At 37.5% G+C, this 288,358-nt stretch overlaps 1 protein-coding gene and 1 pseudogene across 3 annotated transcripts; one reads left to right on the top strand and one right to left on the bottom strand.

Annotated features, from left to right (window-relative positions):
* The first annotated feature begins 50,245 nt into the window (after positions 1 to 50,245).
* On the top strand, positions 50,246 to 184,579 carry USP12 (ubiquitin specific peptidase 12). 3 transcript variants are annotated; one of them, XM_056794703.1, is made up of 10 exons: positions 50,246 to 50,786; positions 92,419 to 92,567; positions 120,976 to 121,056; positions 141,879 to 142,092; positions 147,177 to 147,406; positions 159,646 to 159,722; positions 160,454 to 160,537; positions 174,655 to 174,852; positions 180,840 to 180,918; positions 181,294 to 184,579. In XM_056794703.1, exons 5-10 carry the CDS (start codon positions 147,194 to 147,196, stop codon positions 181,393 to 181,395), a joined length of 753 nt encoding a protein of 250 aa, XP_056650681.1. In that variant the 5' UTR covers positions 50,246 to 50,786; positions 92,419 to 92,567; positions 120,976 to 121,056; positions 141,879 to 142,092; positions 147,177 to 147,193; the 3' UTR covers positions 181,396 to 184,579. The 3 variants fall into 3 exon arrangements, with proteins under 3 accessions (XP_056650681.1, XP_007495315.1, XP_056650682.1); XM_056794704.1 differs by lacking the exon at positions 50,246 to 50,786 and adding an exon at positions 87,033 to 88,347; XM_007495253.3 differs by lacking the exon at positions 92,419 to 92,567 and having other exon boundaries at positions 50,247 to 50,786.
* A 1,948-nt stretch (positions 184,580 to 186,527) lies between these two features.
* LOC130453810 (selenoprotein F-like) lies at positions 186,528 to 187,182 on the bottom strand (annotated as a pseudogene).
* Between the last annotated feature and the right edge of the window lie 101,176 nt (positions 187,183 to 288,358).

Below are 288,358 nucleotides of genomic sequence, written 5' to 3'. Positions count from 1 at the left end.
ATTTATGCAGTTTGATTCTCTAGTTTTTTTGTACATCTCTCCTAAACATTGTTATCTGCTTTATACTGTGAGCATCTAACAGAATTGGTATCAATGTTGTTTTCACAGGGCTGTGAAAAATGAAACTCAGTGCTGAATAAATGAATTTTTATGATAATGTCCATGAGCTACAGCTGATGACAACTTTAAGCAACAGTATTTTATTGTCTTCATTATCTTTAAAGAGTAGCATCTTCATTTCTTCATTTACCTGATGACTTCTTTCCTGAGAAATATGGAGTAGCTGTTTCTCATAATCACACTTTTCTCATGCCTTAGGTATGAAGCCAGCATGGTATAATGGAAAAAGTTTTGAATTTGGAAGCAAAGAACCTGGGTTCAAGTGTCATTATTTTTGAGTCTTTTTTTCAGTTGAGTATGACTTTGTGACCCTATTTGTGGCTTTCTTGGCAAAGCTATTGGAATGATTTGTCATTTCCTTGTCCAGTCCATTTTTTACAGATGAAGAAACTACCGCAAACAGGGTTGAGTGGTTTGCTCAGAGTCACACAACTAGTAAGTGTCTGAGGCTAGATTTGAACTCAGGAAGATGTCTTCTTGACTCCAGGTCTGTCACTCTATCCGCTGTGCCACCTAATTGCCCCATAAAATTTATATTTGATCCTAAAGGAAATAGGGAATGAATGGGGATTATTGAGTAGAGGAGTCACATAGAAAGACCTACACTTTAGGGTCACACAACTAATACATGTCTGAGGCCAGATTTGAACTCAGGAAGATGAATCTTCATGATTCCAGGCCCAGTACTTTATTCCCTGGGCTGCCTTGTTGCCTCAAGTGTTGGGTACTGGTTTTATAACTTTTGGTAAACAACTCTCTTTGTCTTATTTTTCTTATCTGTAAAATGGGGATAACCATATTACACCACCTATCTTACAGGATTGTGATAAAAGAGTTCTGTAAATTATAAGTACTTTGAAGAATCTCTGAGCTCTCATCTGTGTGGATTACTCCCTTTACCAGTTGACAAATTTACACTCATTCATTAAACACTTATAGTGCTCACTACTGTGCTAAGTGCTGGGAATACTAATAGAAGCAAATGAACATCAGTCACTGATCTGGAGGAGCTTACATTCTAATGGAGGAAGAGAACAAGAAAAGGAAGGTGAATGGGGGAAGGGGAGAAATGGAGGGAAAGAGAAGGCAGAGAAAGGAATTGGGTGGGGAGGGACATGGTAAGGAAAGTCATTTTAGTGTTAGGAGAGGAACTAAGTGAGGGGGGGAAAGAAGTGATGATGACTGGCCTTAGAGGTTCCACAAGGAACTGACTTAGCAGAGAAAGGAGGCACAGAGGTACAGAGATCTTCTCAGTGTGCAAAGCTTCATGGTAGAGGGTGAGAAAACTCCTGGAGCATTTGTGCTCAATCCATCCTCATCTCATCCTATTCTTGTTCATATCTTTCCATAAATCCTCTATAAATGACCTACCTAATTGGTAGCCTTCTTCTAGATTTTTCAACTTTTTTGGTTACTAGTTCCTTGGCTAGCTCTCACTACATGACTGGTCACTTGCTGTCCTATATTTCTCTAATGATATCTTTTATGTTACTATTTGCAAGTCATCTATTGTTAGTACTTCTAAGCCCACCGTTTAGCCTACAGACTCAGTATGAATTGGGAGTGTGATGTGGCAGCCAAGAAAACTAATGAGATCTTGGGCAGCTTTAAAAGGGGTAGAGCCCAGGGGTATGCTGGAACCAGCTGGAACGGGCTCAGAAGAACTGATTGTTAAATGTCACTATGAGCATTTATACCTCCGAAATTATTAGATGCTATAAATAGGAGCTTGATATTTTATTGATTATTTAGACTTAAGAAAATAGTGTTAATAAATCAAAATTGAACTTTAAAATGTCTTGTATATACATATTCCACCCAAGAGAGCCATTTGTTAAATATTTACCACCAGGCTCCTGGGCATAGCTTCCAAGAATAAGGAAGGAATAGCTTATTCTTGGGCCTGTCATATCATTCTAAATACCATAGTTTAAAAAGAACATTGATTAACTAAGGAACTTCCAGAAGTTTTGATTTTGCATGATGTCATATAGGCATTTGTTGAAGAAAATGGCAATGTTTATCTTTTAGAAGAGAAGACTCAGGGAGAAGGGATAGGATATAGGTCTTAAAGTATTTGAAGGGCTTTTATATGTGAGAGGGATTATATTAATTTTGTTGAACCCCAGAAGGCAGAATCAAGAAAAGAATTAAAAGTTGCAAAGGATAATTCAGGTTAGATGTAAGGAAAAACTCCCTAACAATTTTTATTATTGTTCATTTGTTTTGGTCACGTCCAACTCTTCATGACCCCATTTGGGTTTTCCTGGCAAAATACTGGAGTAGTTTATCATTTCCTTCACCAAGTCATTTTACAGAAGAGAAAACTGAGGTAAATAGAGCACACTGCTAAGGGTGCCTGGGTCTGAGACCAGATTTGAACCCCTAAAGATGAGTCTACCTGATTCTAGCCTGACACTCTATCTACTGTACCACCTCTTTGCCTTCCTAACAATTAAAATTTCCTAAAAGTGCTAGTGGTTTCCCCTTCATTGGAGATCTTCAAGCAGAGACTGGATGACCACCCATTGGGTTTGCTGTATTAGGGATTACTTTAAAGAATTGGACTAATTTGTTTTTAAAGTTCCTTTCAACTCTAATGAAATGGGCAGTTGACCAATAAAGGGTCATCCTTTAAGCATGTTACCATGCCTTGTATCAACTCATATAGAAACATGGTAACCCCACTTCCAGAACTGTGTGATGTAGGAGCAGCCCTTCCCTACATCATCTCACAGAGCATATGCAAGTCTTCTTGGATTGTTTCCTGCGGACTTGCTGTGCGGTGATGAAAAGCCTTTTCCTTTGGTGCTACACTGAAACTAAGTGTGTATGCAAAAGACTTAAACAAATAGAAGAACCTTCTCTCCCCTGTGGGTTTTTGAGTGAGGAGGAAGAAGAACCTTTTTAAGCTTCCTGGTGGGGAAAGAGGTGCCAATGCCAGCTGCCTTATCTCCTTATGTGGGCCATCATGTTGTGAGTTCATGGTGCTGCTCTCCTATCTCCACAGTATTTTTTTCCTGATTTCAGAAACCAAATAGACTTGGTTATAACCTGGTGATTTGAAGGATTGGAAGAATCATCAGAAGTACAGCAATTAAAGTCCAAAATTAGTGGTAGTCTCTCAGTGATCGAGAATGACTATTATCTTTGTGCAGTTTCATCTACGGTGTACCCTCATGTGGCTTTGGAGTCCAAAGGCTGAGATGCACAGTTTGTGGCACGTGGGGCATGGGACGCCAGTTGTTACGGGAGGTGTGGTTGTGGCCTGGTGTCGGCGTTCACACGCAGCGGCAAGACATCGAAGTCGCTCATCTTCAAAGGTGGTGGCGGCATGGTGAATGTGGGTTTGCAGCTGCTTCTGTCAGAGGCAGCGAGTTCTAGTTGCTTTGGTGTAATGGCAGCCCACTTCAAGTTTGACTTTAGCTGATCCTTGAATCTTTTCTTAGGTCGGCTTTGTTTCCTGAGTCCAGCTGACAGTTCACCGTAGAATACTTGTCTTGGTATTCACTGTGGGTCCATGCGGATGACATGTCCAGACCATCGTAGCTGGGTTTTGAGGACCATGACTTCGATGCTGGTGGAGTTGGCTCTGTCGAGGACTTCCTGGTTGGTGATTCGGTCCTGCCATCGGATCCTCATGATGACCGGAGAGAGCATTGGTGGAATTGCTCCAACTGCTTCATGTGCTTCCGGTACAGTGTCCATGTCTCACAACCATACAGGAGCGAGCTGAGGACCACTGCGTTATACGCTTTGAGCTTTGTCGCAGTGCTTACACCTCTGTGTTGGAGGACTTTGGAGCGCAGCCGCCCGAGTGCCTGGCTGGCCTTTTGGATCCTGGCATTGATCTCGCGGTCTAGGGACCCGTCGTTGGTGATGGTGCTGCCCAGGCACTTAAAAGTGTTGACGTTAGAAAGCTACGTGCCATCGATTATAATGCACGGCTGGTTAGTTGGCCTCCCTGGTGCAGGTTGGAACAGCACCTCTGTTTTGCTGAGGCTGATAGTAAGGCCAAACAGTTTTGTTGTGGTAGAGAACCTATCCACAATGGTTTGAAGATGATTTTCTTGGTGGGCCATGAGAGCACAGTCATCTGCAAAGAGAGCTTCCAGGATGAGTCTCTCTGTTGTCTTTGTTTTTGCAGTCAGGCGGTGAAGGTCAAATAGTGAGCCATCTAGCTGGTATTTGATGTAGACGCCCAGGTCTAGATCCATCACAGCATGTCGTAATACTTGGGTGAAGTATAGGTTGAATAGTACCGGAGCAAGGACACAGCCTTGTTTCACGCCATTGGAGATGTTGAAGCGATCAGAAGTCTCTCCACCAGATAGAACTTCCCCTGTCATGTCGACATGAAAGAGCTGGATCAGTTTGACGAATTTTGCTGGGCAACCGAGCTTGCTGAGGATCACCCACAATGCATCCCTGTTCACTGTGTTGAATGCCTTTGTCAGGTCTATGAAGACAATGTAGACACTCAGGTTCTGCTCAAGGCATTTTTCCTGCATATGCCTCACTGTGAAGACCATGTCGATGGTGCTGCGATCTGGTCGGAAGTCACATTGTGATTCAGGCAGGTTCTGCTCTGAAACAGATGGCAGGAGTCTGTTGAGTATAACACAGGCAAGGATCTTTCCGGCAGTGGAGAGTAGTGAGATGCCTCTGTAGTTGTCACAGGCTGCTTGTGAGCCTTTGCTATTGTATAGGGCTACGATGGAGGCATCTCTGAGTTCTGGGGGCATGTCTTCCTCTTCCCATATGCTGGTCAGCACTATGTGGAATGCCAGGAGTGTCTTTCCATTGAAGGCCTTGTACACCTCGGTTGGGATCCCGTCTTTACCGGGTGCCTTGCTTGCACTCATTTGTTTAATGGCTTTTTGGACTTCCTCTATTGAAGGAGGGACGTCAAGTTGTTCAATGGTGCGGTTTTGGGGGATCTGGTCAAGGGCGCTTTGGTCGACTGAAGAGGGTCTGTTGAGAAGCTGACTGAAGTGTTCTTTCCACCTGTTGCTGATGCCTTTTTTATCTTTTATGAGAGTGTCACCGTCAGAGGATAGCAAGGGAGTGGTGGTGGGTTTTAATTGCCCATAGACAGTCTTGAGGGCACTGAAAAATTTTTTGTAGTTTTTCGTATCAGCAAACCGCTGGATTTCTTCTGCCTTTTTTTCCCACCATCAGTCTTGCATCTTCCTGATCTCATGCTGCGCCGTGACTTGGAGAGACTTGAATCCATCCTTTTTAGGAGCAGAGTTTGGGTTATTTTGCCACTCCATAAAGGCTTTGTTCTTCTTGCTCAATAGGTCTTCAATAGTAGTGTTGTTCTTGTTGAACCAGTCCTGGTGGTTGCGTTGTTTTGGGCCTAGGACTGCCTTTGATGTTTCCTTCACTGCGTCTCTGAACTGGTTCCATTTCTCTGTTGAGTTTCCAGTGAGTGGTCCCTTGGCAGACAGCTTGTCGTCCAGGCAGGACTGGAATGTTTGCAAATAAGATGGATCTCTAAGATGACTCACGTTGTAAAATGCGCGAGCTGTCTGGGCACGTTTTGGATGGCAAGGCGCAATGCGCATTTGAAGAGTCACTCTAACCAATCTGTGGTCTGTCCAGCATTCAGCTCCTCTCATGGCTCTGGTGAGCTTTACATCCTGGATGTCTCACTGGCGTACAATGATGTAGTGGGCTGTATGGGGTGCTCAGGGAGGGGTAGTATCTCTGGTATTGAGGGCTTGTTGTGCCCTCCTAGGGCAGCTCTCCAGCCTCTGACCCCAACCTGACACCCAGCTCTCACTTGTGGCTCCTAGTAGCTGCTAGCATGCGGCAGCGGCCACACCCTGGGCAACGGCTTCGACAGGCTGGCTAAACCTTGTGAGGGTAGCCATTGGGTCGTCGCCAACCCCTGGTGAACCAGGACTTTGCTCACCCAGCATGTGAAGACTGCTTCGGCGGAACAGATGGAAGAAACCAATAAAAAGGTTCAATGGCTGAGAGGGTGACGCAGCAAAGCACTGTGGAGAAAGTCCAAAATAGAATCTGCTAATAGATGAAACCAAACCAGAGGGGAAGCCAGTTTTGAAAAATCAACTTCTCCCCAATCTAATAGTGAATTGATCAGGCAGATACCATGGCCTGCAAGCAAAAGAGCAAACCATTCATATATTATGTCACACCTAGATGTGTACTTGTTCAGGGCAATGATTAGTAATGATCAATTCCAGTTTGAGTCTATTTTCCGTGGGAATCATAGTGGTAGAAGAGAAGGAGTGAACAATGGTCTTGCAATTTCAGTGATTTTTGTTTCTTGTTTTTAATTTTAAATTATTTAAACATTTTTTAATTTTATTTTTAACTTACTTTTTATTTCATTTATTTCAGTTTAAGTTTTAATTCATATAAATATTCTTTTACAAAATAAAATGGATCAAAATTGGTTAATTGATATTGAGAAAATTGTGGTAGATCATCTGTTTATATTGGTGCAATAACCACTGGCTATATGATATTGAGACATTAACAATAGGTCCCTGTTTGAAGAGAACAGATAAGAAGAGGAATTGAGAGAAACAGTACTAGAGAAAGATATCCCTATGGATATCCCCAGAACTCTGAGGGGGGAGTTTGTAACCAAGCTCTGGAGATCTGACCTTCTTGGTAAAGTATAGGTGGGAAAAGTGAGCCCCAAAGCCTATTTGGTGTTACACAGATGGGATTTTGAGATGCCTCTCTTTACCATCCCTTAGGTCACTTGCATTTCTGATTCTTTGAAGATATCTTGTTCCAAGATATCATTATGCAGAGAATGTGTTAAAAATCATATTTGTCTCAGAAATTAACTCAGAATTATTTAAACCATTTCACAAATTTTCAAATAAACTCAAGTTCATACTCCTTTTTTTTTTTTAATTTTATAGTATTTTATTTGATCATTTCCATGCATTTTTCATTAAAGACAAAGATCATTTTCTTTTCCTCCCTCCCACCCCCCATGGCCGACGTGTGATTCCACTGGTATCATATGTGTTCTTGACTTGAACCCATTGCCATGTTGTTAGTATTTGCATCAGAGTGTTCGCTCCGAGTCTTTCCTCTGTCATGTCCCCTCAGCCATTGTAGTCAGGCAGTTGCTTTTCCTTGGTGTTTCTATTCCCTCAGTTTGTCCTCTGCTTTTGGATAGTGTTTTTTTCTCCTTGATCCCTGCAGATTGTGCAGGGACATTACACCACCACTAATGGAGAAGTCCATTACGTTCGATGATACCACAGTGTGTTTGTCTCTGTGTACAATGTTCTCCTGGTTCTGCTCCTCTCGCTCTGCATCACTTCCTGGAGGTTGTTCCAGTTCACATGGAAATCCTCCACTTTATTATTCCTTTGAGCACAATAGTATTCCATCACCAACATATACCACAATTTGTTCAGCCATTCCCCAATTGATGGGCATCCCCTCATTTTCCAATTTTTGGCCACCACAAAGAGCGCAGCTATGAATATTTTTGTACAAGTCTTTTTGTCCATTATCTCTTTGGGGTACAAACCCAGCAGTGCTATGGCTGGATCAAAGGGTAGACATTCTTTTATCGCCCTTTGTGCATAGTTCCTAATTGCCCTCCAGAATGGCTGGATCAGTTCACAACTCCACCAGCAATGAATTAATGTCCCTACTTTGCCACATCCCCTCCAGCATTCATTACTTTCCATAACTGTCATGTTAGCCAATCTGCTAGGTGTGAGGTGATACCTCAGAGTTGTTTTGATTTGCATCTCTCTGATTATAAGAGATGTGGAGCACTTCTTCATGTGCTTATTAATAGTTTTGATTTCTTTATCTGAAAACTGTCTATCCATGTCCCTTGCCCATTTGTCAATTGGAGAATGGACAAGTTCATACTCCTTCCACTCCACTTCTGGGTCCAACTCATTGCCTACCTGTAATGCCAATATAAATCTGAGTTATTAATGTTATCAAAAAATCAAAATAATATAAATAATGGCATCACTAATAATGTTTCAAGTATACATAGCATTTATTCATGAACAGATGCAAAATTATAATGATTTCACATATTTTTACAAATCTCTTCTTCAATTTTTCTTGATTGTATCATGGTGACACATGAATTGCCCTGGATTTCTGAAGTTGACAGAAACAGGGAACAAGTTCTAGTAGGTCCTACCAAGCTAGAAAAGTTTTGAGTGTGAGCTCAGGAACAAACTATATATGTGTTATTTTACAAAGCAGTTTAGCTATATTTTGTCATTGATGATATATTCTCCCCCCCTCCTTTGATCACAGCCATTCTTTATGATATAGAGGCATAGAAGAGTAGTTATCAACAGTGGAGAAAATTCCCATACTATTAAGGCTACCGATCCTTGAACTATTGAGTCATCTTTTCAACCTTAGGAGGGAGGAACAAGTACAACTATAACAAAAAAAGTTTATTAATTGCCCATTATACACAGAACACTGAATTAGCATATATTGGAAATACAAATTTTGAATAAGACCTAGTCGTTGGCATTATGGAACTTAAACTGCAGAAAGGGGAAGACACAAATCTCAGATGACCTTATTGTATATTATATAATATATGCATTAGAATGCTGGCCCCCTGCATTTCTTCACACACACACACACACACACACACACACACACACACACACACACACACACACCAGTGCTATGGAAATTATAGGGTTGTTCCTTACCTGGAAGCATCAGTGAGGGCTTCATAGAGGATATGGAATTAGATTGTTGTTGTTGTTGTTGTTGTTTTTTAAAGAAGAGGACTAAACAGATGAAATGGTAGGGGATGGGGAGACCAGAAGAAGGACATTCCAGATATAGAGAAGGGTATGAATGAAAATACAAAGTCATGACTGATGCAGAGTGGAATAAGAAGAATGAGAACATTGTACACAGTAACAGCAATATTGTTACGATGGTCTACTATAAAAGATTTTAGTTACTCTCAGCAACACAATGCCCCAGGATAATTCTGAAGGACTTTTGACAAAGAATACTGTCCATCTCCAGAGAAAGAATGGTTGGAATCAGAATACAGATCAAAGTATACTATTTTCACTTTATTTGTGTTTTTATTTTGGGATTTTGGTTTTATATGATATTCTCTTATGACAATGACCAACATGGAAGTATGTTTTGCATGGTAATACATGTATAACCCAAATCAAATTGCTTGCCATCTCCAGGAGTGAGGAGGGAAGAGAAGGAGGGAGACAATTTGAATCTTATAATATCAGAAAATGTATATTGAAAATTGTAATTACAAGTAATTGGGAAAATAAAATATCTTTTAAAAAAATAAAAAGTCATGACAGAACTATGTTAAGAAATGTGATATGTCTGGAAAGGTAAGGTGGCATCAGATTTTAAATTGTGGTGAATCTTTTTTTAAATTTTATTTGTTCAATTTCAAACATTATTTCTTGGCTACAAAAATCATATTCTATTCCTCCCTCCCCTTTCCTCTCTTCTCCCATAGCTAATGTGCAATTCCACTGGGTATTACATGTGTCCTTGATCAGAACCCATTCCCATGTTGTTGGTGTTTAATTGTGGTGAATCTTGATTGACTTGAAAGAAAGTTTAAACTTTAGTCTGTTTCAATAAATCAGATGGGAGTTATTGAAGATTTTTGAGCAGAGGAGTGACAGAACTGGATCTCTGCATAAGGGAGACTTTTTTGAAGCTCTGCAGGATGAACAGGAGATGGAAGAGTAGAAGCCAGAATAGCTGTAAGTAGGTAGGCTGTTACAGTAGTCTTATGGATGATAATGAGAATCTGAATTAGGGTAGTGGCAATAGGCATGAATAAAGAGGAAAGAGAATATGTATAAGATATTTTAAAGATAGAATTGACAGGTCTTGGTAAAGGCAAGTATTATTTCTATTTTATATGTGGAAAGACTGAAACACAAGCTCAGTCAAATTGTAGAATATGAAGACTGAAATGAATCATGAGAGATCAACTAGTCAACCCCTATCCTCAGGCAGAATCATTTAAAAATATCCCTGGAGGATTAATTATATTGTGAAAGACCTCTAGAGAAAGACAGTCTTCCAAATGTCTGTGCTTCTAATGTTCAATAATCTTAATAGCATTACAGTTAATGTTATTAATAAAATGCTTAATAATATTTTCTTTCTTATATTTAATCTAAGTTACTGGTTGCTATTTCAACTTAAACCCTTTCCCTTATTCTAGGTATTCCATGGTGATGAGAACAGTTTTCTCTCATCTGTGTCAGACTCTTTTCTATAGTTGAAGGTCGTTATTTAGTCATCCTCTAGCCTTCTCTTTTCCAAAATGAGTCATTCTAGTTTCTTTACTCTTCCCTCATCAATTTCATTTTGCAAAATTTTAATTGCTCTTTGTGGTTCTGCACTAAAACACTATCCAAACAAATTCTCCTATGTTATGGAATACAAACCTGGACCCATCCTTGTGGTAATGATTCTAGCAGCTCAATGGAAGGTTTGCCTCTTAATCTATATTTCTTAGGGAAATATGATGGATGGTGAACATCCTGGGATTTGTAATTCAGAGGGACAAGTACAGTATTCTCTCTCAGTCTCAGGAGTGATTTAGGTCAAAATCTAAAGAGGCACTTAGGTGGCACAGTAGATTGTGCTAGACCTGGAATCAGGAAGACCTGAGTTCATATCCTTGGAAATTTGTTGTGTGACCTTGGACAAGTTACTTTGTTTAACTCACTTTCCTCAATTAATATCAATATCAGTTTGCCTGATTGTTGTGAGGATCAAATGAGATAACATTTGAAAGTACTTACTTGAGACATTACCTGGCATGTCATAGGTGCTATACAAATACTAGCTATAATTATTATTATTCCAGAAGATAATATCTAGGAGTTCTTAAAGGGACACATATAATATTTGACAGACAGACTGAATGGAAAAAGCAGAGACTTCATGAACTTTATAGCACCAGTGGGAAGGCAATATCCAAACTGGAAAGATTTAACAGCACGGAGGCAGTAACCAATATAGTTTTAGCATTCATTTAAAAAATTTTTTTGAATTCTAAATTCTGTCCCTCCCTCTTGCTTCTCCCCTCTCTCTCGATATGATATCAATTATATATGTGAAGTCAGAAAATTTTTCATATTATTCATATTGCAAAAGGAAATACACAAAAACCCCCAAGAAAAATGAGGAAAGTAAAAACAAATATACTTCAATCTGAACTTAAAGTTCATCCGTTTTCTCTTTATAGGAGATTAGTGTTTTTCATCATAGGACCTTTAAAACTGTCTTTGATTCTTATCTTAATCGGGGTAGTAAAATCTATCACAATTGATTATCCTTATAATATTGCTTCTATTGTGCACAACATTCTCCTGGTACCACTTATTTCCTCTTGCGTCAGTTCAAATAACTCTTCCCAGGTTTTTCTAAAATCATCTTGCTCATAATTTCTTATAGTACAAAAGTATTCTGTCACAATTACATACCACAGATTTTTCAGACATTCCCCAATCAATGAGCATCCCCTCAATTTCCAATTTTTTTAGCATCATAAAAAGAGTTGCTATAGATATTTGTGTACAAATAGGTTCTTTCCCCTTTTCTTTGATTTCTTTGGGATGCAAACCTCGTAGTTGTATTACAGGGTGAAAAGGTATGCTCAGTTTTATAAAAGAGCTTTAAATATTAAACAAAGGTGTTTGTATTTTATACTAGGTGCAGTAGAGAATCATTCCTTTTTGATCAGGAAATGACATGGTCATAATTCAGTAGACATTTAGGAAATGAACTGGAGAAAGGAAATCAATGCAATAATTTTACCATCTTTTTCAGAAGAAAGCTCTAAAATTCATTCACAAATTAGTATTAATATTAAGAATAATTCACATTTCTACAATGCTTTGGGTATATGAAAAACCTTATATACATTATCTTGTTTGGTTCTCACAACCATTCTGTGAGGTAGGTACTTTTAAAGAGAGAATATAATATAGACTATTTTTTTGTTTGATCAAGGGCTAAGTTATATGATATAAACAGTAATTATTATATGAGTTTGGTAAAAGGAAAAGATATATTATAAGGGAATCTTTATGGAATCTTTATGGAATACATGGAAATTGAACTAAGTCTTAAAGGATGAGTAAGATTATGCTAGATGAAAAGAAATTAGGCCGTGTAAATACTAAGAACAAAGACAAACAAAGGTAGTAATGAAAACCATGAGAGTGAGGATTCCTTGTTTCTAAGGAAACAAATTTGACTAGAGCAGCTTCTAGTTTACACTGAAGGAAGGGGTGTTGCTATCCACAAATCTAATGAGATTCCTTCATATTCCATCATTCAGGACATTGGTGAAAATGTTAATAAATTCTTAATCTTCTTTACTTTTATCTTCAATATCATATTGTCACTAGAAGTCTCATGCTGTGTATTACCAGCTTCTGCCTAACCTGACTATCCCTTCTTGATCTTCCTCTTTTATCAGTTCTTGTGGGATCTTATTTACCTCTCCAAGGTTACCACCACCTCTCTCTTTTCCTGTCTGTCATGGACCTGCCTCCTGATCATGCTTGAGATTATTTCTTGCCTTTGATTTTTACTTCAAGTACATCCTCCCAATAATCCTTCCAGGAATTTATCTTTTTCATACCCATTCTCTTTTTTAACTTGCTGTCAATTGGCTATTAATGTGATAACTGTGGCTTAAAGAGCAGAGGAGATTGTTCTTATGGAAAGCAGAACAAGCCAATAAATGGAGACTTATACAATCCTACTCAGAATTCTGTTTAATGATACTCTTTAATGTATCAAGTTTCCTTTCTTTTCATTAGCATATTTGATAATTGTTACTTTTAGATAAATTATATCTAAATTATCTTTGAAGTTCAGTAATTCAGAGCCTTTTTTTTTCTTTTTTAATGCCACTGCCTAAACAAGGCTTTTAAATTGATCCACCTAGAGTTTTTGTTAAAGTTCTGAGACTTTATAATTTAAGGAAAGAAATGCCTATTCATCATGTAATTTTACTTATCATGGAAATTAGATAGTCCAGGGTACATTTTGTCCTGTTGACTCACATCTGACCTCGTTATGATGCGAAAGAATATGTATCATAATGCAAATGTAGTCATTTCTCAGTTATAAACCTAGTAAGACCTTGAACCATTTGAATTGTGTGGTAATAAAACCATCAGATTATCCCTTAGCATCATCCTTATTATTGAACCAAATGCTCCAGTGTGAACCTTAAATATAAAGTTATTTCAACTGAGACTTGACCTTTGGAAATTCAAATAAAGCTAGTACAGTTCTGGAAGCACAGTAGGAGCTCAATAAATAGCTGATGGGTTGGAATAATACGACTAGTATTGATGGTCTGTTCTTTATCCCTCCAGCTACCTCTAGCCAAGAGAAGATAATTTGGTATTTGTATGTCAAGTCATTAGTCAAAATGTAGGATCAACTTAAATTAGTCAAACTTTATCTATGAAATTCTGAGTAATTTATCTGGATTCCTGTGGGATGAAAAAAATGACCCAATTGCATTATTCTTTTAAAATAATTTTGTGGATGAAAACATGACTCAGAACCATGTACAAAGCTTATCCATTATAGATTTTTGCTGATACTGCAAATTAATTACTTGTCCTTATTGATTCACCACTTGCCATGACATAAATAGCAATAACTTCATAGTTTAAGAGCCTTTTTCCAGGGAAGGATTTGGTAAATTAATCTCAGAGCTTAGAATTATTTAGCAAGCGCCTGTATGTAGAGAAGTGAAACAACTTTATTATTTTTAAAATTGTATTACAAACTTAACCACCAACAAACACTAATAATCAAGTGAACACATATAGGTAAAAAGTAAGAGAAAGATTAGCTTAATGGAATGAATGCTTGGGAGGTAATCAAAAAGACCTGGCTTCAATTGCAATCTCTGACACTTTTGTACTCTATGACATTAGGCAAATTTCCACATAGAAATTCCCAGTGATTAAACCTCAAGTTAACCACAGATCCTTCTAGTCAAGTAATAAGGAGCATAATTTTACACAACACTTTAAGCACTGAACAAAGTACGTGACTAAACTAACAAGCACCTGGCTACACACAATGTTTTTGTTTTATATTACTAAATCAGTCAGATATTCTGTATTCTGTGGCTTTGTTTTTCATATTTATGTACTTCAGGCAAATCTTAGGGATTTGTCTACTCATTTTGTGATCTGTGTTGGTGAAGAGCATTTCCAAACCTGGAGTCCTCTATATTGCTTAAACTACAGATCCTTCACACATTCAAGCATTGAAAAATGTAATTTTGCTAAAAATCCTTAAAATTGGAAGAAAAACATAGAAATAATTATATTAACAAATGCGCTCCCCACAAAAGTTTTTACCTTCTATCTCTTTCCAAGGCAGCCTGACATTTGGCTCCCTGTAACTTTAGTTACATATACTTATACATCTGTGTGTATATATAGATGCGCACATACATATATATGAATGTGTATATTTATATGCAAATAGGGATGTGCTGGAGCCAGTATCAACCAGCTCATGTGAGGGCTGATTGTTAAATTTTCAGTGTGAACATTTGCATCTTGAATAATGGCAAATGCTAGGAATAAGAGCTTTATTGTTTTGTTTATTGTCTGGACTTAAGAAAATAATAAAAATATTAATAATAGAAATTGAAATTTAAAATATGTCATGTATACACTCATAGGCTGAATTCACACATATAGCTGTAGGTATATATGTATGCACATATATCACATATATATGTATATCTTTGTCTCTACTTTAGATATGCTACTGTTATATAGAAATAGACTAAAAATTGCACATAGAGTTACCCAAATGGTGATATAGGCAAAAAAAAAAATCCGAGTTGTCCAAAAAAAATGGAAAATGTGAAGATCTAAATTACTAATCTGGAGCAGAGATCACAACACAGCAGTTTCAGTCAGTCAGGATGACTGACATCCCAGGAAATTTAGGAAACTTAAGGAAATGATGAATATGAAGAATGCAAGAAAATGTGGAGAGATCCTTATGAAGGGATGCCAAGCAGGATTAGCAGCAATGTATATTTTATCTTTGCTGTCATTATGGTCTACCTTTTGGTTCTACTGATATTTTATTTGTGTTGTCACAATGTTTTAGTTCTAATGATCTGGCTTGGCCTTATTTGATGAAGATTGCTCACATTTTCTTTCATTTTTCATATTTATAATTTATTTTGTTTTTCTAAATTGGGAGAATATTAGTAATCCTGAAATTTCTGTGTTTTGATCCATTTTCTAGGTCTATTACTTGAGTTTACATATTTTCCAATTCTTAGGATAATTCACTGTGTTTTTTTTTTTACCTATGTCTATCTCTTTGGTCTATGCTCTGTGCAATTCTTTTTTTTCTGCTATAGAAGTGTATGTATGTTTACATGTATATATAAACATGTTTATATTTCTAATATGTATTTATATGTGTGTACATATATGCAGACTGGACCTACATGTTGTGAGTTGTTCCTTTGGGTTTTCTGAGGTTTTTTAATATTCTCTAAATTAGTCATTTTCTTCATTATTTCCCCCAGTCCTTTTCATCATCTTTTAATTCTAGCTCCATTGGTTCTTGTGATTTCTTTTTATTTTTTATTTTCTTGTTTGTCTATATAGGGAAGGAGAGAAGGAAATTGCCATTTTCCTTTTCTTTAGTGTTTTTCTTTGTTGTCTTTTGAAAATTATGGAGGTTTTTTTGGCTCCCTTTAATTCTTGTGTTTTGATTTCTTGTATGGAAAATACCAAATGTAACAGTTTCTATATTACTTGCTTAATATGGATTCTGAATAAATTATACCCTTTAGGATTCAACTAAAACACTAATATGATTGCTATTAACAATCATTCCAGTTATAGCAATCTATGTTTTAGTACCCTTGGTTACATCACCTTGCTGACAAAGGTCCATTTAGTCAAAGCTATGGTTTCTCCAGTAGCAATGTATGGTGATGAGATTTGGTCTGTAAGGAAAGCTCAGTGCCACGGGATCAACACTTTTGAATTATGGTGCTGGAAAAGGTTTTTGAGAGTTCCTTGGACAGCAAGAAGATCAATCAAATCAGTCAATACTTAAAGGAATTAATTCAGACTATTTACTGGAAGATCAAATACTGAAACTGAACTTAAATACTTTGGCCACCTAATGAGAAGATAGGATTCATCAAAAAAGACTCTGATGTTGGAAAAGGTTGAAAACAAAAGAAGGGGACAAAGAGGTTGAGATGGATGGTGTCATGGCAACAACCAACATTAACTTGGACAGACTTTGAGAGGTAATGGAGGACAGAAGAACCTGGTATGTATGCTGTGGTCCATGAGGTCAAGAAGAGTCAGACGTGACTGAATGACTCAACAACAACATCCCTTAGTTAGTCTGTTGTTCCATCCACAATAATTTATCAAGCCCCTACTATGTGCCAGGCTCTCTACGAAGTGCTAGGAATACAAAGGAAGGTAAAAACAGAACAAACTAAGGATTTCACAATCTAATGGTATAGGAAGCATGCAAATAGCCATGTACAAATAAGATATATATAAATTTGAGGTATCTCAAAGGGAAAGTACTAAGATTAAAGAGGCCTGGGGAAAGGTTCCTTGCAGAAGGTGAGACTAGCTAAGACTTGAAAGAAACCAGGGAAGCCAGGAGGTGGAGGTGAGGGAGAGAATTCTAGGTATTGGGGACAGCCAGTAAAAAAAAAATGCTACAGGTGATGACATGGAATATCTAGTGTGAGGAATAGCAAGGAATCCAAGATCACTAGATCACAGAGTACATGGAAGGGAATAAAGGATTAGAAGACTGGAAAGATAGAAAAGTTAGAAAGAAATTTAAAGACCAAATAATTTTGTAATCTGACTTTGTTCATATTTGTTTCTTCTTTTTCTTCCTGTGAAACTTGAGTAAATTTTTTTTTTTAACCCTTACCTTCTGTCTTGGAGCCAATACTGTGTATTGGCTCCAAGGCAGAAGAGTGGTAAGGGCTAGGCAATAGGGGTCAAGTGACTTGCCCAGGGTCACACAGCTAGGAAGTATCTGAGGCCAAATTTGAACCCAGGACCTCCCATCTCTAGGTCTGACTCTCAATTCACTGAGCTACCAAGCTGCACCCCGAAACTTGAGTTAATTAATCATCCTCCTCATCAGTTATTTAAATAGCACATACTATATTCAAGGTACTCTGTACATAACACTGAGTATGCCCATATATGACTGTATCCCAATCCACTGTCAAAAAGTAGAGTGTCCAGCCTCAGTTAAGTGAATTTAGAAAGTAAATTGAAATAATTGATCTGTTCCTTCAGGAAACATGTGCCTACACTGGCAGCATTTTCCTTCTCATTATTTAAAGTCTTGCTTTGATAAAACATTCAACATAAAATATTTAATGGGACTTTCCCCTGGTTCTTCAAGATCCTAAGAGGTAATTTAATTTAATTTTAATGCTACAACATTCAAAATCTTCTGGCAGAAGAAGAAGAAGGAAAAGAAGCATAAGGAGGAGGAGGGTATTAGGGGAGAGGAAAAAGGAAGAGAATTTTACTTATTTGGTCTTGCCAAGTTCAGAGACACAGCATTCACAGAAAGAATATTGTTTCCCCTTCTTAGAAACTGAGAATTACCTGCCTTCTTTTAATAATTGCCCCATAAATCTGTAGAAACACTGACTTTTTGCTTTCCTTCTTTTTCTTCTTTAAATGTTTCTTCTTTAAATGTTTAATGACTCCTTAATGTGGGCAAGGTACTGTTAGGTGCTATAAAGCTATAACAATTAATAAAACCCAGACTGTGCCCTCAAGGAATTTGTAATCTAGTAGTGAAGCTAAAATACAGATATAATTCAAATCCACAAAAGTTTATTAGTGACTTACTATGTGCAAGGTGTAAACCTCAAAATTTCTTAGACTTATAAATGTTGGAAATTTCACCATTGGGAAATTTCATACTTGAAAAATTTCCTATTGATAGTGGGTCTTGACTATTGGAATGTGAACCCCATTGGCATGGGAGGTTCCTTCTCCTACCTTCTTAAGATTACTTTAGGACAGAAACCTTTTGCTGAACAATGGAAAGGACTTTGACCTATGCTTAAGCATAAAACAGGAATTTCTTTGAGTCATGATTGATTTTAGAATTGATACAATGGAGATACTTGGAATCAATCTCCACCCTATTCAGTCCTAACAGGATTGAGTAAGGGCTGCAGCCTAGATCAAAATTTAATTATTCCAATCTCTACCCTACTCAGGTTAACAGGATTTAGAAAGGGCTGTAGCAAAGGATCAAAGATTTAATTATTTGAAAATATGACCTTCAACAGACATGTGCAAAAGCCAGAGACCTCTGGGCGGTCCTGGGTTTAAGCTAGAGCCTCCATTGGCACAGGGAAATTGATGGACAGGTGATTGGTAGATGTGAGGACTGAGGGGAGGGAACTTGGATGGTTTCCTTAAAGATAGGGGGGTCTGAAGACAGGTGGTGGTGGTGGAGAAGTTGGTCGGTGTGGTTGGTGTGTGCTCTGAGAAGCTTGCTCTGAAGGAAGCTGAAAGTGGGGGGCCTCTGAGACTGTTTCTCCATTTTGGTCACGTGAGTAATAGGGACTGATTTCCTTTCTTTGCCCCAGCTATCTAAGGGCTTGGGCCTTTTGGCCCAGCCTAAACAGAAGGGGTATTTAAGCCCTATTTCCTTCTCTCCCTTTTCTCTCTCTCTCTCTCTCTCTCTCTCTAATTACTTCCTCCTATTGTAATTAAACTCCATAAAAGATTTACTGCTGACTTAAGTTTTCATTTAGGAATTACATAGCTGATTCCTTGGCGACCCTAAATTAATATATATCAGTCTTTTAAAGTGATTTCCTTGTCACAAAGGTAGAAGAGAACACCTCACCCTACCTCACCTTAAACCTATCTGGTATTCTTATACCTCACTCTCCAATATATACTCTTACTCTAGGGGTACTGGCCTCCAGGCTGTTCCATCTCTTTGCTCTGGGCATTTTCTCTGGCTCTTCCCCATACCTAGAACACTCTTTCTCCTCTCTTCTGATTATTAACCTCCCTGGTTACCTTTAGTCCCACCAAAAATCCTACCTCCTATAGGAAGCCTTCCCTAATCCCTCTTAATCCTAATCCCTTTCCTCTTATTTATCCACTATTTATCCTGTGTGCAACTTTATGCATGTTTACATGTTGTCTCCCTCATTAGATCTTTGAGGTCAGGGTCTACCTTTTGATTCTTTTTGTATCTCTGGCACTTATCACAGTGCCTGGCAACAGTAAGCATTTAATAAATGCATATTGGCTAAGTGATTAAAAAAAAAACATTCACAATTCCATTGGTACAGGGAACTAACTCTTGGTAAGGAAACTTCCTCTAATATATAAGCACATGGACCAAACCCCTCCCACAGCACATACTTGGGGCACTGAAAGGTTAAATTGTTTGCCCTGGGTTTTTGCCAATATATATCATAGCCAGAATTTGAATCGAGTCTTCTTGACTCTAAAACACACTGGCCCAATACTGCTTTTCATCCATTAGGAAATACAAAGATAATAAGTGTTTTGGATCTTGCCATTAAAGTGCTTACATTTAACTAAGGGATGGATCCCAATTAATATGAATAATGAATCCCATCTGAAGTGGATGCATATTATTTGAAGTTATAATTGCATAATATATGCTCTCAATGACCATCTTCCCTGGGACTTAGCTCGCCTTTTATGATGATGCAAGCATGCTCAAAATGCATTTTTTCAAACCCTTACCTTCCATCTTAGAATCAGTACTGTGTATTGGTTGCAAGGCAGAAGAGCAGTAAAGGCTAAGCAATGGGGTTAAGTGACTTGCCCAGGGTCCCAAGCTAGGAAATGTCTGAATCCAGATTTGAACCCAGGACCTCCCGTCTCCAGGCCTGGCTCTCAATTCACTAAGTCACCTAGTTGCCCCCCTCAAAATGCATTCTTACAAAAGGAATATTTCATTCTCCTTGACTAGATGCTCACAAAAACCTCATTTTGCAAAGATGAGGAAAGTCAGGGTGACAGTGGCTAAGTGGCTGACACAGGATGTTACCTCTAGTAAGTATCTACAGTGGTATTTATCCACTAAGTCATGCCACTTATATTTTTGATATATAATGTGTTTGATTTTCTGAAGGAAAAAAATCTCAAAAATACACACACGTATATGTTGTATTTGAACATATTAATATATGTGAGTATGTTGGGAGAGGAAGTGGCAACTGGTGATTTTGTTTTTAACTCGAGTCCATGACAAAGGCAGGAATGTAGAACAAAAGAACTGGGACAGAGGTCTCTGCTCTTCCGGCTCCTCCAAATCCTTTCCCCCAAGTTAATGTGCGTGGCAACTAGGACAGAAAATTGGGAAGATTGGGTAAGAATTATAAACGCAGTAATGTAGAAGGGGGAGAGAGGAGGCAGTTTGAATTTGGCTTTGTTAGAAGAGTTATCCTCCTTAGGGACACAAAGAAAATGCAGAGGAAAAACAGTAACATAGCCAATGAATTAGAAAATAGAATTTAAAATAAACTAGAGAGAAGTAATAAGAGGGAGCGTAGAATACATACAAGAGATAAAGGCACATGGCCATCATATATGGCCTTATCATTTAGGGCCATGAGTGCTAGGCTAAGTAGCTAGAATTTTATCTTGTCAGTATAACTATTAATAATTAATATAGGCATTAACTTAAAAAAAACTAATTGGATGTTAGTATACAAGATGAAATGGAGCAGGGAGACACTAGAAGCCAGAAAACAATTGCAAGGCAACCACAAAATTATGGACGTGAGGTAATAAAAGCTTGAGTTAGCATCGCTGCATTGGGAATGTAAAGGAAAAGATGGGCTAAAAGTGTCTACTTAGAGATTTAAAAACACTGTGATTCAGGTCCATAATGATTTGACTCCATTGGAGTCTTGAGTCCTATTACAGAAAATGGAATGGGCTTCTCTGACACAAGTAATAAAATGAGAAAGAACAAATAAAGTCGTCTCCTGACACCATTGCAATATCCTCCAACAAGCTATTATTAACATCATCAGTGCTTTTTATTAAGTGTCATTTGATATTCCCATTTATAGACTTTTTTAAGCCTTTTTTTTTGTCTTAGAAACACAGCACTGTATCGATTAGTTTAAAGGCAGAAGAAAGGTAAGGTCAAATGGGGTAAAATGACTTGCCCAGGGTCACACAGTTAGAAAGTTTCTGAGGTCAGATTTGAGCCCAGGATCTCCTGTCTCCAAGGTTGGCTCTTTCCCATATTAACAATATTAACAAAGCTACCTAGCTTTCCTATTGTTGGATCTTAAAGGAAGACAAAGGAAATTTTTTGTTAAATAGTTTTCTTTAATAGGCAGAAGCAATAATCAGACCATTTGATAGTACACCTGGGACAAAAGGTACTTAAGAACACTTAAAGCATAACTGTATCTTAAGTGATAGGAATTGCTCCTGAGGAAATCTGACATAGAAATCAGTATTACTGAGTTCTTTGTTTGGACCTCAAATGTGTTTATTACAAAAGATCATATTAATATATTGACTCCATAGGTCAAACTCCTGCTTATAAAGTCAAGAATGAATCTTAATACTCAAGTTTCTTTCATTAGTATGATTTCTACTTCCTCATGCAGCATTTCTGGAATTTTAAAGTAAGCCAATCAACCAATACATATTTGTTCAATATTATTAAGGGAAGCTAGGTGGCATAGTGGATAAAGAGCTGGACCTAGAATTAGAAAGACCTGAATTCAAATCCCACCTCAGTGGGAGTAGCTCTGTGATCCTAGGTGAGTCACTTAACCTCTGCCTCTCTCCCTTTCCTAGAGTGTAAAATGAGGATAATGATAGCCCCTTTGTGAGAATCAAATGAGATAATGTTTGTAAAAGCACTTAGCATAGTGCCTGGAACATAACAGGTACTTAATAAATGTTTGTTTCTTTTGTTCCTTTCTGGCTACTAAAACTAAAATATGCATATTGTGAGGGGCAACTAGATGGCTCAATGGATAGAGTGCCAGAATTGGAGTCAGGAGGACCTAGGTTCAAATCTGACCTCAGATACTTCCTAGCTGTGTGATCTTGGGCAAATCACTTAACCCCAGTTGCCTAGTTAATATTTAGTATCAATTCTAAGAGAGAAGGTAAGAGTTTTTGTTTTTAAGTTGCTTTACTGGACATTGGGACAAAAGCACCCTTCTACACCATCCTACCCCTAGGGAAATTTGGTCCTTAGGAAACCTTTCACTGCAGATATTTACAAAGAAATTTAGGAAATTCCAAAAGACTAGATGTGCTGAACAGGGACCAGTTCACAAAACAAACAAACAAAACAAAACTAAACTAAACTAAAACAAGCCATTAGCCACTCCCTGGGGAGATAACCTTGGCATAAGCATCATCCTTCATACTCAAAGAGGACTAAAATGACATCATTGGGGATGTCTTTTGACTGGAGCACAAATTGAATTTAAATGAGGCAGAGTTGCACAAAGATGTCAGCCTCGTTCTCTTCTAGAGGCATCAGAGCCCAGTGGCAAGACAAAAGACAGGTCAGCTGGGGATGGCCCAAGATCAATGGATTTCACAAAGTTCATATCCAGATGTAGAACTACTGCCAGATGAATCCTTTCATTGGGCTCCACTCTTGAATGTTGCTCCCAAAAGATCACTCCATGGTCCCCAGGGCGTCAATGTTGCACTGGCTATAAAACCTGGCCTGGATCCCAAATCTTTGATTCTTGCAACTCACTCTCCCAAGGTGGGGAACATTATTTTCTTCATTAACGAGCACCTTAGTCACTGAAGACCCCAAGAAGTAAATGAAACCAAGAGAGCATAGCTAAAGCTAATAAGACTTTTTGAATGCCTCCACAACCAGTCAAAGGTTCTTTCCTTCAAAACAGGGTTAGGAGATCAGAACCAGTTAGATTATTTAGGAATACTTCACAGTCTCTCCAAGATATTTTCCTTAGAAATCATCAGGATTCTCCCTGAAACAGCTCCTTATCCTCTGCTTGAAGAGATTCTATCTTCTCCATAGTGTCTCTATAAGAGGTAACTTTTTAGGTACTTTGGACATCTACCAGATGCTCTCATTTTATAAACACTACAAATGCTGTTAACATTTTTTCCAAGTTGCCAGAATCCTACTCTAATGTTTGTTTCATCATGGCATGGAAATAATTCTAGGTTCTTAAAACCTATGCCATCAAAGTGTACATTTTGAGAAGTTCTATCATGCTATAAAGTCTAAGTGCAATCCATGTATAAGACAAAATCTAATTTTTGAGGACCACCTAGCTAAGTATGGAAAGATTCATCACTAGCAGGCTGGCTTTTGGTGAGGAATTCTTTAACCATGTTAGTAAGCCATGAAGCAAAGAAAAATAGGACATGGTTCTCATACATGTGCAAGTGGCCTCTTTTCTACAGTAATGGTGACTGAGAAGTCAAACGGGGTGGGGGTAGACAACACTAAGAATGGCATATTCTCTGTGTGACCCTGAGCTAGTCACTTAACCCCCATTGCTTAGCTCTTACTGCTCCTCTGTCTTAGAATCAATACCTAGTATTGATTCTAAGATAATAAGTTAATTTTTAAAATTTATTCAAAACTAAATGACACATTACTTATAGTAATTTAATTTTAATATTATATTATTCTATTTTATTTTTACTTATTTAATATTATATATTTATTATATAAAATACTATGCTGTATCATATATAATAAAATTGGGTTGTTAATTTATATTAATTAATTAATTCTCATACATATTATAGATATAATTAATTATACTAAATGCTATGAAAAATTTAGTTATCATCATCATTATATTATTATTATTATCATCTTCACAACAACCCTGGAAAGAAGGCATTATTACTATGTTACCTATTTTTACAGTTGAGGAAATTGAGACGTAGGTTAAATGACTTGCCCAGGCTAACATAGCTAGTAAGTATCTGAGATTGGATTTGAAAATAAGTCTTTGCCTCCAGGTCCAGTTCTCTATTTACTGGGCTAGGTAGCTGCCCATATACACTGACACTATAATGAGATAACATATATAAAACATTTAGCAAATATTAAAGTGTTATAAAATGTTAGCTTTATTATTATGAACAACTCATACAGAAGCTTAACAGATAAAAATCACCTGCCATAATGAAGAGATCAAAATCATCTAAAATTGCTTTAAAGAGGAAATACTTGACTTACTTGGCAAGCATAAAAGATATAGCAATTGAAGGTAACTCTAGCTTATAACATAAACTTGTTAGCAAAATCTTATGGAGGATGATGGAAAATTATGAGCATCATTGCCTCATAAAACAAAGAGAAACAGCTGAGTGTAAAAACCATTTTAAAGAAAGCCTAATAAGAAATCCAACTAAGCAAGGTCATCCCAAGGGCATTTAAAGATAAAAATGGAAATTAGAAAACCAATAGAAAAATGAAAAAGATCTGCAAAGATTTTTGTAATAAACACTTTGATGATCAAAGAAAGTACAGCCACCTCATGGACCTGGATGTGCTTGTAGGGAAATTAGAAATGCCATTAAAAAAGAGCAAAGATGGAGAAAGGCTGCTAGATCGTACCATGAATAAATAAAATAGAGCTGTGCTAGAAGTAATTTGATTGTCAGGATTTTGAGAGATGGAATCACAAGATAGCCAAGGATAGGAAGATACTCAAGGTGTAGAAAAATCTTGGACTTTATTTATACTGAAAATGGTGACCCAAGAGAACATCAATAACTACCAATTTATGTGCCTATTTTTCCATCTATTTAACATTTTAATGAATATAATTTATATATGCATAGAAAAATTCTTTCTGAGGGTATTTATAGGGAACAGATAAACTTTTGTGAGAAATACTACTTAAAAGACCACATTTTTACTATCACAACTAACTGAAAGATATAAAGAATGGAAGATCTTACTTTATTTTTGTGTTGAATGTTTTTTCAAAAAAGCATTTCACTTGGTACAGCAAAATTCTGCTTTAAAGGTGTTCTTCCATTTAAACAAATTTTCAGTGCCAAAAGAATGTTAAAAGGGGCGGGGGGAAAGAATACTCAATTATTAAACATCTACTATGAGCCAGGAATTATGCAAATATTATCAAAAATAGAAGAAGGTATCTCCCATAGGTATGTCAAGATAATTCAATACTTTGAAAGATATAGCAATGAGGATAAACTTGCTTGTTAATTCTTTAGACATTAGTATTAAGCAAGGCATAAAACAGATAGACACCTGCCCTCTAGAAGTATCTACCAATACCATAAAGTAGACCTAGTACAAAGTTCAAGTTCAGGAATGATTCATTGTAAATGGTAAGTTCCTCTGTATGCTCCTCCTTGTCCAAGATACTGTTTTTCTCCAGGACACTGTAAATCCTTCTCAAAGAGATCTAAAGACTTAACCACTCACAAGGATAAACTAATGCATGAAGAGCAAATACTATAACATTCAGTTACATGGATAAGCTAAAAAAATTGTCCATCAGAATCTATCTATCTATCTATCTATCTATCTATCTATCTATCTATCTATCTATCTATCTGTCTGTCTGTCTGTCTGTCTGTCTGTCTATCTGTCTATCTATCCATCCATCCATCTATCTATCTATCTATCTATCTACCATATACACTGCAAATGTTTAAACTGGGCCCAAAATTAAAGAATAGAGATCAGGATGAACTGCTCATGAGAAACTGCATGTTCCTGTAAAGACCTTAAACTTCTTCCTGAAATGAAGGGTCATCCTTTTAAAACAACAACAAAACTCTTACATTCTGTCTTAGAATCAAAACTACACTAGAAAGTGATCAGGAGGGTTATTCACTATGAACAGGTAGGATATATACCAGGAATGCAAGGATGGTACAATATCAGGAAAACCACCCACATAATTGACCATATCAACAAGCAAACCAACAAAAATCACATGATTATCTCAATAGATGCAGAAAAAGCCTTTGACAAAATATAACACCCATTCCTATCGAAAACACTAGAAAGTATAGGAATAGAAGGGTCTTTCCTAAAAATAATAAACAGTATATATCTAAAACCATCAGCCAACATCATCTGCAATGGGGATAAACTAGATGCATTCCCAATAAGATTAGGAGTGAAACAAGGATGCCCATTATCACCTCTATTATTTAACATGGTACTAGAAACACTAGCAGTAGCAATTAGAGAAGAAAAAGAAATTGAAGGTATTAAAATTAGCAAGGAGGAGACCAAGTTATTGCTCTTTGCAGATGATATGATGGTCTACTTAAAGAATCCTAGAGAATCAACTAAAAAGCTAGTGGAAATAATCAACAACTTTAGCAAAGTTGCAGGATACAAAATAAACCCACATAAGTCATCAGCATTTCTATGTATCTCCAACACATCTCAGCAGCAGGAATTAGAAAGAGAAATTCCATTCAAAATCACCCTAGACAAAATAAAAGACTTAGGAATCTATCTGCAGAGACAAACACAGAAACTATATGAACACAACTACAAAACACTTTCCACACAACTAAAACTAGATCTGAGCAATTGGAAAAACATTAACTGCTCATGGGTAGGATGAGCTAACATAATAAAAATGACCATCCTACCCAAACTTATCTATTTATTTAGTGCCATACCCATCGAACTTCCAAAAAACTTTTTTACTGAATTAGAAAAAACCATAACAAAATTCATTTGGAAGAACAAAAGATCAAGGATATCCAGGGAAATCATGAAAAAAAAAATACAAAGGAAGGTGACCTTGTAGTACCAGATCTCAAATTATATTATAAAGCAGTGGTCATAAAAACAATTTGATACTGGCTAAGAGACAGAAAGGAGGATCAGTGGAATAGACTTGGGGTAAGTGTCCTCAGCAAGACAGTGCTATGACAAGCCCAAAGATCCTAGCTTTTGGGACAAAAATCTACTATTCAACAAAAACTGCTGGCAAAATTGGAAGACAGTGTGGGAGGGATTAGGCTTGGATCAACACCTCACACCCTACACCAAGATAAACTCTGAATGGGTGAATGACTTGAACATAAAGAAGGAAACTAAAAGTAAATTAGGTGAACACAGAATAGTATACATGTCAGACCTTTGGGAAGGGAAAGATTTTAAAACCAAGCAAGACTTAGAAAAAGTCACAAAATGTAAAATAAATAATTTTGACTACATCAAATTAAAAAGGTTTTTACAAACAAAACCCATGTAACCAAAATCAGAAGGGAAATAACAAACTGGGAAACAATCTTCATAACAAAAACCTCTGACAAAGGTCTAATTACTCAAATTTACAAAGAACTAAAGCAATTGTACTAAAAATCAAGCCATTATCCAGTTGATAAATGGACAAGGGACATGAATAGGCAATTTTCAGTCAAAGAAATCAAAACCATTAATAAGCACATGAAAAATGTTCTAAATCTCTTGTAATCAGAGAAATGCAAATCAAAATAACTCTGAGGTACCACCTCACACCTAGCAGATTGACTAACATGACAGCAATGGAAAGTAATGAATGCTGGAGGGGATGTGGCAAAGTTGGGATATTAATGCATTGTTAGTGGAGTTATGAATTGATCCAACCATTCTGGAGCGCAATTTGGAACTATGACCAAAGGGTGCTAAAAGACTGTCTGCCCTTTAATCCAGCCATAGCATTGTTGGGCTTGTACCTCAAAGAGATAATAAGGAAAAAGACATATACAAGAATATTCATAGCTGCGCTCTTTGTGGTGGCAAAAAATTGGAAAATGAGGGGATGCCCTTCAATTGGGGAATGGCTGAACAAATTGTGGTACATGTTGGTGACGGAATACTATTTTGCTAAAATGAATAATAAAGTGGAGGAATTCCATGGAGACTGGAACAACCTCCAGGAAGTGATGCAGAGCGAAAGGAGCAGAACCAGAACAATGTACACAGAGACTGATTCACTGTGGTATAATCGAAGGTAATGGACTTCTCCTCCATTAGTGGCAATGCATTGATCCTGAACAACCTGGCGGGATCTATGAGAAAAAACACTATCCACATTCAGAGGAAAAACTGTGGGAGTGGAAACACAGAAGAAAAACAACTGCCTAATCACATGGGTCGAAGGGGATATGATTGGGGATGTAGACTCTAAATGAACATCCTAGTGCAAATACCAACAACATGGAAATGGGTTCTGATCAAGGACACATATAATACCCAGTGGAATTGCGCATTGCCTATGGGAGGGGTTGGGGAAGGGGAGGGAGGAATAGAAAATAATTTTTGTAACCAAGGAATAATGTTTGAAATTGACCAAATAAAAAATAGTGTCAAAACAAAAAATAAATAAAACTACCTGGTAATTCTAAGGCAGAAGAGTGATAATGACTAGGCAATTTGGAGTCAAGTGACTTAACCAGGATCACACAGCCAGGAAGTATCTGAGGGTAGATTTGGATCCAGGTCCTCCCAACCTCAGGCCAGGCACTCTGTCTACTGTGTTACCTCACTGCCCTGAAGGCTCATCTTTTTACTAATAGTCTACCTGTATTGTTGAAAGACAATAAGTCACTGAACACTAGAGTCTCCAAAGAAATAATGACAATGGAAAGCTGCATGGTGGGTATTAGCAGGCTGCAATATAAAATAAATAAAAACTATAAAGAGATGTAGTAAATAATATTATCAAAAATACATGAAAAAGACAGATTTTTCAGGTGGTCAGATTAGAGAATAGCCATTGGAATAACTGTGTGAATAGCAAATATTTCTCTGGTCCCAAGAAAAAACAAGGAAGGCCCATAATATGTTGAGTGGATTCCCCTTTGGCCATTTTGGGGGAAGATTTGGTCAAGTCTCACAGCCACAAAATTGATTTTCCTACAACCCAAGTCTGATCATGCCACCCCCTTCTACTCAATAAATCCAATGGATTTCTATTGCCCTCAGGAACAAAAACAAAATGTCCCATTTGACATTAAAAGTCCTGCATAACTTAGACCCCTCCTATCTTTCTAGTCTTCTTATACCTTACTTCCAAACACATATACTTCAATCCAGTGACATTGGTCTCCTGACTGTTCTACAAACAAGACATTCCATCTCGATGATCTGGGCACCTTCTCTGGCTGTTTCCCATGTCTGGAACAGTCTCCCTCTTCTGCTCTGACTATTGACCTCTCTGCTTTCCTTTAATAGCTTAACTAAAATCCCAACTTCTACAGGAAGCTTCCCCTAACCCTTCTTAATTCTAGGGCTTTCCCTCTTTTAATTGTTTCCTATTTATCCTAACTATAGTTTGTTTACTATATAGGTATGTGTATCTTTTCTACTCCACTAGATTGTAAGTTCTTTGAGGACAAGGACTGTTTTTTGCCTTTTTAAAATTTTATTTTATTTATTTTATTTTTTATTTTTTTAAACATTATTTTATTTGGTCATTTCCAAACATTATTCATTGGAGACAAAGATAATTTTTTTCCCTCCCCACCCCACCTCCCACCACCTCTCCCATAGCCGACAAGCAATTCCACTGGGTTTCACATGTGTTCTTGATTCGAACCCATTTCCATGTTGTTGGTATTTGCATTAGAGTGTTCATTTAGAGTCTCTCCTCAATCATATCCCCTCAACCCCTGTAGTCAAGCAGTTGCTTTTCCTCGGTGTTTTTACTCCCACAGTTTATCCTCTGCTTGTGGATAGTGTTTTTTCTCCTAGATCCCTGCAGATTGTTTAGGGACATTGCATTGACCATTGCATTCGATTGTAGCACAGTGTATCAGTCTCTGTGTACCATGTTTTCCTGATTCTGCTCCTTTCGCTCTGCATCACTTACCTTTTTTTAATAACCCCAGTGCTTCATGCAATGTCTGGCACATAGTTGGTGCTTAATTAATGCTGATTGATTGATTGATTAAGATATGGATATATTACAATCTTTATCATTGGAAGGAATATCCACATTGATGAGGTCACAAGTCCACATGAGAAGGTGAACAATAGTAGAACTAATGTGAAAAAGAAACACATAGTTGACAAGACAATAGCCAGAAAATCTTCACATTATGTTTGTTCCCTAAAGATAGTAAATTCTCTCTACTGGGACCAAATTTAGCTAGCATCTGTAGTTTAGATGTACCCAAACTGTGGTACCAATCTAAGGCAAGGAAAACTTAAGAATTGGTGGATCCATAACTCAAGACAGTTAGATACATAAATGATATTCATGAAGTGCTTGCTATGTACCAGGAATTGATAAGTACTGAGATACAAATAGAAATAAGATAGTACTTTATCCTCAATGACCTTGCATTCTAATGTGGGAAGAAAAAATATTAAGAAAAGCCAGAGGAGGAAACTAGGTGGCTCAGTGGATTGAGAGCCAGACCTAGAGATGTGAAGACTTATATTTATATGTGATTTCTAGGCATTTCCTAGCTTTGTGACCCTGAGCAAGTCATTTAACCCATATTGCCTAGTCCTTATCACTCTTCTGCCTTAGAACCAATATTGGTTCTAAGACAGAAGATACAAGTTTAAAAGAAAAAAAGAAATCAGGAAAGGCTTGGAGTCCTATGAAGTAGAGATGGCTGAAGCTCATCCCTGGGGCATGGCTTCCCAGGGATAGAGTCCAAGGTTAGAGCAGGAGGGAGATGAGGATGATGCCCAGCATGTAAGTAGAATGTAGGCAGAATGATGTGAAGATGGGAAGATCATGTTAGTTCTGATTGTCTCAGTTAATTGCTTTTTGGTTCTAGCATCTAGACCTTTGTCTCATTTTGTGTGATTGATATGTTATTTTGTGGATTAGTCACTCCCTTGGTAACACACCTGGGTCTCTGATCTCTCTAGGATTGGAACTAGAACTGTCTCATTCTTTTTTTTTTAATTGTATTTTAACCTTAACCATCTACAAAAAGACTTAAACATACAAAATAAATATTTTAAAACATCTTAAACAAAACATCTTAGATAAAATCATAGACAACATGTAGCACTTAAACAAATCAAGTGGATCAACAAAAGGAATTTTAAAAGCATTTGCTTGTTCCCAAGTTTGTCTGAACTACTTTGGCTACCCTTTTTGCAGACATATGTAGATAGATATATATTTATAAACACACACATACATTCATACATATATACTATATTATATTATATATATAGTTATAATCTATGTATACATTCATGAATACATTCAATTATGGCTCAGCAAATCCTGATTTGAGATGCTTTATATAGGTCTTTCTAAATTATTTTGTAGTCTTCATATTTATCAATATTTAGTATCATGACTTAGTAATATATTAATTCCATAATTTACTTAGTTATTCTCCAATAATATATGTGATTCGGTTGTTTTTAAAAACAGAGTCATAAGGTTTGGTGCTAGATGATTCCTTGCAACTTGGGAAGATGAAGCTATAGAATTCCTTGAGTTTTGGAAGGAGAAAGAAATTGCTTATTTCCACTAGCATCTGTCATTTCTGATAAGTGTAAGATACCTCAGTGTTGTTTTAATTTGCATTTTTCTAACCAATATTGATTTAGAATATTTTTTCATGAGACTACAGATAGCTTTGATTTATTCTTCCGAAAACTGCTTATTTATAAACTTTGACCATTTATCATTTGGGGAACTATAGATTTTTTTTTTGCCTCTTTTACCTTTAGGCTAATTCTGTTTTTTTTTTTTTAATATTGTTTTCTTCAGTATTTTTGTGCCTCTTTTACCAAGCTAATTCCCTTTTCACAATTTTGCCACATCACTCATTTCTTTTCTCAATTTTTCCCCTAAAATTCTTATTGCTTTCTTTAACACTTTTAGGAATTCTTATTGGGCTTAGATCTAATTAGCATTTTTCTTTGAGGCTTTGCTTGTAACTGTTTCCTACATTGTTGTCTTTTACTTTTAGGTCTTGATCTTCTCTTCTACGGTAATTTTTTTCTAGTCAAATTCTTTTTACTGTTGTTTGCTCATTTTTTCCAGTCAATTTCTTGACTTTGAATTTTATGTCCAAAGCTTCAAACTTTTTCATGCTGCTATTTTCAGAGACAGTTCTGGGAATCTACATGGTTTTTGGTGTTTCCAGGGTGGTGTGATTTAAGGAGAGGTTTGATTTCTGCTCTCTTGGTTTGCACTTTGGTCCTCAGTCAGGAAGATCTCCTATTCCCCTGTAGCTGCAAGTACTAGTGCTACTCTCTACCTTGGAACTACAACCCAGAACTGTATATGTTCAATAGAGTTGCCAATATGTGCCAGATGAACCCAGTATCAGTAAGTTGCCTTCAAGGCCCACTGCTGGTGCTACTACTGCTGTTGCCATGCTTTGGGCAGCCCTGAGCTTGCTACCACAGAACTCCCCTGCCAACCTCTTAAGTTGTCTGAGGCTAGAAAAATGTCTCACTCTTTCCTTTTCTTGGCTCTGTTGCTCTAAAATTTGATTTGAGGAGTTACTTTAAAGTTGTTTAGAAGGGAACATTGGGAGAGTTTGGCTGGATTGCTGCCTCTAATCTTGGTTTCACTCCAACCCCAATATATACCTTTGCTCACATTAATGAAAAATACCTCTAATTCTATTTTAAAAGAGAAGTAATTTTTGCTATCTATAAATAGAATTCATGTATATAAATAATAAATAAAAGATAAATTAAAAAGTCATTATTAAATTATTACTCTGTGTAAGATGCAAGTATGGGGAGGAATTTGAGGAAGGATTTGACCCAGGGACAGGGAGAAAAGTCCAGAGAGTCAGAAAAGAAACTAAGAGAGGAATGAGCCATGACTGGCTCAAGTATTCCTCAAATGAAGGTTCAAGGCAATTCTGGGGTGGGAGGGGAGACCAGTCATAGAAATGGAGATGTCTCCAGAGTGAAAAAGCAATGAAGAAAGAGGTGAAAAATCATAAAGAGTTGGAAGAGAAGTTGGAAGAAAAATCAAACATGGTTGGTCTGGGTACTTCCTCTTCATGGAGAAACATGCTCTATTATATCAAAAGTTTTCAGTGTATACAGTGACATCATCATGAAATCTTTAATTTCATTTTGTTGTAATGTTTTACTATATTATTTTCAGAGTTTTAAACTCTCTACATTTTAATTATGATTATTACTTATGATGGATTTTATTTTATTTTTAATAATTTTAAAAACAATATTTTATTTTCCCCATTTATATGTAAAACAATTTTAATATTAATTTTTTATTTGACTTGATTTTTATTACAATTGTATTTTACTCATATTTCATTTCATTTTAATATCAATGTTAATTAATTATATTGCTCTATAGTTTTGTAAGAATTAAAATTAAGTTTGACTCAATATGAGAGTTATAAAAGTGAGATTATGGTCACCGTTTATGAAATATTAGCCCTTAAGTAAAAAATGACTGTTAGCAGCTTTTATTTTACAACAAGGTAGAGATATTGAAATTGGGAAATGTAGGAAGGAGACAGAGCCTTGTCTAGCCTATCAGCCTAAGTGCTGAGCCAGTGAAGCCTGGCTCAGCCTCTGGCGGGGGTTCCCTCAAATCCCAATCTCCACATGGAAGTCCCAGTGGCATCTTCAGCTAGAAGCCCACCAAAACAAGCCTCTTCCTTCAGCCTGAGTCTGCAGCATAGAAAGCTCCAGTCAAGGATGAGTTTAGGACAATATGACTGCTTCCAAGAGTCTTCCTCCAGTCTGGCTCACCAACAGAGTCTCCTCACTGAAGAACTAAGGAAGTCAGGAGTGAATCTTGTCCTTAGGTCTCACCTTTTATAGTCCTTTTTCCTTGTCACTTCTTGTCTCTCCCCCTCTTCATAGGAACCAATCAAAGTCTCTCAATTTGAGGCAGTGTCTATGTGATCCACCTCCCATCCTCTGAGAGTGTGAGCTATTATCAGAAGGACTCATAAGTTCTTGATTGATTAAGTTAAAAGGGTGGAGCACTCCAAGTACTTGATTAAGTTAATATAAAAAAAAACAACACCTCCCTTTCCCAGTTTTCTTTCTCAATTTTGTATCAATTTTAGTAGATAGGGCCCTGGACTTGAAATCAGAATGATTGTTCAAATTATTCAGAATGGATTCAAATCCAACCTCAGATAGTAGCTATGACCTAGGACAAGACACCTAACCTTTTGGTTCCTTGATTTCTTCATCTGTAAAATGTGACAAAAGTACCTTTTTGCTCGAAATCTATGATTCAATGACTATATTTGCTTGTAGAAGTAAATGGATAACATAATATTTTTCTATATTTTTGAAATAACTTATATAATACAGGAGTTATTTAGTATTTAAAAGACTCATAGACCTTGTTTCTGAACCCATTTGGATAATCCTGGTATTTTTCTATAGAGCAATACTCTGATAGCTTGACATATTTCTCCTTTTGAGAATTTAGGCTATTTCTTGTTTCATTAAATCTTGGTATTTTATAATCCTATAGCTAATTTGCAACGTATTTCAGATTAAATTTTTAAAAAATCATTATACTGTACAATGTCTGATAATTACCCTGACTTATTTTTCATTTTTTGCTCTTTTCTTTCTTTTTTCTAAATTTCATGATTTAGTTTTCCAAATTAAAAAAATAAAAATTCCTGATGAATCACAATTCCCTAAACAATACTAAATCAGAGTGGGATGTAAACAGAGGGCCAGATCAACTTGCTTTTGTTTAGACCAGTGGTCCACAAACTTTTTTTGACATTCACCCTGTGAAAGGAAATTCTTGGTTCTCTTTGTCTATTCTGAGTTTACACTTGTCAAAAGGGAATCCTTTATTCTCTTTGCCTAATTGGAGTTAACACTTTGGTTGACAATGATTTTAGTACCCCTGCTTGGCCTGGGTGGAGGAGCTCAAAATCCACTTGGAGAATTCACACCTCAGTGAGCCAGGGGTCTGTGGACTCTTTTGATGGGTATTCACCTCTCCAGGGGATGAGATTTGGAGGGTTCACAACCTTAGTTGTGAGTCTTTTTTGATTAGAACTTAACCTTCAGAAGGTAAGAAGTTGATCCCACAGACACTGCCCTCTGGGCAGTGCTAGACAATTTGGAAACTGTGATTGGCCCTTATGAAAAGAGGAAGGGACAAAGAAACTACTATAAAAAGCCCTGAATTTCTGGGGCTAGGGAAGTCGACTCTAAGAAGGAGTTTGACTTCAAGAAGGAAGTCAGCTTCAAGAAGAAGGTCAACTCAAGGAAGAAAGTCAACCTCAGGAATCACCTTCAGCTCTAGTCATTGTCTTGACTTACCTCTTAGAGGGAACTTGGGTGAATGGATAGCTGACTTTCCCTTCCTATCTTCTGGAGAGAGTTTAATTCCAGTTAAAGGTCAACAGGTCCTGGCTGAGTAGGTTAATGTCTTCTCTACCCTTTTGTTTTTTACTACTTTCACTCTTTTCACCTTTTTTTTTGTAAATAAAAGCTATTAAAGGTCACTTCGACTTTGAGCAATAATACTTTGAATCATATATTTTAGTCCAACCCTTAAATTTTTACCCCTTTCAACCCCATAAGTAAAAATGTTTGAGCATATATCCTTACATATGTATATTTATTTAATTATACATTATATACATATATTATATAATAAAAATATGCACCAAAATAAAAAAGATAAAATAAATTATTTTTGAAATAACTGATTTTATTTTATTTCTTAATGGTATAAAAACCCTTTTTGCTTAGGTTAGGGGACTTATGAATTATATCCAACTGTATATCAGAGAGACTGTAATATTCTGGGACTTGATTTCAGAATACTGTCATCTACCAACAGAACATCTGAGACCTTTCAGTTTAAAGAGAATCCCTCTCTCATTGATCAGCCTCTATGAGTAGCAAACACATTTGGCAAGCATCTATCTGTTATTTTATATCTCACTTGGTTTTGATAATCATAGAATTGTTCAACAAACTTATCCCTGATGCTACATCTGCTAAGGAATTCTATGTGATCTTAATGTGCAAGGTGTGTTTCCTACACTATTAGTGCCAAATACCCATCACAGGAGCATGTTCACACTTACTCTCGAGACTGGCTTGTTTATTCCAGTTTTCCCTCATATTAGTAGGTCTCAGTTTCTAGAGAAGGACCATCACTGTGTAACGATAATTTTAGGGTTGTGACCTAAACTAAATTAATTTTGGTTGCCAGGGGATATCCCAAATAAAATACCCAAATCAGCTGGAAATTTATGGTGATTTTAATTAATATAGAAGAAATAAATTAAGGAGAAGGGAGAGGGGAAAGGTGTAGGATTTTTCCCACCTGGCCTATGCCAGGGGAAGTTCAAATTAGTGGCTTTTAAGAGGATAGTGTTGGAAGGTAAAGGAGAAAGGAATCAGCCTAAACTCTAAGAGGGCTCAGCTAAGATGCCTGAACCTGAACTAGCTACTCAGCTTCTTCAGTATAGTATCAAGGGAAAACTCACTGCCAAACCGGACAATAGCTACCACCATGCCAAGATGTTGGAACACTTAGCATGCTAAGTGACTTAGCATGCAAGAGACGCGCCTGCTCCAAAACGGAAGTCCAAAAGAGACCCCAAAAACCTTTGACATCAGCTTAAATCCTTCCTCCATCTCGACCCACCTCAGAATTCCCGTGAGATTACAAAGCATTTTGGGGAAGTGGAGCAAAGGCTTGTGGGGATTGTAGTCCTGTATTCAAGTCTATTTTTTATAATATATGAATGAAAGATACCTCATTGACAAAGAGCCTTTACAGTTTAATTTAATTCAATAAGCACTCATTAAATGTTTATTATGATGAGGAGGAAGGTACTCTGCTAAATACTGAGGATGAAAAGATAAAAAGGAAAACATTTCTTGTTCATAAGGAACTTAGAAGATAAAATAAGTACATAGATAATTGCAACAAAAAAATATGAGGTAGTCAGTGAAAATGAGGAATGGAGAGATCACACAAAGTAATCTAGGAAATTTTAAGGAGGGTGGGGTGAGCACTAACTAGGGAAATTGAGGAAGGTCCCAAAGAGGAGGTGGCACCTAAGTTGAACCTAAAAGGAAATTAGAATTCCAAAAGGTTGAGTGATAAGAGAGGAATATAACTAAAAATGGAATATGGTTTGTGAGAGTGCACAGAAAGGGAAGAGGGTATGTTGAATTTGTAGAATAGTAGTCTATTTTGGCTATAATGAAGGGTCATTTTTGATTCCTCTGTCTACCTTGCCCCCTGCATCCAATCAATTGGTAGGTTCTATTAATCCTGTCTACACAGTATACTGTCTCTCCCTTCTTTTCCAGTTAAAAAAAAAAATTCTTACCTTCTTTCTTAGAATAGAAACCAAGTATTTGTTCCAAGGCAGAAGAGTGGCAAAGACTAGGTAATGGAGGTTAAGTGACTTGCCCAGGATCACACAGCTGAGAAGTGTCTGAGGTTAGGTTTGAATCAAGTAATTCTTATCTCCACACCCAGCTCTCTATCTATTAAGGCACCTAGCTAGATTCATTTTTCACTCTTATTACTACCATTCTCATTAACTTTCACCTGGGTAATTGTAACTGGTTTCCTTGTATCTGGTTTATAACCTTTCCTATTAATTTATCCTAAACATTGTAAGCAAAACAATATTCCAACTGAACAAGTTTGATTATGTTACTCTCTTGTGCAAAGCCTTTAGTTAATCTTTTTTTTCTACAGGATAAAATGCAAATTCCTTAGCCCAGCACTCCAGGCTCTCCAGAATCTGCCTTCGATCTATTTTTTCTTTTTCTTTAAAAATTTTAAATTGATATCTTTCATTATTCTTTCAACTACATTTCCTAATATTCTCTTCTCCTCGGTCATCAATAAGCATGTACTAGATGCCCACTATGTCTCATGCTAAGCAATGGGAAGAACAAAGAAAGGCAAAAGACAGTTTCCTGTTCTCAAGGGACCTACAGTTTAATGAGGGAGACAACATGTAAAGATCTATGTACAAATAAGTATATATACAAGATAAAATGGAAATAAACATCAGAGGGAAGACACCAGAGTTAAGGCTAATTAGGAAAGGCTTCTGGTAGAAGGTGAGGTTTTAGCTGGGACTTAAAGGAATCCAGGTAAGCCAGAAGAGATGGGAATGAGAGGGGAGAGAATTCCTGGCATGGATACAATGGGGCAAGGGGTGGTGGAACAGAGGATTGTGCTTTATGATAAGAGTAAGAAAAAACTAAAAAAGCTAGTTTATAAAAACTAAGAAACACACAAACCAAATTTGACATTATATTCAGTTAAATTCTGTGTTCATACTTACTCTTTAAAAAAAAGATAAGGAAGCTCATTCTCATCTCTTCTTTGGGGTTAAACTCCATCATTAGAATTTCATAGCTCTGATTTCCAATGGTTTAAATGTTGTTCTTTCAGTCAATTAACCTTTATTAAGCATATACTATATGCCAGCACTGTACATCTTAGTTTAGCAGGAAACAATATGAAAAGCAGTAAGTACAAATGAGAGGGGGTATTAAGATTAGGGAGGACTGGGAAATTCTTGTTGAAGAAGGTGAGACTTTAGTTAGCAGCTAGTTGGCATTGCAGTGCACAGGGCCCTGGGTCTGGAGTCAGGAAGCCCTGAGGCCAGATCTGTCCTTAGATACATTAGTTTGTTTGACCCCAGACAAGTCACTTAACTTCTGTGTACCTTGGTCTCCTCAACTGTAAAATGGGATTAATAATAGCCCCTACCTCAAATATTGCATTTAGCACAGGGCTTGGCAAATAATAGGATCTATATGAATGTTTATTCCTTTCCCTTGGTGAGGCTTAAAGGAAACCAGGGAAGTTAGAAGATGAAAGAGAGCATTCCAGGCATTTAGAATATCCAGGAAAACTAGATCACTAGTTTTCTAATGTGACTGTAAAAGTCATCTGCAGCCCATATTTCTGACTCTAAGTGATTTTTTTTAGCATTTTTAGCATGGCCCAGTGACCACAGGATTGGATTTGGAATCTAAGAGATAATAGTAGAATAATATAATAGTGTGATAATAATAATGTTATTGTTTGTCCTTCATACTCAAAGAGGACCAATGACATCATAACACTGGGGTCAGGGTACAGTGTGTCCAACTGTAGTTGCTCAGTCCAATATGAGCTCAGAAGGCCATACCATACATCGGGCACAAATAGTCCTTTTGAACATTTAGGATTGAGATGTCTCTAGATGTGTAGATCTCAGGTTTCTCTTTGATTCTTCTCTACTCAGAGCACAGAGCCTTCTCTGATGTGTACATACCCTGCAGCACACAACTGTGCCAGTGTCTCCCAGGTCTCACAATCAATACCAAAGTTCTTCAGAAAGACCTTGAGAGTGTCCTTGTACCACTGCATCTGACCTTCGGGTGAGCACTTCCCTCGTGGGAGTTCTCTGTAGAATAGTCTTTTAGGCAACTCTACATTTGGCATTCTAACAACATGGCTGACCTATGGGAGTTGTGCTCTTTGCAAATTTTCTTGCCACTTCAGCTCAAGAGAAGACCTCAATGTCCTTTACTTTACCTTGCCAGATAATCTTCAGAATCTTCCCAAGATAATTCAAAAGGGAATAATAATAATAACATATTTATAGAGCAGATTAAAGTTTACAAAGCACTTTACAGGCATTATCTCATTTGGTCTTCAAAATACCTTGTGAAGTTGGTGCTATTATATTATCCCCAACAGATTGAGAGAAGTTGAGAAGTTAAGTGACTTGCTAGGGGTGGACAATTAAGTAAGATTATGAGGCAGGACTTGTATTCAAGTCTTCCAGACTCCAAGTCCAGCATTCCACTCACTAGGCAATTTGGCTGCCTCTCCTGTCTGAGTTCAAATACTGATTCTGTTTCTCATTGCCTAACTTTGCACATAAATTACTCAGTCTCTTTGGGCTTTAGTTCCCCATCTATAAAATGATTTCTGATTTCTGACATCCCTTCCAGTCTAAGTCTATGACTCTTCAACATCATATCACCCTAACTTTCCATGTGTCTTCTCCATATTTCTAATTTGTATTACAATTGCTTATGTACATCTTTTATTCCTCTAATAAATCACAAGCCTTTTGAGAGTTCAGACATGCTTCCTTCCTTCCTTCCTTCCTTCCTTCCTTCCTTCCTTCTGTAAAGATTAAAATTTAGGGGAGATGGGGAGACTGAGGCAGGTAGAAATTAGTTTCTCTCTGCAAGGAGTATTATATTTTTTAGAGGTTTATTAAAGTTAAGGATTAAAAGAAAATACAGGATAAGAAAAAACACGTGTCTAGGCCAGAGGCCTAGACCTCACCTACATTATGGAAAGAGCTGTGTCTGCTCCAAAACGGAAGTCCAAAAAGAGAGCTTCCAAAGCCTTTGAATCAACTTAAATACCTTCTCGATCTCGGCCCAGGTGAGATTACAAGGCATTCTGGGGAAGTCGAGCAAAGGCTCATGGGGATTGTAGTCCTGTATTTGAGTCTATTTTTTACACTTCCTTCCTTCCTTCCTTCCTTCCTTCCTTCCTTCCTTCCTTCCTTCCTTCCTTCCTTCCTTCCTTCCTTCCTTCCTTCCTTCCTTCCTTCCTTCCTTCCTTCCTTCCTTCCTTCCTCTCTCTCTTTCTTTCTCTCTCTTTCTCTCTTTCTTTCTTTCTTTCTTTCTTTCTTTCTTTCTTTCTTTCTTTCTTTCTTTCTTTCTTTCTTTCTTTCTTTCTTTCTTTCTTTCTTTCTTTCTTTCTTTCTTTCTTTCTTTCTTTCTTTCTTTCTTTCTTTCTTTCTTTCTTTCTTCCTTCCTTCCTTCCTTCCTTCCTTCCTTTCTTCCTCTTCCTCTCCCTCTCTGTCTCTGTCTCCCTCTGTCTCTCTGTCTGTCTGTCTCTGTCTCTGTCTCTCTGTCTGTCTGTCTCTGTCTCTGTCTCTCTGTCTCTGCCTCTGTCTCTCTCTTCTCTGTCTCTCTCTCTCTCTGTCTCTCTCTGTCTCTCTCTGTCTCTCTCTCTGTCTCTCTCTCTCTCCAGAAGAGCAGTAAGGGCTAGATAATGGGTGTGTGTGTGTGGTGTAACTTGCCCAGGGTCACACAGCTAGGAAGTGTCTGAGTTTAAATTTGAATACAGGACCTTCCATCTCTAGGCCTGGCTCTTAGTCCACTGAGCCACGCTACCCCTGGACATACTGGTTTTCAACTTTGTACTCTTTGTCTAGCAAATTGCCTCGCAACTTAACAATGCTGAATTGAACTGAGCCTAAGACTGACTGCCAACAAAATGCACAATAGGGATATAGATATCTATTACCAAAGAAAGGATTCCAAGCAGTAAGGATGAATGCAGATGAAGGAATTCTGCCTTAGAGATAGGAGCTTAGGGAGGATGGCTACTTCAAGAACTTCCCAGTATGGGATCTGATAGAGCAGCCTCTGTGGGGTCAGGTGGCTGTAGACTAGGAAGCCAATTAGAAATGACCTTAATCTAATCAAATCCTGATGCTTGGGTTGAAATTAGACAGACTTACATGTAAAGTTAGGTCAGGTTATACTCTGAAACTTTTATGTATAAAATACTTATCTTTTTCTAGATTATGCAATGTAGATTTTAAAATTAATATCAAAATATATTTTATAAGATTTATCAATAATAACTAAAATAAAAAAGCTAGAGTAAACTCAGCCATAGTCTGAAGAGAAGAGATAGAGAGGGAGGAGTTACCAAAATTTATATTCAAATGTGACCATACAACATGGTGGAGAAGAGAAAGGGATACTGGGAGATGAAAAAGAATTCTGGGAGATGGAGTCCAAAGGTACAAGATTTTTTCTAATTACACAACATTAAAGTTCTCATATCATGATTAAAAGAATTTTGCAGTCTGAATGACTAGACAGACATGTAATATATTGATGACCTACTTTGTTATTGGGCTCTGTGGATAGAGTACTGGGCCAGAAGTTAGAAAGATTCATCTTCCTGAGTTCAAATCTGACCTCAGACACTTGCTGTGTGACCCTGGGCAAGTCACTTCACCCTGTCTGCCTCAGTTCCCTCATCTGTAAAATAAGCTGAAAAAGAAAATGGCAACCTGCTCTAGTATCTTTGCCAGAAAAACTACAAATAGGGTCATGAAGAGTTGGACACAACTGAATACCAATAAGGAATATATAAAGGAACCAGGAGAATGAGGTCATGATCAACTGATCATTGATGACTCATATAGTTGTGGTACAAATGATTAGCAATGAGCATTTTTGGAGGATTCTTCAGAGGACTTCCTTTCTAATTTTGTCACAGAATCAACAGTGGTAAGGTGAGTTTGGATATTTCAGAATTTATTTTTTTGGCTGCTGTTATCTTTTCTACAGCAAGAAGGCTATGACCAGCTTTATAACTCCAAACACTATTACTTGGATTTAGAAAGAGCTTACTACATTCAAATATTGGGAAAATATCAGGGAAAAATGTTGAATATGCCTTGGAAGTATTAAGATAGTTTGGGACTGGTGAAAACTTGCTATTTCAATGCTGAAGTTACTACCTCTATATCAGGAATAATATGAGAGCCAATGAATCATATTGTCAGAAGCCCTGGAATTACAGGATTTGGGACCTGGAAGGGAAATGAGACCAAATAACTCATGAGCAAAGCATTTAACCCACGAACAAAGCAGAAATGAAGGGAGAATGAATGACTTGTCATGTGTAACAAGGTCATGCATCTTAGTGGCAGAATTTGAACTTGAAATTAAGTCATCTTATTCTTAGTTTAGTGCTTTTCAGATACTTTGCTCTTATTCCTTACCACCATTTACTTTTTAATTATTTTAAGCACCTCTTGTCATTATTCATAACATTTTGGGATGGTCTATAGGTGCTTAGAAAGAAAAGGATGATTTCTACAAGGTGCATACCTAGTTCCATTTCTTTCTTTCTTTTTGACAGAATTTATGACTGGTAGATCAGAAATTTGTTTGTTTTTTTTCATGACACAGCACACTTGCATTTCTTTGTTTCATGGGTAGCATGCTGAGTAAAACCATGCTGTACTATATAATCAACAAAGGACTAGGAAGAACAGAAGTGAAGAATATCATCAAAGAATTGCATGATAGAAGGAGAAAGAAGAATAATGTGTAGAAAGCTGGAGTGCCTGTTAGTCCCCTGGTGATGTCAAAGAGGAAGCAAAGACCTCCTGTGGTGAACCTTCATGATGAACTTTTATGGGGACATGAATGAGAATCACACAGGATGGCAGGTAAGGATAAATTGTGATATCCATCATTACCGAAAACATGCACATAGATGAAGTCATGGGTTCATTTGAGTATTTCAATTAGACAGCAAATTCCATATAGTTAAATATAAAGTTCTGGGCTTGGATATAAAATAAATAAATTACATAAAGATAGGAGAGCATGGATCAGTGACAGATAATGTGAATAAGACTTAGAGAGCTAGTGGGTTTCAATTTTAGTCAGCACTGTGACATGATAGTCAAAGAAAAAAAACTAATACCAATTAGGAAAGAGATAAGCATCCTCCAGTGGTTAGAAAACTGGGTGTTCTGGGTGCCACATTTTAGGAAGGAAATGAATGAGGTAGAGCAAGGAAAGGAGAGCAGGATGGCAAAGTAATTTGTGACCAAGTTATATGAGGATCAGCTGAAGGAAAAAATAATTTTGATAACTGTTGTCATCCAACCCATAACTATCCATCTTTCCTACAAAGTTATCAAGAAATAATGTTCAGTTGTTTGCTAAAATCCAGGTAAAGCATTTTCCTAATTTACTAATGTGGTAACCTTATATCTATCTCTCTATGTATCTGTCTATATGTATGTATCTCTCTATGTATCTATTATTTATCTATGTATGTATCTCTCTATGTATCTATTATTTTGGAGATCAGAAGACTTGTTGATAGGGTGTGTGTGTATTGATCGTATACCACATATATTTGAAAATTAGTTATATTGTAGAGGGGTTAGCATTATTCTGCTTGTCTGTCTACATTACCAGTGGTTGAAGTCGTCTATCAGCTCCCAGGTTCCCTTCTCCTCTCTATCTTAACCCCTATTTGCCCTTATACTTAGGAATGTTAAATATTGATGCCCCCTCAAATATTTTGGCCTCTAAGTTTATTTATTACTACCATGACACATTTTTATTCCTTGTAAGCCATACATGGTAATGGCCATACACTTGATTTTATCACCTTTGTAGGTAGTCTTTATTAACTTCCTGCTCTTGTTTACTCTTATCCATAAAAATCACCTTGATGGGGGCTGCTCAGTGGTGGAGTAGACAGAGAGTCAGATCTAGAGATGGGACTTCTTGAGTTCAAATTTGACTTCAGACATGTCTTAGCTGTGTGACTCTTGGCAAATCATTTAACCCCAATTACGTAGCCCTTACCACTCTTTTGCCTTGGAACCAATATTCAGTATTGATCCTGAGATGGAAAATAAAAGCTTAAAAAATTATTCTGATGTGAGGAGCATGAAAATAATCCCTGAGTAATTTGTTCTATAAAGCTTAAGGCTTATAACACTTAACCCTACAGAGAGGTTGAGGTGGGTCTTCAAGGTCAAAAAGCTAGTCCTTGAAATAAAAAAAAAAGGCTTCAGAATTCATGTTTTTTGCCTAGTTGCAGGTTATTAGAATTTTTCTCATAATAACTCACCCCCCCCAGCTCCCTGCATTCCAGACCCATCTAACTTTACCTATTACAATCATCTTCTTTCTTTAAAGCAGTAATGAAAATCACATGAAGGGTTTTTTTTTTCTCTTTCATGATAAATTTTCTGTGGTTTAAGACAGTAATTAGAGGGAATGAATGCCAACAGCCCTCCCCTCTAAGATAATCATCTGAGAAGTGGTTATTACATGTCCTTTTATCCCTCTAAAATAATTACTGGAGGGAGAGGTCATTTCTTTGAAAGTCTAAAGATCACGTCTCAATAAAAACCATGCAAAGATATATATAAAAACATCCTGCAATACCTCTCCTTTTTTGAATCACTATATTCCTCTATGGGCAATATGGTCATATGTAAATACCTATAAATACACACACACAAAATTTTTATATTTATGCACAAACATAACATTATATATTATCTTTTCATCCTTATAATACTATGAAGTATGTTTTAATATATATTTATATAATTTATACATATATGTGTATGTCTGTGTATATTTATATAGAGAGACTAGAACTTGGACTTTGTAGCTTACTGAATTTTTATAGTTTTGTTTGGTTTAACTCCCTGGGATCTCTTATAGATCCACTCCACACCCACCCTTTTCTAGTTTCTTTTGTGTGATATCTTCCTCCCTTAGATTGTAAGTTACTTGAGGGTAGAAACTGTCATTCTTTTTTTAAAATTTGTATCCCTAGTGTTTAGCACATAATAGATGCTTAATAAATATTTACTGAATTAAATTAAATATGGATATATATGAATACATAAAAATTTTATCTCACAGAGCCAATGCAGTTGTTATGGGGATCAATCCTTAAAATAAACCTTAAAGTGCTAAATAAATTCTAGCCATTATTCTTATATTAATTTTATTTTGATTGTTTTCTTTTTGCAGTCCTGATGAGTATGCCAGAGCAATTTCATGTTCCTCCCCTCCACCACCACCCTGTTCCTCCCCCCACCCCCATCCCTGGAAAGAAGCTTTAAATCCCTGATTTTTTGTGTTTAGTAATATTTCTTTGTTTTTATATTAAACTAGTTTAATCCAAAGTAGGAGGAAAGCAAATTATGTAAGATCTTCTTGCTTGTAGATGTATTTAACTAGCACTTACTAAAAGTAGGAAACGACACTTGGCCGTTATATCAATTAATTTCTTTTAAGCCCCATATATTCATATATACACACAAATACTTTTATTTGTGATTTTATTTAGGAAGAAAAAATTTGTATTAGAATAGAACACATAGATCTATATGTATTTTTTTGTATTTGGTTTTGTTAAAAAAATCAGTAATTTATTGTTTATCATCGATCTTGAATTAACATAGATGATCTAGTCTCCACTTGTTCCCACTGTTGACAATACTTAAGGGCTCATAAGTAAAGTACATTTCTGGAAAAAAAAATTCTCCTCCTAATCTGAGTCTAAAGGAAGATAAGAATATTTCTCCATAGAATCAGGCTCCAGGACTGCTATAAATTTATATTTAATTTGGACTCCATTAAGTCCCATATGGTAATAGATTTCAGAAATAGGGGTAGATAGTAATTTCATAGCTCCTATGAGGAAGCAAGGCTCACAATGTACATAAGAAAGGTCTAAAAGTCTCCTTTTAGGTTACTGCTTTTTTTGTGAAATTGCATGCCAACAGTTAGGGTCAGTAGTGGGTCAAAGATATACCAGGTTTGGTGGAATATACCCCAGTTGGAAATGTCCCAGACCTAAATCCTATTTCTTACTCTATTCCTTCTCTAATGAGAAAATAAATGGCATGCAACACGAACTCCTTTTCCTCCTACATTTCAGAACTTTTCCTCATCTTTGCCCATTTTGTCCTCTTTTGTTCCAGTTTCTGATGAAGTAGTTCTATTCTTGGCCAAGGCCAGCACCTCTGTTTAGGCCTTTCATCCCTTTCCTTTCTGTGCTCCAGAAATTTGCCCAGGATTGATTTTCAATTAAAAGCAAGCAGGGTTTTTCATTAAGACATCTTGCAACATTCCAACTTTTACACATCACTACATTCCTCTATAGGCAAATGACTCACATTCCAGTTCCAATTAACTACATAGATTAGCGTTTGCAAAGGAATATTTACTTCAAAGATATGACATGAAAAAACATAAACATATTCCCCAGCACCTGAGAGTGCAATGTCTTCTATACATTTTAGGCTCTAGGAAGGAGATGAAGATTAGGGTCACAGAATAGCTCAATTCTTACATAGCAGGAATTCCATCAAGTTCAATTCAATCCTGAACTATTGCTGGGCTGGTTGAAACTCTAGACAGGAATCCTGAACTCTTAAAGTTCCTATGGCTCACGTTTCTGGGTTTGGAACTCCACTTCCTATACTTAGAACTGAAAAGGATAAATGAAAGAGACCAAAACCCTAAACCCATTTCTTGGAACCGAAATGGCCTGTGGAAGAGAGGGAAGTATGCTACTCCCTTCCTTCTCCCCTTACTTCATATTGTCATCTGCTGTGAAGGAAAGAATCTTACCCTAGTTGCAAATGCTAGAAAAAAAGGACAACTGTATTTAGTACAATAGATTTAAAGACACATAATTCTGACTTTATAGTCAATATAAAAGGTTGCTCCCAACCTCACTGTAATCAATTCAGAATGTTCAGGCATGCTCTCATTTTCCTGACTCTCAGAAGCAGGCCACAAGTATCTCCCACATGAGTGACATAATTTTCAGTGGTCTTAGTGTTTGTTTGCCAAACCTCCATTACAGATGTGTTTCCAGCACTTGGCATGGTACCTGGCATATAGTAAGCCCAACTTAATAAATGCTTTGCTCTTGATTGATTTTGTGATACCTCTATCTTTTAAAAAAAAATTTTGTTTTTTAATTTAAAACCCTTACCTTCCATCTTAGAGTCAATTGGCTCCAAGGCAGAAGAGTGGTAAGGGTTAGGCAATGGGGATTAAGTGACTTGCCCAGGGTCACAAAGTTGGGAAGTGTCTGAGGTTAGATTTGAACCCAGGACCTCCTGTCTCCAGGCCTGGCTCTCAATCCACTGAGCTACCCAGCTACCCAGCTGCCCCCTACCATGGAGTCTTTTTGCTAGTATCCTATTTAAGATTTTTGCAATGATATTCATTAAGGAGATTGGTCTATAGTTTTCTTTCTCTGTTTCTGACCTGCCTGGATTTGAAATCAGTACCATATATGTGACCCTGGGCAAGTCACTTGAGCCCCATTGCCTAGCCCTTACCACTCTTCTGCCTTGGAGCCAATACACAGTATTGACTCCAAGATGGAAGGTAAGGGTTTAAAACAACAACAAAAAAAATTATTGAATGTTCTGATCAAGGACATATGTAATACTCAGTGGAATTGCGCATTGGGCTACAGGAAGGGGGGGAGGGGAAGAAGTAATAGAATATGATTTTTGTAACCAAGGAATTAATGTTTGAAATTGACCAAATTAAAAAAAAAAAGAAAAAATACTATTCATTTTTTTTTTATTTTACATCATCTATATTTCCCAATATAGACTTTTCCTTCCCTATACCTTAGCAGAGAACTAACCATTATAATGAATAAAAGAGAAAAAATAACAGTTCACTAAAACAAATCAGTATATAAATCAAGTCTCTTTTGAAGGAGGAAGGGAAGTCCTTTCATAGATATCTCCAGATGCTATTCATGAACCATTTACTATAGGCTTTCCTGTCTTGATTGTTAGTAATTTCTCCTTCCTCAAATATTCTTGCAAATATGTATTGAGAGTAGGGAATATGAAGGACAACAATGCCAATTGAGGTTGGATAAAGTGGTTGGAGCTTAATGGTGGCTTTGAAGGTCAAGCTAAAGAGCTTTTATTTTATTTAACAGGCACTGAAAGAATCCCTGAATACTTTTTTTGTAGAGGAATGGTATGAGCTAGAATGTATATTAGGAAGACTTATCTGGAAATGGTATATAGATGGTTTAAGGGGAAGTCACTGGAGAAAGGAAGATAGGTTAGATTAAGTTCAAATAAACAGCTATTTATGGATTTATTACGATATGCAAAATACTTTGGTGGATGCTGATTTTTTTTTACTGGGGACATTTTTTTCTCTAGTGGAATTCATCTACTATGTTATAATGGAAGTCAAAATGGAAATTGACTTCTTAGCAAACTTTGAATATCTTTGGCCCATTAATTTAGGGATAGTGGTTCAATTGAGTACAGTCTCTAATATACCAGACATTAGAACCTGGGCTTGATCCCCCACCCTCAATTACTACTATAAACTGGTATTTTAAAATAACTGATCTTTTTTAAAAATGGGAATTTATTGGATAGTTTTAAGTAAACTGATTTCCTGAAACAAGAAAAATTAAAGCTGAGCTGCCTGAAATGACAAGTAAGTTTCCAAGTGACACATTTTAAAAATAGAAAGGAGAAAACAGTTTTACTAGTTTACACTTTGATGTACTTTTCACAAAACTTGTCTATTTTTTCTCCCACTTCCCAGTTTTATCAACTTCCTTTTGTCTCCTTTGGTAATGTTATCCTTGTTGGGTCTCATCCCATTCTTCTCTTTGCAATTTTTGCTGTCTGGAAAAGTATATTTAGAGAGTATATTTATAAGCATCATCAAAATTCATACCCAACAGGCAGGCTGTCTTTTTGCAGATTACTTACCCTTCCTCTTACATCACCGAGCTAAATATATAAATAGAGTCGTTACTTTTCTCTAATTCTTTATTTGGTATGGTACTTTGAGGAAATCATTTGTAGTCTGTGACCTCAGTTTCCCCACCGGTAAAATAAGGGGATTGGACTTTGAGGTCTTACAAGATCTCTTCTAACTTTAATATTGTGTTCCCGTGAAGCATTCGACCCACGTACGCCGTTTTGAAAGAAAAACTAGACTTTGCAAATGATTTGGGTTAGTCAGGGTTATTGCTAACCAAAGTGAGTTTTTTCTCATTCCCACCGCAAGGAAAGGAAGGACAAGTTTTGTCTCTGACTCTGCTCAATCCTTAACCTAGGAGCAAGGGTGAGTTGGGAGTTTAGCCCCATAATTCCACCTCCGGGTCTGAACGGCCAGAGTGAATCAGGCAAACACCCAACTTTCTAGCAACCACTTCCTAACTGTCTCGGCCACCTCGGTTGCTCAGGCTTCCCGGACTCAAATCCTCGATTCTTAGAGAAGTGAAAGGAGGGAACCTTTAGTCGAAGAGCACTAGGACCCGGAGGGAAGTGCTAGCGGCGGAGGCTTCGCTCTTCCCCACCCCCTAGGGCCCTACCCCACCACACGTTGGGGGCGGGGTTCTGACGGCCCGTGGGGAGGAGGAGGAGAGGGCGGTGCCTCGAGCGCGTGCGGCCGCTAGGGCTCCTCGGGCTGGCGACTGGGGGCGGAGCTTGCTAGCTTCTAGCTGCGGGGCGGAGGCGGAGGAAGTGCCGGCCGCTCGCGTTGTCGGTTCCCGGGGCGCGGCGAGTGGGTGGTGCCGGAGTTGCCTGGACTGGCCGGGCATTAGGGCCCCGGCGGAGCTCTCTCCCTAGTCCGCGCTGGGCGGGGTGCGAGGCGGGCTGGAGCGGGCCCCGGAGGCAGCGGCTGCGCTCTGAGCCGGGGAGGAGCCGCAGCCCGAGCCCGAGCCGGAGCCGGAGCCGGAGCCGGAGCCGGAGCCGGGGGCGGGGGCCGAGGCTGGGCTGCCGGAGCACTGGGGTCCGACGTTTGCTTGGGTTGGTCTTTGGGTCGGCCAGTCCTTCAGTCAGCCGGCGGGGCTGGGGCTGTTGGGCAGCCGGCGGTGAGGGCGGCGGCCCCCCTGCCCTGCTCCTCCTCCCCCGCGCCCGGTGCTCGGAGCCCGGCGCTGCCGCCGCCGCCGCTGTGATTGGGTGGAAGATGGCGCTGGGCGGATGGAAATCCTAATGACAGTCTCCAAATTTGCTTCCATCTGTACCATGGTAGGTGGGAGCTGCGCCGGGAGCGGGCGTCCCGCGGGAACTCCTGACCTTCCTCTGCCCGCGGCCGCCCCAGACACCGCGGGGCCTAGGGCGGCCCGGGGCTAGAGGACCCGGTCGACCGGGAACGGTCCCGGTCTAGGGCCAGGGCCAAGGCCGGGCGACGCGAGGAGGAGGGCGAGGGCGGTGGTTATGGGCTCCTCGGAGGAGAGAGGAGACGCGAGCAGAGGCTGCCGTTAGAGGAGGCACCGGCGGGCTTTGGAGGGCTCGGACGCTGGGGCGGCGGGAGCCATTAGAGGCCTCTCTGGACCGGCCGGTGTATGCGTTTGCGCGCGCGTGTGTAAAAAATAGTGGAGACTTATCTCGGTGTGTGTGTAAAATACTGGAGGCTTTTCTCACCATGTGGGTGTGAAAGAAATACGTTGGATGTTTTGTACCTCCCTCCTCCCCCCGTGTGTGTGTGTGTGTGTGTGTGTATTTGTGTTTTGTGTGTGTGTGTGTATTTGTGTTTTGTGTCTTAAGTTATCGGAGGCCTTCCCCTTAGCATAATAAGTGTGTGTTTGGAGGCGTGTGTTTGTAAGCTATTGGACGCTTTCCCTTAAATGTATGAGAGAGGGATTGCACTTTTATTTCCTCTGCTAGTATGTAAGGGCTATTGAGGAGGCTCTCCTTTCATCAGCTAGTGTGTGCGTGAGGGTGTGTAAGTTTTTGGAGGTCTCTCCCTCTGCATGCTAGTGTGAGAGTTTGGAGGTATGTGTATAAGTTATTGGAGGTCTCAGCATGCGTGTGCGAGTTTGATGGCGCGCATGTGTTTGTAAACTATTGGAGGCTTTCCCTTCAGCATGTGTGTGACAGAGATATTGGACTCTTATTCCCTCAGAGAATGTGTAAGAGCAATTGAGGAGGCCTCCCTCCGAGTGTGTGTAAGATATTGGAGGCTTTCTCCTCAGCTTAATGTGTGCACGAGAGGAGGGTCCAAGTGCGATATTTAAGGTTTGTGCATTTGGGGTGAGATATAGTGCAGTTTTCCTTCTCAGCTTGTGTGATGGAAAATATTTCTCCTGTATGCAAAGGAAGACTAGAAGCTTCCTCTTCACTCTGTGTGTAGGGATATTAAGTCTTCTCTTAATGTGAGGAATGGAATTAAGAGATTTTCCAGGTTTTTGACGATGATTGGAAAATTGTGGATCCTGAGAGTAATTACTTTTGAGATGAAATTTCTATAACCCATTCCCTGAAGAAGCAGATTTGATGGGATTAGGCATCTTTTGGAAGAGGAGGAAAGATGAGAGGTTTGAGGGCAGAGGAGACTGCAGGAGAGGGAGAAGGGAAGTGGTATGAATAGAACTAAAGTAAAACAAATTGTTTGGTGGGAGAAGAAATGGGGGAAATGGGAAGGGAAGGAGGAGTGTAATTTCTAGTTTTGCCTGATTGTGAAAAAGAAGTCTTCTTAGGTAGGCTTTGGCACTTTGGAAGCGGATTCTTAATGTGTTGATAAGGAAATCTATTGCTCCCTGGTGGAGGAGATGGATGGGATTGGGTAGTTGCTTCTTGCCTCTTGAAGGATACTCCAACCTGTTACTGTTGTGAATTGAAAAGATATGCTGGTTTGTTTAAATGTGAAATCTGGAAATGCCTGTTACTCAAGAGTTTTCTGTCCTTTTCTATTTTTAATTTACTGAGGAGTTCTTGTAATAAACTGTTTGCCCCCATTTCCAACTGAAAGGTGACTGTGATTGTGTACAGGTGGGGTAGCCTGGTCATTGAAAATACAAGTTACTTTTAAAAGCTTTATTGATATTCTTTTAATTTATACTGGAATATACTAAATCCATTTATATTTAAAGCATCTCTGTTGAGAGACTGATAGGGATGGAATATTTCTGTTTTCTCTGTGATAAATTAAAAAAAAAACCTTTTCTCTTTTCACAACAGAAAAGTACTAGTGTCTATTCAAAACCTTGATTTAGACATAAATTACTTTAAATCAACATTTATTAAGTGTCTTGTGTGTCAGGACTAGAATAAACTGGGGATACAAAGACATAAACAAATAAAATAATTTATGCCCTCAGGGAGCTTACATTCTGTGGGAGAAATAACAAATTATGAGTAAATAGAGCATATTTACAGAATAATTTAGAGGCATGGTCATGGGCTAGGGGAGATCATGAAAGACATAGGTATTTTAAGCAGGGGGTTTAGCATGTATAAAGAGGCATGGAGATTGGAGATTGGATACTCTTTCTGGGGAACCACAAATAGACAATTTTTGTGAATATGTAAAGTAAAGGAATGTGTAGTAAATTTGTAATGGTGAGTTGTATCTAGATTATGAAGAACTTAATCTGTAATTTCTTATTTGTTCCTAAATGCAAATGCAACTAACTACAGCTTCTTTGGGAGAGGAAAGATAATCAGTCAATGCTTAAGGAATATCAATTGGGTAGTTATTTGGATTGGATAGAAGAGGGAAGGGAATGGATGTTGAGAAGCCAAGAGGCAATTTTCTCCTGGGGAAAGATGAGAAAGGCTTGAACCTGGCTGTGGCCCTCTGAGTAGAGAGAAGGGAATAGTCTTCACAATAAGTTATAGGGGTAGATAAGATTTTTCAATTGATTGGATTTGGAGAGGTCCTGGACAAAACCCAGTGATTATAAGAATTGTAGTCTTTTCAAAAGAATTTGGAAATTGGGAAGGGGAGTTGGTTTTGTGGAGAAAGAGGAGTTCTCCTTTGGATATGTTGATTTTGTGATGCCTATTGAAATGTACAGTTAATGACAAGGAGCTCACTTAATATGGCTATTTATTTAGATCTGGAAGTAATGTGAATGTGAAGTGAAAGACCTCTTTCACAATAGGCAGCTTAATAATGGAAACAGTTATACTTTTAGATTATATGTATGGAAAAAGTTACTTTGAAAAATAAATGGACTCAATTTAAGGTTTTGAAATTTTTATTTTAGTTCTTTTCTCTTCATCAGTTTCTTAAAAGATTACTAATAAGGTACTAAACTTTTCTTATGGTTAGAATGTGGCAGTTTCTTTTAATTTGTATATCTTCAAGGAATGAAAGATCGGAGCTTGAAAAACACTTTAAATCAGATGGCACATTAATAATGTGCTACGAATCTTTGAAAAAGAGAACCAAAATAGCAGAACAAGATCATCAGATGTCTATTTTAAAAAGTATATGTGGAATTAAGAAAAATGTGTAACTCATCTAAATGGATTATTTTTCAAATGTTGCTGTTTTTTTAGGATTTGGGAAGTCTGTGGAGAAGTTTTTCTCTATAGAGAATTAAACATGACTTGGACCCAGGAAGACATGGGCTCTAATTCTACTTCTGGCACTTTAGTAGCTATATGACCACAAGTAAGCTCAGTGAACCCTCAGTTTCTTCATCTATAAAATGTAGATAATATCTGTAATAACTACCTTAAAGTCATTGTGAGGCTCAATTGATTATATGAAGCACCTTACAGATTTTAAAATGCTGTATCATTATTTCTGTTAATAAATTTGTTATTTACATTTGCTTTCTAAATCTCCTTTAGGCTAATTATTTGTAGATATACAAGGGTTTTGTTTTTTTGTTTGTTTGTTTCTGTATTTTAGGATGAACACAATTCATGTTTTTTTTTGTTTGTTTGTTTTTTTAAAGTAAGGACTTTGTTAGATTTACCAACAAGGCAGCACAAATAGAACATATTAGTGAGGCCAGGGTTTCAAGAAGCATTACAGTGTAATCCAGGTAATTTTATAAGGCTAGGAGTGGGAATATGTGAAATTTTTAGCTGTGCATTTTAAATAGTAGACAACTTTTGAATGAATGAATTAGAATTTAATTTCAATTTCAAAAGTATCCCATTGTTTTCTTTGCTTTCTTGAAAGTGTCTTTAAACTATAGGCCAGTGAATTTGATTTTGATTCCTATACACACATTTAGATGGATTCAGAACTATTTTCCTGGCCAGATTAAATGTCATCTTGGTGGGACGTTTCCCAAGGAATGCCCCAGGGATTTATTCTTAACTCTTTTGTTTTTAAAACAATAACTTGGGTAAAGATATAGATGGCATACCTATTAGATTTGCAGATGACACCAGACTGGGAGGAATAGTTACCACATTGGATAACAGAATTAGAATCTAGACATCAACTTGTTAAGTCTAGAATATTGGGCTGATTTAGTAAGATAAACCTTATGAAATCTTATGTTTGGATTAAAAAAATAACTTGACAAGACTAGGTTGGGGGAGCATGATGAGAAAGTACTGTGGTTATTTTCAAATAGACAATGGGGTGTTATTGGTGAATTACATGCTTAATAAGAACCAGTCAGTGTGACATGGCAAGAAAGTTATAATCACCTTGAGAGGTGTTTAAAGAGGTATAATTTCAAGGAATAAGGAGGTGATGGTCCTCCCACCCCCAGTTCTTGTTAGTTCTTGCCTAGATCATTGTGTGTATTCCTGGACCCCATTTTGATAAGCTGGAGGGGGTAACCAAGATGCTTAAGGACCATGAATACATGTCACATGAGGATCACTTGAACCAACTTGGGTATGTTTAGCTTTGGGGAAAAGAGTGGAAACAAGATAGTTGCCTTTAAATATTTCTGTCATTTCAAAGAGGGGTTATACTTGTTCTGATGATCCCCAGAGTGTAGAACCAGGAACTGTGTATGAAAGTTGCTAAGAGGCATATTTGGTCTTAATGCAAAAAACAAACAAAAAAACTTGCTATTAGAGCTGTAGAAATCCCTGACATAATTCTATTATAGTAGAATCCCCTTAGAATTTACTAGTAGAATGGGATACTTTGAGAAATATTTTTCCTTTTTTTTTTTTGGTGGGGTGAATCTTCAGAAAAGAAGTAGGATAACTACTTGTCAGATATGATATACTGGAGATTTATTTTGAAATGAATGGCTGTTGAGGTCCCTTCCAATTCTCAGATTCTGTAATTTTCAGAATGAATGTCTTAACTCTGGCTACACTTTCAAATTTGTGTCCTTTTATCTAAAGGTAGGCTACATGGATGACCTAATGTAATATCATCATTAGGAGAAAAAACACCACCACAATCAATATCTTGCTATTGGTTGAATAATAGTTTCATTTGCATGTACAAGGCTATTATGTTAATCCATAATCTTTAGCCAAGCTTTTTAGGCTTTTCCAGTCTTGCTGATATCTACCTTTCTAATTTCATACTTTCCCTAGATTTCTCACTATTACTCATTTTTTTCTTACCCCATGCTTTTGCTTCTATCTGGAATGCATACCCTGTAACAGTGATGGTGAATCTATGGCATACATGCCAAAAAGGGCACACAGAGCCCTCTCTGTGGGAACACCTGCAGTGGCCTGCCAGAATTCCTTACTAGAAAGCCAGAGGGACTGAGGTAGAGCTGTTCTCCCTCTCTCCATGCACCTGAGGACATTTCCTCACTTCACACCCCACCCTGCCTAGCTGCTTGATGGGAGCACTTCCTCCCTCTCCTCTCTGGGGTAAGGGTGGTGGTGGTGGGGCTCACATGCTTGAGGGTGCAGTGCAGAGGCAGCCTGTTGAGTCTGTGTTGAAGATGATTCCCATGTTGGGGTTTGAGGGGAGTAGAGTTCATAGTATAGCACATAACTGGAGGGGAGCAGAGTGCTTGGCCCACACTCCTCCCCCCTTTCCACAAGTGCCTCTCATCACCCACCCCTCTGCCCAATGGGAGTGTTTCTCCCCTCCCCTGTTTTGGGATAAGAGAGGGTGAGTGGGGGTAGAGAGGGACATGGCACTCCATCTATAAAAGGTTTGCCATCACTGCCCTGTAACTTCCCCAAATCTTCAACTTCTGAAATTTTACCCATCTTTCAAGGTATGTTTCAAGTTCTACTTTCTCCATTGAGTCTTCACTGAGATAAAAATAAGAGAGCTGAACTTGAGTCCCTGAGTTAAAATTCCAGTTCTGCTTCTTACTTAACTGTTGTTATTACAGGAAAGTCTCTTAGTCCCTTCCCCAGTTGCTTAGTTTCCTCATCTCTAAAATGAGAGGACTGAACAAAGACAAAAGTCTCTTCCAGTTGTAGATCTATTATCACTTATGCCCTTGGACTCTTACCTTGGTTTTGAGCTATAGTTCTGCTTAATTTGTAACAATTATTTGAATGCATATTCTATGTCTTCTACTAGCTTATAAACTCTTTGTAGGGATGCTTGTTGAATTACAATAGTCAGGAATTTATATGTGCTTTTAAGACACTTCTAGGCCTGACAAATGCAGAAATGCTAAGATTTAAATGAAAAAAAGAGACCTTTGAATTATAGCTTGTGAGCCAAGGGGAATGCAATATATTCACACACAAGTAGTTACTTCAGGGTCTATACAAAATAGTAGATTTCTTGGGGGAAGACCTCTTAAAGAAAGTAGTGTTTGAAAGAAACTAGGGACTCAAGAGCCAAATAGGAGGGAAGTCATTTCAGGTCTGCTGGATGACCTATGTAAAGTTATGAAAAATTGCCACATATGGGGAGCAGCAGAAATTGTTTGTCTGGAATGTAGAATAAGTGATGAAGAGTAATGTATAATCAGCCTGGAAAGAGATTAAATCCAGATTTGGAAAGGCTATAAATAGCAAACAGAATTTGTATTTTATCCTATAGCTGGGGGAGACACAAAAATTTTTTACATAGAATAGTGTTATGATCAGATCTGCCCTTTAGGAATTTCAGTTTAGTAATTGTGTGAATTAGAGAGAGGAGTGAAGGATGCAGAGAAATTGGTATTGTGTCACACACAGGTCAGAGTTGTAGAGTTTAGGCTTGATGCATATGAGTCAAGAAAAAGAAGAGATTGTGGGTAGAGAGATGACCTTGGAGTCTTGATGGCCTGTGTTTCAGTCTCATCTCTGACAGATATTATATTAGCTGTATCACTTTGGACAAGCTACTTAACCTTTCAGTGTCCCAGGTAGTTAGTGAAGAATTTTTTTTTTTAACAACTAGAATTTATATTGCATTTTAATGTTTCTAAAGCAATCTACACACTACTTTATTTGATCCTCACAACAACCCACTGAGGTGGGTGCTATTTATCTTAGTTTTACAAATGATGAAACTGAGGCTTAGTATCACACAGCTAGTAAATGTCTGAGTAAGGATTTGAGCTGAATGAGTAACACAAAGAATTTCTGTGAGCTAAGACTTTTAAGTTGTAGAGTAGGTGCTGATAATGGGCATTGGTAGGGGGGTAGTTTTCTCAATTGGTACTTTCCTGTATATAGAATGAAATCACAAGCCTGGTTAAAGAAAAATGAAAAATTACTTTTTTTGGTAGGGAAAAAAGTACTTCTGTGGTTTTAATGTCATCTTACAATTTTGTATTTCAAAGTGATATAATTAAAACATTTGGGTATATTAATCACCCTGTAGCATTTACTTAAACATCCATTTAGGAAAGTAATAAAACCTGGGTAGTAAAGAAGCTTGTTACATAGTTGTTTAAACATTGAAAGTGAATATTTTGGGAGAGTTGAGAAGGTTTATTGGTAGAACAATTCAGAATAAGCATTATAACATTCCATTCACCACAGGGCGTTTTTAGTACTCCAGAAGAATCAGAATTACAGAGCTGAAAAAGATCTCCGAGCTAATTTAGTTTCATCTCCACTGACAGTGTAAATCATTTCAAAAATATCCCTGACATATAGTTATCAGCCTCTGCATAAAGAGTCCTCCCTGACAGGGAACTTAAATATATTTGCAGCAAACCCATTCTATTGGGCAGCCTTAATTGTTATGAAGTTGTGTTGATCTGGAATCTTTCATAGTGGTGACAAACTCTCCCTTTAGAGCCAAACAGAATGAACTTAGTGTTGGTGTTTTCCTCATGAGTCAGTCCTTCAGATATGTGAACACCAAGTCTTCTAAGTCTTTTCCAGGGTAAACATTTGTTTTTAAAATTGATCCTAATTTGACATAGTTTGGGGTTTCCTCATACTCCTTTGGAAATGTTTCAGGTTGTTAATGTGTGTCTAAAATGTGATATCTCAGAATTGGACACAATAGTCCAGATGTCATCAAAGTAATGGTCAGAGTATTGTAGGACTATCACTTCCTTTGTTTTGGATACTGTGCTTCCATTAATGGACTATTTACAATGGCCTCCTAATTGCTGTCCCTTCCTGAAGCCTCATTTCTTCTCCAAGGTGCTACATCATTTTCAATACCGATTTTCCTAAAGCAAATATGTCATTCTCTTACCTGAGCAACTCTAGTGGTTTCCTATTGCTTTTAGTATCAAATACAGATTCTTTGATTTGGCATTTAAAGTTCTTTACAACCTGGCTCCTATGTTTCCAGCCTCATTTTACATTACTCTTTTTTCATGTTTCTATTTGGTCCAGCAATCTTTTGCTTGCAACTGACACTCCATTTCCCATTTGTGTGCCTTTATACTGGCTGTTACCTATTCTTGTAATGTACTACTTCTTCACTTTAGCTCCAGAGCCCCTTGTGTACTTCATAACTTAAATCAAATGCCACTACATACATAAAACCTTTCCTGATCTCCCCTTGCATTTATTTTGCATACATGTAATATGTATGTCCATGTGCATAGATATACAACACAAACATATATACATATTAAATAGTTAATAAACATTTGTGGATTGATTATAGCATTAAGATTATACTAGTATTTGTAGTTCATGTTGTTGACATTGTACTTGTCAAAACCCCTAGATCTTTTTTTGTATGAACTGCATCCTAATCATATTGTCTGCATTGCATACTTGCTTAGATTTTTGCATCTAAGTCCAGGACTTAAGTTCTTAAGTTTATCCTGTTTGTGGGGGCAGTTAGGGGGCTCAGTGGATTGAGTGCCAGACTGAGAGGGAATTGCAACACAATAGAAAACAATTCCAGCTCAAGTTCATATTCCCAGTGATTATTGAATCTCTCAAGTTCATATTCCCAGTGATTATTGAATCTCATTCCCTTTAGTAGTATGGATCCTGAGAACATTCTGACCAAGATTTCTAAAAGGGAAAGTAATGGTAAAATTTTTCTACTGCTGGAGTGAGGAATGGGAATCTTCACCTATTGTAGTTCCTACATCTTTGCTTGGATCATATAGGCCATCTCTCCAGTTTTGCAGTGCTTCTATCTCTCCTTTCCCTCTGTAGCTAGCAAGTAGGGCTGAAGTACCTCTCTAGTTCTTGCCTCCTGGCCAGATAGTTATTGCTGTCTTCTCTCTCCTGGCTTTCTATTCTGATTTCTAATCAAACACTATACCTGGGCAGGATAATCACCCGGCAAAGACAGGTATTGTCTTGCCCTCTTCTAGTCAGCCACAAGGCTGCCTGTAGTTTTTAGAAATTTTTTGTAACTATCTTCTGGACATAACTCTTTCCCACCAAAACCTTCTACATTTGCAGCTACATTTGGCCATTTTTTTTTCCCATTAGAGAGCAAACACTACCTTCTCAAACGGTCCCACTTAGCCTTCCTACCTCCTGACATATACTTCCTTCATCAGCTGCCTCTGTGTAAACACCATGGGACAAACTTGGTATTTTGATTTTTTTTTAATCCTTGCCTGCAGATGGGAGAAGCAATCTCCTTTTGTATCCTACCCTCTTTTACTTGTTTTCATTCATTTCAGAGCTCAGCTGTATCTGGTTGTTAGGGGGTACAGTGGATAGAATGGTGGCCTTGAAAACAAGGACTTATTTTAAGGTCATAATTACTAGCAGTGTGACCCTAGGCAAGTCAGTTAACTTCTGTTTGTCTCAGTTTTCTCAATTGTAAAATTGGTATAATAATAGCAATAATCAAATGAGATCCTATTTGTAAAGTGCTTAACACAATGCCTGGCACATAATTAACTCTTGTTCCCCTCTGCTCTTCCTTTCCTCTGTCTCTTCTTCCCTGTCTTTCAGAAACTAGGCCCTTGTTTTTTTCACACACATATCCAAAAGATGTTGCTTCACACTGTCTTCCCAGTTTCTTTCCATTTTCATTGTACTCTTTCACAGTCCTATTACGCAAACCTAATTCCCCTTATAGACTGTTTGATATACACGTTTATATCCCTTAGTTCCCCCATATTCTTTCAGTTGTGCTAGTCATGTTTGATATATTCTTCCTAGCCCTTCTGATACATATAACATGGATTTTTCAGGGTTTGATTTACTCTTTACCACCTTTCCTCATACCTTGTATTTGACAGATAGCTTCTACAGATCATCCCCACATTCAATTTCAGATGCAACATATTGATACTCTCATGCTGTTTTCACATACATTCTCTTCCCCCTTATTTCTCCTTAATACTGTGCTGTATTCCTTGTCCCCCAATGTCTGAAATAAGACACTAAGTGGTAATTTATCTCACACAATAAACCTCTAGAGGATCTTTTTCTGGGTTCTGTCAATATATTTTAAGCCCCAAAGAATTTTATGGCTAAATTAATTTGGTAATTCCTGTGGTATTATAGTAGTATTCACTTAAAATCTGCCTCCTAACCTAATCATTTCCACCAAAAGTACTCTCTCTAAAATGACTAATAACATCCTAGCTGTCAAATTCAGTGGTCTTTTCTGTCTCTGTTTCTCTTTTAATCCTTCTAAGAATCGTTATCAATATCTGTTCCAAGACAGAAGAGTAGTAAGGGCCACCTAGCTGCCCTCAGTGGATTTTCTCAATCTTCATTCTTTTCTTTGTAGCATTTGACACTGTTCAGTACTCTCTCCTCCTTGCTGTTCTCTTCTAAGTTTTTGGAACACTCTTCGTTTTCCTCCTAAGTAATCTCACTGCTCCTTCTCTGTCTTTGTTGGACCCACCTCCAGATTATGTCCTCTAACTGTAGGTGTCCCTCAGGGTTTTGTTCTGAACCCTCTTTTCTCCCTCTACTACTTGGTGATCTCATTGCCTACCATAGATTTAATTATCATTTCTATGCCAATGATTTTTAAATCTTCCTCTTTCCCAGCCTAGTCTCTTTTTAGACATTTCAGACTAGATGGCTAGTAAACATCTTAAATTCAAAACATCCAAAACAAAACTCATTATTTTCCCCCCTAAACTCTTTCCCCTGCTTCCACCTTTTCTATTACTGTAGATGGCAAAATCACTAGACTTTCAACCTCAGACTCATCCTTGACTCTTCACTATTTCCTACTCTCCATGTTCAATTTCTTGCCTAGGCCTGCTGATTTCACCTTTGCAATGATCTTTTGAATTTGATGGCTGACACTGGCTTCCTGGCTGTTCCACAAATAAGATACTCCATCTCTGTACATTTTCTCTATTTTCCATGCCTAGAATGCTTTCCCTCCATTCTGATTACTGCTCTCTGTGGCTTCCTTTAAGTTTCAGCGAAAATCCCACGTTCTCCCAGAGGCTTTCCTACCACCTTTTAATTCCAGAGCTTTCTCTCTTTTAATGATTTTTAATGATTTCTTATTAACCCTATGTGTATCTTTGTATATATTTGGATGTTTGTCTATCTCATTAGAGTGTAGGCTCTTCGAGGACAGGGAATGACTTCTGTCTCTTTTTGTATCCTCAGTTTTTTTGCACAGTGCCTGGCACATAGTAGGAGCTTAATAAATGCTTTTTTTGATTGAATGCATCAGAAAGCCAACAGTACTGATGTAAATAACAATCCAGCAAATTGTTATAGAAAGTATAATTATATAGAATCACAGAACTTTAAGTTGAAAGAGATCTTAGTGGCAATGTAAGTTTTCCTAAAGAATGCCCACTACAAGTAGTTGTCCATCCAGTCAAAAGCCTATCATTCCACTTAATGTTTGCTCTGATTGTTCGGAAGCTTTTCTGAAAGGCAAATTGGCCTCTTCAGTTTCCTGCGATTGCTTCTGATTCTGCTCTCTAGGATCTACAGAACAAGTTTAATCCCTCTTCTGGAAGAAATTTTGTCAGGACCTTAAGGACAGCTGTCATGCCTCTTCTTCCTTCCCTCTCTCCCAATCACCTCCCTAGTCTTTTCTAGACTAAATACCCCTACTTCCTTCAATTGTTTCTCATATTGACAAAAAAGGCCTTACACCGTTTTTCATTCCTCTTAACTTTTCAGTGTCATTTCTAAAATATAGTACCTATAACTGAACATACTCCAGTTTTTGTCAGACCCAGGGCACAGTATATCAAGATTATTGTCATCTTATTCTTGGAAATGATACCTTTCATTGCAGCCTAAAATATAAACTCTTTTAGTTGCCATATCACATTACTGACACATTGAGGTTTTAGTCCAGTAATACTTCAGATCTATCTCAAGACAGATTGATATCTAGCCATTTCTCCTTTGTGTTATACTTGGGGAAATTAATTGCTTGAACTCAGTTGTAAAACTTTGCATTTATTTTTATTGAATTTTGTTTAATGAGATTCAGCCCAGTGTTCTATCAAGATCTTGACTATCTTGTAATGTATTGACTGTGTTGCAGTTTGAGAGTGGTGGATGCTGGGTTTGTCCCAAGAACTAAAAATTCATACTGTTCATGGCAGGAAGTATAGTTTTTATTGGGTGCAATCGCTAAGTTTAGAATGACCAGAGCGGTGAAAGAAAAACCACTGCTGAAAAAAAACTGCTCTGGACAAAAATGCTGCATTTGGGAAAAAAAAAACTGCTTTGCGCTCTTGGGGAGAGGCCACCCCACTTTGTGGCTGCTCTCCAGCCCCTGGTGCAACTGGGCAGGTCTGGGCAAAGTGGGGGAGGGGGCACGGGGAAACAAGTTGGTTATGAATGATTTAGCCCCAAGCGCCCCAGGAACTTGTGCTGCTGCTGGAATTCAGGTTTCTAGATTTTTATTGAGAGTCTGGGGGATTTTCTCCTCCCATACTTGGAAATTCTTCACTTTTCCTCTGATTATTCCTTTTCTGGGCATTCTAGGAGGAATTTCAGGTTGAGAATTGGGGAAGAGAGGGTATAAACATTCCTAGGTAGGGTATGTTTTAGGGGTTGATTATGGAATGAGGTGAATTTTAGGGCATGAAAAGAGGAAAGGGGCATGTGCAAGGCTTGGGGGTTTCCCTCTAATCATAAAGATTTCTTCTTAATTGCAAAGATAACCAGTGTGCATGTTCCCTCCTATGTCCAGTTTGCCAGCTTTCAAGGTTGTTTGGGTGTCCTTTCTCAGCCTTGCAAAGCTGTTATCAACTGGGAGAAAGTCATAACGTTTTCTGTTGACCTTCAAGTTTAGCTTAGATGTGTTCCTCCCCTCCCCCCAACATCAGGCAAATTCTTATCACCTGAGAGAAAAGGAGAAAATGATGGAATCCTCATCATTTGGCAGTATTTGCTAACTAGTAAAAAAGCATTTAATATCTCAAAGCATTTAAAAATGAATTTCAGAGCACTTTTTAAAAGCATTTCTCATTCTTTCCCACTGCACAACCACATCTGCTCTACTGGAGATCTGATAGGTATTTGTTTATATTTTTCTTTATCCAGTAAAAATGTTAAACAGCTCAGGGACATGCATTCTATTTGAATCCTTCTAGGCCAACATAGAACTGTTAATAACTACTCTTGAGTCTGTTTGTTTTTCACAGTCCTTGTAGACTATCCTGGCTAGAGTATACAACTCTTCCATGTACCCATATAAATTAGCCACTAGGAGTCCACTTAGCTTGCCAATAATTTTCTTTGAGTTTTCCTGACATTGAGAGGATACATTGTAGTATATGCCACATACTACAGAACCCAGAACATTTGTTGTTCTTGCCTCATTCAACAGATCTTTTTTCAATCATTGATATGTCTTTTTCACCACTGTTCCTACCATGGAAATCCCTCTACATCTTTAACTCTGTGCTTCAGATCTTTGGAGAGGGTTTTATTCCATGATTCACAGCTGTGGAACATCATACCACAAGAATATTGGTATTTGTAATAAAAATCTAGGTTTTGGGGGCAGCTGGGTAGATCAGTGGATTGAAAGCCAGGCTTAGAAATGGAGTTCTAGGTTCAGTCTGACCTTAGACACTTCCTAGCTGTGTGACCCTGGGCAAGTCACTTAACCCCCATTGCCCAGCCCTTATTGCTCTTCTACCTTGGAAACAATACACAGTATTGATTGTAAAATGAAAGGTTTAAAAAAAAAAAAAAGATAGGCCTTTGCTTCAGGGTGATAAAGTGGGGTCCTTAGAATAACCTTGCAGTTTTCCAAAGATAACCTAATTTGCTCTTTTCCTCCTTTTCAATAATAGGCCCAACTTACTGTCCATTTGTATTGTTTGTTCAAGGTATATACTGATGTAAATGGTCTAAGGGTTGTCTATCCAACTGAGCATTGTATTCTCATAGTAGGCATTTTTTTTTTTAACTTGGGATGTTAGCTCAAACTCTGGAATGATTATGGTACTCATTTAGGATGTACAGCATTGTTCCTAGCTTTAATGTAATCAGCACAATGTACTCTGCAAATAGGAGTATCTGGAGGGCATTCTTTGACTTGGATGCTGCACTGGGTGAAAAGTGTTAGTTTGATTTAGGGGAAAAGAATCTTGTATCTACTTTTGATTATAAAAAATTAAAATTTATGATAAATTATTATAAAGCATTTGATTCAGGCTTTCTTCTACTAGTGTATGTCAAAATTTTACAAGCTACTTCAAAATATTAAGAAGGGATAGTCTTGTTTGATTCCCTTATTAATATCAAGGTAGACACAAGTCAGAAAGAATTATGTTTATTTTTACAAGTTTGCATAATATATCTTTACTATTTACTTTGTCTGGGAATACAAGTGATGGTCTAATATTTAGTATTTGCAATCATTAGAAAAATATCTTGGCAGTTTGAGTCTAGGAAATGTATTACTGGGAGATTTTATAATTCATACATAATTTCTTTTATCCTTGAGAATTAGGTATGAAAACAAAATTAATCCCTTTTTTCTTTCCAGCAATAGGCTGTGTTTACTCCATAGAATTTAGACTTTTCCAAGAATTCTTTGAGGGTAATATGTTAAATTTACATTCATGTAAAACACCCATAACCTTATTAAACTTACTCTGTATCAATTACTGTAATAAAATTTTGGTGGCCTATAATGCAATGATAGAATCTGCCTTTAGTTATCCCATATAAATTTTGTAGTCTTTCTATCAGTCATATTGAGAGATTAATTAGATGTCTATGCAATAATTTAAGTTTCTTAGAAGGAAATGTTATTTAAATCCATATACTACTATGCCATAATTATGTGTATTGAAGATTCATTATAGCAACCCATAATTGTTGGATATATAACATAAGAATTTGGTTTAAAAAATGTATTATAAATCTCTTAAGAAAGAGGATATATATAGTTTTGATTAGCTTTGGAAAAAAACTTACTGAATCTTTGAATGCTTTTACTAAAAACTGACCGAAGTAGGATCTAGTTTTGGGGAGTTAAATGCTGACATTTGTGTGAAGTGTAAGATGTAAAATAGAGCATCCTCATATGAATTGGTATAACTCAGTGCTTCTCATTTTTTATGATTACCCTTTTTTTTTTAATCTTTGTCTGAAGTAATGATGTCCTTTAATGTATTTAAAAACACTATCTGGAATATTCCACAAATTTGAGGTTAAATACTAATAAGAATTTGTAATGTGTCATTGGTATGAGAATTCACCTAGTGTTAAGTGTTTAGTGATTTGTTTTATGTTGTAGTAGGGTAGGCTTTTATCTTTGAAAAGCAATGAATCTTGCTTTTTATTTTGGCATTTCATAGTAAGTTAATATATAGGACTGAGAACATTATAGTGTTGAGTTTATATAGCAAGTTTTAATTAACTTAAGTTAATTAAAATTAAGTTAACTTAACTAACTTAAGAGAGACCCAAAGATTTGGAATTTTTGGAATTTGTTGCCAAAAATTTGACCTCAACATTTTTCCCCCCATAAAATAACCCACATGTAGGAAAATGTTTGAAACATCTCAAACAAAATGTTATTGGATTTGTTATACTTTGTTTTCCATGAAATATACCTTTTAAAAAAATGTATAGGTTAGGGGGCAGCTAGGTGGCTCAGTGGATTGAGAGCCAGGCCCAGAGATGGAAGGTCCTAGGTTCCAATCTGGCCTCAGACACTTCCTAACCATGTTAGCCCTTATCACTCTTCTGCCTTAGAACCAATAAATATTATTGATTCCAAGACAGAAGGTAAGGATTTAAAAAAAATTTATTGTTTCCTCTGCTTTCCTGAAAGTGGGGTAGAACAGTAAAATAAAAGACTTTTTCATTCAAGAAATATTTATTGAACACTTAACTACATGCTGTTTATTGTTAGTGCTATGATGAGTACCAGGAAAGTTGGGGAACTGACCAATATAGGTGAAAATATAACTAACAGGGCATTCTTATTAGTGCCATATGATTATATAACTTACAGGTGGTATGGAAATCCAGAGGAGGAATTAGTCACTTAGAATTAAGTAAAGGAAGACTTCATGGACAAGTAGAAACTAATTGGACCTTGAGAGATTGGAGTAAAAAAAAAAATAAAGTTGTGTCTGTTGATTAATGTAGTAATTTTTAAGAAGGTTCACTTGGAAGAATGTTCATTGTTGTTTGTTTGCTTATTACATAGTATTCAGAGGTGAATAATGATAGCACATGGACATTTGTAGTTATAAGCCCACAAAAATGAGAACTTAAAAGACATGGAGAATTATTTACAAAATTATAAAATATTCAATTACAGAAAAATATATCTAATAAATCTCATACCAAAAAATTAGCATTGTTTGCAATTTAAAAAAATTGAAGCTTTATCCATAAATGCAGGAGGTGGGGGTAAAGGAGAATGCTTCCTTTCTCCAGTGCTTATTTGATAGTTTTAGAAATGTTAGAATTTATACAATTTTTATTTCTAGAACTATAATTGTAAGACAAGAAATTATAAATTAGTAGGATACAAAATAAACTCACATAAATCAATACTATTTCCACAAAGCAATAATAAAAGCCAGAAGGAAATATAAAGAGAAGTCTTATTCAAAATAACAAAAATGAATACACTATCCTAGAGGCAGTCCAGCAAGGGACACTAAAGGCATATATAAATGCAATTATAAAACTCCTTAAAAGAATAAAACTAAACAACTGGAGTGATATTCATTGTCCATGTTTGGGCTACTAAAATAAAATAAAGAGGATATCTATTTTATTCTACAGATTTAGTGCTATACCAAACTATCAAGGAAATTCTTGATAGTTATACAAAATAAAAACAGAACTTCTTTGTAAAAACAAAAGTCTAGAATCTCAAGGGAAATAATGAAACAAACAGGATTAAAGAGAGAATGGCACCCTCCATACCACAAATTATGCTTTAAAGCAGTGATTATCAAAAGTATTTGATACTAGTTTAAAAAATAAAAACATTAAATCTGTGGACAACACTAGAAAAAAGAAATGGAAACAATTTTACTCAACCCAGAATTTGATAAACCTGAGAACATCAATTACTTGGGAGAAAATTTCCTGCTTAGTAAGAACTGTTGTTAAAACTGGAAGTCTGTCAAAAATTAGACTTAACCCATATGCCATAATTGACTAAAAATAGATATAATGACCTGACTAATAAAGGGAAGAAGTAAATTGCATCTTTTATAGGTATGGGTAGGGCGAAGAAGTCTTAATCAAACAAGGACTAAAGGCTGTTGCAAAAAGATTAAACAAGTAATTTTGATTATGTAAAATTGAGAAGTTTTTGCAGAAACAAAATCATTGTAACCAGGTTATAAAAAGGGAACTGTTTGAATGGGGAAAATCATTGCATTAAATACTTCTCATAGGGGTCTGATAATACAAATCTCTATCTTATCTCTATCTATCTATTTATAATTAACATATATGTGAGCTGATCAAGGAATGGGACATTAGAATTCTCAAAAGAACAAATTGCTAACATATTAAATGATGCTCCAAGTCACTAATAAGATAAAATCATATTGAAACTACACTGAAATTTTTCCTCTGGTCCAGCAATTGGAAGATGACAAAAATATGGAAAAAGGTCAGGTTGGAGGAGTTTACAGAAAGATAGGCAAACTAATGCAGTATTGGAACTGTGAATTAGTCAATCATTCTGGAATGCATTGGAATTCTGCTAAGAAAGAGTCCATGTGTTCAAACTTTTTGACCCTGAGATTCCCACTTGAAGGCATAAATCCTTAAGGAAGTCAAAGATACAGTAGTCCTATGTAGACCATAAAAGTTATAAGAGCTTTTTCTGTGGTAGTAAAGAACTGATGACAAAATAGTTGTCCAGTGACAGGAGAAAGTCTCAAGAAATTGTGATATGTGAATACAATGAATTATATCTCTGCCATAAGAACTTTTGAATGATTTGGACAAATATGGAGAGGCTTAATATGAATGAATGCTGAATAACCAGAACTAGGGAAACAATATACATATGACAATAGCAATTTGAGTGAAAAGAACAAAGGCCACAAATGGAATGATGAAGTGGAGATGAAGAGGATATGAAAAATGTTTCCTCCTTCCCTTCTTTGTTGAGGCTGGGGACCATTGGAATAGAACATTGCATATATTATCCAAATTGATGTTTTTCTTAGTTTGGTAAACTGTTGTTTGAGAGAGAGCTGTGGGCCTGAAGTCAGGCAGGCCTATGTTCAGATCCAAGCCGATTTACTAAATGTGTGACTCTGGGCAAGGGATTTAATCTCTTTGCCTCTGTTTTTTTTCTAATTTAAAGTAGGAATAATAAAAGCACCTATCCTCCAAGGTGGTTGTGAAGATGAAATGAGATAATATTTGTAAAGTGTTTAGCCAGTGTCTGGTACATAGTAGGTACTTAATAAATGAATATTTTCTTCCCCCCACCCACCAATTTATTTCATGAATGGTTTGCTGTTTAGAGGAGGGATAAAAGTGTGTATGGAAACGAAGCTAACATAAAAATATAAAGCAATAACAATTGAAAGTTAAATGCTAGGATAAATTATGAGGATTAAGGTTGTGACAGAATTTGAGAGTTGGTAGGGACTGTAGTATGCAGTGGCCATGTAGTACATCTCATAAATGAAAGGAGCCCTGCTAGAGCATATTTGATAAATGGTCATTTTACCTTTGATTAAAGAATGAGGGAAATCCATTATATTTATTACTTTTTTTTATTTCTGTAGTTACTAAATATATTTCTTGACATTAAACCTAGACTTACCTCTTTGCAACTTTAACCCATTGCTCTTGATTCTGCCCTCTTGGACTCATCATTTCTCTAAGCACAGTTAACTTGGAAAAACACAGAGCCACTACAGTCGTCAGCAAGACCAAATCTTGAATCAGGTTAAGAGACAAGTCCTTAATAACCAGCTGCCACACAGAGCCAAGTGTTAAATACCTCACCGAGCCAAAGCTCTGGGACTCTGGGGACAACAGGTCTGGGAAATTCACCACCAAAGATGATTTTCCAAAGAGTAATAGAACCTAGGGGGTCTTCTTTTGGGGAATTAAGGACAGAAAACATATACTGGTTACTAGCAGGCTTGGGAAAGAGGATGTAGCCAGAGGCTGGGATATCTGGGAGTATTTTAAAGTGCTGTGGACACAAAAACTTCTAAGACCAAGAGGGTAATTGAGGACTTCAGCATTTCTATCACTCCTATTTGGGATGCTCAATGGATGCTTGGTGATTCTTTGTTCTGTCTAAAACAAGGTCTGTCTGGGACTTCCCTTAAGGCAAGGAACATGACAAACTTGGAACTCCCTAAAACCCAGTTAAGAACACTTTGCCTTCAGGTCTTCTTCACACTAAACATCCCCTAGTTATTTTGTTGCAATTTTACATATTATAAACTCAAAGCTCTTTGCCATTCATTTTATCTTTGACTATGCTGTCCAAAACTGAAGACAGTTTAGCAGAGGAGGCCTGACAAGGTCAGAGGTCATTAAGATCACCTCCCATTGATCACCTCCCATTTCTTGAAGCCTGTGCCTCTCCTAGGAGGCTCAAGAATCACATTAGCTTTTTTGGCTGCTGTATCATATTGTGCATTAATTCTGTCCCTATTCCCCCGATCAATTTTGAAATAACTTTCTGTGTCTACCTTATCCTGTACTTCTCAAGTTAGGTTTTGATCCCAAATATGGCTTCACATTTATTACAATGGAATTTATTTACTAGACTTATCCCAATGTTCTATGCTTGTCAGAGTCTTTTTGGATGAATATTCTGTCACCATTGTACATGTTTGATTAGCATGTCATTTATACCCTTATCTAAATCACTGATAAAATCTTTAAACATCACAGGACCATAGATTTCTGAGGCAGTCTACTGGAGAATTTCTACCTTGTGTCCAGCCAACCAAAAATAGTTCTAAATTCTTCCAAGTATATAATAGTCTAGTCCACAGTATACCATTACTTACATATTGTCTTAGTTTTTTCTTCATTCTTAGTTTACTTTTATTAGGTTTTCTTGAATAGGGAGCAGTATATTTCTATTGGTCAGTCAGATAAACATAAGGAATTCTTTTGTGGCAGACACAGTACTAAGTACCAGGGATATAGACATGAAAAAGAAAGAGTCCTTCCCCTCAAGGAGATTACATTCTAAAGGGGAGAGAAACACAAAAGGTAACTGAAAGTGGAGCAGGGGTAAGATATCCAGCCGGGAGGCATGATGAAGTCAAAGGAATGCAGCTGTGTGGGAAGCGAAGCGATTACTTACCAGGACACCTCCTAAAATGGAGGTTTGGATTTATTTTCCAATCAGCAGAAAAGAGAGTACTGAGGGGTGAGTATCAAGATTGTTTCAATTTTGCAGATGATGATGTTTCCCAGTGATGAAACTGTTAGGGGCATGATGGACAAGTCAGAGGACAGCTAGGTAGAAAGTGAAACATTCTTCTTGTATTAAATATTTTCTTTCCATTACCTCTGTAGTTAAAAAAAAAAAATTGTTGTATGTCACAGTGTTTCATCTGCTTTGTTGATTTCTTTTGTTTTTCTTCTCTGCTAAGATAACAGCTACTTCAGACATCTTGCCAAAGCTTTTGTTTTTATTTTTATTTTATTTTTACTTTTATAAAAATTGCTAAGGACACAAGACAGATCTTAAAACTTTAAATGACACTTAATACAGTTATTTAGTACAGCATACCCCTCCCCCCCATCCCCTATGTTTATCCAGTAAAACAAATCTTTCCTTTGTTCTTTTGTTTTCCCATCTCTTTGAGTTTTAGAGAGGGGTCTGGTGTTGGGGAACAATTTTTTTTTCCTAGCAAAATTGGAGTAGTAGAAATGTGTGAGTATTTATAACTCTCCTACAAAAAGTAATGGAAAAGGAAAAGTTAAAAAACATTAAAAAAACAACTACTCTATATTAGGTAACTTGTTTTAAAAAATTGTTAAGGAAATTTTACTGTGAAATTTGCTAAAATGAAGTAGAAATATCCTTTTGGAGGTTATTAAAGATACTTTTAAAGAAGCTATAATAGTCAAAGATCTTAAAGTACTAGAATTCAGTGAGTAATATAGTTAATAAAGACCTCTTCTGAATTCAGCTATAAATCTTGAGAATTCTACAACCAGGATATTGAGCAGTTCCTGTATCAGAACCAAATTATGATCCTTTTACCAATTTGCCTTAACTAATTGGCCTAAAATGAGAAACTTTATTTCATTTTAGTAAAGGAAAAAAATAACATAAAATTTTTGTAAAAAATGGAAAGAATTTTTTGGTCATCCTTTTTTTTTTTGGCTTGATTCAAAGGTAGAAATATGTATATAGTACCACCATTACTGTATTTGACTGGAGTTCAAAACAAATTGTATGTTTATTACTTGATGTTATATCAAATTTGTGGAATATGAGAAAACATGTCAGAGTAAAATTAGTAATTTGCCTGAGCGTTCTCAAATTCTCTTCCAAACAACATTAAAATAATATCTCAAATGGTTTTGAATTCTGAAGCTTCAGAACTAATAAAAGAATGAGGTGAAACAATTTTCCTGTCTAAGACAACCTAGAAGGTTGGCAGGTTGGCAGGAAAGTATCACAGGAGTGAGAGTGGAGGCCAGTCCAGTTCATTGTCCAGGCATGGGGCAGACCTGGTAAGCCAGCTGCTGGCCTTGGTGAGGCTGTCAATTGAAGTTGGGATGGTGACTTCTAGAGATCTCAGCTTATAGATAGGAGGGTCAGACAGCTGGTTAGGAGATTACAAGACACCCTTTACTGGCATTGAGAGCAGGACTCTTTGTTTCATTGCTCATATGAGGTCCCAGGGTGAGGAGGAACACTAGCAGGAGCAGGAAATCTGGACCCAGTTCCAGGATAGAAAAGTGTTTCTTTGCTTATAGACTAGAGCACAGTCCAGGAGAGCAGTGATAATAATTCTCTTTAGATCATACCACTTTGGAATAACTGAAAACATATGGACCCCCAGAATTATCTCTGTAAACAGCAACAAGAAAAACCAGAAACTTGAGGCAGTGCCTCCTCCACCCTATAACCTGAGGTTCATAAGGCAGGAAATAGGCTGGGAAAAAGAACAAACAAAAGAAGAACTTGATCATAGAAAGTTACCACAGTGAGTAAAATAGTGATTGGGAAGATCAAAACAAACTCTGAAGGGGACAACAATATCCAAACAACTTCATGCAAAGCCTTAAAGAAAAATATAAATTGGTCTCATGCCCAAAAAGATTTCCTGGAAGAGCTCAAAAAGGAAGGAAAAATTAGAAAAAGAAATGGGAGCAATGAAAGAAAATCATGAAAAAGAATCAACATCTTGGTGAAAGAGGTACAAAAATCCACTGAGAGGTTAAAAGCAGAATTTGCCAAATGGAAAAGGAGGTTCAAAAGCTCTCTGAAGAAAATTTCTTAAAAATTAGAGTTGGCCAAGTGGAAGTTAATAACTTCATGAGACATCAAGAAAAAATAATTAAAAAAAATGAGAAAAATAGAAGAAAATCTGATATCTTATTGGAAAAACAACTGTCTTGGAAAATAGATTAATGATATCATATTTCAAAAAATTTATCAAGGAAAACTACATTGCTATCTTAAAAGATTAAGAAATTGAAAGACTCCACTGATAATCTCTTGAAAGAGATCCCAGAATGAAAACTCCTAGGGATATTATAATCAAATTCCAGAGCTCTGATATCAAGGAGAAAATATTGCAAACTGCCAGATTTTGTGGAGCCACACAGTCATGATCACACAAGATTTAGCAGCTTTTACAATAAAAGTTTAGAGGGCCTGGCATATGATATTTTGGAGGTCAAAGGAGTTTAAGATTACAATCAGTTATTTGGGAGAAAAAATGGATATTTAATGAAACAAGATGTTTAAGTGTTCTGATTAAAGACCAGAGCTGGTAGAAAATTTGACTTTCCAATACAGACTTGAGAAGATAAAAAGGTAAATGTGAAAGAGGAACCATAGGAGTTTCAATAAGGTTAAATCTTTTACATTCCTACATGGGAAGGGGGTTTGGGAAAATTGGGACACTAATGCACTTTTGGGGGAAAGGTTAACTGATCCAGCCATTCTGGAGAGCAATTTGGAGCTATTCCCAAAGGGCTATAAAACTGTGTATATACTTTGTTCTAACAATACCCCTACCAGCTGTATATTTCAAAGAGATCAAAAAGGAAAGAATGGAACCTATATAGCAGCTCTTTTTGTGTTGGGAAAGAGTTGAAAATTAAGGGGATGCTTATCATTTATGATATAATACTAAGAAATATTAATAAGAAAGTAATATGAAATATAATAGTAAAAGATGATGAGCAGGCCACTTTCAAAAAACTTAACATGAACTGATATAAAGTGAAGTTCGCAGAACCAGGAGAACATGGTATACAGTAATCATAAATATTGTATAATGATGAACTCTGAATGACTTTGCTATTAAGCCATTCTCAGCAATAGAGTGATCTATAGTCAATTCTGAAGGATTTAGGATGAAAATACTATCCACCTACAGAGAAAGAACTTTTTAGCCTATCCCCCTTTTATCTGTTTTCTTTCATAACATTAATATGCAAATATTTTTTGCATGATTGCACATGTATAATCTATATAAATTACTTTCTCAAATGAGGGGACAGAAGAGGGAGAAAGAGAACTTGGAAATTGGTTAAAATTGTTTTTACATACAATACATGCTTTTTACATATAATTACATATAATACATAAATGTGAGATTTAAAATGGTTGAGGTCTTAAACTGTAGTCGTTAAAATAATGGAAGATATAAATTGTGATAGATATAAGAGAGGGTGAGTAAGTTTGACCGCAGAAATATGTTTCACTACAGTGTCTTTACAGTGTCTGGGTTTAAAATCAAATATAAGGTGGTCGCCAGGGAAATATTCCCAATTATTCAAATACCCAAGTCAATTGGGTTTTATAGAGACTTTAATTAACAATACAATGAGTAATCAAAGAAAGAGAGAGGGTAAGAAAGGATGAAGGGCCTCAAAGCCAATATGGCCTAGTTCTGAGTCATAAAAGAGAAATCAGTCAGTTTTTTATAACTCACCATAAGATCTGTCTAAGTAAGGATTTCTAATGACACCAGGCCAGCATCCTTCCTCAAAGAGTCTTCCAGCCAGAGATTGTTTCAAAGGGCTTCTCTCAAGAGCCTCCAGAGCTCCTACCCCAGAGGGTCAGAGCCCCTCAGAGGAGCTCCTCAAGGAGCTCTCCAATCTGAATGTTTCAGAATGAGAGTCAGCAATCGTGATCCTCAGAATGAGTCTTCTCAAAATGAGCTCCCTCAGAATCAGATCCAGCTCTTCTCTGAGCTCTTATTTTTAAGGGCAAAATCTCCTATGTCACCTCCCCTAAGTCCTTATATCTACCAATCACTGTAGATGTTTCTAAAGGACTGCCCATTTTGAATTCACAGCTGAGTAGTTTTAATCTCTTTAGTAAGTCAGAAAAAAATGCTGCCCTGGCGACAAATTTCATTAAGAAAAAACCTCTGAATAAGTTATCACCCTTTTAGGTTTAAATAGTTTACAAGTTGCCCCACCTTTATAGGTACTTAGTATCCCATTGTATCAATTCTAAAACAGTCACGACTCAAAGAACTTCCTGTCCTTTCCATAAGCATGGGTCAAAGCACTTTTCATTGTTCTCAAGGAGCTCTCTGTCCTAAAGCAGTCCTAAGTAGGGTGGAGTAGGGATATTCCCAAGGCAATGAGCCCTCACATTCAAGTAGAATTCTCACTATCTGCTAGGGAATTTTTTTAAGTTGAAAATTCCTAATGGGGGAAGCCCCTAACATTCATAAGTCTGAGAAATTTTGAGGTTTACAATATACACATATAGTTTAATATAATTATAATAAGTATAATTACATATACAAATAAAAAAAACCCAAAGGTGGAATAATATACAGGTATTTAGTAATGCAGTATGAAATAATGCCAAACCTTCCTGCCTGGTAGAATTGTAGATGAAATATATAATCTCGAGCTGGAAGGGATTTCTAGAGATTAGAAGGATAATGTGATAGAGCCTAGGTCTAGATCTAAGCCATTGGAAGCTATCTAGTCCATCCCTCTCATCTTAAAAATAAGACTGAGGTCCAGGCAGGTTGAATGATTTGCCCAAGATTACAAAGTATTAAGTACTAGAAGCAGCATTTCAGTGTAGGTCCCTGCCTCTTTCATTTTTCCTCATTGCTTTTTTTCTTTATTAAAGTTTAATTAAGAATGTTTTTCCATGGTTATATGATTCATGTTCTTTCCCTCCCTTCATCCTACCCTCTTCTTTTAGCCAATGAGCAATTCCACTGGGTTTCATGTGAATCATTGATCAAGACCTAATTCCATATTATTATTTACAGTAGAGTGATCATTTAGAGTCTACATCCCCAAGCATATGCCCATCTAACCATGTGATTAAGCAATTGTTTATTTTTTCTGTATTTCTATTCCCACAGTTCTTTCTCTGGGTGTGGATAGTGTTTTTCCAATTCCCTCAGAATTGTCCTGAATCATTGCATTGCTGCTAGTCTATTACATTCGATTGTACCATAGTGTATCAGTCTCTGTGTATAATGTTTTCCGGGTTCTGCTCCTTTCACTCTGCATCAGTTCCTGGAGGTCATTCCATTTCACATGGAATTCCTCCAGTTCATTATTCCTTTGAGCACAATAGTATTCTATCACCAACAGATACCACAACTTGTTCACCCATTCCCCAATAGAAGGGCATTCCCTCATTTGCCAATTTTTTCCTACTACAAACAGCATGGCTATAAATATTTTTGTGCACATATTTTTTTCCTTATTATCTCTTTGGGGTACAAACCCAGCAGTGGTATGGCTGGATCAAAGAGCAGACAGTCTTTTAAAGCCCTTTGCACATAGTTTCAAATTGCCTTCCAGAATGGTTAGATCAGTTCACAATTCCACCAGCAATGCATTAGTGTCCCAATTTTGTCACATCCCCTCCAACATATATTACTTTCCTTTGCTGTCATATTGGCCAATTTGCTAGGTGTGAGGTGGTACCTCAGAGTTGTTTTGATTTGCATTTCTCTGATTATTAGATTTAGAACACTTTCATTTGCTTATTGATAGTTTTGATTTCTTTATCTGAAAACTGACTATTCATGTTCCTTGCCCATTTATCAATTGGATGATGGCTTGATTTTTTTTGTACATTTGTTTTAGCTCCTTGTAAATTTGAGTAATTAGATCTTTGTCAGAGATTCCTCATTACTTCTTACTGTAGTCTTCCTTTAATAGACAGATAAATTGGGTACTAAACCCAGACTTCACAGCTTCTAGCTTAGTATTATTTTTCACATAATGGTGAGTCCTTTTGTGCCATAGCTATTATTCTAGTTTTTTACTTATTTCAGAATCTATATTCTGCAACATCTTAAAGAAATTGATTTATTTGTAATATGCTCATATTAAATTAATATATGAACTCATGTTAATTTTTGCCTCTTATCCTGAGATGCTGTTAACACTTCTTCACTCCAGTATCAATATTAGGCAAAATCACTTAAAGTGAATGAAATTTGTTTTGTATGTCTTTGTATGTTTATTTTTTCATACTTCCATTTTAAAACAAAAATAAATTTCCTAAACCCAGCCTTTTCTGTTAGCATGTCAATAGTAAAACAATTAGCTGGTTGTACAAAAATGCAACTTTAAGTGAAACAGTAATGAAACAGAAGGCAGCCAAAATTTGGGGTATAAAACCTTTAACTAGATGCAGACTTTGAGGACCCTATTACAATAATCCAGCATAATTTTTCAATAACTAATACAGTTGACTTCTCAGAAACAAGCTAAGTTGTGCTTCTGTTTCAGTTTTATTCTTCTTATGCTACTTCTCAACTCAACCTTTACGTCATTTACCACTTTTCTTCCCATTCTGGGTCTGTTTCATTGCTCTTTTTGGATTCTAATCCATTCTGCTATTCGTCTACGTTTTATGGGTGAGTTCATCCCATTCACGTTCAAAGTTATGATTGTCATTTGTGGACTCCCTGGCATTTTGATAGCCTTCCCTAATTCTAACCTTTTCTTCTTCAGCTCTACCTTTTAGTCCAGTGATTTACTTTGAATCAGTCCCCCTTGTCCCCTCCCTTGATGTTTCCCTTTTTAGTCCCTCCCTTTTTGTTCCCTCCCCCTCCCCCTCTCTTTCCCTCCCTTTTTGTTCTCCCCCTCCCCCCCCTTGGTTTTCCCTTCTCCCTACCCTTGTTGGGTAAGATAGAATTCAAGATCCCAATGGATCTGGATGTTTTTCCCTCTCAGAGTTGATTTCCCTGAGGTTGAGGTTTAAGTAAACGCCCCCCCCCCTCCTCCTTATAGGAGTTTTCTTCCCCTCCCCTTCCCATGTGAATCTTTGTGTGAGAACGATTATTCTATTTGGTCTTTCTTTACCCCCTATTTATACATTACATTTTCCCCACATATTAGTATACATAGATTGATATAAATGTAGTCCTTATAGAAGAGAGTTTGAGTAAAAGAAGAAGATAACATTTTTCCCCTTTCCTTAATATTTACCTTTTCAGGTATTCCTTGCTCTTTGATTTTCGGTATCAAACTTTCCACAGAGCTCTGGTCTTTTCTTTGCAAAAAGTTGGAAATCTTCTATTTTGTTGAATGCCCATACTTTCCCTTGGAAGTATATAGTCAGTTTTGCTGGGTAGCTGATTCTTGGTTGGAGATCCAGCTCTCTTGCCTTTCTGAAGATCATCATGTTCCATGCCTTACGATCATTCAGAGTAGAACTTGCAAGGTCTATTGTGACCCTGATTGGCATTCCTTTATATCTAAATTGTCTTTTTCTGGCTTCCTGTAGGATTTTTTCTTTTGTTTGATAGCTTTGGAATTTGGCAATTACATTCCTGGGAGTTGTCTTTTGGGGGTTTAGTGTAGAAGGTGTTCTGTGAGCTCTGTCAGTGGCTGTATTGCCCCCTTGTTCTAGAATCTCTGGGCAATTTTCTTTGATTATATCTTGTATCACCATGTCCAGTTTGGTGTTTATTTCTGGCTTTTCTGGAAGTCCAATTATTCTTAAATTATCTCTTCTCCCTCTTATTTTCCAGATCTGTCATCTTGTCGGTGAGATATTTTATGTTCTCTTCTAATTTCTTGGTGTTTTGGCTTTGCTTTATTAATTCTTGCTCTTTTACAAGATCGTTGTCTTCCAGCTGCCTGATTCTGGCCTTTAAAGCCTGGTTTTCCTTTTCAGTTTCATCACACCGGTTTTGTAGATACGTGAATTTCTTTTGCATTATTTCCAACTTTTCCTCTCAGAAGGCTTCCATCTTTTTGGTCATTTCTGATTCAAATTCTTCATAGGTTTGTGGAGAGTTTCCATTTCCTTTGGAAGATTTTGGAGCATTTTCTTGTATATCTTCTTCTATCTGCTCTGTATTTTGTATTTTGGCTCCATAGAATGTGTCCAAAGTCGCCCCTTTCTTCTTATTTTTCTTGGTATTTTGGGGCTTCTGTGCTTCTGTGGAGTTTGCCATCTCTGAATGTGGAGGATTAGCTTTTCTTATCTCTGTCTGGTGTTCAGAGGCTTTAGTCCTGGGCAGATTGTCGGTTCTATGAGCTTTCCCTGGGTTAAACTGAATATGCCTCACTGGAACTGGAATGGAGGGGTCGGACCAGGAGGCCACACTCTCCCCCCGGCTCTCTGGGTCGGGTTGCTTTCTGGAAGTTGCCTTCAGAATAGCTGGCCGTGAGGCTGTTTCCTCGGATGGGCTGCGGCTTCCCGGAGCTCCGAGGGCAGGGACTTTCACTGAGACTTGGATAGCAGGATCCAGCCCGTGAGGCTGTCTTGCCCGCCCTGAGGGTTGCTGTTGTTTCGACCCTGCTCTCTGCGGGGGGGAGCTCCGAGGGCAATGACTTTCACTGGGACTCAGATAGAAGGCCCTGAGGGTTGTTGTTCAGATGACCCTGCTCTCTGAGCGGGGCGGGGCTGCGGCTTCCCGGAGCCTTGGACTCTGCGCTCCTACCCCTTAGGTCCGAGTGATCTCGGGTTCTGGCTTTTGAGTGGGGCCGTATCTTTTGATCCGGGTCCAGGTCCAGGAGGAGGGTTCCCAGGGTCTGTGCTGTTGATCGTTTTGAATTTCGGCGCCTTAGGAGCTTATAGTTTGAGATCGGTCGGGAAGGGTTTTCCGGAGATCTGAACTTTAGCTTTCTCTAAGCCGCCATCTTGACCGGAAGTCTCTCATTGCTCTTTTTGAAGAGGCATATTGATGCTATTTTTACTAATTTTCCCTGAAAATTAATTACTTGATTTTCTATCTGTCACATAACCCTTAAAAAATTAGGTTCTATGGTTCTGAGTTAGTATTATTGCTTTCACCTTCTTAAAAATAAGACATTTTTAAGAAAAAGGGACTATTAGTAAATAAATAACTGCCTTACAATAGTTTACCAAAGGGCCATAGACAGTAAGTCATATAGATTTCTTCATTTGTTACTAGAGTGGGAAACTTACATTGAAAAAAAGTAAAAGATATATGAACTTTGAAAAAAATGATTTCTGATTTAACGAGTCACTTCATGAAATGAAAAGGGAAGACAACTTGAAATTGACTGCTCCTCAATAATAGCATGCAATTAAGGTCATATGTACAAAATAATCATCACTCACTCAGGCTAGATAATACCTGTAACATTTCTGAGTAGAATCAGTAGCCCCTCAAATTAAAGTTTGGCAAACATTACTGAATTTTGAATCTTTTCTTGTTAGGGCATCAAGTGGAGTATTAAAGCATTCTACCTTATGGATCATCTGTTACCAACGCTGAAGTGGGATACCATAGAATCTTATTTTTCAAAGTTGGAGATGAATTTATAGCATTCAGAAAGGATTTATTAAATTCATAATTTCCTTTACCTAATGGCAGCCAAAAAACCTCCCCAATTTTTGATATCTATATGTTTTAGTTTGTAGGGTATAGAACATTAGGCTGGAGTAAAGAAATATGTATGGGTTCTAGTATTCTTTAAACCTTAGCAGTAGTCACTGGGTATTCACCATATTTGAGACTTCTATTTGAATATCTATAAGTTTGGGTTAAGAGTTTTTGCTTATTTTTATCAATTAAGTTTATTGAAAATAAATGCCAGGTGAAAGTACTTTGGATTCCCTGAAAGAAATAGCATGTCATAAATTCAAGGTATATAAAACCTCAAAATTCATTGTCTGGGTTTTGAATTTAAGTTTGTCTTAAGTGGTAGGAAGGTCTAGGAACTTTATTATCTAGGCAGTAGCAAAATGCCTTTATACTTATGACTATAGGGGGGCATAAAAAGTATGATTCTTCATATTTGTGTTCTTAAGTTTTGTTTTATTCATTAAAAAACAAATCTTCCATCTTAAAATCAGTCCTATGTATTGGTTCCAAGGCAGAAGAGTAGTAAGGGTTGGGTAATTGAGGTTAAGTGAGTTGCCCAGGGTCACATAGCTAGGCCATTTCTGAGGCTACATTTGAACCCAGAACCCTCTGTGTCTAGGACTGGCTTTCAACCTACTGAGCCACCTACCTGCCTCCATCTGAGTCATTTTTACTGTTAACAATATATAGCCAAGTATTTAATTACAAAATGTGTCTAAAGGTTTGTTTGACATTCTTACAGTGTATTGGCAGATCGTTCTCCAAAAAAGAATAAATCTGTGTTTTGTAAGGGTAAGTTTAGGGTTGAGACTGAATATAAATTTAAGTGATCACCAAGGATTTAATTTAAATCCCAAATAAAAATACTCAAGTCAGTTTGGAATTTTAGGGTGGTTTAATTAATATAGAGGGAGGAATTAAGAAGAAGAGAGAGAGAAAAGGGTATAGGATTTTTCTGGCCTAGCCTGTGCCAGGGGAGTTCAAAAACCTTCGACATGAGGCCTCCTCAGAAGATTATAGGCTTCCTAAGAGGATAGTGTTTTGGAAGGTAATGGAAAAAGGAATCAGTCCAAGAGAGCTCAATGAAGATGCCTCTCCTGAACTAAGCTTCTCCCAGGATTGTATCAAGGACACTCACCGCCAAAACTGGACAATAGCTACAGCCATGCCAAGATGTCAAGACTCCCAGCACGCTGCCACCAGCCACCTCTCCGCCAAAAGAGCCAGAGCCACCTCTCCACAAAAAGAGCCTGGAGAGAGGAAGTGACGTGAAATATATAGACCGTTTTTTACAGCACTTCCTGCATCTCACATGTACCAATGGTAGCTTAAGCTTGACTTAGGACAGCCCAGGGGGTCTGTCAGTTGTTTCTGATGTGTCATTTGCTAGCACATGTCTTTCATAGGCCATCCTTCTCAATACTTAATCCTTAAGTAGGGGTATAGACATTCCTGTTTTGTTAGACTAAGTAGAGTGGAGTAAATCTAAAATTCACAGTTTCCAATAGAAGTGTATCTGCTTCTCCAACTTTCTAACAGCAATGAGCTTTGTCGTTTTTATCATAGTGGATATGAAGTGGTACCTCAGCATTTTAATTTCTATTCCTTTGATCATTGAGGATGTTGAATATTTTTTCAAGTGAATTTTTAAAATTAATGCATCTTTGTAAATTACTGTTCTTATCCTTTGGTCCATAATGGATAACTTTCACTAACTTACCTTGTTTCACCTTAATGATCTTCAGATGAAAAAGTTGCTAATTTTATGTTATCCTTTTTATGGATAATGATTAAAATTATTTACAAATGTGAGAAAAACTAAAATTCTAAAGGCTCAAAGCCATCTATCAATAAAACAATTCATGTAACTATTGCTATGGAACAATTTGTAAAGCTATAATTTCATCCACAGTAGTTTATTTGAGGAAACTACGGTGTCTGGGAAACATTCCTAACTTTTTGGAGTTGATAACATGTAAGAATGCAGTGCAATTCCTCAAAATTTTTTTTTAGTTATATTTTCAGAATGTACTGAGGTGGGTAGATGCTGTGTTGTACAAATTTGATAGTTATGTTCATTTCTTATATATTCTTTTTTAAAAATTTGTTCTTAAACATCCAAAATAATATTTAGTTTCTTCAATTTGGAAATTTTTGCCTGAGATGAAGCTCTCAACTGGATAGTTATATTCATATCCTCCCACCTATTCATTATAGGGTCATGTTCCTCCCCTTTTTTTGTTTCATGGGCCTTATTTACATATTAGTGTAGCCTTTGGCTGTTTTTCAGTCGTTTCAGTCATTTTCAACTCTGTGACTCCATTTGGGGTTTTCATGGCAAAGATATTGGAGTGGTTTCATTTCCCTTGTTCAGTTCATTTTATAGATGAGGAAACTGAGGCAAACAGGATTAAGAGACTGGCCCACAGCTAGTAAGTGTCTGAGGCCAGTTAAATGCAGGATGATGTGTCTTTCTAATAACTTCAGGCCGGGTGCTCCATCCGTGGTTCCACCTAGCTGCCATGAAGCCGTTAACCCCTTCTCAAGAGGTCTTTAAATTCATAAAATACTAGGATTACATAGGAAAATATTGAAATGCTTTAATCAAAATATTAAAAAACAAACCACAAAGCCACATTTCTGATGTACTTCTCAGACTTTGAAATACATCTTTGGATCTGAGGTTGACATCTCTTGCCATAGGGGTCCATCCAACATCTTGGAGGCCACCTTTTTCTCTCACTATTAAAAGGATATCAGTGGAATGCCATGGCTGTGTACTTGTCATCCCTTACCCTGTCACCAGCTCATCTTTTCTTCCAATCCATTTTCTTGATGAAGTTGTTTGCTCCTCTTCTTCTCTGAAGTTCCATATTGATTATATACTGTAACCTGTTCACATCAACCATATATCGCTCCATTTTTTTCCGCATAATATTTTTAATTCTTTAAAAACTTATAATCCACATTTCACTGTTATATAGCAACACTTGTAGAATACTGATATTAAAAAGATGGACTTTCTTTTGAAATTTCCCTAAGGTAATCCAAATCCCTTCCTCTTCTTCTTTTTTTTTTTTAAATCCTTACCTTCCGTCTTGGAGTCAATACTGTGTATTGGCTCCAAGGCAGAAGAGTGGTAAGGGCTAGGCAATGGGGGTCAAGTGACTTGCCCAGGGTCACACAGCTGGGAAGTGTCTGAGGTCAGATTTGAACCTAGGACCTCCCATCTCTAGGCCTGGCTCTCAATCCACTGAGCTACCCAGCTCCCCCCCCCCCCCCCCCTCCTCTTCTACACTGTGCCCAACTCATCTGTCTGGAGTGTTTATCCCATGTGTACATATCAATAGACAAGCTTTGTAGGTCTGTGGCGTAATTAGACTAGTAGACAATTTTCATCCACTTTTCTGAATGTATAATCAAAGCAGGCCCTTTTGAGTAGTTACAGATCTTTTCTATGTTCCATTATTTGATGCTACCAGATAATGTCATCTACCAACAAGAGCAAGATGGAGAATCTTGCCTTTCAGAAAAATTACTCTTCAATTTGAGTTGGATGCTCTGTTGCTTATCTTTTATCACATGTCAGACACCTTTGGTGAGCCCATATCTCTTTCCTTGTCAGAGGGCCTTTTAGCTTAAAAAAAAAATTGTTATGCCTTCCATGGAATTATTAATAATTTTGATGTATGGATCTGAGACACCTTGTTGGAAAAAACCCCTAAAATGTTTAGTGCAACATTTTATTGCATTAAGTCAAATGCATTTTCCTAATCATCTACCAAGTATGGATCTTCTATTCTTTAAGTCTTTTGCCAATTGGGAGATAGTAAAGATATAGTTCACAGATAAATATTGCTTAGATCCACTTATTGCCTACTTATAGTGTAGGGGGTAAAATTATGGTTGGATTGAATATTTAAGAGTATGGTCACTAGGAATTAATTACTTAATTCCAAATGAATTACTCAAATCAGAATGACTTTTCTGGTAGTTTATTTGCAAATAGAGTGAGTGAAAGTAAGGAAAATGAGAGAGAGAGAGCAGGAGAGATAACTACTCTGGACCAGGCAGGGCTTCAGAGTCCCCAGCAAAGGGGGGCACAGAGGTTAATTAAACAAGACTTTTAGCCATGAGGCCTCCTCTAAGACTAGGGGTCTCTCCAGAGGCTAGTTTCTCCAGAAAAGCCAAGGAAAGGGAGTGAGACTTTTTCACTCAATCACATCAGTTCAAAGTAAAGCAGTCTGAAGCCTCAAGCCTGAGCTCCTTCAAGGCCAAGTTCAAAGGGGGAAGAACTTCCTCACAGGAAGTTACCACCATATTTAAAGACAGTTCTTTGCACCGCTTCTTGTGCCTTTGATTCACTTTTACATGGACTAATGGTGACTTTAACTTTGTTTCAGACTGCCCAGGGGGCAGTCAGTTATTTTTGATTCATCATGTCAACGTGGAAATCTAGAAATCCCCAGTTTATTTAGTTGGGACATCCACTTCAGGTGGGAGGTAGGCCCCATCCAAAGTCAAGTAGCTCTTTTGTCTCCAGAAGCCTTTCCCAGCATATCACATCCTCCTTTGGAGGATTGAACTCGGACCTTCAGCTTGTGAGACTGATGTGCTACCTACTGTGCCAAAGCTGAAGTGGATGTCTATTGTCTGGTGAAGTGGGACCTTCCCTCAGGAGGAAAACTCTCCTGTGACAAAGTCAAAACCTGGGGTTTCTACCTCCCAACTAAATAAACTGGGTATTTCTAGATTTCCACGGAGACAATCACTTGCTAGCACACCTGGGTCATAGACCCCCCCCCCCCCCCCCCAAGGATTAAGTGGGGTTGTATACATTATTCCTGGTGGCTATGTATGTATACATACCTTCCTGGCTAAAGAATAAATAGGGGAGAGTTGATCCCATCTTCACAATAGCCTCAGTGAATATGGAGTTGTTGCATTTAGAGATAACTTGAATTATGTTTTGTATTGGTGGGAAAAGAGGTATATAGTTTACTTGGTTGCCTTTTTTAGTATTTAGAGCTTTTTTTGGGGGGGGGTTGCAATTGTTTGTCATCTTTAATTCCTTAAGACATTTTTTATATTAGCCTCTCAGCTCTTATAAATATCCCTACAGCTTAGATCTCTATTTAAACTTGTTCTAATCTGTTGACTTTTTCTGCCTTTGTCCTCTTTGGTGTCTTCTCTAAATATATCTGGGGCTTTGACATTAAGGTCTGATTGTGGTTGTTCTACCGTATTTGGTGGTTAGAACAATTTGTTAGTAATCTGTATATCTTATCCATTTTTCTTATATTTGTTTTCTTCCTTCCATTTTCATTCTTAATAGTCTTGAAATGATTTTACTTGTTTGGATCTCATGCCAAGCTTTTACCCTTACTTTTCTGTTTTATAAAATGACTGCTCATAATCAATCATCCATCAGCCTTTATAAGATTTTACAAATGAGTTTGCATTCTAAATTAGTGTTGCTTTCAGCTACTGTCTCTTTCCATTTAGCAAATAACTCAGATTTTGCAGAATTGAAGGCACTTGGGCCCTTTTGAACTTCCTGTTGTGGCAATAGATTTGTAGTATGTTTCTATATAAAGTTACTATAATTGGTATTAATGTAATTTCTAGTATTTTTCTCATTTCTAACAGCTTATTACTTGTTTAAATAGTTTAGTATTAGATTTCAATTATATGCCATATCTATTTCCTTACTTTGATTATTTTAACTTTTTACTAATTTTTAGTTTTGTTCTGACGAATTGGTGTATCCACATCTGATAAGATGTAACATTAACATTCATAACAAGTCTTTTCATGTAAAATAAAATCTACTTCACTTTTTAGTTTTTGTCTACTTTCTTTTTTGAGAGTGTTAAATATAAAAATGTGAGGCTTCTCTTGTCTCAGTCTTTGATTTCTTGTGTTCCTTTTACCTAAATTATGCTTTCATCTGTATTATCTTGCCTTCTTTTGTCTTCTCACCTTTTCACTTTGCTGAGCATCAAAGGGTAGGTATATTGACTTAATTTGAAGGATCATTTCCAGTTCTTCAGAGATTCTGTGCTTCTTCCTTCTGAACAGACAGTGTTGGTACATAAATATTTTCAGGTTGATTTTGTGAATTTTTTTCCCAATACTGTTATATGAAACAAAGTCCTTAGACCTATGGTCATACTATCTCCTCCTTCCTTTGCCTTTCCAGGAAAACATGATCTGTCTTCAGTTTAGGTACAACTTTTTTTTTCTAGTTTTATTTATAACAAAAGTGTCAAAGTTGATATGATTCAGCTTCCCCAGCAGTTTGTTCGTGTTATTGCATAACTATCTCACATTTACAAAATCATTCGTAAAATCAAATTTGTAAATAGTTTGACAACAATGTGATTGTTAGTATGTTTTGCTTTCTTTTCTTTCTTCCTCTGATGGAAGATTCAGAAACTGGCAGCTTAGGCCCGAGGACCATGTAAAATTTTCTTTTTCTTTTCTTTTTTTTTGAGGACCATGTAAAATTTTCTTTTTTTAATTGAAAAATTTAATTGAAATTTTCTTTTTGGTATTCATGGCTAGAATATTTCTTTTCAAGTGGCCACAAGGTATTGGTAATGATGACCTTCCATGTACTGATCCTTCGAAAACAGAATCAATCTGTTTCAAGGGTCATTCTTTGAAGCTTAGTATGGTAGAACCTGCCAGACATACTCTAGACACAACCTTTGAGGAACCAGGGTTACTTTAATATTTATAGGTTGTTGGGTGGAGAAGTGGATAGAGCACTCAGTCTTGAGCTAAGAAAATCAGAGATAAAATCCAGCCTGAGACACTGGCTTTGTCAGCCTGGGCACAAATCAATTTCCTCAACTATAAAATAGAGTCAATAATATTACCTACCTTGAAAGATTGGGGGGATCAGATAATATTTGTAAGTGCTTAACACAGTGCTTAATAAATGCTTATTCCTTCCCTCCCTCCCTGATTCCATGATACATTGGAATAAGAATTGTAGAAGAAAATTGCACTTAAATTTTTTAGTAACATTGTCTCTTTTTGGGAAATGAGCATTAGTAGAAATCCCATTGTTTTTTACAGGTTAGTAATTCAGTGAGGTTTCGCCGAACTGTCAAAAACATCAGGGAATGGAAAAAAGTGAACTTCAGATTATCCAGGTTTGGATTATTTGATATTCCTATTAAAGAATAAGTTGGTATCTGCTTTAGAAATAACAGTTGCCTTTTATTTTAGCATTACTTTAAGTAAACCATTAACAGATGAACAGGATTTAAAATACATTTGCAAAAATCTCTCTCACCCATCCCCCCAAAACAGAAGCATACCTGCAAATACCTATCATCAACAAATGTTTACTGGTCATCTACTATATGCAGGTTATTGTGTTAAGGATATGCATAAAAAGATATATGAGATGGGTAGTACTGTTAAATGCAAATACATGAGTTCTACTGAAATTTAGAAGAAGGAATTGTTACTGAAGGCTGGGACCTTAAGAGAAGGCTTCACTCAGGAACTGGAATTGGAGAAAGGGCATTCTGGACTAGGGTGAATCATCCTGGGTGAAAGTTCAGTGATTGTTAGTAAGTATTTGTTAAGTACCTTCTGTCTACTAGTTACTGATTGGAATGAGCAAAGGAACAATAGATAAAAAGCTTTGTGCTTACTAGTTGCATACCTCTTGTCTAGTAACTTTATAAAGTCTAAAGTATCTTGTTAATAATATTCTTTTCTTTTTCCCCTCCTCCTTGTGTTGGGGGAGGGAGGTTAGGAAGGAGAAAAAAATCCTTAATTATTGAAAAACTGCTTAATTTCAAATTTAAAAAAATAGATGAATTGTATATTGTCTTTTTTTACAACATAAGTGAAGTCCCATTATAAAGAAGCTTACAGGACAATCTAGATTATTTTGTTCCAATGGGTTATTTCCCTCAGTGACATTTCTGGAAATGATATTTCTATATTCTACTACTTGGGGATGAACTAGATGTGTTCTGTAGTGAATTGAAAAGTGAAAATAAGCACCTTTTGGATATAATAAGATGAGACGAGGTATCATACAGATTATTTTTGGTAGAGAGTTTGGGAATTTAGAAGTGATCAAATTGTTTAAGAGAATATGGGAGAGATAGTTAAAGAAGGATAATTTATGTTAGTGACAGGATAAAAGAACTGCAAAAGATTTAAGCCATAATTGAATTTTCTCTCTTTTAGGGATTACCATAGAAACAGAACATAAATATTTTCATGGTATAAACCGTTTCTTCAATGGATAAGGATCAGAGAAAGCAGTTGTGTGGCATTCTTACAAGTGAAGATGTGAACATGTCATTTATTTTGTCAAGTTCAGTGCTTGGCCCTAGGTCCTTTAATTTTAATTTAAAGACTTTTATAACTTGGCCTTAACCTGCCTTTCCAGACTTACTAAATATATTGCTCATTAAAGGATAGAGTTCTGGACCTAGAGGGGTCTCACACACTTAGCTGTGTGATCTGAGACAAGCAATTTAATTTCTTTTGGCCTCAGTTTACTCATTTGTGGGCAGCTAGATGACTCAGTAGATAGAGTGCCAGACCTTGAGTCAGGAAGATGCATTTTTCTGAGTTCAAATCTGCTTAGACACTTACTTAAGCTGTGTGACCCTGGAGAAGTCTATTAACCCTCTTTGCCTCAGTTTCCTCATTTGTAAAATGAGCTGTAGGAGGAAATGGCAAAAAACTTAAGGATTCTTGTCAAGAAAACCCCAAATAGTCATGAAGAGTTGGACAGGACTGAAAACAACTGAACATTACTCATATGTAAAATGAGGGTAATAATAGCTCGTAGGTATGATCAAAAGAGATAGCAGATGTTAAGTGCTTTGCAAACCTTGGAAAACTACCTAATTGTTAGCTATTTTTTATTTCATGTACTTCAGTCCTGCCAAACTAGTCTTGCAGTTCTCCACACATGATGCTCTAACACTAATCTTCATTCATTTTCTCAATCTATTTCCTATGCATAGAATTCCCTCTCCTTCAAGTACCTCTAGTTTCCTTTAATGTTCAGCTTAAGCAACATGTTCTATATGATTCCTTTTCTGATTCTTTCAACTACTAGTGCCTTTTCCCTAAAATTATTTTCTATTTTATATCTGTTTTATATTTACAAAAGTAGGTGGGTCAGGGACTATTTCACTTTTGTTTTTGTTCCTAGTACCTGGAACAGTGCTTTGGATTACACGGGATAGAATTTATTTTAATCAGACCATTAGCTGGAAAGGAAATCACACCCACACACTCATACACCTTTCTATGGTGATTTTTTGCACTGGTATTTATAGGGATTTTTTACTCTTAAAAACACATATAGATACATATGTACATTTATATAGCTCCATGAGATCTTGTATTTCATCATCATCATATTATGTAATAGATTTAAAGATATACTAGATAACCAGTGAAGTCCAGTTCCCTCATTTTATAGTTAAGGAAACTGAAACCCACCCCACAAGATGAAGTGACTTTACCAAGGCCATACAAGGGATGTGGAAGAGCCAGGATTTGTCATTCTTTTGAATATGCCATGTTGTAGGTATCAGTATCTTCATTTCATAAATGCAGAAAAATCATGATTGCTTTAAGATTTCAGAGTGGATGGCAGACCTAGAAACTCAGACTTTTTGATACTGGGAAGAAAGAAAGGAAGAATTTTTCAACTATCTTTTATATGCTAGATATTGGGCTAAATGCTTTACAGATACCTCATTTGATCCTTGCAACAATCCTGGGAGGTATGTGTATTTTTATCCTCATTTTATAGTTGAGGAAACTGAGGTGATTAGATTAATAAGTGACTTGTCAAAGATCTTATAGGATTTGAACTCAGGTCTTACAAACTCTAGGACCAGCCCCTTTATCTCCTAAAGTATATTGTGTGTATGTGTTTAGAAGACTTTTTTTTCATTTTAGTTATCCTGGAAATTGAACTTTAAAAAAAAAACCCAAAACAAAAACTCAAAACACTAATTTATTAAATTACAAGTTAATGAAAACTTGGGGGCTGGCTGTCTAATGAAGATTCTTGCATCCGAACTATAATTATCAGAGATTTAGTGACTGCTCTACGTGACACTTGACAAATTACTATTTCCCCTTAAGCTTTTGCTTCTAATATGTTATAATTCTAGACAATTAACCCTTTTTTCCTGTTAATAAACTTTGAATTCTTAAACATTTGATTTAGAGGTTGCTGGGTAAATAAGCAACATTCAGTCATTCCAGATTTCATTTTCAGGGTTTAAATAACAATTTGATTGTTGTATTGAGTTGTAAAATTGTTCTACTTGTCCTTCCTTTTAAATTGTATAAATGTATTATTCTTTTTACTATTTAATATAATTTGGATAAAAATAGCATATTAAATTAGGGGAATACATTCTTATGGGGGAATGCTTATGCAAATTTTACTTATGAAAACTGATGAGATCACCAATCAAAAAGCACTTATTAATCAAGCTCCTATTATGTGTCAGGTACTGTGTGGCATACTGGACATGCTCAGATTTGTTTGTGGTCTCATCAGTTTTGAGTTCCTTCCATGGATACAGATTGCAACCTCTCCATGCCTGCCCACTCAGTTGTTCTTCCAAAAGTTCTCTGCAGGGAGTCCAGTGTGTTAAAGGCCTTCCTTTATTTCAACATTGTGAGGATGCCAGTGGAGCAGTTTGGCTGTTCATTTATTATCTTTTTTTGCCAAGTTACCAACCCATCTTCTCTGTCATGCAATTTCTTGACATCCTTTACTCTTTTTCTTCAGAGTTCCCTCTTTGGTTTTATATCACAGCTGTGTACACTACCATTTATCTTATTATTGTCTTCTCTATGATGTTCATCTTTAGTTCTTTGGAGGCAGTGGTGTTCTAAATCTCAGTGACATACAACAACATCAGTAAAATATTTATATTTAAAGATCTTTGCTTTCATGGGGAAGCTCTGGTCAGTAAGGGTACTTTACAATTTCCCAAAAAGTGTTCCAGCCTGCTCTTTTCTCTTCCTTTTCAACCATGGGCCCAGCTCATTGTCCATCTGTGGTGTGTCTCAGCTATACATATTGTTGGTCAAGCTCTATAGAATGCCCTTCCAGATGCAATTTAAAGTCTGCGCAGTAGATATTCTTCATCATTGGTCTTTCCCATATGGATGGACAGACCAAACACCTTTGAGTGATTACAGATCTCTTCTAGGAGTCTCTGCAATGATTTGAGGCTTGATGCAGTCAGCACAATGTCATCTACAAAAAGGAGCATTTGGAGGACCTCACCATCCACAGGGAATACCCCTACAACCTGGATTCAGCGTTGGAGCTCTTTCATCACAATAATGAATACTTTTGGTGAGCATACATCTCCCTGTTTTATGCCTTACCTGATGTTTATTATCAGAGGGTTAATTGAACAGTTATTCCTCTTGTTAAATCTTCCAGGGAGCTTAGAATGATCTTCATAGTAAGGAAGAAAGATACCTCTTAAGGAGCTGCAGGGTGGTGCTTTCTTCTACTGAATCAAATCTTATTATTAGTATTATTATTTTTTTGTAATTGACAAATAAGAAGCACCTGGGATCTTATATCTCGACATCTTTCAGTCACTTTTGAGATGGTAAAATGTGGTTCATTGTTGAATATCATTTGTAAAAAAGCCTGTTCCCTAATAATACACTCATCAAGGTTGCCTTCAATTAACGTGTGTATATATGCACACATATAATTCAGTATTAGCAAGATCTGAGGGGTTCACCCCCCCCCCCATGCCTTTGGTATCTTCCGTATCAGTAAATCAATCCCTCAGTACCCTATTTTTATCTTCTGAATTGTTGATCTCAATATATACTTGATTAACCTAGCTGTTGTTGTTCCCGTCTTTGTTCTTTTTCATGCCACTTCTACTTCTTTTAAAGAACCTGAATGTTGTATTTTAAGGTCCACATGTAGTGGTTCCACTATCTTTGATGGAGAAAATAGTTTGTTATAATCATTTTTACATATATTTTCCATTTTTTCTGTTTGTAGTCATATTTTAATTTCTATTCTTGAATGCCCTTGAATGACTTTGTTTAGATGGGCATATTGTTAAGCTTTCTTTAGACTGGTTTGATTCTCTGCTGTTTCTCTGCTTTATGAAACGTCGTTGTTGATAATTGCCTGTCCTTCTTTGTACGAATTTACAAATGAATTTATATTTTCTTCTTGTAATGCCTTTGGCAGCCATCTTTATCTGTTTAGCAAGTAAGTCAACTATTTGCTGACTAATGCTTTCTGGGTTCTTATGGACTCATTGTTAGAGCCATTAAATTAGTGGTTTGGCTTTTGGATGAACTTATTGTCGAGATTGCCATTTCTGTTCATTTCCCATTTTAAATTTTCAATAGCTTGTTTAAATTGAAAAAACAAAAAACACCAAGATTAAATCTTTGTAGGTCTTCTCTTTTTCTCTTTATTATTCTTTCTTTGTTATAAATTCTGATCCTAACTTTGGAAAATAGATGGTTTCATTTAGCCTACACATTCAACGATGAGATAACTCCCATGTTCATAATAAATATTTTCCTATCTGTTAAAATGTGTTTGATTCTTTTGTGATGCTGTTTAGTGCTCACTATGTCCAGAGCCACTTAGTTTTTTTTTTTTAAAGAAAGTGTTCATTATGTAGAAGCATGAGGCTTCTTGTATGATCTTCATATCTTTGGTCTCTATTTCTTTCTGTTGAATGATATTTTGCCTTTTCAACTTTTCTCAGCTTTACATAGAAGACTTCAAGTATCAAGTATTGGTGTGTATGTTGATTTGATTTGGAGGGTCAAATATCTAATAGAATTTCTCTACTATCTTATACTTAGCAACTTGGGGTCATGCATATGCTTTGATTCTTTAAATGTTAATACAAGATTGTAAAGAATACTTGTTTCCTTTCTGTTAATGGTAATATATTATTTTGAGCAAGCCATTTTATTAGGGGGACATTGGGAGAGTATTGGAAAATACCTGCTATGTCAAAAATGTATCTTTAAAAAGAAATCTTCAAATTAAATTTTGTCAGCTGAGGAAGTAAGATTGAAGGAATTTTCAATCTTAGGACTTCTGAAAAATCTAATGAACTCAATTGACAAACAAAAATAGCTACATACAAATCTTCAACTTATAAATTGGTTATATTTCAAAAATTTTAAGTGTATAATTTAGAAAACATTTTCTTACAGCAAAAATACTCTAAATTGATAAAATTCCTATAATCTATAATAAAACAACTGTTCTTATTTAGTTATATGTTATCATACAGTCTGAATAAGAATGAAATCTAACTTCAGACTGAGAATTCTAGATAAAACATCTAAACAAATGATCACTCTTAGCTTGGAGCAATCTATAAGGGGAAATCCATTCATTACTTTATGAGGCAATTTGTTACACTTTTGGACAATTCTAATTGTTAAGAAGTTTTTCTGTACATCAAACAGAAACCCACCTTCATTTATTTATTCATTCATTTATTCATCCATCCATCCATTTATTTATTTATTTATTTGTTTATTTATCTATTTATTTATTTTTGAGTTTCCCCTGGTTATTCTCACTTCTGTCTTCTTGGCCCAAGTAGAATAAATCTAATCTTTTTTTTTCACATGATTACCCTTTATTAGGATTAATTAAGCCATAGGGCTAATGAGGACTATTTGTAGTAATTAGGATCTCTGCAGCTAGGGTAAAGAATAATGGTAAGGTTTCTTTAAAGCCAGACAAAATATTCAGAAGGATGCTGGTTAGAATTCTGGTTAGCCTGAGTCAGTTGGTTTTTCCAACTGCCAATGGTCTCCTAGAGGTTTTTTTGCCTAGGAGGGGTCTGGTATTTCTGTTCCCTGGAACACTGAAAAAAACCTAGTGGCAGGTGAGGAGAACAGGTTAGAGTTTCTGAAATATGTTTGTGGGGGAAATCAACAGAAAAGAGAGAGAGTCTGTGTGATTGCTTCTAGGGCTAAGCCATTTTGAGGCTTATTAGGTCAAAAAACCTATCTAGGCCCAGAAGGGCTGGCAGTGGGCAGAGAGAGTAAATAATTTAAAGTTGAAAGGGATGTAAGGAGACAGTAAACTTACTTATCAAGTGAGAGGATTAGTAATTAGCATAGCTTATTTAGTATAGACCCCAGAATTAGAGGTAGTTTAAGGAGAATAAGGAGGCTTTGGGGAAATCCAAGTGAGAAGCAGATTTGTGAGAATCAGACCAGAGTGGGAAAGCTTAGCCCCTTGTTAGATTTAGGGATTCTATCCTCAACTGTTAATTACCCATCCTTACCTTTCCTTAATATTTTTTAAATAGTTTTTGGTTCTACAAGATACTTCCAAGTATTGTTACTCTTAGCAAATTTTACTAGGCCCAAACCTGTTACACAGGGCACAGATCAACTGGTATTATAGCAATAACCACCAGAGCCATAAAGAAATGTTAGGGGTAAACTTGGGGGTTATGACTGAATATATTATATTTAGTGGTCACCGGGGATTTAAATTAAATCCCAATGAAATACTCAAGTTAGTATGGGATTTTATGGTGGTTTATTTACAATAGAAGGAAAAAAATTAGGAAGGAGAAGAGGGAAAAAGGGTAGAAGATCTGCTCCAGCTTGGCCTAAGACAAGGGGAGTTCAGAGACCTTCCAGCCATGAGGCCTCTTCCAAGATGAGGGGCTTCCTTTGAGGACAGTGCCTTCAGAAGGTCCTTCAGGGAAACCACTTCACCTAAACCACACTACAGAGCTCCTCCCAGTGACCTCCACTGCCAAAGTCCGTCAAAGCCACAAGCACACCAAACGTCCGCCAAAAGCTCCCAGCGCCACCGAGGGCCTCTCACAGGAAGTAACGTGAAATATATAGGCAGTTATTTACATCACTTCCTGTGTCTCACATGTACCAATGGTGGCTTAAACTTGGTTTAGAACAGCCCAGGGGGTCATTCAGTTGTTTCTGATTTGTCACTTGCTAGCATATGCCATTCATAGGCCATCCTCCCCTACAGTTAATCCTTAAGTGGGGGTATATATATTCCTGGTTGCTAGAATTCTAAAGACTAAGCAGGGTAGAGTAAAACTAAAATTCACAGAAGATAGAGTATCCTATTTTATACCTTAAATCTTCATATATTCAAACATTGTTCTCATGTCCTATCTTCTTGAATCTTCTTTAGTCAGGACTAACCATCTCCATTTCCATGATCTAAAGGCCTGTAAGCATCCTCATGATCTGGGCATTTTTCAATTTATCAGTGGTATGTCATAAAATGTCATGCTAATAATGAACACAATATTTAATATGTGGATTGACCAGAAAATAATAGGACTACCACCTCCATGTAATTTAATATTTCATTAACTTTCTTGGCACCATATTCAGTTTTTTAATTTATTTCACTTTAATTCCATTTGTGATGATTGAATTTAAGGTAACCTCAGGTACAACGTTCCAAGCACAGTCAATTTATTGGTAAGACTAGCAGATATTAATAAAGGATTCTTTAGTGCCTCAATAAACCAAAAGACCTCAAATCATTGCAGACATCATTTGTACAGACAAAAGAAGGAGTATCCAAACTAGATGCAGCTTTATGGGTGATGTGGAAAGGAAACAAAACTGACAGTTGGTGGGGGAAGGGGCAACCAGGAGTAGCAGTTGGGTCTTGTGACTAGCTCTTCCTTCCTGGTGTTGGAGGAGGGAGAAGCTTGTTCAGCCCAATCTGGAGTGGCGTGCCTCTTCTTGGTTCAGCCCGAAGATTCAGGCCCAATCATTTCGGAAGGTTAGAATTGTTCTTGTTTGCTTTCTGTCTACTGCTAAGATTCTGAAATTGACAAAACTAGCACTCAAAAAGGGAGTGGGAGAAACCTGCCACCAGCCGGTGGGGGCTGGCCTCAGCTCCAAAAGCTGAGGAAAAAACTCCAATCCCAACTGGTTATTAAACTTTATATTATTTGAATTCGCAGTCAGTTAAGTGGACTATCTTTCTGGGGCATAAAGGGAGCTGAACATCAGTTCAGTCATTCAAGACTAACAGTCCTTATCGGACCCTTGCTGCTTCCTCTCAGCAGACAGCATCTCTCTCCTTTACCTCACCGAGCAATATTCCCTCTCTCCTCTCAACTCCTCCATACCCTACTGCAGACCTCTTATTATCCCTTGGTTTTTCATATATCCTCCCCATCTCTCCAAATAAATATTACAGTTTTTGGCAGAGCCAGCTAGGCTTTCCAACCTATTTCGTCAAGAATTTGGGAAAAATAAGTCAATTGGAGTTGTCAGAGAAGTTTCAGAATATAATGCATCCTAGATGAGGTGGGGGGTGGTCCAAGAGGCTTAGTAGTGTGAGATTTAAAATGGTTAAGCCCTTAAACTATAGTGATTAAAATAGTGGAAGATATAAATTGTGATAGATATAAGAGAGGGTGAGTAAATTTGACTGCAGAAATATGTTTCACTACAGTGTCTTGGGTTTTAAAATCAAATATAAGGTGGTCACCAGGGAAATATTCCCAATTATTCAAATACCCAAGTCAATTGGGTTTTATAGAGTTTTTAATTAACAATACAATGAGTAATCAAAGAAAGAGAGAGAGAGTAAGAAAAGGAATAAGTATGAAGGGCCTCAAGCCAATATGGCCTAGACCTGAGTCTTAAAAGAGAAATCAGTCAGTTATTTAACACTCACCACAAGGTCTGACTAAACAAGGATTTTAGTGACACCAGGCCAGCGTCCTTCCTCAAAGAGTCTTCCAGCCAGAGATTGTTTCAAAGGGCCTCTCTCAAGAGCCTCCAGAACTCCTACCCCAGAGGGACAGAGTCCCCCAGAGGAGCTAAGGAACTCTCCTTCAGAATGAGAGTCAGAAATCAAGACCCTCCTCCGCTCTGAGCTCTTATTTTTAAGGGCAAAATCTCCTCTGTCACCTCCCCTAAGTCCTTACATCTACCAATCACTGTAGATGTTTCTAAAGGACCGCCCATTTTGAATTCACAGCTGAGTAGTTTTAATCTCTTTAGTAAGACAGGAAAAAATGCTGCCCTGGCGACAAATTTCATTAAGAAAAAAACTCTGAATAAGTTATCACCCTTTTAGGTTTAAGTAGTTTACAAGTTGCCCCACCTTTTTAGGTACTTAGTATCCCATTGTATCAATTCTAAAACAGTCATGATTCAAAGAACTTCCTGTCCCTTCCATAAGCATGGATCAAAGCACTTTCATTATTCTCAAGGAGCTCTCTGTCCTAAAGCAGTCCTAAGTAGAGTGGAGTAGGAATATTCCCAAGGCAATGAGCCCTCACATTCAAGTAGAATTCTCACTATCTGCTAGGGAATTTTTTAAAGTAGAAGATTCCCCAATGGGGGAAACCCCTAACATTCATAAGTCTGAGAAATTTTGAGGTTTACAGTAGCAAGTCTTCCTTCCAACTTGTCCCTATGGAAAGCTTATTAGTAGAGGCCATCTATATGACTAGTTAGTGTTGCAGAGATAACAAACCAGACTCTGGCATCCTTCTAAGCCCCTTTAAGGACAATAGATTACCTTAGTACAAGAATATAACTTTATGAAATTAGTAGGAAAATTGAACTTCTGAACTTAATTAACTTAGAGAGGAAAACTGAACTTCTGAAATTAAATTAGCACAAACTTTGTGCTAAGAAACATGAATTTTGGACAATATACAAAATGTTGGCAATGAATTTAGATTAGAATCAATTACAGAAATAGAGACAATATCAATTTGATTTTTTTCACAGTAAAACTTCTAGATAATTTTTGTTACATGATTGTCGTTCTCCATCTTATTCTCGTGAAACTGATTCTTTGAACCTAATTGTAGAACTTTGCATTTATTCCTATTAAATTGCAAAATTTCATATAATTAGGAATGACATAGTATATCCAGCCTGTTGATCTCTTTGGATTCTTTATCCCTCCTAGTTATTTTATCTGCTAGTCTTTTAAATATGCTGCTTATGCCTTTATTCAAGTTATTGACAGAATAAACAACATAAGAGATGGAGATAGAGCTCTGGCATTTGCCAATAGAGATTTCTTTTTAAATCAGCTATTATTTACTTCTAATGAGTAAACCAGTTCTCAATCTACTTATTCTTATGTACCTCAAAATTATCTTTTTCCTGCAAGGATAGGATGAAGGACTTTGTCAGATGTAATACCAAAATAAAGACTTTTCTGGGATAGTCCAAAAACCTATTTCTGCCTTCTTTTGACTTGTCTACTGTAATATTTGTTGGGAAAGGAAATGGGGGGATTGGAAAACCAGGGGATAATGGGAGGTTTGTATAGGGGATTTGGAGGAGTTAAGGGGAGAGGGAACACTGCTTGGTGAGGCAAGGGAGGGAGATGCCCCCTGCTGAGAGGAAACAGCAGGGTTCCGATAAGGATTGCTTGTCTTGGAATGACTGAACTGAAGTTCAGCTCCCTCTATGACCAGAAAAGATAGTCCACTTATCTGACTGCGAATTCAAATAATATAAAGTTTAATAACCAGTTGGGATTGGAGTTTTTTTCTCAGCTTCAGACCTGAGGCCAGGCCAGAGGCTGGAGGAGGGTTTGTCTCACTCCTATCTACTGTATATCAGTCATCTTTTTTTTTTTTTTAAGAATCTTAACAGTAGACACAAAGCAAACCAGAACAATTCTAACTTTCCGAAGTGATTGGGCCTGAATCTTTGGGCTGAACCAAGAAGAGGCGGCACCCCACACCAGACTGTGCTGAACAAGCTCCTCTCTCCTCCAACACCAGGAAGCAAGTCCCACACGACAGGAAGGAAGTGCTAGTCACAAGACCCAATTGCTACTCCCAGTTGCCCCTTCCCCCACAAACTGTCAGTCTAGTTTCCTTTCCACACTAACCAATATAGTTTTATGATGAATGAGAATTTCCAGTAAGAAATGGCAGTGGCAATATAAAGAAGGAGATTAGGGGATGAATGGAATGGGAAAGTGGTACATAGTTCATGTTACTCCAAGATCATCAGCATTTAGATAGTATAAACTGGTAGCGGTTTCCCCAAGAGAATAAATGGCTTTTATAAACTATAACAATAGTCCAAAAAGCACTGGATACTTTAGAAAGTTAAGTAGATAGTAAGAGTCTTTATCTTCATTTTGCAGATCTGGAAGCTGAAAACTCTAAAAGTAATATAATTTGTATTATAAAATGACTCGTATATGAAGTGGAATTTGACCCCTGATTTTCTGTCTCTAAGTTTATTGTAATTTCTGTTATGCCGTGTTGCATATGGCATACTAACATGCCTGAGGTACATCATTAATTTAGTTTCTAATGAAAAAAGTTATTTTTCAAAGTAAAAATTTTAAAGTGTTTTATAAAAAGTTATGAATTTCTTAGAACAAGTTGGTGTGTAGTCTTTGGTTTAACAGATTATTGAAAGTGAAGCTGCATAGTTTTAGTTTGCTCTTTTGACTAGATAATTATTCACTGAGATGGAGGTCATCTTTAAAATGTTCTGATTTACTAAAATGTACCTGTGAAAACAGTATTGAATCATATGCATATGTATGTTCCTTACTTCAAATTGCTTGACAGATGAGTACTATCTTGACACATTTAATGAGCTTTGTTTTCTTGTCATCTTTAGATTTGTGAAATTTATAGTTCTATTTTTGTTCATTAGTATGGTACTTTTATTCATTTATATAGTTTCAATGAAAACAATTCCTGTTTATATCACATTTCTGTTTTGTTTAGTAATTAAAAGGCACAATTATATCATTGTAGAATTGTGATAGTTAAGGGAAATATGATGATCTTTACCAAGTTACAGGGAACATATAGTAGGTAGGTTGAATATGGACTCTAGAATAATTTAATAAGTTTTAGGTAAATTAATGAATGATAGATTTAGAGTAAATTTTAAAAATTGTGTTATTAAGAACTTAAATTACATTTAATAAGAACTCATACAAAATAAGGCGTTAACATAAAATATAGCATATTAAAGTAGAAACAAGTTAATGACTAGAAAACAAGGAAAAATGTGTTTTTTGTTCTATTACCCCTTATAGGTTTTTCAGTTCTGATATATCTGATTTTGTTTTTTCTTTCTCTGATCCACTTTTCTGCTACCCTTGTATTGTGTCATTTTGTCAAGATCTTTCAGTAGTTCTTTCTATGAATAAATCAGGCATTTACTAAATGCCTACAGTGTGGCAGTTATTATGATAGGTTCTAGTGGGATACAGATTAGGCTCTGCCTTCAAGTTTATATTTTGATAAAGAGATATAAGACACATAGGGAAGGTAGTGTCCAGGGAAAGGAGTTCTGAAATGATGAGCTGTATGGACTGTATGGTGATCCGTAAAACAATAGATTGTCATGTCCTTTTTTTAGTATACTTTCACAGCTTCACAACTGTCAACAGTCTCCTTACCCATTTTAGTCAGACACTAGAATCTGCACCTGAGATGTTCTCTCTTGTATTATATTATCTTCAGCATGCTAAACTTCCATTAGTAAGGGATGTTGATGAGAGAAGTCATACAAAGGGGGCTGAGTGGGCAAGTCCATCCTGCCAAAGAACTACTTTGTGACCTTTTGGCATCCATGAGTGACCCTAGCACCTTGTTAGATTGATTACTGTATATTTTGTAGTTATTTTGAATGGGATTTCTTTCTTTCTTTCCTCCTGTTCTCCCATCCCCCAACCCCCACCCCACCCCTTGTATTGGTTCCAGGGCAGAAAAGTGGTAAGGGCTAGGCCCACCATGGCGAACCTATGGCACGCTTGCTAGAGATGGTACTCAGAGACCTCTGTGGGCATGCCTGCCAAGGACTCAGTGCCCCCATTCCTGAAGCAAAGAATTCACCAGAATTCCTAACTAGAAAGTTGGAGGCAGGTGCAGCTGGGCTACTCCCCTCCCCCTTTCCCCTGGAGGAGTTCATAAGCAGGTCTCTTCAAGACAGCATCCTTTTCAGAATAAGATTGCCCCACCCCATTCATAATACAATGGCTTCTTCATCACCTTTGGCCATAGTGAGACAGAAACAACTTATGTTTTTACTTTCAGAAGCAAACAATGTCTTTAAAAATTCTTTTTGGGATTTGGGGATGTGTCTTTTGAGTTTGTAGTTTTAAAATGTTTAAAACTGTAGTCTAGTGAGTTAGGAATACATTTTATGACCCTAAGGCTAGGCTAATAAACTCTTCATTTCTACAGCTCCCTTCTTCAGTTTCTTTCAGAAGCAAATCTGAGCTTAATTTGTATTCTTTGTATTATTTGAATTCTCCTCACTTCTTACTAGCCTGTTCAATTTGCATTCAAAGGGGTGCCTGTTTGAGGGAAATCAGGTGGGCTTGAAGCTCTGGAAAACACTATAGTGGCTTGCCTGAGGTAAATCAGTCCTTCATCCAGATTAAAACCTGATTTCAATCCTTGACCATTTGCTAAAAAAGGTTAATTTGGAAGATTCCCTGCTTCAGGAAGGCTTGATCTGTGATGAGGTGAATGTATCAGGATGATATCATTTAACTGAAGGTTATATTTTCCTATAAATAAAAGGTTTATTGTAAGCTATGGCTTTTTTTTTTCAGGCCAACTTTCTCTTTCTCTCTTTCTCTTTCTCTTTCTCTTTCTCTTTCTCTTTCTCTTTCTCTTTCTCTTTCTCTTTCTCTTTCTCTTTCTCTTTCTCTTTCTCTTTCTCTTTCTCTTTCTCTTTCTCTTTCTCTTTCTCTTTCTCTTTCTCTTTCTCTTTCTCTTTCTCTTTCTCTTTCTCTTTCTCTTTCTCTTTCTCTTTCTCTTTCTCTTTCTCTTCCTCTTTCTCTTTCTCTTTCTCTTCCTCTTCCTCTTCCTCTTCCTCTTCCTCTTTTTCTCTTTCTCTTTCTCTTTCTCTTTCTCTTTCTCTTTCTCTTTCTCTTTTCTCTTTCTCTTTCTCTTTCTCTTTCTCTTTCTTTCTCAACCTCAACCTCAACCTCAACCTCAACCCTCAACCCTCAACCCTCAACCCTCAACCCACCTCGACCTCAACCAAACATTGCATTCCAGTTCCTTGAATAGTGACTAAACAGGGTGTACTTTGACATTTTCAAGGTCCCCTCAATTTTCATTTCACACAGATTGGAGAGGAGCTAGGTTTGAGGGGATCTTAGCTCATATAACTAGGGGGAGCAGAGTAGAGTGCTTGTGCCCCTCTCCTCTCTCCCTAAGCCTGACTACATCATCTGTTCTCCTGCCTAGCAGTCCAATGGGAATGCTTTCTCCCTCCCTGGGTGGACTAAGGGGGTGGGGTGGGGGCTATTCACCCAACACTCAGTGGGGGGTGGGGCCTGGCACTCCATTTCTTAAAGATTCCCCATCACTGGGCAAGGCAATGATGGTTAAGTGATTTTTGCCCAGGGTCACCAGCTAGTAAGTGTCTGAGACCAGATTTGAACCTTGGACCTCTGGTCTTTAGGCCTGACTCTCAATCCACTGAGCTACCCAGCTGCCCCTCCTGGTTTTGGTTGCTGCTATGTGGAGAAACTTATAACTTTTGGCATTTTAAACTGTATTCTGATACTTTCCCCCAAAACTACATCAATAAGTTTCTTGTCTAATTCTCTAGAATTTTCAAAGTAATCCATCCCCTGTCTTGCAAATAATCTTTTGTCTTTCCTTTGCTGACTATATGATTTTATTTTTAACTTTTCTTACTGCTATTATTGACATTTCTAGAATGATGTTAAATAATAGAAAAGGGTGCTGTCCTTGCTTTACCTTGTTTTTAGTGGGAAAAACTCTAAAATTTATCTTGCAAATGTTTTGGTTTCTGATTTTAGGTTCTCTGTGAACCATCTTTCTAGAAATTTAGGTTCAACTTAAAATTATCAGTGAAAATGTCAATGTTATTATAGTTCAGTTCTTCTATTGTTCCCTTGTTGGTCATTGAATAAGCCTCAATATTTATAGAGGGTTTAAAAACTACATTATTCTTAGATCCCTCTGGCACTTTTCCTGCCATAATGTTATAGTTACTACAGAAGTGTTAAGGGGATTACACAGGACTAGAGCAATGTTTCATATTTTACCTTGTTTCATATTTTGATGGGGCCAATGTATTCAATCCCTAGTAGCCAGCCCAAAGAGAGATTGAACCTGTATATGTTCAGACAGCTTTGTTTTCTGACATCTGATTTTGTCCTCATTTTTAAAACCTTGGCAACATACTTCATCATCTAAAGGTTTTCCCAATACTAAAATAATTTCCTTCTGTTAAGTATTAAGCTCTCTGACAAATTAAAACAATCTATTTTCACATGTATTTAATATTAGGTATCAAGGAACTAGAGAGTATGTTTCCTTCTTACTTTCTGTTCCCTTTCTAAACCCGAGGGGCATAATACTCCAATGGCTTATTTTCCTTTGAGAATCTAAATGAGCCATATTAAGTTTTAGGGTTCTGCTTGGAAGAATTATATGGTCATTAATAAAACTAAACTGATTCACTGAATTATAGAATTTGAGAGATATAACAGACTTCAGTACCTATAGTCCAAGTATCATATACTTAGAAATTTCTATTATAATAGCATCAATCAATCTTTGCTTAAAGACTCCCAAGTAGAGGAATCTGCCATCTTTGAAGTTTTAGTTACCCAATTGATAGGATTTTTTTTCTTCTTATTAAGCTTAAATTGCCCTCTGTAGTTAATATGCTTTACTACTCCTTCCACCCACTAAGGCTAAATAGACAAATTCTGATCTTTCAGTTTTTTAGAAGATAGCTAGCATGTCTGCTTTCCTCTAGGCTGAGTATATATACTCTATTTCTTTGACTAATCCTTACAATGCTATTCAAGGACTTTCACAATCCTTTTTGTCCTTTTGTTTTTATTAAACTATAATATGCAGAAGTGAGTCATCTATGCCTTTATCAAAGTCAGTAACATAAAAATTAAATAGCTGAAGGCTCCTGCAGATTCCTGAGGTCTCTTGCTACAGTGACATGAAATCATTAACAACTACTCTTTTGAGTTTGGCCATCCAAAGAATTTTGAATCACTTTGTAGTATTGGATAATGTAAGGGGTAAATTTAGGGATTTTGACTAATAATATGTTATCCTTATGGTCGCCGGGGATTAATTCAAATCCCAATAAAAATACTTAAGTCAGTTTGGGAATTTTATGGTGATTTAATTAATATAGAGGGAAGGAATTAAGAAGAAGAGAGTATAAGATTTCTCTGGCCTAGCTTGAGCCAAGGGGAATTCAGAGACCTTCTAGCCACGAGGCCTCCCTCGAGATGAGGGGCCTCCTAGGAGGATGGGGCTTTTAGGAAAACTAAAGGAGAAAAAAAAAGAATCAGCCTAAACTCCAAGAGAACTCAGTGAAGATGCCTCACCTGAACTGGGCTACTGAGCTTCTCCCAGTATTGTATCAAGGATGCTCACCACCAAAGCCGGACAATAGCTGCAGCCATGCCAAGATGCCAAGACTCCCAGCACGCTGCCCCCAGCCTCTCCGTCAAAAGAGCCAGAGCCACCTCTCCACAAAAGAGCCTGGAGAGAGGAAGTGACGTGAAATATATAGACTGTTTTTATAGCACTTTCTACTTCTCACCTGTATCAATGGTAGCTTAAGCTTGACTTGGGACAGCCCAGGGGGTCTGTCAGTTATTTCTGATTTGTCATTTGCTAACACGTGTCTGTCATAGGCCATTCTTCTCAACAGTTAATCCTTAAGTAGGGGTATAGACATTCCTGTTTTGTTAGACTAAGCAGGGTGGAATAAATCTAAAATTCACAATAACCTGTATCTCTCCATCTCTTCCATAAGAATAGTATAAGGCACTTTTATCTTAACCTTTGTTTAAAAATCTAGGTAAATTATACTCTAGCTTAGTTATCCTATCAAAAAAAGGAAATGAGTTTATTCTGATTTGACAAGTTCTTGATGAAGCCACTGTTGACTCTTTTTTTAATGAATACTTTTCTGTTCAAGATATTTGTTAGCTATCACTTTAAAAGATCTTTTTAAGAAATCCGGTAGGCCATTTGGAACTATGCTTAAGGGGCTTTAAAAGACTGCCTGCCCTTTGATCTAGCCATACCATTGCTGAGTTTATACCCCAAAGTGATCATAAGGAAGAAGACATTAAAAAATATTTATAGCTGTTCTCTTTGTAGTGGCAAAAAAATTGAAAAATGAGGGGATGCCCTTTGTTTGGAGAATGACTGAACAAATTGTGGTATCTGTTGGTGATGGAATACTGTATTGTGCCCAAAGGAATAATGAACTGGAGGAATTCCATGTGAACTGGAACAGGAATCAAGGAGCAGAACCAGGAGAGGATTGTACACAGAGACTGATACACTGACACAATTGAACGTAATGGACTTTTCTACCAGCCTCAATGCAGTGGTCTAGAATAATTCTGAGGGACTTATAAGAACACTATTCACATCCAGAGAAAGAACTGTGAAAGTAGAAACACAGAAGGAAAAACACCTGCTTGATCACATATGATTGGGGATGTAGACTCTAAGCGATCAATCAAATGCAAATATTAATAATATGGAAATAGACCTTGATCAATGACACATGTAAAACCCAGTGGAATTGCTCTTTGGCTATGGGGAGGGGAGAAGGGGAAGGAAAGATAGTGAATCATGTAACCATGGAAAAACATTCTAAATTAATTAAATAAAAAATTCCATTTAAAAAAATTGCCATAGGAATAGAATTCAAGCTTACTGGCTTATAGTTTACAGATTCCATTCTGTTCCTTTGTTTCAAAATCAGGACAACATTTGACTGGTAACCCCATGGGAGGCCCTTTCAGGCTAGAATTGTAGAGTAGTTTTTGAAATAGAAAACCTTAGGAGCAAGTTCCTACATGCACGCTGATTGCATATGCACCTGCACATGTCCAAACTAATGGGAATGAACTAATTTATAAAAGAAGAATTAAGCATACAAAATAATACTAGCACTGATGAGATATAGGGTTTTTTTTCCCCTGTGTTCTCCTAAACAGGGAGAGGTAATCCTTTGCAGTAGAGGGGACTGAATTTATCATCATTTAGACCTTTCCTCTTAACCAACTGCTGGTTTATTTGCTGTGGAAGATGATACTGGCTGTCCCAGGGGAAGCTCAGTTGTTTTCCCTTCCCTTCCAGTCTCATCTTCATTTCCTGTCTCTGCTTGGTATACCCCTCTTTTCTTCCAGTGTCTTAACTTCCTACTCCAACAAAATGATTGTTCTCCCTCACCCACCTCATTCCTGATTAAATGGTCCCTTTCCCCAGGAAGCTATTAATTCCTCCCTTGGAAGCTGGTGGATAGGGCTACACTTAAATATATGATAAATGATATGATATAACAATTCTTTATTTGTCTACATAAACTCAGGTTCTAAAATCTTTTCTAAACTTTCTGGTGATTTTTTTTTTTGAGTATGTGCAGATAATTCTACCTTCATTTTCAGATTCTTTGCATTTTTAATCAAGATACTTGGGATTTATCAGGAAGTAGATTAAGGCTAATTTATCAGTCTCCCAAACCAGTCCTTTCAGGAGTATCCTTGTTGGAGAGGTAACTTTTTGTAGAAGACTAGCTGACACAGAAGTGAGAAAGTCCTTTAAACTTAGCATCTAGCTGCTCCACTCCCCCCCCCCCCCCCCCCCCCACAAATGGTGTAAATTTGGGGTTGGTAAACTTGTGTTTGAATACTGTCCCTGCTGTTTATAACTTCAATAACTTTTTTTTTTAAACCCTTACCCTCTGTCTTGGAATCAATACTGTGCCTTTGTTCCAAGGCAGAAGAGTGGTAAGGGCTAGGCAATGGGGGGCAAGTGACTTGCACAGGGTCACACAGCTGGGAAGTGTCTGAGGCCAGATTTGAACCTAGGACCTCCCATCTCTAGGCCTGACTCTCAATCCACTGGACTTCCCAGCTACCCCCACAACTTCTATAACTTTTGAGCAAGTCACTTAGCTTTTTTGGATCTTAGTTTATGCTTGATCATTTATAATTATTTTATAATATTCCAATTGTATTATTTTCCCTGGAAAATTATTAAATAAATTATTAAATTTAAATAAATTACTAAATAAAAGAGCAGGACAGAGAAAGAAAAGACACCAGCCACATGCAGCTGGCTGTTAACTTTGCACACCTTTTCCCTTAGCCATCTTGATCTTCTATTCTAGCTCACCTAGGTGCTTATATATGGTTCCAAGACCAGAGAGAGACCTTTCTTTTCTTGACCTGAAATTTATATCTTCTGTGATGTGATGGCACTTTTCCAAGTCTCTGATTTGCTATACTTGACATCAGTCCCAGTGAGAGGCCAGAGTCACTTGGGACAAGAGGCAAATGTTTTCTGGTGCTAGGAAGCCAAGAGGCTTCTGGCATCCTTCTAGAATGCACGTGTCCCCCTTATACACATGGCCTTCTTCTTAACTCAGAAGATGGAGTTGAATTACAATCTCAAAAAAAGTAGGGATTCAGATTATATTCTCATAGGTGTTTGAGATTCAAATAGTTTTTTTTTTAGACTTGATTTTCTTTCTAGCAGTATTTCAGATACTTTTTTTATCGAATGCCCCCACTTATATTCCACCCGTCCCCACCCCCAACCCCTCATTAATGATTATGTTTAGGTGTGCAGAGTATGTCATCTTGGGTTGTATTTTGATCTTTATTCTTCAGGATACATTATACCCCCCTTCTGTGGGTTTGGCGGAGTAAAGAATAGTCTTGTGTCATTTGATTTACCCTTTGAAGTTCTTTCTGTTGCTCACTTTTAGAATTTGTGGTTTACCAACAGAATTGTTAAATTAAACAATAGATATTTCCTGCCCTCACAATATGCTTATAATCTAATGATGGAAGACAAAACATAAATGGAAGCTGAAAAGTGGAAGAAAATTGGAATAGTTGGAATTTTCTTCCAGAAGCTTTAATTTTTCAGGTTTTTCAAACACTAGATTATCATGGCCATTTACTAATGCAAGTTTAGTACCTTAATCTAGGCCAGTGATCTACTACTGTATTTCTTAGCTAGTGCCAGGTTGTTTTGATGGTTGCCACTTATAAATATAGCTTGATTTAACTTTACAATTCAGTATAGCTAGGCTGCTTTGCTTTTTTTTTTTTTAAATCCTTTGATAGTCTAGGTTTTTTCTTCCAGATGAATTTCATTATTTTTCTAGCTCTATGAAATAGTTTTTGAATAGTTTGATTGGTATGGCACTGAATAAGTAAATTTATGTAGAATTGTCATTTTTATTATATCAGCTTAGGCTACCCATGAGCAATTAACGTTTCTTCAGTTGTTTATATCTGATTTTGTATGGAAAAGTATTTTGTAGTTGTGTTCATATAGTTCTTGGGTTTGTCTTGGCAGTTAGATTTCCAGGCATTTTACCTTGTCTACAATTATTTTTAATGGGGTTTCTTTTTTTCTCTCTTACTTTTGGATGTTATTGGAATACTAATGATTTATGTAGGTTCATTTTATATCCTGCTGCTTTGCTAAAGTTGTTAATTATTTTAATTAGCTTTTGGGTTGATTCTCTAGGACTCTTGAAGTAGATAGATTGTCATATCATCTGTCAAGAATGATAACTTTATTTCACCATTGCTTATTCTAATATCTTTAATTTCTTCCTCTCATTGCTATAACCAGCATTTTTACTACAATACTGAATAATAGTGGTGATAATGGACCTCTTTGCTTCACTCCTGATTTTATTGAGAAGGCTTCTAGCTTATCCCCATTACAGATAATGCTTGCTGATGATGATAGATAGATGCTATTTGTCATTTTAAGGAATAATTTTATTCTAATCCATATTATTGTATTTTTAATAGGAATGAGTATTATATTTCATCAAACTATCGGTATTTATTGAGACTGTCACGGTTTCTGTTGTTTTGGGTATTGTTATGGTATTATGTTATTGATATGCTGATAATTTTTCTAATATTAAAATATTCCTGCATTTCTGGTATAAAACTCAATTGGTCACAATGTATGATATTTGATTTATTTCTGTAATCTCCTTGATAGTATTTTATTTAAAAAATTTGTGTCAGTGTTCATTAGGGAGATTGGTCTTCAGATTAATAGAAGAGGAAATGGAATATATACCCATCTAGGAAAAAATATTGAACAAGCCATCATCGAATTCTCTTAAGAAAAAAAAATCTCAGGACCAGATGGATTCAGAAGTAAATTCTGTCAAACATTTAAAGAACAAATTAATCCCAACACTATATAAACTATTTGGAAAAATAGCTGAAGGATGAATTCCACTAAATTACTTGCTTTCAAGTTATCATCTTCTGATTTTGTGTCTTAAGCTTCCCTTGTATTTTAGAAGCTTTTTATGGTCAGATTCTTTTTTTTTTTAATTGATTTTTTCCAACCTCTTTCTTGACTTTGAACTTTGTTTTTATATTAGATTTGGACTCTGCTCACCTCTGGCAGTGGAGTAGATATATGACCTGATCTTAAAGTTAGGGACCAATCTATTTAGATCAGCCCAAAGGTGATTTAAAAAAAATCCTCTCCACAATGTATAAACTAAACTTAAGATTGTAGATTTTTTTTTTGCACCTAAGTTTTTTTTTTCTTCATTTTATCCCAGTAACAAATTTTCACATAACTTTTCCATGGTTACATGATTCATGTTGTCTCCTTTTCCTCTTCCCTTCCCTCTCCTGGAGTTGACAAGCAATTCCACTGGATTATATATGTATTATCACCAATACATGTATACCCATTTCCTATTTCCATATTAAAACCTATTTTTGTAATAATCTTTTATAACCAAAATCCTATACCCAAATAAATAAAGTGATTAATCATGTTTTCTTCTGCATTTTTATTTCAACAGTTCTTTCTCTAGCTGTGGATAGCTTCCCCCCGCCCCCCCCCCCCCATAAGTCCTTCAGAATTGTCTTGGATCATTGTATTGCTGTTAATAGCAAAATCTATCACATTTTATCATCCCACAGTGTTTCTGTTACTGTGTACAATGTTCTCCCACTTCTGCTTATTTCATTCTGCATCAGTTCATGTAGGTCTTTTCATTTTTTTCCCCTGAAAATATCCGGTTCATCATTCCTTATAACACAATAGTATTCCATCACCATTATATACCACGATTTGTTCAACCATTCCTCAATTGAGGGACATCCCCTCAGTTTCCAATTTTTTGCCACCACAAAAAGCACAGTTAGAAATATTTTTGTATAAAGAGGCCCAGTCCCATTTTCCTTTATCTCATTGGGAAACAAACCTAGTGGTGGTATTACTGGATCAAAAGGCATGATGCATTCTTTTAAAGCTCTTTGAGCAAAATTCCAAATTGCCTTCCAGAATGGTTGGATCAATTCACAACCCCACCAGTAATGCATTAGTGTCACAATTTTGCCACATCCTCTCTGACATTATTTCATTTACTGTCATATTGGTCAGAATGCTAGGTATGAGGTATGGTACTGTAATGATAATTTTAGGGCTGTGACTTAAAATCTAAATTAATTGGTTGCCAGGGGAAAAAATCCCAAATAAAATACCCAAATCAGTCTGGAAATTTATGGTAATTTTAATTAACATAGAGGGAAGGATTTAAGGAGAAAGAGGGAAGAGGATATAGAATTTCTCCTGCCTAGCCTGTGCCAGGGGGAGTTCAAGATTTCTGCCACTAGGTCTCTGAAGGAGATTAGAGGCTTCTAAGAGGATAAAGTTTGGAAAGTAAAGGAGGAAAAACTCAGCCAGAAACTCTCCACCGAACTGGACGATAGCTGTAGCCTCGCCAAGATGCTGAAAGGCCCAGCACTCTGCCACCAGCCACCTCTCTTCCACAAAAGGTCCCGGAGAGAGGAAGTGAGCCAAATATATAGACCTTTTACTCTTGTGTCCCCTCCTCTAAATTTTCACATCTACCAATCACATCAGAGGCTTTCCTCCAGGACTGCTGGTTCTTTGTTCTCATTTTCTTTGATTAGATTATATCTTTTGAGTTACTTAACACTTCTTTGTTAAGTTCGCCTTTTGTTAGTTACTTAACCTTTTTGTGATTAATTTACCCTTTATAGTTATTTAACACCTTTTTGTATTAAGATCTTAAAATAGACTTAGCTTAAAGTTCTAGCATCACTATAAAGTAAGATCTAAGTACCTTCATTGTTCAATCAGGAGATTATAATTTTATCTTCACCATAAAGTAACGTCTAAGTAGGATGGAGTAATTTAAAGTTCACAGTACCTGAGAATTATTTTGATTTGCATTTCTCTAATCAGGAAGAATTTAGAACATTTTTTCCATATGATTATTGATAGTTTTTAATTCATCTGAAAACTACCTATTCATTTCCCATGTCCATTTGTCAATTGGGGAATGACTTGGTTTCTAATAAATTTGACTTAGTTCTTTTTATATTCTAGAAATTAGACCTTTTCCAGAGAAATTTGTTCTAACATTTGGTTTCTAATAAATTTGACTTAGTTCTTTTTATATTCTAGAAATTAGACCTTTTCCAGAGAAATTTGTTCTAACATTTTTTCCCCAGCTTGTTGTTTCCCTTTCAATTTTGGTTGCTTTGATTTTGTTTGTACAAAACTTTAAAAATTTAATATAGTCAAATTCATTTTACATCTTGTAATGTTCTCTATTTTTTTTTTGGTCTTATTCTTCCTTTCATAGATCTGACATGTAAACTATTCTACTTTCACCAAATTTACTCATAGTATCATTCCTTATGTCTGTCATATGCCCATTTTTAACTTATCTTGGCATAGGGTATGAGATATTGATCTAAACCTAGTTTTTCCCATACTGTTTTCCAATTTTCTTAGCAGTTTTTGTCAGTTAGTGAGTTCTTCTCCCAAAAGCTGGGAACTTTGGGTTTATCAAACATTAGTTTGCTGTGGTCATTTACCGTTAGTCTATTCCTTTGATCCACCCTTCTATCTCTTCACTAGTACTAGATTGTTTTCATGATCACTGCTTTATAGTACAGTTTTAAGATCTGGTAGTAGTAGGCCACCATCCATCATACTGTTTTTTTCATTAGTTCCGTTGATATTCTTGATCTTTTCTTCTGGATGAATTTTCTTTTTTCTAGTTCTATAAAAGAATTCTTGGTAGTTTGATAGGTATGACACTGAATAAGTAAATTAATTTAGGTAGGATTTTAACTTTTTATTATATTAGCTCATCCTACCCACGAGCAATTAATGTTTTTTCAATTGCCTAAAGTTTTATTTTTGTGAGAAATGTTTTGCAGTTGTGTTCATATAATTTCTGTGTTTGTTTTGGCAGATAGATTACGAAATATTTTATATTGTCTAGAGCAGTGATGGAAAGCCTTTTAGAGAGTGTCATGCTTTACCTCTCCACCAAATGCCATGCATGCCCTACTCCTACCCCTCCTTTTATCCCACACAGGGGAGGGTGAAACTGTTCCCATTGGACTGCTGGGCAGAGGGGTGAGGGATGTGAAAAAATGTTGGTCAGGCACAGTTGAGAGGGGGAGGGGAAGCAGCTCCAGCTGAGTTCCTCTGCCTTTCTAGTAACGAACTGGTAGTGGGGGTGGGAGGGAGGTGGCATGAGTGCCATCTTTGACATATGTCCCATAAGTTTGCCATCATTGGTCTAGAGTGATTTTTAAATGGAGTTTCTCTTTCTAACTCTTGCTGATGATTTTTGTTGTAAATATATAGAAATGCTCATGATTTATGTGGGTTTGTTTTGTATCTTGCAACTTTACTGAGGTTATTAATTATTTCAACCAGCTTTTTAGTTGATTTTTTTTTTAGGATTCTCTTAACTATAAGGTGTAGATTTAAAGGAAGAATCACCCTTGAGGTTGTCTATTCTGTAATGGGAAAAGGATAAAGATAAGATAATATTTAAGAGAAGTGGAAGGCTATCTTTAAGACACATACTAGGAACTCAAGTGAAAGAATTTTAGCAGGCAGAAGGCAGGGGAGGAACAGTTTGGAAGTGACAACTGCTAGAGTGAGTGACTTCCTGTAGGAGGTTTGTTTCTTCCTATCTGGAAAGGTGGAGGAAAGGCAGTTTGTTGGAGCTTGTAAGTGATGTAGAGAATTGTGGGGTGAATAACTAGATCCCTTAGGGTTAGGGACCCCTTGCTTTGATCCTCAGTTTGTATCCCCTCTTATAATAAAAGAGATACTGATTTTATATATCAATTGTCTCCAAGGCGTTTGCATAACTGGTCCAGTGAGAGAAAGTGATTCTGCTTCACTCTTACTAACAGGAGGTTAGAATACCTAGAGGTCTTGGCTGGGTATTCAGGGGGATCCCTGACTCTAAAAGATCTAGTTATTCACCCCACAACCCCCTATGTCCCTTGTAAGAGAGAGCCTTTGGGTCTTCCAGTTAACTTACCAGGTCCCTATTTCTATCTAGGTGTTCCCCAAAAGCTAAGCTACTTATCTATGACCCTCAGTAGTTGGTTAGATTTAGTTCAAAAGCTGTCTCCAAAACCTATTATGCTTGCTCTCAAATGGCTAAGGCTACTCCAGGGGTCTGATCCCTGAGGTAAAACCTCAAAGCTGATGTGACAGGATTTTTTAGATAAAAACCTTCAGGAAAGCACAGCAGGTATGGTCAGATCCTTTTCCAGATGTTCCCCAGTCAAACAGAACCTCCAAAGATGATTTAGGGTTTTTTCCTTCTCCACAGTGATTTTGAGGTAGCTAGGCCCTGACAAGCCACCTTTTCTCCACTCTTCTGGACAAGAAGAAACAAACCTTCTACAGGAATTTACTCTAACTCTAGCAGCTGTCACTTCTAAACTGTTCCTCCTCTGCCTTCTCCCTGCTAAAATCCTTTCCCTTAAGTTCCTAGTATGTGCCCTAAAGACAGCCTTCTACTCTTAAATTTTATCCTCTCTCTATCCTTTTCCTATTACAATTCCATACGAGTGAGGAAATGGTCAGGTGATTTGCTCAAGGTCACTGTTATAAGAGGTATTGATCCTTATTGGTTATTGGTATATTAGTAATACTAATAGTTGTCTTTGGTGTGGACAGGTTCTCAAGTTTGACCATTGAATAATATAGCCACCACACAGTAGTCGAAAATCTCTGCTCAGGCCAGTTATCAAAAAAACTTACTTATTGTAACTATTAAAATTTAGGAAAGGGAAAGTAAAAGAAAAATATTGTTGAAAAGAAAATTTTCTGAAGTTAATAAGTTTTCTAATTAACCCCCCCTCCTGCAAAGGAGGTCTTCTTTGCCCACCACAAGACTGCAATCTATCCTTTTACTGAGCTAATTACACTGCTATTACAATGACCATTATAGCACTATGGCACTAGGTAGAAGAGCTTGTAACATTTAAAAGCGTCGTTGACTTAAACTGCCATAGATAAAAGAATGTTTATCTTAAACTGTGACCGCGGAAATATGGTTTCAAGATATTGTCTTGAGTTAAATCAAATATAAAATGGTTGCCAGGGGAAAATTCCCAAATATGAAAAATACCCAAGTCAGCTGGGTTTTTATGGAGATTTTAATTAATACAAATTAAGGAATTAATGAAAGGGAGAGAGAGAGTAGGAGGAAATAATGAGAAAAGGGCTAGGCCAGGCCAGGCCAGCCTAGGCCCAAGCCCTAAGAGAGAGATCAGTCAGTCTTCAGTCCACTCACTACAAGATTTGTCCCAAGCAAGATTCTAGTGTTCAGAGAGACCCACCAGTTCAGTTCCTGAGCTCCACTTCAGCTTTCAAGGCTGAATTCCTCCTCAGAGAGAGGTCTCAGAGAATGTCTTCTCAGAGAGTTTTTCTCTCTCAGCTTCTGACCTCCTTTTAAAGAGAATTTTCTCCTATGTCACCTCCCCTAAGTTCTCACATCTACCAATCACAGTAGACGTTTTCCAAAGGAGTGGCCATTCTTAATTCACACCTGAGTAGACTAAACTTTTGAGTAATTCATACCTGAGTAGACTAAAACCTCACACCTCTTTTGTTAAGGCTTGTCTCTTACAAGTTTGAAAGTTGCCTGACCTTCATAGGTACTTAGCACCTTCCTAAAAAATAGACTTAGCTTAAGGCTTTTGCTTCACTATAAGTATGAGTCAAGTACTTTTTCATTGTTCAGTAAAGAGTTTACAACTTTATGTTCCCCTAAAGTATGCTTAAGTATGGGTGGAGTAATGTTAGAGTTCTCACATTCCTGACTAAGTCCCTTCATTGTTTAAAATGGGGAATGGTCTTAACCAAGTGTTCTGAATTAGGGTCTGAGAATTTTTTAAGATTCACAAGCTGTACTTAGAATTAGGTTCTCTAATTCCAATACATTATTTTTTCTATCAACCGCACTGTTTTGGTGGTCAGATCAGACTGCTTTTTTTTTTTTTTTAAGATTGAACTCTCTGCCTCCCATTAAAACCTTTTTTTACTTTTGGAATCATTAGCAATTTTTTCTTTAAATCAGATCCAAATATGTCTCATAGCAAATCCCATCCATTACTGTTAATTTTTTCTTTTGCATTAAAGTAAAATGTGTCTACTCCCTCCCCAAATGGCTCTATATAAATGCTTGAAAACACTGTTTAGTCTGCCATGAGTCTTTTCTTCCAGGGGGTAACCCCTAGTGTCTTCCAGCTGTTCTCATAGGGCTTAATCTCAAGATCCATTCTTATATATAGTTTTCTAGATTTCCTAAACTATCTTATCATTGTTCTTATAAAAATGCAACAGCCAGAATTGAATATAGTAGTTTAAATGTAGATTGTCAAGTGGAATTAATTAATCCTCTTCCTTGGACATTTATGCCTTTCTGGAGATAGTCTACATAGTAGCTTTTTGGGTAGCACATTACAATCTGCAGTCCATTAAAACCTTGTAATCTTTTTTGGATAAATTTATATTTTGCCATGCCTCCCTATCTGCTACTTTTATAGGTTTTTAAGAATTCTCAAATTTTGAACTTATTAAAAATCAGTTTTAATTTAAGTATTTTATTAGATTCAACCCATCAAACAAGCCTGTCAATATATTTTTCTATTACGATTATCATCCAATGTGTTATTCCTTCTAGTTCTGTGCCATCTGAAAATGTGATGTGTAGAATCTCTATAAATTGTTGATAAAAATGTTTAGCATTGGATCTAACAGGTCTCTAGGGTACCAGGCTAGATACCATCCAAGTTAACGTGGAAACATATTAATGACTACTCTTTGGGTCCAGGTGTTCAAAGTAATAATGAGTCTGTTCTAAATTTGGAGAACGGGATGACCATATAGCATAAAGGTGTGAAAACTTAAGACATTACATTTGATTGGAACATATATGTTATGATAACATAAAATAAGGCTGGAAATAGAGTGTTGCTAGATTGCCTTAAAATGCTGTGCTAAGTAACTTGAATTTTATTTTTTAGGCATTACATTAGGGAGCCATTGAAGAATTTTTGAACAGTGAAGTAAGTTAATAAGGCCTATACATAAAAAAAGATGAATATGTCATTCAGAGGTTGTATGAGGGGAAGAATGGGTAAATTTTAACAAGAAAAGATTTGGAAGGACCAATGTGGTGGTTCATGCCTGCTGAGGCTTATCTTGGATATATCTTGTGTAGCTATCTTGCATTCAGGAATTTGCATTAAAATTTTCAAGCCCCAGGGAGTAGGGTATCTCCATGTTGCCTAAGAAGGTGGAAACTGTTTGGAAGCAGAGCAGTTCAAAACTTCCATGGTGATGGGAGTGTGATTAGCTTCTTTCCTTTCAGTCTGAGAGAGATAGGGAGACTCAGATTTTTAAAAAGTGTTTAGAATTCATTGTCTATTTCTACAAACATTAAGTGCTTAGAATGTGTGAAGTGCTAAAAGCACACAAAGACAAAAATGAAATAGCCTAGTACTCTTGAAACATGATTTCATCAGTAATTTTATTCTATTGCTCATCTGTGTTACTGTCTAGTCTACAAAATCTTAACTTTTGCCCTAAATCCTGTGCTGAACTGAAAACTACCAGTTGGATTGTATTTGGAGGCCATGCAAATGAATATGGACAGGTAGGTGGTGCAGTGATTAACAACTGTACCTGGAGTCAGAGAGACCTGACTTGAAATTTATACTCAAACATTGTCTAGGTACCCATGGCAAATCACTTAACCCTATTTGCCTAATTTTTCTCATCTGTGAAATGAGCTGGTGAAGTAAATAACAAACCCCTCTAGTATTTTGCCAAGAAAATCCCAAATGGGATCACAGATCAGAAATGACTGAAACTGAACAACAACAAAAATGATGACTTATCTTGCCTTTTTACTATTATGTCCTCAGAAGACAGACCTACACTACCTTAGTTTTCATGACTGATTCTCTTCTTCATTGAATGAATGAATGTGCTAGTCATTGCTTAAATACATCACTACTGATTTTTGCTATATACTCTCTTTACTATTTGTCTCTCCTATTTTCCTATCATTCTCATGGTTCACAATTTTTATCAGTGGATTTGAACCTTTACACGAATTCCTCCCTTAATATTACTACCCCCTCTCTTTTTGCTCCATCTTTTTTCTCCTTTTTCCTTCCTTTTGAATAAAATGTATTTCTGTACTCAACTCTTTGTATCCTTCCTTCTCTGACCAGTTCATTTGAAAGTTAGGTTGTTTTGCCTGCTCACTCCACCCCTTTTTATTTTGTATAATCTACTTTTACAACAACATTATGTGAGATTATTTCCAATACTCTTCCTGTCTCTTTTCTCCCACCCTTGTGTATTCTTTTCTCCTCCATTGAGATAATCAAAACATAGCAAAACCACTCCCAAGGCATTTCTGTCTGTGACCCCCTAATGATAAATAGGATTCTATTTTCAGTTCTTATTTTCCCAATTTTTCCCTATAGCATTTCTTATTTAATATAAGAAAATATTTTTTAATACTTTTTGTTAAACTATTGCTTTTATCTCATAGGAATTTTAACTGAACTTGTCTCCACACTTTATTTTTCTTTGAGTCTGCTTTGTAGACATTTTGGAGTAGTTTTCTTCCGGGTTTATGTCTTGAGCATTCTTGTCACTGTAATAGCTGTTTATGATGGAATTCCTCTTTTGCTTGCTTATTCATCCTGCCTTACTTTCTGACTACAGACTTCTTGTTAGGGCCAGGCTCTGTGGACTTCTGGAAGGAATATCAGGGCTGTTCTTCATCCTATTTTGTGCTTATTTGGTTTCTACTGCTATATTGGTATAAAATCATGAGACTATACAGCTTTAAACTCAGTAACAGGATTTAAATGAAAGTAAGTAAATAGGTAAAACTCTTCCTTGTGACAAATGTCTAAGTCAAACAGAAATAAGTTAATATTTGATTATTTCTAAAAATGCAAGTCTCATTTTATACCTTTAGTCTGTAGCAATTTTATGAAGCAATGAGAGGCTTGCTTCATGAGACACCATGATTAGTCTCTGCATTTTGACCACTGCCATGAAGTCTTTTAAAATTGTTTCCTTTAGGGACCAGCTAGGTGGCTCAATAGATTGAGAGCCAGGCCTAGAGAGAGGAGTCCTGGGGTTCAAATGTGGCCTTGGACACTTCCTAGTTGTGTGACACCCCCCCCCCCCTCCACCTGGCTAGGCACATAACCCTCATTGCCCAGCCCTTACCATTGTCTTGAAAGTATTCCATAGTATTGATTCTAAGACAGAAGGTATGAGTTTAAAAAAATTGTTTCAAAAAAAATTCTTTTGAACCTATCATATAAATTGTTTTTTTGATTCTTATGACTTTATTCTATATCAATTCTTACACAAGTCTTTTTAGGTTTCTCTGAAGCAGTCATATTTTTTATTTTTTATGATATTATAATATTCCATTACATTCATATGCCAAAATTTCTTCAGCCATTCCCTAATTGAGAAGTATCTATTTTGTAGTACTTTAAACTAAAATAAAAATGTTACTATAAATATTTTTGTACATATGGATCCTTTCTGTCTCTTAACCTTTTTGAAATATGTATCTAATAGGGGCATGGGTGAGGCAAAGAATGTGTACAATTTAGTGACTTTGAGCATAATTTCAATTGTTTTATAAAATAATTGCGCCAATTTATATTCTCAACAACAATTTACTATTGTGTTTGTCTTCTCTCACTGTCCCTCCAACAATTTGAGTTTTTTCTTTTTATCATTTTTGTCAATTTGGATGTGAGATAGATTGTTTGCATTTTACATTAAGTTTTTAGGAATTGGTAAAGAAATCAAAAGGGCTTATTATTATCAGAAATTAGCTACCTAATACAATATGTATTAAAGACTTTGATCTCTATATAGTAAATATTTGTTGAATTAAATTGATCACATAAGTTTTGGAATATAACCAGGGTATGGCTATTAGGAATTTTGGGAAATGATGGAAAAAACCATTTATTATAAATTACTTTTGTTAAATTTTATGGCCCAACCCCCCATTCTGGTTAGTATAAAATTTAAATAGCTATACAATCAAAACTATCTTTCAGTGCGACTTTCTTTTGTAATTTCAAAAATATCATTGGGGTAGCCTATTTATAAGTATTTATTTATATGTTCTATTATTTAGGTTAGTGTGCCTTTTAGGGGACCCTTTGTTTTATTAAAATAAATGATATTTTTATTTGTAAGAGGTATGTATAGTTGACTTACTTTGCTTTGGTTTGCATGTTTATTGACTTGAGATGTAGTGAAAACGTGATAATATTTGTAAATATTAAGATTTTTTAATTTTTTGTTTTATAGGGCGCCAATGCCTCGGCTTTAGAGAAAGAGATTGGTCCAGAACAGTTTCCAGTCAATGAACACTATTTTGGATTAGTCAATGTAAGTTTCTTATAATATTTTTATAAATATCTTGACTGCATATATGTTTTGAAAATGTGCAACAAATAATTTAATTCAGTTGCTCATTTGTACTCATTAGAATGTAATTATACCAGAGATTTGATTTAGAATTCTTTTTATTAAAAGAAAAGAGGAAAATGGCAGAATGTGACATGGGTAAACATGGAAAATCAGACCTGGTTTTCAATGTTCTAAGTGCTGAGAATGCAAAAAAATGAAAAATATCCCCTGCCTTTAGGGAGAAGAATTATTTTAACCTTTTTTCTTTTAATTATTCCTATAATTCTTATTGATTTTTAAGTGTTAACTTATGTTTTCTTTTTCTCTCTTATTTTTTCAATTCTTTTTTACATTCACTTTTTAAATGTCTGAGTTCCAAATTCTCTCCCATTCTCCTTGAGTAATAAAGAACTTTGATATTCATTTTAGTCATGTTGCAAAAGAAAATTCAGGGGGAAAAAACAACAAGAAAAATAAAGAAAAAATGTATGCTTCAATCTGTATCAGCCTCCATTAGTTTTCTCTGAAGAGGGGTAGCATTTTTCATCATAAATCCTTTGAAATTGTCTTCGATCATATTACTGAAAGTTGCTAAAGTAGTCCCAATTGATCATTGTACAATATTACTGTTTCCTGGATACAGTTCTGGTTCTGGTCATTTTGTATCAGTTCATATAAGTCTTCCCAGATTTTCCTGAAAGCATCTAATCTTGCTTGTCATTTCTTGTAACACAATAGTATTCTGTCAGAATTGTATTCCACAACTTATTCACCCATTCCACATTTGATGGAACAGCCCCATAATTTCCGATTCTTTGCTACCACCAAAAGAGTTGCTATAAATTTTTTGTATATATCTTTTTCCTTTTCCTTTGATCTTTTTGAAATGCTAGTAGTTTTTTTGGTTCAAGGGGTATTGCACAGTTTTATATTCCTTTGGACATTCCAAATTGTTCTCCAGAATGGTTGGATTAATTCATGATTCTCTTATTATGCAATGCATTAGTGTCCCAGTTTTTCCACATCTTCACGATTTGTCATTTTCCTTTTCTGTCATTTTAGCCAATTGATAGGTGTGAAGTAGTATCTGAGTTGGTTTTAATTTGTATTTTTATCATCTGTTGTCATTTAGAGCTTTTTTTTTCATATAACTATACAAAGCTTTGATTTCTTCTTTAAAAAAAATTTATTTGTTCATTTAATTTAGAATATTTTTCTATGGTTACATGATTCATATTCTTTCCCTTCCCTTCCCTCCCAGAGCCAATGAACACAGGGTTTTACATGTATCATTGTTCAGAACCCATTTCCATATTATTAATATTTGCAAGAGTGATCAATTAAAATCAGCATCTGCAATCATATCTTTATCGAACCATGTGATCATCATATGTTTTTCTTGTGTGTTTCTATGCCCACAGTTCTTTCTCTGGATATGTATAGCTTTCTTTCTCATAAGTTCCTCAGAATTGCCCTGGATCATTGCATTGCTTTTACTAGAGAAATCCATTATGTTTGATTGTGCCACAGTGTTATCAGTCTTTGTGTACAATGTTCTCTTGGGTTTTGCTCCTTTTGCTCTGCATCAATTCCTAGAGGTTTTTCTAGTTCACATAGAATTCCTCCAGTTCATCATTCCTTTCAGCACAATAGTATTCCATCACCATCAGATACTGTTAATGAGGATTTTGAGACGTGACAAAATGGATCTGCAGAAAAGCAAGAGGCTTGGAACTTTGGGAACTGCCAAATAACTGAGATGGAGACATGTTTCCATGGAATCTTGAAGAGAGCGGCTTGAGCTGTTTTTGAACCTTATTTCCTTCTCTGACAGTTGGAAGGAAGGTGGAAAAGAAACTCACTTTGGGGCATTGCCTATTCAGGAGACTGAATGCTGAGAAGACTTTCTCTGAAGAAACCTGTCAGCTTCTTGCTGTCAACATCTCTCTTTACCCCTCCAACATTTGTTACTTTCCTTTGCTGTCATAATGGCCAGTCTGCTGAGTGTGAGGTGGTACTACCTAAGAGTTGATTTCTTCTTCTGAAAAAATAACCATTCATATCATTTGGCCATTTATCAATTGTGTAATGACGATGACTTAGTATTATAAATTTGACTCAGTTTCCATATATTTGAGAATGAAACCTTTATCAGAGAAACTTGCTGCAAAAATTTCTCTCTGGTTTCCTACTTTTCTTCTAAATCTTGACTTTATGGTTTTGTTTGATCAAAACCTTCATAATATATAATCAGAGTTCTCCATTTTATATCCTGTGAAGTACTCTATATCTTGTTTGGTCATAAATTATCACTTATTCATAGATCTGAGAGGTAACATTTTCCATGCATCTCTGATTTGCTTATATTACCCATTATATACCCATTTTGATTTACCTTGATCTTCATTGTGAGATGTTGGTTTATATTTAGTTTCTGTCAAATTGCTTTTTAGTTTTCCTAACAATATTTGTCCAATACTAAGTTTTTGTCCCAAAATCTGGAATATTTGGATTTATCAAACACTAGATTACTATGGTCATTTACTACAGTGTATTGTGTACCTCATCAATTCTACTGATCTACCACTCTGTCTCTTAACCTGTACTAGATTGTTGGTGGTATTAATGCTTTGTAATATAGTTTGAGATCTGATCCTGGTAGGCCACTTTCCTTCTCAGTTTATTTTTTTTCTCAATGATTCCCTTGATATAATTGAACTTCTGTTCTTCCAAATGAATCTTCTTATAAATTTTTAGCTCTTCAAAATAATTTTTTGGTAGTTTGGGATAGCACCAAATAAGTTAATTTATATAGTATTGTCATTCTTAATATATTGGTATTCTATCCATTGGAGCAATTAATATTTCTCCAGTTGTTTAGATCTGACTTTTATCTGTGAAAAGTGTCTATATAGTTATAGGTTTGCCTTGGCAGATAGACTCCTAAGTATTTTATATTGTCTGCAGTTATTTTAAATAGAATTTATCTTTTATTGATGTATAGAAAAACTGATGATTATTCTGCATAATTGCTGGAGTTGTTAATTATTTCAGCTACTGGTTGAGTTTATTTTCTAGCGTTCTTTAGATTTATCATCATTTTGTCTGCAAAGAAGGATTATTTTGTTTCCTCATTGCTTTTTTCTAATTCCTTCAATTTCCTTTTCTTGTCTTTTTTGCTATTGCTACCATTTCTAGAACAATAGTGGATTAAAGTAGTGGTAATGGGCATTCTTGCTTAACCTAGTATTGAAATTGTTTCTTAAACATCTGGTAGAATTCTCTTATGAATCCAACTAGTTTAGGGGATTTTTCCTTAGGGAGTTTATTCATGACTTGTTTAATTTATTTTTCTAAGAAAGGTTTATTTAAGAATTCTATTTCCTCTTCTTTTTTAATATTTTTTGTATATATTCACCCATTTCACTTAGATTGCTAATTTTATTGTCATATGATTGGGTAAAATACCTTTCAGTAATTGCTTTACTTTTGTCTTCATTGGTGGTGAATTTACCTGTTTCATTTTTGATATTGGTGATTTGATTTTTTTCTTTAAAAAACAAATTTAATAAATGGTTTATGAATTTTGTTAATTGTCCATAAACAAGTTCCTAGTTTTATTAATTACTTTAGTGATTTTTTTGCAAAATTTTTGAATCTCTTCTTTGATTTTCAGAATTTGCAATTTGGCGTTTACTTGGAGTTTTCTTCTAAATTTTAGTTGTGTGCTCAATTGTACAAGTTTATAGACATAAATTTTTCCCTAAATACCACTTTGGCTACATCCCATAAATTTTGGCATTTTCTGTCATTATTGCCATTCTCTTTAATGAAATGAATTGTTTGTGCTTTGATTTATTCTTTGATCTACTCTTAGAATTAGATTACTTAGTTTCCAATTAATTTTTAATCTATACAATGCTCTTTATTGAATATAATTTTTATTTCACTATATGGTCTGAAAAGGCATCACTTAATATTTTTACCTTTTTGCATTTGATTGTGAGACTTTTATGCTTCAAGAGATGGTCTGTTGTCTGTAAAGGTGCCATGTATACACCTGAGAAAAAGGCATATTCTTGCCCTGTGCCATTTAGTTTTCTCCTGAGGTCTGTTATATCCAATTTTTCTAAAATTTTATTCATACCCTTACCTTCTTTTCTTCTTTTTCTTTTTTTTGGTTAGATTTTTTTAGCTCTGAGAGTGTGAAAATGAGTTCCTACACTAGTATAGTTTTACTTTATTTGCTTCTGTAACTCATTTAACTTTCTTTTATGAATTTGAACACTATTCTACTTGGTGCATATATATTTAGTATTGATGTTACTTCATTGTCTGTGGTATCTTTTAGAATAATATCGTTTCCTTGCTTGTCTCTAATGAAATCTATTTTTGCTTTTAGTTTGAGATCATGATAACTATCTTATGAATTTAAAAAATGTTTTTCAAAATTCCCAGGAAACTGCTTAGGACATCTTTTGAAAAACAGAAATATGTATAGAAAAACAATGTCTTGCTTATTTCTAGTTATCCATTCTTTCTCAAGAAGAAGACATACACTAGTCATTCTTAAAACAGTATTTCTCTTGCTGTACATAATATTCTCTTGTTTCTGCTCATTTTACTTTTCTTAATTTAATATAGATTTTCCTGTTTTAAAAAAAATTTAACCTGGTTATTTTTTATGACACAGTAGTATTTCATTACAATTATAGGCCACAACTTGTTCAACCATTCCCCAACTGGTAGGCATTCCCTCAATTTCCAATTCTTTGCCACCACAAAGAGAGCTGCTATGTTTTAGAGCATATAGCGTCTTTTCTTTTTTCTCTGATTACCTTAGGAAAGAAAGATATTACCCCTCCCTGAGCACCCCATACACCCCTTTCAAGAATGAGGGACAGCCAATATGCACAGGAACAGGAAATGGGCAGTGTCATGGTTTAAAAAAAAGTTTCCCGATGATAAAATAAAATACAAGAAGACTGGAATGGCAACAAAGTGAAATTGTAAAAAGTTTTAAATGCTGAACAGAAGAAGATTTTACATTTGGTTTTGGATGTAATAAAGCACTTGTTTGAGTTCAGTAAAGAGGGGTGACTTTTCGAGATCTACTTTGTTAGCTGAATGGAGAATGATTTGAAATGTAGTGGAAGACTTGAGACAGGAAACGTTAAAAAATTGTGAAGGTAAAGCAGCAAGATTTGACTTAGTTATGTGGGTGAATGAGAGTTATGATTGTAGGATAATACTAAAGTGAAACCTTGGGTGACTTAAGAGGATACTGGTGCCTTCTGTGGTAATAGGGAAGTTGGGACACCTACTGAATGACCCTGGGCGTCTTAACCTTTACATGCTTCATTTTCCTCATGGTAAAATGCTCGGGATGGACTCAATGGTTTCCATTTCTAAAATTGATTCTCTCATATTGAGATTGTTTTTGAGATAGGAAGAATTGAGAGTGTTTGTAAGCAGCAAGAAGGAGCCAATAGAGACTGAAGATAAGATAATGGGATTCCATGCCAAAGTAGATTCATAGGTGAATTCCATCAATTATTCAAAGAATAACAAACAATATTATACAAATTGTTTGCAAAAATAAGAAAAGTAAGGGTCTTTTCAAATTCCTTCTATGGACATAGATGCAATCTTGACACAAAACCATGAAGAGCTAAAATAGAAATTTTACTAAAGTATTAGAGCCTAAAACAACATCATAAAAGTTATATGCTATGCTATAAACAAGTTAGATTTTTACTGGGAATACTGGATTGATTTAGTGTCAGGAAAACTATTAATCATATCCATATTAATAACAAAATCAATTAAGTCCTAATTTTTGTTCATATATGCAGAAAAAGCTTTTGACAAAATATAGCCCCGTTTCTGTTTTAAAAATATTTTAGAAAACATAGAAATAAATGGTCTTTTTCTGAATACAACACAGTATGTATCTAAAACCAAGGAACAGTTGGGTATTCTCTAAGGAGCAGTTGGTGGTACAGTGGATAGAGTGCTAGATCTGAAGTTAGGAAGATTCATCCTCTTGAATTCAAATCTGGCCTCACACTTAATAACTTGTCACTTAATTCTGTTTGTCTCAGTTTCCCCATCTGTAAAATGAACTGGAGAATGAACTGGCTACTCCAGTATCTTTGCCAAGAAAACCCCAAATGTGATCACAGAGTCGGGACACAACTGAAAGAACTGAAGAACAACAAAAACCTAAAAACAAAGCACTACTGGAATCATGTGTAATAGAGACAAACTAGAATTTTTTTTTTCCAAAACATTGAGGAATGAAGCAAGTATATCCATTGTAACTACTTCTGTTTGACATAACACAAGAAATACTGATGATAACGATAAGGCAAAAAAAAAAAAAGAAATTGAGGGAACAAGGAGAGGTGAAAAAGAACATTATGACTTTTTGCACATGATATGATATGCTTAAAGAATCAACAAAAAATAATTTAAACAATTGTTAACTTCAACAAACTTGCAGAACATATAGAAATCATTAACATTTCTGTATAATACCAATAAAACACAACTGGAGGGACTAGGGAATTGCCCTTTAAAATAATTAGAGTATAGATAAAATACTTAGAAGCACTTTTTTATTTTTTTGAGACAGGTAGGGAACTGATCTTTATCAATGGAAAGCTTATTTCATGGTGATCCACATTTGTCAATATAGTCACATGTCATCTTATCCACAGTCCAAATGTCTGACCCGAGGACAATTGTGTCCATCAGATGTCCATAAGGAAATCTAAACTCTGACAGATGCTTTGGTTTCAGATAAGTGCCTTAATAATTCTCCTTACTGACTCAAGCATGGGTCTTCCTTCTTCATCGCTTGGGAGAGATTTCTACCTTGTAGTAAAGGTTTGAAAAAGAACATTTTGTCTCCTGTTCTCTATCCAAAAAACCTAGGGAAACTTAAACTTATAATAGCTACACACAAGTTATCTTTATATATTGAACTAAATTAATTTGTTTATTCCAACCAAACTACCAAAAGATTATAGAACTAGAAAGATAAAGAAACTCATGGAGGAAAGTAAAGGTCAAGAATCTCAAGAGAAATCTCAAGAGAATTAGTGAAACAAAATGAGCGTGAAGGGAACTTAGTGCCATATTTCAAAGTGTACTATAAAAGTTATTAATAAAACAAATTTGTACTGATTGTAAAATAAAGATTTATCATAAAAGCAAATACATTTTATAAATATAAAGCCCTAGTTAGAGGAGTAAAGATTCAATATAAGGCAAAAAGAAGATATTGGGAAAATTGAATGGCAGTATGGAAGAAATTTGATTTAGATCAGAACCTCACACTTATCCAGTGGATAAGTGACCTAGATATAAAAGTCATAACATAAACAAATTGGAGAAACTTAAATTATGAGATATGATTAATATAAAAGTTCATGACAAGACAGAGAATAGAGAGGATCACAAGCCACATGAAAAAAAATACTCCAAATCATAAATAATTAAAGAAATACAAATGAAATCAATTCCAGGATTGCATCTCTCATTTCTCAGATGGCAAAAGATGACAGAAAACAATAAATGTTGAGAGACTTGGAGAAAAATAGGCCCTATGATTAAATGAATACGACCATTCTAGAGAGTTGGAATTTTACATAAAAAGTTGCTAAATAACCATATTCTTTAACCCAGCTATCTTATCACTATACCTACATCCATACAAAAATCAAATATCCAAAAGATATCAAAGAAAGAAAAAAAGGTCTCACATGCACAAATATTTATAGCAACTCTTTTTTTAAAAATATTTTATTTGATCATTTCCAAGCATTATTCATTAAAGACAAAGATCATTTTCTTTTCCTCCCCCCCCACCCCCCTTGGCCGACACGTGATTCCACTGGGTGTCACATGTGTTTTTGATTCAAACTCATTTCCATGTTGTTAATATTTGCATTAGAGTTTCGTTTACAGTCTCTCCTCTGTCATGTCCCCTCAACCGCTGTAGTCAGGCAATTGCTCTTCTCAGTGTTTCTATTCCCATAGTTTATCCTTTGCTTATGCATAGTGTTTTTTCTCCTAGATCCCTGCAGATTGTTCAGGGATATTACACCACTACTAATGGAGAAGTCCATTACATTCGATTATACCACAGTGTATTAGTCTCTGTGTACAATGTTCTGGTTCTGCTCCTCTTACTCTGCATCACTTCCTGGAGGTTGTTCCAGTCTCCATGGAACTCCTCCACTTTATTATTCCTTTTAGCACAATAGTATTCCATCACCAACATATACCACAATTTGCTCAGCCATTCCCCAATTGATGGGCATCCCCTCGTTTTCCAGTTTTTGGCCACCACAAAGAGCCCAGCTATGAATATTTTTGTACAAGTCTTTTTCCTTATTATCTCTTAGGGGTACAGACCCAGCAGTGCTATGGCTGGATCAAAGGGTAGACATTCTTTTGTCTCCCTTTGGGCATAGTTCCAAATTGCCCTCCAGAATGGTTGGATCAGTTCACAACTCCACCAGCAATGAATTAATGTCCCTACTTTGCCACATCCCCTCCAGCATTCATTACTTTCCTTTGCTATTATGCTAGCCAGTCTGCTGAGTGTGAGGTGATACCTCAGAGTTGTTTTGATTTGCATCTCTCTGATTATAAGAGATTTAGAACACTTCTTCATGTGCTTATTAATAGTTTTGATTTCTTTATCTGAGAACTGCCTATCCATGTCCCTTGCCCATTTATCAATTGGACAATGGCTTGATTTTTTGTACAATTGATTTAGCTCTTTATAAATTTGAGTAATTAAACCTTTGTCAGAGGTTTCTATGAAGATTTTTTCCCAATTTGTTGTTTCCCTTCTGATTTTAGTTACATTGGTTTTGTTTGTACAGAAGCTTTTTAATTTGATGTAGTCAAAATTATTTATTTTACATTTTGTGATTCTTTCTATGTCTTGCTTGGTTTTAAAGTCTTTCCCTTCCCAAAGGTCTGACATGTATACTATTCTGTGTTTACCCAATTTACTTATGGTTTCCTTCTTTCTGTTTAAGTCATTCACCCATTTTGAATTTATCTTGGTGTAGGGTGTGAGGTATTGATCTATTCCTAATCTCTCCCATACTGTCTTCCAATTTTCCCAGCAGTTTTTATTGAATAGTGGATTTTTGTCCCAAAAGCTGGGATCTTTGGGTTTATCGTATACTGTCTTGCTGAGGTCGCTTTCCCCCAGTCTATTCCACTGATCTTCCTTTCTGTTTCTTAGCCAGTACCAAATTGTTTTGATGACTGCTGCTTTGAATTATTGTTTAAGGTCTGGGACTGCAAGGCTCCCATCATATGTGTTGTTTTTTTTTCATTATTTCCCTGGATATCCTTGATCTTTTGTTATTCCAAATGAATTTTGTTATGTTTTTTTCTAAATCAGTAAAGAAATATTTTGTTAGTTCAATGGGTATGGCACTAAATAGATAAATAAGTTTGGGTAGGATGGTCATTTTTATTATATTGGCTCGTCTTATCCATGAGCAGTTAATGTTTTTCCAGTTGTTCAAGTCTAGTTTTAGTTGTGTGGAGAGTGTTTTGTAGTTGTGTTCATATAGTTCCTGTGTTTGTCTGGGGAAATAGATTCCTAAGTCTTTTATTTTGTCTAAGGTGATTTTGAATGGGATTTTTCTTTCTAGTTCTTGCTGCTGATCTGTGTTGGAGATATATAGAAAAGCTGATGATTTATGTGGGTTTATTTTGTATCCTGCAACTTTGCTAAAGTTGTTGATTATTTCAATTAGCTTTTTGGTTGAATCTCTAGGATTCTTTAAGTAGACCATCATGTCATCCAGAAAGAGTGATAACTTGGTCTCCTCCTTGCCTATTTTGATGCCTTCAATTTCTTTTTCTTCTCTAATTGCTACTGCTAGTGTTTCTAGTACAATGTCAAATAGTAGAGGTGATAATGGGCATCCTTGTTTCACTCCTGATCTTATTGGGAATGCATCTAGTTCATCCCCATTGCAGATGATATTAGCTGATGGTTTTAGATATATACTGTTTATTATTTTTAGGAATGACCCTTCTATTCCTGTGCTTTCTAGTGTTTTTAGTAGGAATGGGTGTTGTATTTTATCAAAGGCTTTTTCTGCGTCTATTGAGATAATCATGTGGTTCTTGTTGGTTTGTTGATGTGGTCAATTATGTGGATGGTTTTCCTAATATTGAACCAGCCCTGCATCCCTGGTATAAATCCTACTTGATCATGATGGATGACCCTTCTGATCACTTGCTGGAGTCTTTTTGCTAGTATCCTATTTAAGATTTTTGCATCTATATTCATTAGGGAGATTGGTCTATAGTTTTCTTTTTCTGTTTTTGACCTGCCTGGTTTTGGAATCAGTACCATGTTTGTGTCATAAAAGGAATTTGGTAGAACTCCCTCTTTGCTTATTATGTCAAATAGTTTGTATAGTATTGGAGTTAGCTGTTCTTTGAATGTTTGATAGAATTCACTGGTGAATCCATCAGGCCCTGGGGATTTTTTCTTAGGAAGTTCTTTGATGGCTTGTTGGATTTCATTTTCTGATATGGGATTATTTAAGAATTCTATTTCCTCTTCTGTTAGTCTAGGCAGTTTGTATTTTTGTATATATTCATCCATATCACCTAAGTTGGTGTATTTATTGCCATATAATTGGGCAAAGTAATTTCTAATGATTGCCTTAATTTCCTCTTCATCGGAGGTGCTGTCCCCCTTTTCATCTTTGATCGTGTTAATTTGCTTTTCTTCCTTCCTTTTTTTAATTAGATTGACCAGTACTTTATCTATTTTGTTTGATTTTTCAAAGTGCCAGCTTCTTGTCTTATTTATTAAATCAATAGTTCTATCACTTTCAATTTTATTAATTTCTCCCTTAATTTTTAGGATTTCTAGTTTGGTTTTCTGCTGGGGTTTTTAATTTGATCGCTTTCAAGTTTTTTGATTTGCATTTCCAATTTATTGATCTCTGCTCTCCCTAGTTTGTTGATATATGCACTCAGGGATATGAATTTACCTCTGATTACCTCTTTGGCTGCATCCCAAAAGGTTTGAAAGGATGTCTCGCCATTGTCATTTTCTTCGATAAAATTATTAATTGTTTCTATGATTTCTTCTCTAACTAAACGATTTTGGAGTATCATATTGTTTAATTTCCAATTAGTTTTTCATTTGGTTTTCCATGTACCTTTACTGATCATTATTTTTATTGCCTTGTGATCTGAGAAGGCTGCATTTATTATTTCTGCTTTTCTGCATTTGTGTGCTATGTTTCTGTGACCTAATGTATGGTCAATTTTTGTGAATGTGCCATCTGGTGCTGAGAAGAAGGTGTATTCCTTTTTATCCCTATTTATTTTTCTCCATATGTCTATTAATTCTAATTTTTCTAAGATTTCATTCACTTCTTTCACCTCTTTCTTATTTATTTTTTGGTTTGATTTATCTAAATTTGATAATGGTTGGTTTAAGTCTCCCACTAATATGGTTTTACTGTCTATTTCTTCCTTCAATTCTCCTAGTTTCTCCATTAGAAATTTGGGTGCTATATTATTTGGTGCATACATGTTGATTAGTGATATTTCCTCATTATCTAAAGTCCCTTTTAACAAAATATAATTACCTTCCCTATCCCTTTTGATCAGGTCTATTTTTGCTTTGGCTTTATCAGATATCATGATTACCACTCCTGCCTTCTTTCTATCAGTTGAGGCCCAGAAGGTCTTACTCCATCCTTTAATTCTGACCTTGTGGGTGTCAACCCGCCTCATGTGTGTTTCTTGAAGACAACATATGGTAGGGTTTTGGATTCTAATCCATTCTGCTATTCGTCTACGTTTTATGGGTGAGTTCATCCCATTCACGTTCAAAGTTATGATTGTCATTTGTGGACTCCCTGGCATTTTGATAGCCTTCCCTAGTTCTAACCTTTTCTTCTTTGGCTCTACCTTTTAGTCCAGTGATTTACTTTAAATTTGTCCCCCTTGTCCCCTCCCTTGATATGTTTCCCTTTTTGTTCCCTCCCCTTCCCCCCCTATTTCCCTCACCTTTTGTTTTCCCTCCCTCCCTCCCCCCCTTGGTTTTCCCTTCTCCCTACCCTTGTTGGGTAAGATAGAATTCAAGATCCCAATGGATCTGGATGTTTTTCCCTCTCAGAGTTGATTTCCCTGAGAGTAAGGTTTAAGTAAAAATTCTCTTCCTTTCCTTCTTATAGGAGTTTTCTTCCCCTCCCCTTCCCATGTGAATCTGTTTGTGAGAACGATTATTCTATTTGGTCTTTCTTTTCCCCCTATTTACACCTTACATTTTCCCTACATGTTAGTATACATAGATTGATATAAATGTAGTCCTTATAGAAGAGAGTTTGAGTAAAAGAAGAAGATAACATTTTTTCCTTTTCCCTTTCCTTCATATTTACCTTTTCAGGTATTCCATGCTCTTTGATTTTCGATATAGAATTTTCCACAGAGCTCTGGTCTTTTCATTGCAAAAAGTTGGAAATCTTCTATTTTGTTGAATGCCCATACTTTCCCTTGGAAGTATATAGTCAGTTTTGCTGGATAGCTGATTCTTGGTTGAAGGCCCAGCTCTCTTGCCTTTCTGAAGATCATGTTCCATGCCTTACGATCATTCAGAGTAGAACTTGCAAGGTCTTGTGTGATCCTGATTGGCATTCCTTTATATCTAAATTGTCTTTTTCTGGCTTCTTGTAGGATTTTTTCTTTTGTTTGAGAGTTTTGGAATTTGGCAATTATATTCCTGGGAGTTGTCTTTTAGGGGTTTAGTGTAGAGGGTGTTCTATGAGCTCTGTCAGTGGTTGTATTGCCCCCTTGTTCTAGAATCTCTGGGCAATTTTCTTTGATTATCTCTGGTATTACGATGTTAAGTTTGGTGTTTATTTCTGGCTTTTCTGGAAGTCCAATTATTCTTAAATTATCTCTTCTCCCTCTATTTTCCAAATCTGTCACTTTGTCAGTGAGATATTTTATGTTGTCTTCTCATTTCTTGGTCTTTTGGCTTTGCTTTATTAGTTCTTGCTTTAAAGCCTAGTTTTCTTTTACAGGTTGGTCAAACTGGTTTTGTAGATGCATGAATTTCTTTTGCATTATTTCCCACTTTTCCTCCCAGAAGGCTTCCATCTTTTTGCTCATTTCAGGTTCAAATTCTTCATTGGTTTGTGGAGAGTTTCCATTTCCTTTGTAAGGTATCGGAGCGTTTGCTCGTGTGTCCTCTTCTATCTCTTCTGTGTTTTGTATTTTTGCTCCATAAAATGTGTCCAAAGTCACCCCCTTCTTCTTGTTTCTTTTGGAATTTTGGGGCTTTTGTACTTCTGTGTAGTTTGCCATCTCTATCTGAGTTGGGGGGACTAGCTTTTCTTATCCCTGTCTGGCGTTCAGAGGTTTTAGCCTTAGGCAGATTGTCCGTTCTATGCAGTTGTTATTCTGTCTTCCTGGGGAGGCAGGAATTGCTGGTGTGTCCCTGTTACTGCCCTCCTCTCCTCGGCACTCTCCTGATGCTTCTCCGTTGCCTTACTTCCACGCTCTGAACCTAGGTTGGCCCTTGTTCCTGTGCCTTAGCCAGTGAGCTGCAGCACTCTGAGGGGGGAGGGGCCACGGCTTCCTGGAGCTCCGAGGGCTCCTAATGAGAGTAGTTTTCCCTTGGTTGAATTTAGTATGCCTTGAGGCAGGGACTTTTTTCGTGAGACTCCAATGAAAGGATCCAGCCAGGGGGTTACAATCCCCCCCCCCCCCCTCTCTCTCTGTTTCCCTGCTGTCTGGGTGCCCCCTCGACTGGGTCAGGTTGTTTTCAGGATGTGGCCTTTAGAATAGCCGGCTCCCGAGGCCCTTTTGCCAGCCCTGAGGGTTGCTGTTGTTCCAGATGACCCTGCTCTCTGGGGGGGCAGGGGCCGCTGCTTCCCAGAGCTCCAAGGGCTCCTCCCAGGGGGTTAAGAGCTCCCCCGTCTCTCTCTGTTTCCCTGCTGTCTGGGTGCCCCCTCGTTTGGGTCAGGTTGTTTTCAGGAAGTGGCCTTCAGAATAGCAGGCTGTGGGGCTCTGAGGTTGCCTCTGCTGCCTTGGACTCGGACTTGGCGCTCTGGGCTGGGGGGGGGGGGATGGGTCCTAGGACCTTCCTTCTGCCTACCCCTTAGGTCTGAGTGTTCTTGGGTTCTGGCTTTTGGGGGGGGGGCATACCTTTTGATTCTGGTCCAGGTCCAGGAGGAGGACTCCCGGGGTCTATGTTGTTGATCGTTTTGAATTTCGGTGTCCTAGGAGCATTCGGTTTGAGATCGGTAAGGAAGGGTTTCAGGAGATCTGGACTTTAGCTTTCTCTAAGCCGCCATCTTGACTGGAAGTCCTATAGCAACTCTTTGGTGACAGAATACTGGAAAGTAAGTGATAGCTATATGTTTGAATATTGGTTAAATAAATTGTGGTATTTGAATTGGGATTGGAGAACTTTTGTCCATGGAAAGACATAAACTGATTTTGAATAAACAGTAGCAGAAGAACAATTTATACAGTAACAGTAAAAACAAACAGCTTTGAAAACCATAAGAACTTTGATCAATATTGTTACCATTTATGATTCTAGAAGATGAAGCATGATACCCACCACAAGAAGTAATGAATTTAGGGTACCAAATAATTTGCATTTTGCCATTGGGGGAATTTGTTTTGCTTGATTGTATGTTTGATACAAATGTTTTATATTTCTTTCACTTTTTTTATAATGGGTAGGGAGTGGGAGTGAGAAAAAGTGAATTTCTGTTGATTTTTAAAAGCGAGATATGGGGAGTTTTACAAATGTGAAATGCATCCATTTTCACATATTTCTGTATTACTAGTTTTACTTAGTAGTTTAATTTGTTATATCACACCTTGCTTAGAGTAGGAATGTTCTGCAAATATTAGTAATGCAAGAACAAAACACATCTATAAAATTTTTTTTAATGATACTATGATAGTGAAAGCAATCTGCTGCAGAAGAAGTTAGGAGATGATACCAAAAAGGGCCCAACTCTTCCTCAGAGGACATGAGTGAAGGAGGAGATAGTTGAGGAAAAGTCCTAATATAGGAGAGTAACTGAAGAGGGAATGGCCTTTTTTTAAATGGTAAAGTGTGAAGTAGAGAAAGTAGAGGTATGGGACCTGTGGGACATTGAGGAGAGGTTTGAAAGAGTCCTTTTGGCAGGCAGGGTAGTGAATTGATTTAGGAGTAGTAGAATGATTGCCTTGCAAAATGGAAGATCTAGTTGAACTTAAATAACAGAAATTTGATGTGGATCCAGTTAGCCTGGTTTTATTCTATTTCTGTTCAGCAACATGTGAAATAGATGAATATTTGGAGCATTCCAGTGTTGTGGTTTAGTCAGATGTGATTGGCTATAGGACAAAGGAGCAAAGAATTTGAGAGAAAATTTTGGCCAAGTTGTCAGATACTCCCAGAACCAGATTAAATTGGGAAGTACTTGAGAAATTTGGCAATATTAATTAAATTAAATTGGGAACTATTTAATAAAGTAAGTAAAAATGTATAATACATTTTCGTTTTCTAAGTCAATATGTGGCCCACAAAGGATCCTTGAATATGGCATAGAGGCCCCCATTTCTTTTTGAATTTGACACTACTAGATTGCAACATAGAGTTGAATTGGTTCACTAGAGGTGGAGGTAAAGAAGAAAGGAGAAAGTAGCTGGTGTAAGAACTGATGGATAGACATAATAGAGGGGCATGTTAAAGGGTAAAGAACAAGATGGAATGATAAAAGTTTATGATAATTTAAAGGAATTTCAAAGTTGAATATAAAATATGAATTTGAGAATAGAACATATGGGTGATGACAAACTGAAGTGAGTGAACATTTATCCCTCTATGTAAATTAGTTATAGAAAATGAGTAGATTAATTATTATGGGCCAAGTAGGGACCCTCAGAATCAGTCATTCTTGGTCCAGGTAGTGGGCTGTGAAAGTAGAAAGAGTAGGGATTGTCATTTATCTTGTATCCCCAGCATTTAGCAGGTTACTGGCACTTAATAAATATAGCAGGCATTTAAAAAATGTTTATTGGCTGACTACTGGTTTTTGGTAATTTGGTAATGTGGGAGAAGAGCATGTACCTAGCAGACAGGGAAATTTTTTAATTTTACATTTTAATTTTACATTCAGCCATTCTGAATTAAGAACTCATTTAATTCCAAGATGACTTTTTTTTATTTCACCTTTCTGAGATGATATACTTCTTTCTTTTTAATTTTAAGGAAATTCTCTGTTTTCTTTCCCTCTTGGACTATATTTCTTTCCACTTTCTCACTCTTCTCATGTTTGACAGTCCTACTATGAATTTTTATATTGGCATGAGGCAGGATGAGAACTGTAGAATTTCAGAGGTAGAAGGAGTTTTTTAATGCCTATATTTTATATATCAATAATTTGAAGTGTCAGCATCCTACTCCATTAAAAATCATAAGACTTGTAGGAAATAGAAAATTTCTCCTCAAGATTGGCATTGCCTGATTTAGAACTTATAAGTAAGACTGATGAGTTTTAATATAACCTTTAGAAGGGAAGGGTAACAAGTACTGACATATTTTATAGAGGAGAAAAAGAGAATACCTGAAGTTTAAAATAGTTACTGAATGAGTAATGAGTAAAATCAAGTTAAATGAGGGATATTAAAATATTTTGCTAAATGAGATGAGGACAGCACAGGGTAGAGGGGAGAGAAGCCTATTCACACAGAAGAAAACCAGGATGTTATTAATATGTTGAGGCACAGGAAAAGACTTTGGTTTCCCTTTACTTCTGGCTTTAAAGTACAAAAAAAATCAAAGTTTTATATTTCCTGTCAGTGAGAAAGTAAACATTCATTAATCATTTGGGAAATTTTCTTTAAAGAATAAGGATAGCAAAACTGAAAAATATTTAGAGAAATAAAGGGGTTAAACAGTTACTAAAACCTGTTGGTCATCATCCATATTCAGACTCATTTTTCCATAATCATTTATTCACTAAGTATTTAATATCTGGTTTTTGCAATACTCTGTGGTCATTTTTGCTAATATTCTTTGAGTTCAGTCTGATATCATTGTCTTGTTTCTCAGTAGTCTTGTCACTATTTTCAGGATTCACTTTTTCTAACCAGTGTGATTATTCCCTTAGCACTTACTACTGTCTTTACTTAATACAGTCATTTACTTCTTAAAGAGATGAAGTGATTGCTAGCGTACTAGTCTTGGTGTCCAGAAAATCCAAATTCATCTCATCTCATATCTCAGCTGCTTGACTTTGGGCAAATCAATTAACCTCATCTGTTAGTAAAACTTACGTATCAGAGTTGTTGTGGGAGGATCAAATGAAACAAGCTTAGTAAAATTCCATGTAGAAATTAAAGTAATATGGAAACATAGTTACTATTTCTTAAGTATTTTGTAGAAATATTGTGTTATACAAGGATTTCATTTTGTTTTTTGCCTACTAGCATTTGTTGTAATAATATTTGACCTGTAATTACCTAGTTCATTGGTTTTGTTTCATTTTTTCATTCTCTTTCACTAATGACTAAATAAGAGAGAGAATGTGTGTTTATACTTTTAAATACACACGTACATGATGAGAGTTGGACTTTAGTAAAATCACTTTGGTAACTGGAGAGGATGGATTGTACTGAGGCGAGATTTGAGGCAGGTGTGACATGATGAGAATCTATACCAGGTTAATAACTAGATGAGTGGAGAGAAGAGGGTATAAATGACAGATGATGTGAAGGTAAACTTTTTTGGGGGAAAAGATAAATAAGTTATTTTTTGGACAAGTTGAAAGAAGACCCAGGACAGAATATTGAAAGGACACTTATGGTTAGTGGGACTGACCTGGAGGAAGATCCAACAAAATTGGACAGCTAAGAGGTGAAATATGAAGAGAGCATTTTCCTAAAAATCTAGAAGAGAGAGACTATCCAGGAAAAGAAAATACTTGACACTGTCAAGGTTGACAGGTCAAAAAAGGATGAAGATTGAGAAAAGGCTATAAGATTTGACAGTTAAAGAGAACATTGGTGATTTTGGAGAGAGCAGTTTCAATTTTATGATGAGATTGCAAGTAAGACTGCTGAGAGTTAAAAAAAAATGAAAGAAAGTGGAGACAGGTTTAGATTTCTTTCTCAAGGAGTTCATCCTTAGGAATAGTGCTTATTATAGTTTGGTTTTACTTCCCAAACCTTTTGCAAAGTGGTTTTCAGATTCATCACTTAATTGAAATTGCTTTCTGAGATTACTTTCTGAGATTATCACTGATCTTTTAATTGTCAAATCCTGTGATCTTTTGTCAGTTCTCATAATTTTTTGACCTCATTGCATTAACAACTGTTGATGACTATACTCTGTCCTCCTATCTAGATATTCCAACCTTTTTAGTTTTTTGTGCTCTTGTTCCTCCTTTATTTCCTTTCTGGCCATTTCTTAATCTCTTGGGGTAGATAATTATTTTTGTACTATCTTACATGTGTGAGTGTACTATACAGATTCTGACTTGACTTTCTCTTTTCATTCTTTGCCTTTTCTTTTCCCCCCAGAGGCCTGAGATACCGTCTCCCTTCCAAACATTAGGGATCCCCATTTGTTCAGGTGAATTCACATTTCCTACCTCCTTTATATTATTAGAAAGGAAAGCCTCTCAAGAATTCCATCTCTTGGTTTCTAAACTCTTTCCAGAAAGGAAAATAGTTGTCCAAACCATTCTAGGGGAAAGGAGATTGGCTGAATTTAGGGTGCCCGGAATTTTCCCCTTGATGTTTAGAATTTCCTGCAATAGGAGAAACCTTAATGATTGTGGGCAGGAAATGGAATAAAGAAGAGCTAGATGGATTGTTAACACAGACTGTTTAAAAATAGTCTTTCCCTACCAGATAAGTCTTCCTGGAGGTTGGACTGGAAAATGACTAGACTCTGGAGAGCATTCTCTAGGTCAGTGGTATCAAACCTTTTAGAGATCACATGCAGTGCATCCCTGTGTGCCTGAACACACATATTCTTTCATATAGTCATTAGTGACTAAGAATGAAAAAATGAAACAAAACTGATGAACCCCAGGTAGTTAAAGGTGAAATGCTATTACAACAAATGTTAGTAGGCAAAAAACAAAAGTTTGTAACATTAGTTATAAATTAGATCATAAATTAGATTTGGCAATTACATTGGTAACTTAGAAGTTTTATTTAAATAATGATTTTAGAAATTGTTATGACTATTTAAACTTTTTGTTACTTTATAGTTTACTTTTTCTAGTTAATGAAGTATCAGGCACTTATGCTATATGTCAGATACTACTAAGTGTTAGAGATATTAAAAAATACAATCCCTACCCTCAAGGAACTCCCATTCTAATGGGAGAGACACCATATAAATACTAAATTCTTAGAAGATATATATGGAGTAGATGAAAAGTGAAATCTGAAAGAGGAGATCACCAACCATAATGATTTCCTGCAGAAAGTTGGCTTTCTGCTGAGGCTTGCAGGAAGTCAGGGAAACCAAGAAGTGGAATCTTAGGGAGTAAAGTATTCTTGGCACAAGAGGACAGCTAGTATAAAAGCATAGAGACTGGAGAAAGAACTTAATAGTTAAGGACCTTCAAATAGTGCAATGTATTAACACAGACACATGCACAGAGTGGAGTAAAATGAGATTACAAGGATGGAAAGTGGGGATCAGTTTGTTAAAGACTTTAAAGGCCAAACAGAGGACTTTATATGTGGTACTAGAAGAACCCTTAGAGCTTATTGAGAAAGGGAACTATGCTTTAGAAAAATAAATAGCTCACTGGTGACAATTAGAGTAGGTTTGAATCTGAGAGGCCACTTAAAAGCTATTCTAATTTGAGTGAGAAAGGATGAAGACCTAGTTTGTGAACTAAGGTTATGGCAGAGTGTAAAGAAGGGAACAAATTCAAGATATTTGAATGTCATAGGGATGAGTTTTGACCATAGAATTGAATATGAGTGGATGAAAGTGAGGCATCTAGGATGACACTGCAGTAGTAAGCCTGGTATGATGGGATTGCTGGGATGATGGTGGTGACCTAGATAGTTAAAGGGAATTTCCAAAAGGGTTAAGGTTTGGGGAGTGGTAAGGTGAGGAAGAAGAGGTCAGAAAGATGGGGGGAAATAAAATTCTACTTTAGACAGTTTGGTCAGTCTAAACTTGTTAAATGTTTTAAATGTAATATTTGAAAAATTCATACTTTATGTATGTGATAAAATATTTTTATTGACACTACCTAGGTTCTAGGTTACAGGGAATAAATAAATGTAAAAGTAGTCATTGAATAAGGATATTAGCTTAAGTATATTTTAACACAAACCCTTTTTTATTTTATCATCATTTGCTGATCATGAAAATAAATGCAATAGATAAACAAAGATAAGTAACCTGTCTAGAGTCTGAACTTTAAAACAAGTGGCTGAAAATTCACTTGGAGAATTTGCTGTGTTTATAGAAAATAATTGTGAATCTTGTTGAAGATAAGTTATAAAGTGTTTTTCCCTTTGGTGTGTGACTGGTTTCTTTTCTCCGAATTTTCCTATTTTCAAGTACTGTGTTTATGTACCTGAGATCAACAAATCCAGTATGTCAATATCCTTTATTGCTGAAACTCACATTTTTGCAACTTCTCTGTGCTTTCCACCCCTCTAAACCCAGACCTAAGACAATGTCTTTTGGAGAACTACTTTAATCATTGTAACTAACAGAGACTTTTTCCTTTATGTTTTAGTTTGGAAACACCTGCTACTGCAATTCAGTTCTTCAAGCACTTTATTTTTGCCGTCCATTTCGAGAAAAAGTTCTAGCTTACAAGAGTCAACCTAGGAAGAAAGAGAATCTTCTTACGTGCTTAGCAGATCTCTTTCACAGTATAGCCACTCAGAAGAAAAAGGTTGGAGTAATACCTCCTAAGAAGTTCATAACAAGGTTACGAAAAGAAAATGGTAATTCTTTTATTTCCCGTATAACCATGTCTATTATAAACTAGTTCTACAAGGTCCACATGCTTGAATAAAAATTGTTTCATGCTTTCAGGATATTTTAATTCAGATTTTATTTGACTTAATTACTAGAATTTTGCATATACTTTAGTAGAATGAAAATTTTGTCTAGTTTGTGTATTTTGTGACATGTAAAAGTTTCAATAATAAAAATATGTTCGTTTTAAAAAATCATTTAAAAGTCAGGTGATGGTGTTTGTCGATATGATCATAGGATTTAGAGATGATAGCAGACTTGGTATTTGAAATCAGATCTATTAAATAATTTCATTGCATTTTACACTGCACTATGATTCCTCATCTAGTCCTTTTCATTTAAATTCAAGAAGTGTTCAAGGTTTAATATTTTTAAATTTGGCAAAGTTCAAGGGCATATGGGATTTTGACTAGACAAGAAGTATAAATGTTGCTCCTTTTTCTTTTTCTCCTTTATTTACTACTTGAACTACATATTATAGTAGAAGCGACTTGAAAATGAATTAAAATCTTCTCATTATATAATCCACATCAATTTAAATTCCCTTTGGTATTAGTAAACAGCTTGCATTGAAAGAGAAGACTAGAATTAGGGATAATTTGTTTTATTTTCACTTGATAATGAGCACAATGATTCTATTTTGGCTATTTTGTTTAACAGAGTTAAACAAATTATATTTAGTTTTACAAGTGAATTATTAGTTCATAAGATAGAGACTTTGATTCCTATTAATTTATTCAAGAAATATTTTTTAATAGGTGGAGATGGCACTTGTAAACTTCTGAAAGCAGTATTTTTTTAAAGATAGGTTTCCTCATAATTTCATTATTTTACCTTTTACATTGATTTTTATTAGCTGCCAGGAAATATAGTCAATAATGATAATAGCCAACACTTATTTATATTTACACATATAAATAAATGCTGTTATATTTCCCATTTCACAAATGAGGAAAATGAGACAGACAAAAACTAGAATCATAGATTTGAACTTAAGACCATTTGGGTTCAAATAATGCCTCAGATATGTATTATCTGTGTGATCGTAGGCAAGTCATTTAATCACTTTGATATCTAATTTCCTTGTCCATAAAATGGAAATAATAACATCCATGTGGATAAAATGAGATAAATATAAAAATATATAACCTTTAAAGATTATATAAGTGCTCGCTACTGAGCTACTTTCATTATTAACTTTAATTTCAAAAGGTGTGTTTTAAAAAATTGAAGGTGTTATTCATTTGATTTTTTTAAGCCCCCCAACTACAAATAGCATAATAATATTTGTAACTGTTTTGTGATTGTATATTTTGTATTTTGCTTTCTGCATATAGGAAAATTATGGAGATAAAATCTATTTAAATTAGGACCTTAAAATTTCAACTAGGTCCTTCCACTTCCTTTGGCAGAAAGAATTTTTAAAATTCTAGGGATTTGCTTTGCTATGCATATATCTTTATTGTCAGTAAATTCTTCTTTGCCTATATATGGGAATCTCTCATATATACATGAAGATTTTTGTATAATCAACTTTAGTCAACTTTAGTTCTCATTATATTGTCAAATGTCCAATATTCTTTAGATTTCTTCTTAGTATGACCTATTTTGAAATAGCTAGTTGCAATGAGTTCTTTGTGATAATTTGAGTTCTGAATGTTTAATTCACAGCAAAGGAAGAATGTTTTATTTGCATGGGGTTATAGATGCTGCTGCTCCTAATAAGCTTTGACCTCTATAGATATATACTGTGTTTGAAATAGATTCTGAAATAACATTGTCATCAATTTTACAAGTGTTTATTGACATTATAATTCGGGTGTTTATTTTTTTTTTGTTTTTCCATTTAATTTTTCTTTTTTTCTTCAGTTTCATGTAAATAAAACATTTTAACATTAGTTTTTTAATATTTTGAGTTCACAATTTTCTCACTCTCATCTTGCCCCTGTGAATCATGCAAAACATTTCCAAGTTGGCATTGTTGCAAAAGAAAAGACATAGTATTGATTTTTCTCAGTAATCCCTGATGAATAATAGTTGGGTAAATATCAGTAGTTAGACCCAGGCTATGATGGAAACTAATGGAATGCTGATTTTTGTATTATGTGAATGCTTAATCTCTCCCTCACTTCCCTTTCTGCATATTCTGTATTTCTTGCAGAAGAAATCAGTACTCGGTACAGTACTTGATAAATATTGATTGATTGAATGAAATCACACATATGCAAACTCCAAATTGGCATTATGCTTAGAATAATCCCATATAAATAGTATTGGAACACATTCTCAATTTTGAAACAAACATAGTAGAACTGATTGCAGTTTTAAATCTAAAAAGAGGTATTAGTACTCTAAATTTTCACATCATTATTAACCCTTCTGTTGTCACAAACAAATCAGTGTAACTCAGCATATGTTTGACATTATTTTGTGATTACATAAAACTTCATGTGGATGTTGCCCAGGGAAACGGGAGGGCCCCTTCATTCTACTCTTGGATCATAGTCTCTCCATAGACTCCATCTGAATCTGCTTTTAGTTACCTTTTTTTCAAATCCAATTAATTTGTACCTGTTGTCAATTTTTAATATTGAGCAGTGAAATGATTTCTACTTGTTCCAAAAATTATCCTCTTATTTTTTATAACTCTTGGCTATAGGATATGTCTATATATATTAAATGTTTATATAGATAATATGTTAGAATCCACATACATTTGGCATAGCACAGTGAAGAAACTCATGTTGTATCACATTTACCATCTACCATTATTACAGTTAACTTAAGGTGTCTTGTCAAACTAGTTGGGAAACAGCAGACTAAAGCTAGCTTTGTGAAAAGAAATATTAATTTCAGGTCACAAATGTCCTCGTTTGTACTACTGGTAATTCTTGGAAAAGCATAATTTAAGATTATGACAAATCTTACACAACTCGTGAACAGAAAGCAAATGGGCAAATACTTGTGCACTTACTATATGCTTGAATGTGGTAGATACAAAGAAGTCTAAGAATTGTTGTCACCTCATTTGGAGGGATATCATCATATGAAAGTTAAATAATTCCATAAGTGTATAGGAGGGTTTTTATAGAAGGTGATAAGATTTTAAAGACTGGATAGGATTTGAATAGATGGAATTCTAGATGAGCAAGAATACAAATGGGAAAAGGAAATGATGGGTTTTGTAGATAGTGAGGTAAATGGTCCATGGGTTTCACCAAATTTCCAAATGGGTCCATTATACAAACAGGTTATGAATCTCTGATCTAATCCAATTCCTTCTTTTTTGTAGATGAGGATAATATGGTCCAAAGATCTGAAGTGATTTGCCCCAAATCTCACAGCCTATTTAGTATCAGAAAGTCTAGTTCTAGGGTCTAAAAACCAAGTTTTCTTTTCTTTTTCTTTTTTTCCAATTTAAACATTATTTTATTTGGTCATTTTCAAACATTATTCCTTGGAAACAAAGATCATTTTCTCCTCCCCCCCCCCCCCCCCCAACCCCTCCCATAGCCGATGGCGTGATTCCACTGGGTATCACATCTGTCCTTGATTCGAACCCATTTCCATGTTGTTGGTATTTGTATTAGGGTGTTCATTTAGAGTCTCTCCTCAATCATATCCCCTCAACCCCTGTAGTCAAACAGTTGCTTTTCTTTAGTGTTTTTACTCCCACAATTTGTCCTTGGCTTGTGGATAGTGTTTTTTCTCCTAGATCCCTGCAGAATGTTCAGGGACATTGTATTGACACTAATGGAGAAGTCCATTAAATTCGATTATACCACAGTGTTTCAGTCTCTGTGTACAATGTTTTCCTGGTTCTGCTCCTTTCGCTCTGCATCACTTCCTGGAGGTTGTTCCAGTCTCCATGGAATTCCTCCACTTTATTATTCCTTTTAGCACAATAGTATTCAATCACCAACATATACCACAATTTCTTCAGCCATTCCCCAATTTGAAGGGCATCCCCTCATTTTCCAATTTTTGGCCACCACAAAGAGCACAGCTATGAATATTCTTGTACATGTCTTTTTCCTTATTATCTCTTTGGGGTACAAGCCCAGCGGTGCTTTGGCTGTATCAAAGGACAGTCTTTTATTGCCCTTTGGGCATAGTTCCAAATTGCCCTCTAGAATGGTTGGATCAATTCACAACTCCACCAGCAATGCATTAATGTCCCTACTTTGCCACATCCCCTCCAGCATTCATTACTTTGCATAGCTGTCATGTTAGCCAATCTGCTAGGTGTGAGGTGGTACCTCAGAGTTGTTTTGATTTGCATCTCTCTGATTATAAGAGATTTAGAACACTTTTTCATGTGCTTATTAATAGTTTTGATTTCTTTGGCTGAAAACTACCTGTTCATGTCCCTTGCCCATTTATCAATTGGAGAATGGCTTGATTAAAACCCAAGTTTTCTATTCCTATGCCAGTTCATCTTCTATTATATCAAGCTTGCTTTAATAAGCAAAGAAATGTTTAATCAGATATAGCTTTTGTTCCTTGTTCATTGATCTCAGTTTTGTGACTTTTAATCAGTTTGTACCTCTTTGTACCTCAGTTTCCAGAAGAATTTAGATGATTAATCTTGTTTCTAACAATTCCTGTGATTCATTGTCTTTATGATAAGGTGACTGCATTATTTATGAATTTGTAAATAACATGAGACTGCTGTGGATTGTAAAGTGTATTGTCTGGATAATAGTTTAATTTCCATTAAAAAAAAAGGGATTTTTTTAAATGAAAATTTCTATCATAGACAAAACAAGTTGAGGAAGAAATATTTTAAGCATCTATTATTTTTTTGTCTCAAGCAGACTATCTCCGTTATCAAAAGACTTATTCACCTCCCCTTTCTGTTTTTTGGATAGGCATTCCTCTTTTCAAGAACTCAAGAATTATTTTAATATACAAATAGCTATTGCTCATGCCTGACCAGATAAACTGTTCTGATGAATACTCAAAATTTTGTTTCACTGACATTGCATATTTATATGAAGCTACCGTCCCTTTGTTAATAACTAAATATTATTTTGTCTTCATGTTGTAGAACTTTTTGACAACTACATGCAGCAAGATGCACATGAGTTTTTGAATTACCTACTAAATACAATTGCTGATATTTTACAAGAAGAGAGAAAGCAGGAAAAGCAGAATGGTCGTCTACCTAATGGCAATATTGACAGTGAAAATAACAACAGCACACCAGACCCAACTTGGGTTCATGAGATCTTTCAGGGAACATTAACTAATGAAACCAGATGTCTTACTTGTGAAACTGTAAGTTTCTTGTTCAATTTTTTAAAAGTTTAGAAAATTATCGTGGTTTTTTTTTTCCCCCACATTTTGTTGATAGAGAATGAGGTAAACTTGAAAATTGTAACTTATCTTGAAAGATAAATACAAGTATAAGATCAGCTATTTCATATTCTTTTTATAATTGCAGTAAATTTTACATTTTAAAATGCCATTGCCCAAGACTTTTTAAATATAGCAATTTTTTAAGCAATAATTCTTTTGAGACCACAGATAAGGTTTGAAAAACTTTGGTTTTGCTTGCTAAAAGCATCTGATGTTTACTGGAAAAATTCTCATTTTGGTTAACATTTTGAAAGTATACTTTCAACACTATTTCAGTTTATTAAGTTTTTTTCCTGCAGCTAAAGCATTTGTATAACATAAGTTAGTTAACTCTCCATTTATAATAACATATGAAGCTTAATGAAAGATATAGTGGCCTATGCTTGTGTATTTGATTTGAACTTTTAAACTTTTTTATTTCTACTCTCATTTTTGCTAGAATTGGGTTTAGTTACCCCATTGGGTTTTGTTTTCAAATAAATTATTTGTGTTGCACAAAGGTAGTGTTATTTAACTTTTAAAAATTGGTATGTTCATATTTAATTGTTGATAATTTTGAATGGTTATCTATAGCTCCTCTAAAGTTACTATTTTTTTTTAATGGAAGTTTTGGGGAAAACCAACTTATATGTACTTGTCAAAGAGAATGAGGTAATTGAAATAATGTCACTTTTAGCTACTACACAAATGTTAAATTTTATATTGACATATTTCATGTTAAAGTGTAGCAAGCAATATAATGGTATAGTTCATCTCTGCCATGAGATTATACTATCATTGACAATAGTAGGTCATGCTAATGTGTGAAGATACTATATAAGTACTAACTCAGATTTGACCTTATGCATCTACCATGTTATCATTAGGCTTTACTTTCAGTTGGAATAAACTTATATTAGTCTCACTGTTTACTTTGACTTGAACTTTGTTTTCCTTGGGAAGAAAAGTGATTATAGGGGCAGCTAGGTGACTTTCTGGATCTGACCTCGAGATGAGAGGTCATGGTGTTCAAATGTGGCTTCAGATACTTCTTAGCTGCCTAACATTTACTGCTTTTCTGCGTTGGAACAAATACTTAGTATTAATTTTAAGACAGAATAATAGGATTTAAAAGGAAAAAGTGGATGTATTTTATGTGGGAGTTTTAGTAGATAATATCCCAATAATTCTGACCATTGCTTTGGTCCTTCTCAGAAGTTCTAAAGCTTGCTATGTAACCTAACCCAAATTTAAGAAAGTTTGAAATATCAAAAGGGTCGAGCAAGGAGCACAGGGGCTTATACAAAGACAGTAGAACAAGCTAGTTTTATTGAAGAGAGTTAGGCAAAAAAATGAGCAATTGGAGAGAATGATAGAAATACAAAAAAATGAAGAGCAATTGGAGAGACTGATGGAAATAGATAAGAACTTCTGTGTTCCCTGGTGAAATTGTGCTCCTTAATGAGGCCCCAGAGAAATGGAATACTCTTTCCCAAACTAGTAAAGAAAGTCTGTTGGGTTTTTATAAGATTTTTATCATGGTACTAAGCATGGGGGAAGGCAGTACGGATCTGGGATCTTGTGTTGATTCCTCCTCGTGGGAGCTGAGAATTCCTTGGGAAATGTAGGCTAGTTGATATTGGAGCCTGCAACAAAGAGACTTATGTCCTTTATTGTTGATCTTATTCTGTTGGGATGACTCAGGGTTTTTTGGTTTGTTTTGACATTTTCTGGGACTTCTTCCTTTAGCTAGTTTGGGAGGCTTCTGTATTCGACTGGAGTTATTCTTTGTTTGGGGGCCCACGGGGCCAGCAAAACTATTGGTCGACAAAATGAACTATATTTGGAAAATGTTTAAAACAAAATAAATAAAAATAAAGTATAACATAGATAATGTTAATTTGTATTTGTTCAGAGGAAGATTTTTTAAAAAATTTGTACTTATTGTTACTGAAATAAAAACCGAGAGGTTAATTTCATATGTGAAGCTTTTACTTTGATATATTGAGTAATATGTATATATGATATTTAATCATGGCTAAGACCAAAAAAGTCACTTTCTGCTTCATAAATTAACAGGTTATGATAGGAACCTCACTATAAAAAGTATAGTCAACTGAATTAACTTATTAGTAGATACTTCATGTGAACTTTGTCTTAACTGGAGCTGAAATTGTTGAGGCATTTGAGTTTGTAAAGAACAAATTATAGTTCTGTTTAATTAAAAATTTGGGTTCTTGTAAGCTACTCTTTGAGTAAGTAGGCAGCTAGTTAGCACAGTGGATAGAAGGGGCGGACTGAAATGAGAAAAACTTAAATTCAGATCCACAACATTTGAGCCAAAACCAATTATATGCAAATTTCTATGTAGCTGATTATTTGGAGGGAAGAGTTTGCACAAATCTGAAATTTCATAAAAATTTCACACTAAAAAAGATGTGAGGATGCTAAATTGAATAAAAAATATATTTGACTAATCTGGGACTAGACCCCATGTCTTCTTCCTGTGAGTATTTCTTTCCACTGTACCCCACTTCCTTTTTTCTAATTAAAGTCACTGAGACTTGTTCTTGTTCAGTCATTTTCAGGTGTGTCTGACTCTGTGATTCCATTTGAGTTTTTCTTGGAAAATACACTGGAATGGTTTGCCATTTCCTTCTCCAACTCATTTGACAGATCAGAAACTGAGGCAAAAAGAGTTATGTAACTTGTCCTGGATCACATAGGTTTCCTGATTCCAGGCCTAGAGCTCAATCCTCTAGCTGTCTTATCTCAGAGACTTAAGATTGAATTTATAGATGGCCAGTGAAGTTCCTGATAATTCCAAAATTCTGTGATTCTTTGAGAGAAGTTGTGTGAACAATAGACATCATTTTTGCTTCCTCAGATAGAAAACGGAGTTGTACATTTCTTTAATCTTATTCTGGATTATTTAAATAAAATATTCTTTAATATTTCCCTTAGTTAATTGAATATAGAGTTTAAAAGTATAGTCTGGTACAAAGATAATGCCATACTCTTCAACTTAGATCCCATAGCTTTGGAAAGCCTGCTCGTTTGGACTATGGGTAACATCCTGGTATTACTTTCAATTTGGTGACAATATATCAGTTTATTTGGTGGTAGTATTTATGATGAAATGACTAAAACATATAGATAGAATAATAACAGATATCATATCAGATAAGTAACATGTGGCAAAATATGTGTCGGCTATTTTTAATTGACAATCATAATTGCATTTCATTTACCTTGTTCGATTGGTGAAAGAATTTTCCAATTAACTGAATTTTCTAATTGAGAACAAATATTTTTGTACTCATAGTTGGTAAAAAATTATATGACGTCCCTTGAGGAAATTTTCTAGGATGTTACTTTGAAAGCTCTGGAATATAGCTTCCTTTCTATTGAAAATAAGAAAAAAAATAGATTTCCCAAATGTTTATTCTTTCAACTTCAATGTATATAGTTTTGACTCTATCCATTTAAAATATTAGTTATAGTAGTAGTCTCTCTGTGTCTGAGAATGACAATTGTCTTTGTGCGTTTTCATCTACGGTGTACCCTCATATGGCTTTGGAGTCCAAAGACTGAGGCGCAAAGTTTGTGACACATGGGGCATGGAACACCAGTTGTTACGGGAGGTGAGGTTGTGGCATGTTGTCGGTGTTCACGTGCAGCGGCAAGATGTCAACATCACTCATCTTCAAAGGTGGTGGCGGCATGGTTAATGTGGGTACATCAGCTGCTTCTGTCAAAGGCAGCGAGTTCTAGTTGCTTTGGTGTAATGCCAGCCCACTTCAAGTTTGACTTTAGCTGATCCTTGTATCTTTTCTTTGGTCGGTCTTGTTTCCTGAGTCCAGCTGACAATTCACCATAGAATACCTGTCTTGGTATTAGCTGTGGGTCCATGCGGATGACATGTCCAGACCATCGTAGCTGGGTTTTGAGGACCATTACTTCGATGCTGGTAGAGTTGGCTCTGTCGAGGACTTCCTTATTGGTGATTCGGTCCTGCCATCAGATCCTCATGATTGACCGGAGAGAGCGTTGGTGGAATTGCTCCAGCTGTTTCATGTGCTTCCAGTACAGTGTCCATGTCTCACAACCATACAGGAGCGAGCTGAGGATCACTAGCTTGTACACTTTGAGCTTCGTCGCAGTGCTTACACCTCTGTGTTGGAGGACTTTGGAGCGCAGCCGCCCGAGTGCCTGGCTGGCCTTTTGGATCCTGGCATTAATCTCGTGGTCTAGGGACCCGTCGTTGGCGATGGTGCTGCCCAGGTACTTGAAAGTGTGGACATTAGAAAGCTGCGTGCCGTCGATTGTAACGCACGGCTTGTTCGTTGGCCTCCCTGGTGCAGGTTGGAACAGCACCTGTTTTGCTGAGGCTGACAGTCAGGCCAAACAGTTTTGTTGAGGTGGAGAACCTGTCCACAATGGTTTGGAGATGATTTTCTTGGTGGGCCATGAGAGCACAGTCATCTGTGAAGAGAGCTTCCAGGATGAGTCTCTCTGTTGTCTTGGTTTTTGCAGTCAGGCGGCGAAGGTCAAATAGTGAGCCATCCAGTCGGTATTTGATGTAGACACCCGGGTCTAGATCCATCACAGCATGTCGTAATACTTGGGTGAAAAATAACTTGAATAGTACCGGAGCGAGGACACAGCCTTGTTTCACGCCATTGGAGATGTTGAAGAGATCAGAAGTCTCTTCACCAGATAGGACTTCCCCTGTCATGTAGACATGAAAGAGCTGGATCAGTTTGACAAATTTTGCTGGGCAGCTGAGCTTGATAAGGATCACCCACAATGCGTCCCTGTTCACTGTGTCAAACACCTTTGTCAGGTCTATGAAGACAATGTAGAGACTCAGGTTCTGCTCAAGGCATTTTTCCTGCATTTGCCTCACCCAGAAGACCATGTCGATGGTGCGGCAATCTGGTCAGAAGTCACATTGTGATTCAGGCAGGTTCTGCTCTGAAACAGATGGCAGGAGTCTGTTGAGTATAACACAGGCAAGGATCTTTCCGGCAGTGGAGAGTAGTGAGATGCCTCTGTAGTTGTCACAGGCTGCTTGTGAGCCTTTGTTCTTGTATAGGGCTACGATGGAGGCATCTCTGAGTTCTGGGGGCATGTCTTCCTCTTCCCATATGCTGGTCAGCACTATGTGGAATGCCAGGAGTGCCTTTCCATTTAAGGCCTTGTACACCTCAGTTCGGATCCCGTCTTTACCGGGTGCCTTGCTTGCACTCATTTGTTTTATGGCTTTTTGGACTTCCTCTATTGAAGGAGGGATGTCAAGTTGTTCAATGGAGCGGTTTTGGGGGATCTGGTCAAGGGCACTTTGGTCTACTGAAGAGGGTCGGTTGAGAAGCTGACTGAAGTGTTCTTTCCACCTGTTGCTGATGCCTTTTTTATCTTTTATGAGAGTGTCACCATCAGAGGATAGCGAGGGAGTGGTGGTGGGTTTTAATGGCCCATAGAAAGTCTTGAGGTCACTGAAAAATTGTTTGTAGTTTTTCGTATCCGCAAAGCACTGGATTTCTTCTACCTTTTTTTCCTACCATCTGTCTTGCATCTTCCTGATCTCATACTGTGCCGTGGCTTGGAGAGACTTGAATCTGTCCTTTTTAGGAGCACGGTTTGGGTTATTTTGCCACTCCATAAAGGCTTTGTTCTTTTTGCTCAATAGGTCTTCAATAGCAGTGTTGTTCTCGTTGAACCAGTCCTGGTGGTTGCGTTGTTTGGGGCCTAGGACTGCCTTTGATGTTTCCTTCAGTGTGTCTCTGAACTGGTTCCATTTCTCTGTTGAGCTTCCAGTGAGTGGTCCCTTGACACACAGCTTGTCATCCAGGCAGGACTGGAATGTTTGCAAATAAGATGGATCTCTAAGATGACTCACGTTGTAAAATGCGCGAACTGTCTGGGCCGTTTTGGATGGAGAGGCACAATGCACATTTGAAGAGTTGCTCTAACCAATCAGTGGTCTGTCCAGCATTCAGCTCCTCTCATGGCTCTGGTAATCTGTACATCCTGGATGTCTCGCCGGCTTACAATGATGTAGTCAATGAGATGCCACTGTTTTGATCGTGGGTGCATCCACGTTGTTTTATATTTGTTCGCCATTCTGAACACAGTGTTCGTGATGGTGAGTTCGATCTCTGCGCATTTGCTGAGTAGCAGTAGGCCCTTGTTCATTTTGCCCATGCCGTATTTGCCGAGCACTCCTTTCCATCTTTCATGGTCCTGGCCAACGCGGGCTTTGAAGTCTCCCAGTAGTATCAGCTTGTCATTTGTGGGCACTGAGTGTAGGACGGCAGTCAGGACAGAGTAGAACTGCTCAATGGTCTCCTCTGTGCTGTCAGTGTTGGGGCATATGAGCTGATGATTGTGGCATACCAGTCTTTGCTGAGAGGCAAACAGATCTTCATGAGCCTCTCACTGATGCCCACAGGCAAATCTGACAGCTGTTTGAGCAAACTGGTCTTCATAGCCAGGCCAACACCGTGGATTCTGTCTTCATTTGTGGCTCTACCTTTCCAGAAGAAGGTGTATCCAGTGGTGGGTTTGCTGAGTGATCCCTCTTCTGGTAAGCGTGTTTCACCTAAGGCTACGATGTCGATGTTATATTGCGCCAGTTCTTTACCGATTAGAGCTGTTCTTCTCTCAGGTCTTGGGGTATTCTCTCTATCAAGTAATTTCCTGATGTTCCATGCTCCTAGTAGGAGTTTCTTTGTATTTTTTCTTTGATTTCGTCCTCTTAAAGGGATGACCCGCCAGCCGCGGTGTGCTGAAGGGGTGTTTGTAGGGTAGGCAATGTTTGGGACACCTTTTCTAGTCCCCTCCCTTGATTAGGGTGAGCAGTGCTGTCCTAGAGAGGGCTGCTCAGTTGCCCAGGATGCTACCGAATGTCTCTGCTGCCCTACAGAGCCCAGCGACCACTGGTCCGTGGGCTGCCTACGTGCAGGATCGTGACTACAACTGCCAGTGGTCACCTCCACCTGTTGTGTCGCCACTCCCCCATCGCCGCAGGTCTTGAAGAGGTAGATCGGGTTAGGATAGATGAGTGTGCACAAAGATACTTGTGTGTGAAGGAGATCTAAGTGGAAAAGTTGATGCACAGAGACAGTCCCACTCTCTCGGCGTTGGAAGCCTGGGTCCAGTGGCACGAAAAATTGTTACGCCTGGGGACTTCCTCAGCTGCATTGGATGGCCGTGTTGTCCTTTGTGCTCCAACACGCCCTAAGCACTCCACAGTGCTTTGCTGCGTTGCCATCTCAGCCGTTGAACCTTGTTGGTTTCATCCGCCTGTTCCGCCGAAACAGTCTTCACATGCTGGGTGAACAAAGCCCTGGTTGACCAGGGGTCGACAACCCGATGGCTAGCCTCACAACGTTTAGCCGGCTTGTCGAATTGGTTTTCCGGGGTGTGGCCGCTGCCGCATGCTAGCAGCTACTGGGAGTCACAAGTGAGATCTGGATGTCAGGTGGGTGTCAGAGGCTGGAGAGCTGCCCTAGGAGGGCACGACAAGCCCTCCATACCAGAGATACCACCCCTTCCTGAACACCCCATACACCCCAAACTGTATTAAAAAACAATAGTCAAAAGACAGGGTGTTTCTTTTCAGAGGCATTTTTCTTATAGTTTCTTTCAGAGTGACTTCAGAGTCTTCTTTCTATTCAGATTTTGATCTTCCTGTCTTTGACTTAACATCCTTGAAAGTATTCTGGTTACTTAAATGCTGAGTAAAGAATGTATTTGTTTTACATATAACATAATGAAAATCCATTTAAAAATCCATTGCTTTTAATAAGTTCTTTATTTCTGCCCTTTTCAGGCTAAAATAAATATGAACTACCTGTGTATATCATACTTGAATTAATTCAACAGACTTTTTATTAAGCACCTACAATGTACTAGGCCTTGCGGGGATACAAAGATTATAAAAAATGACAATTCTAAGAATGAAGTACCATTACCCTATTACAACTGTTGATATGGTACCAGTTTAATAGAATTGCTGAGAGGTATTTCTATGAAAAAAAAGCAAGACTCAAACTTAATTATAGCAAATATAACATGAACTGTATGTTAAGGTTGTTTTTAATTTGTATAGTCCAATAATAACACTCCAGAAGCCTGTATTATTGGGGAATGAAATTTTCTGGATAGTTGAATTTTATAACTAACTGAATTAAATAAAATTCATGAATTTATAATATATACATGGAAAAACAACCTGATATTGTGGTTAGATGAATTTTTGGTTAATCAGATTAATTTTTTAAATCTTTCTAAGATTTCAGGATATAGTTCAACACCATGCAAGATAGGTACTTGTCAAATTACATACTTCTTTTCAATCTGTGTAACCTTGAACAAAGCTTCCCAACCTACCAGAAGAAGCCTTTTTGCTAATCAGATGACCCAGGTTTAAACCCAATTCTGTTACCCAATATCTTGGAAAGGTATTTTGACCTTGGAAAATTTATTCAACATCCCTGATTTCAGTTCCAGCATATTTAAACTGGACTAAATTAGGTCTAAATATGTAATTAGTGAAAGAGGGCTGGAAATATAAGTTGGAAACAGATTGCAAAGATTTAAATGCTGATCTAAGAAATTTGTTTTATCCTCTATTCTATGATAGAATAAACAGTGATTCTCCTGAAGGTTTTTGAAAAACAGGACAATGGCACAGTCAGACCTATGTTTTAGAAAGGTTTTGACAACTTGATCAGTTGGAAAGCACAGAAGTTTTTTGAGTCAGGAGACCAGTACAATAATCTAAGCCTGAGGGCTTAAACTAGATTCATAAGGTTTGAGCAGAAAAAAAGTACCGCTATAAGATATATTGGACAAATAGAATAGATAAGACTTGGGGACTGATTGGCTGTGAAGGAAAGGGAAAACAGATCTACTTACCAGAAGTTGGTAATTGAAATATGGATATCATAGAGAAGGAAAGAAATAGAGAAAGAAGAGAAGAGAACCAAGCCTTAGATGACAAATATATTCAAAGTGAGAAGAGGAAAGTGAATCAAGGAAAAAGTAAGTTGAACTTACACTAGATAGAAGGAATCAGTAGTCAAGTTAACAAGTATTTATTAGGCACTAACTGTGTGCCAGGTGCATGAGAATATGAAGAAAACCAGAAAACAATGACTGCTCTCAAGGAACTCACAATCTAATGGAGGAAAACACATGTAAAAATATCTACAGACAAGATCTGTAAAGGACAAATTGTAGGTAGTCTTAGAGGGAACTCGCTGAGATTAAGGAAGACTGGATAAGGTTTCTTAAAAGGTGAGAATTTAGCTGAGACTTTAAGGAATCCAGATGATGAAAAGCAGTTCAAAGCAGGAGGAGTTGCCAGTAAAAATGCCTGGAGTCAGGATAAGGGAGTGTCTTGTTCAGGTAACATCAAGGGAACCATAAGAGGGAATGGTCAGTGAAACAAGCTCCTGAAGAAAGTAGAATGGGGATAACATCGTGATATAAAGTGAAGGTTTAGCCAGGAGAATAGGGCACATCATCCTTTGAGATGAGAACAAAAGAGGCCTAGAGGATAGTGTGATTTTAAGATGTGGGATGAGGTAATGGGCTCTGGATAGATGGTCTTGATTTTATCTGTAAATGGGAGGCATGGTCTTCTTCAGAGAATAGGGTGGTGGGGTTGGACTAGAGGGCTTGAGAAGAATGTTCCAAACAGCTTCTAGAAAGATTATATGCTGACCCAGAATTAAGATTTAGCAGAGCAAGAACAGTGAAGAATCAGACAATTCAAGGGAGAATGAGAGTACCTCATTGAACTGGTTAACTATATAGTTAAGATTGTAGGAGAGCAAATGAGATCAGAAAAGGAAAGGAGCAAAAGACCTGAGATGAAGGCATGACCAAAGAACATCTGGGTAGAATGAAGTAGTGGAAGGAGCAGTGACCAGGGTAGACTGTGCCTTTGGTCAAGAGGAACTGGCATCAGTTCTCAAACTTCACATTTAGAGAGGGGGAAACAGGCACAGAGAAGTATTGTGAGTAACACTGACTAGTGGTAAGACTAGAATTAGGATTCAAATTCAAGTCAAGTCCTTTGACTTATCTTCACTGCTCTTTTCACTGTGCCTGCTTCCTTGCCCTTGCTATTGAGAGAGGTAATCAGGTGATTGGGAAAGGAATACTATGTGTTTGTGTGGGGTTGTGTGTCAGGAAAAATTAGGACATGGTGCTGAAAAGTTGTGTGATCATCACAAACATCTTTCTGGAACTCTGTAACACCACACCTTTGTAACTCATCTTTTGAAAATATCACAGAAAGTTGGAAGTTACCATACAGATTCATTTTACAGATGAGAATCTGAGACAGACACAAAATGACTTGCCCAGATGCCCAGAGCCTAGTAAGCATCTAAGGCAGGATTTGAATTTGATATTTTCCCACTCCAGATCCAATATTATCTCTACTGCTCCACCTTTTGTTGTTCAGTCATTTCAGTCTCTTATGACCCCTCAGCAAAGATACTGGAGGAGTTTGTCATTTCCTTCTCTGGCTCATTTAACAGCTGAGGAACCTGAGGCAAATAGGGGTGGGTCTACGGTACTCTTTTTGTAGCCCCTGCCCTGGATCCTGAAGTTAGCCTATTCCCAATAGTGAAACCTAGTGCAATGTTGGGGGGAGGTTGACCAGCACTTCTTTGTGTGCAGTTTTGCTTCTGGTTCTTTCTCAACTCTCTCTGCCTACCTTTCAAGTTGTGTTGAGAGGGAGAGACCCCTGACTCTCTCTTGTTGGATTTTGATTCCTGTCATTTTGAAGCACTTTTTAAAGATTAGTTTGGAAGAACAGTCAGAGCTGTTTAGGCTTTTGCTGTTAGTAAGCTGCCATCCTAGTTCTGCCCCCTCACAAACAAGTTGATAAGAAACTGTCAGAGAAATAGAGAAAACAACAGATTTGGAATCAGGACCTAGGTTTGAATCCTGATTTTTTTTCTGATTGATGGCCCATTCACATAATCTCTTCTCTATCATCTCTAAAATGCAAGAGGATTGAACTTAAATGCTCTCTTTAGTTGCTTGCAGCTCAAAAATCCCATGATGTTATTCTATTTTGTGTTATAGTTGTCTTTGTAGATTTATCTCCCTCACTTTACTATAACTCTTTTAGAGGACAATGTCTCATTTATCTTTGTAGCTTCCTTTTCAACCAGTTTGTACTTTAATTGTGTGTGTGTGTGTGTATGTGTGTATGTGTGTGTGTGTGTGTATGTATGTATGTATGTATGTATGTATTTAAACTCATTACCTTCTGTCCTAGTACAGCCAGGCTAGGCAGTTGGGATTAAGTATCCAAGGTCACATTTGAAGCCTGGTCCTTTCAACTCCAGGCCTCACATTCTATCCACTGCAATTTAGTTGCCCCTTTAATTATACATATATATGTTATTTTAAAAAAACCCTTACCTTCTGCATTAGAATCAATATTAAGTGTTTGTTCCAGTCAGATAAATGGTAAGGGCTAGGCTATGGGAAATGACTTGTCCAGGCTCATATAGCTAGGAAGGTTTCTGAGGTCCGATTTAATCCCCAAACCTCCTATCTCTAGGCCTGGCTCTGTCCACTGAGCCACCCAGCTCCTTTAAGTGGTATTTATACTGTGTATGCTAAATAAATGTTCATTGACTTAATTGGAAATAGATTTCCTCAGTTTACCTTCAGCCTGAATTGCTAAAAGTATATATAACTTATTTATTTTTTTGTCAAGCAAAAGTTACATCACATATCCGTATAGATGAGAGTATGGGATGCAGTCGTCATTTGATGCTTTAAAATTATATATTAAGGGTTATGATTTTAAAATTGATATTTTGATTGATAAAATAGATATTGAAGAAAAATATTATGAAGTTTGAATTGCCAAAATTATGAACATTAATAATTAAAACCCACAATAACTATTCTGTCATTAAGAATAATACTTAAGTAAAGTCTTACTACCTACAAATACTGAATGGCAGATGTTTTGTATTTTTATTGAATAATCTAAGTCTTATTAGTTTACTTATAAAACCCTCCAAAACAATTTGTATGTATGTTCTTCTCTTATGCAATATGTTAGTCTTAATACCATGATTTAGAAGGGGAAATATACTAGTTAAGAAATTAACATTCATCTCTTGTTTCTACAGATAAGTAGCAAAGATGAAGATTTTTTAGACCTTTCTGTTGATGTGGAACAAAACACATCAATTACTCACTGCTTAAGGTAGAGTTAAATAACTTTGTTGATTTTGAAATTCAGTGCAAATATTTTAAACTTGAGATATTTTTAAATGGTGCATAATTTTCTCTTAAAATATTTTACTGATCTCTTGTTTTTGTCACATTCCTTTTCAAATACGTCACTATTGTCATGCTGTCTTTCATCATTTTTGATATTTTGCCTAGTATAATACAAAATTTCAGAGCTGATTTATAGTTCTTTTTACTAATATTTGTGAAACAGTGTTCTATGTGTTTTTTAATAATTTGCCACTTATTTTTTAGCACTAATCTATTTTCTTTTCATAGTCATATACATGTGTTAGTTCCTCAGATATCTTGGATATGAGATTTCCTGATCAGAAATTTGTGTTGCAAACTTTTGAAATTATGTTTTTTTTTTGTGATTACCTATTTCTCTGTTTTCAGTTAGTCTATTGATTAGTCATAGTTTAGATTTTATAAATTACCTAAGATTGCCTTAGTTAATTATTTCATCTCATTTTTGTCATTTTGTGTGTGTGTCGTGTGAGTGTATGAGTGAGTGAAGTCATATGCTTACTTTTAGTTTATTCTGGCATATAGTAGAAGATATTGACTTGAACTTAATTTCTGCTTAACTATGTTGCAGTTTTCAGAGTTCTTATCAGATAGGAAGTTCTTTCCCAAGTAGTTTAAATTTGCTATAATTTTCCAATATCCTTGATATAATTTTTCATTTGAATTTTTACACAGGGGTTTTAGCAACACAGAAACTCTATGCAGTGAATACAAATATTACTGCGAAGAATGTCGCAGCAAACAGGAAGCACACAAAAGGTAATTAATGTTTTCTGAATTTTGGTGATTATTAAATATATATAAAGGATTTCTCTATTGCTGTTAAAGAAATCCTACATTCTTGTTTTTTTTGGCATCAGTTAAAGATCAAAATAAAGAAAAAAGTATAGTTGTAATGAGGCTTTGCCAAAAGGACTCTCACAAATATTTGTTTCAGAAAAAATCCCTTCATGGCACCTCACAAACAAAACCTCAAAACACATAGTCTGTGTTTTCAGGCACTCTCTGTTACAAGAGAAGAAAATACAAATTTATTGAGACTGCAAAAAGAAATAGTCTTGTCAGATCATATATCCAAATTTTTGTGCTAGTCAGATAAAAGATTTTTAATTAACAAGGTTTTCTTTCCTCAAATTAATGTGCTTATTATTCTTAGAAGACTTTAATGGTAGTTATCCTTTTTAAAAAATCTTTTATCTGATTTAGTAACAGAACTAAGACAGAAGAGGGGCATGGACTAGGCAGTCAGAGGTTAAGTGATTTGCACAGGATCAGGTTCTAAGGTTAGATTTGAACCAAGGACCTCCTGTTTCCAGACCTGATACTCTATCCACTATACTACTTTGCTGCCCCTATTTCTTTGTTAATGAAGAAAAGTAGTCATGTAATTGATTAAAGCATTTTATCTTATAATAGGAACTTTAATATCCATAAGATTATTAGTATATGTTTGAAAATTGAAGATCTTTGAGTTTAGTGCCAGCAATAGGCTATATCTATTTTCTAAAGGTTAAAGCTAGGTATATGATATTTCTAGGCTGGCCACTTATTGATAAATATTTTGTCTATGACAAACTGTGAAGCAAAAAAAAAACCCACGAAATTTCCATCATTCCTGTGTGGCCCTTCTTCAGTGACAGTAGAAGAAAAATGAGGGTGGAAGGGTACTAAGAAATCACACTTTTAAAAGATCATCTAGAAATATTAACTTGATTTCCTAAAAATTAGATCCAGTAACCGGAAAATGGGCATACTACATGAGAAAATAAATCATAATAATTTTTGTATCCTTGTTCTAAGTGATACCAGAAGTTGATGTAGTTGACTTAATGTAGTTAACCAGTAGTTAAATGAATGCATGGGGTTGAGTAGAAATGTGTTTTATTAAAAGGTAAAATTCTTTCAAGCATGAAATAGTATGATTTGGCAGACTTTATCAACCATTCTGAATGGTTTGGTTAAATTGAATTATTTGTATATTCAAGCAAATTATTTACATAACTAATATGCATTACTTGATTTAGTAGATTGAATATTGGTTGAAATTTTGTAGCAAATAAATTTAGAATCTTCCTTCAATGTTAGCTGTGTGATTCTAGACAAGCCATTTAACCTCTTGGTACTTTAGGCAACTCTGTAGACTTATCTATCATAGACTGGACTAAGTAGGAATCTTCACAACTATTAAAATCTTTATTTTTATAATTGATGGAATGCATTGTTATTATTAAATAGGAATTGAGTTTAATGTAACTTTAATTGAATTTATTCTGTCACTTGGGATTGAATCTAATTGATCATATTAGTTGGGTATAAGTATACCTTTGACATTATTGATTTTTGTTGCGAATAGTAATTGATGTATCTGCTTTTGCCTCTGTAAAACTAATAATTATACTCTGGCAGTTTTTTGAATACATGAAATGTCAAAATGGGAGACTTTCATGGAGCATTATAAAAGACTTAATATTTTTTGATTGGTAATAATACCATTTTGCTTTCTGTTACGTACTTGGTTCTTACCATTTTCTATTGCTTTATTTATCATCTCCATGCAGGTAGTTACCCCAAGCCTTCAACTGTTCTAGTTGCATTCAGGCAATAGATATTCCCAGAAAAGCCAGTAAGGATATAGTACTGAGGGATGAGGGATCATAAGTGGGGAGGAAGATAAATCGGAAGATCCTGTAGCTTGGGAAAAATAGTCATTAAACATTTATTAAATGCTTACTGTATGCTGGGCACTATGCAAAAAGGAAAAAATACAATTCCTGCCCTCAAAGAGCTTAAAATATGATGGGGAAAGACAACACATAAAAGGAAGCTTAAAAAGTAAGGAATGCACATGTGACAATTGTGGCGATGAAATCAGAGATGTCCAGGTGAGAAATGAGATGTCTAAACTGAACTCTCCCTCTTTAAATGGAGATTTTAGAGTTCATGGTGCTACCCTATAATCCAGCGGTTCTCAACCTCTCAATTTGTAGCAATGAGAATACATAATGCATATCAGGTATTTACATTCAGAATCATAACTAGCAAAATTATAGTTTTGAAGTAGCCACCAAAATAATTTTTTGGTTTGGGATCACTGCAACATGAGGAACTGTATTGTGGGATCACGGCATTAGAAAGGTTGAGAACCACTGCTCTAATCAAAGGGGCAGATGATGACAGTGATGAGATAGCATACCAAGGCCAATAAGAATCCTATAGGATGATGAGATTTTTCTAATAAGCTTCTTGGGGCATGTCTCAGAATAGTTCAACCAAGTGAGAAATGAAGAAATTTTCAAAATGTCTCCTATAAGAGAACAACCAATTCTGACAGTACCAAAAATCACACAAATCTATCTCCTGGAAATTATCTGATTACCACAGAATGGCCTATTGTATCCTGCAATTTCTTTACCACTCTGATATCTTGAGAAATGGACATGGTTTGATGTGACCTTGTAACTAAGTATGTGCTATCTTGGAAACCTCAGGGGAGTGGAACAGAAAAAAAAAATTCTCCCTAGACTTCATGATCAGTAATAGTACCTTTGCATTCCATTATATGGAATAAAAGAGGGATCATAGTAACACTGGAAGCTGGAATCCAGTTGCTGTTTGCCCTACCCCTCCATCCCTACCTCCCTGCCTGTCACCCCAAAGCCTGCCCTTGACTATCTTATATTGTAATGTTCATGATAAACATTACAAAAAGACCATGAAAAAAAGATCCATGAAGATAATTGCAGCCTATTTACTAGCATCTATCTCAGAGAACCTGAGAGAAATTTGACAAAGAACTTGAGAAGGCCCTTCAAATTAAATCTATACTATTTTAGTGACAAGTACAAAGATAAGCATAGAGAAGGAGAAAATACTTATAATGAATAGGAAATTCTTTATGATTCAGCTCTATAGACTATATACTTGTTAAAAAGTGAAAACCCAATTTTGTCAAAGAAATGAAAAAAATTAGAAACTGTGGCATGCAATTAAGACATTTCTGCTCTGACTTATTTGAGCAAACTTCTAACAGAAACATGAGAGATTAATAAAAGACCAGATGTTGACACCAATTGTCATAATTTCCTGAGGAATTTTGAACAATGTAAAGCAGTTACCACAAAAAGGACTCTGAATAGCCCTGAAAATCCTTAGCAAGGAAATTTGATCTCCTTAGCCAATTGAAAAGAGATGCATGCCATGCTACCTTAGAATAAATTTGTAAAATGTTGTGTAAGAGCCATTTCTCAACTGATAAATTGTTAAAAATTCTGAATAAGAAGTTCTCAAAAGAAATCCAAGCCAGCTATATTTCTATGAAATAAATTCTCTAAATTTCTAATATTTAGAGAAATAAAAATTGAAGCAACTCTGAAATTCCACCTCATACCCATCACATTAGTGGACTGTGGAAGGAGCTCTGAATTGGTCCAATCACTGTAGTAAATAATTTAAAATCATGACACAGGTCACTTAGAATGTATGTTTTTGACCCATTAGGCATATTTTGGAAAAGGGCCAAGATCTGTATATGTAGCCAAAAATATATATAGCAAGTCTTTTTGCAATGGCAAACAACTAATCTCAAGGAATACTAATTAATAAAGGAATTGTTGTGATTTATGAATATAATGATTGTAAGAATTAAATAATATTTCTACCCAGATATATATTTTATAAAATTTATTGGAAAAGGTAGACAACTTTCTTTAAGTAAACTGACCACGTGGTGCCTAGCCTGCCAGTCTCTTTCATCTCCTCACCTGCTGCCTCTGTTCTCTTCCCGGTTCTCCCCCGATTCTCTCTCGATTCTCTTGATTCTCCCTAAGCCTTGACTTTTATTAACATACAGAACATTGACTAACGCAAAACCTGGTGCAACTGTGGTATGTCAGGAATGTTTGATAGACAGGTAAAGCTCAGGAGGGGGAGGGGATAAACTTCCTTTACACAATTCCTCCTGTGATCCTTTGGGAGACCCGTCTCCCCATGGATTATTTAAGTAACTCTAAATACCTTCTAGCTAAAAGTATATACAATATTGCATTTTTCTAAGAGGGAGTTGCAATAGTCATAGGTGAGAGTAAAATACAAAAAATGATTGATAAACGCACTGACAAAATGCCAATTAAGGGGAATCCCCTTTGGCATACGAGTTTACATTCAGAATAAGTATGTTTAACCCCTTCACTTCAGTTCATTATATCCCAAAATTCAGTCTGGGTCTTTTGATGCAGTGTGTGGCTTCTTCAGGCATCTTTACAGCACCTTCTCCAAAAGGATCCACTTTCTTGATTTTGGGTGTTGTCAAGTTTCTTTTCCTGATATTTCTCCAAAAAATTTTAAACCTTGGATTTTTAGGATAATTACACAATACTCCCCTGAAGAAGGTGTTGACAAACACCAGAATCACACTGGAATACATGACTGAGTTATAAGGATATGAAACAGTTGTCAAAAGAAAAACAAAACAAAACAAAAACAAACCCCTCATCTGAAAATAAGAGTAAAAATTAAATTCTGTTAAAAAAAATAAGTACAGAAATGATAAAAAACAAAAATCTCACGTGTATGAAAATTCTGAGTAAAAAAAAAAAATTACAATAATCTATAACAGGTTCTTGAATCACAGGCAAGGCCCAATTAAAGTGACTTATGTCTCACAAGCCTGTAGGACAATAGCAACAATACAGCACTCATTTGCAGCCAGGACTACAGAAAATTGCCAAAGTATAAGAGAGAAAGGACCAAGTTTCAGCAGCAAATGGGAAAAATCATAATAACCAACCTGAGGCACTTGACTCGTATGGTTCAAGGGAGTCCTGCATCTTAACATATGTCAAGAACCGCAACCTCAATTTGCACACTAGGTTCAACTCCTTTTGTATTGGCTAGAAGTTCAACAGTCCTCCCTGGATTTTTTTTTTTTGTCTATTTTCACCTTGTGCTACTTGGCACTGTATAACGACTCTTTTGTTCCCTTCTCCTGGAATCAGACACAATCATTAAACAAAGTCCCATAACATTTATCAATAAATGGCAGGTTTCCATAGTCAAGTCTTTGAGTATGCATACTGTAAACTTTATCCTTCAAGTAAAAAGACAACATAATACTGATTTCATGTACTTCAAGTATTACCAAGGTTAGGAAAAAAGAAAGAAAAAATCAAATATCCTATTGCAAACATAAAGAGAAAAAATTTTTTTTTAAAAATCATAGTTTCACACTTCACATTCCATGTGACAATGTGTTAGCCAAACAGAGGCACAACACAAGGCTCACTCAAAAATGAAATTTATATCACTCTTAACTTGGCCAGGATCCACAGTGTGAGTGTACATGATTTTTTCACCAGGTAAAAACCTTTTAAAAAAAGTAGTACAACAACTAATACAGATTCTAAAAATTACCAAAGTCCCCAAAATTATAAGAGCCCATTTAAGGACAATAGCAAAAATCCCCACTATCATTAGGATTTATATGACTTGCTGTATGACATTTAAAAAACCTTTGAAATCATGAATATTAGTCATATAGTCTACAGATTTAGCCAATCTTTCAGCTTTGGCAAAGGTATTTTTTTTAACAAAGTCTATCATTACCGTAATTCCAAAATTTTGTGGGAGATAAACCCAGAAAAACCTCTGTAGAGTTGATGAAAATATACAAATATAATAAATCCATTTTGAAGCTACTAGGCTTCACAGAAAAAATCATTCCCACCTCTTGAATGAGATTATAACACGTTACAGGTTAACTAAACCACTTGGGCACCTCCCTCCCTCTTGGTATGAGACTGTCACAGTGTAACAGAACTGTCTCCAATATGTTCCACCCATTTTCACATGGAGCCAAGGACTAAAATAGCAAAAAATCACTTCAGATGTGTCATCCTTTACATTTACAATAAATGTAGAGATGGGAAGTACAACAATGCATTGCACTTTACTTCAACTACAAATGGACCCTTACCTCTTGTTATAAGCAACTCGAGACATGCAGGTAAATGATCAGAGGTAGGGAATCTGCCAGATATCTGAAAATCATTTCTGAAGATTCATTAAAATCAATTTAAATTATTAAACAAGTAAATTCCCCAAACCATTATACAGGTTGAAGCTAATTTGATTGAGTCCATCCATCAGCTCTGTGTGACAATTATCAAAGGCAAAAAAAAGGAACAAAATGCTGTTTATGGCCTTTTACAATGATATTCTTCAGGACAGGCATAGTCATAGGGGAGGTACAAATTAAGACAATGTAACAGAAAATTTCAATTTTGATAACTTATGAAGTGGTTAACACTAAATTACATACATCTTGTATTTAGAATTGTGTTACAGAAACTTCATTCTGGGGAGGGGAACAAACTGCAACAGTTAACATCAATAAGGCCATAAGATCTGAAAAGGCTTAAAAATTCACTTCCAGACTCTTTGAGGTTCCTTCCCCTCCCAAGTACCATCATTCATCACAATTTCTTTGTCCATACCTCTGGAGTCTCCTGTGCTGAAGGGAGTTCCTGTACTGAGTACAGATGTTTGGTTGTGACTTTTGATTTGCTTCATTTGAATAACTATTCCTCCTATTACCATCATTATTCCTGTAACTTCTATTCTTATTTTCCTGATTCCTCTTCTTATAATTCATGATTACATAACAAACTTTTCCACAAAAATAATGTTAGTGCTTCTTTTGTGGATTCTTGTAAGGGAGCTATGATCTCTCCTTGCTTTTTCAACTGCTTCAGTTAATTCTTTTATTTCCTTCCTCAATGTCTTTACTAAAGTAGCATTATTCTCTTTATTCTTCTCACCCCGTTTAGAAATCAATTCCTTCCTTCCTTATTTCCTTCCTTAATGCTTCCACTAAATCAGTATTCTTCATCTCCTTTTCCTTATGTCCCTCAAAAGCATAAACTGCTACTCTTTTAAGTTCTTCCAGGTCCATAGTAGGCCAGTTTGGACAACTAGTCATAAAATAATACTTAACTACCTTAGAACTGTTTTTGACAAATTGTATTCCAATTTGTCCATTCTCTATCCAGATCAAGCTCAATATATCTTCCAGTTTAATCAGTCTATCCATGAATTGGACGGGATTCTCACTGTCTTCTTGCTTAAGATTTTTAAATTTAGTCCATGTACCAGACATTTCTAGCCTGGCATAATTGTAAGTAATTTTGCTCTGAATTTGGGTCCCATTTGGGATCTTCAGTTTGCCAATGAGCTGTTCCCTCTCCTTGGGCTTGATTAACAAGAAAGAATCTTATTCCTTTCCCTTTCTGTTAGCAAGGTCTGGGGTAAATCTTTTACATCAAGCCATGTGGGATTATATGTGCAAAAAATGCTTTCAAACTTATCATCACCACAGGCTCAGCTTTATATGAAGGTGTTTTTTCTTTGAATCTCTCAATGTCCTGTGGAGAAAAAGGAGTATGATGTCTAATGTTTACCAAATCTCCACATCTGTTATATGTAGGGACAACTCTTAGAAAGAAAAGACCTTTATTTGAATCATCTGTGGCAACTGCTGCTTGGCCTGTGTAGAGTTCAATGGACTGGGTTGTAATGAGACTGGTAGGGGAAGGGGGTGGGGTGGTGGAATGGAAGGGAATGGGGAGCTGGTCAGCAAGTGGGGAGGTAGAGCAAAAAGATTGGGAATGGGACTTGGGGTGTGATGGAGAGGAACAGGGGAGAGGTTGGGGGTGAGGTGGAGAGGAAGGGGTGGGATGGGGTACAGGGTGGGGAGGAGTAGGATGGGTGAGGTCTAGAGGAGTCATAGTAAGGTAGGGAGGAAGGAGGAAAAGGATTGAAGTAGGGAATATGAGTGGGGATAAGGGAGATGGGTGGGCACTGGGTAGTTAGGATAGAGAGGTAGATTAGGGGTAAGGGGATGGGAGGAGTAGGGGATGAGTGAGGTCTGAGGGGTTCAAGTCCTGGTTTGGGTCAATATGAGGAGAAACCTCCTCACAGGCCAGGTGAGATGATAGAGCATGTTTCTTGCTAGATTTCACTGAAGGAGTTAAGCTAGAATGGTTTGGTTCCAAAGAAAGAATGGTTTCCTCACTGGAGGGGATGGTCGATTTATCAACATGATATGCCCATAAGTACCAGTGTTTTATAATCTTCTGTATCTTTGTTTTTAATGGCTAACTTCAAATCTTTTAAGATCTTGAAGTCAAAAGAGCCATATTTTGTCCAGGTAAAAGATATGTCCATCCATCCATGCCTTACAAAGCTTTCTAGCTCCTTTGTCATCCAATTCTCCTTAGGCAAATTAGAATCTGCCCAGGAATTAAAAAATTTATGCAGGATTGAATCAGGAGGAGTATATCCTGATGTATTGCAGTATTTCCAATATTGTCTAGTCTGTATGTCCTATTTAACCTAGTTTTAGTATTGATAAATGATCAGCTGAAACAATGAAAAGTTCCTAAAACAAAAAAAAAATGGAGACACAAAATTCTTAAATGTTATTGTGGAAGTCAATAAGAGGAGGTTTAAAACAAAAAAGCTAATGTAAAGATACAGTAATCATTGCAGAAAAATAGTATCAATAATGAATGTGTATTTAGTTAAATAATTATTGTTATTAATAATAACAATATGCATTATAATTTAATGATGATGGGGATAAAATTATGTTTGGACTGAATATTTGAGAGTTGGTCGCCACAGAGAGAAACAGAAAGACAGGAACAGAGAGAGAGAGTTTGAGTGTTTAGGGGGATGTGTGGCTTTTTAAGCCCAATGGTGGCTTAAACTTGGCTTTGGACTGCCTAGTGAAGTCAGTTTTTGATTCGGCACTTGCTAGCACACGTGGGTGTCTACATTCCTAGTGTCTAAAATTCTAAAGAATAAGTAGGGTGGAGTTAATCTCAATTTCACAATGAAATATCATTGTGCCATAAAAATAATAAATGAGACTTTGAAAAAATGAAGAATAATACCCACCTTTTGTCAGATGCTAGTCAAATGCAGAAGATGACACAATACTAAGCCTCAGTTTACAGAGACAAAAACCAGTACTTTCTCCTTAGGAGCTCAGAATCTAATGAATGGGACAGCAATCAAACTGATATATAACTATTAAAGGAGGGTAGACATAGAATTAAGAGAGATTAGGGAAAACTTTTTGTAAGAGGTGAGATTTTAGTTGGAACTGGAAGGAAGCCAGAGAGGTTAGTAGACAGAGCATTCCAAGCATGGGATACTGCCAGAGAAAATCCCCAGAGCTGAGAAATGGAATGTCTTATTTATAGAATAACCGGGAGGCCAATATTATTAGATTGGGTGGGGAGGGGGCAGAGGAGGATGGGAGTGGCATTAAGATGTCAGAAGGGTAGGAAATAGGTGGGTTGAGAGCTATACCTAGAGATGGAAGAGGTACTGGTTTCAAATTTCTTCAGGTATTTCCCAGTTTGGGGATCCTGGACAAGTCATTTAACTTCCATTGCCTAGCCCTTACTATTATTCTGCCTTAAGACAAAGAATAAGGTTTATTTTTTTTTAAATGCTAGAAGACTGGAAAAAGTATGAAGTGCCTGGTTCTGTAGGACTTCACTTTTATTATTTTTTATTCTAATAACAAATTTCCTCATAAATTTTCCAAAGTTATATGATCCAAATTATCTCCCTGTTCTTCCCAACCCCCTCCAGGAGCTGGCAAGCAATTCAGTCTGGGTTGTACATGTATTATCACACAAAACACATTTCCATATTACTGAAGGGCTTTAAATGTCAAGTAAAATTTCTTTTATTTGATTCCAGAGGAGTTTGGGAGTCACTGAAGTATACTGAGTTGGGGGAGTGGTATTGATATGTTTAGACTTACACTTCAGAAAAATCATTTTGGAGAATGAATAAAGGACAGACTAGAGTGGAGAGAGATTTGTGACTAGCTGACCAATCTTCAGTCTATTTTAATAGTCTAGGTATGAGGTTGGTAAGGGTCTGTGGTAATGGCAGTATCAGAGGAGAGAAGGAAGAATAATTTGAGAGATGTTGCAAAAGTGAAATTGATAGGTCATGGTACCAGATTGGATGTCCTATAGACATCTTGAACTAAAATGCTCGAGACTGTAAGGGGTAAAAATTATGGTGGTTGAACTGAATATTTGAGAGTTTGGTTGCCAAGAATTTAATTACTAAATTCCGATGAATTACTCAAGTCAGAATGGCTTTTATGGTAGTTTATTTACAAATAGAAGAAAGTAAGGGGAGGAGGGGAAAGGGAGGAGAGGGGAGAGGGGAGAGCCTACCAAGGCTGCGTCCCAAGACCCCTCATAGGAAGTGGCCACCAAATTTAAAGGAAGTTCCTTGCGTCACTTCCTGTGCCTTCTTTCCACCTTTACATGTACCAATGGTGGCTTAAACTTGACTTTGGACTGTCCAGGGGGAAGTCAGTTGTTTCTGCTTTGTTACTTGCTAGCACACTTGGGTCATAGACTTTCCTACCCCACACTTAATCCTTAAGAGGGGTTATCTACATTTCTGGTGGTTAAAAATCTAAAGATTAAGTAGGATGGAATTAATCTCAATTTCACAAAATAGAACTTATTTTTCCCCAAACTCACCCCTTTCTGTCATATATTTCTGTCAAAAGCACAACCGTGTTTATAGCAATGAGAGTTTGTAACCTTAGCATTCTTCTCAGTTCCTCAATTTGCCTCACTTTTCATCAGTTGTCAGTTTTTCTACCTCTCCAATGTCTTTTTTCATCCACATGCTTAGTTGTGTTCATATATGCAACATCCTAACTCAAGCTTTCATCATATCTCACCTGGATAATTGCAGTGGTCCTCGTTAAGGCTCTTCAAAACCTTGTTCCAGCCTACCTTTTCAGGCTTTCTATACATTGCTCCCTTTTATTCCCAAACTTGCCTTCTTACTGTTCTCACACATGACATTCCATTCTCCTATTGTTTTTGTGTAGGATGGTTCCCTTGCCTAGATAGAATTCCCTTCTTCTATCTATTTCTTAGAATCTTCCAATGCTCAGCAAAAATAGTTTCTGTATGAGTCTGTCTTTAGTCCCCTTTGCCCCATACCCAGTTCCCTGCAATCCTTTCCCACAAAATGACCAGAAATTTATTGCCACAACAACCCTAAATTTTGTATATATTTACATGTACATGTTCTTATGTAATAGAACACAGATGTATTAAGGGAAAGTACTCTTTCATTTTTATTTTTCCATCTCTAGCTCCTACTACACAGCCTGACATATAATAGGTTCTTTATAAATGACTATTGATCATTGTTGTCTCTGAATATAAATTCTCTCCCACTCTTCATGATAATCTTACTAACTCAGATGCTTCATTTAAAAAAATAATAACTTCTTGTCACATTATAGGACTTAAAATTTTATTTGGTAAAATAAAAATAAGACAGATCTTTGATTTAGTAATTTGAAACAGACAGTGTAATTCTCAGCTGATTACCCTAATTTTTCAAAGGCTTCGTAAAGAACAACCTCTGGCAAATCTTAACAACCTAGAATGGCTTTGACTGAGAAGCTAGAAATCAGCTGCTTTCTGTCTGATAATTACCATAAGTAATTTTGCAGATATTTATCTCTATAAGTTTGTAACATCCTTTCATTTTACTCTTCACAAAGCTAAAGGCCAGAGATACAAAGTGACTTGTCTAAGGTTGCATTGGAAGTAATTCTCAGTGGCGATATTTGAGACTGTTCTTTTCACTGTACCATGCTGATATAGTTGAATTAGAGAAAGTATTGAATGGGTTAATAGAATATTATCCAGTTTTAATCATTAAAAATTTTTAAAATATCCTTTTAAAAAATCCTGTACCCAGTTCTTCAAAAAAAGTATTCTTCAAAGCTGAGAGTTTTGTTTTTATTTTTAGTGTACTTGAGAAAATAACATTACATAAAGTTTTCTTATCTCTAATACTTCTTACAATTTCCTATATTTCAACCTTCTGTTGTTGTGTGTAGGCCTTTCTTTGTGGCCCCATTTGGGGTTTTCTTGGCAAAAAAAATGGAGTGGTTTGCCATTTCCTTTACCAGTTCATTTTAAAGATGAGGAAACTGAGGCAAACAGGGTTATGTTGATTTGTCCAGGGTCACTTAGCTAGTAAGTGTGTGAGTTCAGATTTGAATTCAGGAAGATGAATATTCCTGATTCCAGCCTTGGTTTCCTATCTGCTGTGCCACCTAGCTGCCCATTTCAACCTTCCCACTAAAATGTGTTAAAATTTTTGTAATTCATTTCAAATTTGTGGTACATATTCTTTTCAGGTATAAACAATACTTTTTTAGGAACTCTAGACACTGTAGTGATCTTTGGCAGTAAAAGAAGCTGACTAAATATGGAGAACGACAAATATCAATAAATATTGTTTGATCCCACAAGTAGAATATAAAAGCATCTTCTGTTTATTGATATGCCTCTGTTATATTCTCTCCTTATATTGTGAGTTCCTTTGAGGAAAATTAGTCTTTGTTTTTTAGGTTACTGTTCTTTTCCTAGGAAATGCCTTACATGCAGTCTGAACTGAGAAAACATTTTTTGAGATTTGCATGTTAAAGCTTTATATCTGAAAACCAATTACTTCTTGATTTTAGTAAAAAACTTAAATATATTAAATAACTAAATTTGACCAAATATCTAATTGTTCATTTTCCTTTTCTACCTAGTAACCTAATTTATGCTTTACATGATTTTAATATATGGTTTTCTTTTAACTCGCTGCATGAACCTATATTTTAGCAGGTTTTTTTTCTAGTGATGCCCTACTTAACTTGATTTATAGAAAATTGTGTCCCTCTTCTTTGACCAAATATCCTTTAGAGATATGAAGATTGATTTCAAAATGTGAGATTTTCATCTGCTTTAACATATGTTTATATTTGTAAACTTAAAATATTTTCAGTTTATTTTGTATACCTTCTAACACCAAACCTTAGGGTAAAGTCTCTTCCCCCCCCCCACCCCCACCCCCAACCCCCCCATCCCACTCATCCCTCTAGTAGAGAAATACCAAACACTGGATAGAGTGGCAGACTCCAAGTTAAAATGTAATTGGAAAATGTTTAACAACAAAAATACATAATGCTTATTTGTCATCTTTTGAATCAATATACAGTCAGTTGGGATTCCTTTCTATTTGAGTTTTTCATCACTACTCTTGTAGAATATTGAATGTGCCTATTTTATGACTTGTCATTCTGTTTGAATGTAATATAACTAGGTATTTCTTTGCCACTGCTGTATTCTACTCTCTTGCAGATTAAAAAGAAGATATTTTAGTAAATATCGAAATTTCTAGGGACCAGAATGTAAAGGGTTTTTTTTTGAAGCATCATAATAATTTGTCTTTGCCTTTTAAATGTAGAGAACAGGTGAAATGAGTATCAGAAATCTTCTTTCCCTCTCATATTGGATCATGAATTATAGATCAGTTCTGTTCCTTACTACTATTATGATATTGGGCAGATCACTAAGGTTCCTTGATCCTTAGTTTTCTTCTGGGTAAAATTATAGGTTTGTATTAGATAATTTCTAAGTTTACTTCTAGCTCCAAATCTATGATTTTGTGAATATTGAGTTAAAATATTGTGTGTACATAATAATATAATACAAATTGTTTGTCTCAAATTGCCAACCCAAAAGTAATAATAGAAAAGAAATAGATGTTTATAAAGATTTTTCTAATATTTGCTTTTTATGCATGTTTTTATCTTAAATTTTGGTCAACAGTGCCAGAAATGTGCAAATAAAATTGTGATTAAATGATTTAACATAAATTGCATGATTGAATTTTATTTCATAGCAATAACTTTTGATTTGTTTTTTTTAGTGATATTTTGGACATGTTTTTTGACTTCTAAAAAAATTCCTTAACAGGATGAAAGTAAAAAAACTGCCCATGATTTTGGCACTGCACTTGAAGAGATTTAAATATATGGATCAGCTTCATCGATACACAAAACTTTCTTATCGGGTAGTTTTTCCTTTAGAACTTCGACTATTTAACACTTCAGGAGATGCCACCAATCCTGACAGAATGTATGACCTTGTTGCTGTTGTGGTTCACTGTGGAAGGTAACAGTAACTTATCTTTCATGTATATGTTTATCAGAGATGTAAGCTTGCAAAGCAATCCATTATAACTAATTTTAATATTTTATTCTGTAATTTAAAATAATTCTTTAATGTTCCAAATGATATATCCTCCAAGAAAGACAGTGCAAGAGTGAATTATGGATGCGGGAAGGTCTGGATTCTAGTTTCTTCTCTGACAGTTGCTGACTTATCTCCATGGGGAGGTCACTTAACTTCTCAGGACATAGACTGCTCTTTAAGGCTCTAAGTTGTACAACAATTTCTGGTTAGCATTAGCAGAACTTTTTCCCCACCAGGAGTTCTGTATACCCATGAAAATCCAATACCCCTCATCTCATTCCCCATGCAAAATTCTTTCTGAGATTAAATTGTTTTATGACCTATGGACAAGGTATTTTGTACACATATGATATTTATTGCAATGTCCATTCAAACAATTTGGAAAAGTATACTAGTAATATAATTATATAAAAGCCAAACAAAATGAATAAAATTGAAATGAGACAGTTTATGCTTCCTGTTTAGAATTTTCTCTATACCTTTTATTCTATTTCGTTATCCTTCTTCCTTACTTTTAGAAGACTTTTCGATTACTTTCACATTGCATAAAAATCCCATATTTTTCCATTCCTTACTCCTTGTATCACTCTTTCATCTGGAATATAGAATGAAATAAGCAGCCAAAGAAAAAGGGATTGTTCTTGCTGTCAACTGTTGTCTGCCGAAGTAGAGAACAATTGACAGAATACCACAAATCATCTTTGCTCTCAGGATTATTAATAACCTTTAAAAAATGATTTTATTTTATGATAGGTGCCGTTTGTACTACACATGCGTTGCTCGTTGTAGGTACTGAATAAATTATTGCTGAATGAACACAAAACACAATACATACTCTGTAACAGCATTTGAGATGGAAAATAGTATCCCAAAATGCATGATGAAAAGTTTAGGTTAGTAGGTTGTTTTATAGGTAACTAAATTTTGAAAACTATTTCTCGAGTTGCTATAAAACATATTTCATAACCATATACCTGATAATTGTATTTAGCCTTTAACAGTAAATTAAAAGGATATAGAAAAAATTCCTTTAAGCTCTTTTCTGGGCTTTATTTTCATCACCACTTGTATGGCTTCTTCTGTATTGTGAAGTAAGAACTTCTGCCCTTATTACCAAAAATATGATTTTTACTCTTAAGCAGTCACTCCTCTTTCCCAGACTTAAAGCATCTTGTTGCCAAAGTCAGGGGCAGCAACAGTAGAAAGCAAAATTCTGATGTATTTTAGAAATATTCATTTACCAGGATGTGCTTGGTAGGAGGAACAGAACAGATGAATTTAAAGTCCTATTTCTGAAAGAGAAGGAAACTGCTATGTTATTAAAGAAATTGGAATTGATTCCCAAACCTTGCCAGCATTAGTAGTGTTAGTAGTAAGGGTGGAAATACCTTAACCTTCCTGATTTCTGTACAGCTCAGTTGGCATTGTTAGATAAAAATAGCAATATCTCATATTTGCTGAACTCATAACAACTCGGTGATATAGGTAATGCAAATATTCCAGTTTTGCAGAATAGAAAACTTAGGTTAAGAGCTGGGTAATGATTTACTTTCATTCATATAACTATTAAATAACAGAGCTAAGATTTGAATCCACTCCAAAGTTAGTTCCATTTTCCTTACTCCATACTCCCTGATAAAATTAGAAAAAATTGGAATCAGATGGCCATCTACTGTTGACCTCTGGCAAGTCACTTAATTTCTGTGAGCTTCATTTTTCTCATCTATAAAACTGAAGGGTTGAATTAAAAAAATCTTGTTCTATTTAGCTCTAAATCTGTGATTATATAGGAATTGAGGGAAGCATTATCCATTAGCATATCTTTAATATGCAAAACTCTGTGCTTCTAGTTCCCAAAGGGTTCACTTTAAAATTTTTTTTCTTTTTCACTATAGATTTAGCAAACATTAATAAACATAAATATTTCAGTATGCAAAGAACAATTGAAGAGATTATATACAAAAGTATATATGTGTAGCTTAAAAATGTACATCTTTAAATTACTATGATAATATTAATTGCCTTGCTTTTTCTTTGTCCCTTTATGAACTTTTTGCTCTATTCTGTGTATTCATTTGATGTTTATATTTTTTGCATCACTCTGTTAACTCCACTCTCCAAAATAAAAACCCTTACTTTAAAAAGTAAATACACTCCAAAAAAATTCAAATATTATCTGTGTCTGAAAACATATGGCTCATTCTTTTTCCCTAGTCCATCAATGCTCTGTTGAGAGGTGGGAAACATACTTCATCTTCAGTCTTCCATAGTTTGATTTGTCATTACATTAACCAGAGATCTTAGAGCTTTCTCCATTACATAATCGTATTAATTGTATGCATTGTTTTGGTTCTGCCTACTTCACTATGCATCAGTTCATACAAGTCTTCCTAAGTTTCTTAGAATTTGTTTGTGATGTAGGTATTTTTATCACTTCTTTTCATCATTTCCTAGAATGTATTCCATTATATTTATTTTTTAAGAAAATTTAGCTATCTCCTAATTGGTAGATACCTTTACTTTCTAGTTCTTTGCCATAATAAAATTAGCTGCTATAAGTATTTTTTTTTTTTGCAATGAGTCCATTCCCTTTTCTGAGTGCTTTCTTAGGTGGCCGGACCAATTCACAGCCTTACTAAAATGCCTCTTGTAAGTCATTTTCTTATTTTTAAATAATCTTTGTCATTCCAAAGGATGTAAAATGGAACCTCATAGTTGTTTAAATTTACATTTCTTTTATTTGTGATTTAGGAAACTTTTTCTTGTGACTGTTAATTACTTCAATTTATTCTTTTGACAACTGCTTGCTAATATCCTCTATCTATTGGAAAATGTCTGCTGTTCTTATAGAACAGTAATAGTAGCCTCTATTGCTTGAATATCTGAGCTTTATAGGAGCAATTTACTGCAAAGATTTTCCTCAGCTCACTATTTCTCTTCTAATTCTAAATGAATTAGCTTTGTTTGTGCAAAACCTTTTTAAGTTTTATGTATTTAAAATTGCTGATTTTAATTTTTAGGTAACTTCTAACACTTTGTTTAGTTGAGAACTCTTCCCCTATCCATAATTATGAGAGGCATTGTTTTCCTTTTTCTAATTTGTTTATGATTTTACCTTTTCCGTATAGGTATAGGTCACGTTTGAAACTTTATTTTCATATATGGGATGAGATGTTGGCTTAAACCTAATTTTTATCATAATACTTTCCAGTTTTCCCAGCATTAAAAAAAAATTATTTTGAGTCTTGTTTACTTAATCCTCTCCAAATGAATAATTTTTCTTTTTTGTTAGCTGGTACTACATAGTTTTAGAGATTATTGCCTTGAAGTATAGTTTGAAATCTGGTATTGCTAGACTTCCTTTTCTCTTTTTAAAATTATTTCTATAGAAATTTTTGACCTTTTGTTCCTTGTTGTTAATTTTGTTTGTGTCTATTATGTTATCTGGTTCTATAAATAAACCTTTGATAATTTGATTTTTATAGTACTACATCTACAAAATAATTTAGGTGGTATTGTCATTGTTATTTGTTTGGCACTGTTCAGTCATGAGCAGTCAATATTGTTTGAATTGTTTAAGCATTCTTTTATTTCAAGAATTTCTTAAAAGTTACTTTGGAAAATATTGCTGTATTAAATTGATGTCATTCTTTGCTGAGTTTATGAACCTTTTAAAAAAATCTTCCTGCCTTTTTCAATTGTAGAAATATAAATATTGGATGATATAAAAAGATTTATATTCATTTTGTATTAAACATGACATGCATATCGTTGGATTTAGGCAAAACAGCTGAATTCTAATCCTATCTGCATTGTACCATAGGTATAATATTGCTTAATTTATCAAACCAGTTAACATCAGTTTCCTTGTTTATATAAACTTGGGGGGTTAGAACAGATGGTGTCCTTAGGCTCTCATATTCTATAATTTTATAATGTTTAACATTTGTTGTAAAACTTTTCAAAGTTTTTCCAATATGTTATTTTTTTGCTCTTATATATTATATATTAAGAGGAGTATTATTATCATTATAATATTCAGATTGTTCCAGATTATTGCTTTTTTGTAGGGGTATTTGCATAAGATAATTTATTGGATTAATTTTTCAGAAATTTGATTCCTTGATAATAAATTAGCTTCTTGAGAGTAAAAATCACAGGGACTAAAGAGTAATAAAAAAATAAAAGAAACCTTTTTAAACAATTCTCTAAGAGTACAAAAAATCTAAACAGTTTAATAACTTCATTGTTTAATTAAAGATTAAACAAGACAGACTAGCAATTGTATGTAATTCTTTTAAAGTGGTTATCTAGGAAATGATGTGATATGGATCATTAGAACAGATTTTACTTAGTTTAATTTTAAAGTATAGGCAAGAAGATAAATGTATGTTTTGTAAGATTAAATAATATTCTCTAGGCATTCAAATTGTAAGCCAAACAAACAGATAAGATGCTATGGAGATTCTTGATATTTGGTTTATACTATAACAAATACTATGCACTCCACTAACCATTTTAAAGTCATACTTATTAATTAAATACTCAATTTTCCCCACAAAAGCATATATTTGTAGTGTAGTTTGATCCTTGGTTATTAATACAGAATCTATAAAAGCAATATTAAATGGAGCATCTGTTTAAATGAGGAGGGTGATTCCCATATAAAAGCTGACTTTGATCACACTTAGGAGCTTCAGCTTTCATTTTATATTAATTTTTAAAACTAGCTTTTTGATAATATTTTTAAAATTATATCTATTCCAATAAAAGGCTTCATAATTGCTAATCTTTCTTCTTATACCTTCTCAGCCTCTTCCCAACTCTCAGCATTCTGTTCCTTATATTTTCTATTTATTTTTTTCTTCTCCACTTGTAGCTTTTACATTTAATTCTTCTTTTTATAATACATTTAAAGTATATATATTTTAATTTTAACCTGCCCCTGAAACATTATAGAGAATGTAATAATTGAAACATATAGTAGTAGAGAAAATGAGCCTATCAATGTAATTTTTAAAAAAAGATACTTTTGTACTGAAAATTACTAGGTGATTGCTTCCTCACCTTCCCTTTCCCCTCTCTTTCCCTCTCCCTCCCTTCCTCTTTCCCTCCTCCATACGCTTTAGTAGGCTTCCATGTAGCAAGTTTACTTAAATTAAGAAGTGCCATGTATTTTAATGATGCTAAGAATATATACTTAAGTAATACTTATAAAATAATATAGTCATTGTTTATTCAGAGGTCTGGTGATTTTGAACGTAGATTCCAATCCCTGAATACAGCCATCTTTTATGTTATACTTGATCTTTGCCTAGAAAGAAAAAAAAATACCAAGAGCATGGATCAGGAACCCATGTAAAAATCCTGTTCATTTTTATTTGGGGCCATATTTATTCATTTATTCTTTTAGTTAAATGAAAATCAAATGGGCTAAGGACTTAATATTTGCATCATTTCCCCCTTGTATTTTAACTGAAGGCATAAGTAAAATATGTACATTAGAAATATTTTCTGGATATCGGTTCTAGCTTGAATATATGAAACGTATTTAATCTTTTTCCTGATTTCAAAAAAGTATATTCTACATATCTTACATGTAAGAGAATTTTGCTATGAAAAATATTTTAAATCAGCCTTTTGAAACAAGAAAATAAATAATAATCTTAAAACAAGTCATGTTTAAAACAACCATTCTGTGAGATACTCTTAAAGAAATAATTCTACTTTAATAACTGAATAATCCAGAAGTTTAGTCAACCTAACATGTTATCAGAAGAAATAGGTAAGGGATACGTGATTTGCGTTTATACTTTCCCATTTGATAGCCTGAGATTTAGACATTAGAAGCTTGAAATTAAGTGTCATTGCACAGTATCAATACTCTTTCTTTTTTTCTTTTATAGTGGTCCTAATCGAGGCCATTACATTGCAATTGTTAAGAGTCATGATTTTTGGTTATTGTTTGATGATGACATTGTAGAGGTAAGTAATTTTTTTTCTTTTTCTGTTTTCTCTTAAATTTCATAATGTGTAATTTTCTGTGAATATAACTTCATTTCCTTTACTTTACATTCCCTAACTTAATATATGACCTGTTGAGCACCTCATAAATGTCATTTAATCTCAAAACCAATATTTTAATCTTTTCAATATTTTATATTAAATTATTTCATTAGCACTTTACTTTAGCACTTTAAATAGAATAGTGGAGGGAGGATATAGAGTTTTAACTAAAGAGTTATTTTATTTTCAAAAAAGGACTGAATTGTTCCATTTAAGATCGAAGTATTTGTTACATTTGTGAAAACAAAAAAATCACTTATATGTTCCTTACCATTTTTCCATTATGTCATACAGAAAATAGATGCACAAGCTATTGAAGAATTCTACGGGTTGACATCAGACATCTCAAAGAACTCTGAGTCTGGTTACATCCTCTTCTATCAGTCTCGGGACTGAGTGGGAACTATGGTGAAGAGATAATTTCTGCCTCATTTCTTTGATTATTTTGGAAAGGATCAAGCACTGATTTTTCAAGAAAAGTGAAATGCAGGGAGCTCAGGGGGCAGTAGCGCACTTTGCACACAACAAGCAAAGACTATAGATTAACAAGCCCTTCATATCATGGTAGTTGATTTATTTGCTCAGGTATCATGCTGTCTGTACAGTTCCATGCAAGAATAATTTGAAATCAGAGATACCAGCTTCTCTTGTCAGAGTAGCCTTCCCATAATTGACATGCATTTTTTCTTTGTTATTTGCACCCATAAATTTGAAAGCCTTTGGGGTGCAGTAGAAAGGACAGGAACCTGTGCTAGATTGTATTGATTATTTAAAAAGAAGACACTGAATACACTGCATAATTTAGTTTATGTTCAGTTTAGAGAGCATATTCTGTGGTTTTCCATTAACAAACCAGAAATATTCTTGGGCCCAACACTTGTAGTTGCCCTCCTGACATGCTAGACTAACATGATGAACTCCATTGTCAGGTAGGCAAGTATATTTTGCTTCTCTGAAGAAGCTTCTAATAATATACAGTATATGTATATGTAGGGAACAATTGGTCAAAGGTGGCTTTTTGCTTCCCCAAGGGGAAAGACTGGCTCTGTAATTATAGTTTATTCTTATTTATTTGACTTATTGTATCTGCTAGAGTCTAAGTATTGTATGAATTGTCAGTGATTCTATCAACAAGTTTTAAGGATAACTTCTGTTAGCTTTAGTCAGTTATACCCTTTTAAGTGTTTTATTTTCTATTTTGAAGGATAAATTTAAATTCTATTTAAAATCAGTTAAGATATCTTAAGAAAAATTCTATGAGAGGAGGTAAATTTTCTTTTCTAGGAGTAACTGGTATCTCTGTCCAAATAGTTTTTCCTTTAATTTTAATTTCTAAATCATCTATTCTATTCAACTTGGATGAAATTTTAAAAGCTCTGAAATTTTCTTAAAATTGTTGAAATGATAAAAGAAATGTGTACCATAAAGAGATGCTGGTGCAGTGGTAATATATTATTCTTTATAGTCCTTAAATATACTAACTGTTCACATTGAGAAAGTGCTTGGAAAACCTGACATTGCATATGATAATTTCAGAATGTCATTCCTCTCCTTGTGAAATGATCCACTCACTCTTAACTCTGGCAGCCTGGGTGATTAGCTGAGTGTACACCCTTTCAATATGAAATTTTCTTGAATAGTCTAGGAATCCAAAAAGATAAAGCCAGCATTTTTGCATTTTGCAAATAATACTGGAAAGAATTTTCAGAAATTAAATTTTTTGTTTGTATAAGATTTTTTGTTTTGGGTTAAAAAATAATTTTAGACACTATTTAAATCATGGCAGCACCAGGTAATATATGTGTAAAATATATGTAAACTATTGCAATTGACACTTTTCCATGCATCAGTATGTTGTCTGACAGTGGCTGAATGTAATTTATGGAAAAATAATTGAATATATATTCCAAATAATAGCAATCAGGCTTTGAATGTTCTTTGTCACCCCTATTCAGAGAGTAATTTGTTTTTGCTTTACTGTAATTTTCTAAATTATTTTATTAATATTGTTAAAATAGGGAAAAAAAAAGAATGTTTTCTTCGCTGCTATGATTAGCATTTACTTTTAGCTCAGGAAAAGACTTCACCTATTCGTTCAGCTGAACAGATCTTTAACAGGGTCACTTAACTAATTGGGCTGTTTGAACAGATGTGCAGGAAGAAAGTAGAGCTGTATTATAACAAATTGCTTTTTAAGATGGAAAGTTTCTAAAGCCTTACCTTGGCTAGAATTTTTTGTACAAATTGTACATAGCCTGCCTAACCTACCAGCATTGCAGAGAGAATCAAAAAGAAAGAAAGGAAGAAAGAAAGGAAAACCAAGCATGTGAGAGAATGTCATGAAAAAGGAAGTAAATGAGATTTTTATTATAAGGGCTTATACCAAATTATCTTGGAATTTAGGGCTGTGTTTCTACAGCTCTCTCTGTACAGGGGAAAGGAAGAAAGTGAAGGTCGAATCATCTTATTTCATGGGTCAAGCCACAGTATGTGTCAGAAAGAAAGAAGTCCTTTGCATAATGTCATGTTAGTTGCTAACTAGCAAATGTTTGTTTTTGCATTTGAAATGTATTAAAAGCCAAGGTTATATTTCATACTTTAGTAAATTACAACATTTTTATTGAGTTCAGCGATAGTCACACAAATTTTTTCTTAGTTTCTTCACAACATCTACACTATTTCATAAAATGATTTGTTGGGGTAGGGGTTTGTGGGAGTGATAGTTCTAAATTTGCTTTTTACTTCTAATGCAACTGAAATTAAGTAAAAAGTTGAAGTTGATGTCTGAAACTATAGTTTATTTTTTAAACTGTTGGAGCAGAGAAGGAAGGAATATAATATATAGTAAGGAAGAAAAATGACCAATCTAGAAAGCATTATAAAGTTGTCTGGTTGATTGTGATTAAGATAAGAATGGGAAAGATTGTCTTTAAGTTGTAAATGGTGGCTGATTGCTGTGTAACTATGTAAATGTTCAGTGGGATAGCAGTCCCATATTTTGTATATTGGAGCAAAAATTTCTATAAAGTATCTTCTTTAAAGGGTAAGTATCCTATATAAAGTCCTACTCTTGAGTCATACGGCTTCTGTCTTACAAATCTTATGTTCAGAAGATGATTAGAGACAGTTGCTGTGAGCCTTGGGAGACAGAGACACAGGAGCTGGGTGGACGAGGGCTTCGTTGCCTCTGGCCATCAGCTTGTTTTTTATGTCTTTGATGGCAGCAGTACAAAGACCTCACTTTCATAATGTGCTACTCTTGATACTTTGTTTAATGACACTTTTTGTGAAAGACTTCAGGAGGCAATTCAAATAGAATATTGGTCTGGGAGCCGGGGAACAGATTCTGAATCGCCCCACTCTTCAGGAAATTGACCGTGTGACCTTGGGCAAGTCACTTAACCTCTCTGTGCTTCTCTCTCCCTGTCTGTAAAGTGGGAGCAATACCCACCCCTACTTACCTACCTCACAGGGTTGTTGTGGGGATTAATTAAATATAATGTCTGTAAAACATGTGAGCTCCTTGGAGAACAGCTCAGTATAAATACAAAATAATCTATTAAAGTTGGTTTATTTGTGCTGGGGGTTTTTTTTAGTGTTGTTTTTTCCCTTGACTGCGGTGATTTTATAAGACTTTGGAATAGACAACAAGGAGAATAAAACATTTTTTCCTTGAAGACAGGACAATGGTAAAGCAGGGATATTTATCAAGTATTCTTCGTGTAGACAAACGCCAACTCTGCGCTTATAGAAGGTCACAATGCCCTCTGGAATTTCTCTGGGAATTATCAGCCTAGGTGTAAAGTAGTGAATGTGCCAGCGTCTTCCTTAGGGCCCCATGGTACAGAATGGATCCTGCTGCTGGCCCCATTTCCCTGGGGCGGGCTGTCAGCTTGGCCTCTGCATCTACACTCGGCTTTCTGGTGGAGTGTGAACTTGAATGTGAAAACAATGGCAGCTTTATTTTCACCATCTCTTAACTGTAGTTTAGGATTTCCTTCTGTTATGAATAGAGGGGCAGCAGGCTTAGTGGATAGATCACCAGGCCTAGGGATGGGAGGTCCTGAGTTCAAATGTGGCCTCAGACACTTCTAGCTGTAACTCAAGGCAAGTCATTCAAACCCCCTTCACCCCCCAGCCACCCCCATTGCCTAGCTCTTACTATTGTTTTGCCTTGGAACTGATACTATCAATTCTAAGATCAACAGTGAAGTTTTTAAAAAATTATGAATGGAGGCACCAAAAATTCTGAGAAATGATCCATAGGTTTTACTGAACTGCCAAGGAAGTACGTGTCCCAAAAAAAGGTTAAACACTAACCTCTATAAGATTATCTACTTGCTGATCCTGACCCTATTCAAATCAGTGACAGTTAATCAGCATTCTTTTCCCTTTTGTCCCCCTTGAAGAACCAGAAGTTACTCAGATTCTTTCTAGGCCTTATAAATATAACATAATTAGGGATGGGGGAAGTGGTGGTGAGAATCAAAAAGCTCTTATTAATGGGAAGGAAAGACTATTGTGTTTGTGAAAATGTTTTGGTCACAAATTGAAAATATCTTGAAGGCATAAATTTAGAATACGTTGGTAAGATTTTTCTAGAAAAAAATGAAAGCTTTAAATAATAAGGAATACTTCCTTTGTCCATTTCAGATAAAATGAAGATTTATCTTATGCCTACCCCTTCTATGTTTGTATGTTGTTCTTATATGTGAGAAATAACAAGTTCTACTCCTTTCTTCTTTATATACACTACTATACTCTATCCATTTTCTTCAAACTATACTAGAACAAGTCCACCTATAGGGCCTCTTTTTTTTTTTTTGGAGATTGAAAATTTTTCTATTCTAGTTCAGTTTAATAAATGAATCTTTTCTTGACTCATTCACTGTAGCAAAGTCAAACATTGAAAAGAATACACTTAAACATCAGATCTACACAAACCCTCTAAGGTTTTCTATGAGATCGTCACTAACATGCACTTCTTGGAGTGTTCCACAAAATGTTACAAATGCTGAAACCACGCACAATGATGAAACATTTTCTGAACTAGCAATTCATTATAAACTACAATATTTTTATTAAAAAGAAAGATGGGGTATCACAAAAATGAAGACGTCATTGGCACGGTATATTTGCTAGTGACTTCTAGTCATTGCTTATAAAAAAGGAACATAGCATACAGATAAGACATGGTCATCATTTCCTTATTCACCCATCTCCTCCCCATTTTGTGTAGAACTGGTCCAAATCTAACAAATTCTTGTATTTACATAATTAACTCCAAGTTTGTCATAAAGCATCTCATCAGAGGGAACAACAGACAAGAGAGAATAGATCAAAAGCGGACTCTGTACAGTTGGTCAACTTGTTCAAGATCATGTGCAATGGAGAAACTTTCAGTTCAAAGTAGAAAGTACACACGACCTTTTGGCAAGGAATTAATCCCCCAAAGGTGAACAAAGGTTACAATGATTGATGTTGCAAAATTCACTGAAGAAAAATGACGACAAAACTGAAAGCATATTTTATATATGTTCTAATTTTTCACTGAGGAATTCTTCCACACTGTTCCATTTGAGGATGCTGAGTTCTTCAGCAATACTCCCATTGTCATCCAACAGCTTTAGCACAGGATCCAAACCAAGAACATACTTGATTTGCAATCCCCTGAAGAGTTTGGGTTTGTTGCTCCTGACAAAAGCCTGGACTTGGGGGAACCGCCCTAGTTTTTTTATCCACATACTTCCAGGATAGCACCCGCATACAGCTTTCAGTTTTCAAACTGTGCTTCTTCCTGGCAGCATTTTCTGTAATCAGGATCCAGCTGAGTTAAGCTAAACTGTCCAAGAAGATCACAAGAGCTACAGAGCAAATTGCTGGAGAAACCCAAATCTCTGCATGCTTCTGATGATAATTCAAATCCCTGGTACAGATACCGCTTGCAGGACTGACACAAGCAATAACTGCAGCCCTAACATCGGAGCAAACCACTGCTGACTGGCCACCGCCATTGCTGCCGTTTATAGGACCACTTTTTTAAAAAATTATTTAATTCTTAATACTCTTTGAAGACATTAAATTTCTGCAAGGACACTTGTTTCTTCTCTCCCTCTTAGAACATTTAGCACTGCACTATCATATAATTGGTAGCAATTGTCAGAATTAAATTTACTTTTCAATATTTCTTTGAACTGTTATACTGGACTTCTGACTCAGTTCTGGGCTTTTCATCAGAAATTCTTGGAAGTTCTTTACTAGTAAATGTCAGCTTCATTCCCCTATAGAAATGTTTTCACCTTTGCAGGTAGGTTATTCTTGATTCTAAACTTATGCATTTTTCCTTTTGAAATACCATATTCAAAGATTTTTTTTAATAGAAGTATCCAATTCCTGTGTAATCCTTTCTGATGTCTCTTGATATTTATAATGCTTTTTTCTGTATTGTTTCAGTATTTTTCTTTGATAGAAGAACTCTAGATTTTGTCTCTGACATTCTTGGAACTTTTTCCTTTTAGGAGATAACTCATGGATTCCTTCTGTCTTCCTTTGCTTTCTAGACATAATAGATTTGATTGGTTTTTATTTAGAATTTCTTGACTGTAGTACCTGAACTCTTTCTGAATAATATTTTTTCATGTATTTTAGTGATTCTTAAACTATTCTTGGTCTATTTTCTAGGTTAGTGGTTTTTAATATGTTTCACTTATATTTTTTTCAGTCTTATTGTCATGTTTTAATATTGTTGCTGTGCCATAGTCATATATTTTTATTGATTTTCATTTTCAGTTTACTCTATTTATTCTTTTTCCATTTCTTTTCTAAGTATTTGTGTAGTCTATATAGAAAGCCCCTTTCCTCAATCCCCCTTTAGTTTCTGTGTGCTTTCATTACAGATCATTCTTTCCTATTGGGGTAATCGTTAAAACTTGTAACAACTTTTGATACTGGGCAATGTTTTCCTTGACTTAATTAACTCTTTTGTTTTAGTTCCTGAATTTGGGCCTTCATGCCAGACCCAAGATCTCTTCCCCTTGCTCTTTGTTTTTAGATGATGTATTTGGCTCTTTGTGATCTCAACATTGGTCCCTCCAAGGTGCGGAATCCATGGATCTTTGAGGTTTAGAGCACTGTATCTTCAGGGCTCTTGCTGGCATCTCATTTAGACGGCTGGGCCTGGGGTATCCTAGGGTGACAGCTGTTCTTCCCCAGGGTTTTCTAAGTCCTTACCCTGGGCTTTCTCAAGGAAGCTTACAGGTAAAAGTGTTTCTGATTGTGCTGAAACTCCACGCTGGTCTCTGCTTTTCTATGATGGGCTTCTGGCTCATTAATGTCATTTAGGAAGAAAGTTACTATTTCTTGTTGGGTTTCTTTAACATTATTCAGACTGCTATGAAATTAGCTAGAAGATGTAAAATTTTCCCCTTCCCCTGAGGAGATAAATGTTAGCATTACATCATCTTCAAGATAGTATGTGACAAGTAACAACTTCTAAATAACTCCACTGTGGAGGAGAGGCAGGCCTGACAAGCTAGCATGTATTTACCTTAGTGTATAAATTACTGGATCTTAAAATCACTGTTTTAAGCATTTTCTCTTCCTTATTACAAGTTTCTGTTATGGTTGTCTCGACAGGTTAATACAAGAGATATGTTGAGAACTTTTGAACATTCTTTTCCAGGAATTAGTTTCTGTGAGCAAATGATGCTCAGAAGTCTCTGGGTATGAACCCAGAGAGGAGATTTCATGGAAAATGAGGCCAAAATGACTATGGAGAAGACAGACCTTAATAGTGACTGGCATGGTCAAGAATATAGTTAAATTCTTACCATAGAGCAATATCCTGAAGGAATTATTTCAAAGAGTGAGGCAAAACAGGAAAAGGAAGCTGGGGAAAAGATCTATAAGGCAACAAAATTGAAACTCTTTGGATAAGAGAATCCAAAAGTACCTTACAAGCTTTAATCTCACGAGGAATATAAAATAAGCACTAAAGTAAAAGGGCTTTGAGTCAGAATAAAATTTAGAATGGACAAGAGAGAAGACGACAGGAAAGAAATCCTTTGTAGAAAATACTTTAAGCTCCACAATTTAAAAAGTTGAAGAGAGTAATGGGAATTTTACTTGATTACTTAAGTGAAGGGAGAAGGAATAAACTAGATAAGAGGAAGGGAGGAAGTGGAAATAAGAAGTTAAACAAAATTAACTAGAGTTAGGAGTAATAGAGTAGAGAGACTTGAAACTGAAAAGAAAAGAGCTAGAGGGAATAAGATTGCCTTAAAATATATTAAGCTTTTTTAAATAACTGAAGAGACCATGAACTACGTTTTTTCAGAGGAAGACAAAAAAATTGGGAAAATATAAACAAATAGAATACATAAACCGAATTATCCTAACTTTAAATGTGAATGGGTTAAGTGAATTGAGATGAAAAAGTGGCATGAGAAAACCTGTTGCTTATGAAAAAAACATACTTGACAAAGATCTGAAAAAAATGAACTGGAAAAAATAGTTCATTAGATACATTAAAAAATGAAGCAGTCTCAATTACAGTATTAACCAAAAAAACCCCAAAAAAGGGTATTTCATAAAAGTTTGTTACACTAAAAGAATCATAAGACAAACTAATACTGGTATTGGGCACTTGCCCATATGCCTTAACATCTAAGTTTGTAAAGGAAAAACTATAAGAAGAAAAAGATTAATTGCAGGAGAGTTTGGAGTAAGTCTAACAACGATAAAAAAAAGTATAGAATCGAACAGATTAATGGAGAAGGTAGAGCTAAAAGATTATTAATGAAGGTATATTTATTTCTCAGTACCAAAACTTTATAAAAAATTGACCTAGGGTGGAGGGCACAGTGTATGCAAACAAATGTGAAATAATAGAAATAGTAAACACCCTTTGCATACCATAACATTAAAAATAGTAATTAGTTCAGGCAAGACCAAGCCAAATAAAGACAACAAGGAATTCTTAATAAATGAATTGAAGAACAAATAATAGAAAAAATAATTATATGGAATAAGATAATGAAGAAACAGTAATGAAATGCAGCTAAAGCAATCCTTGGAAAATCATTCCTACAAACACTAACAAAATAGAAAAAGAATATTAATAAACTGAATATACATTAACAAGCCAACAAAACTGGAAAGAGAGGAAATAGAAATATTAAAAATTAGGAGAAATAGATTAACTGCCAACCAAAAAGTCCATAGAAATGATAACTAAAAGCTGTATGTTTGGAAAGACTCAGAATCTATTGTGCACAGGAACAATACACATACATACAATAGAGGAATACCTTCAAAAATCCAAAATACTAAAACTCTCAGAAGACCAAATAGATAAATAATCCAATCTCAAAACAGGAAATAGAACTATGTAATGGAACTACTAAAGGCAAAAACTCTGAGGATTCACAGAATTCTATCAAACTTAATACCACACAAATTATTTTCAAAACTTAAAACAATTTACCAAATTATTTAATGAGACAAATGTAATCCTAATATCTAAACCGGGGAAGATAAAACACAAGATAACTATAGCCTAATATCATAAATAAATGTTAAAAAAATTGTAAATAGAATCCTGTCAGGCTACAGTGTTTCATACAATAAATCATTTAGCATGACACTTGGATTTGTGTCAGGCGTGCAACAATGGCACAACATTAGTAAACAATCACAATTGTATTAAAAACGAATACAAAGCTACGTGATAATAGATGAAAAAGAAGCCTTTAACAAAATATACCACTCATTTAAGCTAAAACAAGAAGCAAGAATGTTTTGCAGGGAGGATATACCAGAATCTTTCACAGTATATATAAGAATAAAGTAGGGACTACTAGGTGGCTCAGTGGAGAAAGCCAGTTCAAAAGACAGGAGGTCTTAAATTGCCATCTGCCCTTGATATATTTCTAGCTATGTGACCCACATCTTCTGCCTTCGACCCAGTACAAAGTATTGATTAAAGTAGAAGGTAAGGGTTTTTTTTTTTAAAGGAAGTTCACAATCCTCACTATCACCAAGGAAATAATGAAAAGAGGCAAAAGGAAGAGGACTTTTAAACTTCAAATATTTTATGAAGTCATCTAAATTATCTGATACCAGTTAAATAGAGCATTGGAACAAACTAGATAAAGGAGCATCAGAAACAATGGAGTGCAACCTAGTGTTCAATGAGCTAGAAAAGATACATTACTTAGGAAAGCACTTACTATTCCATTAACTGGGAAAATCGGGCAGGAATCTGGGAGAAATTAGGCCAACACCTTACATTCCTAATCCATAATCCATTGTAAATGGACCTTAATGTAAAAACAAAAAAAAAATTAAAATCAGAAGAGAAAAAGATCATATGTGTTTTCCAGGTAGGCATGTACTTCTAATCAAGGAATAGAGATAATCATAAGACGCTTGAACAGATAATTTTGGTTATGGGAAAATGAAAAGCTGCACAAACAAAATAAGCCTAGGTTAAAGGGAGCAGATGAATGGGGAGGGGGGAAATGTCAAATTTATCTGGCAAGGATTTGTTATTTGAAATATATAAGCAACAGATAAAGCAAAAACTGTTCCACCAATAAATGTGTTTAAAAGATACAGGCACATCTCAAAAGAATTACAAAGTCAGCTATCTGAAAAAAAAAAGTTTTAAATCCCTAATAAGAAATTAAAAAATCAAAAACAAAGTTTCACATCACACCTTGCAAATTGGCAAAGATGATGGAAGCGAATAGTCTTTGATGGAGGGATTGTAGGAAAAAAGAATTCAAAATTGTGCAGTTATTAAAATGTCCATATTCCATTATGGAGATTCCATTACTAGGCATATGTTCCTAAGAGATTGGTAAGGAAATCCTATATATGCCAAAATATTTATAGCAGCATTTTTTGTGATATGAAAGAATTGGAAACAAGGTAGATAACTATCAATTGGAAAGTGGCCAAGAAAATTGTATTATATGAATGTAATGGAATATACGGTGCTTAAATAAATGATTTATTGATGAATACTCACAAGCATGGGGAATATATGAATTGATGTAGAATGAGGTAAGCAGAGTCAAGAAAATATTAAACATGAGAGTCACAATGGAAATGGAAAGAATAAACCTACAGAAAACCAAAAAGTAAATGCTGCAAAATTATAAAGAACAAATACGTTAGAGGAAATATTAGAAGACACTCCCAAACCATCCCTTTGCAAAGGTAGGAAGTTCACATGTGTATATTGCACATTTTTTCAAAATAAATTTGACATTGATCTATTATGATATTTTTTCTCCACAATTTTTGTCATCTTTATTTGTTATGTAGGGTGGCAGCTAGTTAGTACAGTGGGTAGAGTACTGCATAGAGCTTCAAGATCTGAGTTCAAACCCAGCATCAGATACCAGCCGTGTGACCCTGGGCAAATCATTTAAGTTTTGTCTGCCTCAATTTCCACATGCAAATTAAGATAATATCACCAACCTCACAGGGATATTGTGAACATCAAATGAGAAAACTGACGTGCTTAGCACAGTTCTGGAAGTACTATTGTTACAGTATGGTTTCTGGAAGGGGAGGAAGTGGGATATTGGAGACAAATTATGATGATGTAAAAAGAAATCACCATTTCAACACTTTAAAGTTTTAAATAATAGTATTGATAATGGATAGTTATAATTATATATGAGTATTTACATGTATTTTGAGGTCTTAGGTGGAGATTTCTTCAAACAAAATCAGTAAGTTGGGTCATTGGATTTTGTTCTTTTGTTTTATGCCACCGGCAAGGTCCAGCCTCACTCGTGGCTCCAGGGGTTCCCGACAGGTGGTGAATGATCAGTCAAGAAAATAACAAGTGGAAGACAGCTGCATCTTTATGGCCTTGGGGAATGCTTTGCATCTGATAGCTGCTCCACCATCCCCAGGCTTGATGTTCATTTTTATACCCATTTTTTTTGGCACACAAATACATTATCTAACACACACACACACACACACACACACACACACACACACACACACACACACACACACACACGTGTCTAAATGGAGTTAATTGGAAAAGTGATACATTAATTTTTAACAAACCACTTTATTAACATTCTATATTCTTGTATTGTGATTACAGATTCTTTTTTTTTTTAAACCCTTACCTTCTGTCTTGGAGTCAATACTGTGTTTTGGCTCCAAGGCAGAAGAGTGGTAAGGGCTAGGCAATGGGGCTGAAGTGACTTGCCCAGGGTCACACAGCTGGGAAGTGTCTGAGATCAGATTTGAACCTAGGACCTCCCGTCTCTAGGGCTGGTTCTCAATCCACTGAGCTATCCAGCTGCCCCCTATGATTACAGATTCTTGACAGCATAAAGGTACCACACAAGATAAATGATTTTGTCACAGGTGGCTTAATTTTCTCACTACCCTGTGAGAAGTTTTTGAACTTACAATCAAGGAAATTTACTTATTGCTTTTAATAAAAAGAATCAATCAACAGGTCTTAAAGGACAATTCAATAATCATATCATTGAGGTTGAGGAGAACTGGGAACACAATTCAGATTTAATATTAGACTTCATTTTTCAGGGTTTACTAGGGAGTTTCTGAGTTACTGGTTTGTGAAATCCAGTCACTGAGGCATATTGAAACTTGGTGTACCTGTATGTTTTGTATGGGCCTTTATGATTGTTTTGAATGCTGGCTTAATGAGAATAAGTTTCTGTAAGTGGGAAAGTTCTGGACTTGGCCTGTAGCTGTGGTTTTACTGGGAATTATGTACCTAAGTAAAAGTTAACACATGATAGTCTTTGGGGGTTGGGTTTGAGGGTCTGATCTTTTGGTGATATTTTGGGGAATTAGGGTACAGGTATTTTGCTCTTGCATTATTCCTTCTGAGACTAGGGGGAATAATAATCATGTCAATTCCATAGGTAAGGGATATTGATGAGAGAGGTCATGCAAGGGGGACTGAGTGGGCAATCACATCTTGCCAAGGGCCACTCTGTGGCCTCCTTAGCTACCATGCGTGACTCTGTCAAGTAGTCGTGGCCTGATGGCTCCCAGCAGTTTTAGACATGTCCAACACTTCATGGTCCCATTTGGGGTTTTCTTGGCAAAAATACTGGAATGGTTTGCCATTTCCTTTTCCAGTTGATATTACAGATGAGGAAACTGAGGCAAATATGTGAAATCTATATGAGAGTGCTTACAATCTCAGGATTGGGGGGGGGGAGGCAAGAGAATTTGAGATCAAAGTTCTTTTTAAAATGTTATGGGTGGCAACTGGGTAACTCAGTGGATTGAGAACTAGGCCTAGAGACTAGAGGTTCTGAGTTCAAATGTGGATTCAGACACTTAGCTATGTGACCCTGGGCAAATCACTCAATCTCCATTACTGCTTTTAAAACCAATACATAATGTTGATTCTAAGACAGAAGTTAAGGGTTTGGGAAAAAAAATGTTGTGTATGTCTTACGTATGTGTAAATTTTTTACACATAATTGGGGGAAATTAAATTAAATTTAAGAATTTCATTAAAAAAATTCAGAGTTGAATATGACTTTAGAGGTAAATACCTTTTGTTGTTATTAGAACACAGCTATGAAATGGTAACGCCTTGATATTAGGACCCTAAACAAGATCTCTATTAATTGGAAATTTTGCTGCAAATTATCTTTTATCAGAGCCAAATGATGAAGTTAAGAAGTTTAGTATTATGTTTGTTCAATAAATTTAAACCTATGTCCTGGCATTGATTCAACTCGGACCAATCTCCTATGCCTTCTAAATGTATAGGAGTAATCCACAATGAGAACTGATATTCAAAGTTATGCCCCTAAGGTACTGTAAGATTTCGAAAGATTAAGTTACTGTAAAAAGACTAATATTCTTAAAATGCCATAAAGTGGAGTGGCATATTTGGAAAGATTTTTCATGATAAGGGTTGTAGTGAAAAAAAAAAAGTCTACTTGCTCTTGAATTGAGTCATGGTGCAGAAAAACCTTGGACTGAAATCTAGGCCAGATTTTGACTCTCAGCTTTGCTGCTTATTAACTGTGTCTTGGCCAAACCTCTTTACCTTTCTCACTAGAACTGTTTTCTGATAGAGATCACTAAAAGGGAATGGGAGAGAAGAATTGGTCAATGTGACCTCTAAGGTCTCTGATGACTCTAAAAATCTATGGTCCTAAGTATGAAATTTAATTACTTTGATTTAATAGCTTTATCAATGCTGGAGCTATACCTAAAGGAAATCAGAGAAGGTACAAAAGGTCCTATTTATAGAGGTAGTTATAATCTGTCTTTTTGTGTTGGAGGAAAATGGAAACCAAGTGGATGCTCCTCAGTTGAGTTATGGCTGAACAAATTATGGTATATAAATGTGACAATACTATTAAAACAAACAAGGTAATATATGATTTCAGAGAACATAAAGACATATGAACTGATAGAATGAAGTGAACAGAATCAGAACAACTTATTCATAATAGCAATATCAATAAAATGAATAATTTTGAAAACTTGATTGATGAAAAATATCAGAACCAAGAGAAAAATTCATAGTAAAACTGTAAAGACTAACAACTTTGAAAATTATGAATTATAATCAACAAAATTATCACTCATATTTCAAAGGACTGATGATGAATACCATCTACCTTGTAACAGAAGGAATCATTTCAGAATACAAAATGAGACTTTTTTTAATCCTACCAAACTGAAAATTAATTTTGCTCAACTATGTTTATTACAAGGAATTTGGTTTTTTTTCCCCCCTTTTTTCCCCCAGTGAGTGGGGGTTGAGAAGGAAAGAAAAGATTTCTGTTCATTAAAAAGTAAAACTTCTAATTTTAAAGAAGGTAAATTGACTAAAGTATCTCATTGTGATCTTATCAGAAAAGCTTGTTTGGAATTGCTATTATATCTTGAGATTCAACCCAAGGATCATAGTTAAATATGTAAATTTACCAAATCAAGCCCAGTATTCTTTTAACTTGTCCTGTTTCTAATTCTTTTCTTTCCTGAATTTTGTCCTCATCGTGATTTTTTATTCTTTCTCTCCCTTTTCCCAGCTCATCACCCTGGTTCTAGAATTAGTTTCTTTGGGATTCAGTCTTGATTCTGTGATCATCTGCTTCAATAATAGCCTCTTCTCCACCCTTAACGGTGTAAACCTCAAAATTTCTTATTCTTATAAATGTTGGAAATTTCACCATTGGGAAATTTCATACTTGGGGCTTGGGCCTTTTGGCCCAGCCTAAACAGAAGGGGTATTTAAGCCCTATTCCCTTCTCTCCCTTTTTCTCTCTCTCTATCTCTAATTCCTTTCTTACTCCTATTGTAATTAAACTCCATAAAAGGTTGACAGCTGACTTAAGTTTTCATTTAGGAATTACATAGCTGAATTCCTTGGCGACCTTAAATTAATATATATCAGTCTTTTAAAGTGATTCCCTTGTCACAACGGATTGTTACCTTGACCTATACTTCTTTGCCTATGCTCTCTGAACCCCTTGTAATCCTTGAATATTTTTGGAGGAAATAATGAAATTCAATTCAACAAGCATAAAATCATGTTGATTAGGCTCAATAACTTTGTGCCATCTAAGTCACCCTGGCCTGCATTGCTGCTTTGCAGTTCTTTTTTTTTTTATTTCTTACTATTTGATTCCCCTATGGGACTTCCAAACCTTTTCTGACTTAAGTACCCAGTGACACTGCTAGACTAAGAAGACTGTTCGGGATGAACTCCCTTGCTATGCTTATTTAACTTGGTTTCCTTATTTTTTCCTCACCTACAGTCTCAAAGGATGGAGAGATCTTCCCACTGACAAAACTCCCCCCCTCTTCCTGTAGGCTTAGTCTTCATCTTCCTTCTCAACCTTTTTAATCTCTGTCTCCCTACTATTTCCTTCCTTTTAGTCTACAACTGCATTCAGCTCTCATTCTTGCAAAACAAAAACAAAAAACAAATCGCCTATTTTATGTGAACTGTTGAAAAGTCAAGTAAACAAACCAGGAAAACAAGACACACAGCAACAATCGCAAAACAAGTGAAACAATTCTGTGCAATTATAACAACCAAGCTTGGCTCCATAATCACCTACAGAGACTGCATGTCCCTCTGTTTTTGGCAGATGTGAGGCTCTGTGAGTGTGGCACAGAATCTGGTTGATGGGTTGGTTAATTTAACTATAACATTTGTGCATCTTTTTCATTTAGTATAAGAAGTGGCTTGGAGAGGAGAGAAGAAAACGGGGAAAATGGAATTGATATAAAAACAAAGATATCAGTTTAAAAAAAAAATCCCATTCAAGTTCCTTAAGGACGAGAGTGTTTTTTTTTTATTCTTTGTATCCCCACATGCAGCAATTTCTGACCCCAGCAGGTGCTTAATAAATGCCTATAGATGGACCAAGCTGGAGTTCTCAATTGCCTCCATTTTTTTCTAGTGAGAGAAAAGTCGAGGTTTTCAGTGGAGAAGCTGTGGGAGGAGGAATGAAAAGGTTTGGAAAAGCTGCTCTGTGGAACGAGAGAGTGAATTTCTTAAGGTCCCATGTATATAAAGTTCCAGCTGAGATGATGATTTTGCCACTTTTCTTCATCTCCCTCCTTCCTTTCTCCTCCATCACCCTCTGTATCCCTTTTCTCCCGTTAATTTTGGGGAAAGGCCCAAACCATGTGTCCATCAGTCTCAGGATGCCACCACCAGACTCAGCTGGGGCTGACTAATATGGAAACATGTTTTAGGGGACTGCACATGTAAACTCTACATCAAATCTACCATCTCAGAGAGGGGAGAGGGAGGGTTGGGAGAGTGAAAGTGGGGGGTAGTGTGAATCTTGAAATCTCCATCTTGCTTGGTCTGGCACCCAGAATTGTGCACATCCACACTACACGGGCATGTGCTAGTCAATGACAAATCAGAAATAACTAACTGCCCACCTGGGCTGTCCTAAGCCAAGCTTGAGTCTCCATTGGCACTTGTGAGGCACAGGAAGTAAGGTAGGGAACAGCCTCTGGAATTCGCTCACTTCCTGTGGACAGGGCTAGGTGGCAGTTCGTGCTGGGAACTTGGGGCAGGGAGGAGGCCCACAGACAGCTTTCCTTCAGATCGGTCACATGAGTCAAGGACTGATTCTCCTTTCTACCTTGGAGATTTACTTCTTCCCCTCTCCTTCTTTCTTACTCCCGTTGTGATTAAACCACCATAAACTCCATTCTGACTTGAGTGTTTCATTTTAGGAATTTCATAAGTAAATTCCTTGGCGACTATAAATAATATTATAATAATAATCTTTAAAGGTGATTTTCACAATCACAGTAGGAAGGAGGGAGAGAATTTGCAACTCAACATTTAAAAAATGTTAAAAAATATTTTTACATGTAATTGGGAAAAATAAAATATTTTTAAGAGACTACAAATTGCAAAGAAGTTGTCAACTGACTGATATAAGGAATTTCCTCACTTAGGAGTTTCTTAAACCAGTAAAATCACAAATCTAGACTTTTGTTCCTTATAGATTGCAGAAAAAGGAGTCATGTTTAATAAGATTGCAAATCCCATACTATGACGACATATCATTGGACAATCGGCCTCTTAAATTTAGTCTGTAACTATATCTGTCCAGAACAGGTAGCAAAGATGGACAATAAGCTGAGACCAATCAATCGATCAACAAACATTTATTAAGCACTTATTATGGGCCAGAGTGCTAAGCTCTAGGTATATAAAAAGTAGGCACTTACAGTCTAATGGAGAGATACCATGTAAACAAATCTATACCAATCCAGCTAATGAATACAGGATAACTAGGGAATAATGAATGAAGGGAAGCCACTGGGATGGAGGGGGTCAGGAGAAGTCTTCCTGAAGAAGGTGGAACTTTAGTTAGTACTTCAAGGAAGCCAGGGAGGTGGCAGAGAATGGAGAGCATTCCAGAAATGGGGGATAGCCTGAGAGATGGAGTGTCATGTTCCTAGAACAGCTAGGATTGAATAGGAGGAGAAAGTGTGAAAGCCCATCTGCTTAACACCAATACTGTCGTCATTTTATATGGCTTCAAAAGGTGGAATCCATCACAGCTCCACTCTTCATTTCTGTCTCTCATTTTAGCCTAGGACCTAATCACCTTTTGTCTGTATACTTTTAGAGCCTTCTGAATGATCTATCTGCTTCCAGTCTCTCACTTTGAAAATTCATCCTTTACAAAGCTGCCAAAATAATCTTTCTAAATCTTTCTAAAAAAAAAAAATAGGTCTATTTATAGCACTACCTTGTTCAGAAGCATCGAGTGGTTCCCTATTACCACTAGGAAAAACCAAACCAAAACAAAAAAAATCTCCAAGCATATGGCAATTAATGTTTTCTACAATCTGGCTCTAACCTACCTTTCTCACCTCATCTCATATTACTCTCCTACATGATTCTACGTTCTTTTCTCTCAAAAAGTGCAAATTCCCCTAAGAAAGAAAAATGCCCATCATGGTGGCAATTCAGTAAATTCCTGGTACATATTAAATTTCTCTTCTTCCTCTTGTTTAAGAAGCAGGAGATAGGTGTAAAGGAATTTAAGTGATTACAAACTACTCTGGCAGTAGCTGAATAACAGGCTTCTCTGGGATCAGAATTGTCACCCATCTCCAGGATCTGACTCATGTGGCTGTTGACTATCTCTATAAACCCAGCAATTCAAAGGAGTATTACTCAAAAGTCTTATACACTAATACCTCCTGGGTGCCACTTGACTGTAACACTAGGGACAGGGACAGCTATGTGTGAGACCCAATGGTACTTGCTTTGTCTCTTTTCTGTCTCCTTCAAAACTCCACGTGCCATCTTGCATTATATGTGCATTGCTATTTCATCCCTAAAATTTTATCCTGAGGGAACTTGAGTTGCCTAAAACTGACTATTCATTTTTCTCTGGCCAGTAGGGCACATAAGTTTTCACTGGGATGTCACCTTTGGTAACAAAGATCTAGTCTACATAAGTAGGGGCCCTTCATTTGAAAATCAAGGTTCAAGAGTGGCTTTGAGAAATCAGACCACAAATGAGGTCTATTAATAAACAGATTAAGGGGCAGCTGGATGGCATGATGGAGAGCTAAGCCTGGAGATTGGAGGTCCTGGATTCAAATGTAGCCAGTCTGACACTTCCTAGCTGTGTGATCCTGGGCAAGTCATTTGACTCCTTTCATGCTTTTTCTGCCTTGGAACTGATATTTAGTATGGATTTGTACTAGCAAGGGAATTTAGTGAGAGATAATAAGGGAAATCAAAAGATGTTACACTGGGAAGCAGTTTGAAGGAAGGAAGCTGTTTTCAGAGCACCTCCTTCACTTCTTGTTCTCTTCACTAAGCAACTTGATGAAGCTTGCCTCACAAATGCTAAGTCAGTTCCTCTCCCTACATAAAACAACCTCCATTACAGTTTTCTTTAGTGTAAAAGATCTATTTATTTCTCTTGGGGGAAGGAATTAAGGGGGAGAAACTGGGAGAGAGGGAAAAGGTTTCCCTAATTCTAACTTATCACTTGTTGAAGGCTTTGAATATAAATCTCTTCAAAAATGAATAAAATTTTCTTCCCCTGAGGGTAAATAGCAGTAACCCTGCTGTGGTCTTTTCTGGGCAAGACTATCTTTTTCTTCAGCTCAAGTCAGAGATAGAAAGGTAATGGCCAAAAAGAAGATGAAGCGGTCTGTCTTCAAACCAATCCCAAGCAGAAGTGAAGTCCAGCCAGCTGGGGTCCAACTGTCTTCTCCCTCAAGCTTCCATGGAATTCTCTCTCCTCCCCCGATGGGTCTAGGTTCCATATGTTCTTGAGCTTTTCTTGCTTCGCATTTCATTTCTTGTCTTTGCCCATTTCCCTTAATCACAGATTCTAGGACAGAAGGTAAGTTTTTTTGGTTTTTTTTTTTAAGCATTAAAATGAGACAGGAATCTTTTCCACCCCTGCCATTTCTCCTCTCTCTCTCTCTCTCTCTCTCTCTCTCTCTCTCTCTCTCTCTCTCTCTCTCTCTCTCTCTCTCTCTCACACACACACACACACACACACACTTATAGCCTTTATCTATCTAGAAAGAGGTTGTACACACACAGCTTCACACACTTATACATGCCAAAGCACATATGTGGCCAGATTTGGTGGCTTCTAACAAGTTTATTTTCATCTTTAGTTAGCATTTATCTTTCCCACCTGAGTCCAATACTGTTCAGGGTACAGTAAGTCAAGGACAAGAAAGGGATAAGTTTTTGTCATAGTTGACCCTTGGTATCAATTGATTTTTATGTCTTGCATGATTTACTGACTGATGGAGATTTGAGGCAGTTTTGCTTAACGGTTGACAGTACATGGTGAGCTATTTTGTGGAGGTTGTTACCTTCAGATAAAAAGTTTGCTCCTAATTCAATAGCTGACTTTTTTTAAAATAAAGAAGCAATGAGTATGATTAGTACACATAACACTTAACAAAATTACTAGTTGGTAACTGGCCAACCAGATCTAAAAATAATCTACTTGTGAATAATGTCTAACCTAAGAAATAAAGGAGTTAAGGCTGGGGCAAGTAGATAGATTAAATAAAACTGTTTAAAAATAAAATGAAAGCTTAGAAATAAGCTTATTAGTCAGGTTTCTGTGAAGAGCAAAAGAAAAGAGATATGTCAGTCTTCCCCCATCCCAAAATAATTTTCTTTTTCTCCACAACAATTCAAATTGTATGTCACAAAACCCTACCTCATTCAGAAATAGGTCTGTCAGCAATGTTAGGGAGTAATGTATAAAAAGAAATGGGGGGAAAGAAACTCAGACTAGAGAGGAAGAAAAGGTGTAGAATACATTTGAGAGGTCTTTTTCCCCCAAAATTAAAAAAAAATTGAAACCTATTTAAACAATTTGAAACAATTTAAAAACAGTAAGGAATAGTGTATGTTGTAAACTGTGAAAATATGGTTTTCCAAGACTGTGAATTGCCAAAACAAGTTTCAGGTTTCAGCCAAACTGTAAAGATAATTTTTAGTGTCTTGATTTATATTAAAAATAAGTGGTCGCCATGGGGAAATTCCCAAATATGAAAATACCCAAGTCAGCTGGGTTTTATGGAGATTTTAATTAATACAAATGAAGGAATTAAGGAGAGAGAGAGAGAGAGAGAGAGAGAGAGAGAGAGAGAGAGAGAGAGAGAGAGAGAGAGAGAGAATAGTAGAAGGGGCCTAGGCCAAATGGCCTAGGGCCTGAGCCTAAGGGAGAGCAAGTCAATCTTTATCACTCACCACAAGATTGTCTCAAGCAAGCTCCAGTCCTCCACTGAACTCCTGAACTTCTGAACTGAGTTCAGAGCTCCAATTCAGCTTCCAAACTGAACTAAAAACAAACTGAACTGAATTCTCCTTTTAAAGAAATTTTATGTCACCTCCCCTAAATTTTCATATCTACCAATCACAGTAGACACTTTCCCCCAGGACTGCCCATTCTTAGTTCTCATCACTCTTTAGTTCTCACCTTCTCTGGGTAGATTATATCTTCTGAGTACTTCACACCTTTTTTGTTAAGCTTGCCTTTTGTAAGTTGTTTGACCTTTTAGTGATTAATTTAACCTTTATAGGTACTTAGCACCCTTTTGTATTAGATCTAAAAATAGACCACCGAGCTTAGGGTTTTTGGTTCACTATAAGTATGAGTTGGGGACTTTTCATTGTTCAATCAGGAATTTGCAACTTTATCCTCCCCTAAGGCACTGTCTGAGCAGGGTGGAGTAATTTTAAAGTTCTCAATACATTCCTGACCAAGTACCTCCATTGAAGAGAATGGGGAATTGCTTAATCAAATCTTCTAAGGTATAGTCTGAGCAATTTTAAGATTCACAATGTACAAGGTTTAAAATTTATTGATATGATGGTGCCTTGAATATGTCAATCACTTTATAAAAATCTATTGAACTGAATGACCCTGCAGAAAACTGCAGTCTTCAGACTTTAGGTGATTTTTATATGAAGCTCTGGACTTGGAATCTGGAAGATCTGAGTTTGAATTCTGTCTCAGACATGTTGCTAGCTATGTGATTTTGGGCAGGTTATGTGATCATAAATTGAAAGGTGGGAGGGATCTAACCCCTACAGATGGGTAAATTGAGTTATGGAGAAGATAAATTCCCTGCCCAGAGTCACCCAGCTAGTAATGAGCTGAAGTAGAATTTGAAATTAGGTATTTCTGAAGTCAAGTTCAATACCCTATCCACTATGCTGAACCTACCCCCCAGGGTTCTTTGTGAAGATCAACTAAGGTGTCATGGAAAACTTTTTACAAATCTTAAAACATGAAAATACTAGCTTTGTTATTAATAATTATAGATGCAAATAAGGAGGGGTGACAGAGATCTGGACAAGATTAACAAGGTCAAAAAAATGAAGGCTCTATTCTACTTTGAAGATATTTCTTATAGATAGTATAAACATCTGAATTGATAATGCATTTTATACTTTATTCTGTCATTGATAACATTTCCTTGATGGAGTATGAGAGGCTATACTTTGTCCTCAGTTCTCATTGGCTGACCAACCCATATAACACACTGAAGATGACTGAATTGTGGCTAGAGTGCTCCATGAAAAAGGACTTTTCAAAAGGAGGACAGACTTAGGGTTTGGGGGGGGGGCAGAATCAAAGCTGAGATTGAGAGAAAAAAAGCTGTTCCAGGTCACACAGACTATGATTTCCTAGAAAGAAGCCTTTGGGATGCTTCCAGGGAAAATTGTGGCTTCTGGGAAGTTGATGTCTCCAGAGAGTGCAAAATTCAGAAACAGTAATGTAGTGGCAAGAATTCTTGCAGAGAAGGGAAGAGGGTTCTAGGACTAAGGCTAAGGAGGACAAAGAAAGAGATATCTGACAGGGAAGAGCAAATTTAGACCAATGTATCATTTGCAAGAATGTAGATCATAAAATTGCAGATCCTAGAAGGGATTTTGGACATCTATTCCAGCCAGCTCCTCTCCTTCTTTAATGCTGGTCGTTCTAAAATAATGATTCTCAGTGCCACTGTAGGACTTAAAACTAGAAGGGACCTAAAGCACCAGTAAGTCCAAGCCCCTCATTACACAGATGAAGAATCTGGAACGTGAACCTCTGTCTTCTGACCACAAATCTAGCAGATTTTCTGTTGCACCACATTCCTTCCTTAATATTACAAAAGAAAGCTCTGTTAAGAGGAGACAAACACAAGATTTCTGAATGAGCAGCCATTGATCCAAAAGATATTTGTAAATCCCCAAATTGGGGATGAGGGAGAGGCAGAGATAGAAGGGTTGGGAGTGGTGTTCTTTAGTTTCTGGCCATTCAGAGTGCTCATAGCTTCTTTGCACAGCTAACGGATCCCGTAATCTCTCTGTCAAAGTGAAGAAGAGTGGTGTGTTTCAAGGTCTTCTGTTCCATCAAGTCAAGTTAACAAGCATTTATTAAGCTCCCACTATGTGCCAGGCACCCTGATGATCTCTGTAAGTGCAAAGAAAGGCAAAGACAGTCCCTGCCCTTAAGGAGCCCTTAAGAGGAAGAAAATAGGCAAACAACTACAGAAGTACCAGGATAAATCAGAGGTAAGCTCACCTGGAAGGCTAATGCACTAGAGTCCTAAAGGATGGCAGAGAAAACAGAAAATGGATTTTCCTCCAAACAAAATGTATGCCTTAGTCTGGGGTCCTTTTTGTTTTCTAAGGTTTGTCTCTACTGCTTTTCCCACCCCCACCCCCCCCCACCCCCCCCCCCCACCCCATTCTCTCTCAGTGTTACTAGCCCTACCCATAGAATTGCATTCTTTTAAAAAGACATACTTTATTTTCTAAAGACAAAGGAAAGACTAGAGGGGGAAATGTCTAGTCAGTTGGTCTACAAGCATTTATTGAATGATTACTATGTACCACACACTGTGCTAAGTACTGGGGATTTAGATACGAGCAAAAACACAGTCCCTTCCTCCAAGGAGCTTACATTTGAATGGAGGAAGACACCATATAAAGGAGAAGCTGGAAATGAGATATGTGGGTAGGAAGTACCTGCCAGCTGGGCATGGTAGTGAAGCCCAAAGAATGACAGATGGCTGGTTTGGGATTTTCCCCAAAATGCAAGTTTTGGAAACATCTCTCCCTTGGGGAGAAGTGGCATATTTTGGTGGAAGGTTAGGGAGGAGAGAAAGGCGTAGGTAACTGAGGTAAGGTAGCAAAGTCATAATGCCAACTGGAATTTTACTGTGGCAAGGCAAACATTTTACATCCTTAATAAACTCATCATCCCACTCATTGCAATGGCCTCTCCAAACCTTTCCATCCTTTCTCAACTCTCCTGTAAGCTCTCCTTCCTCCCAACCTCTCCTCTGAGAACCTTGCTTCATATTTCCCTGAAAAAAAAAATTGAGATTCTTGGTGAATAAGACCATTCACTCTTTCCCCCTCCTCATTTAACATAATTCAGATGCTTTCCCCCATTAAGTCCTCCTTCACTCTTGTCTCACATGAAGAGTTGGCCCTTCTGGCCAAGGCAAACCTTTTTACATTTACAAGTGATTACCTGCCATCCCTTCTTCTCCAACAGATTGCCCTCTTGATTATTCCCATTCTCTCATTAATCTTCAATCTTCAGTGTTTCTCCTTTCCTCAAAAAATGCTCAACTGATCTATCCAAGCCCACTGGCATCTTTCCTCCCTCTCACAGCTAAAGTGGAGAAGGGTGTTTATAGTAAGTGCCCCTACTTCTTTTCCTCTCACCCTCTGAAACTGCAGAATGGTTTCCAACTTCATCATTCAATTGAAACTACTCTCTTCAACATTACCAATGATCTCTTAATCACTAAATCTAACGGCCCTTTCTCAATCCTCTTGACCGCTGCCATTTTTATACCCTCTCCATTGCCCTCTTCTTAATACTCTAACTGTAGGTTTTTGGGACACCATTCTTTCTTGGTTCTTCCCCTATATATTGTATCACTTCTATGGATCCACCTTTGCTTGATCTTCATCCAGTTCCTGCCCACTATCCCTGACTGTCTCCTGAGGTTCTCTCCTGGACCCTTTACTCTTCTCCCTTTATACTATTTAACTTGATGATCTCATAAGCTCTCATGGATTCAATTATTATCTCTATGCATATGGCCATCACCTACATTTACCTAGTCCTAACTTCTCTCCTGACCTCCAATTCTGCATCTCCAACTGCTTTTTAGACATCTGAGACTAGATGTCTCATAGACATGTTAAAGTTGACATGTCCTCATCACCTTTATCACCAAACCCCACTCTCTTCCAATCAAACTTACCCATTACTTTCAAAGGTACCATCATCCTCCACACTAATTATGCAGGTGCATAACCTAGACTTCTTACTCTCTCATCCTTCTTCCTCCCTCATCCAATCAGGGGCTAAATGTAGTCATTTCTACTTTTGTAATGGCTCTCATATATGTATCCTTCTCTCCTTTAACATTGCCATTCTCTAATGCAGGCCTTATCACCTTAGGTCTATTGCAATAGGCTAAAGACGGTCTGTCTGTTCCAACCCTCTCCTGGTTCCAATTCATCCTCCTTTCAGCTGTCCAAATGACCTTTCTCTTGTGCATTCAAGTGGCACAATAGATAGACCCTGGGCAAGTCATTTAATTGTTTGCCTATAAATTGAGCTAGAGAAGGAAATGGCCAACAAATCCAACATGTCAGGAAGATAGACCTCTACCCCCTTATACTTGATTGGATTTTAGTGATAGTGATAGGTTTAAGATAATCAATATTGTGATTCTAAAGTGATTAATATAAATTCCATTATAATCTTAATATAATCAGTAGAATTCATGATTTTTATAAGGATTTCTAACTAAAGCATTAAAACTGCTTCTAAGGGGATTTCTAACCCCTCCCTAAGTTTGTACTTCCCTTTATTATAAGATGCTGACTGAGTCTCATGTCCCAATATGGCACAAACATCATGTACCCTTCCCTGTTTGGAAATAGCCATCCTTCTCCCCACATCAGATGAGTCTGAAGTGATGGTCAGCACTATCTGCCCAAATAAGGGTATTGCCTTGTTATTTAATTTTTAGACTAATATGGGCTTTCCTAAATGAACTAAATAATCAGCTTTGTAATTGGGTAACTGTTTCTAAATAAGGTTTATATGATATTATGTGTTGTGATATATCATCAACCTTGTATGGCAATATTCATTTTGTTATTGCCCTAGTATATAAACCAGGTCTCTGCCTCCGGGCATTGTCTTTTGCCGGGATTCAACAATGTAATATATACAAGAGGATGCTTTTATTGGAGAAATTGGCCCTCTTCCAATGAATTCTAATTTTCTACCTTGGCTTGGAGAAATTTTACTTTTTGACTTTATTTACCTAAATTATCTATATTGAGTCAGTGGGTTCCTATTATGCAACAAACATCTCTGTTAAAAAAACCCTAAATGGAGTCACAAAGAGTCAGACATGACTGAAAAGGACTAAACAACACCAAGTGTCAGTCTGACCACATCATCCTTCTATTTAGTAAGTCAAAGTAGTTCTCTATTACCTCCAAGATCAAGTATAAAATCTTCTAGTTGGCTTTCAAAGTCCTTCATAACTTGTCCCCTGCTGAATCTTTTTACATTTTATACCTCTCCAAGGACTCTCCATGGACAATCCAGTGACACTGACCTCCTTCTTATTCCTTGAACAAGACTTTCCTAGTCTCAGCATTTGCTTTGATGGTTCCCAATTCCTAGAACTCTCATTCTTTTCATTTCTATCTCCTGAATTTCCTGACTTCTTCATTTTAGCTAAAGTTGCCCCTTCTGCCAGAATCCTTTCCTAGGCTTCTTTGAACTTAATGCCTTCCTTGTGCTTTATCTTCTATTTTATATGTCTTATTGGGCTATATTACATCCCACCTTATCCTGTATATTGTAAACCTTAAAAATTCTCAGACCCTACTTCATAAGGTTTGGTTAAGACCATTCCCCATTTAAACAATGAAGGAACTTAGATCAGGAATGTGAGAACTCTACTTAGATCAGGAATGTGAAGACCTCTACTCCACCCCTACTTAAGCCTGCTTTAGGGGAAGAAACTCCTTGCTGAACAATGAAAAATACTTAAACCCATACTTAAACATACTTATGTTTTTATCAAAAACATACTTATGTTTTTGATTATTTTTCTATTCTTTTGATAATTGACACATACACCCCCATAACTGAACATTGCATTCTGAGCTAAACTTGATATTTTTTTAAATACTTACTTCAGGGGGGATTGTATTTTAATTTAAAATCTAAGAATTTTTTTTTATTTTTGAATTTTTTTTTTGTTTGAGATTGTATTTTTATAAAAATCCAAGAATTTTGTTTAAGATTTTACTTTTATAAAAAAATTCAAAGATTTTGATTCTGTTTGAGAAAAGATCTTCAAGAAAGAAGCTTGAAATTTTTATATCCAGAGAATGAACTGTTGCAGAAAGATGCTGAAAACCTGCACTTCATCAAGAAGATCAAAAATGAACTTTGGATGTGATTGATTGGACTGAACTTTTGATTGAACATTTATTGTAACTGTACACATTTATGCCAAAAGGGACTGCCCCTAATTTGGCTTTCTGTCAATGCGCCTAGCAAAACATTGGTTTTGCTTTCTTTTCTTTTCTATTTCCTCTCTCACTATTCTAATTTCTCTTAGAAAATTGAATATTGTATATATCTTTAGTTAGAAGTGAATTTAGAATTACAAAATGATTATGTTAAATGATCAATGGGGAGACTAGTCTCCCATCTTTTTTGTTACTAGAAAAGGATCTTGTTCATATGTGGGGATATTTCGTGTAAATTCATTTATTTCTTGGGGAGTAAACAGTATCCTATGTCTTAAAGTCACCACATCCCCATTCAGTCCTATTTCAGGTACTTCTCTTAGAGGAAACAGGCCTCTAGTTGAATTTTGTACCTGTGGGTCAGTTTGACAAGGACAGGTTTCTCTAGGAGGACAAGATCTCCTTTGCATTGGAATTTGGTTTTTCTGTAGGAGAGGGAACATGAGAAACTGGGATTGCAGGGGAAGGGTTTTGGGGATTAAATTCAGTCAAGATTTGCACTGCACGAGAGAAGCAGTCTGTTAACTGGGCTATAGGGAAGGTGTTTTCCATCTCTATTTCAGGGAAGGAAATTTCCTCATTCAAAGGTTCAGAAACAGGTCTGTTTCTGGTAGAGTGGGTGTTTGCCAATTGATCCTGTAAGAAACATTTTAGATCTTCTAATTGGGCTTGCATTTTATCCTCAATTTTTTTTATTTTAGCATCTCTAAATATAGTATTGAGGAGTACAAAAATGACAGTACCTATTAATATAAAAATTTGGAGGTATCCTTCATTCCTCAATGCCCCTAATTCTTCAGCTGCCATATAATTGTCAAAGAATGTAGTACTCATTTATATATATATATATATGTATATATATATATATATTTTTTTTTTTTTTGTAATTTCACAAAACACGTGGGGAGCAGGGCAAAGCAACAAACTTTCCACAGGGTTTTTTTTTTCCTAATCTAGGAAGTTGTTCCTTAAGGGAAAGGATATTTAGAAATAGCTCTTCCAGCCAGGACTTTAGGGTCCTGTTACTGAGATTTAAAACAGTTGTTTTCTGTCCATCAGAGTCACACAGCTGGGAAGTATCCGAGGTCCAATTTGAACCCAGGACCTTCTGTCTCTAGGCCTGGCTCTCAATCCGCTGAGCTACCCAGCTGTCCCTTAAGATTAAAGGGAAGAAAAAGAAAAACTGATGATTCCAATTTAACTTAAGGAGAAAAGAGAAGAGAGAAAAAGTTTTTTATACTCACGTGTTCTAGCAGCTGTGTCTTTAAGCCAAGTTTTTTGTTAAAAAGGACTAAGTGGTGAGACGGTAGAGTAAAAAGGCAAGGAATTTCAGAAGTTTATTGAGAGAATTCTTTAGACTCCCGTGTGGCCAGCCACAATGTGCCAAGGAAATCACTTTAAAAGACTGATATATATTAATTTAAGGTCGCCAAGGAATTCAGCTATGTAATTCCTAAATGAAAACTCAAGTCAGCAGTCAACCTTTTATGGAGTTTAATTACAAACAGGAGGAAGAAAGGTATTAGAGATAGAGAGAAGGAGAGAGAGAGAGAGAGAGAGAGAGAGAGAGAGAGAGAGAGAGAGAGAGAGAGAGAGAGAGAGAGAGAGAGAGAGAGAGAAAGAAAGGGGAGAGAAGGGAATAGGGCTTAAATACCCCTTCTTTTTAGGCTGGGCCAAAAGGCCCAAGCCCTTAGATAGCTGAGGCAAAGAAAAGAGATCAGTCCCTATCACTCACATGACCAAAATGGAGAAACAGTCTTAGGGGCCTCCACCTCCAGCTTCCTTCAGAGCAAACTTCTCAAAGCACCACTTCTCAGAGCAAAAACCTCTACAACCAACCACCTCTCAGTCCTCAGACCCCTCTATCTTTAAGGAAACCATCCAAGTTCCCTCCCCTCAGTTCTCACATCTACCAATCACTGTCCATGTCTTCCCTGTGCCAATGGTGGCTCTAGCTTAACCCAGGACCGCCCAGAGGTCTGTGGCTTTGCACATGTCTGTTGAAGGTCATATTCTCAAATAATTAAATCTTGATCCTTTGCTGCAGCCCTTCCTAAATCCTGTTAGGACTGAGTGGGGTGGAAATTGTATTTTCCAAGACCTGGTTATGTCATTCCAAGTATCTCTATTGTATCACTTCTAAAACCAATCATGACTCAAAGAAATTCCTGTTCTATGCTTAAGCATAGGTCAAAGCACTTTCCATTGTTCAGCAAAAGGTTTCTGTCCTAAAGTAATCTTAAGAAGGGAGGAGGAGGAACCTCCCATGCCAATGGGGTTCACATTCCAAAAGAGTTCCCACTATCAATAGGAAATTTTTCAAGTATGAAATTTCCCAATGGTGAAATTTCCAACATTTATAAGTCTAAGAAATTTTAAGGTTTACATACTCAAGATCTGAGGAAATTTCCAAGGAGAAAGTTTGTTCTTTTTTTACCTTTCCCCCCTGTACATGTCTACTCTAATATAACTTCTTGTTCCATCTCAAATGTTTGTAGCAATTTGAATCTTGCCTTGACCACAAAAAAGGTGAAGAGTTAACTAGAGTTGGATATAAATATAAATTCAGACAAAGAATCAAACTTTTTTTCTTTAATGCTAGGAATTTTCTTGAATGGGAATGTGGAGCAGTTATACTTATTTTCCTAAATTTTCTCTAAAATAAATTTTCTGAAATCCCTGAAGATGGAACTACATGGACTGTAGGGGCCATTGTGTGACTCCTTAATTTAAAAAATGCTAGTTATAATAGAATGTTATGAGTAAAAATCAAACAGCTGACTTAGATAATCTTTAAGATCCTATTTCTGACATTTTAAGTGTAGGGTACCAACCTAGTATATTCTAGGAAGTCCTGAAACCACTCTTCAATTTTTTTTAAAATTTTAAACATTATTTTATTTGGTCATTTCCAAACATTATTCACTGGAAACAAAGATCATTTTCTTTTCCTCCCCATCCCCCCTCCCATCACCTTTCCCTCTCCCATAGCCGACGCACAATTCCACTGGTTATCACATGTGTTCTTGACTCGAACCCATTTCCCTGTTGTTGGTATTTGCATTAGAGTGTTCATTTAGAGTCTCTTCTCAGTCATAACCCCTCAACCCTTGTAGTCAAGGAGTTGCTTTTCATCGGTGTTTTTACTCCCACAGTTTATCCTCTGCTTGTGGATAGTATTTTTTTAGATCCCTGCAGATTGTTCAGGGACATTGCATTGACACTAATGGAGAAGTCCATCACCTTCAATTGTACCACAATGTATCAGTCTCTGTGTACAATGTTTTCCTGGTTCTGCTCCTTTTGCTCTGTATCACTTCCTGGAGGTTATTCCAGTCTCCATGGAATTCCTCTACTTTATTATTCCTTTTAGCGCAATAATATTCCATCACCAACATATACCACAATTTCTTCAGCCATTCCCCAATTGATGGGCATCCCCTCGTTTTCCAATTTTTGGCCACCACAAAGAGTGCAGCTATGAATATTCTTGTACAAGTCTTTTTCCTTATTATCTCTTTGGGGTACAAACCCAGCAGTGCTATAGCTGGATCAAAGGGCAGACAGTCTTTTATCACCCTTTGGGCATAGTTCCAAATTGCCCTCCAGAATGGCTGGATCAATTCACAACTCCACCAGCAATGAATTAGTGTCCCCACTTTGCCACATCCCCTCCAGCATTCATTACTTTCCATAGCATGTCATGTCATGTCTGCTAGGTGTGAGGTGATACCTCAGAGTTGTTTTGATTTGCATCTCTCTGATTATAAGAGAACTGCCTGTTGTGAGATTTAAAATGGTTGATGTCTTAAACTGTAGTGAATTAAAATGGTAGAAGATATAGATTGTGATAGATATAAGAGAGGGTGAGTAAATTTGACTGCAGAAAAATATGTTTCACTACAGTGTCTTGGTTTTTAAATCAAATATACGGTGGTCACCAGGGAAATATTCCCAATTATTCAAATACCCAAGTCAATTGGGTTTTATAGAGACTTTAATTAACAATACAATGAGTAATCAAAGAAAGAGAGAGAGAGAGAGTAAGAAAGGAATAAGTATGAAGGGCCTCAAGCCAATATGGCCTAGACCTGAGTCTTAAGAGAGAGAGATCAGTCAGTTTTTTAACACTCACCACAAGGTCTGACTAATCAAGGATTCTAGTAACACCAGGCCAGCTCCATCTCAGCTGACTTCACCAGAGAGCCTTCCAGCGAGACCTCCTTAGAGATTGTCCTCCAAGAGCTTCCCTTCTCCAGAGCCTCTCTCAAGAGATTCTTCCCAAGCAGTCCTCATCAGAGATCCTCCAAAAGGATTTCTCCAAAACCTCTATCAAGAGATTCTGCTTTTTCTTATATAAGGGGTTTTCTCCCATGTCACCTCCCCTAAGTCCCTACATCTACCAATCACTGTAGACACTTTCCAAAGAACTGCCCATCTAGATTCCTGATAAGTCGACCAATCTCCTCAGTAAGTCTGAATCAGAAAAAATGCTGCTGTGTCGACCAAATCTCCTCAGTAAGTCTGAACTAGAGAAAACACAGCTGAGTCAACTAATCTCATCAAGAGAAAACTTGCCTGACCCTTTTAGGTACCTAGCATCTCATTGTATCAATTCTAAAAACAGGCCTGGCTCAAAGAACTCCTTGCCCCACCATAAGCATGGATCCAAGTACTTTCTTTGTTTAGCAAGGAGTTTTCTGCCCTAAAGAGGTCTTAAGTATGGGTGGAATAGAGGTCCTCCCATTTCTGATCCTGGAGAGTTCTCATATTAAAATGGGAAATGTTTCTCAGTAGGGAATTTGTTCCAATTAAGAATTCCCCGATGGGAAAATTTTTAACATTCACAAGTCTGAGAGATTTCAAGATTTACACTGTTTATATCCCTCACTCTTCAATTTTTAATGGGCTTCTCTTTCCTTAACATTCTAGATGTAGGATGCCGTCCTAATACTTTTCAGGAAGACCTGAAATCATTCTACAGTTTTCTTAATTGGCTTGTGAAATAGCTTAATTATATTACAGAACCCACTGGGATTGCCTAACTATCTGGAGCTTTTTACCATTCACCATCACTTTTTTTCTTCTAATGACCTCTAACCTAACAATCTTCCTCTTGTATTCTTGTGTTGCTGAGACCTATATGTCTGCCATGGAAAATTTTGTCTTTGGATATTGAGCTCTGTTGAACAGATGGTTTTTATTTACATCCACCAAGGTGGTACTTTAACATTTTATCTTAGAAGCTATTGTTTCCCCAGTGTGGGAGCTGTTGTTTCTTTCTTTTTTTTTCTTGCTACTTTGTAGGTCACTACTATGGATATATAATATCATCTTTGTACATAAATGTATATACATGTGTAAGAATTAAATTTTAATGGTTTAACTAAAATATATGAAGATTATAAATAATAATGGTGGTTGCCTATTCAAACTAATATTGCTCAAAGTCGAAATAACTTCAATAGCTTTTATTCACAAAAGAGGTAGAAAGGGTGAAAGCAGAGAAATACAAAAGGGTAGAGAAGACATTAGCCTGTCTAACTAAATATTGCTCAGGTGCTCAATTCAGCTAGGATTTGTTGACTTTCAACCAGAATTAAACTCTCTCCAGGAGACAGGAAGGGAAAACCAGCTATCTACTCACCCAAGTTCCCTCTAAGAGGCAGATCAAGACCATAACTTGAGCTGCAGGTGACTCCTGAGGCTGATTTTCTTCCTTGAGCCGACCTTCTTCTTCAAGCTGACTTCCTTCTTGAAGTTCAACTCTTTCCTCAAGCCAACTTCTTCTTGTAGTCGACTTTTAGCCCCAGAAATTCAGGGCTTTTTATAGTGGCTTATTGCCCCTTCCCCTTTTCACAAGGCCCAATCACAGCTTACAAATTGCCCAGCACTGCCCAGGGGGCAGTGTTTGTGGGAACCACTTCTCACCTTCTGGAAAGGTGAATACTCATCAAAAGACTTCATAGATTTCTGGCTGACTGAGGTGTGAATTCTCATTTCCTGGCTGATTGAGTTGAAAGGGTGGAGAGCTCCTCTACCTAGTGCTAAGAAGGGTGTTCAAGCTTTTGTTGATTTAATTCAAAAGTAGACAAAGGAGAATTAATCCTGTCTTCACAATCTACTGAGGTACTAAGTAGGAGTACTTAAGTTATTGTTAACCAAAGTTTTAACTCAAAATAGACAAAGGGAATAAAGGATTCCCTTTCATAAGAGCAAACTCAGGGAGAACAAAAAATTCCCTTTTACACATGCATTTTTCCCTTTTAGTACTCAAAACTGGAAAATAAGCTTAGAGAATTTTTAAAAAGTATTTTTGAAGTACTTTTCCCTTTTCTATAAGGAGATGCTTGCTTAGAGAGGATGCTGAGGAATTAGAATCAGAGGCAGAGCCTGCAAAGCATCATAGCATCATGTTTAATGCCTGACTGGGCTACCTCTTGCCCTTTTTTGGCCTTATTATGGAATGATACTTAGCTATTCTGCTGTCCTGGGGGACATTGAGCCTAAGGCTTACATTTCTTAGCTCTTAGGCATAATGTGCTGATTTAAAAGCCAGTGAGAAGTGTCTGTTTATGGGGTATATTCCTGTGGAATGTCATCAGTATGGTTTTTTCCCTTCTGGGAAAGGATTGACTAAATGAATTCTAAAGTTTGGGTAAGTATCCATATAGTTAGTTTTCCACCTTTGCTTCCTTGACCAGATCTAGAAATAGCCCATCCTTAGATCACTGTTGGCAACCAGCAATTTCTGGCTGGTAGTGAGAAGGGCTGGGGGTTGGCTGCTCTAGCCCAGAATCATAATAAAAGAATCTCATAGTGAAGGCACCCCAAAGACCAGCTACTCCAACCCACATTAGAACAGGAATACTCACTAGAAGACCTTGATCAATGGGGACTTCAATCACCTCTTGGGGTTATCTATTTCATTTTTAGATATCTCTTATCATTCAGATGTTTTTGTTTTGAGCCAAGACCTTCCTCTCTACAACTTTTTTTCTATTCTTCCTCATTTTATTCTTTGGGACCAAGCTGAAAAAGCCTGATCCTATGTTACATGGCAATCCTTCAAATATTTGAAGAGAGATCTGGGCATGGTGGTTCCAGCTGTTATTTCTTTAAGATTTTTGCATCTGTATTCATTAAGGAGATTGGTCTGTAGTTTTCTTTCTCTGTTTTTGGACTGTCTGACTTTGGAATCAGTACCATATTTGTGTCATAAAAAGAATTTAGTAAGATTCCTATTTTGCTTATTTGTATAAGGATTATTTATGAACAGATAATGGTGTTACTTTGAGGATGATAAATGATGGTTTAGAAGAGCTTATTGTGAAGGAAGAAAGCATTGAATGGTAGGAGCTTTGATGGGATGACTCCTACACTCTAACTTGGATTGTGCTAACAATGGGTGTTACTCAAGAAATAGGGGATCCCCCATTATAAGATGGTGATGGAGAGATGAAGGAAAGCCTCCCCTAACTGGTGATATAAGGGTTACCTCCAAACTCCTTCCCACCAAATGGCCCCAAAGACAAACCTCCCTGGAGTCTTTTGACACAGTGGGGGAGGGATCTTGATTTGCAGTCTGTTATGACTAATCTATAGCCTCAACAAGTTGCCTTCCTCCAGCTCCTTGAATAAACCACTTGAATATATCTGACTGCAAATTGTATTATTTAATTGACAAAGAATATTAGGAATGATGGGGAGTTGGGTTGTGGAAATCAGAGTCCCTGATATCTAATCCCAGAGGTCTGTGGTTCTGGCAGCTGTCAAGCAAAATCCAGAGTTTCTCCTCCCCTCCCCTTCCCACTATTTCTTTTATTCTTAATATAATACTACTGGGGTCAAGGAATAATCAAAACAGGTGCAAAAGTTTAAGGGTATAGAGAGACAGGCTTTCAGTCAGAGAGTCCACAACCCTCTCGGGTCTGAAGAGTCTTGACACTCTGGTTACATGTTGACAGAGGTACAATGTTCCTGAAATAGCTTGTAGGAGTAGTCTCAGGGCTAGTCACAAGGTAATCCTCATTTGGCTCTTGATAAGATCTCCAGCAAGGAAGATGCTTCCTGCCTCTTTGAGATCCCTGTTCAAAAGCCCAGAATTCTTTTAGGAGCTTTGCTAAGTCCCTTCTTCTCTCCCAGTATCCTCTGCTACTAATGGTCTTTTCTGTCAATCATCTCTTCTTTCAATGCTCCATCTTTCCCTTTGTAACCTGCCCTTACATTTTGTTCAATAATTTTTATAGTATTGGAATTAATTGTTCTTTAAATGTTTGATAGAACTCACTTGTATATCCATTTGGCCCTGGGGATTTTTTTCTTAGTGTAAGAAATTTAATTTAGGGCTTGACTAAATATGAGAATTCTAATGTAATATTGTGGTCACCAATTTAAAATGTTATAACTCAAGTCAAAATGACTTTTAGTAGTTTTTATTTACAAAGAAGTGGAAACAGTAAAAGTGTCGACATGTAAGAAGAGGGTAGAGAAAATGTCTAGCCTATCATACTAAATGTTGCTCAGGTGTCTGGCTCAGCCCTGGCATGGCTCATTAATCTTCAGTCAGAGGACCCAGGTGTCTTATGAAAGGGTTCCACCAATGCAGCCTCTTCCAGGGAATGAAGGCCTCTCTAGAATTAATTTTTCCAGAAGCTAGGAAAGGAAAGCCACTCTCTCACCCAAGATGAGGTCCAAAGGAAAAGGAGCAGTCCTCCAAGAAACAGCCCAAGAGCCAAAGTCAAGGTTCAAGTTGAAGGTCAAGTCCAAAGCCACCTCCAAAAGCCAAGTCACCAGGAGAAGCTCCTTGGATAGGAAGTTCAGGATTTTTTATAGTCCTTTTCCCACATCACTACCTGTCCCTTTCTTTAGTTTATGGGAACCAATTGCAGTCTTTCAACTTGCTTAGCATTGCCCAGGAGGTTGTCAGTGGCTTCTGGAGTTGTCACCTACTTTAGTAAGTGACATGGAAACTCTCTTACTTAGTGTTAAGTAGGAGTGTTTAAGTTTTTGATTGATTAACTTAAAAATTCCTGATTAATAGATAAAAGTTTGATTCACTCTTTACATTAGGAAGTTCCATGATAACTTGTTCAATTTCTTTTTTTCTGAGATGGGATTATTTAAACATTCTATTTCCTCTTTTGTTAAACTAGGCAATTTATATTTTTGTAAATATTCACCCATTTCCCCGAGATTGTCATATTTATTGCTATATAACTGATCAAAATAGTTCTTAATAATTACCTTAATTTCCTCTTCATTAGAAGTGATATCACCCTTTTCATCTTTGATACTGTTAATTTGATTCTCTTATTTCTTTTTTATTAGATTAATTAGTACTTTATCTATTTTATTTGTTTTTTTCAAAGTTCTAGCTCCCAGTCTTATTTATTAGTTCAATAGTTCTTTTACTTTTATTAATTTCTTCTTTAGTTTTTAGGATTTTCAAATTAGTTTTTATCTGGGGATTTTTAATTTGTTCTTTTCCTAATTTTTTAGACAATCCTTGCATTCCTGGTATAAATCCCACCTGGTCTTAATGAATAATCCTTTTGATAACTTGCTGAAGTCGTTTTGTTAGTATTTCATTCCAGCTATTATTTATGCTACTATGGGAAGGTTGAAGCTGGCATATTGTTTGACTTCTAGACTACTGAATTGTATGTAATAAGGATAAAGTTGATCAGCTCTTAGGAGGAGAGATAAACTGACTTGGTTAAAGCCTGATGTAACATTTAAAATAGTTGGAGACATAATCTGTGGCAGTTAAAAGAGTTAAGGGTATAAACTGTAAGAGTTAAAATGGTTGAGGTTGTAAACTGTAGTGAGTAAAATAGTTGAAGATATAAATTGTGATAGATATAAGAGTGGGTGAGTAAATTTGTGACCGCAGAAAATATGTTTCACTACAGTGTCTTGGTTTTAAATCAAATATAAGGTGGTCGCCAGGGAAATATTCTCAATTATGAATATACCCAAGTCAACTGGGTTTTATAGAGAATTTAATTAATAATACAATAAGGAATCAAAGAAAGAGAGAAAGAGTAAGAAAGGAATAAGTATGAAGGGCCTCAAGCCAATATGGCCTAGACCTGAGTCTTAAGAGAGAGAGAATCAGTTAGTCTTTTATCACTCACCACAAGATCTGTCTAAGCAAGGATTCTAGTGACACCAGGCCAGCTCCATCTCAGCTGACTTCACCAGAGAGAGTTCCAGCCAGAGTCCTCCTCAAAGAGTCTTCCAGCCAGAGACTGTTTCAAAGGGCCTCTCTCAAGAGCCTCCAGAGGGACAGAGTCCCCTAGAGAAGGTCCAGCGAGACCTCCTTAGAGATTGTCCTCCAAGAGCTTCCCTTCTCCAGAGCCTCTCTCAAGAGATTTTTTTCAAGAGATTCTGCTTTTTCTTATATAGGGGGTTTTCTCCTATGTCACCTCCCCTAAGTCCTTACATCTACCAATCACAGTAGATGTTTTTCCAAAGGACAGCCCATTCTAAAAACACTGCTGGGTCGACTAATCCCTTTAGTAAGTTTGTACCAGAAAAAACTTCTGAAGAAGTTTTCACCTCTTTGCTCCTGGCAAGTTTACAAGTTGCCTGACCTTTAATAGGTACTTAGCACCCCATTGTATTAATTCTAAAAATAGGCATGGCTTAAAGAACTTTTTGCCTCACTATAAGTATGGGCCCAAGTACCCTCATTGTTTAGCAAGGAGTTTTTTTCCCCTAAAGCAGTCCTAAGTATGGGTGGAGTAGAAGTCCTCCCATTTCTGATCCAAGTAGAGTTCTCACATCCAAATGTGAAATGTTCCCAGTAGGGAGTTGTTCCAATTGAGAATTCCCCGATGGGGAAATTTTTAACATTCACAAGTCTGAGAAATTTCAAGCTTTACACTGATCAATATTGACATCAGCCCCATAAATGGCTGTTCACACCTGGGTGAGATAGGGAGACCTAGATTCAAAAAGCCCAGACAAAGCAAATATAGGAAGAGAGGGCTATCACATCTCCCCTAAGTTTTGTTTCTGATCTGGACATCTCTTGTCCTTTCAACTGTTCCTTGTATGGCCTGGTCTTGGGGCCTTTTACTCTTCTGCTTGTCCTTCTCTGGACTTGCTTGCCAGTGTCTTTCTTAGAATGTAACTCAGTTCCTCATCTATAAAATGAGGAGATAAGACCACATGGGTTCCAAGAACCCTTCCAGGCCCCTACATCTATGATCCTAAGTTATGCCCTGAACAGAACACAATTCTGGTGTACAGTAAGAATACTACTTCCCTCACTCTAGATATTTAATAATAACATTAATATGTAGTCCAAGATAGCATTAACTTTTGTAGCTATGCATCTTTCCCTCCCCAACCTCCAGGTCTTTTAAAATAAATAATGTTTAATCACTTGTTTCCTATCCCCTATTTGTGAAATTGATGTTTTAAATCCAAGTGTGTTGAATCATTTTCAGTTGCGACCAATACTTCATTTGGGATTTCTTGGACAAGATACTATGGTATACCATTCCCTTCTCTAGCTTATTGACAGAGAAAGAAACTGAGGTAAACAGGTTTAAATAACATGATCAGAGAGAATGTCTGAGGCCAGATTTGAATTCAGAAAGGTGAGTCTTCCTGGTTCTGAGCCCAGCATTCTATCTACTCACTATCTATTTGCCCCAAATCCAAGTGTAGGATTTTACGTTTCTCCCTGTTAAGTTTCATCTAGTATTCAGTGCTTAGCACAGTGCCTGGCTCAATAGAACCTTCTAAATGTTTATTGACTGATTGATTGCCTCTTATTTGATTTGGCACATTGACCCACTGAAATCCTTTGGGGATCCTGATTTTATTCCAACATGTTAGTGATCCTTTCTAGGTTTGTATCATCTTCACATTTTATAAGCATGTCCTCCAATCATTAATAAAAATTTAATACACAGAGAATGAGTACCAAGCCCTTTGGCACTCCCCTAGAGAGTTCATGGGCTGACATTGAATCATTAATCTCCACCACTGATGTCCTGTTATTCAACAAGTTCTGAAGTTTTCTAACGGTAAGTGCCTGGCCTCAGCCCTCTGTTTCTGCCATCATTTCCTTATCTTCAGTGATGGGTGCTTACTCTGATGCTGAAGAACTTGAGCTTGGATTACAGTTCTCTGAGTTTAGAATCATGGACTTTAGAAGCATAGAATTAGTAGCCCAGAAGCAGTGGAGCAACAAAGCAGGAGGAACAGCTGTAGTCTTCACTCTGGGAGAGATTTTTATCACTAATTGATTAGGAAGCATAAGGATATTATTTGGGGTTTGTTTACATTGATTGGACTAAATGAAGCCTAGAATGTCCTCAAAGAGGTTTATAAACTAGAGAAACAGTGAATAAGGAGCAGTACCTGAAGTATTGCTGGTGATACTTTAACCACTTTTCTAGTCAATCTGTTTTCCATTTTTCCTTTTCCTCCCTCTTCCTCTCATTCCTTTCTCTTCTATGCCTTAGATCTGCAGATGGAACTGATAAAAAGAACTTGCTGACTCAGTAGACAGAGTGTTGTTCCTGAAGTCAAGAAGACCTGAGTTCAAATTTGGCCCATTTTGGGTCATGTATGAATGACTGTACATCAAATTGGTGTCACTAGGAGTCTGAAGACCCCAATGGCAATGGGAAGTGCCAGCATCTAAAAAAAGAGGACTTCAGAGGCTGATACAAGATATTAGAGGATCAAAAGGAGACAGAGTCCTCGTTCAACCCATAAAAATGACAAACACCAAAGGAAAACTAAAAAAAAAACATGACAAAATAAAACCCAACTAAGGTATTAAACAAGCAAAACTATGATTTAAAAATATCACAGAGGAACTGAATCATTCAAATTCTATGAGATATCAGTAATCCTAAGGAAACTATGGGTCTGTCTGCTTTCCAATAGTTTAAATAATTTAGTATCTGTGATAAATATCATTGTAAAATACTAAATAAAGCATGTGACATAAAATTCATTATATCTAAAACCCCCTCGAAGAAACCCCCAATTCTCCATGTTCAATAGTGTTTATAAATGGAATGTGAAAATGGCTTAAAACCATAAAATAATTAACATAAATCAGATGAACAAGAAAAATTAAAGATTACTTTCTTTTATAATTATAACTTTGATAAAATATAATATCCATTTACATGAAAAAAGTCAAATATAGGCATGGAAAAGTCTTTTTAAAATAGGATTTAAAAGTATGTGTTTGGGGGGCAGCTGGCTAGCTCAGTGGATTGAGAGCCAGACCTAGAGATGGGAAGTCCTAGGTTCAAATCTGGCTTCTGACACTTCCTAGCTGTGTGATCCTGGGCAAGTCACTTGGCCCCCCCCCCCCCCCCCTCTGTTGCCTAGCCCTTACCACTCTTCTGCCTTGAAGCCAATACACAGTTTTGATTCCAAGATGGAAGGTAAGGGTTAAAAAAAAAAGCATGTTTTTGGAACCATCAGCAAATATTTACAATGTAGAAATACTAAAAGTATTTCCATTGTGAAACAAAAATGGTTTTAAATAAAGACATTTACTCTCACCACAGTTATTTTGTGTTGTTTGAGAAATCTTAGCTCTAGACATTTTTTCTCAGCAATTGGTAGGAAGTATGTGAACCTGTGATTCCATTGTTTTAAGGAACTCCTGGTATGGAAAAGCAAACTCCTCCCACCCTTGCAGATTGGAGCTCTTTCTATAAAGAGATCCCTGGAAGAAACTGATAAAGTAACCTTTATAATAATACAAGGGGCCTTAGGAGCATGCTCAGGTCACCTCACATGGAGGTACCCCAAAGAGAGCTTCCTTGGGCATGCCCAGAATACCTGACATAGAAGGTAGCTTTCCTCAATTGACTTCAGAGGTGTCAGAGGCTCTAAAACCCCCTCAAGGACACTTGGGAATCCAGAGGTAGTGTTGAAATGCTACTTATCTTTCCTTAAGGTAGTGAGAGTCAGGTATAGTCTGTGTTACAAGATGACACATGAGAGACTAGGAGGATGGTGTGGCCCTTTCTAGTAATAGGGAAGAGGGGAGAAGGGGAGGGTTTGGGGGAAAGAGAATGAGTTCTTTTTCAGATATATTGAACCTAAAACGTCTCCCGGATATCCAGTTTGAGAAGTCTGAAAGGCAACTTAGAGATTCTAGATTAGCGATTGGCAGAGAGTTTGAGCCAAAGTAGGTAGATTTGAGAAACATCAGCCTGGAGATGGTGATTAGATCCAGGGGAGCTGATGAGATCACTACTAGAGAGAGAAAGAAGAAAGAAGAAAGAGAACAGAGAAGAAGAAAGAAAGAAGAAAGAAGAGGCTCCAGACTGAGGGAGAGGAAATGATACAAAGAAGGAACAGACAGGTAGATAGGAGGAGGAAAACAAATAGAGTGGTGTCCAGAAAACCTGGAGAGGAGAGAGTATGTGGAGGAGAGAGTGATCAACAGAGTCAAAGGCTGTGGAGAGGCCAAGGAGATAGGATTGGGGGGAAAGCCATTGGATTGGGCGACTAAGAGATCATTAGGAACTTTGTGGAGGGCAGTTTCAATGAAACGATGAGGTCAGAAGCCATATTTTAAAAGGTTAAAAAAGAGAGCGAGAGGAGAAAAGGGGGAGATACATCATTTTGATGGTCTTCTCCAAGAGTTTAGCTTTATTGGAAAGAAAAGATTTAGGATGATAGTTAAAAAGGTATGGAAGTATCAAGTGAGGATTTTTTCTTCAGGATGGGACATGCTTGGCAATAGGAAATGAATCAGTAGACAAGTGATTGTTGGCAGAAATCAAGGAACACTAGTGTGGATGAGAGAATTACAGATTGCATTTCAAGGACTTGTTGAAAAATCATCGTGAAGGAAAATATAGTACACTAGAATAAATAGAGGATTAGCACTTTGATTTAGGTTGAAGAAATATATATATATATATATATATATATATATATATATATTTTAAAAAGGCCACTACTTCCCAAACTAATTTATAGATTTTAATATAATGCCAAAATACCAATGGATATTTCATAGAAATAGGTAGTTATAATAAAACTGAGGTGGAAAAATAGATGGACTAAAAATATTAACAAGAATTATAAAATAGGAAAAAACAACACTTAGAAGAAGACTATATATATATAAAAGGTCTGTGTTTGATGAATCTAAGTTTAAAAAGTTCTGGGCAAGGAATCTACTTGATAAATATTAACAGTGGATACTTGATTTTTTAAAAAATGGGTTTGAATTAATTCCTTGCACATACTTCACAATATCCTTTGTGAAGACCATTCATATAAATATAAGAAGAAAAAGGAGTATGTTCTTTTTTCTCCTCCAAAAAGGAGACACAATAGTATCAATTAAATAACAATTATTGGAGACAAAGATGATGGGTGTGATTATATGGTGATAAAAGAATTTTTTTTAACACAACAAAATAAAATAAAATACTAGGGACCCTATAGAAGAATATTTCTTCCTCCAAGTCAAGTCTAGGATGGTCCTATCAAATTTCAAGCCCAAAGCTCCATTGGTTTCTTAGGGCTTCTCTGCTGGGCCAACAGCCACATTTGGCCTGGAACCCTGTCTCCAAGGCCATTGAGCTCATGGGGCTGGCAACTCTACTGCCTGAACCTAGAACTGAAAAGGACAAATGAAACAGACCCCAAACTGTAAACCCAACTCTCAACTGAGACAGAAGGTGAGGACTTAAAGAAAAGAATTATTGGCCAGACCTTTGCCATCCCTTGTAACCAGCTGGATGATCTGAGCACTGGGCTTGGAAGCTGAAAACCTCATCTTCATGAGTTCAAACCCAGCCTCAGATACTTCCTAGCTGTGTGACCCTCCACAAGTCCCTCAACTCTGTTCGCCTTAGATCCTCATCTGTAAAATGAGTCAGAGAAAGAAATGGCAAACCATTCCAGTATTTTTGCCAAGAAAACTTCAAAATAGGGTCATGGAGAGTCAGGTACAACCGAAAGCTCTGAGCAAGTGACCAAGGAAACTCAAGGCCCTCTGTTGGTCATCCTATTATATCTGAGAGGACATAGGATTTAGAGCTAAAAGGGATTATAGAGATCATCTAATCCTTTCATTTTATAGATAAGGTCATTGAAACCCAGAGAGATGGCACTTGTCCATTACTTTGGTAGTAAGTGAAAGAACTGAGATTTTGACCCAGAGCCTATAACTTCAAATGCAATCTTCTTAAAAAAAAAAAAAGGAACCAAATGATTTCTAAGACCTTGAATTACTAGAAACTCAGGGAAATACCCAAAATGAAATCCTCTGGGGATTTCTGGTTTGTTGCAGGGAAAGTTCTATCAAATTCCTGTCTCTCCTAACTGATTCTATTGCCTTTTAAAGGCTGTGATGGGGACCCCCTGCTAACTGCCCTTCACATTTGAAGGCCTCATGCTTTTTACTAAGTTCAACATTTAATCTGGTCTGGTAGAAAGAGGTTTCCTCAAGGAGAGAGAAATATCTGAAACAGGATAAGAATGAGTAGAGATCCTTTTTTAAAATCCAGAATAATGACAAGAGAGATTCTTAATTCAGATTTAAGCAGTTCTCACTCATCACCAGAAGTATGAGCTGCACAAGATATTGCTCTAAAATGCTGTTTTTCTCTCAGTAGCAACCCTACTTTATCAAGACATAAATCCATCATCCGCTCTGCTGTCAAAGTAATTTTTTTTCTAACTTATAGGTTTTTGACATGTCATTTGTTGTTGTTTCAATTGTGTTGGACTCTCTGTGACCTCATTTGGGGTTTGCTTGGCAAAGATACTGGAGTGATTTACCATTTCCTTCTCCAGCTTATTTTACAGATGAGGAAACTGAGGCAAACAGGGGTAAGTGACTTGCACAGGGTCACATAGCTAGTAAATACCTGAGGCCAGATTTGAACTTGGGAAGAGGAATCCTCCTGATTCCACTGTTCTATCCACTGTGCCACCTAGAATGTCATGCTCCTCTACTCAATAAACCACAGTAGCTCTATACTATGTCCAGGATCAAATATATAGAATTCTTGGTTATTTAAAGATCTTTAAAACTTATCCCTCTCCTATTTTCTCAGTTGACTCCCCTTCAAGTTACACAGGCTTACTCACACCTTAAATACAATCCATCTCCTAACTCAGTAGCTTTGCACTGAGCTCTACTCCATGTCTGGAATATTCTCTCTCTTCTCCTCTATCACTTAACTTTCTTAACTTCATTAATCAGCTCCAATTCCACCCTCTTCAAGAGACTTTTCCAGTCTCCCCAGTGGCTAGTACCTTCCAAGAAAGAAGGGTTCCAATGCCCCAAATGGGAGCAGTAAGAAATCTGGAGTTCTGGGGACTTTCTGGAACAATGGAGGCAGGAGAGAGGAATTCTCTGATGCCAGAGTCAGGAGAGTTGGATCTCTAGTCCACACTGACATTCTCCTCATGCCTCCCCACCTTCTCAAAGGTCAAGAATTTGTTTTGACTTCATAGTCAATTTACTGAAACCTATTCAGGGAAAATTTTAAGCTCCGTGATTAGGTTTCTAAGTTTACTGTCTCTTAATCCCATGCCATAGTGCTGCTATTTAAAATATTTTTAGTAGTGGGTATTTGGAGACGAGAAGTCACTTGTGACGATAGCAGCATTTAGTCATTCTTTGGCAATGAGCCTTGGTTCTGGGTGACGCGTGAATTAAGCATGCAGTTCACAAATTGTGTTTAAAAAAATAAGTTGCAAATTCTCCAGACTGGGAAAAAAAAAAACTGATCTCAGTAGCCTTCTTTGAAACTCATGTGAGCAAAGAAAGTTGGCTGGAAGCATCAAGGTGTCCAGAACCCCTATGACGTTTCAAACCCAAAGACATTTCTTCTCTAAATTACAGGGATGGAGATGAAGAACTCACCCAAATGGTTAAATTGCTTCTCTCTGGAAAGTAGCCTGTAGAGCTGGCTGGCCCAGTGGATTGAGAGCCAGACCTGGAGGGGAGGTCCTAGATTCAAATCTGGCCTCAGATACTTTCTAGCTATGTGACCCTGGGCAAGTCACTTAACCACCATTGCCCAGCCCTTACCACTCTTCTGCCTTACAACCAAGTATATTTTTAAACACAGTATATTTTTAATTAAAAAAATTTTTTAAAAAAACCTCCAGTTTCTAGGAAGCCATCTGGCTTCCCCTGAAACAGGTATTATTAACTACATTTTACAGATTTTGCAGTTGAGGAAGCTGAGGCAGAGAGAAGTGAAGCGAATTGCTTATGGTCACTCTAATTTACTTCACACACTAATAAATGACTGAGGTATGATTTGCACTCAGACCATCCTGATTTCAAGACCAGACTAGTATTCACTATGCCAACTTAATGACCCCATCATTAGGGAACTTACTAAGCAGGCTTTTAAATGGAGAGCTTTGATATCAACAGTTGGTGAAATTAAAGCAACAAACAAAAGACACAGAAGGAAATCTTGGTTTCATAGAACGTTAACAACTCTTTCCATTAGGAAGGAACCTACCTAGTTCAACCTCTGTTGAACTAAAATATTTCCTTTAAAAATGACTCAAAACAATGTTAACAAATCTAAGAAGTTGATTCCTTCATTAGCTTTCCTGGTTGCCAAATTGGCCCAAGAATACTCTTCAAAGAAAACCTGAGAATGTAGAAACTGTCCATGAGGCCATTCTTACTACAAAGTGCATCTGTGCCCACGCCTTCCCTTGCCCAGTGTGATAGTGACATCACTTTTAAAGACTGATATATATTAATTTAAGGTCACCAAGGAATTCACTTATGAAATTTCTAAATGAAATACTCAAGTCAGAATGGAGTTTTATGGTGATTTAATTACAACGAGAGTAAGAAAGAAGGAGAGAGAGAGAAGGAAAGAAGGGGACAAGGAAAGAGGTTAACTCAACCTTCTGGCAGAGCCAGAGGGAGTTTAGGCCTTGGAAGGCCAAGGTAGAGAAGAGAATCAGTCCCTTGACTCACGTGACCAATCTGAAGGAAAGCTGCCTGCAGGCCTCCTCCCTGCTCGAGCTCTTAGAACGAACTGGCGCCTAGCCCTGGCCACAGGAAGTGAGTGAATCTCTAGAGGATGTTCTCTACCTCACTTCCTGCGCCTCACACGTGCCAATGGTGACTCAAACTTGTCTTAGGACAGCCCAGGTGGGCAGTTAGTTATTTCTGATTTGCCATTGACTAGCACATGCCTGTGTAGTGTGGGTGTGCACAATTTTGGGTGCTAGACCAAGCAAGATGGAGGAGATTTAAAAATCACACCAGGCTTCTCTTGGAGGGGCTGCAGGGGCTAGAAGAACAGGAGGAATCTGTGCTCCTTTACCTCCCTGTCTTTGCAAGAGCTTCCCTGTACGACTGGTGCTCATCCCTGCTTCACCTCCACCTTTCCGAAGTCTTGTCTTCCTTCCGGGCTCCCAGGATGTGCCATCTTCTAAAGGAAGCTTTTTCTGACTCTCATCCTTGTGATTGTTCTCTTCCATGTTCCATCACATTTTCTGCATAAGTGTGCCTTCATGTTTCCGAGCAGAATAAAGACATCCTAAAGGCAAGGATTGTTTTAAATTTTGTCTTTGTATCCAGAGCAACTTGAACATACTTGCAATGCTTATGTAAGGTATCTGTTTATTGCCCATGTAGGTCATATGATGGGTCCAATGGGTTTGTTTAGATGTGGTTCAAGGGAGACTGATTCCCTTTGGGTTAAGAACAGGAGATGGGGGCCGAGAGGCTATCTGTTCTGTTATCCTCAGAGAGAGGTTTGAATTAAACCTGTCATATACCTATTATGCCCCTCTTGATAGGTTGGGGATAATAACTTTTTTAGTTAAATAAAAAATATTTTAAACTCTTACTTTCTGTCTTAGAATCAATCCTGTGTATCGGTTCTAAGGCAGAAGAGTGGTAAGGGCTAGGCCATGGGGATTAAGTGGTTTCTCCAGGGTCACATAGCTAGGAAGTATCTCAGGCTACATTTGAACCCAGAATCTCCTATCTTTGGGCCTGGCTCTCAATCCACTGAGCTATCCAGTTGCCTCCAGGAATAATAATTTTTAGATTCAAGATATGCTCTTGATCATTATCCTTTGGGGAGGAATATCCCAAAGGTTTCACTCCTTTCTCATTAAAAGCCAGTTACCCAAAGAATGTCACATTGTAAAGATAATTTTATAGTTGTGACTTAAAATCTAAATTAATTTGGTCACCAGGGAAAATCCCAAATAATAAAATACCCGTCAGCTGGAAATTATGGTGATTTTAATTGATATAGAGAGAAGGAATTAAGGAGAAGAGAGAGGAAGAGGAAAGAGTTAATTTAAACTGCTCCGGCTCAGCCTGAGCCAGGCAGGAGTTAAAGGCCTTGGCCAAAGGGGTCTCCCTGAGCCCAAGGGAAAAGGAAGTCAGTCTTATAACTCACAAGGAGACTGTCTCAAGGAAGCTGTCTGAGTGAGCTCCTCCAGGCTGAGTTCCAGCATCGAACTGGTGCCCAGGCTGCTCACAGGATGTGATCATCCAGATCCACCTCTCCTGGCAAAGACGGTGTATTTAATCAAGATCTTGGAGACAACAAGGGAGCCAAATATATAGACCTTTCACCCTTGTGTCTCCTCCTCTAAATTTTCACATCTACCAATTACATCAAAGGCTTTCTCCAGGACTACCCATACTTTTAGTTCTCACCTTCTTTGATTAGATTTTTGAGTTACTTAACACTTCTTTGTTAAATTCACCTTTTGTTAGTTTCTTGACCTTTTTTTTGATTAATTTAACCTTTATAGTTACTTAACACCTTTTTGTATTAGGATACTAAAAATAGACTTAGCTTAAAGTTCTAGCTTCACTAGAAGGTGAGAACTAAGTACCTTCATTGTTCAATCAGGAGATTACAACTTATCTCCCCCTAAAGTAAGGTTTAAGTAGGGTGGAGCAATGTAAAGTTCCCAAGACATTCTTGATCAAGTATGTCCATTGTTACAATCAGGAAAAAGCTAAATCAAATCTTCTAAAGTATGGTCTGAGTAGGGTGGAGTAGTTTTAAAATTCACAACATATAGTGAGTAGCAAATGGACTCATTTATTCAAGCCAATAGCAAACAGAAATCAGAGAAGTTACACTGATTAGACTATACCAAATAGAGGACAGATGGGTAGGTGGTTCAGCGAATTGAGAACTAGGCCTAGAGACAAGGGGCCTCAGAGACTTCCTAGTTGTGTGACCCTAGACAAGTCACTTAACCCCCATTGTCTAGTCCTTCCTGCTCTTCTGTCTTGGACCCTGTTAATAGGAATTTTGTAATCTCTCTCTTTTTATTTAGGAGATAGTGTCTGACAGGTTGGAAGTTTTATAAAATCTACTGTCTCTTTAAGAGTCAGAACAGAGAGAATTGAATTCCATCTCTTTAAGAGAAACCCATAAAACAGGGAAAAAAAATCAGTTAGAGGGACTCCATTTTCTCTGTCTTCCGAAGGAGCAGGATTTCTGGGGTTTCAGTGCCATTCTCTAAATCAAGAAGATCTGACAGTGACTTTTGAGAGTTTGGGATATAGAGATCAATTGAGAAGAAATCTATTACTGAGGGGTCTGTTTCCTTCTCAGCACTCTGAGGGGTTTTCTCCTCAACCCCTTGAGGCAGAAGCACCTGACCCTAAGAGCTGGGTTCTCTCAGAACTCTGATAGAGCTGCTGCACTGTATGTGTCAGCTGGGACAGGCAGTTTCTCCACTTTCAGTTAATAGTTTGTTACTGATAAAAGTTCATTGGCTAGTTAGTTTGGTTAGAAAGAGAATATTAATTTAAGATAGTGAGAATAGTTTAAGGAGGCCTGCTTTGTCAGGCAAGAAGAAGGCAGTTAGATTTGGGGGGAGGGTATTAGATAGATTTTAGAATAAGATTTAGATTTAGAGACATAGTATAAGGATTTCCTAACTCCTGTTTCCTATCCCTACTCCCTTGATAATAAATAGCTATTGATAATATACCAAACTGCTTCTGGCCTTCTATCCACTACCTACAAAATAGTTTTACTCATAACAGCTTTAGTTTAACAATAACAGCTTTATCAACCTCGAATACAGTATTTATTAGCTATAACAATCCAGTACAAAGTATTGATTCTGAGTTGAAAGGTAAGAGTTTAAAAAAAAATACCAAACAATAAACAGTGAATGAATTCTCCCATTGAGAGTGAGAGATATTCTCGACTCAACCAAGGGAGAGTCTCTGATTCTACTCTAGGGGAAGTTCTTTGAAGTCTTTAGTGTGATAATCTAGTATGACAACAGGGAAACAATTAAGGCTCATTTATATGTTGGTTCTTTCTTAGTCTTTTTCTTACTCCTGGGGCCTCCTCCTGAAGAGATTAGTGCCTAGACTATTGTCTCTCTCAAAAGTGGGCACCAGAAGAATTAGGCTCTTTTTTCTCCCTATCTCCCACCAACTCCACTGTTCTTATAGGTTAGGAAAGTTGAGAAATCATTTTCGACAATTAAAGAAAGTCTTATGCAAATAGACCTGAGCCAGGGGTTACACTTCTTTCTTTTTCTTGGAGATTTTTAAACAATATTTTATTTGGTCATTTCAAAACATTATTCATTGGAGACAAAGATCATTTTCTTTTCCTCCTCCCCCCTCCCCCATAGCCGACATGCGATTCCATATCACAAGTGTTCTTGATTCAAACCCATTTCCATGTTGTTGGTATTTGCATTAGAGTGTTCATTTAGAGTCTCTCCTCAGTCATATACCCTCAACCCCTGTAGTCAGACAGTTGCTTTTCTTTGGTGTTTTTACTCCCACAGTTTGTCCTCTGTTTGAGGATAGTGTTTTTCCTCCTAGATCCTTGCAGAATGTTCAGGGACATTGCATTGACACTAATGGAGAAGTCCATTACGTTTGATTGTACCACAGTGTATCAGTCTCTGTACAATGTTTTCCTGGTTCTGCTCCTTTATTATCACTTATTTCTTTTTCCCTGTGATGTTAAAGGTATAAAATAACTTCTTTTTGTCTTATAAGGCTGGAATTTGTGTCAATTCATTTAAACAAACACTTATTAAGCATATGAGGTGCTATGCTACATGAAACGTATACTGTAATCCCCATCCCAAAGCCCATTGTATTGGTATGGCACACACTTCCTCACTGATGAAGATAAATGTCTAGCTTGCAGGAAGAGTAAGTCAGAGTAGGCAAGAGTGGAAGAATTCCAGACTTCTTGAGTCCCCTTTGGGAATATTCAAACTGAGAGTCTTTTGGGGGACTCTTCAAGCATTGAGTTTCCTTGGATGCTCCTGACTTCCAGCTTCCAGAGGGAAGATGGGAGATGCCAACTGTTATGGGGGTGAAGAGGTGCACCCCTTGGGTTCAGGAAGGATACCTTTCTGCAAGAATGCAAGACTCCAAAACTTAGCTTAAAAATAAAAAAGAGAAATTTATTAATTTAGAAAGTAATGTTGAGAATGGCCAGGAGAATAGACAGGTGGAACAGCAGGATGCAAGGCTGCTCCTTGGGAAGACAGCATGGATGGAAAAGCTGTCCCACAGACGATATCAGTTCTGGGGATTTTATACTCTTTACAACATGCTATGTCATGGTGTGGACGTGACTCTAGAGTGGTAAACCCTCAGGCATTCAGTCAGGGGTTTGGTTATCTGACTGGGGTCTGCCTGGAGACACAGGGAATGACCCTCATAAAAGACTCTTTGTTTTGGGGGAACAGACAGATGTCTAAGTTACAGCCTGATAGAATCGAGGTGTAGCCTGGAGGTGCATCTCTCTGTCCATCTTAAATCTAAAGAAGGATCAAAGGAGCAGAATCATCTCAGGGACCTATGGGAGTCATTAGATGTTTTAGGCTGGGAGTCACAAGGATGTAAGGGAGCAAAGGAATTTCCCTGATAATAGTTTGCCTGAGTTTCTGGGGGTACAATGCCCATGTCACCAACACCATTTTATATTGCTGAAAGAAAAGATTTTGAAAGACATGAAAGGAGCTGGAAGTCTCCATCATGTCCCTGTCCCCAGCTTGCTACACTAGATTTCTGGGAATTTTTTCTGTGAGTGTGCGTGATCTAGGACCCTCTTGATTGGATTGAGTTATTTTTCTCCCACAATGGGAGAGCTCTTCTACTCTATATTGGCTGGCATATATTCTCCTGCATTTGCCTTTTATGATTTCTGTTTTGTTATAATTTGAGTAAATGAATTTCTTCCCTTTCACTGTGTGTTCATTGAAACTGGTATTTGGTGGGAAAAGGAGAGAGCTTGGAAGCCGCCCAATAATAATAAGACACAGTGGTTAGAAATTAGTTCAGACATGATCATATTCCCTAAAGTAACAATATTTAAGGGAGCAGAATTTTATACACACACACACACACACACACACACACACACACACACATATAAAATTCTAACTTAGTACCCTACTTCTCTCTGAAGAAAACAAAGTGACCTTTGGCCCCAACTTCTTTCTTCTCCTCCTGGCAGAAATTAAAGTCTCTCCGGAGAAGGATAGAAGGAGAAGCTAGGAAAAATCTCTGCCTTCCTTTGAGCCAAACAAGGTTATCCCCCTGATACAGGAGGTAGGCACAGCCCATTATTATGTTTAGGACTTCACTACACAAGTGAGGCCTTTCCACTACAATACAAAGTCAAGAACAAATTATTCCCTGCCCTTGAGGTACTTGTATTTGAATGATAGACTATAACATACATTTTAGTAACTATAGAACAAAGAAAACCAAAGTCCTCATTCTGAAAGTAGCATGTGAGTTAACCTAAAAAAAGATGACAAAGTTTTTAAAAGGCAGAGATGATAAAGGAGTTAAGTTCTTATCAAATACAGAGACTTTTTCCCAAGTAATTTATGCTCTTGGAATTTTTGAACACTGGGCTTGAACACCATTTTCGGTTGCTTCTGTGTCTTGCTTATTTGTTTCACAGAATGACTTTTCTATTTTTTAACTGAGTCCAAATTATTTCAGTGATTTCTATTTTGTAATAAAATTTGAGGTCTGGTAATGCTATCCTCCTTCACTCCTACTTTTTCTAATTACTTTTCTTGATATTCTGGACCTTTTATTCCTTCTGAATTATTTGTTATCATTTTTTAAGGTTGCCTTTTTAAAAAAACATTCACTCAATGATTGGGTTCTCTAGAACTTTTTCTCCATCAGAGTCAGAAAAACATAATTTTATAAGACTTTAAAATAAAGTTTCAATACTGTATGGTCAATCTGAAAGGATACTGATTTGGGTGATAGAAAACCTGGATTCAAATTCCAGTTCTCTCTTTTTTTCCCACCTATTTGACTCTCCTCAAACCCTTCCTTTACTTTAGACTTCTGAAAAACAAGGAGGGTGGATTAAATGACCTTTAAATATATCTGTAGCTCTAAAGCTAAATGATGTATTTGGAATAACTTAGAAAAAGGAGAAGGAAACATATAGCCACTTCTCCTGTCTGCACATACTGTTTCAAAAGCATATCACGACCTAGACATCTATACTTGCTTTTGCTGTATTATTTCCTGCCATCCACAAACCATTCTAAGATATCATCCCTATTAGAAACAACATCTCTGTTCCTAAAACCAGCCAGGGCTCTGATAGCTGAGCTTTCATTTTATCTTGCCTGGATGTAAGCCCCACTCTGCTTCCTGGATGATATCCAGCTTCCTTCCCCTTATGTATTGTCTTCCCCCATTAGTATATGTCTTATTTACTTGTATTTGTTTCTCCAATGCCTAGCTCATGGTAAGTTCTTTATAAATGCTGTCTCTCTGTCTATCTGTCTATCTGTCTGTCTGCCTACATATCTGTTTTTCCCTTTTTCTATCATTAGCTTCTTTTGCCATTCAATGAACAGGATGACAGATTGGGGGTGGTGGTAGAAGACTTGGAGTATAAAATCCTCCCTTACTAGGACATCTATTTTACTCAAATTGGTGACCAAGCTATGCTAGATCTCTCCATTTCTAGAATTCATGGCTGAGGTCTTTCCTGAAAAATACCTTGTTTGTGGTCTGGCATAATGCAGAATTAGTGGACCTCTCTGGTCCTAAATGCTGCTGGCTGCCATGATGGGAAAAGTTTTGATAGAAGATTATCAAACACTGGAAATCAGGAAGTCTTGCTGTGGGTTTCTGAACATTTGGAATGAATGTTCTTATATTGGTGCAATGTGGTTTTTCCCGGAGTCTTAGAACCTGTTTCTCCCCAAATGGTCAGATGCTTAGCAAAACAGGACCTTTTGTGTTTCTGGTTGGAGATTCAGTAGATGGAGGAGAAGTCATTGCTTCTATTTATATGACATTTTCAGGGTTACCAAGTGCTTTCTTCCCAACAATAATGTAAGGTAGGCAGTACAGGTAGTATTCATGAATTCCACTGAGCAAATGAGAAATGGAGGCCTAGAAAGATGAAGTTCCTTTCTGAGCTAATAATTGGAGCAACGACAGGGCCCCAGGTCTTCTCATACTATCAGTGGTCTTTGCATTATACTTCCATGCAGAGTCATCTATACAGCCACAGATTCTAGCTTTGGTTATATTTCCATTTTTAAAAAATGAAAAGCTGGGTACAATGTCTGGCAGGGAGCTTACGTTAGTGGAACCATGATTCTATCAATGAGAGTAATCCCTCTCTTGGTGCAGAATGTAACCCCTCTGTGAGTCTTGTCCATTACTTCCTGTACTCTTACAGTATGGCCACCCAACCTGTGGGACACTTTCCTTTTGATCTCTTGACATTACAGGTCCACTCATATGATATCCAGTAATTCCACTGTTATCCCTCACTGTTGCTGTAGAGACCGGTGGCCCACTTCCTTTTCTAGTCTTCCATTTCTTTGATGATAACAGTCATGTGACTTTGCATACTCATTTCATCATTTGTAATATGCTGCACACTATTATACCCACCAGGTGTCTCTCTATTGTCCTTTGGATAACTTGCAATTTTGATTCCTCAAAGATGACATGTTTCATGATGTGTAGCCTCATAGCATCCCTAGAGCCGTAACAACAACAAATTATGGTTTTGCTTCAGGGATATGCTTGGGGTCACTGAAGGCATTGCATAATTTCTCAAAAGCAAACCAATCCACTTTCTCTTTTTCTATTAAATTTTGATATTTAAAACAACAACAATAACAACAAAAGCAGCTTGATTAAATAATTAAGCAAATTAGGAGGAAATCCTGCCAGAGGTGATATAATGATGAGGCCACAGAGGAACCAATTTGAAAGGCAACAGAAGAAGAAGAAGATACCAAGAGTATGGAAAAAGTCTTGATTTTTGATTCCAAAAATGTGATCGAGAATATTTTAGCAACTACTAATCTATGTTGTCTAATCTCTGAGTTATACAAAATCTTTATGAGGGCCATCTATATATGAATTGAGGGCACCTTTTTGAAGGGCTCTAGTAGGGAACAAACAGGTTTTCTTAAATAATATTCAATAGTGGAGCAGGTCTTTACTATCTCATAACTGATATAGAGAATATGAGAGAACATTGTGCTTATTGTTTGTTGATTTGCAAAAAAATACACAGTAGAACAAAATGTAACCTTTTGGGATCTTAATATTATGTATAACATCTCATTTAAGATTGCTTGGAATATGTAATAAGAAATAACCCTCTTTAAAGTCTCTCTGATAATAATCATCAGATGTGGCATAAAAACAGGGAACTGTATGCTCACCCAAAGTATTCCCCACTGTGTTGGAGGAGAGTTCAGGTTTAAGATAGAGTCCCTGTAGATGATGAGGTCCTCCAGATGGACAAGGAGCTAGATCTGGAGATGAAAAACTGGAGCAAAACATGCTGTTATTTCTTTCAATAAATTGGAAAGCAATTTTACTAACTCCAAGTTTCTCATAACAATAAAAGCTCTTCATTTCATTATAAAGATTTTTACTGTGTTTAATGAATAGGGGAGTGAGGCCCCCATAGCCTCCAAAGAACTAAAGGTGAACATTGCCCTGAGAATAATGGAACAACACATGGTGGGTATGATTCAGTGGCAAGACCAAAGCCAAGATAATGGCTTGAAATGCAGAGGACCACCTTGGTGTCTTGAATATCTGACCAATTCTAAGCCCTCCATAATGTCTGCTTCAGCCACCTCCACAGCTGTTTCAACAAATTGTTCTCATCTACCAGTTCCACTGGGGAAATCTTCACGTGCTTGGGGAAGACATCCCCCTAAGTCAAGGAGGGTTTGAGGTCTGTTGATTACCTTCAACCTGGTTTAGCCTAAGATGGATAGCATGGATGATTGGCAATCTGCATTGTTGGAGAGAACTCTCAAGTCAGTGTGATCAATGACCTGTTTGAGGACCTGGGCACATAAACTACTAATGAGAATTTAATACACCCTGGGTGTCAAGTTCTCCTGGGCAGAGTTGAGACTAATAAATTTTAAGTTAAAAGGAGAGGTTTCATATATATTTATACCAGTAGAGAAAAAAAGAATCCTATGGTCTTTGTGACCTTTGGGACTTGCTCCATTTCCCCTCTCTCTGATTGTTTCCTTGGTCTTCCCCCTTTTTGGATCTCTGTTTCCAAAAGTAAAGAAAAAAGACTATTCACAGAGCCCAAGATTCAAACAAAGCTCTAGCTAAAAAGCTCAATTCAGAGGAGCCGTTTTCCTTGGTACATCTGTTCAGAGTCTGCAAGTACTATTAAGATTACTTTTAAAATCTCTGTTCACATTATCATCCATTTTATGCTCCATTTACTTTCTCCCTCTTCTTTCTCTTCGAGAGTCTTTGGTTTTCGGTCTTTCCCCCAGCTTTTTTCTTTTCTCATTTCCTCTTTTCCTGTCCCATTTTACCAATTCTTTCTCCACAGGAATTTTAATTTTTTTGACCCCTCTACCAGAATAGAATTAATTTTTTATTATAGATAGTTCTTCCTTCCTCTAACTAAAAGTATCAGTACTGGTTAGAAAAACATTCAGTTAGTTCTTTGTTTTTCTGCCAATTATTATCTGGCATTTTATCTCTAGCCTCTGTTCAGGGTGTGACAGTTAAGACCCAAACAAAGCCAGGGTCAGAGAAGGGGCCAAAGCCCAGCAATTCAGAACACCCAAAAGAACAATCAGCTCATTTATCAATTAGGGTGCTATAATTTGTAGTTCTATTGTGTGAGATACTAATTTGTTAGCTTAAGCAAGTTCTTGGGCCTTCATCTATTCAAGTAACTGTTGTCCTTCCAGCTGGAGTAACTGTACCCTGGAGAACAGAAGTCAAGCTTTCTATAGTAAAGCAGAATCACATTGTGTAGTTTCCTGAATAAAATCAACTTATAGAATTTAACATTTTCTTGGTGGTTATCTTCAGAGTAATTTTACAGGTGAGAAAACTGAGGCCCATAAAGTTAAGAAAGTTTTCCAAAGTCGAACAGATGACAAGTGACAGAGATGGATATGATCCCAGGTTTTCTAACTCTAAACGCCAATGCTCTTTCCACTCTACCGAGATGCCTCCCCACAAAGGGTCCTTACAGGAATCAAGTCACTGTAATTGTGTTGTTTGCAATGCTGAGATCTTCCTTCCTTCCTTCCTTCCTTCCTTCCTTCCTTCCTTCCTTCCTTCCTTCCTTCCTTCCTTCCTTCCTTCCTTCCTTCCTTCCTTCCTTCCTTCCTTCCTTCCTTCCTTCCTTCCTTCCTTCCTTCCTTCCTTCCTTCCTTCCTTCCTTCCTTCCTTCCTTCCTTCCTTCCTTCCTTCCTTCCTTCCTTCCTTCCTTCCTTCCTTCCTTCCTTCCTTCCTTCCTTCCTTCCTTCCTTCCTTCCTTCCTTCCTTCCTTCCTTCCTTCCTTCCTTCGCCTTCTTTCTTTCTTTCTTTCTTTCTTTCTTTCTTTCTTTCTTTCTTTCTTTCTTTCTTTTCTTTCTTTCTTTCTTTCTTTCTTTCTTTCTTTCTTTCTTTCTTTCTTTCTTTCTTTCTTTCTTTCTTTCTTTCTTTCTTTCTTTCTTTCTTTCTTTCTTTCTTTCTTTCTTTCTTTCTTTCTTTCTTTCTTTCTTTCTCCCTCTATGTCTCTGTCTCTGTCTCTGTCTCTGTCTCTGTCTCTGTCTCTGTCTCTGTCTCTGTCTCTCTCTGTCTCTCTCTCTCTTTCCCCTTATGCTCTGTCTTAAAATCAATACTAGATATCAGTTCTAAAGCATAAGAGAAGTAAGAGCTAGGCAATTGGGGTTAAGTGATTTGCCCAGGGTGACACAGCTAAGAAGTCTCTGAGGTCCAACTGGAACCCAGAACCTCTTAACTCCAGACCTGGCTCTCTACCAACCACCTGGCTGCCTCTTTTCTCACACCTTATGTATTTATTTATTTTGAAACCTTCCTTTCCCTCTTAGTCAGTATTATGTATTGGCTCTAAGGCAGAAGTGTGGAAAGGACTAGGCAATAGAGATTAAGTGACTGTCTGAGGGTCACAGAATTAGGAAGTGCCTGAGGTCACATTTAAACCCATGACCTTCCATCTCCAGGCCTGACTCTCTGTTCACTTGCACCATCTAGCTGCTCTGCACTCTGATATTTTTCAAGAGACTGTTGTTCTTGTGTTGAATGCAATTTTGCTCCCCCTCCCGTGGCTGCCACTATTTCTTTATCTCTTCTTACCACTGCCTCTGGGGTTCCTTCTTGTCATCCCTATTCCCATTTAAAACCACATCCACCTCTCTTGTCTAATGGAAGGCATTCTTATCTTAGGCACCCTCTTCTATCTACTTTTCCCTCTGTATTGTCTCTCCTCTCTCTCCTTCCCCTCAAACTTCCTATGAGAGGTGGCTTTCTAAGCGCTGACAGCTGGCTGGCATCCTCCTTTCTGGCCACTAGACTGACCAATTATTTCAAATCTTCTGAACTTCAAATTTTAGCTATTATCACTGTTGATCTCCCTCCATGGAAGATCTCAAATAACAGTGATGATAATGATGATTGACATTTACATAGAGATTTCAGTTTCCAAAGAACTTTGGATACCTTTATTCTATTTGGTTTTTTTAACCCTTACCTTCCATCTTTGAATCAATATTGTGTATTGGTTCCAAGGCACAAGAGCAGTAAGGGCTAGGCAAAGGGGGTTAAGTGACTTGCCCAGGGTCACACAGTCAGGAAGTGTCTGAGGTCAGATTTGAACTCTGGATCTCCCATCTCTGGGCCCTATTCTCGATCCATTGAGCCACCCAGCTGCCTTCTTTATTTGTTTTTTACAATACCTCTGTCAGGTAGGTAGTAAAAATGTATTTGTTCCCATTTTACAGTTGAGGCCCAGAGAAACAGAGATGCCTCCCCACTAAGGGTCATTGCGGGGATCAAGTCACTGTAATTGTGTTGGCAAACATAGGTGGTATTTGAATTAAAAACATTTTCCTACTGCCTCCTGCATCTTATCGCATGCTGTGTTTGTCATGTAAGCACATAAATGCTTATTGAGATATCCCTCTGTCATGACAGCATTTATCCAGTGACCCCTGGGTGCCTAGTTCTGTGCTCAGTGATTTATTTTTGTCTTTTATATCTATATACATATATATTTAATATAATCCCTTTTGATCCTCAAAACAACCCTGTGAAGTAGGTGATATTATTGCTCCCATTATACACTGAGGAAACTGGGGTTAAGTGACTTGCCCAAATTTACACAGTTAATAAGTCTCTGAGGTGAGATTTGAACCCAGGCCTTCCTGACTCTAGGTCCAGCGCTATTCCACTATGCTGCCCAGTTGCCTATCTGCTGACCTATTTCATGCTCCCTGATAGCTACAGTATCCCAGCACAAGAGGCTATTTTGCTGCTTTCCGTTGTCATGGTGATAGAAATTACTCAGGGTTTGCACCCCAGTGTTTTGCAAATAGAAAGAGCTGCAAGCACCCCAGGCTCTAATTGCCGAGAACAACAATCACATATGGAAGTCCAGATGCGTCCCTTCTGACTATTGAGTGTATCTGTGATGTTATAGAGAGGAAACTGATAGGATGGGTGAAGAATGTACCCTTAGAAAACCACAATCAAGGGTCAGCAAGGTGACTCAGTGGATAGAGGAGAGCTAGGTTTATAAATGAGAGGTCCTGGGTTCAAATATGACCTCAGACATTTCCTAGCTGTTGAGTCTGGGTCACTTAACCCCCATTGCCTAGCCCTTGTGGCTCTTCTGTCTTGGAACTGATGCTTAAGATTGATTCTAAGACAGAAGGTGAGGGTTAAAGTTAGAGAGAGAGAGAGAGAGAGAGAGAGAGAGAGAGAGAGAGAGAGAGAGAGAGAGAGAGAGAGAGAGAGAGAGAAGAAAACCATCATCCAGGGAAGTAGGATAGGGCACTGGACTTGAAATGGGAAAGAACTGATTGTGGGAAGCCATCAAGCCCACACTGTCTGACATTGTGACACATGAGTTCCAGAGTCGCGAAGCGACTTTCTGGAAAAATAAGGCCCCTTTGGAATCTCCCTCTGTGTGACTTCTCTCTCTAATGGAATTGTTATGATTATTGTTCCCCCACCCAATACAGGAGAAATAATATGAGAGCAAAGACTAATAGGGTTAACACACATATTTCCCACCTTAATTCCCCCAGATTATTACCCTAAAAGATTACATTCACAGAATTAAAACTTAAAGATCACTACCCATTACCCCCTTCCTTTCCCTCTTCACAGAGTTACATTCACTCCCATTACAAGCCAGGCAAGCCAAGGACATCAATCACCTTCAAGCCCAGGTTGACAGGACACACTTCACTGGTTTGTTATGTTACAATAGTGAGAGAAACATCTCCAAGTACCCAAGTGAAACAAAAGAAAAATGTGACTTGGAAATTGAGGAAAACCCCAAATCTGGTCTGTCATTAAATTGCCCTCTAACCATGTACCTAGCTATGAAATGTTTTGTTACCCATCTCCTAAGTAATTGTGAATGATTGTGAAAGCTGGCCAAAAGTAACAATGATTCTCCTTAGGTCAGTGAGAACTAACCTCTAGATCACCCTGTTTATGTCATTCATCTATAGCAACAATGTTTCATTGACTTCATTGACTTTCATTTCCTTAGGCTACATGTCTGTTGTTAAGTACTATGGAAACATATATGTAGAAAATGGATTGTGTGCCAAAGAAGTATGTGATCACAAGCCTATATAATAAACGAACCTCCGTGCTATGGCCAAATGCTGTGTGATGCCTATACATTTGGGTCTGAACATACAGTGTCTCTCATCTCCATTACTTGACTGGATCCTCACATCTAGACAGAGCAAGCTCAGACCTTCAGAGAGACCACTGGATGGATCCCAAAGCCTGATTTCCAGTCCCACCTCAGATAGTTACTTACAATATGACCTTGGGTAAGTTGCTTAAACTTTCTGTAGCTTGGTTTTTTCATCTATAAAATGAAGGGTGTGAACTTTGGATTTAAATCTATGATCTTCACTCACTTCTTGATTTTGCCTGATTTCACTGAATAGGCAGGCCTTCCCTACCTTCTTTCTTATGAGAACATTGATTGCAAGACCATCCAGAGAGGAACTAGGTGGAAGGAGAAAAGGACTCTTTTCCAGTGGTAGGACTCCTGATGGGAGAAAGGAAGAAAATTGATGAGTGTCTTCCTATTTCCTTTTGCCTTTGATTATAAGTTCTTTAATAATAATAGTAGTAGCTGACATTTTTATAGCTCTTCATATACTTTTCCCCATTAGTTTCTTGAGAAAGCCCTGTTAAATACTGTTAGAATTAGCTCCATTTTATAGATGACTAGGCCAAATGGTGACCCATCTATGGTGTTTTCAACCTGATATTCCCCTTCTCCCACACTCAGTAATCTCCAATTGCTTCTTATTGTTTTTAAGGATTTTGGTTTTAAATGTATTCACTACCTGTCCTCCAAACTATTTTTCAAGTCTCCTGTATACATTATTCTTTTTCAAGTCTAGTTTTAGAGAAACCTTGAGAAGACTTATATGAACTGATACAGATTATAAGCAGAACCAGAACAGGCTACAAAATGATAACAGACTGGTAAGGACAAATAACTTTGAAAGAATTAGGAACTCTGATCAGGATAACGAGCAACCACAATTTCTAAGGAATAATGGTGAAACACACTACTTGCCTCCTGATAGAGAAATAAAGATCTCAAAGTGTAGAATGAAATATATTTTTTGGACATGGCCAATGTAGAATTTTGTTTTGCTTCATTATACATGTTCCTAATAGGAATTCAATTTTTATTTCATCTTTGTTTGGGGGTGGAAAGAAAAGAAGGCAAATTCATACTTACTGAAAAAATTAAATTGAATTAAAAAAATTATTATCATAGACAAGTAGCTCAATCTTTGTCTCCTATACTTTATATCCTCTGCTTTCCAGGAGAGCTCAGGCATGGAAATCACCATAACTTCACATCTTCTCCCATAGTAATCTTCCATCCTATCTTGATTTCTTCTCCTCAAGGCCAGAATAGAAAAATTGTCCTTATTACTCCACACCCCCATCCAATACATCTATGGACATTGTCAAGACCCATTGATGTCTCCTATTTCAAGCCAAACATCACTATCCTTCATCTCTACCATCCTCAAAGGGGGGTCTCTATTGAGCCAGATTAATTAGAGTTGAAGTAGAGAGCAGGTGAAGAGTGGGATCCATTAGACAAAATGAATCCCCAGAAAGAAGGTTTTTCATGGGAGCTGCTGCTTCTCTCTTGAGAACAGAGCTTATTCACATCTGATGATACTGTCCCACTAAAGGAGAATTCAGCCTGGTAAGCTCTCTACCACATCTGTGTGTTCATTAAGCCTTGAAGGCTGGGCAAGTGGGTGGAGGATGAAGTTAAGTGTGACAGGTTTGGGTGGCATTCTAAGCACCCATATGTTCTTCCAGGACTAGTGAAGTAAAATGTTCGACATTTTTCTTTATCCTTTCTTAGGTGGGTGGGTGGGTTTTTTTTCCCCCCTTGAGCTGTTTTGATTTTGTCTTGACTTCCTGGCATTGTTGAGTTTGAAGTTTAAAATGAATATCATTTTAAAAGAATTCAGTTTCTGGCATAAAAGAATATAGACACACACACGCCTTCTTCCTAATTTCTTTTATCTGCATTGTACTAACATTAAAGAATATTTCCTGAGTGCCCACAGAGTTTCTGGCACTGAAAGCTTTAGGAAAGATGTATAGATAGGAATTAGAAAAGAATGTATCTCCTGTCCATTAGGAATTATCATGAAGTATAGACATATTTGAAGAAAGATAAGCTAGAGTTAAACAAACATAACAATGGCGTTTTCCTAAGTTTTAGGATGAGAATAGACATTTAAAACAGACTTCCTCTCCCATTTTTCCCCTTTAGGTTTTCAATGAATTAATAAAACTGAGTAGGTGCCTGTGATGTGCTAGATGAGGGCAACTGGGTGGCAATGTGGATATAGTAGTGGGCCTAGAGTGAGGAAGATCTGAATTCAAGTCAGGCCTCAGAAATTATTTTGTGATCATGGGCCAATCATTTAATCTGTATTTGACTCAGTTCCTTATATGTAAAATGGGGGCACACTGGAGAAGGAAATGGCAAACCATTCCACTATCTTTGTCCATGGAGTCACATAAAGCCAGGCATGACTGAATGACTGAAACAATAATAGCTAGCCACTGTGCAGGATGTATAGTGGAATATATAGGGTATATACCAAAATGAAAAAGGCATGATTCCTACCTTCAGAGACAAACATAGGAAAGTTCATATAATGACATGTGCATCAAACTAATCTTGTATAATGTCCATGTGTAGGAAGCAATTGTTCATTAGAAGAAGCTCTTACAGTTTTTATGATTCACATAATTTAGAGTTAAAAATAGCACCTCAATTCTTGTCTAGTCCAAATCATGTCCTAAAGGAATCCTACCATAACCTGACAAGTGACTATAATCTTCTTGAAAACCTCTTCAAGAGAAGAAAACTACCTTCTCTTCATGTAGCTGTATAATTGAAAATCTGTTACCCTAAAGGGGAACTACATTTCCTGAGAGCCCACTGACTCCCTGTCATTATATACTTCCTGTAGTCAGGGAATACATATCCATGGAGAAGTGCTGCTCAGTCTCTTTTTTGGCATGATGCAGCAATCAGAGGTGATGGTGGTAAGGTAGGGATTTTGAAAATGGCTAACCAACCATGGTCACGTGGTTTTTATTTTGTATCCTCTTTATTCCTTGATTTCTAATGATCATTTAATAAACCTCCTTAAAAATAATATTTTTATTATTTAAGATATAATTTAAAATTTTACATAGCTCATCCCACTTCTGGACATTCTAACCAAGAGGTAGGCAATTTTTCCTATTGAGTCTAAATTTTTCTCTTTGTCATTTCCATCCATTATTATACTTGCTTCTGCCCTTTGAGACCAAACAATAATCCCTCTTCCAAAAGACAGCTCTTCAAATACTTGAAGATAGTTACCATACTCCCCTCTTCCCTTCATCATTTCTTCATGTTAAACAGCCTTCATTCTTGGAATCAATCCTTAGATGACATAGACTCAAGAACTTTTACTACCCTAGTTACATCATCTTTCTTTATCATCCTGGTTGAATCTACCTTCTCCTTACCACCCTTATTCCTCCCACTCTCAACCTTCAGATATTCTCTGGCTTATCAATATTCTTATAACTGTGGTGCTTAGAACTGAACATAGTACTTCAAATGAAAACTAGAGTAGATTATAGGGCAATCACTTCTCTATTTCTGGAAGCTAGACCTCTCTTAAATGCGGTCCAAGATTTTACCCCCAACCCCAAGGACCTTGTGTTCAGGGATGAAGATTGATTATATCAGCAGGCATGGGCTTTGTGGAGTATGAGACTTCTGGGAAGGAGGAAAACATTATGGAATTGTATTACTGGTAACATTTGGCACAGGCTGAGGGCATGGGAGAATAGTCACACACAAAGCCTGCTTGTTAGTTTTTGAGAATCAATTGAGGCAACCCACTTGCTATGACTGGGACACTTGACTGCTGGTGGACCAGGAATGAAATGAGATGCTATCGTTGAATATTCTTTATCCTCTCTGGACCTATAAGAGACATTTTTCTGATCATGAATCCCATCATCTATTTTCTAGGTTAGGAGACCCAAATTCCTTGAGGGTGGATATGAAAAGGGCTCTTTTGCTAATTATTTTAATCACAATTAAATGTCTTACTTTTTACTAGGATTATAGATATAGAGATGGAAGGGACATTAAATGGGGTCATCTAGTCCAATAGTCCCCCCTCCCCAATTTATGAGATGAAGAAACCAAGGTCCAGAAAAGGTAGTTACTTGCCTGAAGTCACAGATAATCAGTATCAAAGTTGGAATTTAAGTCCACATCCTCTAGCTATAGCCATTTCCATTCTGACCCAATGTTCTGCTATTCTAGGGCAAACAGTTCATATGATTTTAGAGGAGTCTAGTCATTTTGAGCTAGAACAGACCAAGGTAAACTTATTTCCAAAATACCCATTGAATCCATTTAACATTATTGAAATAATGAACCTGGTGATCCATGAGAAAAGGAGAATAGAATGAAAATGTATACTGAGAACAACAGTGGGGAATAGAAGGAAACATGCCTTTATTAAAAGGTTACAATGGGCCAAAGCACTGGACCATGCTAAGCGCTTTAGAAATATTATTTCATTTGCTCCTCCCAACAACCCTGTGAGGTAGGTGCTATTATTATCCCTATTTTACAGTTGAAGAACTTGAGACAGAGGTTGAATGATTTTCCTAGGGTTAAATAGCTAGTAAGTGTCTGAGGTCAGATTTGACCTCATGAAGATGAATCTTTCTAATTCCAAGCCCAGCATTCTATCCCCCTGTACCACCTAACTGGAGCTCATTCCTATTTGGACCAACTATGTATGCAGAAAAAAGAGGAATGTGCTATTATGAATAGTATTGTTTTGTTTACATAGCTAGGGGATGTGCATTAGTATTTGTGAGTATTGAACCAATAACATCACAGTTCCAGTTAAACCAAATTTACAACTGATATTTGAACTAAAACTTATTTCCTCTCCATTATATTGGGTCAGGGAGAGCAGATTAGTGAGCCAGAGGGAGGTAATTGCATTGAGGGAGGAAGGAGAGGGGCACTATCTTGCATTTATTTTACAAGAACTTTCCTCACCCCTAGTTAATTATGTGCCAGGTCCTATGGTAGGTAGGTGCTAGAGATACCAAGTCAAAAATATAATAGTTCTTTTCCCCAAGGAGCTTACATTCTACTGGAGGAGAAATAATGTATATAAATAACATGTAAGATACATAAAAAATAAATATAGGATAAAATCCCTTCTTGGAGCTCTTTGATTCAAAGGTCCTGGATGTTCTACCTTCACTTAAATCCCATTTTCTCGGTCTCTTTAAAGGTCTAAGTTACTTATCTGCCTGAGACTGAATGCTGTGCACCCCCCTGCCATCCCCCCTACCCCAGAGCATATCATCAACCCTTTTATCCTAGACATGGGAGGGAGGAAGAGTTCCCATTGGGCTGCTAGGTAGAGGGGCAGGTGATGAGATGCTCATGTGGAGAGAGGGAGGAAAGTGGCCCCAGTGCTCCCCTCCAGCTCTGCTCCCTTCCAGCTATGTGCCATGCTCAAACCTAGCTCCTCTTCAACCCCACCATGGGAATAACCTCCACAGACCCAACAGGCTGCTGTTTGCTCTACCCTCTCATGTAGCATGTGAGCCCTCTTCCCCGTGTCTTACCCCAGATAAGGGAGGGAGGAAGAACTCCCATTGGGCTACTGGGTAGAGGGGCGGGGGGAAGTGAGGAATGTCCTCTGGTGGATGGAGAGAGGAGGGGTAACAGATCCACCCCTCCACCAGAGTCTCTCTGACTTTCTGACTTTTTAGTAATGAACCTTGGTGGGTGACTGCAGACATGCCCACAGAGAGGGCTTTAAGTGCCCTTTTTGGCACACATGCCATAGGTTCACAATCACTGCTCTGTGTTCTAGACAACTAGATTTTGGTTGGTTCTTATACTTGATATGCCATCTCCTACCTCCATGTATTTGCATAATCCATCCCAGAGGAAAAAATGATATATCTGGAAGACCTTACACAAAAAGGACAATGAGTGTAACAAAGTAAATAGAAAGATCATTAAAATGAGACTGAGTGTTTTATAATTGTCAATCTGCACCTTACTCTGAAATGTAAAGTAAGGAAGAGAGACCCTGCTGTTGGGATGAGAAGCCAGTCTGATGGACAGATCAGTCTGAGGAGCAGTGGAGGAGGGGCAAAAGAATCCTGGCAGTTCTGAAAGCTGGATAGAACTCTGAAGCAACTGACAAGGGACTTGCAGCCTGGGAAGGAGAGGATCAGGAGCATTTTCCAGAGGCTGAGAAAGAGCTCAACCTGATTTCTCTACCAGTTGGGACCTGACTCCATTCAGAGACCTGTGCTGAGATTCATCAATAGCTATCTGAATTCTCAAGAGGGATTTTTGTTGGACTCTCTCTGGCCTGAGCCAACTTGATCCCTTCCCTTGGATCTCTCGCCCTTACCTGTTCCTTGAACTGAACATTAGAATTTAGTTAGTCCATTAAGTATAGGGACAAGAAGCAGTTGGTGGAAAGGGAGGTCAAGGCTCCGAAGCCTCAAGCCTCCAAAGCCCCAAGCCTCCCAAGACTGTGAAAGCCAATCTGCAAGGGGGGGTAGACCATAGGTTTATCCTCACCCACTCACCCTTTCCCCCTCATTCCACCGCCATTACCTTCTCTATTGACATCAAATAAATCATATTAGAAATATTTAGATTTGGATTTGGGCCTGTCTTTAGATTATAAAACAAGGAGATCTAGTGGTAGTCTCTCGGTGATCGAGAATGAGTATTGTTTTGTGCAGTTTCATCTACGGTGTACCCTCATGTGGCTTTGGAGTCCAAAGGCTGAGGCGCAGAATTTGTGGCACATGGGTCATGGGACGCCAGTTGTTATGGGAGGTGCGGTTGTGGCCTGCTGTCGGCGTTCACACGCAGCGGCAAGACGTTGACGTCACTCATCTTCAAAGGTGGTGGCGGCATGGTGAATGTGGGTTCGCCGGCTGCTTCTGTCAGAGGCAGCGAGTTCTAGTTGCTTTGGTGTCATGCCAGCCCACTTCAAGTTGGACTTTAGCTGATCCTTGAATCTTTTCTTTGGTCGGCCTTGTTTCCCGAGTCCAGCTGACAGTTCCCCATAGAATACCTGTCTTGGTATTCGCTGTGGGTCCATGCGGATGACGTGTCCAGACCATCGTAGCTGGGTTTGGAGGACCAGGACTTCGATGCTGGTGGAGTTGGCTCTGTCGAGGACTTCCTGGTTGGTGATTCGGTCCTGCCATCAGATCCTCATGATTGACCGGAGGGAGCGTTGGTGGAATTGCTCCAGCTATTTCATGTGCTTCCGGTACAGTGTCCATGTCTCACAACTGTACAGGAGCGAGCTGAGGACCACTGCGTTGTACACTTTGAGCTTCGTCGCAGTGCTTACACCGCTGTGTTGGAGGACTTTGGAGCGCAGCCGCCCGAGTGCCTGGCTGGCCTTTTGGATCCTGGCATTAATCTCGTGGTCTAAGGACCCGTCGTTGGCGATGGTGCTGCCCAGGTACTTGAAAGAGTTGACGTTAGAAAGCTGCGTGCCGTCGATTGTAACGTACGGCTTGTTCATTGGCCTCCCTGGTGCAGGTTGGAACAGCACCTCTGTTTTGTTGAGGCTGATAGTCAGGCCAAACAGTTTTGTTGTGGTAGAGAACCTGTCCACAATGGTTTGAAGATGATTTTCTTGCTTCCAGGATGAGTCTCTCTGTTGTCTTGGTTTTTGCAGTCAGGCGGCGAAGGTCAAATAGTGAGCCATCCAGTCGGTATTTGATGTAGACACCCAGGTCTAGATCCATCACAGCATGTCACAATACTTGGGTGAAAAATAACTTGAATAGTACCGGAGCGAGGACACAGCCTTGTTTCACGCCATTGGAGATGTTGAAGAGATCAGAAGTCTCTTCACCAGATAGGACTTCCCCTGTCATGTAGACATGAAAGAGCTGGATCAGTTTGACAAATTTTGCTGGGCAGCTGAGCTTGATAAGGATCACCCACAATGCGTCCCTGTTCACTGTGTCAAACACCTTTGTCAGGTCTATGAAGACAATGTAGAGACTCAGGTTCTGCTCAAGGCATTTTTCCTGCATTTGCCTCACCGTGAAGACCATGTCGATGGTGCTGCAATCTGGTCGGAAGCCACATTGTGATTCAGGCAGGTTCTGCTCTGAAACAGATGACAGGAGTCTGTTGAGTATAACACGGGTGAGGATCTTTCTAGCAGTGGAGAGTAGTGAGATGCCTCTGTAGTTGTCACAGGCTGCTTGTGAGCCTTCGTTCTTGTATAGGGCTACGATGGAGGCATCTCTGAGTTCTGGGGGCATGTCTTCCTCTTCCCATATGCTGGTCAGCACTATGTGGAATGCCGGGAGTGCCTTTCCATTTAAGGCCTTGTACACCTCGGTTGGGATCCCGTCTTTACCGGGTGCATTGCTTGCACTCATTTGTTTAATGGCTTTTTGGACTTCCTCTATTGAAGGAGGGACGTCAAGTTGTTCAATGGAGCGGTTTTGGGGGATCTGGTCAAGGGCACTTTGGTCGACTGAAGAGGGTCGGTTGAGAAGCTGACTGAAGTGTTCTTTCCACCTGTTGCTGATGCCTTTTTTATCTTTTATGAGAGTATCACCGTCAGAGGAAAGCAAGGGAGTGGTGGTGGGTTTTAATGGCCCATAGACAGTCTTGAGGGCACTGAAAAATTGTTTGTAGTTTTTCATATCAGCAAACCGCTGGATTTCTTCTGCCTTTTTTTCCCACCATCGGTCTTGCATCTTCCTGATCTCATGCTGCGCCGTGGCTTGGAGAGACTTGAATCTGTCCTTTTTAGTGATTTTGCCACTCCATAAAGGCTTTGTTCTTCTTGCTCAATAGGTCTTCAATAGCAGTGTTGTTCTCATCTAACCAGTCCTGGTAGTTGTGTTGTCTGGGGCCTAGGACTGCCTTTGATGTTTCCTTCACTGCGTCTCTGAACTGGTTCCATTTCTCAGTTGAGCTTCCAGTAAGTGGTCCTTTGGCAGACAGCTTGTTGTCCAGGCAGGACTAGAATGTTTGCAAATAAGATGGATCTCTAAGATGACTCACGTTGTAAAATGCGCGAACTGTCTGGGCGCATTTTGGATGGCGAGGCGCAATGCGCATTTGAAGAGTCACTCTAACCAATTGGTGGTCTGTCCAGCATTCAGCTCCTCTCATGGCTCTGGTGATCTGTACATCCTGGATGTCTCGCCGGCGTACAATGATGTAGTCAATGAGATGCCACTGTTTTGATCGTGGGTGCATCCACGTTGTTTTATATTTGTTCGCCATTCTGAACACAGTGTTCGTGATGGCGAGTTCGAACTCTGAGCATTTGCTGAGTAGCAGTAGGCCGTTGTTGTTCATTTTGCCCATGCCGTATTTGCCGAGCACTCCTTTCCATCTTTCATGGTCCTGGCCAACGTGGGCGTTGAAGTCTCCCAGTAGTATCCACTTGTCATTTGTGGGCACTGAGTGCAGGACGGCACTCAGGTCAGAGTAGAACTGCTCGATGGTCTCCTCTGTGCTGGTCAGTGTTGGGGTGTATGTGCTGATGATTGTGGCATACCGGTCTTTGCTGAGAGGCAAACGGATCTTCATGAGCCTCTCGCTGATACCCACAGGCAAGTCTGGCAGCTGTTTGAGCAAACTCGTCTTGATGGCCAGGCCAACACCGTGGATTCTGTCTTCATTTGAGTCTCTACCTTTCCAGAAGAAGGTGTATCCAGTGGTGGGTTCGCTGAGTGATCCCTCTTCTGGTAAGTGTGTTTCGCTTAAGGCTGCAATGTTGATGTTATATCGCGCCAGTTCTTCACCGATTAGAGCTGTTCTTCTCTCAGGTCTTGGGGTGTTCTCTCTATCAAGTAATGTTCTGATGTTCCATGCTCCTGGTAGGAGTTTCTTTGTATTTTTTCCTTGATTTCGACCGCTTAAAGGGGATGACCCGCCAGCTGCGGTGTGCTGAAGGGGTGTTTGTAGGGCAGGCAATGTTTGGGACACCTTTTCTAGTCCCCTCCCTTGATTAGGGTGAGCAGTGCTGCCCTAGAGAGGGCGGCTCAGTCGCCCAGGATGCTGCTGAACGTCCCTGCTGCCCACAGGGCTGAGTGACCACTGGTCCATGGGCCGTCTACGTGCAGGATTGTGACTACAACTGCCAGTGGTCACCTCCACCTGTTGCATCGTCACTCCCCCATCGCCGCAGGTCTTGAAGAGGGTGGATGGGGTTAGGATAGATGAGTGTGCACAAAGATACTTGTGTGTGAAGGAGATTTAAGTGGAAAAGCCGATGCACAGAGACAGTCCCACTCTCTCGGCGTTGGAAGCCTGGGTCCAGTGGCACGAAAAATTGTTACGTCTGGAGACTTCCTCAGCTGCATTGGATGGCCGTGTTGTCCTTTGTGCCTCAACATGCCCTAAGCACTCCACAGTGCTTTGCTGCATTGCCCTCTCAGCCGTTGAACCTTCTTATTGGTTTCTTCCATCTGTTCAGCCGAAGCAGTCTTCACATGCTGGGTGAGCAAAGCCCTGGTTCACCAGGGGTCGATGACCCGATGGCTACCCTCACAAGGTTTGGCCGGCCTGTCGAAGCCGTTGCCTGGAGTGTGGCCGCTGCCACATGCTAGCAGCTACTGGGAGCCACAAGTGAGAGCTGGGTGTCAGGTGGGGGTCAGAGGCTGGAGAGCTGCCCTAGGAGGGCACGACAAGCCCTCCATACCAGAGATACTACCCCTCCCTGAGCACCCCATACACCCCAAACAAAGGGATAAGGTTTAGTTAAAGACAGGATTTCAAGCTGAAGTTCTGTCCTTATCTGTGACAACATAGACCTGGGTCTGTCATACTCTCCACAGAGAAGAGGTTTGATACCGAACCCTTGTGGCTCAGTACAGCTAGCTAAGGAACACTGTCATCTTTCCTTACCAGTTGGTGCCATACATTAACCCCAAAAGGGCTGACAACTAAAGTGATCTTTGGGAGGTAAGATTAAAAGGGTTTATCTTGCCTTACTGAGGCTGAAAGCCTCAGGGGTCCTGAACTCCACTGAGGGAGACATATTGCCATCTTAACTGAATCAACCTGTTTCAAACCCTGTTTCCTGCCCCTACTTCTTCCTATCAACATCTCACTGGAGTTACATCCTTCCAGTTGAGACAGTTCCTGGTTTACCTCTTCCCCATTAGTAAGAGAGGAGAGAAATTCTCCATTCTTTCTTTCTCTATTTCCCTCCTCTATTACAGGAATAACATTCCTAGTAAATGATGCCAGAGTTAAAAATGTGAATATTGATACATCAAACTTATGGGGAATAGGGAATTATGTTCTTGTGACCACTAAAAACTATAATCTTTCCTTGGAAATTGCTGAAAATATACTTTTATGAATATTACTCATTATAACTGTAAAAATGGAGATTTGAACCCTGGACTTCAATCCCCAGAAGTCCTTAGCCACTTCCCAGAATGCTTTGTAACCTCACCTGAATTCCCACCTGGGCCAAGAAAAAATTATTATTTCAAGGGTCTCTGCCTACGACTTGCTCTCTTCCTACTTCCGCTTCCAAGCAGACAGCGTCTCTCATGATGTAAGTGAAATTGAATGGGCCTTTTGGCCCTCCTAGGCACGTGCTTTCTTACTTGTATTTTCTTAAATTCTTAATCTTTAATAAACCTCATAAAATATAATACTTCTAGCACAGAAACTAATTTTCAATGTTACATAACAAAACATTGATTTTGATAACATGACCTTTTCCTAACATAGTAATCATGAAATAACCCCCAAAATGCAGTACACAAAATAAAATTGGTAACACGCAAAACATTTTTTCTTATTAATAATTCCCTAGAATTCCATGGCCTTTTGTGCTAATATCCCAATAAAGAAAAAAATATTGATTTAAAAAAATGTTCACTTTTGTCACACATAAAATCTATCACAAATATTGCACGACAAATCAATTTTTAAAACTAAAACTTCTTAAACCTGAATCTTATACTGTGTCTGATGGCAGTATGAGGGAATTGTACTATATACTATACTGCTGTAAAGCTTGATCAGCTTCTGAAAACCAAGGGAGAAATCACTGGGACTTTAGTTACTGTTGGAAAATGCCAAGATTGGCAAAGTCTCAACATCACCTCTGACCCTCTTTCCTTCATGGCTGGTAGATGGTGTTGATTATTGTAAAGGAAATAATCCATCAGCAACATCTACTTCCAGCACCACTGAGATCCTTAAAAGGTCTCCTAGACAACAGTACCTGCAGACCTTTCCTGCATGAAATTTATCACTGACTTTGCAGGTTTGGGCTTAGAGTCCAAAACACTTACACTATGCTTTGGGAGTATAAGTACAACTCAAAACTTGAATTTTAAAGGAAATAAAGGCAAATATGCAACGAATGCATGGGGAACTGTGAAATTTAGATTACTCTACCCTACTTAGATCTTACTTTATGGAGAAGATGAAATTGTAATCTCCTGATTGAACAATGAAGGTACTTAGTTCTTATTTTATAGTGAAGCTAGAACTTTAAGCTAAGTCTATTTTAAGATCTTAATACAAAAAGGTGTTAAGTAACTATAAAAGGGTAAATTAATCGCAAAAAGGTTAAGTAACTAACAAAAGGTGAACTTAAAGAAGTGTTAGGTAACTAAAATATGTATATATATATATATATATATATATATATATATATATATATATATATAACATAATCAAAGAAGATGAGAACTAAAGAATGGGCAGTTCTGGAGAAAAGCCTTTGATATGATTAGTATACATGAAAATTTAGAGGAGGGGACACAAGAGTAAACGGTCTATCTATTTTGCGTCACTTCCTCTTTCTAGGACCTTTTGGCGGCGGAGAGTTGGCTGGTGGCAGCGTGCTGGGCCTTTCAGCATCTTGGCATGGCTACAGCTATTGCCTGGTTCAGTGGTGAGTTTCTGGCTGAGTTTTTCCTACTTTACTTTCCAAACTTTATCCTCTTAGAAGCCTCTAATCTCCTTCAGAGACCTAGCGGCGGAGATCTTGAATTCCTCCTGGCACAGGCCAGGCAGGAGAAATCCTATACCCTCTTCCTTCTTTCTCCTTAAAATCCTTCCCTCTATATTAATTAAAATTACCATAAATTTCCAGATTGACGTGGGTATTTTATTTGGGATTTTTTTCCCTGGTGGCCAATTAATTTAGATTTTAAGTCACAACCTGAAATAAAATATTGTACTCTGAGGGAAACTGTTTCTTGTTGCAATATAGAAAAATAAACCGAGGGAAACTGTTTCTCCAGTAATGACTACTCTACTCTCTGGCTGGCTGTGACTAGAGAGAGCTGCTAGAGGGGAACACACCCAAAGGATCTCCTCGTTACATTGGGGATAGATGAGAGACACTGCTAGTACAGGGATACTGGCACACAGGGATGCTGGTACACAGAGGACTGCTCTGGGGTTTATTCTGGGTTTTGCCTGCTGATTCCTATTGATGGCTGATGGATAAATCTACTTCCTAATCTCCTTCCTCCCTCACTCCCTCCTTTTTCCAACCCTCTGCTCCCTGTCCCCTTCACCTCCCAATTCTTCTTGAAACCTTTGGCTCCTTCCCTCCCCCTAAGTGAACTATACAAATCTTCTTTTCCTTTTTCAAATAGGGGTTTATTGGGATAACAGGACAGGAAACTGAGGAAAATGGGATGAGGGTTTTCCTAATCCATAAGGGAAATTTGAGAGGGTTATGGAAATAGTCCAGTAACAAAGGTGAGAAGAGGCACAGTTAGATAAATGGAGGACGATAGCTAAGATCTTCTTTCTTCTTTTACAACACCATCAAGGTCTCTCAGTTTCTCCTGGCCAGCTTAAACTCTCAGAGAGACAATCAACTCAAAAGCCAAGTTTCTCCTCCTTCTCCCCCAACTCTTGGTAAGTCAAAATCTCAGAGAGCTCAGGGGTCTCTCCTTGATCAGAAAGCCCCCAAAAGAAGCCAGCACAATCAGGGTCTTCAGCCAGTCTCAACTGCCAGCCTCAACTGCCAGAGAGAGAGAGAGAGAGAGAGAAAGACTCTCCCTGTGGCCAGAAAACCCCAACTCTTGGTCAGTCAAAATCTCAGATAGTGCAGGGGTCTCCCCTTGATCAGAAAGCCCCCAAAACAAGCCAGCACAATCAGGGTCTTTAGCCAGCCCCAACTGCCAGCCTCAACTGCCAGAGAGAGAGAGAGAGTGACACCCTCAGCTCCTTCCCCCTTTTCAGCTCAACTGCCACTCCTCCTGGGAACATTCTGTTTTAGAATCTTCATCTTGATTGACAAAACATGTCCCCAGCTTAGTCTCTTGCATCTTGTCTTGTCCTTCAAAACCTTTCTCTCTTCATGCCTCTTCCACAAACCCTTAAATTATCTCTACAGAGCTCTTTACAAAGCAAGGATGAACAAAACCAGTGACGAACCTCCTAGGATACTAGGTTACTAATAAAATCACATAAAAATGAAACTGAGGTTGAGGATTTACTATATAGAAATCAAGTTTTTTCCTCAAGAAGGGCAGGTAGGTGGCACAGCTGAAAGAGTGCCAGGGCTGGAGTCAGGAAGACTCCTCTTCTTGAATTCAAATCTGGCCTCAGAAATGTATTAGCTAGTGACCCTGGGAAACTGGAGGAGAAAATGGCAACCCCCTTTAGTATCTTTGCCAAGAAAACCCCAAATGGAGTCAGGAAGAGTCAGATATGACTGAAACAACTGAACAATACCACCACCAACCCTAGAGAAGAGTTGAGAAAATGAAGCACCCTCCTTCCTTCATTGCAGAGTGGAAAGGCGATGGGAATTGTATATATTGTCAGACACAGTTAATATGCTGGTTGCCTCTGTTGAACTATTTTTTTTCTTTTTCACTTTTAACCTGTGTTACAAGGGAAGCCCCCCAAAAACAGAAGTGATCTATTGGAAAGTGGGTATCTAGGTGGCTTAGTGGATAAAGTATCAAACCTGGAGTTGGGAAGACTCCTCTTTCTAAGGAAACAGTAAACCACTCTAGCATCTTTGCCAAGAAAACCCCAAATGGGGTTAGAAATCGTTGGGCATGACTGAAAAATGACAGAACATTGGAAAGTAAACATGATATAAAAACAAAAATCTTCAGTTTTAAAATAGTAATAACCACTCCACTAAATCTATGATCTGGAAGGGACACTAGGTTGACTCTGTAACTTTTCTTTTTTGCTCCTTATTTTGCATCATGGGCAGCTGCCTACCTAGTTCAGACTCCAAGTCTATGAAAGTTTGTCTTCAATGACCCCTCTTCCTTTGGGTGCCTAGTTCACCTCCAGGCTCCTATGCTTTCCTCTACTCCACTTCCATACTGGGGCCCTTGGCAAAGGAGGGAAGATTGTAGAGTGGCTCAGAGTTAATCCTGGGTCTTTGACATAAAACCCCAGAGGCCAGGAAGGTGAAAGAAAAATGCAAATGTTGTTGGTTCCCAGATTGTGGACCCTTCCCAGATTTTAGTAGCTCCTCATTGTTTCCAACCCATTTGCAACTTTTGCACAGATGACAGACAGGAGGGGCCTTTTTGACTAGCTTAATAGGAGTCTTTAAGAAGGAGATGACAGAAGGGCAGCTGGGTGGCTCAGTGGATTGAAAGCCAGGCTAGAGATGGGAGTCCTGGGTTCAAATTTGGCCTTAGTCACTTCCTAGCTGTGTGTCCCTGGGCAAGTCACTTAACTCCCATTGCCTAACTCTTACCACTCTTCTGCCATAGAATCAACACACAGTATTAATTTTATGATGGAAGGTAAGGTTTTTTTTTTGTTTGTTTGTTTGTTGTTTTTTTAAAGAAGGAAATGACAAGGCAAATTTCATCCTTCCAGTTTATAGATAATACAGAAAGGGAGCTGCGAGATTCAAGTGAAGAAGATACCGAATTAAGGTTCCATCTTGTGTCTTTTACTCCAAGTGTGTTCTGCACCTTTGCCCTGGGCATAAAAAGGTATAGTTCTGGTTCTGCTGAAGCTTTGACTCCGGAGTCAGAGGAACTGGCTTCAGATCCCATCTGCAACACTTAGTACTTGTGTAATCTTGTGCAAAAGGCTCAGCCTCCCAGAGCCTCATCTGTAAAATGAGAGGGTTAGACTAGATGGCCTTAGAGGTTCCTTTCACCTCTATTATCCCAAGCATTTCTCTCTCCCTCAATGGCTCCAGCCATCCGAAGTATCAGCTTGCAGTAGGGGCCTGATAGGCTTGGGGGAAGAGAGTTCTGAGGCTCTGGTCTAAAGCAGCTGCCTCACCCATCCTGCCCTGTCCCCTCTCCCAGAATAGCACACATATCAGGCAGCTGCCTGGGTCACCCCCTTCCCTTGCCCTCCCTTCCTTCCTTCTGCCTCTTCTTCTTGGGAACAAATAGTGCAAGCCAAGCAACAGCTGAGAAAGTACGCATTTGTGCAAAGGGGTTGCATCCTCTGCCCCCTCTCCCCACTATCCCCCTCCCCCACCCCAGTTGGAGTCTGCAGCTTTCCCAATCTGCAAATACAAGTCAAGACTCCATGAGAGGCGCTCTCTCCCTCTCTTCTTTTAAGGGATGAATTGGCAATAAAATGTAATGAGAAGAAATATCATTAAGGCATACTGCTAATTACACGATGAGAGCCCTAGCACATTTAATGGCACCTTCTTATTAAGACATGATTCAAAATGGGCTATTCCTTCCTCGTTGGAGGGAATGGCATCTCTTTCTAAACACTTCAGTTTCCAATCAAACCATCCCAGCTTTAATCTAAGCAAGGCAGGAAGCTGCTGCCAGGCAAGCAGCGTGTCTGGGAGATAGTCCCACAGGTGGGCAGGCGAGCCAGCTTCCCAGGCGGGAGCCAGGAGAATTCCAGCTGGAAAGCCCTGCTGTAGAAATGGTGTGCCTGACTTCTCAACAGGCTGTGGCCCTGGTGCTGTTTCCTCACAATCGGGAACTTCTCCAGCCATACCCAGCACTACCCGCATGTCAGCATTTGCTTGGGAAATCAACTTTTGAGATGCAATTTCTCTCTCCAGCTGGTGCCCCACTCTGGAGAGGAGCTAATTATTTGATCAAGCAGAGGGAAACACAGACCAGGTTCAAGACTTGGGCATGGTGGGTTTTCCTGCTCTCTGAGAGTGGACAGGAAATATAAAAAAATAATTCAGTGGGAATGTTGGTATTTTCATAGGCTTGATTCATGTAAGGATTTTAAGCCAGAAAATGGTAGCCCCCCCAAAAAGTAAATATGATTTTTTAGTATATATGGAGACAATTTCTAGGAACAAAGAGACAATAGTGCAACTAGCTGAGGTGGCAGATAGAGTGCCTATTCTAAAGTTAGGAAGACTCATGTTCCTGGGTTCAAATCTGGACTCAGTCACTTCCTAGCTATGTGACCCTGGTGAAGTCATTTAACCCTGTTTGTCTTGGTTTCCTCATCTATAAAATGAGCTGGAGAAGGAAATGGCAAATCACTCCAGGATCTTTTCCAAGAAAACCCCAAATGGGACCATAAAGGATTGGACACAACTGAAAAATGACTAAATAAAAACAAAGTCCAGCTGAAATCAGCCCTGGTTATATCTCATCAAAACCATGGCATTCATTTGTGTGATCCTACGTTCTCAAGGACACTGACAGCTGGAGAATATACAGGTACAGAAGGGCAACCAAGATGGTGAAAGGCCCCAATTTTATGCCTTATGACCACTGATTGGTTGAAGAAACTGGGGATGTTTGGTCTGGAGAAGAGATAATTCAGGGGAAATATGATAACTTTATAAGGAGGATAATTATGTGGAAGGTGGACTAGATTTGATCTGCTTAAAAAGCAGCATGGTAGAAGAGGTAGTGAGACAAATTTAGAATTGATATAAGGGAAAACTTCCTAATAGAGCAGGCCCAAAGTGAAATAGACTGCTTCAGGAGGGAATGGGTGACCCTTTATTAGAAGTCTGTAAACTGTATATAACTGACCATTTGTCAGGTATAATTTAGAGAGAATAATTTGGTTGAATTAAATGACCATAGAGTTGCCTTTCATTTCAGAATGTGATTTTCTGATTCTCAGATAATGTGGACTAAATGCTTTTCTGTGTAGTGCTGGACACTCAACGGCCTCACAGGGTTCCCTGTCAGCTGTCCCTGGAAAAATCAACACCACACAAATGAAAGGCCCCTAATGTGTGTAGGAATTTGTATATTTAAAACCAGAGCAAAAGGGATGAGGTAGAGCATTCTTGAGTAGAAATTGGAGAGGCAAAACCGTAGAGTTGATTATGAGGCAGGCATCTGAGACCTGAGTCCAAGGCCTCTGTGTTCAAATGGATTGCAGAATGAATGTATTGCCCAACGGGAGAATGGATCTGTGTGTTGCTAAAGGATTAGACGTTAGCTAAAAGCTAAATGACTGTGTTGCTGTTCTGACCTGAGGAAGAAGAGTTCAAAGCTGGTCTCAGACACTGACTAGCTGTATGAACTAGGAAAATCATTTCGCCTCTGTCTAACACGAAGTCCTTAACTATAAAATGGGAATGCTAACAGCACATATCTTCAAGGATTGCTATGAGGATGAAATGGGTTAACATTTATAGAAAGTACTTAGAATACAATAAGCACATTGAAATGCTCCTTCCCTTCCCTGCCCTGCCCTGTCCTGCCCTGCCCTTCCCTGCCCTTCCCTGCCCTTCCCTGCCCTTCCCTGCCCTTCTCCTCTCCTCTCCTCTCCTCTCCTCTCCCTCTCCTCTCCTCTCCTCTCCTCTCCTCTCCTCTCCTCTCCTCTCCTCTCCTCTCCTCTCCTCTCCTCTCCTCTCCTCTCCTCTCCTCTCCTCTCCTCTCCTCTCCTCTCCTCTCCTCTCCTCTCCTCTCCTCTCCTCTCCTCTCCTCTCCTCTCCTCTCCTCTCCTCTCCTCTCCTCTCCTCTCCTCTCCTCTCCTCTCCTCTCCTCTCCTCTCCTCTCCTCTCCTCTCCTCTCCTCTCCTCTCCTCTCCTCTCCTCTCCTCTCCTCTCCTCTCCTCTCCTCTCCTCTCCTCTCCTCTCCTCTCCTCTCCTCTCCTCTCCTCTCCTCTCCTCTCCTCTCCTCTCCTCTCCTCTCCTCTCCTCTCCTCTCCTCTCCTCTCCTCTCCTCTCCTCTCCTCTCCTCTCCTCTCCTCTCCTCTCCTCTCCTCTCCTCTCCTCTCCTCTCCTCTCCTCTCCTCTCCTCTCCTCTCCTCTCCTCTCCTCTCCTCTCCTCTCCTCTCCTCTCCTCTCCTCTCCTCTCCTCTCCTCTCCTCTCCTCTCCTCTCCTCTCCTCTCCTCTCCTCTCCTCTCCTCTCCTCTCCTCTCCTCTCCTCTCCTCTCCTCTCCTCTCCTCTCCTCTCCTCTCCTCTCCTCTCCTCTCCTCTCCTCTCCTCTCCTCTCCTCTCCTCTCCTCTCCTCTCCTCTCCTCTCCTCTCCTCTCCTCTCCTCTCCTCTCCTCTCCTCTCCTCTCCTCTCCTCTCCTCTCCTCTCCTCTCCTCTCCTCTCCTCTCCTCTCCTCTCCTCTCCTCTCCTCTCCTCTCCTCTCCTCTCCTCTCCTCTCCTCTCCTCTCCTCTCCTCTCCTCTCCTCTCCTCTCCTCTCCTCTCCTCTCCTCTCCTCTCCTCTCCTCTCCTCTCCTCTCCTCTCCTCTCCTCTCCTCTCCTCTCCTCTCCTCTCCTCTCCTCTCCTCTCCTCTCCTCTCCTCTCCTCTCCTCTCCTCTCCTCTCCTCTCCTCTCCTCTCCTCTCCTCTCCTCTCCTCTCCTCTCCTCTCCTCTCCTCTCCTCTCCTCTCCTCTCCTCTCCTCTCCTCTCCTCTCCTCTCCTCTCCTCTCCTCTCCTCTCCTCTCCTCTCCTCTCCTCTCCTCTCCTCTCCTCTCCTCTCCTCTCCTCTCCTCTCCTCTCCTCTCCTCTCCTCTCCTCTCCTCTCCTCTCCTCTCCTCTCCTCTCCTCTCCTCTCCTCTCCTCTCCTCTCCTCTCCTCTCCTCTCCTCTCCTCTCCTCTCCTCTCCTCTCCTCTCCTCTCCTCTCCTCTCCTCTCCTCTCCTCTCCTCTCCTCTCCTCTCCTCTCCTCTCCTCTCCTCTCCTCTCCTCTCCTCTCCTCTCCTCTCCTCTCCTCTCCTCTCCTCTCCTCTCCTCTCCTCTCCTCTCCTCTCCTCTCCTCTCCTCTCCTCTCCTCTCCTCTCCTCTCCTCTCCTCTCCTCTCCTCTCCTCTCCTCTCCTCTCCTCTCCTCTCCTCTCCTCTCCTCTCCTCTCCTCTCCTCTCCTCTCCTCTCCTCTCCTCTCCTCTCCTCTCCTCTCCTCTCCTCTCCTCTCCTCTCCTCTCCTCTCCTCTCCTCTCCTCTCCTCTCCTCTCCTCTCCTCTCCTCTCCTCTCCTCTCCTCTCCTCTCCTCTCCTCTCCTCTCCTCTCCTCTCCTCTCCTCTCCTCTCCTCTCCTCTCCTCTCCTCTCCTCTCCTCTCCTCTCCTCTCCTCTCCTCTCCTCTCCTCTCCTCTCCTCTCCTCTCCTCTCCTCTCCTCTCCTCTCCTCTCCTCTCCTCTCCTCTCCTCTCCTCTCCTCTCCTCTCCTCTCCTCTCCTCTCCTCTCCTCTCCTCTCCTCTCCTCTCCTCTCCTCTCCTCTCCTCTCCTCTCCTCTCCTCTCCTCTCCTCTCCTCTCCTCTCCTCTCCTCTCCTCTCCTCTCCTCTCCTCTCCTCTCCTCTCCTCTCCTCTCCTCTCCTCTCCTCTCCTCTCCTCTCCTCTCCTCTCCTCTCCTCTCCTCTCCTCTCCTCTCCTCTCCTCTCCTCTCCTCTCCTCTCCTCTCCTCTCCTCTCCTCTCCTCTCCTCTCCTCTCCTCTCCTCTCCTCTCCTCTCCTCTCCTCTCCTCTCCTCTCCTCTCCTCTCCTCTCCTCTCCTCTCCTCTCCTCTCCTCTCCTCTCCTCTCCTCTCCTCTCCTCTCCTCTCCTCTCCTCTCCTCTCCTCTCCTCTCCTCTCCTCTCCTCTCCTCTCCTCTCCTCTCCTCTCCTCTCCTCTCCTCTCCTCTCCTCTCCTCTCCTCTCCTCTCCTCTCCTCTCCTCTCCTCTCCTCTCCTCTCCTCTCCTCTCCTCTCCTCTCCTCTCCTCTCCTCTCCTCTCCTCTCCTCTCCTCTCCTCTCCTCTCCTCTCCTCTCCTCTCCTCTCCTCTCCTCTCCTCTCCTCTCCTCTCCTCTCCTCTCCTCTCCTCTCCTCTCCTCTCCTCTCCTCTCCTCTCCTCTCCTCTCCTCTCCTCTCCTCTCCTCTCCTCTCCTCTCCTCTCCTCTCCTCTCCTCTCCTCTCCTCTCCTCTCCTCTCCTCTCCTCTCCTCTCCTCTCCTCTCCTCTCCTCTCCTCTCCTCTCCTCTCCTCTCCTCTCCTCTCCTCTCCTCTCCTCTCCTCTCCTCTCCTCTCCTCTCCTCTCCTCTCCTCTCCTCTCCTCTCCTCTCCTCTCCTCTCCTCTCCTCTCCTCTCCTCTCCTCTCCTCTCCTCTCCTCTCCTCTCCTCTCCTCTCCTCTCCTCTCCTCTCCTCTCCTCTCCTCTCCTCTCCTCTCCTCTCCTCTCCTCTCCTCTCCTCTCCTCTCCTCTCCTCTCCTCTCCTCTCCTCTCCTCTCCTCTCCTCTCCTCTCCTCTCCTCTCCTCTCCTCTCCTCTCCTCTCCTCTCCTCTCCTCTCCTCTCCTCTCCTCTCCTCTCCTCTCCTCTCCTCTCCTCTCCTCTCCTCTCCTCTCCTCTCCTCTCCTCTCCTCTCCTCTCCTCTCCTCTCCTCTCCTCTCCTCTCCTCTCCTCTCCTCTCCTCTCCTCTCCTCTCCTCTCCTCTCCTCTCCTCTCCTCTCCTCTCCTCTCCTCTCCTCTCCTCTCCTCTCCTCTCCTCTCCTCTCCTCTCCTCTCCTCTCCTCTCCTCTCCTCTCCTCTCCTCTCCTCTCCTCTCCTCTCCTCTCCTCTCCTCTCCTCTCCTCTCCTCTCCTCTCCTCTCCTCTCCTCTCCTCTCCTCTCCTCTCCTCTCCTCTCCTCTCCTCTCCTCTCCTCTCCTCTCCTCTCCTCTCCTCTCCTCTCCTCTCCTCTCCTCTCCTCTCCTCTCCTCTCCTCTCCTCTCCTCTCCTCTCCTCTCCTCTCCTCTCCTCTCCTCTCCTCTCCTCTCCTCTCCTCTCCTCTCCTCTCCTCTCCTCTCCTCTCCTCTCCTCTCCTCTCCTCTCCTCTCCTCTCCTCTCCTCTCCTCTCCTCTCCTCTCCTCTCCTCTCCTCTCCTCTCCTCTCCTCTCCTCTCCTCTCCTCTCCTCTCCTCTCCTCTCCTCTCCTCTCCTCTCCTCTCCTCTCCTCTCCTCTCCTCTCCTCTTTTCTCTCTTCTCTTCTTTTCTTCTCTTCTCTTCCAAACACTTCCCTTACCTTCACCCTTGATTCTTACAAAGCCCAATGAAAGAGAGGATGAATTATTTGTATGAGGAAACTGATACTGTGTTATTGTCACTTTTATGGCAGAACCTAGATTCAAGTCTATGTCACAATATCAAAGAACATTCATGGCAACCCTTTTAGTGATGGAGTGGTGGGCCATGCCTGTACCCCAGAGACTGAATGACATGGCTGCCTCCCCTACCTCACCATCTAGGGTTCCTTCTTACCTCACACATGGTAGGGAGGAAGTAATCCCATTGGACTGCTGGGCAGAATGCCAGGTGAAGTGAGAAATGTCCTTAGACACATGGAGGGGAACAGCTGTGCTCTGAATCCTTCTGGCTTTCTAGTAATGAAGTCTATTTGGGGGGGAGGTCAGCACATTTGCTCACAGAGAGAGCTCTGTGTGCCATCTTTGGCACCTGTGCCATAGGTTTGACATCAATGCCCTAGAAATCACCTAGTTAAGCCAGCACCTGAGAAAGAATCCCCTCCATAATATTCTGAATATGTCATCCAGCATTCATTTATTGGTTAGGTGACAGGGTTTCTAGCTGGAAGGGTGGTGGGTTCATAGGTAAGGAGAGAAATAGAAGGAAAAAAAGAAATGGGCATGAATAAAAGATTTTTTTAAATGAACGAAAGAAAACAAAAAAGTCCAGAAGGGGATGCAAACAAGCCAGGCACTTTTCTTACTTCCATGTAAAATTTAACATACATTAAAAAACAAACAAACCTGTTCTTAGCAAAAGTTCACTGTTTCATATGGTCCTCTTTTTTGTTCTTTGTATATTGCAACATTCATGTTTTCTAAAAATAAATAAGTTCAGAAAAGAAAAAAGAAAGAAAGAAGAAAAAAGAGAAAGGAAGAAAGAAAAAGAAAGAAGAAAGAAAGAAAAAGGAGAAAGAAAAAGAGAAAGGAAAGACGATGGGAGGGAAGGAGGAAGAATGGAAGGAAGGAAGGTGTGAGATTTAAAATGGTTGAGGTCTTAAACTGTAGTGAGTTAAAATGGTGGAAGATATAAATTGTGATAGGTATAAGAGAGGGTGAGTAAATTTGACCGCAGAAAATATGTTTCACTACAGTGTCTTGGTTTTTAAATTAAATATAGGGTGGCTGCCAGGGAAATATTCCCAATTATTCAAATACTCAAGTCAACTGGGTTTTATAGAGATTTTAATTAACAATACAATGAGTAATCAAAGAAAGAGAGAGAGAATAAGAAAGGAATAAGTATGAAGGGCCTCAAGCCAATATGGCCTAGACCTGAGCCTTAAGAGAGAAATCAGTCAGTTTTTTAACACTCACCACAAGGTCTGACTAAACAAGGATTTTAGTGACACCAGGCCAGCTCCATCTCAGCTGATTTCACCAGAGAGAGCTCCCAAGCGATCCTCGTCAGAGATCCTCCAAAAGGATTTCTCCAAAAGGATATATCCTCAAGAGATTCTGCTTTTTCTCATATAGGGATTTTTCTCCCATGTCACCTCCCCTAAGTCCCTACATCTACCAATCACTATAGACGCTTTCCAAAGGACTGCCCATCTGAATTCCTGCTAAGTCGACAAATCTCCTCAGTATGTCTGAACCAGTGAAAACACAGCTGAGTCAACTAATCTCATTAAGACAAAACTTGCTCGACCCTTTAAGGTACCTAGCATCTCATTGTATTAATTCTAAAAACAAGCCTGGCTCAAAGAACTCCTTGCCCCACCATAAGCATGGGTCCAAGTACTTTCATTGTTTAGCAAGGAGTTTTTTTCCCCTAAAGCAGTCTTAAGTACGGTTGGAGTAGAGGTCCTCCCATTTCTGATCCTGGTGAGTTCTCACATCAAAATGGGGAATTTTTCTCAGTAGGGAATTTGTTCCAATTAAGAATTCCCTGATGGGGAAATTTTTAACATTCATAAGTCTGAGAGATTTCAAGATTTACAATCCCCCCTGATGATCACTGGGAGACTAGTCTCCCCATTGATCATTTAACATAATCAATTTGTAATCCTAAATGCACTTCTAACTATAGATATACACGATATTCAATTTTCTAAGAGAAATTAGAATAGTGAGGGAGGAAATAGAAAAGAAAAGAAAGCAAAACCAATGTTTTGCTAGGCGCATTAACAGAAAGCCAAATTAGGGGCAGTCCCTTTTGGCATAAATGTGTACATTTATAAAAAATGTTCAATCAAAGTTCAGTTCAATCAATCATATCCAAAGTTCATTCTTGATCTTCTTGATGAAGTATAGGTTTTCCGGCATCTTTCTGCAATAGTTCATTCTCTGGATATAAAAGTTGATCTTTTCTCAAACAAAATCAAAATCTTGAATTTTTATAAAAGCACAATCTTAAACAAAAAATCAAAATTCTTGGATTTTTGTAAAAATACAATCTCAAACAAAAAATTCAAAATTCAAAAATTCTTAGATTTTAAATTAAAATACAATCCCCCCCTGAAGTAGGTGTTAAAAACATTCAGTTCAACTCAGAATGCAATGTTGAGTTATGGGGGTGTATGAGTCAATTATCAAAAGAAGAGACAAATAATAAAAAACATAAGGAAAAATTCAAAATAGGCCCTTGTATAGGTCCAATATAAAGTAATTTCTATCCCACAAGTCTGTAGGACAGAATGCAGTAATATGTCATTTAGCCATTTGCAGTCAAGACTACAGGAAGATGCCATAATATAAGAAGAAAAGAATTAGAATTCTATTTTGATAGGGAAGCGTCATTCCCTCGTCTGATTTTTTTTTTGTCATTCTCAGGGATATAGGGAGCCAGCATGATAGTCAAACTTTGTACTTGTATGAGTACTTTGTAAAGAGTGTAGATACAAGGAAGTCCTACGACTTAACATGTCAAGCATAGCAACCTCGAGTCTCACATTAGTATTTCATGTGTGCTCTTTTTGGCACTATTCAGGTTAAGTCTGTGCTCCTTGTTTTTTATCCCTTTTTCTGGAATAATACATAAACATTAATCACAGTCCTATAATATTTTATCAATAAATGGCAGGTTCCCATAGTTTAAAGCTTTTAGGTATATATTGATATTATAGCAAGAATATATATTAACTTCTATTACTGCAGGAAAAATATTAATATTAATTATGTGTACCTTCAGTACAAAAAAATGAGAAAAAAATCAAATATTTTAATCAAAATAAAGAAAAAAATAATAAAAATAAGGAAAAAATCAGTAATTCAATGTGTTAAAAAAATAATAAAAATAAGGAAAAAATCAGTAATTCAATGTGTTCTCAAAAAAAAAACAAACAAACAGCATCCACTTGTCTAAGGATTATTATCTCCAATGCATGCGATAGGTTTCAGTCAATCAGTCTCAGCAGAAGATGCTTTCTTCACATGTGAGCAATGAATCCAAGAGCCCTTTTCTCCAATCTTTATGGATGTTGGAGTAGTTAACAATATTTGGAATGGTCCTTCCCATGAAGGCTGAGTTGCTCCAGTATGCTTGAAATTCTTAATATAAACTTTATCTCCTGGATTCAGGTCATGCAGAGAAAAGTCTAGTGGTCCAGCTTGTACTGCAGCTCCAGATTCATGAAGTTCACGTAGTTTGTGCTATAACTCCTGTATATAGGAAGCAATAGTAATATCTCCCCCTAATAGTGAGGTATATGCCGGGGAGAAAGGCTTAGCCTGTATAGGCGGATGTCCAAAAAGCATCTCAAATGGTGAAATATGTAAGTCTCCTGTAGGCCTGCTTCTAAGATAAAATAGGGCCAGAGGGAGAATTTCAGGCCATTTTAAATTGGTCTCAGTGCATAATTTGCCAATCATAGTTTTAAGTTCTTTGTTCATCCTCTCTACTTGGCCTGAGCTCTGGGGATGATATGGAACATGAAATTTGGGAGTTATTCCCAAGCAAGAATATAGCTGATTTAGAACAGAATCAGTAAAATGACTCCCCCTATCGGAATCAATACGTGCTGGCAGGCCAAAACGAGGAATAATTTCCTTTAAAAGTATCTTTGCAACAAAATCCGCCGTGGCTTGGGTCGCAGGAAATGCTTCCGGCCATCTGGTTAGTTGATCTACAATTACTAGAAAAAATTTATAACGTCCAGCCTTTGGCATCGTTATGAAATCTATCTGTAGATGTTCAAAAGGTGTGTAAGCCAGAGGACGTCCACCAAAGGCTTTTCCACGAAATGCATGTTGGTTATATGCCTGGCAGGTAGAGCAGGCTGAACACACTTTGGAGGCTATAGTAGTTATACCAGGGGCTATCCATACTCTCTTAACAGAGTCCATGATGCCCTGGGTGCCAAAATGACCATTTTTAGGAATAGATTGGCAAATTTGGTTATAGAAACTTCTAGGGAGCAGGGATTTTCCTTCAGATGACACCCACACTCCATTAATCTGTTTTGCTTTGAATTTTTGTTTCCATTTTTCCACTTCCTTTTCATTATAGGAAAGTGGTAAATTTAAATCATTAGTAGTTGTTAATGTTAAAATTAATCCAGGCCCTTCTATGGCTGCTAGCTTTCCAGTGGCATCTGCTCGATCATTTCCTCTAGAGACAGGGTCAGTGCCACCTGTATGGGCTGAACAATGAACTACAGCTAGGGCTTCAGGAAGCTGGAGAGCAGAAAGAACTTCATTAATAATTTCTGCATTAGCTCTAGATTTTCCAGCTGAGGTTAAGAATCCTCTCTGGAGCCATAACATTCCGACTGAGTGACAAATGCCAAAAGCATATCTAGAATCCGTATAAATTGTTGCCTTTTTATCCTTGGCAATTATACAAGCTTGCTTCAGAGCTATGAGTTCTGCTCCTTGAGTGCTAATGTTAGAAGGTAGTGAAGCTGACCATTCAGTGGCAAATTCTGAGACTACGGCAGCTCCAGTGTAACGTATGCCATCCCTCATAAAAGAGGAGCCATCGGTAAATAAAATCATATCTGCTTTGTCTAAGGGAGTGTCCAAGAGATTATCTCGAGGCTTTTCTGCCACGGACACTAATGTTTCACAATTGTGTAATGGTTCTCCTGAAGTTGGTAAATCTGGAAGCAAGGTGGCAGGGTTAAGAGTAGTACAATGTTTTAAAGTAATGTTTTCACTATTTAATAAGGTTATTTCATATCTTGTAATTCTCTGATCTGAGAATGCCTGTGTTCTATGTTTTATCAATAATGCTTCTACCTCATGTGGGCACATTATTGTTAATGGACAACCCAATACTAAATCAACAGTTTTTGTTACTAGTAAGGCTGTAGCAGCTTGTCCTCTAAGACATGGTGGTGCTTCTGCTGCTACTGGGTCCAATTTAGCAGAATAATAAGCAATTGGGTGCTGAGAAGGTCCCAAAGTCTGAGTTAACATGCCAGAAGCTACTCCTCTTCGCTCATGCACATACAAAGTAAATGGTTTGTTGTAATCTGGGATGCCTAGAGCAGGGGCAGACATGATAGCCTTTTTTAGATCTGATAGAGCTGACAAGTGTTCAGGCTCTAATTTGAGGGGTTCAGGAACTGAATCCTTTATTAATGCTCTAAGGGGTTTAGTAATTTCCCCATAGTAAGGAATCCATTGTCTGCAAAACCCTGTTGCTCCTAAAATTGCTCCCAACTGTTTCTTAGTAGTAGGAGCGCTTAACTTTTGAATATTCTCAATTCGTTTTGGAGAAATATAACGAGCACCAGCAGTCAAGATGAATCCCAAATATTCTACTTTTTGGAGACACCACCGAACTTTATCCTTAGAGATTTTATGTCCTCTTTTGTGCAATTCCAAAAGAAGGTGTTTGCTATCTTCTTGACATGTTTTTGCGTCTGTTGAGGCCAAGAGTAGATCATCTACATATTTGATTAATTTGCTATTTTTAAATGTTATATTGTTTGTGTCTTGGCTCAAAATTTGCTCAAATAAACTCGGACTTTCCACATAACTCTGTGGCAGCCGACTCCATGAATATTGTGAGCCCTTCCAGGTAAAAGCAAAAATATGCCTGGAGTTCTCATGTATAGGAATGGAAAAGAAAGCTGAACACAAGTCTACTACTGTAAAGTATGTAGCTGTGCTAGGAATAGAGGAAATAATAGTATTTATGTTAGAAACTACGGAGTGTCTCTTTATAACGTGATTATTCACTGCCCTCAGATCCTATACCAATCTATAGAGGTCTTTTTGGTTTTTTAACTGGCAGAATGGGCATGTTGTATTCAGATTTGCAAGGGATTATTATTCCCTGTTCTATTAATGAGTTAATAACTGGTGCAATACCCTCAATTGCCTCCTTTGAGAGGGGATACTGAGGGATGGAAGGAGGTGGGCTAGATTTAGTTTTTATCTGCACAGGAACAGCAGATTTAAGTAAGCCTACATTGGAAGAAGATGTGGCCCAAAGAGACTCCGGTATATCTTTAGGTATTTCAAAAGTGGAAGATTTTGCCTCCTGGTTTTCCGAGAGAAGTACAGGGAGTAAATTTAAAGATTCCTCTGGTACTTCCAATGATAAAGAACCATCTGGTGAACAAGTTATTGTGGCTCTGAGTTTGCATAGAAGGTCTCTCCCCAGCAAATTTAAAGGGGAATCAAGCATTAAAAGAAAGGAATGTTGTAGCTCTAGGGGTCCTACAGACACCATTCTAGGGGCAAGTTTTTCAACTCTTTGGGGTATTCCTGATACTCCCATTACACTTTGTGAATCAACAGAATAACAATTTAAATCTGGTACATTCTTCAATACAGACCTGGTAGCTCCAGTGTCTAATAGACAATCATAATAAGTGTTACCCACCTTTAAGGTAACATGGGGTTCATTAGTATGGGGAGGGCAGTGGATAGGGACAATGGGTAGTAGGACATCAGGGTCCGGAAAATCAAAGGTTGTATCCTCTGATTCCTGTGCCCCAGCCCCCCCCCCCAGACACCATCATTGTGTTTGGGATATTCCTTGGGCACCCCCCTGAAGGGCACCTCGACTATTTTTTTGGACGAGTTCCATTTCTTATTTTTTGTTGTTGGGTATTATCATTTTCTTCATTTGGAGCATTGTCATTATTTTCCCAGTTCCTATTTCTATAATTCTGGTTTCTAAAGTTCTTATTTCTATGTTCATTATAGTTATTTCCATAATCATCATTATAATTTCTAGAATTTCTAAAATTCTGGTTTCTATGACCATTATCATCATTATAGTTGTTTTGACCATTATCATTATTTCTATAGTTATTTCTAAAGCTATTATTAAATTGCGTATTCCTTCCAATCATCTTAAGAAAGGTTCTACATTCCATCATTTTGTGGCCCTTCTCACAGAAATGGCAAGTTATTGATTTATTTGTGAATTCCCGCAAAGGGGCTATAGTCTCTCCCTTATTTTTCAATTGTCTCTTTAACATTTCAATTTATTTCTTTAAATCTTCCACTGATGTATCATCTTCCTCAGGTCTTTTTACATGACCTTTATAAACATAGGTTGCTACTCTCCTTAGTTCATCGAGGTCCATAAAGTCCCAATTAAGACAGCTAGTTCTAAAGTAGTCTTTTACCATTGAACAACAATTCTTAACAAATTGCCTACGTATTTGTCTAATGTCTCTTTCTCTGGATAAATCAAGGTCCATATATGTATTCCCTACATCAATAAGTCTGTCCATAAACTGGGAGGATGTTTCATCAATATGTTGTCGGGTTTTTTCAAATTTTGACCATTTTTTCAGGTCTATCAGAGCAAGCTTCTCTGGTCTGGTTTAGTTTTGTGTAATCTAATTCAACATTGGGGTTCCAATGTGGATCTTCAGTTGGCCAATAATGTCCTCTTCTACCTTGTTTTTGATTAGCCAGAGAGACAATTTTATTTTTTTCTCTCTTTGTTAATAATTCTTCTAATATATTCTCAACATCCAACCAAGTGGGGTCAAAAGTTCTGAATATGTTCTCTAATTTTTTTTATAATTAATATTGGTTCGTCCTCAAATGATGGCATATCTTCCTTCAATTTTTTTAAAATCCTCAGAGGTAAAAGGTGTATGATGTCTTACAGATATCAAGTTTCCATTTTTATTAAAAGTTGGTACTTCCCTTAAAGGAAATAAACTTTCTAAATTATTTGGTACTCCTGTTTCTAGACTTCTTGCTCCATTTTCAATTGGGTAAGTCTGAGACATAGAAGAGTTGGGCACATTAAAAAGAAGGGTTTGTTGTCCCATAGTGCCAGGCTCAATCAAGGACGCTAAAGAAACTCTTATTATAAAATAAAGTATTTATTGAAACTGTTCAATATAAGGATAAAGAAGGATTTCTAATTCTATGTGATTCTAAATCCACCCAAATAAACTCCCACATTCCACAAGGAACTGCTTCTTCTGTGTTTCACAGGCTACACTAATCCTCCCTGATCAAACTAACCCAAATTTATACTATCTAAATGAAAACTACTGCTAGTATCCTTATAAATCTTAACTTCACCTTCAAATTAGAAAATAGCAGAGGCTAGCTAGTTGAGTCTCAACAAGAATCAAGTTAGGACTCATGTGAATTTCAAAACTACTCCACCCTGTTCAGACCATTCTTTGGAGGATGGGATTTAGCTATTTCCTGATCAATGACAATAGAGATACTTGGAGTAACAGAGTCAGGTCTTGGAAACTGCAATCTCCACCCTACTCAGGTAGAGATTAGGAAGAGCTGTAGCAAAAAGCTCAAGATTTAATTATTTGAGAATATGGCCCTCAACAGACATGTGCAAAAAAGGACAGACCTCTGGGCAGTCCTAGGTCAAGCTAGAGCCACCATTGGCACTTGTGAGGGACAGGAAGTGAGGTAGGGAACAGCCTCTGGAATTCGCTCACTTCCTGTGGATAGGGCAAGAGGCCAGTTCCTGCAAGGAGCTTGAGCAGAGAGGAGGCCCGCAGACAGCTTCTTTCAGATCGGTCACGTGAGTCATAGACTGATTCCCTTCTTTACCTTGGCCTTCCAGGCCTAAAAACTCCCTCTGACTGTATCAGAAGGTTGAGTTAACCTCTTTCCCTTTCCTCCTCCCTCCTTCTCTCCCTCTCCCTTTTCTTACTCCCGTTGTGATTAAACCACCATAAACTCCATTCTGACTTGAGTGTTTCATTTAAGGAATTACATAGCTGATTTCCCTGGCGACCATAAATTAATATTTTTAACAACCTTTAAAGGTGATTTTCATCACAACACTCAGAGTCTTAACTGACTCAGAGTCCAAACCAAAGACCAGGTTTTTCTTTGGTCTTCACAGATATAAACCAATCTATAAAAACCACCATAGATATTCAATAGTGCTTCCCAAGTTGGGAAAGGAAAACACTGAGATCCTTCAGATCTTTCCCTCAGACAGAGAGGCAAAGATGTTACCTCCTCCAGACCTGAGAGTCCCTGAGAGTGCATCTCTGCCAACTGCCAGAGACAAACTCCCAACTGGCAGAGAGAGTAATTGACATAGAAAAATGGTTATAACTGTCACATCTGAAATTAACATGTTCTCCCAGCTCCGCTTCAAACTCCTCTTCTTTTCTCAAGCAGCCACTTTACTTCTTATCTCTAAGCTAATAAAACAATACTTATTTGCTCCTTTCACTCTGCATCAGTTCTTGGAGATCATTCCAGTTCACATGGAATTCTTCCAGTCCATTATTCCTTTTAGCACAATAGTACTGATCTAGCTCTTTCATGTCAACATGACAGGGGAAGTCCTATCTGGTGGAGAGACTTCCAATTGCTTCAACATCTCCAGTGGCATGAAACAAGGCTGTGTCCTCGCTCCGGTACTATTCAACCTATACTTCACCCAAGTATTACGACACGTTGTGATGGATTTAGACCTGGGTGTCTACATCAAATACCGACTGGATGGCTCACTATTCGACCTTCGCCGCCTGACTGTAAAAACAAAGACAACAGAGAGACTCATCCTGGAAGCTCTCTTCGCAGATGACTGTGCTCTCATGGCCCACCAAGAAAATCATCTTCAAACCATTGTGGACAGGTTCTCCACCGCAACAAAACTGTTTGGTCTGACTATCAGCCTCAGCAGAACAGAGGTGCTGTTCCAACCCGCACCAGGGAGGCCAACGAACCAGCCTTACATTACAATCGACAGCACGCAGCTTTCTAACGTCAACACTTTCAAGTACCTGGGCAGCACCATCGCCAACGACGGGTCCCTAGACCACAAGATCAATGCCAGGATCCAAAAGGCCAGCCAGGCACTCTGCTGAGCTCCAAAGTCCTCCAACACAGAGGTGTAAGCACTGCAACGAAGCTCAAAGTGTACGACGCAGTGGTCCTCAGCTTGCTCCTGTACGGTTGTGAAACATGGACACTGTACCGGAAGCACATGAAGCAGCTGGAGCAATTCCACCAATGCTCCCTCTGGTCAATCATGAGGCTCCGATGGCAGGACCGAATCACCAACCAGGAAGTTCTCGACAGAGCCAACTCCACCAGCATCGAAGTCATGGTCCTCCAAACCCAGCTACGATGGTCTGGACACGTCATCCGCATGGATCCACAGCAAATACCAAGACAGGTATTCTATGGTGAACTGTCAGCTGGACTCAGGAAACAAGACCGACCAAAGAAAAGATTCAAGGATCAGCTAAAGTCAAACTTGAAGTGGGCTGCCATTACACCAAAGCAACTAGAACTCGCTGCCTCTGTCAGAAGCAGCTGGCGAACCCACGTTAACCATGCCGCCGCCACCTTTGAAGATGAACGACGTCGACGTCTTGCCGCTGCGCGTGAATGCCGACAGCAGGCCACAACCGCACCTCCCGTAACAACTGGCATCCCATGCCCCATGTGCCACAAACTGTGCGCCTCACTCAGCCTTTGGACTCCAAAGCCACATGAGGGTACACCGTAGATGAAACTGCACAAAGACAATAGTCATTCTCGATCACCGAGAGACTACCACTAACTAACTAATTCCATCACCATCAGATACCACAATTTGTTCAGCCATTCCCCAGTCAATGGACATCCCCTCATTTTCCAATTTTTTTTTTTTTGCCACTACAAAGAGCATGGCTACAAATATTCTTGCACAAGTCTTTTTTCCTCATTATCTGTTTGGGGTACAAATTCAGCAGCAATATTGGCTGGGTCAAAGGTCATTTAAAGCCCTTTGGGCATAGTTCCAAATTGCATTCCAGAACAGTTGGACCAATTCACAACTCCACCAGCAGTGTATTAGTGTCCTAATTTTGCCACATCCCTTACAACATTTATCATTTTCCTTTGCTGTCATATTGGCCAAACTGCTAGGTTTAAGGTGGTACCTCAGACTTATTTTAATTTACATTTCTCTAATCAGAAGGGATTTAGAACACTTTTTCATGTGCTTATTAATAGTTTTGATTTCATCATGTGAAAACTACCTATTTATGTCCTCTGACCAATTTATTGATTGGAGAATGGCTTGATATTTTGTAAATTTGACTTAGTTCCTTATATATTTAGGAAATTAAACCTTTGTCAGAGAGTTTTGTTATAAAATGTTATCCCAGTTTGTTGCCTTCCAACTTTAGCTGCATTGGTTTTGTTTGTATGAACCCTTTCTAATTTGATATAATCAAAGTCATTCATTTTATATTTTTCAATGTTCTCTATCTCTTGCTTGTTTTAAATTCCTTCCTTTCCCACAGATCTGAAAGGTATACTAATCTATGTTCACCAAATTGATTTATGATTTCACTATATTTAAGTCATTTAATCATTTTGAATTTATCTTGGTATAGGGTGTAAGATATTGATCTAAACCTAATTTTCCCCATACTGTTTTCCAAATTTTCCCAGCAGTTTTTGTCAAATAGTGAATTCTTATCCCAAAATCTGGGGTCTTTGGGTTTATTGAACACTAGCTTACTGAGGTCATTTACCCCTAGACTACTCCATTGATCCACCCTTCTGTCTCTTAGCCAATACCTTATTGTTTTGATGACCACTTCTTTTTAGTACTGTTTAAGATCTGGTACTGCTAGGCCCCCATCCTTCACATTTTTTTTCATTATTTCCTTAGACATTCTTGATCTTTTGTTCTTCTAGATGGACTTTGTTATAATTTTTTCTAATTCTATAAACAATTTTTTGGTAGATTTTTAGGTATGGCACTGAATAAGTAGATTAATTTGGGTAGGATTGTCATTTTTATTATGTTAGCTTGTCCTACCCAGGAGCAATTAATATTTTTCCAGTTGTTTTGATCTAGTTTTAATTGTGTGAAAAGTGTTTTGTAATTGTGTTTATATAATTCCTGTGTTCGTCTTGGCAGATAGATTCCTAAATATTTTATATTGTCTAGGGTGATTTTAAATGGAATTTCTCTTTCTAATTCTTGCTGCTGAGATGTGTTGGAGATATATAGAAATGCTGATGACTTATGTGGGCTTATTTTGTATCCTGCAACTTTGCTAAAGTTGTTGATTATTTCTACTAGCTTTTTGGTTGATTCTCTGGGGTTCTTTAAGTAGACCATCATATCATCTGCAAAGAGTGATAGTTTAGTTTCCTCATTGCCTACTTTAATCCCTTAAATTTCTTTTTTCTTTTCTAATTGCTACTGTTAGCATTTTTAGTACAACATTGAATAAAAGAGGTGATAATGGGCATACTTGCTTCACTCCTGATCTTATTGGGAATGCTTCTAATTTGTCTCTGTTGCAGATGATACTTGCTGATGGTTTTAAATATATACTTTTTATTATTTTGAGGAATGGCCCTTCTATTCCTATACTTTCTAATGTTTTCAATATGAACGTGTTAAAAGCTTTTTTTGCATTTATTGAGATAATCATGCGATTTCTGTTGGTTTGATTATTGATATGGTCAATTATATGGATGGTTTTCCTGATATTAAACCATCCTTGCATTCCTGGTATAAATCCCACCTTATCATAGTGAATAATCCTCGTGATGACTTGCTGGAGTCTTTTTGCTAGTACTCCATTTAAGATTTTTACATGTATGTTCATTAAGGAGATTGGTTTGTAGTTTTCTTTCTCTGTTTTGGTCTGCCTGGCTTTGGAATAAGTACCATATTTGTGTCATAAAATGAATTTGGTAAAACTCCTTCTTTGCTTATCTCATCAAATAATTTGTGTAGCATTGGGATTAGTTGTTCTTTAAATATTTGATAGAATTCACTTGTGAATCCATCTGGCCCTGGAGATTTTTTCTTAAGAAGTTCCTTGATTGCTTGTTCAATTTCTTTTTCTGAGATGGGATTACTTAAGAATTCTATTTCCTTTTTTTGTTAATCTAGGCAATTATAATTTTTGTAAATATTCACTCATTTCTTCTAGATTGTTACATTTATTGCCATATAATTGAGCAAAGTAGTTCTTAATAATTGCCTCAATTTCCTCTTCATTAGAGATGAGATTGCCCCTTTCATCTTTGATACTGTTAATTTTATTTTCTTTTTTCAAATTAGATTAATCAATATTTTATCTATTTTATTTGTTTTTTCAAAGTACTACCTCCTAGTCTTATGTATTAGTTCAATAGTTCTTTTACTTTCAATTTGATTGATTTCTCCTTTTAATTTTTAGGATTTCCAACTTAGTTTTTATCTGAGGATTTTTAATTTGTTCTTTTTCTAATTTTTAAGTTGCAAGCCCAATTCATTGATCTCTGCTCTCTCTATTTTGTTGATATACACATTCAGTGATATAAAATTTCCCTGAGTACTGCTTTGACTGTATCCCATAAGTTTTGGTATAATGTCTCCTCGTTGTCATTCTCTTATGATTTCTTCCTTGACCCACCTGTTTTGAAGAATTAGATTGTTGAGTTTCCAATTAACTTTAAATTTTCCTTTCCATGGACCCTTGTTAATGATAAATTTTACTGCATTATGATCTGAAAAAGTGGCATTCAGTATTTCTGCTTTTCTGCATTTGTTTGCAATGTTTCTATGCTCTAGTATATGGTCAGTCTTTGTATATGTAACATGTACTGCTGAGAAGATATATTGTTTTTTATACCTGTTCGGTTTTCTCCAGATATCTATTAACTCCAATTTTTCTAGCATTTCACTTACTTCCCTTACTTCTTCTTTCTTTATTTTTTTAAATTCAATTTATCTAGTTCTGAAAGGGGAAGGTTAAGATCCCCCCATAAGTATGGTCTTACTATCTATTTCCTCCTTGATCTCCTTCAATTTTTCCTTTAGAAATCTAGATGCTATATCATTTTGTACATAAATGTTTAGTAATGATTGTGAAGATGGGATTAACTCTCCCCTCGCCTACTTTTAAATTTAATCACTAGAAGCATATACACCCTACTTAACACATAAGTAGGGGAGGTCTGCAACCCAAATGCTAAAGTGGGTGACAACTCAGAAACAAGTGGGGCAGTCCTAAGCAAAGTTATAAACTGCTATTGGTCCCAGTAACATGGGGGGAAATCACAGGAAGTGATGCAAAGAAAGGTCTTTAAAAGTGGCAAAAACTTCCTGTGACCATGCTTCTTCATCCTGAATCTGGATTGTAGAGAAGCTGGGACTCTGGCACTTGAGAAATGCATTTGGTAAGACAGCTCTTGGATTTTCTCCTTTGGACTACCATGTGGTTAAGTGAAAAGGCTGACTCCTTTCTTGGCTTCTGGAGAAATTAATTGCCAGAGAAGGCTGTGTGGTTATTCACCACCAGATCCTCCAGATAAATGGCCCTCTGGTTGAGGGTCCTGCCTGGTATGAACTGGGCTAGAGTAATTATCTATTGTGATAGGATAGATACCTTCTCTAGCCTCTTTCTCATTTCTCTACTTTACTCTTTACCTATATTTTGTAAATAAAGCTGCTAAAAAGTAATTTGACCTGAGATATATTAATTTTGGTGACCATATTCTCTTATATCTAATCTAACCTTAATTTTTAACCCTTACATGATATTACTTCATTGTTTATAGTGCATTTTAGCAAAATGTAATTTCCTTCCTTATCTCTTTTAATCTGATTAGTTTCTACTTTGGTTTTGTCTGGTATCATGATTGCTACTCCTGCTTTTATTTAACTTTAGATGATACTTAATATGTTCTGCTCCAGCCTTTTACCTTGAATATGTGTATGTCACCCTGCCTCAAACATGTTTCTTATAAACAACATATAGTAGGATTCTGTTTTTTTAATCTAATCTGCTATCTGCTTCTGTTTAATGGGTGAGTTCATCCCATTCACATTACCTGTTATGATTATTAACTGTGTATTTCCCTCCGTCATATTATCCCCTTTAGATATTGCTCTATTCCCTTTTACTCTATTCCTCCTCACCAGTATTTTGCTTTTTGTCACCCCCCTCCCAGTTCCTGCTCCCTTCAATTACCCCCACTTCCCTTGTCTTGTTCTCTTTCTATTGCCTTGTGGGGTAATATAGAATTCCATGCCCCACTAAGCCAGTTACAAAGAGAGTAAAGTTTAAGCATTGCCTGTCACCACACTTATCCTCCTCTCTCTGCATTGATTTTTCTCACCTCTTTATGATATATAATTTATCCCATTCCTTTTTTCCTTTCCTTTCCTTTCCTTTTCTCTCAGTGGAACCCTCTCTTTTAGCCCCTGATTGGATATTTTTTACATGTCATTCATTATGCATGAATATTATATATATACATTCTGTTCCATATCATCACATTTACATATACATTATATCATCATATATCATCATATACATCATATTATCATAATCAACTTACTTTTCTATCCACTTTCTGAGTAAATTCCTTCTATCTTTTATACTACTAAGAGTAATTTTTGAGAATTATAGAAATCGTCTTTCCATGTAGACATATAGATATTTTTACCTTAATGAGTTCCTTAAATTTTCTCTTTCTTATTTACCTTTCTGGGCTTCTCTTGTGTCTCATATTTGGCCTTCAAATTTTTTGTTTAGACCCAGATTATTCTTCACGAATGTTTAGAAATCTCCTATCTTATTGAATGACCATTTTCCCCCCTGAGAGAGTATACTCAGTTTTGCTGGATAGGTGACTCTGGGTTGTAAACCCAAATCTTTTGCCTTTCTGAACAACATATTCCTTGCCTTCTGATTCTTTGATGTAGAAGCCACTAGGTTCTGAGTGATCCTGATTATAGCATTGTGGTATTTGAAAACTTTCTTTCTGGCTACTTGAAGTATTTTTTCCTTGGCTTGGTGGCTCTTGAATTTGGGCTATCACATTCCTGGAAGTTGTCAATTGAAGATTTCTTTCTGGAGGCAATCTGTGAATTTTTTCAACTTTTTTCAACTTCAATTTTATTTTCTTGTTCAAGGATCTCTGGGCAGTTATCTTTGATAATTTCTTGTAATATAATATACAAGGTTTTTTCTTCATCATGGCTTTCAGGTAATCCAATAATTCTAAGGTTGTCTCTCCTTTTCTCCTATTTTCTAGGTCAGTTGTTTTTTTAGTGTTATTTTATGTTTTCCTCTGTTTTTTCATTCCTTTGATTCTTCTTTATTGTCTTTTGATTTCTTATTAAATCATTAGTTTCTAGATGGTCAATTCTGATTTTTAAGGCCTGATTGATTTTCCTTTTTGGTTCTCCTTTTTCAAATGGTCCATTTCTTCTTGCCTCACTTTCATTTCTTCTTGCATTACTTTCATTTCTTCTTCATCATTTTCATTTATCTTCCCCACTTTTCCTCTACCTTTAATTGGTTTTTGAAGGTTTTTTTTGAGTTCTTCCAGAATCTGTGTCCAATCCATATTTTTCTTTTGGACTTTGGGTGTGTTTCCTTTGCTTTCACTGTCCCCTTCTATGTCTGCACCTTGCTCTTTGTCTCCATAAAAAGAGTTTAGAGTTAGGTGCTTTTTTTTTTGATTCTTTGCTCATTTTCCCTATCTAATTATGGATAGGCTCTGTTTTCTGGGAAGTTGGGGTACCCTCTTAAACTGCAGTCCTTCCTTGATGTTATTTTTGGCTTATTTTCTGGGTTGTTACTAGTTTGCTAGATGGCCTAAAGACTGAGTGTCCCTTCCCCCTGATGATTCAATTGACCTTTGAGATGCTGATTGCTTAAAGACTTTATGCAGGCTTGGGTATAAATTTTTGATCTCAGTCTGAACTCAATCAGGTCAGGTGCTGATCAGATTCTAGCCCCAGGCTTAGGCTCAGATGTTTTTTTTTGTTTGTTTTTTGTCTCAAAGGGTTCTTGATTCAATAAGGCACACCCTTAATTTCCCTGTCCTGGAGCTCCACCATTAGTTTTAGGCAAAAAGATGCTAGGGAGGCTCTCCCTGAGAACTGTGTCCTCACCCCAAGCCCAGACTGGGATACCTGGCTTTGCTCTAGCCCCACATGGATAGGCCTTCTTCAGTCCTGATTGCACTGGGCTAGAACTCCAGACTTCTCCACAGGATTGCAATTTCAAAGGATGCGAGTTGGCTTGGACCTCTATTTGTCCAGCAGGAACTCAGGGTCTGACTTAGCTAGGGATTAAGTTTGTAACCTGTGAGAGCAGATGTGTGGGGTGGTGAGGGGTGTGGTTTGCTCTTGGCTTCCTCTTCACTGGCTACTGTCTCCTACTAGATCAGCTCCCCTTTCATCTCAGTTCCCCAGATGATCTCTGCCTACCTTTTGGTTTTTCTTTTTTTTGAGGACTGTTTCCCTCAGTCTCTTTGTTGGTTCTTTCATTCCTGTATTTGTATTGTAGTGATATTTTACTCTTGGTTGGAGAGTATTTTCATGGTGAAATGGCATGCTGATGCCCTAGTTACTCCTCCATCTTGACTCCACAAGCCTTCCCTTTTCTCAATAGAAACCTGGAGAGTTTCCTATTGCTTAGATATGGTATAAAAGAAGATTATGTTAAAACTTTTGATTGTTGCTCACTTGTTACTGGTATATGTTGTGAGGAAGGCATTAGCAATCAAGTCACTCACTACCTTAGGGTGTGATCTCTGTTCTTACTCTTCAGACTTCTCAATCTGGCCTTGACTCTCAGAATATTCCCTATAAATATTTAGAACACCTCTACTCCTTCCACAAGCCTCATAACTGCAACATTCTCATATGAATTTCTTCAACACCAACTCTTGTGACTCTTTTACAAGTTTTTTCCTTTTTTTCTTGCAAACATCAAAAAACATTGAAATTTCAATAAACAAATAATAGGAAAAAGGATCTTTTTTGAAACTAAAAATTTCTATTACATGTAGGTTTTCCAATATATAGTATTTCTAGAACTACTCTGCCTTTCTATTAATTTCTTTCTGTTTCCTTCTTTGTAGCTTTAGTATTTCACTTTCTTCTTTTCTCCTTCCTTCTCTTCCTCCTCCTCCTCCTCCTCCTCCTCCTCCTCTTCCTCCTCTTCTGCCTACATTGCAATGAACTACCTTCCCCCCAAATGATCTCTCCCTTGTAGCCAATATGTATAGTCGATCAAAATGAATCAGTTCATTGACCAGGTCTGTGAATATGCTATCTATCTTGTTTTGTACCTACAGTCAAACAACACCTCTCTGCCAAGACGTTAAAGGCATATTTATTTTTCAGTCATATGAACTCATGAATGTTTATTGCTTTGATCAGAGCTCTGATGTGACTCCTTCCATTTGTTCTGTGCTTATACCTCCCAGGTTGGTTTTCAGTTTGTCAAAGGGCATGACATATAACAGCTGGGATACTTTCTGATAATCCTGAATATTCCTCATGGAATTAGAATCACCTGCTTCCCCTTTGCAGCTGTCCCACCATCCCAAACAGCAGCAGAAAAGGGGTAAATATTCCTGTGAAAAGGCCACATTTCTGTTCTTTTTCCTCTCTCAGTCTTGTGGCATATCTCAAGTTTCTGATAGAAGTAGAAATATGAATGGAAGAGGAGAGGTGGTAAGAATATTAGCACAAATGTGTGGCTCAGTATCTGTTACAAAAGACCAAATTACCATATATGCTCAAGTAATGGACTCTGATTTCTGATCTGAGGTTAAATTTAAGGGTCCAAAGTACTCTATGTACAGACAGTAAATTCAGACTCATTTGATATCTAAACAGATTCCTGAATAGGAAAACAGAATCACTCCTCAATTTTAGCTTTCATTTTTGGAACATCAGATTCTCTATAAGAGCTCTAACTGCCTTTCAGAGTTAATTTTTTCTTTTTTTAAAATTAAAATTTAAAATTTTTTTCCCATGGTTACATGATTTTTGTTGTCTTCCCTCCCTCCTCCAGAGTTGATAAGCAATTTCACAATTATACATATATTATCAGAGCAAATTTCTGCTTATCATTTTCACTTCATACTTTGGGGTAATAGTTTGTTGGTGGGTGGTTGTAGTGATACTTTAGTTTTAGTTAATATTTTGTTAATTCATTCCTCTTCCTGTCAGGTCTCTGACAAATGTTTTCTAAAGGTTTCCAAACACAAAATCTATTGCCTGTTAGTGGTGGCCAATTGTATTTTACCTTCATTTTGGACTCCCCAAGGGGACCTATGATTTGAATACTGGGAACATCTCTTGTATCCTTGTTATTAGCACTGGTGTTACCCTTACTGACCACTGGCTGAGCTAATTTCCTAGTACTACTTTTACTATGCTTCCTTGGGTGTGCCAATGAGTCTAGTTATAGCAAATATGTGGAGGATGCTGCGATCCATATGAACTACCCTGAGTAAAGCAGAAAACTCTTACTCCTTTTCTTCATTCCTCTTCTGATAGCTGTTCAGCTCAAAGAAAGATTTCCTGCTGAGGGGAGAAAGCCGTCACCGCAAATTTACTTCTCTACTACGGAGTTTTCTACCTCAGGGAGAATCATAGTCTTGTGTTTTGTTACTTCAATAAAACCAACTCCATACCTAGTAAAAAAATAAGAGGCAAAAAGAGCCAAACACTCAGTTTCCATGTTCCATAAGAGAGTTACCAAGGCAACAGAGTGTATTGGAGGGGGTCCTGCATTTAGAATCAGAACATCTGGATTTGAATCCCAGCTTTGCCACTCACTATTTTTTTGTGACCTTGTGTGAATCAAATAATTTTTTTGGGTCTCAGTTTCGTAATCTGTAAAAAGTGGCAGTTGGGCTAGATGACTTCTAAGCTTTATAGCTTTTTATAGTTCTAAAGCATAGAATCCTAGGAATAAGTCATATTCTTAAGGAATAGGAATGGATTTCCTTAGATAAAATAAAGGTAAATGGTGTAAAGATTAAAATTTTGGGGATACTGACGCAGGTAGAAATTAGTTTCTCTCTGTAAGGAGTATTATATTTTTAGAGGTTTATTGAAGAAAATATAGGATAAGAAAGCATGTGTCTAGGCCCAGGGGCCTAGACAACCTTACCTAAATTATGAAAAGAGCTGCATATGCTTGCAAGCAGAAATAGGAAAAAGCCCGCAAAAGCCTTTCCAATCAGGTAAATACCCCTTCTATATCTCGGCCCAGGTGAGAATTCAGTGATATTACAAAGCATTCTGGGGGAGTGGAGCAAGGAATTCTGGGGATTGAAGTCCTGGATTCAAGTCCATTTTTACAGTGGGTTGTTTACATCAATGACAGGTCAGTTGTCATTGGAGAGGAAACCAAGTTTTTTTTTTTTTAAATCCTTATCCTCTATCTTAGAATCAGTACTGTTTATTGGTTCCAAGGCAGAGGAGAGGCAAGGGCTAGGCAATGGGCATTAAGTGACTTGCCTAAGTCACAAACTGGAAAGGTCTGAGGACCTCTTGTCTCTAGGCCGCTTTCAATCCATTGAGCCACTTTACCGCCCCCAGAAGTAAAATTTTGATTATAATTTGACAGGGTTATTTGCACTGAGGTTGCCATCCTGTTTTTGTCTCCTTCATGATAATGAAAACTCACATTATTACAAAGTGTTTTCTTCACAATCACAATGTAGGGTGAATAGTGGGAGTTTTACTACTATCCCCATTCTACAGAAGAAACCTAACTAAATCCACAGTCAGAACTCAAATCCAAGTCTTTCTGACTCTAAATTTTATTTCCTTTCTACTATGCCAAACTGTTGTTCAATCATGCCCAACTCTTTATGACTTCCAATTGGGGTTTTCTTGGCAAAGATACTTGAGAGAATTGGCATTTTCTTTTGAGCAGATAATTTAACTGTTGAGGAAACTGAAGCAAATAGGATTAAGTGTCTTCCCCGAAGTCACACAGTCAGTGTGTGAGATCAGATTTGGATTCAGATCTTTCTTCTGGATACTAGGCTCATTTCATCCACTGTGCCACCTAACTATAGCATCCCACTTATAAACAAAATATTTAGGAGGTGGAGTCAAGATGGCGGCATAGAGGAAGCAAAAGTTCAGACCTCTGAAAACCCTTCCTCACTGATTACAAACTAAATGCTTCTAGGGGACTGAAAATCAAACCTAACAACAAGACAGAGCCAAGGAACCCTCCTGCTGGAATCAATTCAAAAGCTATGTCCCCAAAAGCCAGAATTCGAGAACAACCCAGTTAAAGGGGAAGAAAGAGGGAAGGTCCCAGGACCCCTCCCCCACCTAGAGTGCTAAGCTTCCAGTAGCAACTGGAACCTCTGGGTGGGCAAAGTTGCTGATCTGGAGGAAGTACCTTATGGGAAAAGCTGTGCCAGGCTCAGAGCGTCCAACAAAGGCAGTGGGGAAGCAGTTAGAGAAAAAAACACAGAGCACAGAGAAGGAGGCATAGTTGCAGCAGAGACACTCCTTATTCCCCCTCCACTCCCTTCCTGAGGTCTTGGCCTCAGGGCACATCCAGCAACCCAGCTGGACTTAATCCCATCAAAGCCTCCAGAGGGCAGGGAAGCTCAAACTCTAACACCCCTCCCACACAGACTGCACTGAGAGATATGCTGACAAAACTCCAGTGGTGAAGGCTGAAAGAAAAGTCCAAAACCACACAAAAAAAATGAGAGGAGCAAGAGGTCAGGCAACTGCAGGGAGTAAAGAAGGGGTAAATATGAGCAAACAACAGAAAAAGAAAAAAGAAATTACAATTGACAGCTTCTATAGAAGCAATGAACAAAGAGCAAACAGAACAGAGAAGGATGAGGGAACACCAAGCAAAAAAACCAAAACAAACAAAAAAAAACCCACAAACAAACCAGAAAACCCAGCAAATTGGATATAGGCTCTGAAATAATTCAAAATACAATTCAAAACACAATTAAGAGAGGCTGACAAAAACTGGGAAAAGAACTTAAAAAGTAAGATAAGTCATCAGGAAACAGAAAACATTGTCTTGAAAACCAAAACTAATCATCTTGAAAATGAGGCAAAGGAGATGAAAGATGAGGAAAAGGAGATGAAATATGAGGCAAAGAAAATGAATGATGAGGTAGAGAAGAGGAAAGATGACCTCCAAAGAAAATCAGACCAGAAGGAGAAGGATGACCAAAATGCCAGGGAAGAGATCCAGTCTTTAAAATCTAGAGTACAACAACTAGAAGCAAGAGACTTCACAAGGCAGCAGGACACTATAAAACAAAATCAAAAGAATGAAAAAATTGAGGAAAATATGAAGCACCTCATTCACAAAACAGAAGATTTAGAAAATTGTTCCAGGAGAGACAACTTCAGAATCATTGGTCTACCCAAAAACCATGACAAAAGAAAGAGCCTGGACATCATACTACAGGAAATTATCCAAGAAAACTGCCCTGATATTCTAGAACAAGAAGGAAATGTGGAGATTGAAAGAATCCACAGATCACCTCCTGTACTTAATCCTCAACTGACAACAGTAAGGAATGTTATAGCCAAATTCAAGAACTATCAGACCAAGGAAAAAGTATTACAAAATGCTAAAAAGAAGTCATTCAGATACCATGGAACCACAGTGAGGATAATGCAGGATCTGGCTGCATCTACACTAAAGGACTGAAAGGCATGGAATATGATATTCTGGAAAGCAAGGGAACTAGGTCTACAACCAAGAATCAATTTCCCAGCAAAACGGACTATATTCTTACAGGGGAAAGTATGATCATTTAACAAAATAGAATAATTCCAAGCATTTGTAAAGAAAAGACCAGACATGAACAAAAAATTTGGTGCCCAAGCACAGAACTCAAGAGAATCATCAAAAGGTAATTAAGAAAGAGGGAAAAAAGAAACAAACAAAAAAAACCTCAAAACTTTTTTTTAAGAGACTCAATAAGTTAAAATGATATGTATCCCTATAAGAAAAGAGGTCATTGGTAACTCTTAAAAATTGTTATCATCACCTGGGCAGCCAGAAGAATTACACTTAGAGGGAACAGTGACAAACTATATAGGATGAAATGCTAAGACATAAATATGTATACAGATATATGTATGCATAAATACATATATATGTATACACACACACACACACACACACACACACACACACACACACACACACACACATATATATATATACATACACTTCACATTAACCATGCCGCCGCCACCTTTGAAGATGAAAGACGTCGACGCCGACACCAGGCCACAGCTGCATCTCCCATAACAACTGGCGTCCCATGCCCCATGTGCCACAAACTCTGCGCCTCGGTCTTTGGACTTCAAAGCCATATGAGGGTACATCAATAGATGATAATGCACAAAGATAATTGTCATTCTCGGTCACTGAGAGACTACTATCATATATATATATATATATGGGAAAAAAACCAAAAGGGGGTAAATTTGTATGTCACAAAGAAGCTCATGGTAGGAAGGGGGAGAATATCAATACACTGGAAGGGTAAAGAGGTTGGAGATAGGAAATACTCAACTCTTATGTGCATTCAAATTGACTCAAAGAGGGAAGAACAATCAAATCCATTGGGGCAGAGAATTGATTTGTGCCCTATAGGGAAGTAGAAGGGTAACAAATGGACTGGTGGGGAGGGAAGCAGTACAAGGGAGGGAGAGGGTGGGAGGTTAGTTTAAAAAGACTGTAAAGAAAATAATGGGGAAATAAGAGGGGAGGAGAGTAGAAAGAGAAATAAAATAAGGGTGGGAATTAGGGGAACTGATTAAAAACAAAACATTGCTGCAGAAGGAAATGGTGAAGGAAGAAAAGACAGGACTAGATGTAGATATCAAAATGCTGGGAAACACACAGCTGGTAATCATAACTCTGAATGTGAATGGAATGAATTCACCCATAAAACACAAGCAAATAGCAGAGTGGATTAGAATCAGAAACCCTACCATATGCTGTCTACAAGAAACACACATAAGGAAGGTAGATACATATAGGGTGAAAGTAAGAGGATGGAGCCAAATCTATTGGGCATCAACTGATAAAAAGAAAGCAGGAGTCACAATCATGATATCTGACAAA

Source organism: Monodelphis domestica, chromosome 4 (genome assembly GCF_027887165.1).
Source record: "Monodelphis domestica isolate mMonDom1 chromosome 4, mMonDom1.pri, whole genome shotgun sequence".
In the NCBI taxonomy this organism is placed as follows: Eukaryota; Metazoa; Chordata; class Mammalia; order Didelphimorphia; family Didelphidae; genus Monodelphis; species Monodelphis domestica.
Note: the sequence above shows the minus strand (reverse complement) of the source record. Positions and strands in the feature narration are given on the sequence as shown.

Bases quoted from the DNA above. Each gene is read 5' to 3' on its own strand.
- USP12 (XM_007495253.3), top strand. From the start codon at position 50,739: ATGGAAATCCTAATGACAGTCTCCAAATTTGCTTCCATCTGTACCATG. The intron at 121,057-141,878 runs GTAAGTTTCTTA...TTTATGTTTTAG, and splicing joins ACTATTTTGGATTAGTCAAT to TTTGGAAACACCTGCTACTG. The intron at 160,538-174,654 runs GTAATTAATGTT...ATTCCTTAACAG, and splicing joins AAACAGGAAGCACACAAAAG to GATGAAAGTAAAAAAACTGC.